The sequence below is a fragment of the Leopardus geoffroyi genome, chromosome C3 (genome assembly GCF_018350155.1).
Source record: "Leopardus geoffroyi isolate Oge1 chromosome C3, O.geoffroyi_Oge1_pat1.0, whole genome shotgun sequence".
Taxonomy (NCBI): Eukaryota; Metazoa; Chordata; class Mammalia; order Carnivora; family Felidae; genus Leopardus; species Leopardus geoffroyi.
In genome coordinates, this window is record NC_059338.1 from 30,374,253 (window position 1) to 30,662,610 (window position 288,358).

At 40.3% G+C, this 288,358-nt stretch overlaps 1 protein-coding gene, 1 long non-coding RNA gene and 1 pseudogene across 6 annotated transcripts; 2 read left to right on the forward strand and 1 right to left on the reverse strand.

Moving 5' to 3' along the window:
• Positions 1-20,957: 20,957 nt before the first annotated feature.
• LOC123586937 lies at positions 20,958-25,244 on the forward strand. Its single transcript, XR_006707026.1, has 2 exons — positions 20,958-22,944; positions 25,139-25,244. It is a non-coding gene; the product is annotated as an uncharacterized LOC123586937 (long non-coding RNA).
• Positions 25,245-39,067: 13,823 nt separating this feature from the next.
• NR5A2 (nuclear receptor subfamily 5 group A member 2) lies at positions 39,068-177,114 on the reverse strand. Of its 5 annotated transcripts, XM_045456576.1 has the most exons (8): positions 176,908-177,114; positions 165,202-165,339; positions 160,964-161,082; positions 159,269-159,410; positions 156,358-157,004; positions 103,541-103,660; positions 93,829-93,976; positions 39,068-42,419 (listed from the first exon to the last, which is right to left on the reverse strand). In XM_045456576.1, exons 1-8 carry the CDS (start codon positions 176,981-176,983, stop codon positions 42,172-42,174), a joined length of 1,638 nt encoding a protein of 545 aa, XP_045312532.1. In that variant the 5' UTR covers positions 176,984-177,114; the 3' UTR covers positions 39,068-42,171. The 5 variants fall into 5 exon arrangements, with proteins under 5 accessions (XP_045312532.1, XP_045312533.1, XP_045312536.1 ...); XM_045456577.1 differs by lacking the exon at positions 165,202-165,339 and having other exon boundaries at positions 176,908-177,112; XM_045456580.1 differs by lacking the exons at positions 165,202-165,339; positions 176,908-177,114 and adding an exon at positions 162,095-162,276.
• Positions 177,115-231,773: 54,659 nt separating this feature from the next.
• On the forward strand, positions 231,774-238,436 carry LOC123586560 (annotated as a pseudogene).
• The last annotated feature ends 49,922 nt before the right edge of the window (positions 238,437-288,358 follow it).

Here is a 288,358-nt window from a genome sequence, read left to right on the forward strand (position 1 = left end):
ATTCAGATGTTGGGTTTCTGCCTCATTAGGTCCAGGAAATGCTTGGGGGGGGGGGGCGGGTGGCGGGGCCAGTGTCTGAACTTGCTTGTTGATTCTAGACGTGGTGGTAAGACTAAAATCCCTTCGGGTCTTCCAAGAACTCAGCTTCTTGTCTGTAGCCCTTTGTCTCCAAGACCTTCTTGCCTATTCTAGACACTGGTCCTCTTTAGAAGTTGGAATTTATTTCTGAATGCCAACTGGGGCAGACTGTCAGGTGTTTATGTGCTCAGGTACAGGCATGAGATCCTTTCTATAAGGAGCGCTGCCCTGAGAGCGCTGCCCTGAACTGTCACCTGCACCTGTGCTCAGTATCACTTAGAATTGATTTCCTCCTTTCAGAATGTGACACCCTCGTGTCCTCCACAGTGATTCAGGTGTGTAAGGAATACAAAGTGAAAGATGTTAACACCAGTAAGTAGTATATAAACCTACTGTTTTTTCTGGCTGATTTTGAAGCATTTTCTGAATATGTACATGGTGATTTTTGACTAAAAGATAGAACTTTCAGATCTTTTAAACATTTGTTCATTCACCAATTCATTCCTTTAAGCATCTACCATGTGTCATGAAGTTTTAGGCTCTGAAGTTAAGACAGATAAGGTCTCCGCTCTCACTGGGCTTCTTTCTGATCCTGGTGTGGTGGCAAAATAAATATAGAAATAAAATATCAGGCTAATAATATGAGCCATGCAGAGAAATGTAACAGGTGAAATGATATTAAATGCTAGGTAGTTCATTTAGCCCGGATGACTCGGGGAGGCCACTCTGAAGAGACGACCTTCAGGCCGAGATATGAATGGCAAGTAGCATCTCACCACATGATCTAGGGAGAGGATTTTAGGCAGGAAAGAGCCAACCCTGTTCAAGGAATGGGGAGAGGGCAGTGGACAGGAATGTGGTGGACAAGAGGAAGCAAGTTTGTTTGTTTGTTTTAACTTATTTATTTGAGAAAGACAGACACAGTATGAGCAGGGGAGAGGCAGAGAGAGAGGGAGACAGAGAGAATCCCAAGCCAGCTCTGAGCTGCCATCACAGAGCCTGACATGGGGCTCAAACTCATGAAACTGTGAGATCATGACCTTAGACAAAACCAAGAGCCCGATGCTCAACCAACTGAGCCACCCAGGTGCACAGGCAAATTTTTTTTTTTTTAATGCTTATTTTATTTTGAGGGAGAGAGAGAGTGCGTGAGAGACGGAGAGCCAGAGAGAGAAGAGGGAGAGAGAATCCCAAGCAGGCTTCCCGCTGTCATCACAGAGCCCAACACGGGGCTCTATCCCACAGACTGTGAGATCATGACCTGAGCTGAAATCAAGCGTCTGACACTTAACCTACTAAGCCACCCAGGTGCCCTGAGAGGAAGCAGGTTTTAATCAACATTTAGTCTTCTGTGCAGGACTATAGCCTCACCACTCTTCCTTGTTAGACACTTAACGTCACTTTCACTTACTCCTTCCACAAGGATGTAGTGAGTACGTCTGCTGTGTGCCAAGCACTGTTAGTACTAGGTGTCTAATGATGAAGAAGATGGAGTCCCTGTCCCCTGGGAACCTCGGTCTTGGGAGGGGGCTTGAGAAGGAAGCGGACATTTACAACACAGTGTGATCGGTGATGGGATCAGGAGAAGTGCAGTGGGCTGCGGAGACAGACAGGAAAAGCATCTATCCTAATAAAGGGCTAGGCCATCAGAGGAGCTTCATGGGGTAAATGAAGCCTAGTGTGGGACTCCGGGCACAAGGAGTGACTGGCCAGGCAAAGGGTGGAAAGAGGGTGTTGTAGGTGGAGGGATTCACTAAGTAAGGGTTCGGAGTCGCAGGAGAACGGGGCTCGTTTGGGGATTGCACGGTACAGTCTGTATAGAGCAAATAACGAGGGCGGGCAGTGATTTTGCAAGACCTGCCAATTGTACCTGATAAAGCAATGCATGGATACATCTTTAAAAATTGAGGTATAACTGACATATAACGTATTAGCTTCAACGGCTTGACATTTGTATATATCACAAAATGATCAATGCCGAAAGTCTAGTTACCATACATGAATGCACAAATACATTTTTTAATTTCAGAAACATGATAATATAATGAGATGAAAGATCAAAGAACATAAAGAGGAAAGAAACAAAGTATTTGTGGTTTTCAGGGAAGAACTTTATAAAAAAAATTTTAATGTTTATTTTTGAGAGAGAGAGAGAAAGAGAGAGAGAGAGCATGTGAACAGGGGAGGGGCAGGGAGAGAGGGAGACACAGAAACCAAAGCAGACTCCAGGCTCTGAGCTGTCAACACAGAGCCCAACACAGGGCTTGAACCCACAAACTGTGAGATCACGACCTGAGCCGAAGTCGGGTGCTCAACCGACTGAGCCACCCAGGCGCCCCCAGAGCAAGACTTTTATTCTGCGGGCACTCTTGTATCCAAAAAACAATTTTTAGAAGTTCAAATTCTGTTTACAGTAGAACTCAAGATTCAGAAAGGAGGGTCTGCTTTAGTCTCTTGCTTGATCCTGGCATTTACTTTTGCAGACACCCCAGGTAAAGCATGTGTCACTTGTTTTCAGTAACTGATACAAGCACTTTTATAAACAAGTTATCTTGGTAACAAAGGATATAACAGCAGCAGGAAGGAAGGTCAAGAAGAGACTAGCATTACTGGGGGAAACATATAATGCCTGACCACTTTTTTTTTTTCCTGGGGAGAAGTGTTTTGCCTCAGAAAATTGTCACGTGGCTATTACTTTGTTCTAGCATACGCACTGAAGCTGGGATTTCGGAAGTACAGAGTTCCATTGTTTGTATCTGTCCAACACACCATCATTGGAAAGTGAGAAAGGAAAGGAATCTGTTCCTTGTATGTGAAGCAGAAATGCTACATCCTGACCCTGACGGGAAGCTTAGTTTCTGTGTTGTTCTTGTCAAGCATTTGAATGCATTTGAAAACTCCAGAGCAGGAAGGCATGCGTTCAGTGTGCTTAATAGAATTAGATTCAGGGAAACCACTTCATTGTGTGGTCCTCCTAGACTGGTAGACCATAACCTTCTAGTAATCTATGAAATATTGTCGTTGAGTAGCAGGCAGAATCTTTTCCAAGGTGACATCTCATAGGGACGTGTTTTAAGCATTTGAAAGATGAATGTTTTGAATCAAATGTGCCTTTCCTTATATCACGAAAATTCGGTTGATTCTCAAGAGCTCTCTGGAAGGTTTGGGGAAAAGTTTGAAGAATTAAGGAAGAGTATTCTTTGGATGAGTGTAAGCAAGTTGTGTATGTATGTGTTAATACATACACAATTATTAATGAGCAACTTTTGCTTACCTGAGACAATTATTAATTTGTGTATGTATGAAAAGACAAGACTTCTCAGGAGGCTGTATAATAATACCTCTTTCTTTTTTTAAAATTTTTTGAATGTTTATTTATTTTTGAGAGAAAGAGAGTGAGTGGGTGAAGGGCAGAGAGGGAGACACAGAATCTGAAGCAGGCTCCAGGTTCTGAATTGTCAGCACAGAGCCCTATGTGAGGCTCAAGCTCACGGATTGTGAGAGAGAGAGAGAGAAAGAAAGAGAGAGAGACAGAAAAAGCACAAGCGGGGGAAAGGTCAGTGAGAGAGAGAGAGACACAATCCGAAGCAGGCTCCAGGCTCCAAGCTGTCAGCACAGAGCCTGACGCGGGGCTCGAACTCATGAACTGTGAGATTATGACATGAGTGAAGTCGGACACTAAACCAACTGAGCCACCCAGGCACCCCGATATCTGTTTCTCAATAAGAATTCCGATAAGGTCATCGATTTCTATATATTTTTTTGAAGAATCCAGACAAAAATTACCAAGTATTTTGTGGCTGTTATTTGTGTGTGTGTTTCAAACTATTCTTTATGGCAGAGAAACTGCATCTCTCTCTCTATATATATATATCTTCATATCTATGACTATATATAAAAATAATACTGTGCCAATTCAACTTAAAATGATTATTGTATAATGGTGAAAGGAGGAGAGACACTAAAGTTTTATTTTGTACCCTGATTAAAGGACTTGCAACAGGGCTTCCTTCCTCTTTGCAAATAACTGACATAGATTGTCCCTAAAGTCAGGGAACAGGCAAATACTCATAATGGCATTGAAAATATCTTTAATCTTTACAAAGGATCGCATAATACCATTTCCACCTTTCTGGAACTTTGTATTAGTAAGCTGCTTTGTGGAAGGTGATTTGCAAGAGAAGCCCATAGCATGTGGCAAGGCTGATCCTCTGTCCCAAAAGCTCTGCTCTCACACCCTCCCCACCACTCCCGACCCCCCCTCCCCTCCCCCCCCCACCCCGGCCCTGCCCTGCCCAGAGCAGATTCACACATCCTCAAAGGGCACTCTTTCTGAAGTTGAAGTTATTTCCTATCTTCAAAAGGGCAAGCGACAATACAAAGTAGCAAATGACAAAAGCTCAAAAGGATAGTCAGTATCAGGAGAACTCACCACAGGCTGGGGGAAGTCAGGAAGGCTTCCTGGAGGAGGTGGGCCGTGGACTTAGCTTTTAAAGGAGCAGCAGGACTTGGGCCAAATGCACAAGATGAAGGGGGACCATTCTGGGCAGAGGAAGACTTCTACCCCTATCTGAGTGCCACAGAATGTAATAACGAAACTCTCCCAAAGTGCCCTGGGAAGTGCAGGCACCACTCAGCACTTCATGTGCCTGATTTGTAAAACCGGGGATCAGACTCTAACCTCGGAGGCCTCCAGTGGCTCTGTGGTTAATTGTGGTTTATAAGCATCCAGGCTCCCTTTCTCTAGAACAAACTACAAAAACATTTGTTCTAATATTTGTTCAGCACAATCTTATCACAAATCTCACATTTCTGAGCGGCGGATCTCGGTCATTCTTCCCTTTTCCGGTGTGAATCTTCTTGTCTCTCCTCCGGGCTTTTTCTTTCTCTATCTGCTGATTGAGACTAAACTGATCATTCAGCACATGGCAGGAAGCGGCGGGTGCTGAATCATCATTTCTTGCCTAATCTATTCTCACGCAGCTGGCTCCCTCTCAGTCCTTCAGCCTAGATGAAGAGAGAAAGAGGGAGAGAGAATTCAATTCCCAAGTCAGGCACTTGAAATGAGAAAAGGCCTTCCTGCCCTAAGAGGTGTTCAGAGGGGTCCAGCATGACAGATTTCAGCCAATGTTGTGAAAAAGGCAAGAGCCACCCCTGTGCAGAAATGGGCACCGTGGCAGATGCTTGACTGGATGCTTCTAGATTTCACAACATGCCAAACACTGAGAGTATAGGAGTATATTCGAGAAATTTCAGAAATACGTGGCCACATCTGCCCAGAGCTGTGTTACTCTTCCCTGAATGACATTGATTCTGGAATTTCTTACAAACTGAATTTTAAAAGTTGAATTCAAAGGGCTGTGGTTATTGGAACATCAAGGTCTACTTAGGAAAGTCTGCTTTGGGGTCAGCTCTTTGGTTCCAATGTCTTGTTCTCCCACTGTGTGTGTGTGTGTGTGTGTGTGTGTGTGTGTGTTCACATACTAAGTTCGTGTTTACTTTTCAGACCAATCCCAAGTGAGCGGAACTCTTATTAATAACTGAGATCTGCCATGGGGCTCTGGATTAAAAGATTTTGTTGCCATTGTTGGGATTGTTGTGATTGTTGCAATTGGCATACTTATACGACTGTGGTTTCTTTGCCAATCTCATTGTACTGAAAACAGTGAAGACTGGTGAGGCTGCCAGGTGGAAGAGTTGAGATTTAGATTTCAATCCCTCTGACATGTTGTAGCTCTACACCTTATACACACACACACACACACACACACACACACACACACACCCCGAGAAGGAGAAGGCAGAGACGCGGGCAGATCAGACATCGTGTTAAATAAAGGGGACTTGCCCATAAGTTTCCTGAAGGACAACAAAGTGCCCAGGGCCGCCCAGATCCAGTCTAGGATTCTTTCGAAAATTGGGTAGAAAATGCTTGAATGACCATTGGAGAAACAACCACCCTACAAGTGTGCAATTGTAACATTAAACTGGAGCTTCTTGCAAAACTTACAGAATCATACATTCAGCAATGATATTATTTTTCATGAGATTTGGATAAGGCGTTTTAAAATTAACTTAGAAGCAAGGCATATAGTAAGTAGGGGAAGAAGGGTGACCCAGGAAACATCTCGAGGTTTATCAGGAGAACCTGCATCCTTGTGTTTCCTTTGAACACTTATTTTATTGTGGAAACTTAAAAAATCGTATTTACTGAGAATAAGTTTAAAAAATACAAAACTTATCTTGATCTTTCTAGCTGTTGCTATGGTTTTGAGTAATACATCATTAAAGCCATGGCACTCCAATGATGTATTAAAGTAATATATCATAACAATGCCACGGCTTTGATGATATATTAATGTAATACATCGTTAAGGCGCCATTGGCCCCATGATGTATTACTCAAAACACTACCAATTGGTTAGATCAACACACAGGGACCTGTGTGTTAGGGACAGGAGAATGGCAAATGATTTTGGACCAAAACACAATTGAACTTCTCAGAGATGTCTCACCTACAAAAGCAGTTCTGTAAGATTGGATAGGCTTCAAAGACTCACTCAAGAGTGGTGGGGTTGAATTGCAAGTGAAGGGCAACAAAGACATCTGCTCTGACTACATAAGAAACCTGTGCCTGGCGCCAAGTTTTCACGTGGGGCAAGAGGAACATGCCTATGTTTTGCCTAGCAACAAGCCGTGTGTTTTAGTTGCATAATCTCATTTCATCCCCACCGAAATGCTATAAGATATTATTAACTTGATTTTAGAGATCAGGAAACTGAGGTTAGAGAAGTAAAGTGAGGTCACATAGCTGGTGGGTGGTTGAGCCAGGATATCTGCTTAACTCTAAGGCTGAGTTGGGTGGGTTCTTTCTCATTTTGTGCCCTCAGTTTAAGGCAGTTATTTTTTTTTTTTCTATTTCTAAAGGTAAATTGGAGAATGAGCTCTCTTCCCTTCTTCCCCTTTCACCATCCTCACCTCCTCACCTCCCTCCCACCCCCCACCAGTCTATACAATTTCAAGAGAAGGCATTTGGAAAGCAGATCTGGAAAGCTTGGGCAATGCTAGATATGCATTTGGCAGCTATCTTTATTGTCAAGGTCCTGCCAAATGTCTGATCCATGGTTGAGGGAGGAATGGCCCCTGGGAGGGCGGTGCCAGTGACCGAAAGCTTGACCGTGCCCCTTCGTTCTTCTCAACAGCTTCCTCCCAGCTTCCAGGCTTCCACTCTTGCTCCCACTACAGATCCGTCCTTTACACAGTAGCCAGAGCGATCATTTAAAAATGCAATCCTATCGTGTCACCATTTTCCTTAGCTCTCTTCAGAGTCTTTCCACTACTCCTAGAATAAAATCTGACCTCATGACGCTGGTCCCCAAAGCCCTGATTCTTGTGGGGCTGCACTGATTTCTCTCCTTGAATGGGGTTGGTGCTACCTTAGAGTTTGGCATGAATTGATGACCTTAACTAGCTTCTGGTTGCTGCTTCTTCCTTGTCAGGTGCCGCTTCCTTGTCAGCTACCTTCTCAGAGACGCTGTCCCAGATCGCTTGGTCACCCTTTACCACATTACCCTGCTGTTCATGTCTTATCAAACCCCAATGTTTGATTGTTTACTTATCTGTTTATTGTCTCCCTCCTAGAGACCCCCAGTGGAGAAAGTCTGAACCTTGTCTCTTGTGTTCCTGGCTGTATCCCCAGAGCTTCGGACAGAGCTTGGCACACAAGTAGTGTTCAATAACAATGACTAAAACCAAAGACTGTATGATTATTGATTGATTGACCAATAGTGAAGGCAACTATTGGGTGAGAAAGTTCAAAGATGAGTTTGCTTGCAGTGGGCAATTTTGTGAGTAGTAAGGAGTCCAGGGTGGGGATGGCTCAGGGTGTTCTAGATTTTTTCTTTTCTTTGAGACGATAAGGAACTGTTTAAATAATAAGAACATATATGCTCTTCTTGTGTTCTCACCATCTCTGCCAATCATTCTCAGCACATATTTTATCTTTTAAGGAAAATAATGCAATTGAATTTCGGCCTGCCTGATTCTAAATCCCCTGTATTCAGGTGGGTGATTGCTCAGGTAGAGGTGATGTAAGGAAAAACCGACAGCAGAGAGCAAGGGCCACTCTGCCAGTGAGGGAAAGAGCAGTGGGTTCAAGAGAAGGTATGTAGAGACTCCAGGGAAGCATGCCTTTGAACTATTGTAACACTTTTTCAATAACCTGAATACGAAATCAAGACACAATTGCCAACAGTTCTTCCTTGCAGTTCGCCACAGACAGCATTTCATCATTACCCTTGGTTGCAAAGTTTTTCCAGCAATTATTGGTAATATATGACCAGAGTCCACGGGGTTGCCAACAAGGCCAAGTCTGGCCTTGCATAAATGTCATGGCGCAATAGGAACAGCTGAGTAAAGTAAGCCAGTGGTATTTTTCTTTCGGGTTTTCCAATTCCTTCCTTGTGCACCTGCCTTTGAATGTATTCAGACCAAAAAGTCTAACTAACACTGAACCACAACGCCTGCAGCTTCTGTGGTCCCCAGGAGCCCTGCAAGTCTTGACAGCCAGACACAGGGGCGTTGCTATAAGCCGTAGTTGCTACAGGTCACAGCAGCCTGTCACTCTGCGGGTGAAGTGATGGGAGGAGTGTTCAGAACTCACAGATGCCTCTTTGCCATTCTCTTTGATCTATGCACACTGCCTGCAAGATGCCTCGTCGTCACTGTCACTTTCTGTTTCAGGCCTTGTTGATGGGTCTGAGTCTGCGGTAGGTGGGGGCAAAGGAGAGCGGGGTCTCCTTAGGGTGGGCCCCAGGCAGAGCCCCCAAATTTCCCAAGACTTATGAGTGCTTGGAGGATTGGGGCTGGCAGAGGAAGTGCAGAGTGAGAGAGGGAATAGCTAGCGCAGGGCGCCCCGAGCCACGCTGATTCTGGTCTCCATGAACTCATGTGGTGGGCAGCATGTCACCGAGCTCCTGGCCACAAAGTCAGGCGTGTGATCTGACACCTGTAAGGAGACAAATGTGGACATCTTCCACATTGTGCACCTGCCTTTGAATGGTTAGAAAAGTCTAACCAAAAGTTAGACTGTTTGGTCTGATATTTTTCCTCCTCCAGCTGCATTTCCGGCGTGGCTATGTTTGCCAATGGGTTAGAAATTCACGTTGAGTGATGGGTATACTGAATATGCTGTTTCAGATGTGATGGGAGTGATGTGCACCTAGTGACAGAATTTCCATGTCTTGTACAGCAGACTCCTTTCTCGTAAGAGACGGGTTCGTGAGTGGTGACCACCAAAATGTATACTTGGAACCACATTTGCCGCATGTCTAAAAAAAAGATGTTAGGGGCACTTGGGTAGCTCAGTTGGTCAAGCATCTAACTTCGGCTCAGGTCATGATCTCGCGGTTCATGAGTTTGAACCCCACATTGGGCTCTGTGCTGACAGCTCAGAGCCTGGAGCTCTGTGTCTCCCTCTCTCTTTGCCCCTCTCTTGCTCGTGCTCTGTCTCTGTCTCTCTCTCAAGAATAAATAAAACATTTAAAAAAATAAGTAAATAATTAAAAAAAGATGTTGAACAGCTCTTAGAACTAAGGGGGAAAGAAAAGAAACCTTGGGACGACAAGCCATCTTCACCTATTTAAGTTTCCGAAAATTACTGCTGACGCCATTTAAGAATTTCTTAACAATTTTTTAAAATGAAGAACATGAGAAACGAAAGGAAAAAAATAAATGGGACTGATCACTTAGAAGATTTCTTTCATCCTTAGAATGGTTGCCCTATTCTAGTAAATATAAAAAAATCAAGTGTTAGAATAACAGATTTTAGTAAGACTAAATTGATAGAGCTCAAATCAGCTCAAGGAAGAATGGAATTTCTTAGCACATGGGAAGTCTAAGATAACAGAAAAGTAATTGAAAAGGCTTCTGAATGGTTGGCCCAGGTGCTCGATGCCCACGGGAACTTGTCTCTCATCATGTAAGTTCTGATTTCCTCTGTTTTTGTTTCATTTTCAGGCAAATCTCTACCCAGGTGGTGGCAGCAATGGCCACAGCAGTTATAGACATTTGTTCCAGTATCTCTGCACTCAGACAGGGAAGGGGCACCTCTCCAGGAAATCTAGCAGAAGTTCTGGGAGCTGCTGTCATTGCCCCTCCTTGGCCCACTGAAGCAATCATGACAGTTCTGTGTGCTTTCACCAGGCCAAGGTCAATGCCCACACTTGGAACTGGAGAAGAAGGTTCGGTTCCCCAACATGAAACCTATGAACTGAGGGGTGGAGGAGAGTGGTACCCCCTCTACACCCTGCCAAATTAAGTCCTGTTACTGAAAGAAGGGGGGAAAGGATACTGGGCAGGCAAAAACAATTGTGCACCAGAGTCCTTGTGTCCATAAAGTCCTGTAATCTCTACACCTGCAGTCAAGGTCCAGATGGGACACTGGGCACCATTCCCCAGCCATCAGGCTACATACTGTCCTGTGACATTCCTTCCCCATAGTTTCTCAAGGCTGTTTCTTATTTTAGGTAGTTTTTTTTTTTTTTTTTTTAATGTTTATTTGTTTTGAGAGAGAGAAAAACAGAATACATGCACACAAGTGGGGATGGGACAGAGGGAGAGGGAGAGAGAGAATTACAAGCAGCCTTTATGCTGTCAGCACAGAGCCTCATGTGGGCCTTGATCTCACAAACCGTGAGATCATGATCTGAGCCAGAATCAAGAGTCGGTGGCTTAACCAACTGAGCCACCCTGGCAACCAGGTTTTTTTTTTTTTTTTTTAATTATAAATGTAAATTATCATGGTAAAAAAAATTTTAATAATAATATTATAAAATGGAAGGAAATACCTGTCCCTCACCCACTAACCACCTATCACTAGTCCCTAAGGTGATCAAAATTGTATAGCATTCTAGAAAATTTCTCTATTATACAAATACCTAATTTTCCTTTTCTTTATCTTTATTTTGTTGTTTATTTATTTATTTTAGGAGGCGAGGGAGGGGCAGAAATAGAGGGAGAGAGAGAATCCCAAGCAGGCTCTGCACTGTCAGGGCAGAGCTCTAAGCAGAGCTCCAACCCATGAACCGTGACATCATGACCTGAGCCAAAATGAAGAGTCAGACACTTAACAAACTGAGCCACCCAGGCACCCCTTCTTTTCTTTATTTTTAAATAATTGATATATTATGCATATTGTCCCCCAACTTACTTTTTTACTTAATAATATTCTTAGCATCTTTCCATTTCAGCACAGACATTTTTTTAGCAGCTGCACAATAGCCCATAAAATGGATGCACTATGATTTATTTAACCATTTTCCTGCTAATGGACATTTATGTTACATTCATGGCTGTATTTCGGCTTTGTCATGAACATTCCTGAGCACATAGTTTAGTATACTTTTGCCAGTATATCTGTAAGCTAAATTCTTAGAAGTGAAATTGTTTGCTCAACGAGCATATGCCCGTAACTTTGGGTGGATACTGACTAAGTGACCTCTGGGAAGGCTGTACCAATTTACATTCATATCAACAGCACCGAGAATGCCAGTTTCCCGGACACTTGGTCACCAATGGTTATTGAAACATTACATCTTGGCTCATCTGACAAATGAAAATGGTATGCCATTGTTTTTATTTGCATCTTAAAATTAAAATTGACACTGAGCATCTTTTAATATTTAGCCATTTCTATTTAATTTCTGTGAATTTAAAATCTTTCTACACACATGAAAATATGAGTGGTTAGATTACTTCATGCCGTATTTTCCCATTTTGCGCAGCTAACGTTGGTCCTGTAATATGATACAAGTAGATTTTTTGTTCATTGAATCCCAGAATGTTAGAGCTGACAAAACTCTTGAGATCACTCCATGATACGTTCTCATTTACAGATGGAGAAACTGACTTCTAGGGAAGCAAAATTAATGGTCCAAGATTGCAGAGCGGGTCAGCACCAGAACACATGCTGTCTGAGGTATTACTTAGGGTTTGTATTCTGCTGTGTACTATATCAAGAGGTTGATCATAGAGATTCAAACCACTCATTGTAATCTATTAATATCCTGAAGAGTTTCTTATGACTGTAACCACCAACCCAATGAGCCAGCATCTCCATCCAATTTTTCACTTAATGGTGTATTTTGTCACCATTCAGCAGTCCAGAGACTGGCTGTCTGTGCATTGTGCTAAACCTGTTTAAGCGCAGCAGTAAAACTTTCTGCGTGTCAGTGGCCAGCTCACGGAATGGGAGCTCCTTATGCTCAGTCAAAGCCAACTCAAGATAAATCGAGTGAGAAAAATCAATAGTCTCACTGCCATTTCTTACAGTTTTCATGAATTGTTTAACATAATGAAATAGTCACAGGAACAAAACATTCTAACACTCCCTGATGTGTTCTCTTTGTAGAGCTATCCCAAATTCTTCATAAAATTATACCCACTTAATTTCCATCTTGGATTTAGAAATTCATTTTTTTTTTTTTGTATCCCTCATGAGACTTTTAAATAATGACCAAAAGCTGAGTTTATCATTAGGAGAATTTTAAGAAGAGATTTGTTTTGTCACAGACTTTAACCCAAGGAACCCTAAGGACATGGGTCCCAGCCTTCACTTTTCCCACTATACCACCGTAGGGTTTTTCCCAGGCTGAAGCAATAAAAATTTTGATTATACTTATAATTTAGATACATCTTGGTCTTCTCTTCTTAAACTAAATTTAAAAAAATGTAAAGAACCTATAATCTATCAGCTATGAAGTTATTGCTATAATTTTCAAATTGATGGAAAAGACATGATCTTGAAGAAAAGAATGGAACGAGACAAAAACAACAGGCAATTTGATACTTAAGCTACATATTACCAAGTCATCCTTATCAGGAAGCAAAAAAAGTGAGGTTTTAATATAGAAAAAAGAAATAAAATATGTGTGCACTTTAAATAGTGTAATTAATAGAAAATGCTTCAGTATGTGGTCTCACTTTTTTTTTTCCAGTCAAATGTGTGCAGCTTAACCACAGTTTGGCTGGGAATCTGTGGTGAGGGGCCTACGTGCACTATTTCTGTTTTTGAGAGAGTTGTTTTATTTTTTCTCCCTTTTTCATTTCCAGGTTATGTTCAGTTAATTATTGAAATGCTGAACATTCTGTCCTAATACTTGAGATTGCTTGACTTGTGTGGGGCAAAGGGAAGCATAATGGATACAAGGGAAATTCTCCCAGTCCTGTTTTATTGACCTTCTCTCCAAGTACATTCATAAGAAATTGTGCTAAATAAATTGAAGTGTGCCTTTGGTTTCAGCTAAATGCATTTTGGAGCTAGCTTTTTAAATACTAATAAAAAGAGTCTGGCTTTCAGAAGTTAACTTTCTATGAAAATAATGGCAAATACGGGATATTTTTTGAACACATATGCGAGAGAGCTGATTTCTTGTGAAAAAGCTAAGGCTGATGCTGGATGAAGCAAGGGGGTCAGGCACCATTATGCAGGGGTTCTTCTTATGGATAGAACAACAAAGATTCAAGAGTTGACCGGGGAGCTGTGGTAATGAAGAGTGGTTCCACCTACTAAAATATTTAAGAAAAAGTTGAAGAAATATTCCTTTTAGTTGCCCCCTCCCAAACAAACATGGGATGCTGACAACTGAAACCTATCACTGATTGAAGACAATGGGGATACTCAAAATAGTGGTAGCTTTGAACACTAAACCATGAATAGGGGGAAAGCCAGAAGGGAATTATTTACTGTCAGGTAAGTCAAGGCAAGTGAGGGGTCAGGTAGGACTGCCAGGGGAAACTCACTAAGGGAAATGTGTGTTCTTCTTGCTGTTGTAAGCTTTCTTTTCTTTTTTAAAGACAGAGGTACAGGGGAAGAGTACTATTATTTAGGGGGAATTGTATACAAGTTTGTTCTTAAATTTTTTTTTGATCAATAATTATCCACTTAAAAAGTATACTGTTGTCAAATTAAAAAACAGTGTGCTAACAGTGTGTTGCACATGGTGATGGTGAAATCAACCAGGCTGAGACTGACTATGGGTTGCATCACAGTGGCCCCAACTGGCAAGGTGTGGACTGGTGGGGACAGTTAAGGATGGATCAAAAGTGACAGTCAAGGGCTGCTTGGTGGCTTAGTCGGTTAAGCATCTGACTCTTGATTTTTGGCTCAGGTCATGATTCCATGGTTTGTGAGGTGAATCCCTGCATCAGGCTCTGCACTATCAGTGCAGAGCCTGCTTGGGATTCTGTCTCTCTCTCTACCCCTCCCCTGCTTGTGTTTGCTCTCTTTCTTTCTAAAAATAAATAAACTTAAAAAAAGAAGTGACAGCCAAAAGTGATTTTTGCATTGAGAAAGCATTTGACACAATACAGCATCCTTTCTTGATAAAAACACTTAAGAAAGTAGGGATAGAAGGATCATACCTCGAGTTCATAAAAGCCATATATGAACCACCCAACGCTAATATCATCCTCAATGGGGAAAAGCAGAGCTTTCCCCCTAAGGTCAGGAACAAGACAGGGATGTCCACTCTCGCCACTGTTATTCAACATAGTATTGGAAGTCTTACCCTCAGCAATCAGACAACACAAAGAAATAAAAGACATCCAAATTGTCCAGGAGAAGGTCAAACTTTCACTCTTCACAGATGACACGATACTCTATATGTAAAACCCAAAAGATTCCACCAAAAAACTGCTAAAACTGATCCATGAATTCAGCAAAGTTGCAGGATGTAAAATCAGTGCACAGAAATCGGTTGTATTCCTATACACCAACAATGAAGTGACAGAAAGAGAAATCGAGGAATTGATCCCATTTACAATTGCACCAAAACCCATGAAATACCTAGGAGTAAATCTAACCAAAGAGGTGAAAAATCTATACACTGAAAACCATAGAAAGCTTATGAAAGAAACTGAAGAAGACACACAAAAAAAGGAAAGATTCCATGCTCCTGGATAGGAAGAACAAATATTGTTAAAATGTCAATACTACCCAAAGCAATCTACATATTCATTTCAATCCCTATCAAAATAACACCAACATTCTTCACAGAGCTAGAAAAAACAATCCTAAAATTTGTATGGAACCAGAAAAGACCCCAAATAGTCAAAGAAATCTTGAAAAAGAAAACCAAAGCAGGAGGCATCACAATCCCAGACTTCAAGCTGTATTACAAAGCTGTAACCATCAAGACAGTATGGTACTGGCACAAAAACAGACACTCAGATCAATGGAACAGAACAGAGAACCCAGAAATGGACCCACAAACGTATGACCAACTAATCTTTGACAAAGCAGGAAAGGATATCCACTGGAATAAAGACAGTCTCTTCAGCAAGTGGTGCTGGGAAAACTGGAAGAGACATGCAGAAGAATGAACCTGGACCACTTTCTCACACCATACACAAATATAAACTCAAAATGGATGAAAGACCTAAATGTAAGACAGAAAGTCATCAAAATCCTCAAGGAGAAAGCAGGCAAAAACCTCTTTGACCTTGCCCGCAGCAACTTCTTACTCAACACATCTCTGGAGGCAAGGGAAACAAAAGCAAAAATGAACCATTGGGACCTCATCAAAATAAAAACTTTCTGCACAGTGAAGGAAATACTAAGAAAAATTAAAAGGCAAACGATGGAATGGGAGAAGATATTTGCAAATTACATATCAGATAAAGGGTTAGTATCCAAAATCTATAAAGAACTTATCAAATTCAACATCCAAAACCAAATAATCTAGTGAAGAAATAGGCAAAAGACATGAATAGACACTTCTCCAAAGACAATATCCAGATGGCCAACCAACACATGAAAAATGCTTAACATCACTCATCATCAAGGAAATACAAATCAAAAAGACATTGAGATACCACCTCACGTCTGTCAGAATGGCTAACAACTCAGGCAACAACAGATGTTGACGAAGATGTGGAGAAAGAGGATCTCTTTTACTGCTGGTGCGAATGCAAACTGGTGCAGCCACTGTGGAAAACAGTATGGAGGTTCCTCAAAAAATTAAAAATGAGCTAACCCCACAACCCAGCAATTGCACTACTAGGTATTTATCCAAGGGATACAGGTGTGCTGTTTTGAAGGGACACATGCACCCTAATGCTTATAACAGCACTATAAACAATAGCCAAAGTACGGAAAGAGCCCAGATTTCCATCGATGGATGAACGGATAAAGAAGACATGGTATATATATACAATGGAGTATTACTCGGCCATCAAAAAGAATGAAGTCTTGCCATTTGCAACCATGTGGATGGAACTGGAGGGTATTATGCTAAGCGAAATTAGTCAGAGAAAGACAAATATCATATGACTTCACTCATATGAGGACTTTAAGAGACAAAACAGATGAACATAAGGGAAAGGAAACAAAAATAATGTAAAAACAGGGAGGGGGACAAAACACAAGAGACTCTTAAATATGGAGAACAGACGGTTACTGAAGGGGTTGTGGGAGGGGGGATGGGCTAAGTGGGTAAGGGGCATTAAGGAATCTACTCCTGAAATCATTGTTGTACTATATGCTAACTAACTTGGATGTAAATTAAAAAAATAAATAACATCTTTTAAAAAAGTGATTTTGCATTTTTTTTTTCTGATTTCAAAGCTTATGCTCTGTCTTAACCATATGACTCTGTGTGGAGAAGTGGGTGGGAGTGGGTGTATGTGTGTATGTGCAAATATACTTAGGAAGTTGAAGCAAGGGAGGTTTATATGCATCTTTTTTTTTTTTTTAACATTTTATTTATTTTTGAGAGACAGAGTGCAAGCAGGGGAGGGGCAGAGAGAGAGGGGGAGACACAGAATTCGAAGCAGGCTCTAGGCTCCGAGCTGTCAGCACAGAACCCAATCCAGGGCTCAAACCCACCGTGAGATCATGATCTGAGCCAAAGTTGGACACTTAACCGACTGAACCACCCAGGTGCCCCATGTACACACCTTTAATCATGAAGGAAAGTTTAGTAAAGAGGTTAGGTGTGAGAAGAGGCTTGAAGTATAGACAGGCTTTTTTTTTTTTTAATTAAAAAAATATTTTTTAATGTTTATTTATTTTTGAGAGTGAGCAAACGGGAAGGGGCAGAAAGAGGGAGACACAGAATCCAAAGCAGACTCCAGGCTCTGAGTTGTCAGCACAGAACCCACTGCAGGGTCAAACTCACAATCCGCAACAGCCAAAGTCAGATGCTTAACCGACTAAGCCACCCTGGCACCCCCCTTCCTGTTTTTTTTTCCAATTTAAATTTTAATTATCGTTTTAAAACAATTATTTTTCTTATAAAAATAGTACATGTTCTTTGCAGAAAAAAATGGACATAATTTAATAATAAAAAGAAAAAAACCCAACCAGAACTGTGCCACCAAGAGAAACCTCCTTTTAACAACTTGGTATATATCTTTTAAAACCTAATTTCCTTTTTCTAGATAGGTTGATGGGTAAATAAATGGAGAGAGAGAGAGAAAGAGAAAGACAGAGAGAGAGAGAGAGAGAGACACACACACACAAATGAGCATGATTATATCAATGTACTAATGTATTCTTATTTGTTTGTTTGCTCAGCCAACATTACATTATGGAAGTAGTTCACAGATTTTATGGGTGGACAGGGCAGAGATATTTTCAGCAAAGTAATAGTTTAACAGGATCATGGATTCAGAAAAGATTGTGAAGTATAACAACTACTTGTTGTGCACTTTGGGTTCACGTTTAAGGTGAGGGAGACTTTGGAGCTAGATTTGCAGGACCTGAGAGTATCAGACTGGAGAGTATGGACTTTATTTGGTAGAAAAGGTGAAACCATTTAACCATTTTTGAACATTCTGACACTCTGCTTTAGAAAGGTTAATTTGGGGATCATATACTGGACGGGCAGGAATATGAGATGCGAAGATTAAAGCTTGTTAGAGGACTCTGTTCCAGGAGAGAAGAACTGAGGACTAAAACCTGGAGGTGACAGTAAGAAGACAAAAGAAGAGCCACAGAAAAGGAAGAATTAATGGGGTAGCGGGGTAACCTACCTGTGTGTGTGGTGGGGACGGAAAAAAGCAAAGATGGATGAGGGCTGCCAGTGGTGAGCTGTCAATAGTCATGGGGTCATGGGAGAAAGAGCTGACCCCAGGAGCAAGATGACTATGTGTCAGCTTTGGGAGGTCAGTGAGACATCCAAAGTAGAAGTGTCTATCAGGCAATCACACACATGAATGTGGGGTAAAACGGCACATGTCTTTCAGTTACCCATTAAAAGCTCCTCAAAGCCAAGGGTGGGCAATGCATTAAAACTTTAGTTGGATTCTTCCATTTTTGTTGAGCTTCTAAAAAGCCATCTCTTGAACGGTGTTGCCACCATCCATATAATCTGCTTAATGTAGTGACCATTGGTCCTATTTAACTTAGCTCTGCAATCACACATGATTTTGGACTGTAATTTCTAGACCATAATTTCATTCTGAGTTTCCTTTTTTGGAATAAGTTGATTAATTTTGTTTTTTTATGTAAATAGTGAAGTGACTGAATCCCAACTGTATACGTAAATGAGAAGGAACTGACATCTTTTGAACAAAAAAGGAGTATGAGGAATCACTTTGGTTTGAGAGCCAGATGGTCCACTTTTGGCACTGATCATGTCCACTTCTCACTCTTCCTATTATAACATACCTCAGCTAACTGTTTATGAAAATGACAAGAATCTTATTCCAAGTTACTGAAAAGATTTCATGCTATGAACCCAATGCTCAATGAACCATTGTAAGATTTGAGACTATATTGGTGTCAATCAGGAAGATTGCATTAACTCTTTGAAGGCCTTCAAATTTGAATTAGCAGATGACAAGCTGTAAAATGCATTCATGGTATCTCTGAAACATGATTCTTCTTAAAGGTCTTGTTTTCAGGGCCATTGGCTGTGTGTACTCCACTGAAAGACTGAGCCCCTAAATCTAGAGGCCAGACTTAGACCTTCTCATAATTCTTAAGACCCAACTTTATACCCCCAAAGTTTCTTGATTCTGTCCATCTTCACATTGCTACTGCTCTGAGATTCAATTCAATCCTCTTGACGCTGCTTGACGTAGACTATTGCAATAGCTCAACTGGCCTGTCTGCCTCTAGTCTCATCTCCAATCCATCCTTCTTGCTGCCAGCATGGTCTTTCTAAAACACAGCTCTGAATATGACACTTCCCTACTCAGAAATCTTTCAACATTTTTTACAATAGCTAATATATGGAAGCAACCTAAGTGTCCAGTGATAGACAGATGAATGGATAAGGAAGATGTAGTGTATCTACATAAAGGAATATGACACAGCCAAAAAAAGTCAATGAAATTTTGCCCTTCATGACAACTGGATGGACCTAGAGTGTATTATGCTAAGTGAGATAAGTCAGACAGAGAAAGGCAAGTACCATATGACTTATTATTGTAATAATTTTGTATGATGACAGATGATAACTACACATATTATGATGAACATTCTGTAAAGTATATAATTGTTGAATCACTATTATATACCTGAAACTAATAGAATATTGTATGACAACTATATTTCAATTAAAAACAAACAAAAAACCCCAAAACTTGTCAACACTTGCATTGTTTATAGAGGAGAATGCAAACTCCTTAGTATACCAGAACAAAACCTGATACACGCCGTCTTTAGTTACCTTTGCACAACCTCATCTGTAATCACTCTCTTTAACATTGTCCACACTTGTCATACCTCCATGCCTTTGCATGCATGAATTCTGTATTGGTGTCTTCTGCTTGGTGAACTCCTATTCATTCCTCAAAGTCCAGTTTGTATGTCAGTTGTTTGAATCTCTGTTTCTTCTTTCTCTCTTTATCTCTCCATGTTGGCTGAATAAATTCCTCTGTCATTTCTATTCACTTCATTCTAATGTACATCATGTTGTGGTATACGGTTAGTTATTACATGTTTTCTTCTCTGGCTAGGATATGAACTCCCCCAAGGGTAGCAACTGTGTTATATTTACCTCTCCACCTTTTCAGGAAACATAAAATAAGGATTGTTTAAGAAAAAGTGTTCTGGGGCGCCTGGGTGGCTCAGTTGGTTAAGCGTCCAACTTTGGCTCAGCTCATGATCTCACAGTTTGTGGGTCCAAGCCCTGTGTCAGACTCTGTACTGACAGCTCAGAGCCTGGAGTCTGCTTCAGATTCTGTGTCTCCCTGTCTCTCTGCCCCTCCCCCACTCATACTATTTCTCTCTCATAAATAAATAAATACAAATATTTTTTAAAATTTAAAAAAAATTTTAGAAAGTATTCTGAGTCCATCTCAGTCTCCAGTTTGGAGTTTGTTATTTATAAGGCAAATTGAACAGAAAAGAGAGGAGTTCTGTTTAACAGCAAGCACACATATTTATAACTTTGGCCCTTCTGTAATAAAACTGATATTTTATAGAATATTTAGAAAATGGGATGAAGGGAGTCCTGGGTGGCTCAGTCAGTTAAGCATCTGACTCTTGATTTCAGCTCAGTTTCATCTCATGGTTCATGAGTTTGAGCCCCTCATCAGGCTCCACACTAACAGTACAAAGCCTACTTGGAATTCTCTCTCTCTCCCTCTCTCTCTGTCCCTTCCCTGCCTGCACGCACTTTTCTCTCACTCAAAAAAAAAAAAAAAAAAAAAACTTTATTTTTTTTAATTTTTATTTTTTTTAATTTTTTTAATGTTTATTTCTTTATTTTTGAGAGAGAGAGAGAGAGAGCAGGGCAGGGGCCGAGAGAGAGGGAGACACAGAATCCGAAGCAGGCTCCAGGCTCTGAGCTGTCAGCACAGAGCCTGATGTGGGTGGGGCTCGAACTCATGAACTGAGATCATGACCAGAGCAGAAGTCAGAGGCTTAACCAACTGAGCTACCCAGGCGCCCCTAAGGAATCAACTTGAAATACATGAAACATTTTTGTATTTTTGCTGAAACATGTGCAGAGTTCAAGGTGAGATCTGTGGCCGTCCTGGAGGTATGTCACATGGCTGTCCAGTCAGCTGACAGCCTCCAGATGCTGCACCTTTGGGACCCAACACAACGTTCACGCCAAAGCCACTCTCTCCATGCACTGTTCATCCTCATGGACCTGGCTAAGGCTTCCTCAGAGCAGATATCGGACTGCAGTTTGAGGGTACTCTCACCCGGTTTTTCCTTCCTTCTGGCCTTCCACAGGGTCGCACCCTTATTTGTTGCTCAAAAGGCTTTTCCAGCTTATGCCTGCCTCCCTTCCCTTTATTCCTCATGGAAGTCCCCCCCTGGTAAATCTCCTGTACTCCTGAATCCATCTTGGCATCTGCCTCCCAGAGGACATAAACCAGCAGACCTACAGGATGAACAGAGGTTACCTAAGCTAAGAAGGAAGACAGAGAAATTCAGGTAGAGTGGACAGCATGGTGAGTTCAAGGGACTGGGGCAGAGTGAGTGGAGGGGAAGCATGGTGTGGCATGACCTGGAGGCGGGGGGGGGGGGGGGGGGTCGGGGCTTTTCCTTGTAACAAAACCCATTAAAGGGGTTTAATCAGAGACGATGAGCAGATTTGCATTTTGAAAGTTTATTCTGGCTCCTTTGTAGCAAAGGCAACAGTTTGGAATAGTCTAAATGAGAGTTAATGGTAGACCAAACTAAGGTGGTGGGGGGGGGTGGGTGGGCAGGGTGATGAAGATGTACATCACATTTGAGAAATATTTATGGAAGACTTGGTCATGAGTTGGAAATACAGAGATGAGGGAGAAGGGGTGTATGTGATTTTTCAGTTTGGGCTGGCATGACTAGTTGGGCGGGAGAGCCATACATTGAACTTGGGAACTCGTGAAGGGAACTGAGTGTAGAGGGAGGAGTGTGTCCACTGGATGTGGACACACTGAGTGTGAGATGCTCGGGCGCTAACGCTCAAGAAGGGAGGCGGGTAGGCATTTGACATGGGGACTGGGACCAGTGAGAGACAAGCGTGCAGGTGGAGGTGATCGCAGCTGAGGCTGTCCATGCAGAGGCCTGTGATCTAGGGGCCAGAGTCGGTCTCCGTGAAGGCCACGGAGCGACTAAGACATCAGTAGTGGCCCCCAGCCCCTCTGCTAGGGGGCTGTGGCAGAGCTGGAGGACGAGTCTCAGAGGAACGGAGGTTTCGTCCTGATACCTCCCTCGTGTCTTTTCATAGTTTGACAAAAGCATGGACGAGTAGAGGTCTGAACACGGCAAGGAGAAACAGCAGGATCTCCTTCCTCCCGGCACTGAGGTACGCGGAGTGCGGGAAACATGAACACGCATGTGCACGTGCACACATGGGAAGACTTATTTTAAGAAATTGTTTCAATTGTAGGGGCTGCGGGCCTGAAATTTGTCGGGCAGAGATCTCAGGCAGGAGTTGATACAACAGTCTTGAGGCAGAATTTCTTCTTTGCCCAGGAACCTTAGTTTTGGCTCTTAAGATCTTTCAGTGGAGTGAATGAAGCCCACCCGTGTTAAGGATAATCTCTTTACTTCAAGTCAACCGATTGTAGATGTTCACCACGTCTACCTTGACAGCAACACCTAGATCGGTGTTTAGTTAAGTAACTGGCGCTACAGCTGAGCCAAGTTGACACAGAAAACTGACCACCGCAAAGACTGGAAACCATGGGCAGGGTGGGGTCCTGGGACCTTGAGGTTTCCATGAAAACCAATGGAAGGAAGTAACATCCTGCTCCTCGTGAAGACTCAGGGAGCCTGCTGGTTTTGGACTGGCCTTTCCAGGTCTAGAGGAAGTATTTGTGAACTCAGAGAAAACTGGGCTGAGAGTGAAAAGGAGCTGCAAGAGTGGCCTATGGCTGTGAACGAACAAGGCTCCCTCTTCTTCCTCATACCTGCAGGTGAGCCAGAGTCCAGCTTGGCCCCTCCTCTGGACATAGGAGGTCAAGTACGTTGGACCTGGCAGGTGCATAAGGCCCAGTTCTGGGCCATCCTCAGCTCCCACTGCCCTGGCCATTTCCATTAGGTTGTGCTCTTATAATTCTGCAATCCTTAGTTCCCAGCACAGATGGCTGTGTTTTAATAGTGGCTTTCTAAACAGTTTAACTATTGCCAACTCTGCTATGATTCAGAAAGGAAATGGCTTTCAGGAGTGTGGAAACCAATCAGTCTAAGCAGGAACTGCCACCTGTGGGAAAACATAAGTGAAACTTTCCAATATTCTTGGCAATATGAATATGTTTATACTTTGAAAGCACAAACTGGTGTAGAAGTAGATACTTGCCCTGTGATTTCTCAAGTACTAAGTGTCACACAGAGCCACGAAGAGGGAATAAAAAAGTACTACTATTGTGTGACTTGGTACATGTTTCTTGTCTTTGGACCTCAGTTTTCTTCTCTGTAAACTGGGTGGAAGATAATTCCTGCCTGCCTTATTCCGGATTGTTACGAGGAGCAGGTCAAACGAACCGATACAATTAATTTATTAGGAGGGGTTAAGATGTCTGACTGATGCAAACTGTTGTTGTGTGATTTTTTTTATTATCATTCTCCTTATTTACAGAGAATCTAAATATGCAAGTTGGAACTTTAATGTGGCCTCCACACAAGGGCAAACAGTACAGTCGGGGGCAGTGCTTGGGTCTTTCCGTATTACATTTAATATTAAATAACTAAATATTAAAAATTGCTCATTATTGACTTGCCCGTGTCTGATTACTTAATCAGTGTAATGTTTATTTAGACTTTCTCCCCACAGTCTGAGTCTCACCCGTTGGATTAAAGCCCAGGGTGGCCAGGCTTTTTGACAGAGGGCCACGCAGTGGTTTCTGATTGAGCCTCTGGGCCTCCCCCGCGAAAGCCTGCTCCTGTCTGCTGCAGACAAATTGCACTGCCTCGGGATATTGACCCTTTGCCTGCCGGCTCATTTTCTTCTCCCCTCTGCAAACAGAGGCCGAATTTGTCTCTCTTTCACTTCCAATTTGGGAGGCAGATTGCAGTCTTGGAAATCGGAATGATTTGCCCTCGTATACATGCATCCCACCGAACATTCACAGGAATTCAAACTGTGACGTGTTAATACGGTTTACGGTTTCATCAAAGCGCAGTTAGTTGAATTGTTGGCCAGCTTTAACTGGAGTTGCTAGTGCTCACACAACAGCAAAGCCCCGTGGGGCCCTCCCTGCTGGTACCTGGTCACCTGCATTGTCACATTGTGGCTACACAGTGTTATGAATCAGGTGGGCAAAAAGCTAGCATTTTACATCAGCCTGAATTTTTTTTCTCTTCTTATTGCTACTTATTTTATTTTTTCCTTTATTTATTGATTTTTTTAGCCCTGAATTTTATTTATCCATGGGGAAGTTGTGATTTTTAGGGCAGAGATTATTTTGAATTTTACCCTCCCAGTTTTGCAGGGAAAATTGATTGTGTTAGGTCAAAAATTTTTTGTCTTTGGAAATTAAGCTTTCTTCAAGCCCTAGGTAGATGACTATACTATTTGCAAATCACTGATATGTTAATTATATTCCATAGCCTTTACTGTGTGTAGTATTCAGGCTATCAGGTTCACATAAACTGTTTGCTTTAAAATGTGTATATTTCAAGTCCCGAATTAGAAAGAAGCTGCCTGGGTTTCAGTGGTTCTTACAGCACCTGCTGTCCTTTCTCCCCACATCCCAAGGCTTGCGGCTAGAGGCTAGCATGGTCTCTTCAATATGCAAACCTGATTCTCTTTGAAAACCCTTCATCACCTTCAGGCTCCTCCAGCCTTCTGGTCCTCCTTGTTGCCCACCCTCTGCTTCATTTTCCACCCTCCCCCACAGGCACTTGTGTTCCAGTCACGCCGAACAATTTGCAATTACAGAGGGATTTATGAGCTATCAGGGGCTATATCTGTGCCCCTGCACTTCCCTGCATCAGGAATGTCTTTCCCTCTGTGTTCTCTTCCTTATGGGTATTTCAAGATGAAACTCACATGTCTCATTACCCACCCCGTCCTGCCCCACCCTTCCTCCGGCCCCCCCCCGAAGATCCTATCTATCACTTCACCCATGGCTGTTGTAATTGTTTATTTATCTAGTTTCTCCCTTTCAGACTGGAAGATTCCTCACACCTGGGACCAGGCTTCCATCTCTGAACCCCGGCATCTGATACATTTTGTGATCATTTATAAGCACTCAATAAATATTTCTTGAATAAATTGTTCCTATCTATTTTCTATATTTGTTCTAAAAGAGACATCTTTAGTTAATTTACGCTTAGCCTAGTTTCTTAGTTTACAGGTCTCAGCTCCTTGAAGTGTGGTCCCAGGACAGTAGCATCTGTATCAGCTGGCAGCTTGTTAGAAATGCAGTGTCCCACCCATCCAGACCTGCGAATCAGAATCTGCATTCTAGTAAGATCTCCAGGTGGCTGTGTGCACCTTCAGGTTTGACAAGCACTGCCATAGGTAACTGAAGGTAATGCAATCTTGTTTCTTTTAAAATACTTCTAGAATTTAACCATTTTTTCCCTGAAATAATAGTATACTATTCTAAGCAATTTTGTAAAAAGTTTTTAGCAAAGCTCTAGTATGCTAAATTTTGGAGTAATTTTTTTATGAAAAATATAAATTATCACTGGCATTTGATACGATTGCAGATAGAGGAAATTTCTGTCTGTAAAAAGGACATGAGACCACATAATCTGTTTCCTCGTAGGAGGGGCGTAAGGATGACCCCTGGTTGGAAAAGGAGGCTAGACACTTTGTCTTGAAATTTTATCTGTATGACAACACACTCTTTTGTTTAGATTATGTTACCAGGTTTTGCTTAGATCAAATTACCAAGTTAATTTGTCTAATGATACAAGTATCCACATTTTATATAGGTTCGAGGAAATGTCAGTTGTTCATAGAAGGAATGAGTTAACTTCCTTGGCAATCTTTTTCTGTAAGACCTCACATCCAATCCACCAGCAAATCCTCTAGGCATCACCTCTGGAAGGTACCCAGGACCTGACTGCATCTCACCACTTTTGTCAATACTGCTCTTTTTTTTTTTTTTAAGTGAATTCTACAACCTATGTGGGGCTTGAACACATGAACCCCAAGATATCAAGAGTCACGGGCTCTCCCGACTAAACCAGTCAGGCGCCCCTTCCCAATACTGTTCTAATCTAAGTCACCTTCATCTCTTACCGTAACTGTTACAAGGGCCTCCTATCCATTTTCCTATTTCCACCTACCACCCAACAGTCTATTATCCACTCAGTTGTCAGATAATGCGTCCTCTGCCCCAGATCCTCTGATGGCTGCTAATCTCAATCTGCAGGACATTCAAGTCCTCGTTATGCCCTGCAAGAACCCCCCATCCTCTCTAACTTCATCTTTTCTTGCTTACTTGTTCCATTTCACTTTTGCGCTCCTGCACATAGGCCTCCTGGCTGTTGTTTCTCAAGCCCAGTCACCAAGGCTTCTGCCTCAGGGCTTTTGCACATATCCTTTCCACTGCTAAGAAACTTTCCAAATGGCTTTCTGTCTGATTTCTTTGGGTTTTTTTCTCAAATGGTAGAGTCCTTCCCTGACCACAGAACCCTTCCATCTTTCCCACCCACTATCACTTTCTATCTCCTTATCCTACTTAGTTTCATCTTGGTACTTTTCGCCATTCCTTACTATAGTACATATTTATCATTTTACCTATTTTCTTTTCTTCCCACTAAAATTCAAACTCTGTAAGGTAGAGGATTTGTTTTGTTCACTGCTACATCCTAGTCACCAGAACAGGCTAGCATATAGTAATTGCATAGAAAATACTGGTTCTATGATGGAATGAATGACAGCACAAAAAGCAGGCATCAAGGGGTGCCATTGATAAAGATTATTGGAGAGTGGCTCAAGTCCATTGTCATTACATCTGATGTTACCTACACGTGCTCAACTCTTTCTTTGTAAAATTGAGTGCCAGACTTGCTAATAAACTGCAACATTGTCAGATTAATAGATCTTTCTTTCCTTACCAATGTTGGTATAATACTCAGAAGTCTACATGTTAGAAGCAAGAAGAAGAGAGAGCAGACTGGGGCTCCTGGGTGGCGCAGTCGGTTAAGCGTCCGACTTCAGCCAGGTCACGATCTCGCGGTCTGTGAGTTCGAGCCCCGCGTCAGGCTCTGGGCTGATGGCTCAGAGCCTGGAGCCTATTTCCGATTCTGTGTCTCCCTCTCTCTCTGCCCCTCCCCCGTTCATGCTCTGTCTCTCTCTGTCCCAAAAATAAATAAACGTTGAAAAAAAAAAAAAATTAAAAAAAAAAAAAAAAAGAAGAGAGAGCAGAAAATTCTAGTCATTATTGTTTATTCTCTATTATGATTATATCCTCTTTGTTTATTCCCTTTCTCATTTTCCTTTTTAGACTTTGAAGTCTGTGCCACTTTAAACTGATGGAATAATTGTTTCCAATGTGAAGGTTTTTTTAAAAAAATTTTTATTTATTTTGAGAGAGAGAGCATGATCAAGGTACAGGCAGAGACAGAGAACCCTAAGCAGCCTCTGAGCTGTCAGCACAGAGCCCAACACAGGGCTCAGTACCACGAACCATGAGATCATGACACAAGCTGAAATCAAGAGTTGGACGTTTAACTGACTGAGCCACTCAGGTGCCCCAAAGTGAAGGTTTTTTAAGTGACCCAGGTATAACTCCAAGCCGTTAGCCTAAACCAGGGGGCGGCAAAGGCTTTCTGAAAAAGACCAGTTGGTAAATATTTCAGGCTTTGCATTCAGGCTTTGCAGGCAACGTGTGGTCTTTGTTGTAACTGTCCAGCCATTGTCGTGTGGAAGCAGACGATATCTAAATATGTGTGTGGCTGTGTTGTGACAAAAGTTTACAAAAGCAGGCCTGCTGCATATGGCACATGGGCCATGGTTAGCTGACCCCTGGCCTAACCTAAAGTCATATATTTCTAGACTGTAAGTCCTTGAGGGCAGGAATGGTGTCTAACACATGTACTAGGTACAGAAGACTATCTGTTGAATATGGAAATAAATATATAAAGCCTAAGACAAATCCATGGGTAATTTTATATGGATGCTAGTCACAGGTAGAGTGCTTGGTGCTTTATCCTTCCACGGTCCAAGGATCTGGGCTTCTGACCGTGAGGAACCTGTAGCAAGGGACACTTTGTATCATCACTTCTAAGACATACCTGTTTACAGTTAAGGTTCTTTCAAGTCAGGGTATGTCTTACAGAGATAGCAGAAGCACGTTTCCTTTTTAATGGTAAATAAAATAATAGTGGGTCTCGCAACTTCTGTGTGATGAGCTGATATGAAATTTGAAGCCACAAGGTATTTCTCACTTGGATTCTCAGGTCAAAGAGTGGCCAAAGAACATATTCACCCAAGTAAGAATGTAAACTTATGTTGTTTCTGATGTAATACGTGCAAGGGCTCATGAAGCTAATAGTACCTGTATCTTAAGTGCAAGGCTATTGTTGGCTTTAACTTTCAAACAATGTGAACATTCATGGTGAATTAATAGACAATAAAAAACCAAGTAGCTTTTCATGTTTGGGATGATAATGGCTTTCAGAATTGTTTTCTAAATCATATTTTCTTTATCCTGGATAATTAATAATCTGATGATACTGAAATTATCAGTGCAATTTTTGATGGTTAGATTCTTTTTGATGGTTAGATGCTTTGAAAGCAGTTATATGAAAAGCAAAGAGGAAGATTTTCATACAAATCAGAGCATGTATTCATTTTTCAAGGGGAAAGATAGACCATTAGTAATGCTTTTCAAATTATTTATGTTTTCAAGTATATGTCAGTCATAAGAAAAGCAATTAAATATTTTGTTCAATCCAAGAAACATTTACTGACTATCTATTTTGAGTAGATACTGAGTTAAAAGAAGCTAAAGCGATGAGCAGGTTAGGTCCCTGGTAGCGAGCTTGGCCACCCAAAACTTCATGGCAGAAGAAACAGGCATTCGGTAGACTTTCCATTCCTTTTTAATGCACTGGAGCCATGTGATGGCACAGTACTCCCGATGTGTGTTTTGTTTATGCTGGGAGATTTGTGACTGAAATTTTCTAAGTCCTGTTTTCTCTCTGAGAGCACAGCAATTCACTACAAAGGAAGTAAGGAGAGAGGACGGAAAGGAAAGATCACTGCCTTTGGGCATCTGGGCCGGGACCTGGATCACAGCTCCCTGAAGCCCCTGACCATGGGTGGATAAGTAGCCAATTTACTTTACCCTGATCAAGGAAGTACATGTCTGAAATTGTCCAGGCAAAGATGTAGAGCAAGATTCAGCAACCTGGAGACCAAGTACTAGCTGGTTTGGGGAGCACAGTAACCTGATTGAAGGGTAGTTGGCAACACAGTGGGGAATGTGAAGATGGGCAGTGAGGAAAAGTGAGAGCCTTCCTTGCTGCCTTCTCTCTCCTGTGACCTTCCATCTCTAGGAGCCTCAGGATTTCTCTGGATGTCCTCAGATATACAAGTGGCAGAGGTGACCCTCACCACATGTTTTGCAAAGCCACTGTCCTTTCCTTCTGCCACATCCACACTCCTAACCAAGAGCTGAAGGAAGCCTTGACCACCTGTGCCACTGAAGTCATAGACTCCTGTGTAGGCATGGATGGGATGACAGGACCTACTTGCCATCCCCGACCTCTTGAGAAATCCCCAGTGGAGAGATCGTAGGGAGACCACGTGTCTTTATTTTGCTTGGAGAGCTCAGAAGCACACGTACGTGATTAATAACAAGTATTTGACTAACTGAATACAAAAGAAGCAGGCTTTGAGTTTCCCTATTCCCCTGTAATTATAACGAATTGTGTTCAAACACATAAAAATATCTGTAGTCCCAATTTTCCCTGAAGTCCCTTCCTTAAGATTAAAACAGTGCTTACCCACCGTTGTGCTTTGGATCCTTTCTCGTATCTTCACATCTGTTAGGAGGCTTTGTTGCATATCAGATTATATTTGGGAAAGTTTTCCGCACTGCCTCAAAAACAGGAAATTGGCATCTCTGTGGATCATAAATCAAAGTTGGATGGAAACCCCCTTCTTTTGACTTGCCTAGTGCCAGCTAAGCTCTTGCCGCACCTCGTGAAAATAAACGCAGGAAGTTCTGTGGATGCTTCTGTAGAGCCAAAAAAAAAAAAAAAATACATATATATAAAATCACTTGATTTCAACTCCCAACACATTGATACCTTATTTGGCCATAGTTTTGCACAGAATGAGGTAATACAATGACAGCTTTAACATTAGGAAAAAGAATTACACTTCTTATTGTTACCTGGTGGGTCCTACATGACATGATTTTTCTTTTTTCAGTGTGATAGCCTAATCACACTTCCTTTTCTCTCTCTCTCTCTCTCTCTCTCTCTCTCTCTCTCAATTTGTTTCCAAATCCCTCCGTGTTTTGAGCTCATCTGTTTGTCCCTTCTAGGCCCTTGTCTTCTCGCTGATCAGCCGTGGGAATCTCCCTTGGCTGAGTAGTTCCCAGTTCTCATCTGTCAGTAGTCTCCTATTGCTCAGCCTTTTACACCTTTGTAAGCGGTATCCGCATTTAAATATTGCACCTTCCATAAAATTCTCTTCGACTAGTAACGTTTCAGTCACCAATGTAGCTGGGTAAGGTGCCTGCATTGTAGTGTGGAAAATGAATCAGGTCCTCCTTTGACTTCTTTTTACATGAAAATGGAATGAAGCGAGAGTAAATGAGGAGAAAACAAGGATAAGAAGCAGAAATCACTGAGCCACTTTTATTTTGTGCTTAGTTATGCCAAAGTGATTATTTAAAAACATTTTTTAATGTTTATTTATTTATTTATTTATTTATTTATTTATTTTCTGGTTTCACTATTTTCTTTATTCAAGGACTTAGAACATTTTTTTCTTTTTTACAAATACAATAAATATTCCTTACAGGAGTTATAGAAAATAAAAAGCTACCAAGAAAAAAAATTATGTAAAGCTCACTATCTAAAGATAACTACTATTAATATTTTGGCATCTCTTTCTTTTTAATCTTTCCCATCTTTCTTCTAAATATATCTCCCTACAAAATGTTACCTGGGGTCATGCTACACCCATTATTTCACAATCTGCGTTTTGCACTTAATAACATTTAGGAATCGACTTATAAATAGATGTCATATTTCATCTTCAAATTTTAAATATTGAAAAAAAGGTAATGTGGGGCTTAGAGTAGTAGTTTTTCTTAACAATGCTGGTAGGAGTATAGATCCAAACATTTTGGAAAGCAAGATGACAATTTGTACCCTAAGTCTTTTCAGCATTTATTTATTTTTTTTGGGACAGAGAGAGACAGAGCATGAACGGGGAGGGGCAGAGAGAGAGGGAGACACAGAATCGGAAACAGGCTCCAGGCTCTGAGCCATCAGCCCAGAGCCTGACGCGGGGCTCGAACTCACGGACCGCGAGATCGTGACCTGGCTGAAGTCGGACGCTCAACCGACTGCGCCACCCAGGCGCCCCTGTACCCTAAGTCTTAAAGAGGGAAGTACTTTTGAACCAGCAATTTAACTTCTAAGGAAATAATTAGGACATGCACAAAGACTAAGCAATAAAGATTGTTGTCATATGTTATTTATAGAACAGGAAAAAATTAACATTCATAAATAGCAAATTATTTAAATGAATCCATAGGATGTACTACTATGCAACAATTTACAGCTAGTGTTAGAGTGAATAATGATATGTTTATTTATTTTTGAGAGAGACAGCATGAGCAGGGGAGGGGCAGAGAGAAGGAGATACAGAATCCAATGCAGTCTCCAGGCTCTCAGCTGTCAGCACACAGCCCCATACGGGGCTCAAACCCACAAACTCCAAGATCATGACCTGAGCCGAAGTTGGATGCTCAACCAACTGAGCCACCCAGGCGCCCCAATAAAGGGATTATTTTTAAAGATGTGAAATAATCATGTGGCAACGGTGTGTTTCCTGCCTTTTCTGTATATATGTACTTCAACTGCAGTTGAGAAAAGGGAGATTTGTCTCAAGGGGTCAGGCAGCCTGGTGATGGAATGAAGATACAGATGTGGAGATTGACATCCTTCTCTTCCACGTGTTTTTCATAGATTCTGTAGGAATCCAAAATGAAATTCGTGGCTCCATGGTGAAAGGCCAGGGCTTTGTGTTCAGCTGGAGCTGGGTTTGAGTCATGGCTTCGCCACTTACCAGCTGTGTGACCTCAGGAGATGCGCAGTATTTAACCCACAACACAACTACAATAACATCCATGTTGTAGAGTTGTGTGACTAAAAGGAGACGATTTAACTAAATAGGGGCTCGGCACTTTTAAGGATGAGATCTTTGTTTGTCCTCCTTGTCCCTGTTTTCGTGAGCAACACTGGGTGCCGGGTGGGTAGAATAGTCTGGCATGTGTGTCTGGCGGCCCATGTCAAGAGACGTGAGGACTCCTCTTTCTCCCCCAGGCGGTCACCCCACTTTCAGGGTCCTTTAAGGGAGGTGGGAGGATGAGCGAGCACTGGCCGGGCATTGCCCAGGGAGCTTGGCTGCAATCCAGGCCACACAATGGTCATAGGAACGTTTGACACTCAAATAACACAAGGCCACAAGGCAGGGGCAGAGGGGAAATAAAACCTGTTACGGCAACACTCAGGGGCAATGTAACACGTGTTTCCACACTTATTTATAGAAGCTCATTCCACCTCTATAGCAGGGAGCTTTGGCCAGTCCTAATTTGTTTCTGGGGGAAAATCCTTGGGACAAGATTTTTTTTTTTTTTTAAATGGTGAATACTTTCATAACTGGGCCCATGGCAGTGGAGTATGAGTGGAAATGACAAGCACAAAATGTTTTCTCTTCGTAAACACGATTGCTTTGGATTCACACAGTCCTCCACAATTAATGCATATAGGATGTTTTTCAAATACTTTTGTGATAAAATAAATAGGGAAACTACTAGTCAAACCGGGGTGTGAGAGAATTAGGGTAGCTCTTTTTTTTTTTTAACTTTTTTTTTTTTTTCCCAACGTTTATTTATTTATTTTGGGACAGAGAGAGACAGAGCATGAACGGGGGAGGGGCAGAGAGAGAGGGAGACACAGAATCGGAAACAGGCTCCAGGCTCTGAGCCATCAGCCCACAGAGCCTGACGCGGGGCTCGAACTCACGGACCGCGAGATCGTGACCTGGCTGAAGTCGGACGCTTAACCGACTGCTCCACCCAGGCGCCCCTAGGGTAGCTCTTAAAGTTACAACATGGTCAGCACGAATATTTGGGTGAAGGGTAGTGGTTAGGATGCTGCTTTCTGTTAAGACGGGGCAGAAATAAATGTTCACCCTGAATTCTCATTTATGTGAGACTCAAAGAATTTTTTTTAAATTTTTTTTTTCAACGTTTATTTATTTTTTTGGGGACAGAGAGAGACAGAGCATGAACGGGGGAGGGGCAGAGAGAGAGGGAGACACAGAATCGGAAACAGGCTCCAGGCTCTGAGCCATCAGCCCAGAGCCCGACGCGGGGCTCGAACTCCCGGACCGCGAGATCGTGACCTGGCTGAAGTCGGACGCTTAACCGACTGCGCCACCCAGGCGCCCCAAGAATTTTCTCATTGAGGATGTTCCCAAGGCATTGAGCAATTGACAGCTATTTTTTTTTTTTTTTTTAATGTTTATTTTTGAGAGAGAGGGAGGGAGAGACAGAGTGTGAGTGGGGGAGGGCAGAGAGAGAGGGAGACACAGAATCTGAAGCAAGCTCCAAGCTCTGAACTGTCAGCACAGAGCCCAAAGTGGGGCTTGAACCCATGAACCATGAGATCATGACCTGCACTGAAGTCGGATGCTTAACCAACCAGCCACCCAGGGTAAGTCAGACGCTTACCCAACTGATACCTATTATAGATGTCAGCGGTTGTAAGGGAGCTCATTCAGGCTCTTGTTGAGGCAAAGAAAAAAAATTGTGTTTTGGTGCCATAACTTTAAAAAGTGTGTTGTCACCATTATGCGTTTTGAATTCTAAAGAAAATGTTCATTTAATGAAATAAATGTTGGTCTTGCAGGGTGCCTTGGTTTGTGCTTTCAGGAAGGTGCTATAGCCAAGTGGCTAAAAGTATGGGGTTTGGAATCAAACAGAAGTGTTTGAACCCTTGCTCTAACACTTACTAGCTTTAGGACTTTGGGCAAGTCATTTAACTTCTATAAGCTTCAGTTTCTTTAGTCATAAATAGGGTTTTCTTGAGGATTGAATGAAATCATTTTTGTATATTAGGGTAAATGACAAGCTTTTGAAACAAAGAGAGCCCTAAATACAGTGGCTTAAATAAGAACAGTTTGCTTCTCTCTTGCCTAAGTCTGGCCAGTGGACACTATTCACCAGGTCACTGAGGGACCCGGGTACCTCCATCTTTTTGCTCCTCAGTCCCCCAGTCATCTGGATTGCTGCCACACCTGGGGTTCAACCAGGGAAGGGGATAGGAGCCAAAGCCCAGGTAAGGTGGACTGTCTCTAAAGTTGGAGAAAACTGAGAAGTTGCTCTTATCATTTCTGTTCACATTCCATTGTCACGGACCCATCTTGCTCACATGGTCACACCTACCTGTAAAAAAGGGTGGAAAATGTAGTCTTTAACTGGTAGCCCTGTGTCCAGGGTAAAAGGGGAGGGTGGATTTGGGGGAGACAACGGTCATACTGTATACGGTCTGTCATACTGTATAGCACATAAATAGATGCTGCTGTTTTCATGAATTATTTCCAGTATGCCTTCTACATATGCATTTCCTTAACTAGATCATTACCTAGAACATAGTAGAGGCTCAATTAATATTTTTCAGGTGAGAAAGACTGGATTAATAAACACATTGTTTTTCTTTCAGTTAAGACATTTTTTATGGATATCCTGGGTTTCTCTAATGAAACCTCTTTAATTTGCTCTCTTTTGTCAGATGATAGGGAAGGCTGTGAGTACAAGATGGGACAGCAAGGACCAGCAACCAGATGAGGATATCTCCTCTAGCCCCAGAGCATCTTGCCCCTCACAGAGGAGGTATATGCAGGGCAACCAGCTTCTCCGCCACCATGAGCCACCTCCCAATACAGGTCAGATGTTGGAGAAGCAGTTGTGGATGCGAGGATAGAATTTTTCAAAAAGTAGACCCTTTCTTTCTCAGAACATTAACTACTGCCTGATGTAAGGATGCGCTGGTCTAACATGTTTGGCAGAATGTGATTTCTCTCTTGCGTCCTACATAAACACCGAAATGAGCTTTGTAAATTCATCTCTAATACATTTAGGTCTCTGGAGTTGGCTGGATCTTGCCTGTCAGTGTCTCATCATGCTAGTAGACTTCAAAGACACAAGCAAATTTTTCCTGGAGGGAAAAAGTGAGGGAAAAGATCCTTCCTGAAGTTTTGGACCAGTCTGTTTGGATAGCCATGCTGGGATCTTGGACTGTCACTTCTGGAAGGTCATTAAAGGTGACCCAGCCCTCTGCGGGGGGAATCACATGCCCAACCCTCCAGCTTTAGGTGGAATAGTTTTTGGAAAATCACCAGCCTCTAATAGCGTTGGTTTCATTTTTGGGAAGATTTGATTCTATTTTTTTTTTTTTTTTCATATTATGCCAAACTCTCCCTGTCCATGATATCTACCTATTTTACTACCATTTTTTTACCCCCTGATGCTGCAAAGCACATTTCCTCTCCCTTCTGCAGTTCTTTCTTCAGATGGTGCCCAGAGATGCTGAGAGCCTCGTATCCGTGAAATACAATGCCATTCTCACCGCCTCGGTCTTTGGGTTAACAAAAGATGGGAGCTCAAATCTCAAGATGGGAGCTGAGATGCAGTCACACGTATGCACCATCCCTGAAGGAAACATGAAATTCATCTGTGATACTACGTTTGGAGTTGGATGAGCATGTTGGATGAGCACTAGATTATCTTGGTCTTGGCCCCCCTAAAATGTCCCACGTCAAGGAGACAAATGGGGAGCAACGTCCTTAATTATTCTGTGAAGATCACGTGTGGTGCTTGCTCTATGCCCAGCACTGGGCCAGTGGCTTAGAGCTGTTCCAAGCACTGCCCTTGCCCCATGCTTACAGTTTAGAGAGGCAGCCTTGGGAGAGAAACACAATGAGACTAGACTATGATTCACATCAGAGGTCTAGGGCCTAGAAATGGGATCTTTTGACTTTGATGGGGAGGCTTGTATGGGATGCGGCAGCTAGGAAGATTTGTCCAAGTCTTGTCTGAGTTTGCTAGGCCATTGGGGAACATGCCAGGAAGTGCAGAGGCAGGAAAGAGCAGGTGATGCTCAGGGTGGCGAGTAGCTCAGTGTGTTGGTATGTGTCGGGAGTGGAGTCTGGGAAGACCCGCAGATGCTGTGTGCTAACAGGTCTGAGGTGCCATCGTAGGGGAAGGTGTGGGCTGAAACTTTTTCTTGCAGATATTAGGTACCAGAGGGCTGGAAGTGAAGGAGTGACATGGTTAGCTCTGGGGTAGGAAGTGGCACTAGCACCTGTAGGAAGGGAGGTTTGGAGTGGGTTGAGATTGATGGCAAGAGACCAGCCCAGAGGCTATTGTGTAATTTTAGGCAAGAAATGCCGGGGGCCTGATCTACAGCTGCAGGGAAGAGGAAAGGGTTGATTTGAGACAGTTACGGAAAGTAACTGGTAGGACCTGGATACAGAGGCAATATGGAAGGCAGGAGAGGTGCGTGAAGAAAAGCTGGCAAGGAGCCTGAAGCAGGCGTGGCCCCAGGTCAAGGGGAATCTGGAAGGGCTTCAATTCTTGTCACTAAAAGTGCTGGAGGCCAGGGCCCTGTCAGAGGTCACGGGGCTGGGCTTCCTCCTCAGAGGTGGGGTTGACAGAGCCAGCCAAGGACAGGGGGCTGCTGTTGGATCAAGTGAAACAAGAGTGCTGTGGTCTGTGCTTCATAAAGTTCAAGAGTTAGATGCAAATCAGGTATCAACATATTGTCTCCATGGGAGGGCAACTCCAGTCTCATCTGTTGATGAGATGGTCCTGATATTGACATGGTCCTGAGAACAGTTTCAGATCCAGTGGCCCAGGGAATCTGGTCTGGGATCCATAATGCCTCCCGGGGAAACCTGGGGTGTGAAAGACACTGGCCAGAGCTCAGGTGTGGTGTGGAGGGTCCAACATGCTCAAGTCTACTGGTTTCTTGGTTTCTTAGGTGTTTAGTGTCAAATTCATATTGGGGACACTCGGTGATCAGTCTAATTACACCTCCTTTTGCCCCTTTCCCAACAATTAAATATGCAACGTTTCATAGATTGGTTCTTAAGTTTTTCTGCAAACAAGTCACAATTACTGCCTGATATCAGTCACTGAATTAATTCCCAACTTAAAATAAAACAAATGCCTATGTGAAACAGTTAAAGTATTTCAAGAATATATATTTTGAGTGACTAAACTATACATTTCCTGTTCAGTGTTAAGGAAAATTGGTCTTCATTTTTCCAGGGAAATGTCAAGATCACTAAGTATTGTAGCATTTTGACCTGTGTTATGTTGAGCAAACTCTCCACATGTTTCTCATAAAAAATATACATCAGAGATGGTTTCAAACTGAACGTCAAACTTAGTTAAAGGTACAAACCTCTTCAAAGTTATCGTGAATATCAAATATAACAATCACATGCACGTCAACGTGAGCCACTTTTTTCTTGGGGCTCCCTCATGCTGATGGATTTAGCAACTTCGTGAGTGTTATTCTGCGGGGAGTGAGGCCTCTGCTCTCATCAGAATGACCTCTGCCGGCTGCCGGGTTGGGCTTTGTAGAAACTCCCTCTCTGCCAAATTAAAAAACAAATGTGCATAACCACTTATAAACACATTATTTTAAAAGTTTATGTTCTATACTTTGCTGTACCTATGTGATGATTACCTGGGTGTATACATATGTAAGAATGTATCAAGCTGTACATTCTTCTGTATGCAAATTATAATTCAGTTAAATATGAATATACATTTTCAAATTCCATGGGATGTCAGCAAGGATAATATTTTTTTATTAAGTTCTTCCTGGTAAGAGGTTGACCAGGGAGATGTTTTATAGGCCACTATCTAGGTGCTTAAAAATCTTAGTTCTGTAATCTACCCGGCCCTACATATGGTGTAGAATCTGAGTCCTTGGTAGCTTTTAGCAGGAACCTAAGAAAAATCAGTGTCTGCTTGGCGAAGGGATGGTGATTTGTGCCAATCTCGACAGGGGTCGGGAAGCCAAAGGCTGGGCAAAAGGAGGTGGCTTTCCCTGGGTCACAATGTTTCATAAGCGTATGGCTTTGTGGCCCTTGCATTATTTTGTAGCAGGGGTAATTATTAATTACCAAAATGGATTTTGTAAACATCTCCAAAGGCTCCATGGTCCTGAAGGGAGCTACTTTCTAGGAGATAGACATGTTACTTTTCAGGGTTAAACTCCAGAAAGTGTTAAAGGCTTTTAGATTTCCAAGTTATTGATATTTGTATCCTCGGCAGTGATTTGATTTTATTTCATATCTTTTCCTTTTGAGACAAATCCTAAGTGTCACCCTGGTTTAGAGACAGTGTGGTGTAGCATTTAAGAACATGAATCCTGGAGCCAAACTGCTTGGGTTCAAATCTCTGCTCCTTCACTGGCTAGTTTCTCAGTCTGTGCAAGAAGCTTTAAGAGGTATATAAAAATACCAAATGGAGATGTTCTGAAGATCACTTGAATTAACAAGGCACTTGGTAAAGTTCTTACAGCACAGGGTAGACAAAAAATATAGACACTATGAGATTTTTCTGCCCATCACTTATGACAGTGAATAATATGAAATGCTTTATTTCATGTGTAGAGATATGATGAACAGATTGACTTTAATGCTTCAAGTATCCAACCAGGGACAAGACTTCTCCAGAAAACATCTACAGAGGGAAAAGGACCTGTTCATGTGGAATTCTTTTGACTCCATTCCTACTCAAGTATCTAAATTACTGGACGCTTGAGTATGTAATAGAAAGAGGACAGCATAAAAACTTTTAAAAATTATCAGGCTGGGCATATCAATATTTATTGAAATACTGAAAAAAAATTCCATTTTGTTGAGAAATTCCTGGCAAGAACTGACATGACAATATGTATTTCACTGATACAGTAAGAAAACGTCAACAAGTAACTGACTTCACACTCTAAACATTGCATGGATTCAGGTCCAAGGTAGCTGCAGAAGATCTGTAATACAAATATTCAGACATTACAGATTGTCTGTTTACACACATAGACCAACTATAATAAACCAGGCTAAGCCAAAAACGTTTATATTTGAGTCTGCTTTTACTGATAAATCTTGTAATTCATAAGGCAGTTGCTAAGGAAATGTCTGGTTACAAAGTGGTCACTAAAGAACACTAGAGAAATTTCATTTGCCAACTTTGGATGGGCCACAGACGTTGACTGGGGTGCCTTCTTGTTTATCAACTTCTGTTCTTCATGATACCAGAAGTGTGGATGTCACTGTCCGTGTTGCCCGTCTTTCTAAGTGTACTTAGGATGTAATTTACTAGGTTAACAACATACCAATATTTGACATTTTTTTAGGTTTAATATTCAGTGGGGAGTACTCCATTATTTAAAATAAGAAAACATGGACTTTCAGAATTAATATATTTGGGTGGGTTTTTTTGTTTTGTTTTGTTTTTTTTGCAATGTTAAAGACCCTCCAAATAACTATCCCACAAATCTCCTAACTGCCACCACCCAAGATGCACATACATGATGGAACCATTTCAGTAACGGTTAACAACACCCATTCCTCTCCGCATGTCTTCTAACCAACCCGGTTTTTAACGGGAGAGAATAATGATGCTGTTAATCCATTTCATGCTTTGCATATTGACTCTGGTCGGCTATTTTTCATTGCCCTTTGAGCCATGATTACAGGTGACTGAGATTTTGCATGAGGAGCTGTGGACACTCTGCTTAGTGAATGTGTACCCTTCATGTGGACGAATATTAGAGGAGATTAAGAAAAATAATAAAATAACCCTTTTTGTACACACAGAAGTAGTAACTAATATCTTTGGTATACAACTTACAATGCTTGTAAAGGAAACCAGGTAAGACTCCACCCCTGTTAAATTTACTTGAAATCAGAGGAAACTACAAGTCACATAATTTACAATAGATATTAAATAAACTACAGGAAGAATTATGAAGATTTACAGACATTTAATCAAGTGAATGATTTTAATTCATTAAGACCCTTTTCTGTCCCTGAACTATGTTCCACTAACTTGAAGACATGCTACAGTAAACACATATATTTGGTTTCTTCAGTCTTGGCTATATCTTATACAAAGGTGAAACCAAGGAACAATAAATTAGCATCATAATTGTCTACAGTTGAAACTATGATATACAATATAAATAAACTATTCAAAAGCCTGAAACATTTATGAAAAAATTAAAGGACTAGGAGATATTTATTTTTTACAGTTTCTACAAGTGATTGTGCCGCTGATAATCTCAAAAAAATTAAAGTCTAAATGAGATTCCCGTTTTTGATTTTAGTGTCTCACGACATACAATAATTAGGTACTGTGAAAAGTAATTACCAATCAGAAAAATAACATTAAGGAAATTACTGCTTTAGCTATTTTGTGATATCATAGTTCCCTCCCCTCCCCCCACAGGACCTAAAGAATGTAAACACTATCTTTTATTTGACTTTAAAGTATTAATACTTTATTTTAAACAAATGTTGATCCACGTCTGCACAGCTACCTCTCGGAATTGTGAAATAAGGCAAGACTTCCATACCTGTGGCATCACACGTTAATAATACTGCTATTGTCGTTGGGAGATATTGTTTTGCAATTCTTTGTACTTCAATATTTGTTCTAGAGCAGACTTTGGTCTATGACTTTGAAAGGTCAGCATCACCCTCTTCCTTTCCCTTTCGGGGAAGATTTTGAACTACTTTATCATCTTTTCCATCCACATGTAAAAATCACTGTTTCCATTCTATGTTTAGGGGATGTTCAATTGCAACAAGCATGAGACTTGAGGCCATTTATTAGCCAACCCTTTTCTTTCTTTTTGCATAGCTTAACATGCTTCGGTTTTATTTTAAACTACTTAGCACTGTGACTATTTGACATCCCAGCAAAATACGCTTCAGGTTTTATTTTTAAATAAACTACAAACTTTGATGGTTAAAAAGACGAATGTACCCTAAGAAGCCTTTTGGTGAGAAATTGTTACGAAATCCAACAACGCCAAAGCCACGGTTCAGTAACAGTAGCAGAAATAAGGGCTAGCTTGCTTTAGCTATGGAGCATTTGCTTTAAAAGTTTGTAGTCCTTTCCCTTAATATTAATGCTTATATAAGATCAGAAGAGGGATACTGCCTGCTTCTTTTTTTTTTTTTTTTAACATTATGAACACATGACAAAACAAACCCGAACATATTTAAAATGGCAAGCTAACATATTAATAGACTGTTCTTATTAGCTGTTTGCAGGTCTAAGACACAGACATTCAAAATTATGCTTTTCATGATTTGGTGGAGCTATGAGTGGGTGTGGCTGAGCACAAGTCCGTAAGGACAGATTCCGTGATCACAGGATAGAAGGTGCTGGGTCCTTGAAGGAAGAGGGAAGGGCTATTACAGGTGTAGCTGATGGGTTTTTGAGTTGTTTTAGTTCAGCTTTAGCATGGAGGAATTCTGTAAGCTCAAATCCCCTGCTGTATAAGCCTAATTAACAACACAGATCAGTCCCTCAATTTCTTCACAGCGGAGATCAGTTTAAATATACAAGAATTGTTCTGTCCGTTTTTATTTTGATATGGTGTTGGTATCCATCCGTGAGTTCAATTCACTCTATTATAATGTCTTTTACATGGAATCCTTTGGGGATGTGAAGCCTTTGATTCACAGTTTGCAATACAAATACCCTGATACATCATTTATTTGCTATTAAGTATTTGATTATTATGCCTTTTTAAATTCAATATCTTTAAACCAAGTTTTTAATTAGTGTTGCTTGGAGCAGTTCAGAGTATTTTTTTTTTTTTTTTTTTTTTTTTTTACTTCTGTTCTTCTTTTCCCCCCACCAATCTCTTTTTGTTTTGAAAGCAGAGCTTCTCAGGGTTGTAACCTAAGCTCTTTTTGCATGCAACATTTCAATGAGGAGGTTATTATAGGGGACATCCCCATTCAGGTGCTTATAGTAGAGGTATTCTTCAGCCTGCATACTGATGGCCCGGATTTCGGGTAGTCGAAGAAGTAGCTGCCCAAATTTCTCTGTTTGCTGCGGGTAGTTGCACATTGTATAGTCCAGCAGGGCGGCATTGACTTGTTCCTGGACACCTTCTACCAGCTGGAAGTTCTCAAGGTTTTTGACGTCTGGATTTAAAAAAAAAAAAAAAGCACAATATTTTAATGGCTTTTTAATTCCTATTTACTACAGCGGTGTGTTCAATTAATGGATGTATTTTCCTCCTGACATAAAGCATACTTTATATGCTGCTGAATATTCAGTAAGCCCCACTCACCAAGCTTCCTGGGAAAATGATCACAAAAGAGCTTTAGAAGAATGTCTTGTTGAAATTCTGCATATACCTCAAATCAATTAGACACCAATGGATTTTGAGCAAGGTCAACTCTTTTCATATCTTACAAAAGGAAAGGTTTGAGGATTCCTAAAGTAGAGGGATCATAATATATTGCCAGCAAATGAGTCCCTGGAGAAAGACCTATCTTAACCCAGTATATTACACAATTCATATAATTCTGTATTAATTTTTCTGACCCAAGGTGAAATCTGTGTCCAGGGTATGATGTAGTTAATTCTAATAAAAAGTGACAGGGTTCTTGTTTCTGTTTGACATTTTCTAAATGATTCTGAAAGCCTTTGACTTGTCTAGCCTATGCTAATGAACCATCTGGTACACCCCAGTGACTGCCAACAGAATATTCGCTACTGGGAACTCTGTAAAATATATATCTCAGTGACTAATGATCTTTATCAAATGAAAGCCTTGTCCTTTAGGCAGAATATGTGCCAGGATGGCCGGTGCCCTTTAACCTGAATGTGGCTTCAAAGTCTGATAAGTCTGATAACTTTGCTTTGCTTTGCTTTTTCTTCTGGTCCTGGGTCACTCAGACACAGAACATGGACACAGGCAATCATTCAACCTAACTCCCGGTGATGATCCAGTTGTTTTAAGGCATCTGCCCTAGAGGTCCTTATAAATATTGAATAAGGGAGAAACACAGAGTCAAAAAAAGACAGACCAACATACAAATGCATACACAGACAATGAGCACGGGAAAAATGGTTATGTTGGAATTTCTCTTCTGGAGTTTATTTATGTTAACTGCAACTTTTATACAATGTGTATATAGAAGCCTCTGGAAAAAAATATAGATATGTGTGTTTACATACATCCACGCTAAGAAAGTAAACAGATGCGGACCCCTCCAGCCCTGTTTTATGTTCTAATTGGACAAAAATAAATAAGGATGGTTCTGAAGAAAACCACATAACACTATGATTAAAAGGTTAAATGTACTAAACTCAGTTAGTTACCATAGTAACTCATACCCAATATTTTTGCCACTAAACTTGGCTGTTAAACTTAGCCTGTACATGTGTGCATGTCCACTTTGGTATCTCCAAATGCTTTTTTTTTTTTTAATTTTTCTAATTTTTTTAATGTTTATTCTTGAGAGAGAGACAAAGACAGAGTGTGAATGGGGGAGGGGTAGAGGGAGTGGGAGACACAAAATCTGAAACAGGCTCCAGGCTCTGAGCTGTCAGCAGAGTCCGACATGGGGCTCGAACTCACGGACCATGAGATCATGACCTGCGCTGAAGTCGGACGCTTAACCGACTGAGCCACTCGGGTGCCCCAGTATCTCTAAATGCTTTTAGAAGAAGGTTACTTACTTGCCAGAAGGAAGGGAGTGGGAGATGGGCAAAATGGGTGAAGGGGTGTGGGAGATATAGGCTGCCGGTTATGGAATGACTAAGTCATGGGAATAAAGAGCACAGGATAGGAAATATAGTCAGTGATATTGTGCTAGCACTCTATGATGACAGAGGGTAGCTACCCTTACGCAGGGCATGGCGTAATGTAGAGAGAAGTTGAATCACTATGTTGTCTACCTGAATCTAATGAAACATGGTGTGTCAACTATACTCAAATAAAAAAGTTAAAACAAACAAAATCAAAAATAAACAAAAAACATTGCCTTACATTTGCTGTTTAAATAGGTCTGGGATGATTTTAGTGTTTATATTTTGAGCCATAACTTTGCATTAAACATGCTTTCCCCCTCCCTATCCCCCAAGTCTCTGTCCCAAATTAAAAACAGCGAGGAATTAGTAGCGAAACAGATACACAGTGGGAGCATTGGATACCACATCTATTTCAAAGTGAGATGGGAGAATAAAAAATATTTGCTTATTTATTAATGAGATGTACAAACAGACAAATGTTACACTTTTAGGAGCTCTGCCTCCTCTGTGGCATTTAAACTGGCAGGCAAGTTGTTGTCCACTTGACATTTAAAAAAATTTGTCTTTTAATGTTTATTTATTTTTGCGAGAGAGACACAGAGTGTGAGTGGAGGAGGGGCAGAGAGAGAGGAAGACACAGAATCCAAAGCAGGCTCCAGGCTCTGAGCTGTCAGCACAGAGTCCGACTCGGGGCTCGAACCCACACTCCCACTGGGAGATCACGACTTGAGCAGAAGTCAGACACCTAACCAACTGCACCACCCAGGCGCCCCATTTTTTTTTAATGTTTATTTTTGAGAGAGAGAGAGGGAGAGAGAGTCAGTGGGGGAGGGGCAGAGAGAGAGAGAGAGAGAGAGAGAGGGAGACACAGAATCTGAAACAGAGTCTAGGCTCTGAGCTGTCAGCACAGAGCCCGATGCGGGGCTCGAACACAGGAACAGTGAGATCATGACCTAGGCTGAAGTCGGACGTTTAACCGACTGAACCACCCAGGCACCCCCCCCCCCAACTTGACGTTTTATATCTGTAGCACTTTACAGTTAATAAAGTATTTTCCATCTATTTTATTTAAAGTATTTTAAACATTATTTTTAAATTATTTAAAATATTTATAAATTTTCTAAATTATTTGAAAGTATTTATAAATTTAGTTACATTTGGTTCAAAATTACAAAATGTCAATAATTGGAAATACCATTGGTATGCTATAGCTGGGTCTGTGACAGAAGAATTTACATTCGTGTTAGCTTTTCCCCTGCTGCGAACCTTACGCTTTCACAGGCTCACATTCTGGTTACGGGTATAGGTCCTTCAATAAAGGATCGTGGCAGAAAGATAACATAATTTCAAAATAGCTCATTTGAATTTTGACAAATTTCTCAGCATTTTTTTCTTTTTGCCCTTCATCCAACTTCGAAGAGACAGAATTTAGCATCCTCCTTTACATCCGACCAGAAAGTTGAAAAAGAAAACAAGCAACGTTCGGGGTTATGGTGATCTAAACACAATGATAGAAAAACAACTGAAATGGAGTATTATTTGATACTATAATGAAAGACGTTCTCACAAGCAAGGAAAAATAACAATAGTCCTAGAGATTAATAGGGAGGATGTAGGAATTTGCACAGTATAAAAATGTAAGATAAATGAATAATAGTCTTTTAAGAAAGTTGTTTTGAAACTTTCTTTTTTTGATAAATGTATTTTTTGAGAACTAGCTTCTACCTTCTGTGATAAATAATGCCAGTCTGTTAATAATAATAAAAAAAACTATTAAAAAACATAAAACAAAGGATAGATCCTAAGTCCTGGTTTATTTGTGTACTATTATCACCGAATGATCATGTAAAGTCTTCAAATCAGCATGTGCTGGATAATTTCTAGAAATACTGGTCCAAACTGGTACCTTTCTCTCAAGTCTAAAAATATGTCCAATTTTCCTTCTGAAGGAAAATATACACGTTTCCCATACTTTGGCCATATATATAATTTTTTTCTAAAAGACATTAGAGTTGAATTGGCACGGCTGAGGGGCGCCTGGGTGGCTCGGTCGGTTAAGCGTCTGACTTTGGCTCAGGTCATGATCTCATAGTCCGTGAGTTCGAGCCCCGTGTCGGGCTCTGTGCTGACAGCTCGGAGCCTGGAGCCTGTTTCAGATTCTGTGTCTCCCTCTCTCTCTGCCCCTCCCCTGTTCATGCTCTGCCTCTCTCTGTCTCAAAAATAAATAAACGTTAAAAAAAAAAAATTAAAAAAAAAAAAAAGAATTGGCACGACTGAATTCATTATCTCATTAAGCTATTTCTAAGAATGTCTCATTAAATCTCACAAAAGTTCTGCTGCTAACTGTCCCAAAGGTACTTACTTATTTTGTTTCTAGGTCTATGCAGGCAATTTGCAGTTTGGTATCAACGATCCTGATATTTAAACTACATAAGGTTAAAAAAAAGAAGGAAAAATATTTTTAGTGAATGATTCTCATTTACTGACCAAGTAGTTCCGGGATCATTGCTCTGCTGGTGGACTCTACTTTTAGCTCTATATGCCTCTCACTTCATTTTGCACTGCTTTGTTAACTGTCCATTTCCCTAGCAGACTGACTGTAAGCATCTTGGCATGAGGACTATATTAGTCAAAGCATCCCCAGAGAATTCTCCATTAATGTTTGCTTTATATCATTGGTGCATATGTCCAAGACTGATATCATTGTGACATTACCTACTACGTTAAACTGTTATCTTATAAGCCAATTTCCTTTCTTTTTCTAATTCGAAACTGGCTTTCAAAACTTAATTTATATGATAGATTTCTCCCTGAAATAAAATATTTGCAATGTGGTCTTGTTTTCTATCCAAAGAATCCTGGGTGAATCCTTTCGTGGTCTGAATAATCAAGTCTTAATGCTGAATAATCAGGTCTTAATTTACATGTTTTGCCAATGAGGATTTTCACTGGTCAGTTCTGCTTTAAGGGAAACGTGCCCACATCCTCATTTGGACTTGGAATAGGGTCCCTGCGCTCCCACATTTCTTGCATCTCTGGCTTGAGAGGCAGACCTTGGTTTCTCTACCGTGGTTGAGATGCTTCACAAGGACCTAAAAGCAAGGGAGGACATGAATGACAGAATACAGATGACATCACCTCTTGGAAGACTTGGAATTTTCTCTTTTTTGTATTTACTTTTTAGGAGGAGTCCAGAAATTTAAGTGTGCTCCCACAATACGCATGGAATTAGTTTTTATGCTAATTAATGTCCTTTTGTGAAAATTCACACATGAAATACATTTAAAATCTGAAGCATTTTCTCTGACATATTTCTCCTACAAATCAAGCCCTATTCCACATTAAGTAATGAATGGCAGCTGGCATACTAGGGAGTCTAAACTCATCTATAGCAGGAGTCTGTAACACCAAAACTTCATGAATGGATATTAAATTACATGAGAAAACAAAATCTGGAAAAATTATTACATGTTTCTGGAGTCCTCAGAAATAATATGTTTCTGTGATTTGTTTATTTCCCATATTAAATACCACTGTAGCATATTTGGGATTTTAGAAAGAGACTCAGCTGGAAGAAGAGAGATTGATAGGAGACCAGAATTCCCACCAGTTCTGTGAGATCTTATGCTAGATCTCACAAGTCTCCTGCATTTGGCCCTTCATGTTCTCCTTTGAAAGTGATAGAGGCTTCATTGTAATACAATTTAAAAATACAAGTTAATGAACTCTATCATTGCAAATTCGGAGTTGGAAATTGTATGTAAACAGTCAGAGGCATCCCCAACCCTTCCTCTATAGCCTTTAAATTTTGATAACTGGCAAAAGCATTTTGGCTTCTCCTCTAAGTATCAATCTCTTATCATCTATTCTACTTTATTCACTCAGGGACTAATTACCAACTTTTTATATGAAGCAGCATTACGATAAGCTCACAGTGGCATGCTCAGATTTTTTCCATCCTTATTGGAAAGTAAACCCTTAGGTCTTCTTGAATATATTACAGTCCTGGCTTCTCAGTCATACACAGCACTCAGATTCTCTCTGAAGATGAAGATCCTGATTTCTGCCTCCCTGGTTCCTGCCGCGTGGCACAGCCTGTGAATCTTCCTGTTCAGCAGTTTTTTCAGTGATGGGTCCTTTCGCTAAGCAAGGGGGCTGGGGGGTTGGGAGGCTGGAGGCTCAAACAGAGTCTGCTATCTTTTGCTGAGAAGATAATTACCTTTGCTAATTTCTCACAGGTGGGAAGAAAATTTTATCTGGCCCTTTAAAAAATATGAAAATGGGAAAAAGAAGTAGAACGCTTCTTTTTTCCTTGAGGCATCTGGAGAGAGGACAATCTATAAATTGGTACACAGTTTGTCCTCAGAAGACCCTTTCCTTTACTAAACCAGAAAAGGAGAAAGGAAATGAATTTTCCGTAAGGAATTAATTTTTACAATTATTTTTTAAAGGGCTATATTTAAATAATTTATGTAAATAATTTTAAGAACTTTTGGAGAGATACCTGTTATATTCTTTTCCTACGAACAAAGTTCACTTAATAAAGAGTGAGGGCTATTTAGGGGTTGGAGATGGGAGGGTAAGAGATTTTTAGTGGGGATGTCTAAAGTTAAATCATCATGTTTCCAGCAAAACTTCAAACCCAAGATTTTAAATTCATCACTGTTAAGTCCCCCACAAAAATGTGTTTGTATGCGTATGCTTATTAACCCAAGAGCTATTTTTAGCAACTAGAATATACAAGTGGGTGCCTTCCTATGCAAATTACTACCAAGAAAATGTAACTCTTTGGCAGGAGCTGTGTGTAGAAATGTGGACAAATAGCATATGCATTATTTATGTACTTAGAAATAACAAGCCCTTACAAATGATTGACGCTTTGTAGCTTACAAAGCACTCTAACATGCATTATTTATTACTTCACACCTTTATGTATATGCAATATACGAATTCATTCATTCATTCATTCATCCATCCATTCATCTGTTCATTCATTCATCCATCCATTCATTCTGACAGCCCTGTACCAGGTCACGAAGACACGGGAATAAAACAAAAGTCTCTGTGTTAAGTAGTTTATTTGATGTAATAGAGAGAAGCAGTGGGTTCCTGGGGCACACACAGGAAGAGCACCCCTGGGGAAGGTCCCATCTGAAGGGTTTTGAAAAATGGGTCGGAGTGAGTTGTGCTACCCATGGAAGGAAAGGCCGGGGACGCCCCGCAGACAGTATTCGATATACAAAGACTCAGCGACCGGGAGAAAAAAGAGGTCCTGGGAACACCGTAAAGCAGCTTAACTTTCATGCAGAAGGAGAGCAGAGGGGCAAGATAAGGATAGACCATAAAGTTTAAGACTGAAGGACACTGAGCGTCAGAAGGGGTCTGGATTCTGTTCTGAAAGCAATACAGAAGCACCAAAAGATTTTAAGAAGGAAGTGGTCAGCTCTCTGACTTAGAAAGAGCACGCTACCAGAAGTATGGGGAAGGGATTGGTCTCATGAAGGGAGGACCACCCAGGAGGCTGTCACAGGAATAAAGGTGAGACGTATGGTGGGCCATGGGCTGGGATGGACTTGAAAGGCATCAAAATGGTTGACTCGACAGGGATTCTCGGCCCTGAACAGAGAGTAGGAGAGAGTGAAGGTCCTGGGTGACTTCTGGGTGTCTGACAAGGGAGAAAGGTGGGGGCTGTCCTACTGGCAAGAGGCAGAAGAGCATATTTGAGGAAGCAATATTTAATGAGTTTAGGTATAGCCACGTTGAACTTAAGGAGCACGTGGAACACTCAGTAGCTATGAAGGAAATGGCTGGAAATAAAGGTCCAGACCTCAGCAAAAAGGCCTAGATGGTGGTATAGACTGGGGACTCATCAATGGACAGGGGATGGATGAAACCCCAGGGGTCTATGAGGATGTTTAGAGAGAGAAGAGGCCTAGTTGCAGGGTTCTGGAGAAGGCTAACTTTTAAAGGATTCTTTCTTGAGAAGGTATTATAGGTATTTTGAAATTAAGACCGAGAGATTAAATAGCTTTTCTAAGATCTCAAAGGATGCCAGACCCGGGGGGGGGGGGGGGGGGAGGAGCTAACATTTCCAAGCACTAGTCAATATGCGAAGGATTTTTTATATGTCCTCATTTAATACTGCTAAGGTATTATTCTCTTCATTCTCTAGATAAAGAAACAGATTTACAGGGGTTGCGTAACTCTACTTCCTCAGCTAGTAAGACACAGACCCTGCTACCTGGGTCTAGAGTTCTTGGACCCTGCCCACAAGATGTTCCACCCGCAGAGCTGGGAAATGGACCTTGCAGGGCTTGTGACTTTCAGGTGCTGGAGCCTGTTTATCCCTACTGTCACAGCCTGCAAGTTTCTGCCACCTGCTGGGGTTGGAGAATGGGATGTCCTGGTTAATCAAATAGTTCATCTTCTAAAGGGTCTCCTAACACATGGACAGTTTTCCAAGAATTTGAGTGAAATAATACACTTTTGACATTTATACTGATATGTAGCAAACCTTAATTCATCTTTGATGATTTTGAAGGAGATTTAACATCTTCAATGCCACAGAGCATTATTATAAAAAGCAGTCACAATTGAGACTGAGTACAATCTAGAGTCATAGAGTGCCTTCTTGGGGACCTTTTCTGGACAGTCCCCACCCCGGCCCTTTCCACTGAGACTCTAAGGGCTAAAAAAATAAGAGTTTCTGTCTGCTTCATATATGGAGTTTAGGCAAAAGGATTCCACTGATTTAAAAAAAAAAGTTTGAAGGGCACCTGGGTGGCTCAGTCAGTTGAGCATCTGACTTCAGCTCAGGTCATGATCTCACGGTCTGTGAGTTCGAGCCCCACATCAGGCTCTGTGCTGACAGCTCAGAACCTGGAGCCTGCTTTGGATTCTGTGTCTCCCTCTGTCTCACTACCTCCCCCACTTGCACTGTCTCTCTCTCTCTCTCACTCTCAACAATAAAATAAACATTAAAAAAATTTTTTTAAAAAGTTTGAAAAGCACTTGATTTTGTGGTTACAATAACATCGTGCAAAGGGAATGTGGTCTAATATAATCTCATTGACCAGGCCGATCAAGCAAGTTATTTAATCCTCCCGAGCCTGTTTTTCTATCTGCAAAATATAGGAAATAACTCTCCTAGTCTCTTAGGATCATGGGAAAGTAAAATATATTTGAATTAAATATGAATAAACTTTAAAGATGTACAGGTATTATATACACACAGGGCACTATTTCTTAAAATTTGAATGATAAAATCTGAAAATATTACCGATAAAATATTAAAGTTTGCAGGTTAATTTGTTTGCTTCCAACACACATCCTACACAGCAGTCTGATCATTTCCCTGTCATGAAGTTTCATGGACAAAATAGAATCTCTCATGTTACAGTTTTCCAAAATTAATGGAAGGCACCGTGAGTGCCTGAAAGTTTATCCCATCCTCAATCACCAAGAATATTCAAGAACATGAGACCAATTCTTAAGGTCGGTTAAAGACTTTTCATTCTATGATACTAATCTTGAAACCCAATTTTCCCAACTATAAATGGCAGTCTGCACAAAATGCTTCTACTAAGCCAGTGCCCAGCATAGGTCCCGGAGAAACCCAGGCTCAGGAAATGTCATTGCATAAAGGATGTCGCCTGGAGCAGTGTCTGCTCTTTGGTCAATTTTTTGATCCTAATATGTCATCCTCAAGAGGCAGCAGACATTGGGGGCACTTGGGTGGCTCAGTCTGTTAAGCGCCCGATTTCAGCTCAGGTCATGATCTCATGGCTCATGAGTTCGAGCCCCACATCAGGCTCTGTGCTGACAGTTAAGAGCCTGGAGCCTGCTTCAGTTTCTGTGTCTCCTTCTCTCTCTCTCTCAAAAATAAACAAACATTAACAACAACAACAACAACAACAACAACAACAAGGCAGCAGACATTTAATTCCTCACTAATTAAATGTCTTTATTTTTAGTCTTAATTCTGTTTCTAACTGTGAGATCATAAGCACGTTATCATTGTTGTCATTTTGGCCCTCACGTTTTCCTCATCTGTGAACTTCAAGGTTGGACTTGGTCTCTACTGTCACCCACAGCCCTAAGAGTCTACGACTATATGATTAGGAATTGAAGTATCAAAGGGAAGATTCTGGATTGTCAACAAACGGGAACAAGCATGACTCTGCAATCACTCCATTAGACTATCACCTGTTTCTCTGCTTAACTGTCTGGAAAGTACTTCAATTCTCCAAGATGGTTTTTGACCTGGATGACAAATTATTTCAAACTTTGTTTAGTATATAGCTATGATAGAACACAATGTGCCAGAGGAAAAATGGCATTAAATTCATTTAAAGTAGCTCCCTTCTTTATAGGGAACAATGTAGCTGTTGCATGCACAGAAACAAAGCTCACAGAAGTTTCAAAGCTAGCTCCTGTGTGCTGACACATATCAGGCATCTTTTCCCGGTGGGCACAGAATACAGAAATGAATACAAACGGCATCACTTAAATACTTTGAGCAAAACAATATTCCATGAGTTTGCATACATTTCTTTCTCAGAAGAAAACTGAAATCCTTTTTCATAGTCTAACCCTGAAACCACATCTGTTTGCCTCACTCCCCTCCAGACACTGGTCTTCCTGCTCTTCTTTAATACACCAAGTTTCCTTTGGCCTCAGGACCTTTGCACTTGCACCTATCCCTCATTCTGGATAGTTCTTCCCCTATTGTGTAGGACTCACTCCCTCACTTCGCTTCAGCCTCTGCTCAAATAACATCTACTCAAAAAAGCCTTTATTGACCACCCCTTCTAAAAGAGCTCTGCTTCACTATCAAATCATTCTCTGGGCCTTTACTCTGCCTTATTTTTCTTTAAAAACGTATGTACTACATCGAAGATATATTTGTACACCCATAGTTGTTCATAGCAGTATTGTTCACAATAGGCAAAAGGTAGAAGCAACCTAAGGGGCCATTGACCAATAAACGGATAAACAAAATGTGTATCTACATACAACGGAATAGTCAACAGCTTCAAACAGGAGGGAAATTCTGACACCTACAAGGAGGGCATTGTGCTAAGTGAAACAAGCCAGTCACGAAAAGACAAATACCCTCTGATTCGACTTATATGAGGTACCTAAGAATAGTAAGTTCATAGACAGAAAATAGGATGGTGATTGCCAGGGCCTGGGACAGGAGGAAATGGGGGTTGTTTTCAATTAAGTATAGAGTTTTAGTTTTGCAAGATGAAAAGAGTTCCGGAGATTGGCTGGACAAGAATATAAATGTACTTAACACTCCTGAACTGTCAACTTAAAAGTGGTTAAGATGACAAATTATATGTTATGTGTATTTTACCACAATTAAAAATTTAAAGATGTAATGTATGTGTAGGTTTTTAAACATAATATAACGAACACTTGTGAATCCACCACTCTGGAGCAACAAACAGCACATCAAACAGAACAACACCCTTCAGGCTACTTGTGTGTCCCTTTCGGGAACTCATTCCTGATGCCCCAGAGTGACCACTACCCGGTTTGTGTTTACTCTTTCCTTATATCCCTAAACTACGTATTCTTATTGTTGCTTGTTTGACTGATCTTATGTTACACATTTATTTGTCTAATTTTTAAAATTGCCCACCACCCACCCAAGAAGGAAAGCCAGGATGGGAGGGACTTGGTCTAACTTGCAGCTGCACCCTTAGCACCCAGGCCAGTGCTCAGCACAAAGATCTTCAGTGTGGCAGCTCCCCTTACCGTGGCTTTGCCTTCCACGGTTTCAGCTACCTGCAGTCAACTGTGGTCTGGAAGCAGATGGTCCCACATCTGATGTGTCATCAGAAGCTCGGGAGCTGCCTAATGCTACATCACACCGTCCGCATCCTTCACCTCACTTCACTTCATCATGTAGGCATTTTATCACCTCACATCATCACAAAGAAGAAGATGGGTGAGTACAATAAGGTATTTGAAGAGAGAAAGACCACATTCACATAACTTTTCTTACAGTATATTGCTCGATTTCTTCCATTTCATTATTAGTTATTGCTGTTTATCTCTTACTGTGCCTAATTTAGAAATTAAACATCATCATAGGTATGCATTTATAGAAAAAACATTGTATGTACAAGGGTTCGGTATTATCCACAGTTTCAGGCATCCACTGGGGGTCTTGGAACATTTCCCCCGCAGATAAGGGGTCGAGGGGGAGGGGGACACCACAAATATGCCAGGAATGAACAAAGAAATTTCTTGATTAAATAAATGCTGCTCTGCCCCAAACCAAAACCTTTTTTCTTCTTCCTTTTTTTTTTCTTTTTTTGCCTTGACATACTACTATTCTTCCATATCAAATTCATGGCAGACTTTATTTTTGTTTCACGCAGAATTATTTCATAACAGTAAGCAAAAAGCATGAAGTCCATTATGTATTGTGCTTTCTTGGGAAAGAGTCAAAAGGGAATGTTGGCTGTGTGCTTTGACTGTAGTGCCAACCTTGCCTGTTCTTCTTGAATCATTTGGACTCTCCTATGTGTAGAACATTTTATTTTGCCATGTTTCACACATTTACCAGCTCACTCAGTGACCCATGCTGAAGGCTACAGAATACGACTTAAGGTTCTGCAGATACACCTCCTTATTGGACATCTCTTCCCGAATGGCTGGTGGGTATCTCAAACTCACCAAAACTGTCCAAAACTGTATGGTATGTCCAAAACTGAGCTCAGTCTCTCCATTCTTTCTGAGCCTGTTCCTTTTCTTGTTTTCCCTATATCAATTATTGGGCCACTATCTCCCAGGACTCAGAACAGACATCACTGCTCCAGGAAGCCTCCTTCGAGCCATCTCTGTTGAATCTACAGCACCTTCCATTTGCCTATCACATAGGTCAACGGGTATCACATGGCTATCTGACTGTCAATTTTGAGAACAGGGATATATCTACCTTCTTAATGGTTACACTTTCTTGCGCAGGCCTCGCACAATGCCTGGACAGAGCAGGAGACAACTTCACGCTGGTCGAATGCAAGAATAACATTCACGTTTAACTCATCCATCATCAATCTTCCCCTTGCTTGTGTCTCAAAGATCTTCCAAATATTTCCAATCATATCTTCCCTGTCACACTTTTCTTGATCTTCCAGGCACTGAACTGTACCTTGCCTCCTCTACTAGGCTGTGTTCTCTTGGAAGGCGGCGATCCTGTCTTATGTTTATTTCCCACACAGCACAAGCAAAGCACCACCCAATACATGTACACCCAATACATGTACTATTAAGCTTGCTAATTTGAATTAAGGTCCCATGAATATAAGGCATATGCAAATCAACCCCCTAAGAATATACTGAGCACCTTTTATGTGCCAATAGTCCTAACTACTAAACTCTTAAATAGTTTTAAAGTTCCTCACCTTGTTAAATTCATAACCAATTTCAAATACAACAGTAGGACACATTTCCTGTCATTTGTCTCTAGGTAAAGTATAGTTTGATTTAAAATTGAAGGAATTGAGTTCAGAGAATTAGGGGAAGGGAAAACATTTGGTTTGCCTGATGTTATGAATTGGTAACCTGATATTGAGGAAAATCTATTTTGGGGCTGTACTGGGTTAAGGGGCCTCATGAGCTGACATGGGACATACAGTTTTCCTTCTATGTATAAATTTACAATTTGTTTTCCAAAAGCCTTGGGGATAAAAATGAGGAAGGAAGGCTCTCCTAAAGAGTTATTTTAAAATCATGAATTAAAATAGATCTTATGTTTCATCAACCTCTACATACCAGATGATAGCAAAAACCACATTAAAATGCTTGGAGAATGAAAGGCAAAAACAAGGTCTCTGGCTGGGATTTGACTGAATATTCTGAGCCAGGAGAACAAAATTTGAAGGGGCATGCGATGGGGCAGTTTTCTGGTTTCCCCCTCAATTTCAAATAAAGTAAAGCTGTGTGTCAAAACAGACCCAGCACTAAGGGCAAATACACACAATGCTTCTTAACAGGTAACTTCTCAAGTGCACATGACGTTTGCAGCTGCCCGGGCTGGCCAGCCTTGGAAGTCATAGTCCTTATCTTGTGTAAAGACCGTCTGTCCCCTCAGAATACGAAACGTCCACATTCATAAACAAGCAGCCCTTCCTGAGAGGAAAGCTCTTCACTCCATTCTTGTAGTCACGTTCTAAAACAGTTTTTGATTCATAAGTTTGCATTTGATTTCCATTCAGGAACTTTTGTGATTTTGTAAAGTTTTCTTATTCTCTCGGAATAAGATATGAGGTTCAGTTTGTTCAGGTGGTAAGTCAAGACTATGAATAAACCAACGTTATCATATGAAAGAGAATTAAACAGGCAGATCCAAGTGGGGATATATTAAGCCAAATTTAAGCTCCAGTTGTTGAATTTAGCCTGTACTAGATGTCTGGTTTGCCTCGGGATAAATTCAGCTTTCCAGCTAATCGAATGAGGAAAACTGCCTCAGGTATGATAAAATTTACAAGAGAACGCTGTCCAACAGTTCTTGTTAAAAATATTAGCTTAAAGGCATTCTTATCGTCTTTGGGATGAAGACTGTATTTGCATTTAATTATTTGATTTCAAACTTTTATGAACTTGGATCAAATATTAGCTTAGCCAATTAAAATATTATTTTGTGTGAGTGTGGCTGAGAGCCCAATTCAGTTCGACTTACTCAGCTTGGGTAGTGATCTACAACTTTCTTACTGACTCTCTATGAGAGAGGATTTCCAAGAGGTAACAAAGGCAACATTTAAGAATTTACATGGACGATTGGTAAACAAGGCACTGTATTGGAAATGAAGAGTTGAAACATTTCCCCACATTATAGCATTAGTCCAGAAGAAAAAAGATGTGGTCGTCTAGATATTTCCACTCATACAATCAATCAATACTCCTTCATAATTCAGCATTTGAAATAAATCCCTTTCTTTACAACTACTCATGTTAGCCCATCGGCCACATTGCAGGTGCACTGCCAGGAGCAGCTTCCTGTGCAGCTTTGCCTCCCCACAAAAGCCCGGGTAGGGCTTGTTGTTTCTATCCTCCGGGTCTCCCAGGGTGGCGAGGGATGTAGCTCATGCAGAAATGGGACAGGGATGAGCAGGGAAGCGAATGCCATGGGGGAAAGGCTTACACGAAACTAAAGAGCAGCAGAACACTCTTTAAAAATCCTTTCAGAGTGGAATTGTTGAAAAAAGGCGTTCAACAATTTCTACAAAATAATCAGTTTATTTTATATAACTCACATGACTCAGACCTCAATGCCTATCGTGGATTGGGCAGGAAACTTCGTAAAATCTTTGGCTGAACTTAGTCCTCTGGTGCCAAGGCCAGGAAATGGGAGGACTCTCGAGTGCCAGAAAGACACAGATGTGGTCCACTGTCCTGAGCTGCTAACCTCCCCCAAGTCCCTGGAGTGATGTGACCCTGAGGGGGGCGGGGGGGAGGGCCATCTGTGATGAATTGCCTGTAATACCTCCTATGGGTATACAGCTGGAATGATTAGATATGAATGAAGTCAAACCACTGGAGAACCACTGCCTCCCTGCTTCTCAGTTCTGACCTCACTCATTTCAACAGGAGTTTGAAACCAAGATAGGAATATAATATACTTGTCATTTTAAAGAGTAAGTATTGATTATTTTAAAAGAATGAAACACATTACGGTCAGGTCAATACAAGGATGTATAGAGGGTATGAAATTTGGCCTCCCAAGCCGCAAGAAGCATAGAATATGGAAAACATTACGACAAATGTCCCACAGTGTGTATTGTTAGTTCACTAATTAAGACTCAGCAACTTGAACTCCATGCTAATTCAGACACTGTATTTAGGTTTTATTTTTGATAAGAAGTTTACAGATGCCTTTCTCTTTCATACTCGTGAGCAATTCTGTCTAAACCCAGCAGCAGAAGCAGAAATTCAGGAAATGAAGGGTATTATGAATGTGTCATTTATTTTAAAATCCAAGTTTTAAATGTTAAAGACTGGTTATAAAGTCTATGTAAATCTAGGCTTATTGTGTATTGCAATTTCTGAAGACAAAATATTTGCTTAGTTCTTTGAATTTCTATCAAAACCCTATCATCTATTTTATGTAACTTCTCCCGACACTCGGGCAGGTCTGCCATTAGCCTTTCTGAGAGAGACACAATGAATTAAGATAGAGTTGGGAGCAGGGTGAGGTATTTTCATGTTACATCTGACATTCCCAACCTCCTTTAGTTGCACCACACCGTATTAACTACATTACTCTACAGAAAGCATTGGGTTGGGTTATTAAACTTGCATTTCTTTAAGTACATGTTAAATTCAGCATTTTGTTGCCGAGTTGAATTGTTCTAAAGTAGTGAGGTTTATTGTACATTCTATGTCTGTTTCTACTTGTACCAAAAAGTAACATCACAATCATGAAAATTCTTGCAGCTTTATGCCCTTCTGAGAACTGTTGTTTACATACACCTCTTCTAAATACCCAAGTTTTACTTTTTTAAGTTCGTAGAGTTCAAGACTAGTCTTCAAGAGCTAGATACACTTGTTACTTATTATTACATCATTTCCCTTGGCTTATCACTATTCTGGTCAGTAAGATCAGAGGTTGAAATGAAGGGGGAAAAATCATTCAGATGACCAATACTTATTCTGAATTATTTGGACTGTAAAAAGAAAAGAGAGGTCTTTGGGGTGAAGAACTAAGGCATTAGAGAAACTGATGACCTAACAAGATCATTAAAACTAAATACTTATCAATTTTGGGGACATAACTTAAATTAATAATTCATCCAATTGCTCAGGGATATGCATTTGTATGTGAAAGACAGAAAATCTATATTTCCAATTTGTTTTGTATTTGTTTAACCATGTGGCAGAGAAAATAACAGGAAAGATTAGTCTAAGAACTTCCAAGAGCTTTAAACATTTTGCAAAGGAAGCTACCTTTTTTTTTTTTTTTAAAGCATGATTATGGATTTTACTAAGACAGTGATAGTAATGATACTAAAATATCTCCTATGTGATATTTGTTTTATAAAATGCTATGTTCAATCTTAAGCCCTGTATAGCAAGGGAACTAAAATTGTGTTCACCATACCTTTTCACACCCAGATATCATTAATTTAGGAGACAGAAAATGTTTATGCTCCTGTAGTTGCATTACAGCCAACTCTTGATTATTTAGGGGAATTATGGATACTTGCATTTTCCATAGCTGGGAAAAATGAAAAGAGGTGATTTTAGATCTGTGAACACGCCACTAATCAACTAACCTTGGAATGAGGAAAGTGCTCAAAGTCCTCTTCTCCTCATCTTTTAAAATGTATTTTAACAGGAATTACCATGAAGTAGGACAGTGCACCTGGTTTGTAAAGTATCATTAGTTATTTCACCTTTCTGCCGTGTTGACTTTGCTGACCAGGACACATCTCCACCCTGTAGCCCACCTCATGCTGTGCTAAAGGAAAGCTCAGATAGGGTTCTTCCTGAGCCCAAAGCATCTACCGGCTTATACAGACAGCGGCTCCTGAAAGACATCAGGAATAGCATTAATGATACTCTTAAGCTGCTCTGAGCAATTCACTGTGCTCTCTCCCCCAGGGAGTGCTCGGGTCCACTGACATTCCTTACAGCTCAGGGTACTATTCCCTTGCCTCTTAAGTAGGCCCTCTGTGGAATTTGCCCCCAGAGAACCATTACTGTCTCCTGGGGATTTTCAAACTTAAGTATATCCAAGACATAAGACAAAATACCGAATACTCTTCACATTGGCCGCATGGTGGCTCAGTGAGTAGACCCACATCCAATTTCAAGAGCAGCCCTGGACCACTTATGCTTTTCCAAGTTTAGTTGGTATTTAATAACAGCTGTCATCTTGTGAAATAGAGGATTTTTTAAAAATGTTTAAAACTCGATTTTTGGATTATCTGTGCATTCAATGTTGGCCTTAAGCTTCCATTAACAGAGAAAAACAGGGATAATGTTTTAAGTTCCAACATGGTGAAATTAGCAAATTGGCAGTGAGCAGTTAGTGATGACTTCAGAACCACCCACTTCTATGTGGAATTCTTCTGAAAGCAAACTGTGGTGTGGTTGTTTTTTGGTTGTAAAGAAACAAAGGGACTTCCATTTCCCAAATTTTAAAATAAACATGTCTTCAAAGCATTAAAACCATCTTTGAAAAATGATTCTTGACATGCTTAGATGTCTGTCTCCCAGTCTACTGCATAATTAATAATAAGTAAAAATCATATCTTTTGAGGCTCATTTTAAACTCTACAAATGTCATCTGGATACAAAAATATTTCTGGATACAAAAATATTTCTTTTAAAGATGCACAAATCTGGGGTGCCTGAGTGGCTCAGTCGGATAAGCGGCCAACTTCGACTCTGGGCATGATCTCACAGTTTGTGGGTTTGAGCCCTGTGTGGGGCTCTGTGCTGACAGCTCAGAGCCTGGAGCCTGCTTTGGATTCTGTGTCTCCCTTGCTCTCTCTGCCCTTCCCCCAATTGTGCTCTCTCTCTCTCTCTCAAAAATAAATAACCATTAAAATTTTTTTAAATGTGTTTAAAAAAATAAAGATGCATAAATCTTAGATTTCATGAGGTGGAGAGAGCAACTGTTTATCTTTTCTAACACTATTTCAAAGCAAACGAATCCCTCATCATCCAACTGATATATAATCAAGAACAGTTCTTGGCACAAAAACAGACACATAGACCAATGGAATAGAATAGAAACCCCAGAACTAGACCCACAAACGTATGGCCAACTCATCTTTGACAAAGCAGGAAAGAACATCCAATGGAAAAAAGACAGCCTCTTCAACAAATGGTGCTGGGAGAACTGGACAGCAACATGCAGAAGGTTGAAACTAGACCACTTTCTCACACCATTCACAAAAATAAACTCAAAATGGATAAAGGACCTGAATGTGAGACAGGAAACCATCAAAACCTTAGAGGAGAAAGCAGGAAAAGACCTCTCTGACCTCAGCCATAGCAATCTCTTACTCGACACATCCCCAAAGGCAAGGGAATTAAAAGCAAAAGTGAATTACTGGGACCTTATGAAGATAAAAAGCTTCTGCACAGTAAAGGAAACAACCAACAAAACTAAAAGGCAACCAACGGAATGGGAAAAGATATTTGCAAATGACATATCGGACAAAGGGCTAGTATCCAAAATCTATAAAGAGCTCACCAAACTCCACACCCGAAAAACAAATAACCCAGTGAAGAAATGGGCAGAAAACATGAATAGACACTTCTCTAAAGAAGACATCCGGATGGCCAACAGGCACATGAAAAGATGTTCAGTGTCACTCCTTATCAGGGAAATACAAATCAAAACCACACTCAGGTATCACCTCACGCCAGTCAGAGTGGCCAAAATGAACAAATCAGGAGACTATAGATGCTGGAGAGGATGTGGAGAAACGGGAACCCTCTTGCACTGTTGGTGGGAATGCAAATTGGTGCAGCCGCTCTGGAAAGCAGTGTGGAGGATCCTCAGAAAATTAAAAATAGACCTACCCTATGACCCAGCAATAGCACTGCTAGGAATTTATCCAAGGGATACAGGAGTACTGATGCATAGGGGCACTTGTACCCCAATGTTCATAGCAGCACTCTCAACAATAGCCAAATTATGGAAAGAGCCTAAATGTCCATCAACTGATGAATGGATAAAGAAATTGTGGTTTATATACACAATGGAATACTACGTGGCAATGAGAAAAAATGAAATATGGCCTTTTGTAGCAACGTGGATGGAACTGGAGAGTGTGATGCTAAGTGAAATAAGCCATACAGAGAAAGATAGATACCATATGGTTTCACTCTTATGTGGATCCTGAGAAACTTAACAGGAACCCATGGGGGAGGGGGAGGAAAAAAGAAAAAAAAAAAAAAAAGAGGTTAGAGTGGGAGAGAGTCAAAGCATAAGAGACTGTTAAAAACTGAGAACAAACTGAGGGTTGATGGGGGGTGGGAGGGAGGAGAGGGTGGGTGATGGGTATTGAGGAGGGCACTTTTTGGGATGAGCACTGGGTGTTGTATGGAAACCAATTTGACAATAAATTTCATATAATAAAAAAAAATAAATTAAAAAAAAAAAAAGAAGAGTTCTTATTTCTGTGATTAAAACAAAAGTCATGGTGGAAAGGAAGTCAGCTGGATATACAGAAATATATATTATCTTGCAACAGCTGTCTAAGTATTTTTAGTTTGTGAACTATGTGACTTTTATATTTATTATTGGTGACCTACTAACTAATAATTATAGTGTCAGCAATGAAGATTTTCTTTAAAGTAAACTCTGTGCCCAGTGTGGGGCTTGAACTCATGACCCAGAGATCAAGAGTTACATGTACACTGACTGAGCCAGCCAGGCACCCAGCAATCAACATCTTTTAAGTGTCTATCTGGGTTAGTGCCATCTCATTTAATACATAAGACAATCCAGTGGGGTCAATATTGTTATTATTATTAATCCCACTTCTGTGCAGGTTGGTGCCAGAACTGGAAACTGGATTGGAATCCAGTTCCTTGGATTCTAAAGTTGTGCTCTCCCTGCCTATAATTACATCCTGCTTTTTGTATTCTGGAGACTACGTTTTTGGTGGGAGTGGAGGGAAGAGAGAGAGCTCACAAGGTGCATTTCTTCCAGCCTCTCAAAGCTCTGCTGAATCTTGGTTCCAGAGGTGTGAAGATAGGTATTTTTCTAAAGCCATGTCTACAAAGGAGGTCCCTCTGAGATGCATGGATGTGCAAAAACATTGATGGGTCAGTAAAATGAAACATCTTTTTAAACTTCTGAAAAAGCTTCCAACTACCTAGGCAGATGCCGAAACAGTGAGGGTGTGGGGCAGATTAGAGACAACCTAAACCGGGCATCAGTGTATGAACAAAGCAGCTTCCGAACTACATGCCCATTACTGTTTCTAAGACCCTTCCTAAATGTTTTGTTGGAATTCCTATAGTGTCTTTGACGATCAACTTCTTATTTCCAAGCGATAGATTGTTAAGGGGCCACCAGAGGAGAGGGGTCCCTCTGGCTCTCGAGTGTCACCCATTGCTCTGTGGTGACTCACGAGGGCCAATGTTTATTACTATTAGTTAAAACAGTGCAAAGCCAGTAGGTTCCCTCTCACACTGTCAGGCTTCACTTGTTAGGGGACTAGAGGGAGCTAAGAGATGGTGTGCGGCCTCTGCCTGAGTACCGACCTGTCCCTTTCCTGAATATGTCAAGTGAGCATGTCGGCCACCAGTGAGTGGGAAGTCTTCGCACAGGAAATAACACCACCTGTGAAGCCGATCACAGAACACTCCCACACTACTTAGTACTCTTAATCATCCTTACACACGTACAGCTTCATGACTGCCGAGACAAATTTGAAGGGAACATACACTGGGGAGTTGAAGGAAACAAGAACAGACAGGGAATCCCTGTGGATGGAAAGATATTTCTGGAATAATGCAGTGGATGTTATAAGTATACTTGTGAAACATAAAAATATCCAAAATTATTTTTCTTAGATAATGTGCGTAAGTAATGCACCCATTTTAAGAATTCAACTGGATCATAAGATAATATTTATGCCAGGGCAATTCTGGAATAGTTCTTTTGACACATGACCTTCCTTTATTTTTTAAAAGTTTATTTATTTATTTATTTTGAGAGAGCGAGAGAGAGAGAGAGCACAAGCAGGGAAGGGACAGAGAGAGAGGGAGAGAGAGAATCCCAAGTAGGCTCCACACTGTTAGTTTGGAGCCAGATGCAGGGCTTGAACCCACGAACTGTGAGATCATGACCTGAGCCGAAATCAAGAGTCAGATGCTTGGGGTGCCTGGGTGGCTCAGTTAGTTGAGCGTCTTGACTTCAGCTCAAGTCATAATCTCGTGGTCCATGAGTTCAAGCCCTGTGTCAGGCTCTGTGTCTCCCTCTCTCTCTGCACCTCCCTAATCACACTCTGTCTCTCTGTCTCTCAAAAATAAGTAAATGTTAAAAAAAAAAAAAAAAAAAAAAAAAAGCCAGATGCTTAACCAACTGAGCCACCCAGGTGCACCTCCTTTATTTTTTAATTAGGAAGAAAATTCAAATCTGATATGATTAGGGAATGAAATAACTATAATCAGAGTTGCCTTTGCTTAGTGTATATATGACTTTCTACAACTAGCCTCTTCTTTTTTTTCTTTCTTTCTTTTTCTTTCACTCTCCCTTTCTTTTATTTCCTCATACATTACTACTTCATTCTTATATTTTCTCAGTTCCTGATTAAAATGTATTTTTTCACTATACATATTTAAAAAATGTATTAAACACCTAGGACACGTGTAGATGTCTGACCAGCAACCTCTTTGGTGGGGAGCCATATGAGCTGATGGCAAATTTGCTGTCATTATGGATTTCCCCATTAATTTGACCCGACAGGGCTGAGGATGGCTGGGTTGGAAAGCCCCCTACTGTGCGTAAGGTCCTGCTCTGGGTTTTCCTGCCAGAGCTCCCGCTCTTTGTCTGTAGGGTACTGTACTAGGGCAGCTCTGGACCACTGCGACATTCACAGAACGAACATTAGCCCAGGCAGCTCAGGGAAAGCACCAGGTTGTTTGTTATCAGGGCTCAGTGTGTCGTGAAAGGATTTCTTTTTAACTACGCAAGACAAACTATGTGGAAAGAATGCAGTTTTGCTGCCAGATGACAGAATTATTAAAAAGACTATAAGTGAGACATACCGGGAAGTGTTAGCTTAGTTCACAGAGATTCTGTAATCATGCCTGGTTGAAAACCACACAAATGATATTCCGTTATCCTTAGACCTCCAATTATAGTTAGGACAACCACATCTACAGTAGGTTAAAAAAGGAAAAAGAAGAAGAAAAAAAGGAAAAAGAAGAAGAAAAAAAGAAAAGAAATACTGTGTGTAAATAATATGTAAAACATCAACCAGGAGAGGAGCAAAAGAAATAAATGAAAGCAAGAATTTAATTAGAGATTGGCATTATATGAATTATCTTTACAGTTTTAATTGTTAGGGATATTGGCAAATAAAAAGGCTAACCTCATGGATGTTACTGCTATCTGATTAGCTGGGTACAGATCTTTCTCGGAGGCAGTGGTGTAGAAGGAGAGAGAGCCTGTTGCTAAATTCTCAGTGTCCTCTGGCTAACTAATCTTCTCACGATCCTTGTGGAGCAAACGTTTTTGAACATCAAATGCTTAATGTCGTGCTTATAGCTGAGTTACAGTTCATTCTTCTGTCAGAATGTCAAAGGGAAATTAAAAATCTTTACATCTTTTCTTGGTTGCATAAAAACATGGAAGGAAAAACATTTCTTTAATTGGGAAAAATATGAAAGAAATCAGAATATTTGAAAACTGCATCACTGAATTATTCCTCCCTTTTCCCCAAAACAAAATACACCCAAAGAAATCAAACCACCTGCCCAGATTCGCCAGTATTTTTAAATGGTTTGGGGAGGTATATCTGCTGTTCAAGATTTTTGTTTGTTTAATATTGTTGTGATATTGCCGAAAATATTTTGTAGTCAGTCAAGGATACGAATGCAAAAATTATTGCGGCACAAGTTTCTACTTTCTTGCTAAATATATTATCTCTAAAGAGATTTTTTATAACTGGGGTTTGGAATTGGATCATAATAGTAAAATATGAAAAGCCTTTATACAGATCATTACTATCAGAAAGTAATGAACATATTTACTTATATACCTGGATACATTCCAGGGTACATATATTCGGAGACTGGGAATTCAACAAGATTTATGGTCTCACATGGTTCAGATTCAGCACTTGTTAGGATCTGCGTTGGCAGTCTCCTCTTTGCATCGTCCAAATTGATGCTGAAATGCTAGACAAGTTCTGAGGCCTTGACAGCCTCCAGACTATCAGCTCATACGTTTTGTTTTTCAGCATTCTTGATTTACATGCACTAATTGGTAGCTAATATGCTCCCAGAGGTAGATAAAGGTATTTGTTGCTTTAAAATCCTGTCTTTTTCTTCAACATGTGCTTTGAAAGAGAATTAGACTCTGTACATATGAGTGTCTAGGATTCCTGAATCTGGTTAAGACTTTGGCAGCATTACTGTACAATCGCATGGTTTTTAGCGTCCTCGTTGCCTGGCTGGGTGGTGAGCCCATGACTGTTAGCCACTCCCTTCGGTAGTGACTTTTGCGTACAGAGTCAATCTAGTAAGTATTAACCTGGTACCTACTTCTGCTGTCCAGATGACCTTAAAAAGACAATTGCAAGACAGAACACATGGAGACTGCATCTTTATGCTCCTTTGGCAACGCTGTTTTCATTCTGAAACATGATTATATGCCCCCCGTCCATGCCCTGTAATGGCTTTCCTAGGCTCTGTGTTCTTCCGTTTCGCATGCAGTAGTATTTTTTAAATTCCCTACTGTTGATTTGTCGACTTCCACAATTTTTCACTTAGGCTGCAAAGAGCCAGTCGCGTGTTGTGCACCTTCCGTTGGTGAGCGTCTAACAAGGTGTGCTCTTGCAGTGTGGGGCTCTTTACTTGATGTACACAGTAATGAAAGCTCGCTATTGATTTTTCTGTAGCTGCTTGTAACTATTATAGTTGATACATCAATAGAAAAGGAAAGCACAATGTTTCATGGGAGGCAGAAAATCAGAGAATACATGATGCTCTGACAGTAAATCATGGCATAATCTTAGGGGTTGATAGATGGTTACTGCTAACTTGAAACCCATGGCTTTCCTTAAAAAGACTGTCCTATAATCGCCCGATATGTCCTAACAGACTGACTGCCCAGAATGGTGCTAAAGGACACAAGACAATGTTTCATCTTCTAAAGAAGGCTCTTTTTTCTCCCTGGGCGTTGAGTGGGAGACATTTCAGCTAGGTGGTTTGCAGTCAGGAGGACATTTTCCTTCTCCCCTTCTCTTTCTAGAGCTGAAATGTCATAGACTCTAAGAAAGCTCAGAGCGTAGGTCATTCCTGAGAACAGCAAACAATAGGGGAAAAATGAGTTGCCATTAATTCTTAACTCTCAAGGGCCTGGAATGAAAAACAGAACTTTAGTGGAACTTGGGCGTTGGTAGTAACAGCATTTTAGTTATTGGCTCAGAAAAGCAAACGAGGCTGGGAGGACTTGCCCCCCACCAGTTTCTACCTTCTAAAAAGTTACCAGGAGTCTATGACTCATGGGTGATGTTCTTATGAAAGGAATGTTCAAAAAATGTTTGGGGCATTAGGAACGCTTGCATTCTGCCTTTACAAAGCCTTTTTAAAAATCTTAAATCAATAAAGCCTCTAAATTATTGCAATGTCCTGTGATCACTCTCTCTCTTTTCTCCCACCCTCCACCATCTTGATTAAACATCTCCCCACATTTATATACACAGGGTTAACTCCGAAACAATTACACCGATGCCATACTTTTAGTGTTTAAGCCATTTTACAAGCATCTTATAATCTGTCCATTAATTACTGGAGCTTTGAGCATTGTTTGAAGCTCGCCCCCATCAAATGTATTAATTATTTAAGAAGGAGCCATATTTTTAAGTGGTGCTGATAATCATTTAGAGTTTTACTACTATAAACATAGAGGCATTAAATATAAATGATACTTACTAGCGTCCAGGATTGTTTTTGTCTTTACACCAGATTGATGCTATAAAAACAAGCTAGCAATGAATAAACTGGTTCATCTATTAACTCTTTGTATGAATAGCACAGTTTCACATTTCCTCCACTAAGTATCTACCAAGGGTGACAAAATATGGGTTAGGTTCTTAGCTTTCCATATGAATTTGGTTCCCTTTTCAGTATTATCCTGGGGATTGAATGAATTGGGACAGCAAAAAAGTATGTGAGAGAGTTCTTATTCAAATTGCTTAACATGGCTCCTAGCCAATGAATATTCATTCCATCCATCCATCCATCCATCCATCCATCCATACTGTGAGCCAAGCTTGGGGTTATGGATTTTAAACAAATGGTACAAACTCTAGGATAGACAAACACAATATGGCAATTACTACATGGAAGAAAGTATGAAAATAGCATAGAGAAGTAGAGCAGGCATCTTCAAAGAGGCAACTTTTAGATAGGCCCTTAATGATCAATAGAAGTCCACAGGTAGAAGCAGGTTAAGTTGTATAGCAGGTTAAGTCATATATATCGTATGGTTAGTATATGCTAAATACAGTTGGGATGTAAAAGCAATGCTGAATGGGCTTCCTACCACGAGAGGCCCATGGTATGTGCACTTCTGACATTGTGATGCACACACACTGCCAGCAGCTGTGGTTTTCTGAATTTGCACCACTACCTTTCTACAAATGGGCTCAGGTGCTACCTCTGACAGCTGCCAGGGTCCTTTGAGCATGGGCCTTTCTGTCATGGAAAGGTCCGTCCTCCCTAATCTCATCCCCTCTATGGCACTTTCCAGTGTGTTGAGGGAGGGCATGCTTGGACGTGAAAACGTAGCTGAGAGTTGCTGGGGAATACCAGTGACTCGGTGACTCACAGACTGGCTTGATAGGTCACAATCAGAAACGAGAGGGTTCTTAGCCTCAGCACCAGTCATATAATTCCTAGAGTCAGGAAGGGTGTGCCTAGCCACAATCAGAGTCCTCACGGCCAGCCCAGAGTGGGAATCACCATTGGCGACATAACTGTTATTGCAACCCACTCTCGTCTGCCATGGTTGCTTTCTCGAATATGAGAGTGCAGATGTTCAGCACCAAGAAGTGCAAATAAACCAGACTCTGTCGATAAGCATATTGTATACCAAGAATTGGACCAGAAGCTAAAGACAAATAGATGAAGAAGAATCATCTCCATCCTTTTTCGTATAGAAGATCCACAAAGGATCCCTTTCACATTTTCTTGTGCCTGAAGATCAATTTTTATTTCACTCCTGTAGATTATTTATTGAGGTAACACAATATATTAAAAAAGAGAAAAATCACTTATACAGAAACAATAATTTTAATAATTTATTATCAGAGGTTAAAAAAAATTTTTTTTCAATGTTTATTTATCTTTGACAGAGAGACAAAGCACAAGCGGGAGAGGGGCAGAGAGAGAGGGAGACACAGAATCTGAAGGAGGCTCCAGGCTCTGAGCTGTCAGCACAGAGCCCGATGTGGGGTTCAAACTTGCAAACTGTGAAATCATGACCTGAGCCAGAGTCGGATGCTTAACCAACTGAGCCACCCAGAAGTTTTTATTTTTTTAAAATGGTGGGTTTTTTTTTTCTCTCAAATTTACAGCTACTATATTTTCTTCATTTTTGATTCAGAACTTTTCCCTTATATATATATCAGTGCTTCCTTGTTTTTTTTTTTTTTTTCCAACTCTATAGTACTGTCTTCTCTCCCCATTTTTGAAAGGTATTTTTTTTTTTACTAATGTGATTAATACGTAGTAATTAACCAATTACTTCCATTAACCAAAAATTACTTCCATTTTTTTTAACATTCAATCAAAACATACATAACTGCCAATCAGACATCTATTCAGCACAAAATGACTACTGGTGGGGGTATTGACTTGCTACTGTTAAGTAAAAACTAAAGACATTTTGTGTTATTTAGCATTTACAATCTTATTGGAGACACACGTGCAATTTTTAAATTTTTTTTTTTCAACGTTTATTTATTTTTGGGACAGAGAGAAACAGAGTATGAACGGGGGAGGGGCAGAGAGAGAGGGAGACACAGAATCGGAAACAGGTTCCAAGCTCTGAGCCATCAACCCAGAGCCTGACGCGGGGCTCGAACTCACGGACCGCGAGATCGTGACCTGGCTGAAGTCGGACGCTTAACCGACTGCGCCACCCAGGCGCCCCCACACGTGCAATTTTTAAATGAATTTTTGAAAGTGTTAACAATATTCTGGGTAGTTCGATCATTAATTTTGAATTCCAGTCCCAATTTAGGAACCATGAGTCTCAGAGATCTACCAGCAATTTGCATATGGGAGCAATTTAATAACTATTCCCAATTTAATTTTTTTGATATCTAAAAAGCCATAAAAATCTTTTTATGATTCACAAATGTCATCTTAAATATATCATAAGTTGCCTTTAAAAAGCTCTCGTACTCACTAGGACAAAGATAAAGAATGCCAGGTGGCTTCAATGGTACCTACTAATGGCTATTTACAGACTGTTAAAATCATAGCTGTATCATGTTAAAACAAACAAATAAGCCAACAAACATACAACATGGACCTATGCCTGTCCCCACAGAATACTACTACAGTAGTCTCAGGTAAGCAATCCAGAGCAACAGTATTCATTTGGGAGGGATTCAGAAAGCCCAACTATTCTTTTTTCTTATGTATACTTGGAGTACTGCAGATAGCTCATATTGACTTTGAAGAATTCTCTATATACCAGTGCAAACCTCACAGATGTGTTTCTGCAAGTAAATTAAGAATGCAAGAAACTTATTGTTAATATCCAGCAACCTTATTAATATTTAATTATCTAAATATTATAAACCTAACTTAAATATAAATCATTATAAGTATTATGAATCTCACTTTAATTTTATTTCACTTACATTTTTATTGTGCTGTTTATTGAAGTAAGAGCTTAGGGGCACCTGGGTGGCTCAGTCGGTTAAGTGTCCAACTCTTAATTTTGGTTTAGGTCATGATCTCAGTTCATGAGTTCAGGCCCTGCGTTGGGCTCTATGCTGACAGTTCAGAGCCTGCTTGGGATTCTCATTCTCTCTCTCTCTCTCTCTGTGTCTCTATCTCTCTCCCTCTCTGCTCCCCTACCCTGTGTGTTCTTCCTCAAAATAAATAAACTTAAAAAAAAAGTGAGAGCTTATATATGTGTGTGGTTACATATAGTATATTCAATAAATTTTTGAGAAATAAAATTATATTTGATAATGATCTTTAGTAAAACTTATAATCATTTATGCAGTATATTCATCCCATAAATTTGTGTGTTTTGAAAGTTCAAATTTCTGAAAGCAGGGGGGACATCCATGTCTGTATGGTAAACTGCATTTCTCTTGTATATGAATTTTTCCTTTATGTTCAGGTCTTTCTAGCAGTCATTTCTAAAGCTTTTTTTTTTTTTTTTTAGAGAGCGAGAGAGAGTTGGGAAGAGGGGCAGAGGGAGAGAAAGAGAGAATATTAAACAGGCTGCATGCTCAGTGCAGGCCTCATGAAAAGCTTGATCCCACGACCCTGAGATCATGATCTGAGCTGAAATCAATAGTTGGACGCTTAACCAACAAAGCATCCGGGTGCCCCACTGCAGTCACTTTAGTTATTTGGGGCATCAAGTCACTCAGAGTCCTGTAATGGGAGGACCTAGTGTGGTAAGACCTTCTGAGTTTTCAGAGGGAAACTGAAATCCACATTTTATACTGGTTCTCTTAATTTTAAAAGTTAGATCATCTTCTTAAAAAAAAAAAAAAAAAAGAGGTCCAAATTTTATCAATCAGCCACCAGTTTAAGACATCTACCTCGGTTAGAATTTTTTAGACACAAGGTTGGTGGGATATCTGTTTGAGACTCACCTGAGAATTCATTAATATAGTGACATTCATTACTCAGGAAATTCTGGGCATTATTAACCTCCCCTCCCTGATGATTTTAACGAGCAATCTAACTTTAGAAATTACTGCTGAAACCTAACATGCTTGAGAATCACCTAAGGAGATGGTTAAAATACAGATTCTTGGGAATTATCCTTAGATATTCCTTCTTAGTAGGTCTAAAAGAGGTTCCCTGGAATCTGTTCTTTTCAGAAGGACCCAGGTGATGCTGACACAGGTGGTCCTTGAACAAGGGCCTAAAGGGCTCACGCCGTAGTAGCACAAACAGCATTTCCACAGGTCGTAGGTATGGGACCCATGTGGAGCAAAGTGGGGTAGTGGCTAGAGCATGGGCAATAAAGTGAGCCAGGCTGCACAGTCCCTTTCTCCACTGCACACCAGCTGACCCTATGAAGCCTCCTCTAGCTGGGTTTCCTCATCTGTAAAATGAGCACATTTTACCTCATAGCAGATTTAGTGACAGAATTACATGAGACAGCAATGTACCTAAAGTGTCTCGGGCAACATCTGGCACATAGTAGTTTCTTAAGAAATATTAATTTTATTAACATCTTCAACATAATACTACTCTGTCTTTGAGGCTGGGTAAGATGTTTTATAATAGTATGTTAGATGATGACAAATGCTTAGTAGAGACTGAAAACCACAAAGGGTTAAGAGGAGAGAAAAACTATTTCCCAAAAGGGGGGTTGGGAAAGTCTCTCAGAGAGAAAGGGAAGGGTTTGTGGAGCTTGAAAGATTGGGGAAAGCTCTGAACGGCATTTCCAGAAAGGGGGTTGAGTAAGATAGTAAGGTGCAACACAGGTTCTAGGAACATCAAAGTGTTCAGTTTGCTGGGGAAAAAACAGCATGCTGAGGAGGGGTAGATGACAGTGGGACATGACTGGAAAGGCAGGCTAGAGTCTCACCATATAGGGCTTCAACATGAGATCTTGCCTATTCTGGGTGTGCGTGTGAGCATCTGCAGATGTGCATGCGCACATAGTTGTGGTCGCAGTAGTAGGACTAAGGGCTTCCAGGATCTTTGGAGAGAGATCTGCTGGACTTCGGTCAAGATGTCTCAGTGAATTCACATTTGGACATACCCTTTCTGTTTCAAACATATCAATGACAGAAAGATATAAAGAGAGAAAATGACAATAGTTAGGTCCCCAAACAGTATCAACAACTCTGTCACAAGCAGAAGAGAAATGCAGAGCTGTGGCCAGTGCTGAAACAGTGAACAGTAGCTAGAGTCCAGCTTTTGGAGGCTGATGGGAAATAAAGGACTGTGCAGCAGGCAACCAGAGGCAGGACTTACTTGAAGTCCAGGCATGGGGCAGGGCTCAGGCAGGCATGCTACTGCTCTGCTCCTTTTATGAAAGGAGGCCGCAAAAAGAGACAGAGAAACTATTCCTAATATACTGCCTGAGCTACATATTTTGGCAAGCTGTGGAACTAGGGAAGGCATTCCTGGATTAGAACGGTCTTTGACTGGATCTGATCTAGGTCCAGTATCACTGCAGTGCAAAGCCCTAAATGCCATTATAAGGCTGGCTTTTTGAACTTGGGACGTTGTAGTGTTAGATAGAAGCAAATACAGAAATTATGACTCAGGAGGAGAGCAAAAGAAACCTAAGAGAAAGACATAGAAACAATAAGAGGCACCAAAAATCTCACTCAAAACAAGTCTGCAAGTCATAATGTGAAAAAACAATCAAGATATATATTGCTAAGGAAGAAGGCAACAAAACAAAACATCAATTTATGCCACAAGAAATTGTTTCTATGGAAGATTCAGAAGCAAACTTCAAAATTAGTATGCTCAGGATGTTCAAGAAATAAACAGAGGTGTGCCTGGCAGGCTGAGTCAGTAGAGCATGAGACTTTTGATCTTTGGGTTTTAAGTTTGAGCCCCAGGTTAGGTATAGAGATAACTGAAAAATAAAATCTTAAAAAAAATAATGCTGAAGAGATAAATAAAAGGACACTATTGATTTAAAAAAAATTTTTTTAACTTATTTATTTGAGAGAGAGACAGCACAAGCAGCAGAAAGGCAGAGAGAGAGAGAGAGAGAGAGAGAGAGAGGAGGGAGAGAGAATCCCAAGCAGGCTCCAGGCTGCCACGTGGAGCTAGATATGGGACTTCATCTCATGAACTGTGAGATCATGACCTGAGCTGAAACCAAGAGATGGACGCTCAATCAATGGAGACACCTAGGTGCCCCAGGACACTTTATTAAAAAAGAGGGGTACCTGGGTGGCTCAGTCAGTTAAGCGGCTGAGTTCGGCTCAGGTCATGATCTCGCGGTCCGTGAGTTTGAGCCCCGCGTCAGGCTCTGTGCTGACAGCTCAGAGCCTGGAGCCTGTTTCAGATTCTGTGTCCCCCTCTCCCTGACCCTCCCCCATTCATGCTCTGTCTCTCTCTGTCTCAAAAATAAATAAAAAAACGTTAAAAAATTAAAAAAAAAAAAAGAAAAATAGGGTCATGTGGGTGGCTTCATCAGTTGAGTGTCCGACTTTGGCTCAGGTCATGATCTCGTGGTTCATGAGTTTGAGCCCCACACCCGGTTTGCAGCTGTCAGCCTGTCAGCACAGAGTTTGCTTCAGATCCTCTGTCCTCCTTTCTCTGTCCCTTTCCAACTTGTGCTTTCCCAAATATAAATAAATTTTTTTTAAAAAAAGAAAGAAAAAAATTATGTAATGACATAGGCAAAAATTAAAAACAGTACATATGTTTAAAACAAAACAATAATTATTTATATAAAAAAATTTGATTGATGGGATACATGCTAGGCCACATATAGCTGGAGAGAGAATTTGAATTTTTTTTAAGGTAGGCTCCACACCCAATGTAAGTCATATGCTACACCTACTGAGACAACCAAGCACCCCTAGAAGATGATATTAACACAAAAAACAGCACAGTAAGATGGGGGCAAGGGGTTGGGGAGGAGGAAGGTATAAAAAAGTGCAACACAGAAGATAGATTGAGAGGCTCCAACATGTCTAACAGGAGTTAGCAGAAGGGATTCCATAGAATATATGAAAAGAGAATAACAGAATTTTCCAGTATCTTCCAATAAGATGTGCACTTCTGGAATAAATTTTTACTTAGTTTGTAGTGAAAGTATATTAGCAATAAGAGAAAGCCCTAAAAGTCATGAGGAAGAAATGGCAGTAGACACCCAATAGATTTTTCAAGTGTTCAGAGAAGATATCATCAACATGAAATTTTATATCCAACTAAACTATCATTCACGATGAGGCAAAATTTTAATTATTTTCATACAAATAAAGGATGGTTTAGCAATAAACAGATCAAACTCACCTCTTAAAAAAACAGATTATTAACATGCGATTGTCAAACCACCAAACAAATGCGTTCTTGGGTATTTACTCCAGAGAAATGAAAAACTTATGCTCCTACAAAACTTGTTCATGATCTTCATAGAACTTTTATCTGTAACAGTCCAAAACTAGAAACAACCCAAATGTCCTTCAACAGGCAAAAAGTTAGACAAACTGTAGGACATCTGTACCATGGAATACAACACAACCATAGAAGTAGCAAACAACTGATACACTCATGGATGGATCTCAAGGGAATATTGTTGAGTGAAAAAGGCCAGTTACAAAAGGTTACAAACTATATAATTATCTTGAAATATCAAAATTCCTGACGCAGAGAACAGATTAGTTATTGCCAGGGTTTAAGAAAGGAGAAAAAGGTAGATATGGCTATAAAGGGATAGTGCCAAAGAGTCTGGTGGTGATGGAAAAATTCTGTATCATAATTCCATTGGTAGCTATAACAAATTTATACATGTGATAAAATTGCAAGAACTACACACAAACGAGTGTATATAAAAAACTGGTGATCTAAGCAAACTGTATAACTGAATAATCTCAATAGACTACACCCATGTCATTTCCTGGCTTATATTGATTATAGTTATATAAGACGTTACTGTGAGGGAAACTGGATGAAGGGAATGTGGGACCTCCCTGTACAATTTTTCTTCCTTTGCAACTTCCTCTAAATCTATAATGATGCCAAATTAGAAGCTAAAAAGGGATTATAGACTGGATTAAAACACACACACACACACACACACACACAGTCTAGTCACAAGCTGCTTATAAGAAACCCACCTAAATCATAGAAATCCTATTGAATCAAGTGAACAGCTGAAAATAAAGAGACCAGAAAAAATACTGCCAATATTAATTTTAAAAAGCTGTTAAAACTTTATTACTATCGGACAGAGCAGATTTTAAGATAAAAGAATTAAAAGGAAAAAAAGACACTGTAGTAATATTAGAAATAATCCACCAAGATAGAACATTGTCAAGAATAACATAAATAAATAAAACTTGGCATCTAACAGAGATTGTATTTTTTAGTACATATGCCACATTTATGAAAACTAATTAAGGATAACATCACAAAAGAAGTTCTAACACAATTATTTCAAGGAATCAATAATATGCACAGCCTTATAATGCAATCAACATAGAATCCAAAAATGAAGATAATCAAACTATCCATTTGTTTGGAAATTTTAAAATATTAAGTGAATCATGGGTTTAAAAAAAAAAAAAAAAAACAGATCATAAGGGTGCCTGGGAGGCTCAGGCAGTTAAGCATCAGAATTTGGGTCAGGTCATGATCTCATGGTTTGTGAGTTTGAGCCCCATGTCAGGCTCTCTGATCTCAGTGCAGAGGCCACTTTGGATCCTGTCTCCTCTCTCTGCTTCTCCCTGGCTCGTGCATGCACATTCTCTCTCAAAAACAAATAAACATTAAAAAAAAGATCACAATAGAGATCACAAAATATTTAGAACTGGAAAAAGGGTCACCAGATAAGGCTGCTCAGGTTGTGTACCACACAACTGTAAAGGATGCACTGACATAAGACTATGATGTTAGTGGTGCCCCCTAGAGTTTTGTAGAGTGATATGCATAACTCTGCAGCAGCATTTCCCACATCAAAACTTCTGCAGATACAATTATGGATGGGCAAAGTGGGAACTTTCAAACACTAAATGCTTTCATGAAAATATACTAACAGAATTTTTAACTCAAGAAGGTAGAATGAGAAGAGCAAAGTAATAAAGATGAGAGCAGCATTTATTGAAATTGGAGTTGAAATAAAGGATCACCAAGACCAAAACCTTTTTACTTAAAAAGAAGACTAGTAAAATGGACAAAACTTTCCATAGTAAGTTGTGAGATTTTAGAAGAATTCCCATTAAAGACTGGAATAAGGCAAGAGTGCTTGTTATCACTGCTTCAAGTCAATACTGCCTAGTCAGTAAAATAAGACAGGGAAAGGAAATCAGAAAGGCAAAGGAAATCAGAAAGGCAAAAGATAAATCTGTATTTCCAGACTATGATGGTCTATATGGAAGGCCCAAGATAAACCACAGAAAACTCATTTCATATGAGAGAATTCAGCAAGTTTGTTAAACACAAATTTTATATATGAATCAGTTACATGTATATTAACCAATGAGAAAAATGTAATAGAAAAAAAATTTGCATTCACAATAAATTCTAAGAGCAGCTCTGAATAAATCAATAAAAAATGATACTTCTGGGGAGAAAATTACACGGCATTATTGAAGAAGCTGTACCAAAGCACACATGACTAAAGGAGAGATAAACTATGTTCATGGATGGGAAGAACTCAGTTTTATGAAGATAATAGTGCTCCCCAAACTAATCTCTAAATATGATGCAATTCTATTCAAATTCCCATTTGTGTCATCTCTGGAATTACAGCAAGCCAATCATAAAGTTCATATGGGAAAGCAAGACCATAAGAATAATTAAGACTATTTGGAAATATAAAGTAGAGCAACTACTCAACCAGATATCAAGTATATCAAGAATACTTAAAACATGTGGAATTAGCACAGTGATAATCAAATAGACCAATGGAAGAAAACAGTCCAAGAAGAGACCCACACATACATAGATCTTGAGTATATAAAAAAAATGTGACCTTAAAAATAGTGGGAAAGACAAGCTATCCAATAAACTGTGTTGGGACAACTGACTACTAGGGAGGACAGTAAGACAAAATAAAATAAAAACTAGATCTCTACCCCATATTTTACACAAAGTTAATGCTGGGCACATTAAAGACCTAAATTTGAAAAGCAAGGTTTTCATATGTTTGGGAAAAAGCTAAAGGAAGATATATTTTATGATATATAGAACAGATAAGAAAGGATTCCTTTTATGATATATAGAATAGATAAGGAAGGATTCCTTAAAGAAGCTACAAATAAATACAATGTACAGCATGATACCTATAGTTATTAATACTGTATTGAATATTTGAAAGTTGTTTAAGAGAGTAGATCTTAAAAGTTCTCATTATAAGAAAAAGATTGTAACTATGTATGATGATGGATATTAACTGGACTTTTATTGTGATCATTTTGCAATATATACATATCAGATCCTTATGCTGCACACTTGAAACTAATCCAATATGTCGATTATATCTCAATTTAAAAAGGCTACAAAAAGCAAAAACAAATGATAAAATATTAATGAATGTGGCTACCTCTGTGATAGAAAAGATACGTAAGTGAAACAAAAACCCAATTATCTTTTCTTTTTTTCTATCTTTTCTATCTATCTACCTATCTATTTACCTATCTATTGAAGAGAACGCTTCAAATCAAGAAGGAAAGACATACATCCCAATGGGCAAAGGACGTGAATAGGTACTTTAGAGAAACAAAAAATTCTTAATCTCATTGGTAATCAGAATGCAAATTAAATCAGAATAATGACAGAAATTTAATTATAGTATTGATGATGATATTGGGAACCCTCAGTTACTGTGGATAGGAATGTAATTTGGCACAGCCACTTGGAAGAACAATTCGGCTACTTCTAGAATTGAAAAGTATTATTCAGAAATATATGTATAAGAAGACATGTAGAAAAAAATGTTCCCTCAGCATTGCTTATAACAAATATCCATCAAGTGGAGAATGGAGCAATAATTGTGGGGTTCGTTATATAATGAAATACTACAGATCAATAAAAATGATGATCTGGGCTCTGGATTCCTTAAGGATTCCAGAGCTACATGAATCAAAATAGAAATCTGGAAAACATAATATGGAGCAAAGAAAAGGTAAATTAAGGTGTCTTCTAATACTAAAAAGCCTTATTCTTTTCTAAGATAAGTTTCTGCAACTACCTCTTTGAAAGAGGAAGTTCCTGGAAGTTATAATTAGAAATGATACTGTTACAGTATTCAGGGACCCCGATCCTTTTTGACATGGGTTGTCCTGGACAAATGCCAGCACATGTGGTTATCCAATTTGGCCTACAATTTCTTGTAGCTAGGACTAACAAAAACTTTTTTATGATTTTAAAAGAAGTTGCTCATTACAAAAACCCTATCCTGACCATGACTATCAAGAACATACTAAAGACTACATGCTGAAACTTTTACTTTGGTATTCTTAAAACACTTAAAAACATGCACGAATTCATTTTTAAATGTCCATTTCCTGTTCTTTTACTCTACTTAGTCTAGTCCTCTGAGTTTGAAGCTAGCCATATTAAACAAAAGGGAGAATCTGTTAATAATCCAGGCTAAGAATCTCTGATAAATTATCAGCTTCTGTTCACAATAAAGATTTGTAAGAAGATAGGAATTTGGGCACCAGATGCTTCTTCACATTAAAAAGAAAATCTGCATAGAGTCAGCATGAAAGATAAATACCCTATAATTTCAACAGTGCTTCTGACTTTGCAGTGATAAAACTTGCAATCCCATTCCTAAAACTGGTAAATAGGAACCAGCCCTGAATGAAACCACTCTTGGCAATCTTGAGAGGGATGTTGGTGAGAAGGCATTGCTAACCATTAAGAAGGGACTTTCAAGAAATATCCAGAAGGATCATATTTCCTCCAAATTCATAATGGGTCTACTTTATGTAGAAGGGGTTATCTTGATAATAAATGACAAGCATTTGTATAGTGCTTTATGGTGTACAGATGCAATCATTTCACCAAAAAAAGCAGCAGTGAGTAGTGGAAAAAATCTGGACTTTGGAATCTGAGGTGTGTTTACGTCTCTGTTCTATTAGTGTCTAGCTGGGTGATTTTGTGTAGTTGTTTGACTTCTGTTCTCAAAGAAGAGTAGTAAAACAGGAACAGCTCACTTCTTGTCTAAGATTTGCTGTGAGGATTAGAAACAACATGTGTAAGGTGCTCTGCTCATAGAAGACAAAAGAGGCAGCTATTATACTAAGAAAACCAAAGAGGTAGCTATTATAATTGAACACACTAATTAAGCACGTATCACATTTGTTTATTTTTAAGTATTGCTTTTAATACAAACTATATTCCAGGCATGATGCTAAGTGCTAGGAATATAGAATGAAAACAGACCTGACACTCTGGTTGTGGGGCATCCAAAACAATTACAAAATAGAGTGAATGGAGATCTGTGTAATAAGCGACAGGAATTCAGAGGAAGAAGTGTGAGTCTGTCTGCTCAGACTTCTCAGAGAAGGTTATCTTGAACCAAGACATGATGCATTCATCTGACACAAGAACCTGCAAGATAGGCACTGGTGTCCACGTTTTAGAGCCAAGGAAGCAAAGATCCTAGTAGACTTGCACGTTGTTATTAACTAGGGATTCTGCCAACATGCCTGTTATTCTGCTTCTAGGTGGTAGAACCCAGAAGACTGGATTTCAAAGTTCCACATCTTTGAACTGTGAAAATGTTTTAAACCATGCACAAGTTCATGTTTCAATCCTCACTCATTCTTCCACCCCCTTAGTCCCTTGAATTTGAAGCTAGTAATGAGGGGAGAATCTGCTAATATTCTTTTTATTATACAATTACTATTACTAGTTTTTATTAATAAGGCATCATATTATTTTGCCAAACGTGTCTTAAGTAAAGAACAAAGTTCATTGCTCTAAAAAGTTTTCATTTCTCAAATTCCAACAATGTCCTTGGAAGGATTAAATTACCCAGGACTTTAGTTCCAAAAGAGGTAGTAGGGCTCCTCTAAGTGAAATCTTCTGTTTTGTATGGTTGAAGTCAATTTTTGTTTACCCATCAGATTTAGAGACTACGTATAAGTCTGAGAGAAGAATTTCAAACTTTTTAGGTAAAGTTAACTATAAACACTTCCAATTCTAGAAAATCAGACGAAAAACGTTGAAGAATTTCCTGGCATAAGCATTCTCCAGGGAGCAGGTGTCCACCTGGTCACTCCACTTTGTCAAATCATCATTATGTAAGGCCTCACCAGCCTAGACAGAGGACTAATTGTTTACTATTTGACTTTGGTTTGATCTTGGGATTTGCAGTAGATAAAATAAAGGGAGTGACTTGAGTTTGCTTCCTCTGACATCTCTCAAGATACCAAAGGTCATAATGGCTCCTTTTGTTAGTAGATCAAAGATTTTAAACTGTGGCTTGGTACTGAATTCACATAGCAGTTATTGCTGACATGAGGAAGGCCTTTTTCATATAATCTGTAGATCCAAGAAGATCATATCTGAAAAGAGGTATTTCCCAATAAGGAACCTTCACTTAGATGACTTTTGCTGATGTAAACACAGATGCTTTAAATGATAATAATTTATTGATACCGTGTGTCAGACGTGCTAAGTTCTCCACAATAACTACTGCATTTAACCTCTCCCAACAATCTTTAGGTAGACCATCATTATTTCAATATTACCAATGGGGAAATTGAGGTGATGTAAGTTGGCTAAGGATGCAAATAGAAAAGAAAAAACTGAGCTCAAGTCTGCAGTCTTTACCACTAGGCCACACCACCTCCGTAGTAGAGAGCTAGTTTTGAACGCCTCCCGTTTTCCTCTGTTGCTATTTCATGCATTACTCTTCCAGACCCACACCCTAAGACTTCCTTTCCTGTGTGGTACAGAGTGACAAGTCTGGAATCAAGAAACCTGGCTTGCAGCAGGGGCTCAGACTCCTTGCCACTCCTTAGGCACGTTAGCCCCGTTGTGCATCTAGTCATGTTCCGTAAAATTACTGTAACTTTTAATATTACAGGCAAAAATACTTTCTAAATAAAGTTCTGCATGTAAATCAGAATGGGGTTGTGGGGGGGATAGGGGAGACAGCAAGTCATTATTTAATGGGTGCAGAGTTTTAATGCTGCACGATCAAAGATCTTCCAAAACAATACGAATGTACTTCATGCCACTGAACGGTACACTTAAAAATGGCTAAAATGGCATATTTCGTGTTGTATATATTTGACTACAATTTGTGAAAATAAAAGAAAAACTCGGTACTTTAGAAAAAGAAGTCCTATGTAGACAGTAATACTGGCGTAATAGTTATTTTCTCTTAGGCCAAACAGTAGAGAGAAAGGAGTATTTCAGGTGTGCTATCAATGACTATTTATTACCAAGGCAGACAAAATGATACACAGCTAGAATGCGGCCATGCTCCATAGGGATTAGGCAGAACTGTCCAAGTTGAGGTCAGCATTGTCACTCAGGTCACACTGACCTTTATGCATGGCACAGAGCTCCGTGTCCCCCCAGCGAAGCTGGGAGAATCAAAGTATGAGCTACTGTGGGCCAGCTGTCTTCCTCCAAAGTTCAGGGCACCCAGACACAGCATGCGTAACACAGCCCTGACGCAATAAAAGGTAATGCGCATGCTTTACTCTTCTAGGAAATTATTTTTATGCATCACAATGATGACATTTTTAGATTCAGTTGAAAAGGATGCTTCCCCCCGCCCCCACCGCAAAAAAAAAAAAAAAAGAGAAAAAAAAGATACCTAATTTTGAAACTAATGTAAAAGTGGTATTTCAAGAATTACTGAAATCCGTGGCTGTGTTCTTTTCCTGTGTGTAGTATCCAAAAATTTCAGTGTGAGCCCTGACTCCGCATGATTATGCACAAGTCACTTAACCCCTTGAGTCTCAATCTTCTTATCCAGAAGGGAGAGGTGGACACGTTGCAGGTTCATTTCTATGGTAAAATTCTAGGATTTGGTTTCCCTTCAGGACTGAGGCCAAAGTTTCTGTCAGAAACCTGGGTAGCAGAGGATGTGGGGGGTTAGGCATGGTGTTCCCTGCTGGAGCTCTTGGTGACCACATGCACGGTGTCCCAACTCTTTTCATGCCTCTGATCACTGTCGGATTTGTGTAACATGAGGATTGAGAAAGGCTTTTTTTTTTTTTTTAAGTGTTTTTTTTTTTCCTTTATGTTTAAGTAATCTCTACTCCAACACGGAACTCAAACTTACATCCCAGAGATCAAGTTGCACGCTCTACTGACTGAGCCAGCCAGGCGCCCTGAGAAAGGTATTTTCTTTGACAAAATAGGCTAGACGAGACTAATGTGTGTGTGGAGCATGCATTGGTTCAGTGGGAAGAGGAAAAGGAATGGAAGAGAAGCTGTGGCCAATGCATCATGCAGTGTTGGGATGATGTGTTGTGTATTAGACTTTCCACTCGATGCATTCCACCTTTTTCACTAGTGTCCCCTGGGTCCTAAGTGCGGTTCTGCATCATATTGATGCAGATACTTTCTCTCTTTGAAAAGACTGTATGTTGCCAGTTCATATGCTGCCTAGGACACTGGCTTTGCACATAGTAGACACTCAACATATATTGTGGGATTCACTCTTTCACACTGACGGAAGACCTTTAAACTTCACGTTTGTTCTTGGTTCCTGTCATGAATTGTTCTATTTGGAATTTAACCCTCTTAACCAAACACGGCCAGAACTCAAGATTGGACTCACTGGATCTTAACAGTAAACTAGAAAGAAGGTTTGGGGCACCTGGGTGGCTCAGTCAGTTGGGCGTCCGACTTTGGCTCAGGTCATGATCTCACAGTTTGTGCGTTCTAGCCCCGTGTCAGGCTCTGTGCTGACAGCTCGGAGCCTGGAGCCTGCTTCAGATTCTGTGTGTCCCTCTCTGTCACTGCCCCTCCCCTGCTCGTGCTCTCTCTATCTCTCAAAAATAAATAAATATTAAAAAAAAAACAAAAAGGAAGTTTAATGAATTCCTCAGAAGTGAGTCACTGAGTGACTCCATTCTAGAAAACACATCCCAGGAGTTCACTAGAATGTCAGATCTACACTGACCACGTTAACCATGTAGACTCTTTGGAGTCTGGACTAGCACAGCCACTGCATTCTGAGATTTTAATAGTGCGGGGGGTACCGCTGAAGCGGAGAGAAATACCGACCAGAGCAGTCAGGGTTGACATCTTTTTCCTTGCTGGTGAGTCCCAGTTTGCCAGACCAATACAGCTCTGAAAAATCATCTCACTAAACAGCAGTAGTTAGCAAAATGACAATATTAGTATTAACAACTAAAAAATAATAAATATTTTTTAAGCATAAGCTACTCAGAAATATGCCTAAACAAATGCTATTTAGGCAATTATATTCTCGTGCCAGTAGATAACAAATGATAATCACTTCTTCCATGGCTGTAAATACGTATTGATTAAGTTCAAACTTAGAACTCCAAAATGAATTATATCTGGTCATTGCTAAACTGCTTTGCTCACTGAAAGAAAAAAAAATCCACACAACACCTATTATACTGCATTTAATTAAGACAAGCATCAACTTTATGTGCCATCATTTGCTTCTGCCAAATCTCTATGGTGTAAATATTGAACAGTGGCATCCCTTGAATGCTAATCAATCTTTTCTGAATTTCAAATGATTACATAAATTTTGGGAAATGCTTATTTGCCAGCATTACCCTCAGCTGCATATATATCAGTGAGGCATTAGTATGAAGATATGCATAGTTATTTGACAAGTGTCTAGTGAGTGTTTTTCTAAATTAGAATATCATATATGAAAAGGTAAAAGCAGAGACTGAATGCTAATTACAAGAAGAACCCTGGGATCTCTCCTCTGCTTATCTGACTTCAGGAGGCACAATTTAACCAATGCACTTGGGTGACGATGTGAGATGCACACTGCATCGCTAGACAGGCCAGTAAGTGCGAGTGTGTGTGTGAGCGGATGTAGGAGTGTGGCACATGCACATCTGTGTACATGTACAAACAGAAGCGTTTGCACAGGGGAGTGTATGGTCATACTTAGAGGAAGGCTATAACAAAGCAGATACTGTGACCAGCCTCAGAAAGGACTATTACCACATAATGGGAAGGCTGTTTTCTGCCCTGTTAAGACCATCTTTTACGCAGATACCAGGTAAACAGAAGTTGGCGATATGCCGACTGTTGTGCCGGTTTCAAAACTGAATGTTTACAGACATACGCTGGCATGCACAGATAGAAATTTGTACTGTTTTTCCACCTTTCTGAAGTTTTTCTGACACTTCTGGAGGGAGGCAGTCAACTAAGGAATGGGTCCAGGCACTCCTATTTCACTTTCTAGGTTAGCTGGAGATTTGCTTTATAGCAAACTATACCTGCGCTATCATTCTCTGATTTATAAAGTGAATGGTCCATTTTGCTTTAGGCACTGCAAACACAGAGTTTAACCATTGTGATCAAATCTCTCGGTTGGATTTGGAAACCTCTTTTGTTAACTGGATTTAATGTTGCAAAAAAGTGAAAGGTAAATTCATGTTTCCCTTTGTTCCTGTTGCTTTGTTCTTTCTTGGGGCTCCTGGGTGGATCAGTCGCTTAAACGCCCGATTTTGGCTCAGGTCATGATCTCACAGTTCGTGAGTTCAAACCATGTGTTGGGCTCTGTGCTGACAGCTCAGAGCCTGGAGCCTGCTTCAGATTCTGTGTCTCCCAATTAGGGGCCAAGATGGCAGAGCAGCATGGAAGTTCTCTACTTCTCTCATCCCGGATTCTATGTCTCCCTCTCTCTCTGCCTCTCCCCCATTCATGTTCTCTCTCTCTCTCTCTCTCTCTCTCTCTCTCTCTCTCTCTCTCTCAAAAACAAATTAACATTAAGAAAATTAAAAAAAAAAATTGTGCTTTCTTATCGCACCCTTATACCCAACCTCTCTGCGAACAGGGACACTTATGATGGTAGAAAGTCTCAGACCCAACAAGCTGCTGGGCCTCTGGAGAGCTGGGCAAAAAAAGAAAGGGTATCCTCTTTCTTTTTGTAACACCTTACATTTCCTTCTCCAACAGTGTACTCCAGGACATTTGCAGGTGACTCTGGAAGTGCTGAGGGAGCTCCGGACACCAACTGTGCCCCCATGCACACACCCTCTAGGGGTCTGGAGCTCAGGAAAGGCAGGTGCAGGAATCCTGACACAGCCCAGGCCACAACAACTTTTCTTTCTCAAGACCACTCCATAACTGGCCAATCATCAGGTGACCCTGCAAAACTATTTCCTCTGCACAGGAGGTGGGATTTTGAAAAGCATCGTCACGATTTACACTGCAAAGCCATGCTACCGTCCGGACTTGGGTTCACAGGTGGAACTGCAATTTAATCAACCAGTTTTCACCCTCCTCTGCACGATTAGGCTATGCTGCCCAAGGGGAGCCAACAACCAAGCAGGTGGCATGAGGGGAGTATGCATGGTGAAGTCTTTTCTCAGCACCGGACAGGACAGGACAGACCAACCTTGGTGGTCGCTTCGTAATAGTCTTTCTTACTGAGCAAAACAGCAAGGAGTCTTCCCTTCAGGGGCCCTGACTGAACCGCCATGCTTTCTGGGCTATGTTAACACAGAAGCCTCTACAAGTCTCTTAATGACTCCACGTTTAATATTCATACAGGTCCTTATAGTCTCTTATCAAGTGAGATGTGAGATCACTAGTTGCTCTGCAATTCTTTGCCCATTTATAAAGCCTTCATTTTTCAAATGAAGTGTATATATATGCCAGTCTTCACAGTGATGAGAGAATTCCCATTATGTGATTGCTTGTGATCAAGTCTTAAGCTCTGCACAGAGGTGCTGACTTGAGCTTGGGTCACATGAACCTGTCTCCCTGTTAGCATTTTTGCTTGACCAACTGCTTTGCAGGGAGCTTTGACACTGCATCTTGGCTGGGTTCTGATATTGAAAATCAGGAGGAGAAATGATATTCTTAGGAAAGGAAAACAAAGGATAGGTCTTTATTTAAATAGTAAAGCAGAATTACTACACATAATTCAAATAAAGAAAAAAATACCTATTACATCAAAAACTAAGCCTACTGGAAAGCTAATTGCTGAAATTAAATTTTCCCACCTAAAAGACTGAACTCATCCACACTTTCCAGCTCGTAAACGCAGTGCAATTTTATTTACTATTAACAATGTCAACATCATAATGCACAAACAGAGTTATGGCGGGCCCCTTCAGCAGAGTGGAAGGTTCTACCTGAAGGTAGAATTTACCAATTCTCCCCACCAAGGAGCTTCATCTCCTGAACTTTAAAGACACGTTTGGCTCCTCTCTTTTCTATCTGAGGGTTTTTAATGCTGACGACCACCAAAGGGAAAGAGTATGATCACCAAGTTACTTTTGTTCATTTTCTCCTTTTAACATTACAAGGAGCGAGCTCAAATAGATAAGAAGAGAGACAAACAAGCAATGAAGGCTTATGATCATTTAGCTTTCCTAAAGTTCAGTAAATAATCCAGAGAAAATGCTAAACCTCTAGGCAACAGTAACTATAAGAAGGAATTCTTTGGTGAGGGAGGTACCAAGGTTATGTGGCAAGTGCTTTCTACAAGCTTCCTAAAGCTGAAACCCAGAGCTCACCTCATCATGAAACAAACAAACAAAAAACAACCTATGATATATTTAGAAGCCAAGGGAAGTAAAAAGCTTTATTATTAGTTAGCATGTTCATTCAATAAAGATGGGAAATTCACATAAAACAGTCCCCTGTTTACACATGAGAGTTTGGTTTTCTTTTTGGTCTATATTCCTTAGAGAATTTTCTATTTTGTCTATATAGATGGCGCCTTAGTATGTATGTAGTATTTTTTAAATATTGGTTGATGAGTACAAATGACTGTGAAGAAGATACTGTGCCGTTGCAGAGAAAACACAGCCTAGCATTTGGGGTTGTTAGTTCTGGACCTGGCTCTGGTCCTATAATGTTGAATAAATCACCCAGTTTTTACAACTCCAAAATGGGAGGGAGACGATGTCTTAGGTCCCTTCCTTCTATAAGAGGGAAACTGAGTGATTTCCCACCTGAAGATGTTTTATTATTAACACTACCAAAGAAAAGCACTCCTGCCACTTCCTTCTCTGGCTCATTTTGGTATCAGACACTCTCAGTGTCTCAGTTTCAAACAGAACCGAAATACTGATCGTCAGTACTTAATTCCATTCATTATTTTATTCACAAAGGAAGACTCTGTTTAGTCTCTAATTTCCTTATAAAAACCCCTTTCATAATGTGAAGACTTATATTTATCCATAGGATCTCTAATATTTATCCATAGGATCTATTTTCTAACCTCTCTCTAAAAATTTTGTGCTTGCATTTCATTATTGTTCTTGCTAATTTTTCTAGTTCCCATTATTTGTTTTTTTTTAACTTAGAAGTTGGAAGGTAAAGCCTTCTTTCATTCACGAATGCAATAAATATTTATTAAAAACCTATATTATGTCAAGTGGTATGCTAGGAGCAAAACAAATATACTTCCTGTGTTCATGGACATTCTAGTTTATTAACCTGATAGATAAGAGGTCTTTGCTTCACTAAAAATACTAGAACAACCGTAGAGCACTCTTTGTTTAGTTTAAGTCTCAGACATTTCACCAACAGCTTGGATGGTAATTTACATTAGAGGTAATACGTTTAACTCTTCTAAAGTAAAGGAGTTGGGGCGCCTGGGTGGCTCAGTCAGTTAAGCGTCCAACTTCAGCTCAGGTCACAATCTTTATGGTTCATGAGTTTGAGCCCCACATTGGGCTCTCTGCTGTCAGCACAGAGCCTGCTTGGGATCCTCTGCCCCTTCCTCACTCCCATGCGGGCTCGCTCTCTTTCAAAAATAAACATTAAAAAAAAAGAATAAAGGATTTGTGATCTGACACTAGAGAATGCCTGAACCAAACCTGGAGATGAGGCAAACAGCCCTGCAGCCAGCTTTGTTCTTGAATTAAGCACGTTCAGCACTTCTTACCAAGAAGGCTCAGGCGGCAGTTTCGTGAAGGGCATCTGACGGGCAGTAGCTTTCCCTGTTGAGCCTCCCCCAAGGCAACCACAATGCATCTTCCCTGGGGCAAATGCCTCCATGCTGATGACTCTTGCCTGGGATGTGGGGTGGTATAATCAATGCCTCATTCGAAATTTAGAAATTTGGTGTGAAGCAAAGAGCTACCACGATGGACAAAGAATATGACTTTATCCATCCATTTCACTTGTAGACAAGATTCCATCAATGTCAAGGAGTTGTACAACATTCCTCAACTACTGTTAGTTAACATGGGCTGAAAGCCTATGATTTTACATTTGCTTGGAACAGACATGCATTTATCACCTGGTTTTAGTCATTACTATTCTTTTTAGATTTTCTGCAAACTAGCTTTCCCAAGGAGCTAATAAATGAACATTTCCCCTCATACACTGGGAGAATGCAAACTGGTAATAGAAGTAACTTAATTTTGAGGAGGTATCAGTTAGAGAGTTCTCTGAAAAAACTGGTCTCAGAAAACTAACCTGCACCTGAGGTATGACTTTTAGCTAAACTACCTCCTACTACATGGTACAACCCACTTTGGTAAAGGCTTTGTTTTCAATTTAAAATTAAGGAAATCCATTTATGCATCTATTTCATCAGTAACATTTTGTTAAGTCTCTACTGTGTACCAAGCAATGTGCTAGAAACCGGGGATACCGAGAAAAAGTAAAGGACAATTTCTAACCTCAAGTGAGACCCAGTCTAGAGCATGTCTGCACAGAAACACTGCAGGGCAGAGCAGAATCTTCCACCATTTCAGTGCACTTAGCCTACACTTGGGGTAGATATTAGCTACGTTTTAGGCTGGGAAAATCCCTTCAAAGAGAATAACAATCTCTTTAACTCAGCTGAATATAAAAGAGTGCTTTGAGAAATACTGGCTAGCCAGAGAAGAGAATAACTGACAATAAATCAAGGGCATTTATTAGGGAAAATAAGAGGCAATAGGTCTCTAGTACTTTCTCGTGCCACCTGGGAGGTAACAAGAGTCCAGCAGCATCTAGCCATTGAGTCTTAAGGCTAAGAAAATCCAAAGGCCAGAGAGTAACCTCTTAGTTGGCACATTCTGGTTACTCGTTCCTTTGAGCACTTAACCCATACTAATATTCCTGATGGGCTTGGACATATAATGACACCATTCAGGATGCTGTAGTTAAAAACCAGGTCAGCTTCCCAGTTCTGCATTTGTTTTCAGGAGATCAAGTTTGTGGGAATTCATGTCTTTGGAATGCATGCAGTAATGACGTTATTTGAGGGTCATGATTCCACACACATCTTCTACGAGACTTACTTCTGCATTGTTGGTGAAAGACAGAAAATTCCCTTTCATCGGTCACTTCCATTCCCTTTTAGAAGGTGGGACTACAAACCAATATATAAACATCAAAAATTTTATTTTATCTTCTCTTGAGTCATCAGTTGTAAATGGCCAACTTAGAATATCTCCTTTTCTGCCAAATTATCAATGGGTTCAAATTATGTTACCTCATGGAGGAAGATATATTTTAATTTAACAGTGTTTTAAGAAAACATTACAACTAACTAACTAGCAGACTGGGCTCCCAGAGTCTACTACATTACATACACAAAAATATCCTGAGAGAAAGGGCATTTTTTACTTTTACTTTTATTCAATCAGCTTAACCAATTGATATCTGCTCCTGGATATAACTTGAGGAAGAGAAAAAAATAATCAGGCAGCAGAATGGAGAATTTTTAGCCAACTATACTTTTAAGTTTAGTCCTGTTATTAGCTTCTTGTAAAATCAGGAATCAGCTTTAGTGATGAATGACTTTTGGGAGGAGGATGGTTGCTACTGGAACTTGATTTGGCTCAACTAAGCGACTATTGCTCCTCTAGATTTTTCTTTTACAAAAAAATTTTTTAATGATTATTTTTGAGGAAGAGAGAGAGGCAGAGGGTGAGCAGGGGAGGGGCAGAGAGAAAGGGAGACACAGAATCTGAAGCAGGCTCCAGGCTCTGAGCTGTCAGCACAGAGCCCAACACGGGGCTCGAACTCACGAGCCATGAGATCATGACCTGAGCCAAAGTCGGACGCTTAACCAACTGAGCCACCCAGGCACCCCCTCCTCTAGAGTCTTCTATTCTAGTTCAAGCACCCTGAAACCTGGGACTCATGTGGGACTTCTTCCTCCTAACTGTCATTATCCCATGGTTTGCATCCTATGGACTGTTAAAACCACCCCCAAATATACTTTCCATCCTTGTTCCTCTCCAGTCCACTTTCCGTATCACTTCCAGAAAAGCAAATCAACTTACATTACCCACCTAACTCCTTTTTTAAAGAATTTGGCTATACTTTGTAAATGCCCAGAGAATGACGACCATGGCACCTATTTTTGTTAACCACTGCATCCCCAATGCCTATCTTAACACCAGAAACATAGTAATGCTCAGTACACATTTGTTGAATGCCTTAAGAGATTCCATGACGGGGCTCTTGCCCACCACTCTGGCCATAACTGAGGCTTCCCTCAAGCCATACTGATCTCCTACTAGCTCTTGAACTCATCTTGCTCTCACTTGCCTTCACGCTTTTGCATCAGCCAATCTTCTGGCTTAAAATGTTGTGCCTACTTGGGCTCACATCCTACTTGCCCTCACCAAATCTAGGTGGGAAACACTGTTTCATCTCCCAAGAGAATACTACTATAATCCTCTTTCAGCACCGCCCCTGACCACTGATCAGTCCACAAAGTCCTCATTTTCCTCCAGGATCAGAGAGGCTCAAGGCTGGACTGGGATCAAAACATCCGTTTTCAGACTTGATGGGGCTGGCGGGGGGGGGGGGCTGGGGTGGGCTGGGGCTTGCAAGGCTCATGAGGGTTTGAGATAGCAGGTACTGACTCTGGACGCTGCTGTGCCTTTCAAAGGTGGCTCTGCTAGGATTTCATTCCCATTACAGGAATAACAGGTGTTCGGGGTTAGTCCAGGTACCTAAAGGTTAACTGTCCCCATACCTCAATAAAACTGCCAAAAAAAGCTTATTTATTGTTTCTCTGGAGGAAAATGTTTTCCATACGCAAATTGGAAACTACCTGCACTTTATTGCCAGTTACTGTTTCTTGCTTCTTCAAAAATAAACTCTAAGCCAAAACTCTATGTACCTCTGACATGAAAGCCATGCTTTCCTTTTTTCCCCTTAAGCAACAAACAGGTGTAGTTTTAAGGGACACTGAGCTCGTTATTCAGTGGCGTCCAGGTTCAGTACACATTTGTTGAATGCCTTAAGACATTCCATGACTGGGCTCTTGCCCACCACTCTGGCCATAACTGAGGCTTCCCTCAGGCCACACTGATCTCCTACTAGCTCTTGAACACAATCAAGTAAGAGAGTGTGTTGCCGAGGTTCTGGTAAATACAGGGCCCAATGGTTCAGGATGGTAATTTGTAAGGTTCAGAGGTTACAAGCACTTCAGGACCACCATCCCACCCCCTACTTCCATTGTACCGGCAGAGAACATAAGAAATTTGAAAAACGATGAAGGAAAGACTAAAAGGGAGGAAAACGAAACACGGTTCATGGTTAATCTCTCCATCTTCAAATGCAATGCAGTTATTCACCTAATTTAAAATACGATTGAAGTGACAGGACTCTCTTTAAATATTTTGTCCCTAAGATGCTGTAAGATTTCTTACACATACATTACCACGTTTTCCATTTAATTACTGATCAAAAGGCGCTAGTCGAAAAGACGAAGATCTCGCCATAAACCAGAATGATTTGTGAGATTACAGCATGTAGGCCTGTGCGATCTTCCTCTTGATTTTCTAAACACTGTTCATGGGTAAAAGATGTAGACTTACTTGAGTAGAACTTTCCTATTTATAGTGGTTAATACAGAAACCACACAGGATCCAGTCCTGGCGTTGCAAACCTTTGAACACCACATCTATGAAATTCTGTTGTCTTCTTAAATTTTCAGTAACATTTCTCTTTGCTATATTTATCACATTTTCCAAAATATGAAAACGTTCTTTTTATTTTAAATGTTGACTACATGTGAAAAATTAACTCTGGTTCTATTACTTCAAACTATCCCTTTATTAGCAACAGTTGTGCAGTGCTGTCACGAAGAATTTTAAAATGAAAGTACCAAATTTGGAGAGTAGACACATCTGTTTTACTTTGCAGTTTGTTTTATTGTTTTATTTCTTCGGCTATGAATTCACAACTATCTTATAACTGAAGACTAAAGAAAAAACATATGTTGGTAAATCTGATTTCTGCAGTGTTTTCACTCGGGGGAAGTTGCCTCCCTCAGCTGTCTGCCAATAAGTAATAAATGGACTTGGCAAAAAGTTTATTTAAGTTGGCTTTATTAAGCCAACAAAATACAGAAATCTAGTATGGGACAGGCAGAAAAATCTGTTCCTTTGAAGTCAATAAAAATCCATCTCCTTAATCCTTTTTTTATTCCAAGCAGTGGTGATTTTTCTCAACTGACTCACTGAGAACCTTGATTTAGCCAATCTGTCTTGCTTAGTTATCTTTCTTCTCCAAAGCTTTCCTAAAGAAGCATCCTTTCCCCTTGACAACCATCATCTTTTATACTTGCATAGTGATGCGTCTGGTTATAAACATTCTCTGGTTAATCCTGATAGAGATTTAAGAAACAGGCTTTTAATTACTATCCATCATTTACAGTAAAAACAGCAGTAGCTTGCAAGCTGCAACAAAAGGCGCATAGAAATCATCAATAGCAGAAGGATGGCTCCAATTCGATACCATACGTCCTTCCTAAGCAATCTCCATTCAACCTTCTGACACAGCTTTATATAACTGCTGCTTACTCATTATGTCCATTATGAGAGAAAACTCAGGACTCCAGTCTAATAACTCCTTTCCCACCCCTAACCCACCTACTAACAAGCTATGAATCATGCAGAAGGATATACATAAAAATATATTCACGCTTGAAGATTTCGTGATTTGAAAAGAAGGGCATTACCTTGGTAGAACAAAAACATGCATTGACTTCAAGACACTCCGAGACTGGCATCATATAGTAACATTTGGCTGTATGTAGTATGAGAAAGGATTCCTTACCTAAACTAAAGAGCACCAAGAATTTCAGACACACAAACTCTCGTTGATCGAACTGTAGAGAGCGAAGCTTTGCCACTAACTCCTGTGCGTGACTCATGAGATTGTTGAGGGTGGCCCCGGCTTGTGATGCTATTATGGAATAGTCCACCTGCAACACAGAATGACAGTTTTAGTGACTACCAGAATCAGAAACATGTATTTTAATTGAAACTTTTAAGAATTGTGGGTAAAATCAGATTCCACTATAGATTTACAACAGAGGAGACATTACCTGTGAAAATAGTTGGACACACGCTATTATTTTGCAATGTATCATAGTTACTCTGAAAAAAACCTAATCACTTTGATAAGTTTTGTAGGGAACAGATTTTTTGCCTACCTAAATTTTATAGGTATATACCTTCGTCTTTTTTCTATTGTGACACGACATTACCAGGTAGGCTAAAATTTTTAACTCTCACAAGTAAGTTTAAAGAAAAATGTACGATCCATACAAAGTGAATCCAGAATAGCATTCTGTGAGCACGTGATGATATTAACCAGTGCATGAGGAAAGTGAAGGCAGAGATAGGTTTCTATTTTCATTTTATTAAGAGACTATATTTTAAAGTAGTCATTGTTCAAGAATGCATGCTTGTGGATGATGAAAGAATCACATTTAGATTATTCTTAAGCTTGTTGCTTCTTACAAAGCAACAACTCTTTTCATATGATTATTAATACATTTTTCTCTAAAGACAGCAATGATCATATTAAGAAAAATAACTGCTTGGGGTGCCTGGGTGGCTCAGTCGGTTGAGCATCTGACTCTTGTTCTTGGCTCAGGTCATGATCGCACGGGTTCTCGAGTTCAAGCCCCACATTGGGCTCTGCGCTGACAGAGCAGAGCTTGCTTGGGATTCTCTCTCTTCCTCTCTCTCTCAAAAATAATAAACATTTAAAAAGAAAAAAGAATTTCTTGATTTGGAAAACCAAACAAAAAAGGCTTATTTTCTTCTTCATTAAAAAAAAAAAGTGCTGTAATGCACCAATCTTAGATTATTCATGGGGACATAAAAAGTTCAGCTTAGAATAATAAGTTAAGATGTTGGGATGGCTGTCAATGATGGTACTGGCTTTGCTGCTGCAATTATAGCATAATGGGAAAGCCCAGTTGGTACCTGATACCGCCATCCTTTTTGTACTGGAGAGCTCTCAGGCAACCAGATACTCTTTTAGGTGCATTTAATATTTGCAGCAGCAGCAAATTTGTCTGGGAGGCAAGTCCTCATCTGCCACTCACCCGGAGCAGACTGTATTAAATTTTTATATTTATTGACATTTCATTACCATAATTGACTCCACTTGCTTCTCCAAGAGAAGGCACAGGGCTGCCTCCCAAGCAGGAGAACGAGTCCCTAGAGTAGAATTTGCAATTAAAAACAAGGCAGAATGGATTTTTTTTTCATTGTGTAAATATGATGAGTTGAATTTTCAGCTTTAACTAGAGAATACTGGGTGTACAGAAACCTTTTTCGAGAGTGGGAAAAATTATGAGTCAGTGGAAAGATGACCCCCAAAGGTGTCAATCAGTTTATAAAGAGTCAACTATGCATGAAAAAGCCACAGTTAATGTGTGTTCTAGGTATGCTCTCGTATCAGGCACAGCACTGTCCTACCAGTTTTGTCCATGTCCTGGCACCTGTCTGCTACATTTAAACATCAAGTGTTCTAAGAACTCTTTGGTTTCTGAGAATGTGTGAAGGCAAAGGCCAGTACAGAGGCAACCTGAACCGTGAGCTGGAAGCAGAGAGGACAAGCAGTAGAACACGGTGGGGCACTCTGTGCGGATCTGTGTAGCACCTAAAGGCATGTCTCAACTATCATTTTGCCAGTTCTCTTACAAGGGAACTTTCTACTCCGGGGAAGTTTTCCTTTACTTAAAAGTGGTGCCTGAGCCTTAAATTCTTCAAAACTTATACACGTCGTCTAACTACCCCAGATAATAATAATATAAATCCTACAGAGACATATGGGACAGGTGAGAGAATGACAGCGGGAAGGTCTGGTAGGGTCGCAAAGGCCAAAGAAAACTGGGACAAGATAGGCAGAGATCTGGGCCGACATGGCCACGTACAAACAAAGCGTCTTAGGGAGGTCTTATGAGAACTCCATCCCTTAGGGCCCTGAACGTTAAATAATACAGTGAAGGTAGATGATAATAAGGTGCCTCCCACTTCTAGGATCACCAGGAAATGAGAGTACCTGGGGTAATACTACCAATTCAAGCTCGGCATCAATTGTTGAATGTGCTGCAGCTGAGTAGCATACTATGTACAGAGCACATTTTAATCAAAATCACCAGTTAAGCCTTAAGCTAGGAAGGTGCACTAAAATAAACCACAAATCTGTCACTATGAATTAACTTTTCTCATTATTAGGATAAAGTTAACTGAGTGTCGATATGTATATAGTTCCAACAAGTATGCAATAGGTTCAAATAGGAGAACCTCCTACTTGAAAATGTAGTACATTGTAACAAGAACCTAAAATCATTTTTTTAAAAGACAGGTTAATTAAAAGTTGATATATGTGCAGTTCTTTTTTTTTTTTTTCCAGTTTTTTTAATGTTTATTTGTTTATTTTTGAGAGAGAAAGAGAAAGCAGAGGAGAGGCAGAGAGAGAGAGGGAGACAGAAGCCCAAGCAGGCTTCAGGCTCTGAGCGGTCAGCACAGAGCCTGACACGGGGCTCAAACTCACGAACCGTGAGATCATGACCTGAGCCCAAACCAAGAGTCTGACGCTTAACCAACTGAGCCACCCAGGCGCCCTGATATATGTGCAGTTCTAACAGGGATGTGATAATAAGTTCAACTCCTAGAACTTTACACTTCAAGACATAGTACACTAAACCGATAGAAACTGAAATTGTTCCACAAGATTCTATAGTTAGATGAATTTCAGGAAGTCAATCGGCTTACCAACAACTTTCCAGCTATACATTTATTTACATGCTAATTTGAAAGCTCAAACATGTTTATTAAATGGGAGCTCCAATAACATTTCCTTCAAGGATAATTTATCAAATTGCACGGCTCTGAAGGAGGATAGGTGATTTATTCCTGAAACAGCACACACATCTGCAACTTCCTTACATTTTATTACGCACATAATTATGTTTTCATTGTTGAGGGCAGAGTTTGTGCCCATTTCAGGAGCAGCTGGCCTTGTCTTTTATGTACTTAGTAAAATTAATTTATTGCTCTCTTACATGTAATCTTCGTGCCATTAAATTCAAGGCAGATATTGAAGAAATACTATAAGCTGATGTCCCCTATGGATAAATTTCAATCATCATGAAGGTAGAAACAGTTTTAGCTAAATTGCTTTTAGTTTTTTAGTTCTAACAGCCGAAATTTTTGATGACTTATATACACTGTAAGATGCCTGTCATTTTAATATGACACAATGATAGAAGATAATGAAGAAGTTGCCAGTGGACCTTTCCCTTGGGATGATATTACAGTGGCTGTTAATTAGTTACAATATGCAAATACGAAAAGCGATCCCACCTTAAACTACTCTATTGTTAACACACACACACACACACACACACACACACACACACACACAAGTATTATGTACACACAGATATGTCTTATGTGCATGTATTTCTTTTAAGAGAATGCAAGCAGGAAGAGGGGTCGAGGGGGAGGGAAGAGAAGAGAGGGAGAGAAAGAGAGACAGAGAGACAGAGAGAACCTTGGGCTCCAGGCTCAGCGCACAGCCCAACGCAGGGCTCTATCCCCTCGACCTGAACCAAAATCAGGAGTCGGTCACTCAAACAACTGAGGCGCCCAGGCGCCCTATGTGCATGTACTTTTAAAACACTGAATAGAAATGAATTTTTGTCATAGTTTTAAAAGGATAAAAGTATAAAACCGATCTGATAATACTAATAATATTAATTATTAGTAATACTATTGATCATCGTTATTTCCTTTTTGCTTAACAAGATTTTTAATATATGCTTACGTAGATGGCTGATTAAAAGATATAATGAAAGCTTAACAGCTGACCTTAGGTTTAAGCAAGAAATTTGGTGTGAATCACCAAATCCTCATTTTAATACTAGGTAGTGGAGCCCGGGGCTGCTGTCTGCAGTGGGATTATTTCAGTTCCTCTAGTTCTCAATGAACCATGAAGGGACTCAATTGTGCAGACATTTATGTAGCAAACATAATGTGCTAGCCACGGGACTTAGGAGAAAAGTGGCGCTGTTTTATCTAACCTTTCTTCTCTCTCTTCAAGCTCCAAGAAGCAGTTCCCTGGAACTGTTTCTTAAAACTAAGTCTAATCTTGGGGCGCCTGGGTGGCTCAGTCAGTTAAGTGGCCGACTTCAGCTCAGGTCGTGATCTCGTGGTTCATGGGTTCGAGCCCCGCATCGTGCTGGAGCCTGCTTCAGATTCTGTGTCTCCTTCTCTCTCTGCCCTTTCACTGCTTGTGCTCTCTCTCTCAAAAAGTAAACAAACATTTAAAAAAAAAAAAAAAAGCTAACTAAGTCTAGTCTTTTTCTTCCTCCTCTGTTGCAATAAATGCACCTTATTTACCATGAGCTGAGTTCAGTAGGAAAATGCCAGAACACGGGATCAAGGAGCACCTGGGGCCTCACATTCCTCAGCTTGTCTAGCAGAGCTGCTATCAAGCATTGCATGGACCCAACATGCAGTCTCAAGGTGACAAAAAATCTCTTCCTGGGTTTCCTTTGTGTCAAGACGATAGCCCTGATATTATGGACTGAGGCATATTTTGTATGACTGTTCATCTTAAAATACTCAGCATAAACATTTTCATTTGTTCCAGAAGAAATCATCACAGGGAAGTTGAGAAAATTCTGTAAGTAAACCTCAAAATTTCTTTTTGTTGTTGTTATACATAAATGCTAATTTATTTATTTTTGAGAGAGAGAGAGAGAGAGAGGGCAGGAGAGGGGAAGAGAGAGGGAGAGAGAGAATCCCAAGCTGTCAGCACAGAACCCGACACAAGCTCATGGCCTCACACACCAAGAGCCAAAACCAAGTGTCAGACGCTTAACTGACTGAACTACCCAAGCACCGCAAACCTGGAAATTTCTAATGAGTGATTTGGGAGTCCCGTTATTTCTTCCGGTTGAGGCTGTAAAAGGTGGTGGAGTTTAGGTAAAGTTCTATCCGGAAATTCTTTGTCACTGCTCCTCTAACCCCGGCAGGATTTAAGCAGTAGTGTCTGCCTCAACCTGCAAAGGAGTTTGGTCAAACACCTTCACTTTGGAAGGAAGGCACTTCCTTCTAGAAGTGGAATCTGGACAGCTTCAAATGCCCATGATTCCCTTTGCACTTCTTCCACTGAACCTTCCTCCCATCTTATCTGAACCTGTGTCACGCGGCTTTCCTGTGAAAGTGCACAGTACAAAGCACTCTGCGAGGGTCAGTCATTACAATCGTTAGATGATAAATTACACCTCTTATCACCACTGAGTGCAGGACTGTGTCTAATTTTCCCCCTCACATCTTTGATAGGCCCTCAGGAATATTTTTAGCTAAATGAATAAAGCTGTTCCTCTCCCCTAGGTGAGTGTTAAGCTGCTCATACGGGTATTTTGCTTTATTGAAATAATTCTGTGGAATTTTTTCACCATGATATCAACATCCTAACTCTATACGACGCGTCGTGGAAACAGGCTCCTATCATTGTTTCAAAGTTCACATTCTGCACAAATCTGTGGTAGTAGGTCAATGTGTTTCGGTGGCAGATGAATTATTTGATTTAGGAAAGTAAGAAAAACCCACATTTAAAACACTTTTCTGCAAAGATTGGAAGAAAACTCAACAAAGACAGCTGATTCAGGATGGTGGCATTAGGAATGACCCTTTTTCTTTTTTTCTAGCATTTTCTTCGTGCTGAAGTAACTTCATAACAGTAAGTAATAAACAGGTGAAAATACTCCTGGGAAAATTTATATTTGTTTTTACAATGTGTTTACAAGGCCACACCAAAAAGTATATATACAACAAAAACATTTATTTATTCAGACTCAATGAAAAAGAAATGAATGTTTTGCTTGGAAGTTCCATAGAAGGGGTCAGGCACTGACATGACACACGAAGACCAAATTGAGCGCCTATGGTGACAGCAAGCTCCGTACATCTAAAACCATACAGAAAAGCAGTCTGGTATGTTGGTTAAGAACACAAAGTTTGGCACGAGGCTGCCTCAATCTGAATATCCTATCACTATTTATAGTTGTGTTTTGGCCTTGAATCAAATATGTCACCTCTTTTTGCCTCAGTTCCTCATCTGCAAAATGGGGATAATAATAATAATGATAATAATAGTACTTTCTTCATACGGTTGTTGACTTCATAACTGTCAGCCACATGTCAGCTTAGTTTTGATAGTTTCTAATTTTCACATCTGCACTTTACAGAACTATTTCTTGTAATTCCTACTATAGTCCTGTGAGGTGGTTTCCACTACAGTCCCCACCGGATAGGCGAGGACACTCAACCTTGGAGAGAAAGGGGAGCTGCTCAAGATGACACAGCTAGTAAGTTTTGGAATGGGGACTTGAACACAGGTCAGTTCACCTCTGAACTAGACCACATGTGTACAACACACACACACAGACACACACACAGACACACACACACACCATTTTCATACCAGAGAAAAAGGAGTCTGCACTGGTAATGAAGATATACTCTGCCCATAGTTCAATTGTTGTTAGTCTATAAATGAAGGAAATTCTCTCTCTCTCTCTTTTTTTTGCTTTCTTCAGCCATCTCCATGCCTTTTCCTTTTAAAAATCATTCCCCACCTTGCATATTGCTCTACTCTTGCACTTCCTTTCATCCTTTCATCACTGCTTTCCTGATCTTCCTAAAATTAGCATACTCCAAATCCTGTATTATTGTCATTGTTGCTTTAACAACAACAACAACAACAAATCTAGGTTTCCCCACCGTAATCAGGGAAGTGTTTATCATTCTAAGAAAATTATACTTAACATTCTCAGTATCTCCCTGCATCTCGGGGTGGGAAGCAGTGCATGTCTCCTACAGTAAAAAAGTGACTTAGTAATGTAGGACCCGTGCTGGTGTCTCAGCCCCACGACAGAAAATGGAAAGTTGTAAGACAGTGTAGATGAGATGAGGGAACATGGAGGGGATTAATACTCTGGGTGTTGAGTGCAAGTTAACTTGTTTTAATTAAGCACTTAGGTTACAGATAGAATGGTTCTAATTTAGTACCATCAGCTAATATTTATCACGCACCTCACGTATTCAGCACTAAATAGGTACTGTGGAGATGTAAAAATAAGTCTATGACCCCACATTAAAATATCTTTCTCATTCTGTTGGAACGGTCACATGCTTTGGAAAAGTCTTCCTTTGTAGCACTTCTTTTGCTTTTACTTAAGAAATTCTAGGAGATGAAATATTGCTGGATTCATGAATCGCTTAATAAAGCCAATTAGATCTTTAAAAAAAAAAAAAAAAAGGTGTAAATTGCAAGAAGCCCGGAGATACGTTCAAAATGTTTTGTCTACTCTGTTCCACAACAGAATAGAAGATTTGTTTCACAATTTTCGTAAATAAGAATGTCTGATTATAATGAATCATTACTATACTATACTATACTATACTATACTATACTATACTATAATGAATCATTACAATTCATTGGATTGGATGGAAAGGGGAAGGGGAGGGGTTTGATGCAAATGTTACTCACTTTAGAAGGGCGGAGGAGAGAGCTAGAAGAATTTGGGTGGCAGGAAAGGTGTGAGGTAAGAAATAGTTCTCCACCAGGGAGTTCTCTATTCTGTTGTGATGGCAAAACATGAAGTAGCAATAATTGATACTAAAGACTATAAATACCATCTATTCCTGAGTGTTCTTGGTTTTGAAAATCAGAGAGAAGAAATGCACTTTCTCTACTTTTTAAATGGTAATTACTTTTACCCAGGGACAGCACTTAAGGCAAAATGAAATGTGAAATAAGGAGTATTTCTAAAGAGCAAGAATGGAAGTGCTTTAAGAACCGCACAAACCCATTTGATTTCTGAAACTCGGAAGGAAATGAAATCAAATTAATCTGTGGGCTGAGTCTTCTTCTAATGCAGTTTCTACTTGGGCAGGGATGGGGGAATATAAGAGGGAGAGGGGGCTAGGAGTCATACCCAGTGATTAAACTCTAGAAATGGGTACGTTTTCTCCAAAGACTTGGGTCACTGGACGAAAATGTTAAACAGAAATTTCAAAGTGCAAGACGTCAAGCCCATGAGACTTTATTTTCTCGTCTAGAAGGCTTTTCTCAAGAGATGTACAGAAAGCAGGGACCAGACAGTGATGGAGATGGTTCAATTGATCCAATTTGCAAAAACTCTGAAATAGTGCTTGCCTTTAATTTGATTGGGAAAATGTGATTTATTAATAATACAGCAAATGGTGGGGAGACAGCCTCTCATTTTCAAATATGCACTGCTGTGGTTTCACAGCACATAAACATTTATGGCTGGATGTAAAAGATCACGGTGCCTGAGTCCTGAAGTACTGAGGCATTGCTGAACACGGCAGTGATGCTTGAATAGGAATGACCCAATGGACTTAGGGAAGCCCTATGCTCCATGCATTTATTTTAATAACACATCGGTTATTGAATGAAGGCTATGAAATGGGAGGGACATGCCAAAATCCTGTAAAGTTGGACGTAGGTCCATGAAGCCAATAACTATCTCTCCTCCTCCAAGTCTTTGCTAAAATATTACCTTCTCAGTAAGACCAAATCAACCACTCTTATTTAACACTGCAATCCTTGGGTCACAATGCAACATATGCCCATGGATGTGTGCTGATTCTCTTTTGCACAGAACTTCCTGTTTCTTTTTTCCATTTCTTCCTTTATTCAACAGCACTTGGACCTCTAATACAGTATATGTTCTTTATATATAGATTTCTTATAGGATTATTCTTTATTGTCAGCTTCTCCCTACTATAATGTTAAGTTTCACGAGGGTAGCAGTCTTTTTCTGTGTTGTTCACTAGTACCTGCCAAAACCTTAGAATAGTGACTAGCACACCGTCAGACGTTCAGTAAATATTTGTTGACTGACAAACATCAATTCAGAAAGGTGTAGGACCTAACAGTAATTTTTTTCTGCCTTTGTTTTGAATGATGGCTGGCTCTTGAAAACTCGAGCCCCTGTCCCCTTTCACATGCTTGCCTTTATGCCAAACATTTAGTTTATATACGATATTTGAACCAGTCTTTTCCACCACTATGACTTCAAGACAGTAAAGATTCCACAACGTATAAGCTTTTTTAATAGCTGATAAACAAGTGTGATAGATTGATGCAGAAGCTCGTGGAAAAAATGCTGGGTACTAATCGTGAATTCTGATTTAGCAATTGTTTGGGCCCTTCAAAGCACAACTTTCAATCCCAGCACACTGAAAGCAGCAGAATGTTTGTGATTATGTTTGCTTTTACAAGTTTAACCGTAATCATCGGTGTAGGAACAGAGTGCACCAGGCCAGCTTTTCTAAATTATGTACAGCCAATCTCTCCCTTTCAAAGCACCAGAGTGCTTCTGACCTAGTTAAATTCCTGCCATTCTGAACATGCTTAATAAAAAGACTTTTTTTCTTTTTTTTCTTTCTTTTTTTTTTTTTTTTTGATTCTCTATACTCACTTGTTGCCCAGTAACCAGGAAGATTGATCCTTCCTTTCCGTGTACCACTTGTCGGTAAATGTGGTCGAGAATTAAGAGCTCACTCCAGCAATTCTGAAGCAGTTTCATTTGGTCATCAACCTATAAAAGAAATAGAAAAAAAAATGGCACTGTTATTCACCACATTTTTTGTCTTTGCATAATTTTCTGCATAAGAGAACTCGCTATAAGCCAAGAACTCTCCGCTGACGGTTGCCACAGCATAGATGCTTGGGGTTTACATTGCTGCTCCTGAAAATCATTATTTTCATTTGGACAAATACGTTTTAACCCACGTATGAATACTTAAGAGTAGTATTTATAATCAATGAGCTGCTAGGAAAAGGTCCTCCATTAGAACGGTCTGTCCAACGTTAACAGAGCTATTAGAGTTTGCTTATGGGAGGTACAGGCGCCTCACTCTGTCCTCAGTAGACCCCACTGGAATGACCCCAAATAGCCTGTGCTTATGTATCTAGAGTTTAATACATTGACTGAAAACTGAAATAGTATATAGATACTTGCAAGCTGACAAACTGAGAAGATTTATATAAGAGACAACTAGCAGGCCAGCACAAATGACTTTTGGAGACAGAGGAACACTGCCATACTTTGTCATCAGTGTTGATCAGAAGTCCAAACCTTGCCAGACTTTGAACCAAACAATCATCAGCCATAGTCTTGATGCTACCCTGCATTTGCTTTACGATTTGGACGATTTTCCCACAAACTCTCTAAACTTCAGTTTCCAGAACTGAAAAATGAACCAAGAACATTACCTCCCTCAGAGGACTCCATGAAGGAAATGAAATGTGCTGTGTCCCAGTGGGCATTTTATTCTTATTTCATCTTGTCCTCCAGGAAACTGGATTCTTCAATGACAAACCCATACCTATTTCATGTACAGCTCACATATCCACGGTCTAAATGTGACGAGCATATTCACCCAGTCATATGGCTACTTGTAATAGTTTGTTCTTCATTCCGTAACATATACCAGCCAAAGACCTTGGTTTTTCCAAATGTGGTGGCCACATCTAGACATACACTGTGTATTTATAAAAATAACATCTGACATTGAGATGTTGTTTCATAGTTTTTAGCATTTTTTGTGCATTGGTTTAGACTTGACTGACAGAACATGCCTCTGAAGTTAGCCAAGCTGGTATCATTCTATTCAATTTATTCTATTCAATTTAAAAATAGGGTCTCAGAGAGGTTAAGCGGTATGCCTAAAAAATTTTCTCTCTCTCTCAAGTTCTAGGTTGTCTCCAAATTACATCAGGAGGTGCTAAAAATTTTTTTTTAATTTTTTAAAAAAATTTTTATTTTATTTTAGAGAGAGAGAGTATGTGAGCAGGGGAGAGAGAGAGAGAAAAAGAAAGAGAGAGAGAGAGAGAGAATCCCAAGCAGGATCCATGCTCAGTACAGAACCTGACTCAGGGCTTGATCCCACAATCCTGGGATCGTGATCTGAGCTGAAATCAAAAGTCGGACTGAACTTCTTAGGTGCCCCAGTGCTAACATTTTCTAAGTGAAATTAATTTGACTTACTTTTAACAAATTCATTTAAAAATTTTTTATTTTAGCATTTATTTTTTGAGAGACAGAGTGTGAGTGTGGGAGTGGCAGAGAGAAAGGGAGTCACAGATTGTAAAACAGGCTCCAGGCTCTGAGCTGTCAGCAGAGACCCCAAGCAGGGCTCGAACTCATGAACTGTGAGATCATGACCTAAGCCAAAGTCAGATGCTTAACCAACTAAGCCACCCAGGCACCCCGTTAACAAACTCATTTTTGAGTGGCCATTCAATGGAACTCTGGATAGCTTGTTGATTCTTGGGAAATTTCCACTCATACATTCATTAGTAGTGAGTTTGTGACTAACTTTATTTCCATGAGTCTAGGACATTGTGAATATGTTCAAGAGAGCAGTGAACTCATAGTACAAAGAAGGATTCAAGGCATAGTTCTATACTTCCCAGCTATAAGAACTTGGTCAAGTCACGTAATTCTTTCAGACTTATTTCCTCACTTAAAAATATGCGATAGTTTTTGTGAGGATGAATTAAGACTGTGGGTGGGAAATTCCCTTCATAAAACGTAAAATAACACACAAATGAAGAAATAACAGAGGGCTCCTGCTTGGTAGACCACATCGATTCTGTGGAGAAGGAGAAAAGTGGTAGTAGAAATTGAAACTACACGAAACTACAATCAGGCTCTGTGATCAGGAAAATGCTCCCAAAACACCTCCATCGGAAATACTTTGAACCAGGGACTCCTAGGTGGCTCAGTCGGTTAAGCGTCCAATGCTTGATTTTGGCTCAGGTCATGACCCCAAGGTTCATGAGTTTGAGCCCAGCATTCAGCTCTGCGTTGACAGTAAGGAGACTGCCTGGGATTCTCTCTCTCTCCCTTTCCTTCTGCCCCTCCCCTGCTCACTTTCTCTCTCTCAAAATAAACTTAAAAAAAAAAAAAATACTTTGAACCAGTTAGTGTGTTCTGACAAGAAGAATTTCATTCAATTAGCAAATGAGATGTTTTTAAGAGATGATTATGTGGTGGGTATGAGTGCCATACCGGGGATAGAACGGTGAACTAATAATGTGGTCTCTACCTTGTGAAAATGACTCTCGTGGGGGACGATGCTCACTCAACTACTACTTAGGGGTTTAGTGGCCATAGGAGGTCATGTTCTTCTCTCCAGGAAAATCCCCAGAGTGACATGTGGTGTAACAGGTCAGGCTTTGGGCAGCAGTTAATTAGATCCACCTACATGTTCTCCACAGACTGTTGTCACAAGGAGCTGGGGCCAAATGTACCAGCAACATACATGTTGTAGCATCCAGGGCAGAGTCCCAGAATTCTCTCATATGCTTGGGGTGATTTCAAAACAAATCTTACTTTGCTCTACTGGGTCTTATTATAGTCTCATTCCAGCAAAAACAAGATCAGCATCTTATTTCGAATTTATCAGTCTGTGAGGGCAATTTGGCTCCCCTGTATGTTTCTTTGTTTTGTTGTGTGTGTGTCTGTGTGTGTCTGAAGCTTTAGTTATTTATTTAGCACTCTTTTCAGGGAAACCTAAAATAGTCCACCCTGAGATTGCCTCCCCAGAAACAATTATTATACATGTTCATGTTGCAGATAATTTCAGCATGGGTGGGGGAATACAGACACGTCAAAGTGTATTTGTTATTCCCATTTTAGGAAAATGAAAGAGCCAGGAGATTATCTGCGGGCCACACAGAAAAGGAGAAAAGGTGAGTGAAAATTAAAAACAGCATAGTTTTGGAAGCCATCTCATTAAGGGGTTCTTCCTCTTCATTTGCATTTTATGGTCCCTTATTTTCATATAGAACATGACACAAATACTGCTGTAATAGTTTTCCAGCATCAAACCATGTTCCAATTGTAAAACAGAATCAGACTTCTGGCCTTCTTTTCTTTGGGGATGTTGAAGATACACTTCCAAACAATGATATATTTTTGTCTCGTGTTCAGAAAAAGAATGGGGTGTACCATTTTCAGACTTTATGCCTTACTCTGTGTGTGTGTGTGTGTGTGAGAGAGAGAGAGAGACAGAGAGAGAGAGAGAAGGACAGAGAGAGGGAGAGAGAGAGAGAAGAATGCCAGCCAATTGCCAAGGAAGATACCAAAGTTCTGCTTTCCTGTATCCTCTGTTAAGTTTTTTTTTAATGTTTATTTATTTATTTTTTGTGAGAGAGGACAAGCACATGGGGGAGGGGCAGAGGGACAGAGAGGGAGACACAGAACCCAAAGCAAGCTCCAGGCTCTGTGCTAACAGCATAGAGCCTGATGTGGGGTTCAGAGTCACAAACCGTGAGATCATGACTGAAGCTGAAGTCGGTCGCTGAACCGGCTGAGTCACCCAGGTGCCCAATCCTCTGTAAGTTTCTTACTAAAGGGCTGGATAGGGGCGCCTGGGTGGCGCAGTCGGTTAAGCGTCCGACTTCAGCTGGGTCACGATCTCACGGTCCGTGAGTTTGAGCCCCGCGTCAGGCTCTGGGCTGATGGCTCATGATGGCTCAGAGCCTGGAGCCTGTTTCCGATTCTGTGTCTCCCTCTCTCTCTCTCTGACCCTCCCCCGTTCATGCTCTGTCTCTCTCTGTCCCAAAAATAAATAAACGTTGAAAAAAAAAAAATTTTTAAAGGGCTGGATATCTCTTCATCCCCATTTCTGCCCACAGCTGCCTACGTCCAGAGGCAGTAAGAAAATAGGTAGGCTTTTAAAATCTGCATATTTCCTGGTTCCTCAGCTTCTTCAGAAATTGCAAGAATAGGTGAACATGTCTGTTTCTCAATATGAGCACTTGATTTTTGTTTTTATATTTTGTACTACTCATGTCATCATTTTTTCCTTCGTGTCTAAGATAGGATCTCTGTTGTAACGCCCCTGTTTTCACAAAGTACTGTAATTGCTTGTTCATGTGTGTGTGTGTCTGCCCTCCGTGAGGACAGGGCGGAACGTCAGGCCACAGATCCTACAGTGCCTACCACAGCACCCGGCAAAAAAAAAAATGTACTTCATAAATGGTTGTTAAGAGGGAAAAACCTTCCCTTCTGCAAGTTTCTGCTATTCACCTGTGAATCTCTGGTACCTAGCCCACAAGATAAGCAAGCAACTCCTTCAGTGTTTGTGGAATAAATAATAGTCTTTCCCCAGCAATGAACACACGAGTAACTTATATCCGACCCTTCCCACGTGGGCTGGCAGGTCTGGACCCTCAGCTGCCCCTTCATAAAGACTTCTTGACTGATTGTAATTTTAACACTCTTCCTGAGCAATTGATTCCTTGTTTTAACACTCTCTGAGGGGGTTTTCCATGCCAACATTCCATTTCATTATTTTCCATAATTGATTATGCAATATTTCATGTTATCTTGAAATTGGTGAGTATGCAGCTTCACGGTGCTCTGGGCGGCACAGGTTTTATGCAGCTCTATGAATAAAAGGGCAGGGTAAATTTGATGACCCACTTGCTCTCTAACTCTAGATAAGAAAAGCTGGCAATTTTGAAGATATTTTTCCTTTAGAAAGCAGAGTTATAGTGACACGGGATGGGAGGGGGAAGAGGAGAAAAATAATCCACTACTTTGAGTAAATTCTCCACGTATCAATGCTGTCAATAAATATTTAGGGTGGCATCTGGGGAGCCTAGAAGGGGAACCAGTGGAGTATAATTTCCATTATATATCAAAACCTCTCACTAGTTAGCCATACCAGCCTCATACAACGCTGTGTTATCAGCTGTAATAAAAGGAAACACTTCTCTCAGAAACCTAGTTACTCATCACAGAAACTATTTATATTGACATTACAGGTGAGTGTGTAAAAGAACACAATCCACATATTGTTAATGAAGCACACCTCCCACAACCCAGAATGTTAATCATTAGAAACTCATGCTTTCTCATAAGAACAGTGAATTTGGGCAAACAATTAGAGAAAGAAAAATGTGTAGAACTTTCTCAAGCCCTCATTTAATTTATCAAAACCTTTCTGTTGCCCCCTCCCCTTTATCTTTTAACAGTCTGGCAACAAAACCGATTTCACTTTTCCTCTGGCAGGGGGATTTGGAAATTGACATCATGAATCACTGTGGTTAAATTTTAAGAAGGATATTTTTAGGAGCACATTCTATTGACGTGGATTGGTAATTGAAAAGTGGACGTGGGGGGCTCCTGGGTGGCGCAGTCGGTTAAGCGTCCGACTTCAGCCAGGTCACGATCTCGCGGTCCGTGAGTTCCAGCCCCGCGTCAGGCTCTGGGCTGATGGCTCAGAGCCTGGAGCCTGTTTCCGATTCTGTGTCTCCCTCTCTCTCTGCCCCTCCCCCGTTCATGCTCTGTCTCTCTCTGTCCCAAAAATAAACAAACTTTAAAAAAAAAAAAAATTTAAAAAAAAAAAAAAAAAGAAAAGTGGACGTGGACCCGTCTATTTCTGATCATTAAGTCTGGTGTTCTGGGCCGCAGTTACAAACTTGGCTGAGGTGAATGCATCAGATACAATCCCTGCCTTCAAGAGACTCACAGTCCAGGGAGAGGAGACAGAAGTGTAAATCTGCTATTGTAATCACACATGCAGAAGAAAGCTGAGGAAGTCTTTACCCTGCTTTGCATCCCAGGGGGTCAGGGAAGCTTCTGAAAAGAGGGCACTTAAATACAGGACTTAATGTTGTAGAATCACTTAATGAACTTTCTTTTTTTCTTTTTCTTTCAGTAACTCCTGTTAGAATAATTCTTAGAATAAAGTATTTAAAAACAATGTGAAGATTCTTCACAATCATTACAAATAAATCCAGCTATTATTTCATTTTTTTTTCTTCCTGGCAGAAAGGGAAAAAAAAACCTCAAAATGAACCTCCACTTTTTTATACTTCCTTTTGTGACAATGGTGACATTTATAAAGGCATATTCAAAAGCAAGGACAGAAAATTCAAAACAAATCAAAATCAACTTCACAAATCTTAACGGGAACGTGCTCTGGGCAAGGCAGGCACACAAGTTGCTTTAATCTTTTACTGTTTTTATAAAGAACACTGCTGATTATCTGCCTCTGTAATAAACTGCTACAAAGTCCAAGAAAAAAAATGATTTCACATTAACAATGATTAAACAAGCACTAAAAACAATACTGTACAAGAGAAATAACAGCCAGTAAAACTCCCCTGTCAATTGTTACAATGCCCCATAGATTTATGGCCAGAAGTTCTTCTCTGCCCTGAGATTACTGAAGTGGCTCCAGTATACTGTCTAACTGGGTTTCTCCTGGTTCATAACACAAAGACGGACCTGTCAATGCTTGGCCAGCACACGGTACTACTCTGGCCCTATTCTATGTTTCTTGAGTGGAACAACAAAGGATTCCTCCCCCTCACCCCCCTTGATGTAACTTCTCAGGTCACGGAAGCAGGAGGTAGAGGGGTTTCACTATGATATCTGTCCTTTGTCTCCATTCCACCAACCCCTTCCAATCTACACCCATTTCACCTTCCATTGAGGCCCAACAGCCCACAGAATCCAGGATCTCTGTCAGTCTACTTGCTTCTCCTTTTGTTCTCCTTCATCATATACAGAGTCACCAGCATTATTTCTCTCAAAAAGGGAGAAACTTATGGGGCACCTGGGTGGCGCAGTCGGTTAAGCGTCCGACTTCAGCCAGGTCACGATCTCGCGGTCCGTGGGTTCGAGCCCCACGTCGGGCTCTGGGCTGATGGCTCAGAGCCTGGAGCCTGTTTCCGATTCTGTGTCTCCCTCTCTCTCTGCCCCTCCCCCGTTCATGCTCTGTCTCTCTCTGTCCCAAAAATAAATAAACGTTGAAAAAAAAAAAAAATTAAAAAAAAAAAAAAAAAGGGAGAAACTTATAAACACAAACCTCTGGACATGAACCTCTTCCAAATTCCCTAGATTTCCATTCTGAGATGTCTACCAAACCAGACTTCCCTGAGCAGTGTATGCTGGGAACAGTTACTGACCAGCATGCCTGCTGATCCTTCAGCCCTAGGGGGGCCTCGAGTGGCCAGAAGCTAGGGGAGTGAAGAGAAGTAAGTGGCTTTCATGCAGCTGATAGCCTTAATCTCCAGAGAAGTGGGGCCACCTCAGTCCTGCCCCACCCTCCACATAATTGGGTGTCAAGTTAAAGAGTGGAGTGTGGTTGGGAAATGAATAAGATAGCTGTCAGCACAGAGAGAAGACAGGAAATAAAACAGACCAGCCTCTACCTCTTGAACACTCAACCCAGAGTCACTCAGCAAAGGCAGTCAGAGGTCCCAGGCGAAGGAACCCCAAAGGGAACCACCCTGTCACCCAGGGTACAATAGCAAGGAATGGTGTGATTTGTGGTAAAGGTCTTCCATCAAAAATTATTAAATTTCTCTCAAAGTCTAATGCATCCAAAGGGAAGTTTCATTTATCCAGAACATTCATATGGCTGGTATACCTTATTTCCTAGGGATGTCACATGAAGGATTTTTTTTTTAAGTTTATTTATTTATTGAGAGAGAGCACACATGTGAGATGAGCAGAGAGAGAGGGAAGAGAGGGACAGAATCCCAAGCAGGCTCCACACTGTCAGCATGGAGCCCCATCTGGGGCTCGAACTCACAAACTGTGAGATCATGACCTGAGCCAAAATCAAGAGTCAGATGCTTAATCAGCTGAGCCACCCAGGTGCCCCACATGCAGGATTATTTTATTCAAAGATGTGCTAATGCCAGATAATCAATGTCAGGTTTGTTTTTTTTTTTTTTCAATTAAATAAATGTGAGATAATTACATAAGTGGGAGACATCTCTGAGGTTTGGAGAGAATACTGCACAGTGTATGTACCTGTTAAATACCACTTGAATTGTGTATCATCAGAGACAGCATAACGGAATTCAGCCAATTTCTTTCACATAGCACAGTAGCTATGGTCTCAGATTTTGTCAAACCAAAGGACAAATTTTTCCCAGCTTTTACCCCTCCTCTTATCCACATTTCAAAAAGCTTCTTGTTGAAAGATCAATTACTTATAAGCTAATAGTAAGCTCATCATTTTTTTGAGGGGAGGGGTAAAATAAAAATGTGCACACAGCGGTGCTGGTAGTCTTTCCTGTTTAAGTCTACATATCCATCCACATATAATTTATGTGATCTGATTAAGGTGGACACAAAACACTAAAGAGACTATTCTTCCTTGTGGCTTATAAAATGCATTGCATCCCACTGCTTTGAAGCCAAAGCATGTACGTATGTAAAGAGATGGGGGAAAGAGAGTTTCTGCCACTCGTAGAAAGTTAGCTGTGTTGATACTTTCTCTGAGAGTTACTTTGACATGACAATTCAGTTAGCATGATGGGGTGATTCTTCCATGTGGTTGTGGACTTTTGCAAAGTAAAGAAGACAGGAATTAGAGTAGCAATGAACTTCACGGCCAGCCTAGCCCCAGATTTCTGCCACTGGTATTAAAAAGGCTGGTCTGTATGACAGCATGGTTAATCTAGGAGTCACCTTACCTTGTCAGATTATGAACATATCCCAATCAACAATAAATCAAACAAAATATAGCTGGGTTTTACTGAGACTTGAATGAATGTAAGACGTTATCCTCAAGGAACTTATAAATGAATTGAACAAATAAGACATATCTATGCCAAGTAATTAGTGTATAAGGCAGCATACACAGTGTTAAACTATGGAATCAATGACTTGAAAATGAATATATAATACTGTGTGTATGTCTGAGTTATGTGTATAACTGAGTTATATATGTAATAACTCAACTTACTATATTTATTTATTATAACTGAGTTATTATATGTATGTATAAAATGCCATATCCTTACAATATTTAAAGCAGTTTATATGTACATATAATAAAAAGATGAATAATGGAATAAATGAGAAAGTGAAGATAAAAGGAAAATAAAGGTACAATGACAAGTGGAAGCCAAGGCTAGGATCAGTCCCTAAAATCAGTTTCATAAGGGTGGTTTCAGTTATTGGAAATGGGCCACAGTTTTGGTTCCTTATAGCCAGTGCACCATTACTAACATGATTTGCAGTGTGCATGAGATAAAATCTGGTGACCTGCAAAACAGCCTATCTTAGTACTGGACACCTGTGAGAAATTTCTCTGTGAGTTTTCCGAGGAGGACTCTGGATAATGCAGTAAACTAAGCTCAAACAACATCCTTAAGTGCACACAATATTTAGCTTCACAGGGAGTGTTCCTTCTAAATTTTTTTTAAATGTTTATTTATTTTTGAGAAAGACAGAGCGTGAGCGGGTGAGGAGCAGAGAGAGAGGGAGACACAGAATCTGAAGCAGGCTCCAGGCTCTGAGCTGTCAGCACGGAGTCCGATGCGGGGCTCGAACTCACAAACTGTGAGATGACCTGAGCGAAGTTGGGCGCTTAACCATCTGAGCCACCCAGGTGCCCTGGGAGTGTTCCTTTTAAAGCCAATGACAATGTTAAGAGGGCACAAGATAATTTGGTCCTGCAGCACAAATTTCTGATGGTCTGTTTTCCAAAGATAAACTGGGACAATCCAGAAATGGAGAGAATGCATGTATTTCAGGCCCCTTCATTAATAGCATAGTTCAGGACCATTAAACACCGTAAAGGAAATATACGAGCTTTGCAGCTCGGAAACATGGATTCCTATCTCGGCACTCCTGACATGTAACTTTGGGCAAAGAATTCAAACTCTTCAAACCTCAGCTGCTCTCACAGCTTATACTTAAATGACATAAATGTAAATGTGCCTAGCTCAGTAACAGGCACATACAGGCACCTTAATAATGCTAGTGAAACTTAAATCTAAGTAATTAAAAGCAGGCAATGCACCGGAGATGCGAAATGAAGTACAAAGGAAAAAATTTCAGGTGATGGAAAAGGCTGATGAACGATTAAAGAAAAATATTTTAAGGCAGATTAATGTGAAATATTTTCCAGTGCTTTCTCTTGCTGGGTGTTGTTTCATTTATGACCACTACCTGTTTCCTGTTCTCTAGTTTAAAAATCTCCTCTGTATAATTAAAGCAATGTTCCTCACATGTCCAACCAGGCAGATATTATTCAAGCAATGAAGACAAAGCCCTTTAAGGATGAATATATTTTCTTTTAGCTTGGTTGGAATGTCTAGAGAGCGTTTGTGAATATGGTGATCATTTTCAGAATGTCTGTATTCTTCATTATTGCCTGAAGGCAATAATACCACCAGCCACAGAATTCCAGGTATGTAGCAGGCCCATTATCTGGACATCAATGATTGAGGCATAATTAAAGAGCATTTTAGCTGCCCTACACCTTGTGAAATGGGCATGCTCTTGAAGTCCTTGGGATACCAGCATAGAGAAGAAAGGGAGAAGCTGAGGATATTCCGGTGAGTGTGCTCTGTGACTCCCTGAGGTCTTAATGTAACTTCTTCCTTTGTAGACTACATTTCAAAACCAGAAAAAGAGTTTTCAGAAGCTAAAATGTCCTTGGGTCCTTCTTGGCTGGCCGTTTCAATCAGGCAATTGGCCAAAGAAAGGAGGAAAGAACCCAAGTGGCCTAAATATCACTCACCAAAAATACAACTGAAATTAGGGCAGAGGCAAAGGAGAGGTCCTTAAAGACCATCCAGTGATGGGAATTCACTGGGTACGAAGGCTCCTGGGAGAATTCCTCTACCCAGCTCCCCAGCGACACATGGATGACCTAGTCTCTTCACACAATTTACATTCTCCCTTCAGGTCACAGAGCTAAGAACATGGTCAATCCAAGCCTTTAGAGATACTCAGAAATGGATTCACAGAAAGTGGTGGCTTTTGAGGAAAGAGCTCCAGGAGTCAAAGGGTCAGCCCCCAAGGACAGGATAACCGCCAATTTCTGCTTTGTGAAAAACCTCTCAATAGCGTATATTCAGAAATATACATGCTCCAAACTCAGCATGTTAACAACACTAATAGCTTCTATCTAATGTCCCGTCTGGGACACTATGAATGGCATCCCTTCACACTGTCTGAATTAAGGGCATCCCCATATGGATATATTACGAACTACACCTTGGTCCTGGGCGCACAGTAGGTGCTTGGTTAATATTTGCTTGATCAACACTGAAAGGACCTAGTAACCCCTGTAGTTTAATTCCTTCATTTTAAAAAAGAGGAAACTCAGGCCAGGTGGGGTGTGATTTATATAAGGTTACTCAGGTGCCAGAAATGGAATGGGAATACAGGTATTCTGAATCCTAGCCCAGTGCCCTGTCACTATGCTTTTGTCATACAGGAATACAGAATAATCTTATTTTTTCTCTGGAAGTTTATTTTTTCATTTTTTTTTTGTAAGTTTGTTTATTTAGAGAGCACCCATAAACACGAGCAGTGGAGGGGCAGAGATAGAGGGAGAGAGAGAATCCCAGCAGGCTCCATGGTTAGCACGGAGCCCAACGTGAGGCTTGATCTCACAACGGTAAGATCATGACCTGGGCTGAAATCAAGAGTCGGACACTTAACTGACTGAGACACCCAGGCGCCTCCAGAAGTTTAGTTTTTTAATAATACCGTCTCAATTTCTTTCTTGCAGGGAAAGAAAAGTAACAGTAATTTAATTTCTTTATTTCAAACATAAAGAAGTTTGTGATTTGAAAATTAAAGGCTTTTGGAAATGTAAAAACATAGACACCAAATGATAGAACCTTGGAATTATTTGAATGTCAAATGTAGAGAGATGATCTCTCCTATTTGAGGGGAAAGACTATGCAGGTGACTTGGATGGAAGATGAACTGAGACTGGGCATTTACTTAATCCCAAGGGCGTCTGTTTTATGCCCCAATTTAGGTAAGAATGAGATTTTTCTGGGTCAACTAGAATCAAGAAGGAGAAGAATCCTAGAGAAATAAGATTGCACTCACTTCATATTTTCTTTTAAGGTATTTTTCAGGCAAAATAACAACCTCATTTGATTCTGAGGCCTTTTTCCTAGTAGCCCACATACAACTTTGTCAGGATGTGTCTATTTGGTCATAACAGAACACATGTGGCACTCTGCCAGTAGTCCATGGGAACCACCTGCCACCAGCTGTGTCCGCTGGAACAGCATTTGGGACCACCTCCCCTCAAATCTTTTGGCCCTGGACCTCTGCACAATGGTGCACCTAACTTCTTGGTGCTCCTGTGTGTCATCACTGAAAAGGATGGGTAGCCCCTTTCTGGCCTAGCCCCAGTTGCAGAAGACCCAAAGGTGAACTAAATCATCACATAACTCCTGGTTGCCTATGCCCTTTCCTACAACTCTCTGCAGCTTGGGATGGTGGAGTTTAGGACTCCTGAGCCCAACGAAGGGCCCAGATCTAAAAACAAGTGACATTTAATATCACGGAAACATAATTCACCAAAACTGTACAACACTAATTTTGATCAATTTTTTTAGTTCCCCAGTTCCGGCCATTTAAAAGGGGTAAACATTCTACCCCAGCTGCAAACGAAATGATTCTGGAATCTAAATCACATGACCTAGATTTTTAGTAATATCACACCTTGCTCTATTGCACCTGTGCATGAGGTGGATGTGCCTTCTAGTATTATTTCCCTTTATTGCTACTTTCATATTGTTTCTATTCTAGATTCAGGGAAGGAAACATGTAGGTTATGACGCTGCACTGCCTCCTCCCTACCCATCCAACACATCCCTCCTATACACTCCCTAAGACTGAGGAATTGCCTGTTGATTCTGTTCCCAGGAGGCCATGACTCTGTAAGTCAATCTGAGGCCAATCTCTTTACGTCTTCCTTATTTCTAGGTGGTCTTTTCTTTATTCACTCTTAGTGAACTCCACAGCTCTGGTGTTCCTATCTGAATAGAAAAATGAAAAGTAGCAAACTGATTTCTGAGAGAACTTACGGCTAGCACAGCTATCCTCTTACATAGGTTAGAAGTTCCTACAAAGATGACTGAGAAGGGAAATGCAAAGTATTGAATTCCATGTCCCTCATTATTCTCATTGTAAAATGAGAGAAAAACCTTTTAGATTGAAGGATGGCTTCTCTAATGGAGGTAAGTGAGGGTGGGGACATAAGCATCTTCAAAAAAGAAGCGAGAATGAGAACGCTATTCAACCCCATTACCTCCGGGCTTCACACAAAAGAAGTTAGTACCAAATTTAAGTAATTAATTCTGCTGTGTTTTAGTCTAAGTATGGATCACACAGCAAATGGACATAATATTTATAATATATATTATATATCCTATAATATTTATAGGATGAAATGACTTACATTTTCCACATACAGCACTGTTTTTTGAGAGAAAGTACTCTTTGGAAAAAGAACTGTATCTGTTCAGAGATACCACATTCTTGACAGTTCAAGGACATGCTGTGCCTACAGAGTGACTGCGTTGACTATTTTCTTGTAGTAGGCTGGCTGATTCATATCAAATAAAGTAATTCAGCCAACTCATGAAGTCAATTAATTTTTTAATTGAACAGGCCAACAGTTTCCAGATTGTGTAGACAGATAATAGGCCTAGAGATGGGATATTACAACACATACAACGTATCAATCATACAGCAGTTCTGTTTTCACACAGCTGGTCGTACAATTAGTGCCGTATCGTATCTGGTATTAAGAAAGCAGCATTATGGTGTGGGTGGAGTCCTGATAATTGGAATAATAAAAATGCAGCAACATGAGCATATGTTTTTTAAATTAGTCTGTCACAAGTCCTTCTCTTACTGATGTTGGCCATCACACACAAGTTAGAAAGCAAAGGGTTTCCAGGTCCAACATGTGCTGTTTTCCTATTATTTCTTCGTGACCAATTAGGAATTTCTCCTGCCAAAATAATATTTTTGCAATCCTTGTTGACTATAATTCAGAACTTGTAAGATACCAAATAACAATCATAACTCACTCACAGGACGTTCCTAAAATATTCCACCAATGGAGGACCTAGCCAGGTGCTCAAGGTTAGCCAGATTTGTGCAGCACTGTCCCTATCCCCGTTCCCTGAGGCCCCATTCAACTTTGTCTGAACTGCCAGCCTAAGTATTGACCTAAGTATTCTTGCTTCAGACTCAAGCTTCTTTCTTTCAAAGCAAAATTTGGTTTGAAGATGAGGAAAATGAAGTCTAGGGGAAGCCTACAGAGTGCAAGGCCAACTGCTCATTGCTGTGCATAAGCACTGTGCTGGGCCTGGAAGGGATTCAAAGATGAAAAGGAAACACTTCCCAATGAGCTTAGAACCAAGTGCAATGAAAATAATGAGGTTGGGAGCTGTGGGGGCTGTGGTTTTCCCAATATCCACAGTTTCTCTTGGAAACCATGTCTGAGAGTTGGAGGACTCTGACTGTGTTTCTGTCCAGTCTCAGTCTGGAATCTACACACCTTAAAAACAACAAAAAAAAAAAAACAAAAAAAAAAAACAAACAAAAAAAAACGGAATGTTGCTTGTTGGCTTACTTCTACCTGGTTTCTAGAATTCACATGGCCTATTACTTTAAAGAGGAAGTACACAAAGGTCACATAAATGTTTTATGAGCTAGATGCACCAAGTCACTACTTCCTCAGTGTTTCTGCAATTAAAGGATAACATAGAAAGAAATGGCAGCAAGTTGGGGCGCCTGGGTGGCTCAAGTCGGTTAAGCGTCCGACTTCGGCCCAGGTCAGGATCTCCCGGTTCGTGAGTTCGAGCCCCACATTGGGCTCCGTACTGACAGAGCCTGAAGCATGCTTTGGATTCTGTGTATCCCTCTCTCTCTGCCCCTACCCCGCTCATGTTCTGTCTCTCTCTCAAAAATAAATAAACATTTAAAAAAAAGAAAAAAAGAAACGGCAGCGAGTTTGACAAAGAGGAACATAGGGGTGACTCCCGGGTGGCAGGCAGGTGTCTTTTAATTAAGAAATGAACTTGGCAATGTTACATTTTAAAAGCAAATCTTCTGCCTACATTCAAACACATTGAATTCCTACACTGATCACACATGATTTATAAAAACTACAGAAGGAAAACAACACTGCTCATAGTAGGAAAGCAATCCCTTTCTCTTAAAACCCTTTTGTCAGAGTAACTGATAAACAAGTGGGAGATCTAACTCGAGGAACCAAAACCACGCATAACTGAGGATTGTCAAAACCTCCAGCTTCTGCCACGGGTGGCGGCCCTGCTAGAATCCTCTGGGTCAGAAAGCTATCCATCTCCATTCACACATGAGCTAATCAGTTCAAGGGGGGAAGCGCCAATGAGCTCTCAGATCAATATGGTGAAGTATGGAGATTGATCTCCTCCCAGAGTGAGTGCATTAACGAGCTCCTCTGTGTGACCTTTGCCCGGTGGTACAAATTAGACTTCGCCACAAACCACATTCTTGAATGGGGACCTTCAGTGTTTGCTCGTTTTAATAAAGCACACTGTAGGGAGACCTCAAAGATGACTACCAAAAATTATAGGGCATATTGTGTACAAAGTAGGTCTTGCAGAATTAGTATATTATGTTTGAAATTATGGACAAGACAGCCTAAATGCATACTTTGAAAACAAAGCATATTCTTTTAAAAAGCACCTCCCTTTCTTTCTTTCATTCTTTTTTCCTCTCTCTCTCTCTCCTTTCTTTCTTTCTTTCTCTCTCCCTTCCTTCCTTCCTTCCTTTCTTTCTTTCTTTCTTTCTTTCTTTCTTTCTCTCTCCCTTCCTTCCTTCCTTTCTCTCTTCCTTCCTTTCTTTCTTTTTCTTTCTCCCTTTCTTTCTTTCTTTCTTTCTTTCTTTCTCCCTTCCTTCCTTCCTTTCTCTCTCTCTCCCTCCCTTCCTCCCTTCCTTCCTTCCTTTCTCTTTCTTTTTTTCTTTCTTCCTTCCTTCCTTTCTTTTTCTTTCTTTCTTTCTTTCTTTCTTTCTTTCTTTCTTTCTTTCTTTCCTTCACTAATGGTACTGGGTATCTTTCCAAGCAGGATGTCCTACTAATGGCTTCACTTCATCCGCTCTTAAGAGTTCAGGGAAATACAACTGTGCTCAAGGTCTGGGCTTCTCAAACTTGAAGACCCCTACAATTCACCTGGGAATCTTGTTAAAATGGAGGTTCTGATTCAGCAGGTCTGGGACTAGGATTCTATACATCTAACAGGCTGAGCAGTGAGGCCAATTCTGATTGAATATACCATATACCACCCTTCAAATAAAAAGCTCTAGAAAATCCTAGCAAATAAATACCACTCCCTTGCCACATGTGTCTGTGTGAGCACACACACTGTCTCACTCACACACCCATTTTAGGCATAGGAATACGGTTATGAGAATAATATACTCAGATGGCAAAGAGTAAGAGCTTTGGGATCAGACTAACCCGATACAAACCCAGGCCCCACCAGTGGCTAACAGATGAATGTAACCTGGGCAAATGACTTAAATCCTTGAACCTTACTTTATTCCAGCTTAGTCAAATTCTAATTAATATCAGCACGTCCTCTTCCTGTACCTTTTTGTGAGGCTTCATTGAGCTAAGGCACACACAGAACTTAAAACAAGGCTTAGGTTTAAGAAATAACAGCTATTATTAGAGTACGTCAGTGTTCTTCCATGAAAAGTCAGATCTAGTCCTTGACCCTTAGCTTGGTCCAGTGTTACAAAACAAATTATACTTCAATGAAATTGTAGCTACAGAACTGTAAGATACTAAGTTTGTGTTTGGTTTTATTTATTTTATTTCTGAGGGATCTGGACCTCAGGAGAATGAGCACAATGGTAACAAGCTGCCCTTTAGTGGCATCTCAAAGCGGTCAAGGCCCAGGATGTCACCAGTGTGAGTGTGGATGTATGGCTGGTGAGAGGGCCAATAGTGACATACAGGGAAAATATGTACCTGTTTGTCAGTGACCTACATACACATACATCTGGGCTGCCCCCAGGGCTACCCCCTCCCCCTTGAAGATTCTACACCTCTGCCCAGGGGAGCAACTTCACAACCACTGGTAGTCAGAGAGGGTTTCTTTTCCCCTATCTCTCTTGACCCTCCACTTACTTGCTGGTTTGAAAATTCCAGTTTGGGAACTGCATTCAGTTGGCATTCAAGCCTTAATCCCCATGAATGAGTAAATACCACAAAGGTATCAATATTTAAATCAGTGGTTTTACAAGTGTGGTCAGAGGGTCCAAGAGGTTAAAACTACTTTCCCAATTATACTAACTTGCCATTTGCCCTTTTGACCCTCTACCTCTCATGACTATACAGAAGCTCCAGGATGTAATGACATCATCACTTCGGTGGCAAATGAATTACATGCTTGTGAACTCTTGTGTTTTACCCATTTCTCCTTTTTAACTCCTAATACGTTAATATTGGTAGTTAAAATGCACATAAACTAAAGGTCTTCAGAGTCCTCAATCATTTAAGAGTCCTGAGATCAAAAAGTTTGAGAACCACTGCTTTAAATCAATATCAATCATTTCACATCAAGATAAATAAATTTCTGACAAGTTAACAATTTTATGGAGTATCTACTGAGTTCAAAACTCTGCTCTAGGGTTTGTGAGAGAAAACACTGATAAGTAAGAGACAGGGATGAGTTGGGGAGACAGACATAAGCAAGTAACACTGGGGGAAAAGGGAGTAATAAGAACCGAGATTTTGTCAGACCGTCCTAATTTCAAGTAGTTCCATGACTACATTTAGACTTGCCAAATCAATGGCTTTGAGTTTGGTGGTGGTGGAATAGATCTATCTATATCTATATCTAATCTATATCTATATCTAATCTATATCTATATCTATATCTATATCTATATCTATATCTATATCTATATCTATCTATAAGCTAAAATAGAATAATGAACAAAATATTGTAGTAATATAGGGAAGAGAGTAATTGATTCCAGCTCAAGCACCCAAGGAAGTTTCTTGGAATTCATATTTGAACTCAACCGTGTATGATAAATGCTGGGAGGGGAATCTAACCAAAGAGAACAAGGTGAGCCAAAGCACAGAGGTGTAAAGACCGCTAAAGACGTGGGGACAAAGATGAGCACTTGTGTGTGTCGAGAGTCAGGGAGTGAGCTGTGGGGTGAGAGATGAAACAATAATGGTAATGGGACACCATCTGAAGAGTTTTACCTTTTTCTGTAGATGCAGTGAAAAGCTGAGAGTGCCTTGATCAAATCAGAAAGCCTAGGGTAACAGCTGGAAGAAATGTGTTTAAGGAGAATACAGGGAAGGAAAGGAGGCCTCTGGGAGGTAATGTTGATCATGTTGGTAGCAGACATTCATTTGTTCAGCCAGCAGTTCGGAATGTTACGGTGGAGTCTGGAGAGACGGTTCAGCATAACTGTGTGTGGGGGTGAAATCACAAACAAGAATGTGTAGTGTGCGAAGAAAAGGAGATCAACAGCAGCTGAATTAGAGAAAAGTACCACTTAAAAGTTGGGTAGAAGGAGAGGAGCCAGTGAGGGAGACTCGCGTAGAAAAATCAGCAACGTTGAGTAGTGACCAAAAGTCTGTTTCAGAAGGAATGTCAGGGATGCAAAATGGAGAAAGAAAGTTGGCTGAGGCCACTGATAATGTTTGAGATTCATGACAGACATTTCCCATGGAGAAGTGGAAGTGCAGCCTCCCTGCTGGCCCAGCTTGAGAACTCCCCACGCCCCCTACACCCCCTTACACCCTCCACCACCACTCCCAGCAAGATTGGCTGTGGAGACACCAGGAAGAGATGGCATGGCCACCATGTTGGGAAAAGGCAGGATGGTGAGATGGAGAGGACTGGTTACAGAGGTGGTTTGTTTTGGGCCTTTTAGGAGGGGGGCCTTGCACATCCCTGTAACTGATGGGACCCAGTGGAAAAGGAAGATTGAAATGCTCGCACAACATGAAAAAACTAATAGAATTGAGAGAACATGAGAGGGACCGTTCAAGTGGGAAAATTAGAAAAGAAGGAAACCTTCAGACTCCATAAAAAGAAACAGCATTTTTTTTTAAGTCAGCACCACACCCAACATGGGGCTTGAACTCACAACCCTGAGGTCAAGAGTTACATGCTCTACCGACTGAGCCAGCCAGGTGCCCCAGAAAGGACACTGAACTCAGCACAAATCTGAACCTTTCTTGAAATAGGGCTTGAGAGGGTTGTGCACCTGTGTGTTGCTGCAGGAGAGTTGTTGGAGGAGCGGTGTGTGTGTGTGTGTGTGTGTGTGTTGGTGCAAGAGGGAGCATATTGATGAAGGGAGGATGCATGTGTGTTGGTGCATGGAGTGTGTTGATGGAGGAGGGGTGTGTGTGTGTGTGTGTGTGTGTGTGTGTTGGTGAGGGAAGGAGTATGTTGAGGGAGGAGGAGTGTGTGTGTGCCCATGTGTTGGTGCAAGAGGGAGCATATTGATGGAGGGGGGGATGTGTGTGTGTTGGTGCAGGAGGAAGTGTGTAATGATGGAGTAGGGATGTATGGGGGGGTGTGTGTTGGTAGAGGAAGAGTTTGTATGTGGTGAAAACAAGGCAAACAAAAGTCAGAGCTCAAAGGCAGAAATCACCGGAATAAGGCCCTTTCCCCTTCATCTACTTCAGAAACTAAAATTTGCCTAAAATTTGTTTCTTTCTCCCCAGTTTTAACCCAGGTCAGGGTTAGAGAGAAGGGGACTCACACTGTTGAGCTTTTCTTCTCCTTTGGGGACCTCTATTACTGTATTCACCATACTGTGATGTAATTATCTGAGGTTTTTTATATCTAAAAAAAGCTTCCAGAACTCATTCTCTCTCCACCCTCACATCTTTCCATTAATAACAGACATAATTATTTGGCATAAATAAACCTTAGTTGACATACTAATAAAAGAAATACAGAAAGTCACTGAACAACAGTGAATGAATCGTATTTGACTCTTATAATTCTTTTCCTTCTCTCCACCCTGACTCCACCCAGCATTTCAGTATACTTACCACAGAATTAGATTAGATAGCTGGTCACCTCACAAACTACTCTCTCCTTTTTCCATCTTCAGTGGTGACTAGGCACTAAGGGGGACTTACATCAGACCCAGGAGAAATGGGAAATAGAGACTCAAAACTGTCTCATAAAATGCCATTTAACTATAAAGAAAATATCAAATGCACATGAATAAACATAAGTGTTGGTTTGAACAATAAATTGTGTTAGTCTTTAGCAGGGGTTTCTTTATAGTAAAATTTCCAAAATGTATTCTCGCTTTGATGATGTTGAGGTACAAGTTCATGAACAGCATTCAAGCATCTCCACGCCGCGCCCCCGCCCCCCATAGCATATTCACACATAATTTCACATGCGTTTATCCTCCTTTCAAGGATAGAGACCATTTCTCATTCATCTCTGGCTAGGTCCTAGGACCATGAGCTCTGCAAATACTATTTAATTGAAAGATATCATGTAAACTGTACATTATCTCTATTTTATGGATAAGGACACTACAGTTAAGTCACATTCCTAACAGCATATGGCCAGCAAGTGGCAGAGGTAGGATATGAGGCTGAGTTTGTTTGACCCCAGATCCCATCTAATTTCTGTATCAGGAGGCCTCTGTTGTGGTAAGAGGGAAGTAACTACCCTGTGCCTTACACCATGCCAAAGTATTTGCCAAATGAATCTAATTTAGCATCAGAGACTTTCAAGCATTGATTAAGGAAAGATGACATTGGTATTACTTAAACATACACTCCCAGCAACTTGATTTGGGTTAAATCCTTTTATCCCACATAAAACCTCTGAAAGAACTAACACTGTGTTTTACAGATGAGGAGACTGAGCCTTAAACAAGCTAAGAAAATAACCCACAACCAGGAAGCTCTGACCCTCCCTCTCCTGTCTGTAAGAGAAGGCGGGTTGCTCCCAGATTAGCAATAGCTCCAAAGAGGTAGAAACATGAACTCACACTAGAACCTCCTCTGGGGAAGAACCTGGATACTTTTGACTGTTCATTATCTTCAAGTCATTTGACCTGGTGTAAAACTTTTCACCATGGGGCCCTGCGACAGAATTCTCAATATATTAGCTTTTAGCTGTGTTAAACCATAGCATTGTTTTGTAGGTAGAAAACTGGACCCCTTTTGGTAAGTAGATTTGTTTTCCTGTTACATTTTGTATTTAGGGGTATAGTACACTTTGATACTTCATTTTGTTATGCCAAAAATGTTCGTTGTTATTGTATTATCAAATCGATGAATTAGAGAGGTTACTATAAGATTAATGCATTTTTTAATGAAGCTGCACAATATAACTCATTATTCTCTAAGAATGATGGCAGGTCTATGAAATTTATGCAGATAGGAGCTTTGTGAGTCGGAAAGAAAGTCTACAAATGGGTATCATTTAGCTGTAACAGGAAAAAAATATTCCTAAAGATTCTATCAAGCTTTAAAATCATTGTTTATTCATATGCTTATTCGTATGATTTCCTGTATCTGTGATTAATTTACCTACATAAAGTTACTAGCTCTAAGTTTACGAAAAAAATATTATTCTTCTTAGTCATTTTTTTTTCTTTGACCCTGTGCTTCAGAAAGGAACACTATTATCCTTGAACATACCAAGAGAATGTACTTGAACACACGATGTATACAGGCTAGAACTGGTGAGGTCTTCTGGAGGCTCCAACAGAGAAGAAACCTTCCATTACCCGCAGTTTTCATCTTTGATTAGGCTACTTTGCTGAATTACAAATGCTTTTTATATGTTAATGTAATTATTCTAAAAACATTCATAATGCCGGGGCGCCTGAGTGGCTCAGTCGGTTGAGCGTCTGACTTTGGCTCAGGTCATGCTCTCACAGTTCATGGGTTCAAGCCCCGTGTCAGGCTCCATGCTGACAGCTCAGAGCCTGGAGCCGCTTCAGATTCTGTGTCTCCTTCTCTCTCTGCCCCTCCCCTGTTTGCTTGTAAGCTCTCTCTCTCTCTCTCTCAAAAATAAATAAAACTATTAAAAAAATTTTTTTAAATCTTCATAATCCCTAAAATATATATAAAATAAAATATGTTCCTCGAGAGAAGGGACTCTGTCTATACTCTTTGCATGCAATCTCCAAGTCCTAAAATGTTAACTGCACACAACTGGCACTTGGTAAGTATGTACTGAATAAAAAAAGTAATCTTAAAGATACCCAACCAGGGGCACCTGAGTGGCTCAGTCCATTAAGTGTCCAACTCTTGATTTTGGCTCAGGTCATGATCTCACAGTTTGTGGGACTGAGCCCCACATTCGACTCTGTGCTGACAGTGCAGAGCCTGCTTGGGATTCTGTCTCCCTCTCTCTCTCTCTCTCTCTCTCTCAAAATAAACATATTTTTAAAAAACTTGACCGGGATGCCTGGGCGGCCCAGTTGGTTAAGCATCCTACTCTTGATTTGGGCTCAGGTCACGATCTCACAGTTCATGGGTTCCAGTCCCATATGGGCTCTGCACTATATCATCATGGAGCCTGCTTGAAATTCTCTCTCCCTCTCTCTCTGCCCCAGCCCCACTCATGCACTCACTCTCGCTCATTCTCTCTCTCTCAAAATAAACGTAAAAAAAGACAAAACAAAAAAAACACCTGACCAATCCTACGTACAGTATAAACTGTACATTAATAACTTCAACTGTAAAAATGTGAGGAAATCTTGAGGCCATGTTGGTTCAGTAGGTACTTGTGATCACACACATGACCTAGTCTTTTATTATCCAGGAACAATTAAGAGACTATACAGGAATCCACAGAATGCATAAAAAAACTTATCTTATCACTTGAAACAGTTTTAAAAAAAACCATGTATACTCACATATTTAAATTTTAAATTACTTAAAAGTGATAAGAAAACTTAAAAGAAACATCAGCTTAAAAGAAACTTCAGCTCAGGGCGTGATCTTAACAATTCGTGGGTCGGGGTGCCTGGGCGGCGCAGCCGGTTAAGCGTCCGACTTCAGCCAGGACACGATCTCACTGTGGGTGACTTTGAGTCCCGCGTCAGGCTCTGGGCTGACTGCTCAGAGCCTGGAGCCTGTTTCAGATTCTGTGTCTCCCTCTCTCTCTGACCCTCCCCCGTTCATGCTCTGTCTCTCTCTGTCTCAAAAATAAATAAACGTTAAAATTCCTTCTGACTCTGGCCTGCCATATTCGTAGGTGAACCAGGAAAAATTAAATTGTTCATGTAATGACAAAAGACAATAAAGTCACAATACAGTTATATGTTGTTGATAGTCTGAAATCTGTTGCCTATTGCCTCACATAAAAGTTACCATTAGAAATCTGGGTTCTGAAAAACATTTTAACTGGTAGAAAAATTGTGGCTTTTTGCCCTTACACGAAAATAAATGTCATTTTAAATATCAGGATTTCACAGCCCAAAACTTCCTAGACTGAAAAATGAAGAGACATATAGTCTGAGTTTAGTTTCTTAGGGCTTATGTTAGAAGAGCCATCCTAATTCCAGAAAAAAATATAAATGCTTTTCAGGTAGTTTGAATACATTTTTAGATTAAAACCTGATTAATAAATGTAAAAGTTTTGTAGATTCACAGCAGGTGTTTTGAGGGCTTATGTTGAAAAGCTGACAACTAATTATAAAAGCCTTACTGGACTAATCAATTACTCAGATCAACATTAGGTGCTTATTATGTACATGAACATGGGAATTATATCTCCCTTAAGTAATGTACTAAAATCATGAGTCTAAAACATTCTAACGTGAAATGTGAAGGTATAGCAGTCTTAATATATTACTAAAACCCCTTCCAAATAATGAATTGACTTTTACGCTGTACATTAGACTCTTAAACACATTTTTTTCAGCTTGATTCCTTTTTTTGTAATTTGTTTTATATTTTTTACAGTGACAAATGTGAACCAAATCATTAACTAAGGCAAGTACCCTGGTACGAAACATCTTATGTGATACTCTTATAACAACCAAAAAAAATTTTTCATTCTTTAAGAAACTTTAAAATTATATACATAGATCTTATCACAACTTTTAAAAATGTAGGGGCGCCTGGGTGGCGCAGTCGGTTAAGCGTCCGACTTCAGCCAGGTCATGATCTCGCCGTCCGGGAGTTCGAGCCCCGCGTCGGGCTCTGGGCTGATGGCTCAGAGCCTGGAGCCTGTTTCCGATTCTGTGTCTCCCTCTCTCTCTCTGCCCCTCCCCCGTTCATGCTCTGTCTCTCTCTGTCCCAAAAATAAATAAATGTTAAAAAAAAAAAAATTTTTAAAAAAATAAAAATAAAAATGTAAACATGTTGATCTTTTTAAAAGTACATCTGTTGTACCCAAGTCTGTTTTCAACATCTTTCCCCTAACCCAGAGATTTTCCGACACTAATAACAAAAATGTCCTCTTCCAAACAAGCTTTTGAGGAGTTATCTGTCAAATATGCGCTATTCGTTCTCTCCAGTGAGAACTCTCCTTCTCTGGCATTTAGGGAAAAAGCCAGCTCTTAAATAGATTCAAACCATAGGAAACCCAGAAATAGATGCAACCAGACACCTGCTGACGAACAGTGACAAATCCCACTGACACTGCAGTGACCCCCAGTTAGTCGAGATTTAATTAAGGGCATAATTAAGTCAGTGGAACAGAACACTAATGAGTGTTTTTTTTAATACGGGTAATTACACGTAAAAATACAAAGTGTGATGGAGATCTAAATATATCATTAAAATGAACAGTATAGAATAGCAAACGGTACCATGTATGCCTCTTCTGTCGCAGTTAAAAAAAAAAAAGTGGAATAAGTCTCAGGTTGAATAATACTCAGGCAAGTTTATGTTGGCTTCATGCTGGGAACATTTGTTATTCTAATTTTGCAACAATAAGCGACTATGTGTATTGAGATCCTGTTTTCAATGCAGATTCCATTGGCTTTGAAGTCTTTCTGCATTTAGCATTTTGTCCAACTGCAAATGAGCAATTAAGAGACTGTTTGCAAGTATTTGGCTTCCTATGGATCAGCTTATGGAGGTGTCCATCTGAGCTGGGGGACTTTGACAGATGCAGAAGACTAGTGTTATTTACTAATTCAGACTGAGCTTCCATTATGTCAGATCCTTTGATTTGATCTTTGCTTTAGGCATTGACATAACCCACAGGATTGTGGTCTACTGACTGGGAAATACCACAGAGGAAGGGTAAATATGACTGAAATAAAGTTGGTAACTTTTCAAACATTAAAATGAGGTATTTAGGTCACAAGCAAAAAGGAGTAAAACAACCACATTAAATTCTGTGATTGAAAAGCATGCCTGCGTGGTTTGGGACCTGCCCTTCTGCCGGGATTATTTTATCTATGGTACCCCCAACTGGGGGCTTGAAGTCCTTGGCAGCCTTTTATCCATTTACCCAAGCAACAAGTGGAAAAGCAGACTCTCTTAACTGCTAACACTCATCATCCAACTCTGTATAATTAGTGATTCTGAAACCTTCCTTTATAAGAGCTAGTACATTTCCTTCCTGCACATACTAAACACATCTCTCCAGTCTCCCCACTTCTGGTCTAACCTGTGCTTTATAATATTCCAAAGAAAAAGAAAAGAACATGTTTATGACCCCACTTTTACAGAGCCAATGGCCACATACTACATCTTTCTACAACTATCTACTAAGGGCTGGGGGCTTTTGCCTGAAAAGGATTATGATACGGGTGCCTTGAAAAATACCTATGAAAGTATCTATAATCAGTGTTTCTCATTCAAAAACCAAGTTCCTATTGGTATTCATTTATTCAGACTGGATGCCCAATATTAACTTCTTATAAATACCAGTGTATCTATAATGATAATGCAAAGTTTCTTCAAGGGAAGACTTTGCTTTTGACAAAGCTATTCGGGTTTAAAATGTCCACCAATAGAATTTTGACACTTAATAAGGTGATGTGAGTATTCACCAAACACAAGGGCAGTGGAACACAAAAGAACTGGAAACTCACCTTTTGTTTAGACAGTGAGTGACAGAGATCATTTTTACTTAATAACTTATCAAAAACTAAGCACTTTCTTTCTGTCAAGGCTAGTACAACAATTACCAGGAATTATAAAGTCAAAGGTTTCACATGTACACACCCCAAACCACAGTTACTAACTGATTCTAGAATACTTATAAATTAAGGCATATGAGAATTCCTAAGATTTTAATGAATATTTAATCCATGAACATTTGGAGGCAGGGGCTAAGTGACTTTTGCAGTCTTAGACGCTGGAGGACAACTTTTTAAAGGCCACACAAGGTTAATTTGAGAGACTGGTTCCATTAATCTAGTGACCAATTCATTTGTAACATTGGAGCCATTAGACATATTTTTGGTAGCGTTGCCCAGCAGTTCTTGTTGGGCAAATCGATCATCAGTCTCTGTGTAAAGCATCTTTTTCTAAGTAGTGGCTCACCCCCGTACCCCAAATCACCTCAAATTTTCTGAACACAGTAATAAAATAGAGTAAGCCATTTATTAAAAGCTTAAGGAGAGTGCAAAACAGTTACAAAGTCCAAAGCTGTTTGGTGGGGCCGATCTTTTATGGAAGTCACTTTTGAAACCCAAATGACTGTTGCACTGAGCCCATCTTCCCAGACTGACACACATGTCTGATTCCCAACATCGTTTTTGTCCCCCCTTTTTTGGGGGGTGGGGGGGCAAGGCCACTCTTATCAAGTTATGTATGAATGAACAGAAGTGCCTTTCATCCCCCACTTGCCTCATGGTTCAAAAGGAACTACTAAAATAGCAGCAACAAAAATCCAACAGCCTGCCAAACGGGCTTGCACACGTCCCATTCTTAAAGGCATGTGAAAGGTTGGAGAGCTCAGCAAAATTTTTATGTACGGGAGCAGACCCAAGGAAAACTCACACGCCATAACCAATTGTGGACAGAGGATCATCTATCAGCAGACAAATGCAGGAACTCCAGAATGTCTCTCCTCAAATGAAATAATATATCTTTGAAAGCCAATGCCCGTTTTAGGCCCGAGGCCCATATATCAAGCCGGAGAGGCTTGTGGAATCGCTCCAGGGCCATTAACCTTCCACCTGTTTCCCCTTGTCCTTCAGGATGAGACCCTGCCCTTGATTTTACTCCCTTCCCCTGTTCATCTTCCGACACAGTGTAAATGTAAAGCAGCGGGCCTGTGAAATAATTCAAAGGCAATGGACCAGGGGCATGGTTACAAATCTCTGCCACTGGCACTGTGACTTATGCAGGCAGTTTGTCACACATGAGCCAGGTGACCTCTGTGACATAACAGAGAAAAATATCGCCAGAGATCAAAGATGGGATTCGGAGAGCTCTAAGTAACTCTGCTCCACAGAGTGTGAGGGTTATCTGGTATCCAAGGATTTCCCCTTATACCAATAACATTTGTTCTGGTGAAATAGAAAAGGTAGGCCAGGGACTCCCTAATTGAAATCATTTCTGTCAAGTCGAATTGGGGGCTTTCCTGTAACATCAGGATTAGAATTTCTGTTTTCTTGGTAATCCTTATGGTTTCTATGAATGCCAGAATGGGCAACATAAATCTATCTAATTTGACCTTAATACAGAGAAATGAATAGAATTTGAAAAATATAAAAGAGGGGCCATGAAAAATTTTCAGTCTGAGAATTTAGAAGCTCTAGTTGCGAAGGCAAAAAGAAATTTCCCTGAAGCGTCTACATTTTCTAGGTGAAATAAGTGGTTTAGTAAATTTTTGAGACTTAACGCTATTCATTAAAATGAAATCACATAGGTTTAGTTATGTATTACGCATAAAAAAATGATAGTAACTAAAGGATCAAATGAGATTCCGTCTATGAAAGCACTTTTAAAAGTCCAAAGTTTTCTCCAAATGACAATTTAGGAAAATGTATAATTACCCATGAATGGTTTAAGAAACAGAGATGTATACTGGAAGGAAATTAGCAGTTTATGATATTCTCTTTTTTTAATTATTTAATGTTTTTATTTATTTTTGAGAGAGAGAGAGAAACAGAGCATGAGCAGGGGAGGGGCAGAGAGAGGGGGAGACACAGAATCTGAAGCAGGCTCTAGGCTCTGAGCTGTCAGCACAGAGCCCGACGCGGAGCTCGAACTCACGGACCGCGAGACCATGACCTGAGCTGAAGTCGGACGCTCAACCGACTGAGCCACCCAGGTACCCCTATAATATTCTCAAATGTGAATTAGAACTAATTTCTGGTTCGCATTTATTACTTAAATGATGGCTTTCTCCAGTCACTCTGCATATTTCAGTATTCCATAAGCACATTATCTTCTCAGTGGGAGCATTTAATTTTGAATTTTCCACCAATTAAGAACAACAATAACCAGTTTGGGGTTACTGGTGGAGAGATGCAAGCATGCCTTAGTTCATTCATTTCCTGTTCTAAAGCAGAGACTCTGGCCAGGATACAGTGGCATCCTCTGTAACCCTATACTCTAGTTGTGCACACACAGTACTTCTCTCAAGTACAACACAGGTCCTTGGTTGGTCGACTAACGTGTGTTTCCCTGCTGACACCAACGTCGAATTTCTAACTTAGAAATGTCAGAAGGTAAAAACTCTCAACCTTAACAAAATAATTGGAAGGCCTGGATGCTGAAGTTTAGAGCAATTTAAAAATATCTCTTAAATCTTCACATAAGCATGGGGATACCAACCTTCTTTAGAGAGTCACAGGGTTCTTAACCTGGGACCTCCCTGAGGCTCCCAGGGATCTGTGAAGTCCTAGGATGGCATGAAAAAATTTTCTGTTTCTGCATTTTCGGGGAAGATTAAGAAGAGCTCTCATCACATACTCCAAGGTGTCTGTGGTCCAAAGAAGTCACTGACAGTGAATGGTAGAAAGTAAAATTTGAGGTCTTGAAAGGTTTTATTACCGAACTAGAAGCAAAAATGGTGAGAGCCTGAAAGAATCCTAGAAGTCATCTAGCCCCAGCCATCATCTTGCAGGCAAGACAAAGAAGGCTGAGCAAGAGAGGGGCACACAACCCTAGTTTATTAACGTGACCAGTTAGAGCAGCTGGGACTCCAGACTCTCGCTTCCTAGTCTAGGACCCTTCAACTACCTATGATCCCAATCTTTCCTTTGGCTGTTGTTTAAAAGTCAGATTTTGTTTCATGTCTCTTAAAATAATTTTTCTGTGATGTAGAAACCTAATTATAAGAGATACCTACTATTTGAAAGAACATAAAACATTTTATAATTATGGCCTTAGGCATCTGTTGTTATGAATAAACATTGAAAGACTTTCATTTGTGGATTAAAATTTGTTTTTATAAAAACGGCACTCGAATGATGGATATTATGCTTTGAATTCTTGTTAGGTTTTCTTCCTGAAAAAGATAGTTTGTGTATGTGCCACAGCACATGCTCACATGGTGAGTATAATTTTTAAGTAGCTTTGTTGTGTCTATTCCATTGTGAGCACATTTTAAGCTTCTCTATAAGTTAGTATTTCATTTGCACAGATAAACTCATTGTCTCTTATATTAACTATGAGTTAGTGGATGCTCCTTTGTAATAGTCATGAAAATTTCAAACCAAGATCATGTAATGCCAAATATTACCAAATAAATATGTTTCTACTTAATGTCTGATTATTTTGAATTCTGTCTTTCCAAATTATCAACAAAAATACTGCTGAAAGCATGGCATTCATTTATCTGAATTCTCAGATAAAAGTAAGGCATTTAATATTTTCAGTAAACCACCTAAAATAGTCATTCCTTTTTAGAAGGAAATGCTGAACCAAAAAAAAAAAAAAAAAAAGGAAAGAAAAGAAAAGATATTCTAATAGTAAGTTATCCTAAAACGTTTAATCCACTAATGTTCTATGATTTAAAACAAATAAAATATGGTTAGCCTGCAGCCAAAAAAAAAAAAAAAAAAAAAAATTCCTGGGCATGAATCACTGCTTACATTCTTTTCCATCCACAAACAATTTCGTTTGGGAAAGTTGCCACATAGTATCGACAGTGACAACAAATGGCATTGTCCCGTGAACATCTGTTTCCGACTCCCACACTGATACTGCAGGCTGAGTACTTAGGAGTTAGTTGGTCTTCACAAGTTGCTGAGCCACAAAGGAACTGGAAATCACTGGTACGTTGAGGTTTTATTATTGGAACACAGGAAAACTTTATCATCATGCTGGGAAGTTCTGTATCTTTTGAAATATTGGAACCGGGGTTATGTTAGCACATTAAACCATGCGGAAGACTACTTCTGAAGAAAAGGGAGAAAAAAAATTGTTTCTTGTCTATTATGTCCTTGGGTTGAGGCTCCCACTCAATCTTCATATAACTTCCTCACCCACCCACCCTCAACTGAAAACTACTTTGTTTCTGAAAGATGTTATTGAGTTTAGTTTCTTTTTTAAAATTAAAAGAACTGAATACCAAAGAAATTGTAAGCCAAACATGATAAATAAACACTATTGTTTCTTAACCAAAAAAAAATCAAATGAAACCAGAAGAGCTTTTATATACACTTGTATTTATTCTAAATTCAAACTACCATGCTTACATTTTCCGGGAACCTGGCTGCAGAGGGCTCAAAAAGACTCCTGGCTAGTCTATCCACGTCTTAGTTCAAACTGTTAAAAAGAGGAGGGGAAACACCAGCAGGGAGAAAAGCCAGCATGAATGGGATAAATGGAGAGGTGGACACAGGACACAGACATGGGACTTTTGCAGTTGAACCCGTAAAGGTAATGGTTTATGCTAGCCCATCAATAAACATTCAAGTGCACAGGACAGATATCTGTTCTGTTTTACACTTTTTCCGATTGGCATTTACTTTTAGCAAAAGTAATACTGGAAGTGAAGATTATTCGCAATGGTAATTCTAAATCAATGTGTGCTCAAATTATTTGCATAGTCAAAATTAATTTGCATACTGCTGAAGCAAAGAGGCTTCCCTTCTTTTCTGTTGTTGAAAATGGGATCACATATTACAAAAGTGGATGGGACATGGAGTCAAGATGGGTGGGTGGGACATGTAGTCAACATCCAACTTGCATGTACTTTTTAAAGGTTTCATTCTAAAAAGACACTGGAACATATTCTGTAAGATATTGTTTATCTAGTTTGACATTGCATATAGCAGGCACACAAAAATATCTGTTGAATGAGTTGCTAAATGAAATAATCACAGAGTTGTCCGGTCATAGGAAAATAATAAATTTCTACTGGAGAGAGGTAATTCTAATACTACCTATTTTGCCTAGAAGATAATCTCTTTGGGGGCACCTGGGTGGCTCAGTCGACTGGTTAAGCGTCCAACTTTGGCTCATAGTTCGTGGGTTCGAGCCCCCTATCAGGCTCTGGGCTGACAGCTCAGAGCCTGGAGCCTGCTTCAGATTCTGTCTCTCTCTCTCTCTTTCTCTCTGCTCCTACCCCATTCATGCTCTGTCTCTCTCTCTTGCTCAAGAATGAATAAACATTAAAAAATATTTTAAAAAAAAGAAGATGATGTCTTTCATCAGAATATACCTATAGTTTGTGAATAAGTGATTGATTTTTTTTTTTTTAATCTTATTGGGGGTGCCTAGGTGGTTCAGTCGGTTAAGTGTCCAACTCCTAATCTCAGCTCACGTCATAATCTCGTGGTTTGTGGGTTTGAGCCCCATGTCTGACTCTGAGCTCAGAGTGAGATGCCTGCTTGGGATTCTGTCTCTCCCTCTCTCTGCCCCTTCCCCATGCACATGCTCTCGCTCTCGCTCTCTCTCTATCCCTCAAAATAAACAAATAGATAAAATCTCTTAAAAAATAATCTTATTACTTCATATCCTGAAAATCACCAAAAACATAACTATTTAAAAAATAATTACTATCATTACTATTTATGGCAAAACATGTTCAAATTTGGAGAAGTTAATCTTCATTTAATTCTGGTCTATACCAATTAAAAAATAAATAAGTAAAACAGGGCTAAGCGTCTAACTCTTGATTTCACCTCGGGTCAAGATCTCACAGTTTGTGAGTTCAAGCCCAGGTCCAGCTCTGCACTGACAATGCGGAACCTGTTTGGGATCCTGTCTCTGTCTCTCTCTCTCTCTCTCTCTCTCTATCAAAAATAAATAAATTTTTAAAAAACTTAAAAAAATAAAACAAAAGTACTTGAAATTTGTGTTTCTGTCACTTTCAATTACAATTTCACAGTCAGTTCTTAAATAATTGTACTCACAATTTAGTTATCAAAAAGAAATAAATTAATGAACAATCAGAAATGAGAAGTAGATCTATAATATTCGTTCACGTGAGTCCTTTTGTTCTAAAAAATAAGATAAAATAGAAATGTTTTCCGAGGGCTCCTTAAGTAGACAGAGTTCCTCTGCCCTGTGTTCTCACACATATCAACTCTATAATATGTTCTTTGTGAATTCTGATTATGTGTTCACAAGTCTGCTCCTTCAGCCACAGGGACCAGGTATTTTTATTTACTTTGTATCCCTATTGGCTTAGCACGATGCCTGGAATATTGGGGCTCAATATATGTTTGCTACATTAATCAATCAGGAAACTGTGGGCCAGGGATAAATGCTTTGACCAAAGTCATAGAGCTCACTGGCGGCCCCGGTAAAACTGAGACCTGGCTCCTTTCCAGGGCTGCCCACCCTGCAGCAACTTCGAGGCATCGACAGATCGTCCATAGATGTAATCTGATAATAGTAACCAAATAAGTTGAGAAAAAGGCAAGCAATCAGTGCTGAGTTTAGTAAGGAAGTAAAGACAGAATTCTTCATCACACCTTGTGTCACCCAGAGGAAACATCAGCCTGCCAATTTTACAAACATGCCGGTAAAAGAATTTCCTTGGCAAACAGACAGCATGGAAATGTCCTTTTTAAAAATCAATTAACCCCCTAAATTCATGAGCTTGCTAGAAACATTTCCTATGCCATGGAATATAAGGCTCAGCTAGATGCTCTTCCCCTTTCTATTTCTGGAATCTTCTTTTGTTCATACAAGCTAATAATAGTGGCAGAGTGGGGGGGGTTATTTATAGTCCAGAAAGCAGCATGACGCTGTGAACACTTTATTCATTTATATTTCCTGTGTTTATTGTTACCTTACCTTTTTGGTAATTTAAAGTGTTCCTCCAAGATTTTATTTAGTAACAAATTACCTGTAAATAGCTTTTCTTTTAATATATGAAAGCCTATATTTAGACTCAATAAAATATTTTACTCCCATTTCCGTATTAACTAAAAACAGGTTTCTATGGGGGGAGGGGTATAAAACATTTTTCCCGCAAGTTTTATATGAAACCTTATTATTTGACCTTTAGGTGTTTTGCTTAAAATATTTTCACGTATGTTATAGATCGTGCATTCTCAAATCACTCAAGTTTTGTCTTGCTATCAAAGCAAAATTGCTATTATAGCTAACCCGCCATTAATTTACTAATCAGCAGACTATAATTGCAAAAGATATCTGATTGCTACATAATAGGGTTAGAAAATATATTACTAAAAAAAGTGCCTCCTTCCGCTCCCCTCCTCTTCAAAATGCTTTCTTGAATACAGGGTCTCTATAAGTGGTCATACCGAGAAATCTGCTTTGAAGCCATTAGGTTTCCTAGTGTAAGAAGCATCCAAAAGTGGAAAGACTTATTTTTCCAGATTCCTTCTATTCCTTCCCCTTGAGTTTTGATAAGTTACATCCTATCCCTTTATAAGTACTTCCTTATCAAAAGGGTTATACCAACAATGGATCAAATCTTTCCTCGAAGACAACAAGAATGTATATGCTGTCAACCTAACTAACATCCCATATCCATTGAGCCCTTTATTCCACAGCATAGACTGTTTGAATCACAAATTCAAACGGCAGATCATCTGGATACATCTCTTTTTAAATTGATCAACTTAAGATCTTCAGGGAAAAAGAAAATCCATTAAATATTATAATTGGCTCTACCTCCAAGTAGTGAGATGCTGAGCAACACAGGTGGTCCAGGCTCTTGTGGTCTCACTGAATATCAGCTCTGCTTTTCAGCACAACCTTAAAATCCACTAGAATGGAGACAATTAGGTTTTTTTTTTTTTTATCTGAAATAGTCTATTTAGAAAAACAATCGCCATTAATTATAGCATTCAATCTTAAAAGCTCTCTTTGAATAAAAATACTTTTTACTCCCCTGCTCTAAAACTGATGGAACTGAAAGAGTCAGGAAAAGTGAGGGCAATTATGGAGACATTCATTCACCGCCTCTCAATACGGGATAATCTAACAACTGGATTTGCCCTACACTCAAATGTACTAGAATAATAGAGTTTGGGCACCGATGTTAGTTTAAGTGCCATTTCATTGTGTTTTTACCGAATGTTTTGTTTTGGCAGGTTAAACTAAAATAAATACTCTTTACTTCAGAAACCTTGGTAAAATATTACATCTGTGCAGCAAAGTGCTTTCAGATCTAAGCTAATTATTGATATATTAGAGTTTTTTCTACCTCCTCAGGTGAAGTGGGATAGGGCTCAAAGCTGTAGAAAAACCAAAACTTCAAAAGCAGGTGAAATAGTATTTGGTGGATATTAACTCCTCTCTCGGAAAGCATCCTGTAGGATACATTTAGTTTAGCAATCAAAAAACATGAATCAAAGTGGTTCTACACAGGATGTGACCGATCTCTAAATTCTTACCAGTTAGTGATCTGGGTATGTAATTCTTTCTTTCTTTCTTTCTTTCTTTCTTTCTTTTTTTTTTTTTAAGTTTATTTAGTTTGATAGAGACAGACACAGGGTGAGTGGGGGAGGGGTAGAAAGAGACAGAATCTCAAGCAGGCTCCTCATTGCCTGTGCAGAGCAAGGCTCGAACTCACAGAACTGTGAGATCATGACCTGAGCTGAAACCAAGAGTCAGATGCTTAATGGACTGAGCCACCTCCCAGGTGCCCCAGGGTAAGTAATTCTTAACCAAAGAAGATGACTCAAAAAGACCACCTCATAAAAGGCTATGTACTGTACATCTAGGAAAAGTAGGGAGTTTTGTTCTCATTTCAAAAAACAAATTTGTTTTTCACTTGCTCTTACAAAGTATGCCAACGTGTTTCAACTATTCCCTACAAATTCTTCCAGAATTCTCCCCTTCACTTGAGAGCCTACATGCAAAGACTGACACTCTGGTGAATGAACATCGTCACTGCTCATGTCCATACATCATCAGGTATGGTGCCTTTTCACAGAGCAAAAGCCAGCAACCTAAACCAGCTCTAATTCAGACTTATTTATATATCCAATTCTTAGAACAGACTTTCTATTAAATGTTATTATGCAGAAAACAGTCTATGAAATCTCCTAATCACTGTATTGAAAGGATATTCTTGACTTGTAAACTATTTAAAAGTAAAAATCAAAAGACACTCCAAAATATGTCTTGGTTCATAGAAGTCATTAGACTGCTTTCTCACTCCCATTACTTTTCAAACTACTTCCATCCCTTCATTCAATTAACATATACTCCTTCGGTCCCAGCTACTATTTATTTATTTATTTATTTATGTATTTATTTATTGCTTTATTGAAGTGTGGCTGACATTGAGTTATAAAATATTTTAAGTGACTATCGTGGTGATTTCACATATGTATATTGTATGAAAGAAGTACAAATGAATGTGTACACGTGCAAATCAGAAGACTTTTACCTGCAACTAATGAGTTTAAGCTTCAGAAACTATCCCATGTCCAGGCACTTCTAGGCTCTCCAGGGATCCAAGCGATTGTACACACAAGGTCTGTTTTTCGTAAACACAAGGTCTGTTTTTGTAAAATGCGCAAAAGAGGAGATATTTTTACATTTTTTTTCATCAAGAGCTTCCTAAACTGCGTAAGCTCCAGGATCCACAAAGCTGGGTTCCATCTCTGCAAGTGACCACTGACGGGCTAATATGTGAACTGGCTAGAAGTTTTTCAACTGCAAACATATCAGACAAAATTATACCACTCTTTTTCAATGCCTAGAAGTAAAGTAAGTAAGGTGCTAAGTAGTGGAAAACCAAGACCTTTTGGAATATCAGGAGACTGAAGAATTCTAATAGATGAAACACTCATTATTAACAACAGGGTTATTAATTCTGGTAGGACATATTTATGCTCATTTACAATTTTGTAGGTGAATCCCTGGATTTGTTTTATAAACCAAACCCTGCCCCTGCTCTGCATTGAGAGGAGAGAAGCATTGGAAAGAGCATAGCTTGGATATTCTGTGTTACTATAGAAAAGAAAGTTGTAAAAGTTTTTAAAAGAACAAAGAGAACTAAAGGATTGGAGATAAAGCTTAGAAAGAATTTTATTCTTATTAAAAAGGACTATGGAGGAAAACAAACTGGGCCTATGTCCAGGCACTGACCTCAAACTTTGGGTCAAATTCTTCTATAGAATCCACATTGAAGTAAGAAAAATATTTTTTTGAGTGTTCATTTATTTTTGAGAGAGACAGAGTGCAAGTAGGGGAGGGGAAGAGAGAGAAGGAGACACAGAATCCAAAGCAGACTCCAGGCTCTGAGCAGTCAGCACAGAGCCTGATGCGGGGCTCCAGCTCACCAACTGCGAGATCATGACCTGAGCCCAAGTTGGCCACTTAACCCACTGAGCCACCCAGGTGCCCCAAAAAATACTTTTAAAGGTAGTATTCTACACCTTTAAATCAAGGGCTCTGGGGTGCCTGGGTGGCTCAGTGGGTTAAGCATCAGAATCTTGGTTTCTGCTATCAGTGCAGAGCCTGCTTAGGGTTCTGTCTCCCCCTCCCTCCCCCTCCTTCCCCCTACAACCCCCCCCCCCCCATGCTCACCCTGGCAAGCTCTTTCTCTCTCTCTCTCAAAATAAATAAACTTAAATCAAACAAACAAGGGGTCCAAAGTTCCCCTCTTACTTCAGAAGAGCTCGGAGCCAATCTTACAACAAAAAAAAAGTCATGTGGGGCAAACACTGTATGTTCTTGGCCGTTAATTTCCTGCGCCGCTTAGATTGAATTTGCAACCTGGTCAGTTTGGTCAGCATAGGGATCCAGCCTCAACGAGACTCTTCAGCCTTAATTACTGAAACAAGTTTGGATCCCTTTAATGACAGAATATGTTTAGGTTTTCACAAAGCAGCTAAAATAAAAGATTAGGATCAAGTGGAGGGTAACCTCATGCTTTGACTATATTGACAGACCCAGAGGGAGTGACGTATACCTGCACAAAGGATTTAAGGTGTGTATAAAACAATGTCATGGCTGCTGTTAAGCTCTGACATACTCTGTAGGATTGTAGAGAGGAGCTTGAATTCTTATCTAAATGGGGTGGTTCAGCTGTGTTCTCTTGAACAAAAATAGGGATCAGAATAAATCAGTAGTTCTCAAAGGAGACATCAAAAGACCAAGGCTGGCATCTGAAACTATGTGTTCAGAAACTTTTAAAAAATGTGCAGTCCTTGCTACTGGAGATTCTATGTTCCCCTTCTCAATAAATGGCTCGCAATGGCTTATGCCAAAAACCTAAGTCTTCTTGTGTCATCTTTTTTTCTCAAAGCCCTTTTTAGCACACTGTCAGCTTTATTTCAATCCACTTCTCTTCCCATCTCCACTGTCGTGCCCTGATCTCAGCTACCATAATATCCCTCCTGGTTTGCTGCATCTCCTACTTCCATTCGACCCATTTCCCGCCAGTAGCCACAACAACATTTTTATAATGAGGATTTGATGGAGTCTAAGCCCTACATGAGCTGGACCGTGTCAAATTCTTTGACTTATCAAGAGCCACTTCCCCCCCTCCCCCTGCCCCCGCCATTGCTGACTTCTACCCCCATTAGCTTTCCTCATGTTTCTTGAAAACACCAAGCTAGTTTCTACCTCAGGGCTTTTGCACTTGCTGTTCCTATACCTGCACTTCTGTATCTCCCTCCAGATTTAGCAAGCTTAATTCCTTCTTGCTGTTGCACTATTAGCTCAAGTATCAGCTCTTCATACCACTTCTCCGATTTGAAGAGCTCCCTCCCTCCCCACACCCTACTACTCTTTTATGCTATCAGTTCTCAGTATTTTTATTGGCTTATCATCTGCTTCCCTCCCATGAGCGCTAATAAAAGCGATACCCTCATGGATCTCATTTACTACGGTATCCCCTGGTCTAGAATAAGACTTGGCACATAGTGGGCATTTAATGAACATATGCTGAATGGAACAAGGAGTAATTCATCAGGTTGGAGGTGGGACCTAGGCACAAGTAATTTGCTCATGTGTGATCACTTTAGGTACACTGGGCAGACTGCCCCCCTTCAATATGTATATAAACTGAAAGGCTGATTTGGTGCCATTAAATAAATGACTAAGACATAAATAGCAATAGACATTTTGAGGTTAAAAATTTTTTTTAACCATCCTGGTCAAAAAATATGTTATTCTGGGGCACCTGGGTGGCTTAGCCAATAAATAAGCATCCGACTCTTGATTTAGGATCAAGTCATGATCTCATGGTTTGTGGGTTTAGGCCGCGTGCTGGGCTCCGTGCTGATAGTGCAGAACCTGTTTGGGATTCTGTTTCCCTCTCTCTCTGCCTCTCCCCCAGTTGCTCTCTATCACTCTCTCAAAAATATTAAAACATCCTGTTTATTTAAGTTACACACAAAACAAGGACCAACACCTCAAATATATACATATCACCAATAAGTGAATTTTACCTAGAGGGAAAAGGCTTGCTTGAAAGAATAACAAACATAATTATGTCAAAGATATCAACCACATACCTTCTTTACAACAACAAAATTTAAGTTATACATAAAAAGACCATGTTGGAATGCACCATCCACTAAATGCTGGGATGCAAAGGAAAATCTATACCAAAACCAAAATCATGAAATAACACAGTATACGCATTGTCCAACAGTTACCATGGTAGATTTCCCATACCTCTGGGTCTCCTGTACTTAAGTTCCTCTGGAGGCTTCCCTTTCATTTGAATAAAATCCATACATAAGGACTTTATGTAAGTGCCCCTGCTCACCTGTCTAACTGTACTCCTTGGCACTTCCCTGCACACTCAACCCTCGGCTATAGGAATTATTCACAGTTCCCCAGAAGCACGATGCCAGCACTTCTGATTTTGTACGTGTTCTCTGCTAGCAATGCCTCCCTGACTCCCCTCACTCCCACTGGCTCACCTGGTTCACAATTCCTGCTCATCCTCCAAGACTCTCCTCAGATATTACCTCCCCCCTCCCCTACGCTGGGTTAGGTGCCCTCCAAAGAGCTTGCACTATATTCTGGGCAAGTCTCCCTCCTTTTCAGTCAATATTGGACTAAGGCCATGTTTCTCAAGGGTTGGCTTGTTGTCTATGAGAATTAAATTGCATTTTTCAGTTCAAATATAATCTTAAACATTGGTATAAGCAAAGTCAGGATCATCTGCATGCCTTGCACAAGATTTCCACGTTAGGGTTTGCCATTGTATTTTAGTGCTGCATCAATGCCAAGGAGTTCTACTTTAATTGAGAAAAGTGCCCTGGAGGGCTTAACGTGTAGCAAGACTGCTTTTGTTTTTATCTCTAGCAAGTTAGCATAGAGATAGACAGACAGTAGGAGCTCACTAAATGTTTGATGAATGAGCTAGTGAACAAGTGAATTACTAAATGTATAAAAACTGAATCTGACCTGGGGTGCGTGGGTGGCGCAGTGGGTCGAGCGCCAGACCTCAGCTCAGGTCATGATCTCACGGTTCGTGAGTTCAAGCCCCACGTCAGGCTCTGTGCTGACAGCTCAGAGCCTGGAGCCTGCTTTGGATCCTGTGTCTCCCGCTCTGCCCCACCCCTGCTCACGCACACTCTGTCTCTCTCTCAAAAATAAAATAAAACATTAAAAAATAAATAAAAACAAACCAAAATTGAATCTAACCTAATCCTAAATCATAACAAATTATTCATGCCGGGAATGTTTTAGGGACAGCTTGAGAGTGTGACGCAACCCTAAAGAAAAATGCTATATCCTTGTGAAATGCAGACATAGTGTGTGGATGGTTTCGAAAGCTACACCTTCAGCTGCACCCATCCAAATATATGACTGCAATGAGGTTACGTTTTCAGGATTGCAACATTTCATTGATAAAAATCATAAAAGTAATTCTCAATGGTCAAATAAGACTCCTTCAAAACACTCATAACTATGAATCCCAATACAGGAGTGCAAAATATGAATGCTTTTAAAGCAAGTTATTCCCCATAAAAGTGAACCAGAGCTATTATTTCCACTGTAAATATCTGACAGGATTTGAACCTAATGTAAACAGCAATGTTTTTGTGCCCAAGCATTTCCACCACCACCACCCTCCGCCCCCCTGCTCCCCGCCCCCCGCCCAATTTACTTGCCAATGGATCCAGAATATTTTTTTCTCCAAAGCTGGAGCAAGAATCAATTAAAATATATAATAACGTGTTAACTAGCTAATACAGCAGTTAACATTAAGGGGCGTTTCAGGCTTCCGAGTTTTTAGCAGCAGACCTGTTCTTTCGTTCACTCTGTAAGATCTATAATTGAAAGAATACCATGAGAGACGCCTTTCATCAGCTCCCCGAGTTACATTTCCCACTTTGATAACTGCACAAGGAAAATCTAAGGCACTTCAAGCTACCCAATTACATTTGATTAGCTAGTCAAAATAACATAACAGCTTTTCATCACCCAAAGGAAAACTTTTGAAGAATTCTATTGCCAACACTTCTGCAAAAACACTAATCCATATCATTATTTTACAAGGGGAAATGTAGTAAAAAGTTGTGGTTTTTGTTTTGCTTTGTTTTGTTTTTAAATTAGGCAACAAGCAAAGCCTCTTATTCATTGCAACTTTGGATCAAAAAAATCGCAACTGTGATGATCAGATATGTGTGGTAAAGAAGCATTTGTAGTGATTTTAGAGTAGGCAGGATACAGTGGTCAAAATAAAACAACGAACCTTAGAATGAGCCAACATTTCAGAGAACATGCCTGAAAACAGGATATGCCCTCAAACCCTTGATATATACACACAAGTTCTGCCAGAGAGGACTACTTGGGTGCATGTAATTATTTTCTAGCAAATGAATGTGGGTGTGTCTGTATAAAATCAGTAACGTGAATTAAGAAATCATTTAAAACATCATTTTGAGAACTGTCAGATTACCAAGAATGTATATTTAATGTTGCTTAAAAGACAAGAGGTATATGTGTTGCCTTTACCACTGAGGAGTCTGTCTCCCTCTAAGTCTTGAGTGCATTAATTCAACATGTATCCTGTGTTTTTACTGTGTTTCATTCCCATAAAAATGTTTTTAATTTAAATGAAATAATTATACTGCTCTCCCAGGTAAAATATTCTGTAAACAGGGTATTTAGAAATGTGATAGTCAATTCATAGAAGGTGGTCTTGCTGTAGACTTTAAAAACCAACACTATGAACCATTGATGAAAGGCCAGTTACGCCCATGCTCCCAAAATGAAAGACAGAGGCCTGGTGCCTTTAAAGGCACCGGTGTGAGGTTACATTCTGCCTTTGCAATGCTCTCCTTGCACAATGAAGGACAGACTTTGGACCTATTGGCCAATTATTCTATCTGTCATGTAAAGAAAAAGCTTTCTTACAGAATTAGAAGTCGGATCAAGTTTGGTTGTAAAGTTAATCCTGAACGTTGTGTAATCCTAGTGACATTTCTAAATATTCAAGATAATGTGGTTTTCTTTTAGTTTTCTAAGAGAAAAGTGAACAGCAGCTGTGCCCTATAGTTCTGTCTACTTCAGACTACACATATTTCTCCTCAAAGTTTTTGGCTATTCCTTCAGAGTACACCATACATGAAAAATTCATAGACTTGGTCATGGTAGGTCAACAACATGGCATTTGAAGTTGATTTCCAAGGAGGAAGTTAAACGTGAGGGAAACATTGGTAACCATCTGTGGGACTATGCGGAGATGTGGCTAAAACACCTGAAACAGAAGTGCCTTGCCATGCACAGAAACTCTCTTCACTATCTGAAAGCTGGAAGACTATGAGAGATACAGAGGACTCATACATACTCCCTTTGCTGAACCTGTAGCCATAATATTCCCTTTTGACCTTTAAAGCTGACCTGCTACCCCCAATAGAAAATGCCACAGTGCGGAAGTCACCTTGCACCATGGAAGAACTAGATAGAAGTTCTATCTACTATCATTGAATACACTCCATTCCTAGGGCCTAGCTACCCAACTATTTTTCTTGCTTTCTCTATCCCTCCTTGCACCTACAGAGCTCTGGTCCCCTCACTGCTCCACATTTCACTTGAGGCGAAAATGCACATACAGCCAAGGGGGCAACTATGTGGTCCCTGAACCACTATGCTTTACAAAGTACAGTAGTCCTCCCTTCACGATGGTTTCACTTTCCCCAGTGTCAGCCATGGCACAGTGCCTCCATCATTCTCCTCACTTCGTGTGATCACATAGGCATTTTATCATGCACATCATCACAGGAATGGGGAGTATAGTACAGTAAGAGATAATGAGAGAGAGAACACGTGCACATAAGTTTTATGACAGTATATTGTTATAACTGTTCTGTTATGACTAGTTGTTGTTAATCTCTTACTGTGCCTAATCTATAAATTAAACTTTAGCATAGGTATGTATATGTAGGAAAAAATAGTATATTTGGGGTTCAGTACTATGTGCAATTACAGGCATCCACTGGAGGTCTTTTCCTCTGCAGAGGAGGGGCAGGGTGGATGGGGGGAGGGGCACTACAGTAATGTAGTCAAATGCCTTTGAGAAGCCGGAGGCTTAAAAAGGGAAGGCAGAAAAGTGGAGTGAAAAAAAAAAAAGAAAGGCAGTCTGGACAGAAAGAAAAGAAAAGGAAAGGTGGACGTGGAAGGCAGTGGAGAATGAAGAAATTGACACAGAAGATAAGAGTGTCTCCAGAGATGGTGGCCAGGCCCCAGGCCGCTGGCTGGCTGAGCTTGGCCTGGTGCACGGAGAACACAGAAGTGCAGCCGGAAGTAGGTTTTAAGTATCAGTCATGTAAGAAAGACTCAGCTGCTGGAATCGGTGATGCAGTGTGGGTCGTTGTTCTTGAGTGTGGGTGGTGTTCTTGGGTTAGAGATTAATGTCTTTAAAGTGAAGAATAGCTTAAAGGCCCAATGTCTATGCAGCCATTCTGCAAATGGATGTTGAGCCCTCAAAGATTTGTATGATCTACTTCCCAAGCTGTAGAAGAATAAGTCAGAGCAAAGTCATTCTTCACTTATCTTGGAAAATAGAAAGACCTATTTTACCTCAGAAGTTCAGAGGGCAAATCCCTTCAAAGTGTGTTCAGGGGTGTCACACATGAGTCATGTTCTCAGAGTTTTTTACCTGTTACCTGACTTTTGTAGGACAGAGGATATGGCGTTCAGAGGGGGACCCAGGGGGCATAGGGACTGAAGGAGCTCCACTTCCCCAACACCAAGGAGCTAACCTGGACAGACTTTCCATAAGATCTGTGAGCAATTTGTGTGCCCTGATGGGTAAGTTCAAGTAATGCAGTAAGCAGGTACCATAATTATTCTCTGAAAACAGGTGGGCAACTTCTTCTAAGCAGACAAACTAGCCAAACAGCTTCTAGTAATTATGCAGCAGGAGCTGGGACAATGGAGGCACTGGGGGGGGGGGGGGGGGGGGGGGGCTACCAAGTGTTCCTAAACTGGGAGCATGAGTGGGCTCTAGCCTGTCACTGCTTCATTCTACGCCGCCTCCAGTTACAGTCAGGTTTCACACATGACGGTTTAGAGGCTCTGGAGTGGGACTCTTCAACCAAAGGCAACCATGACCCCCTTCTGATGCTAACTTACTGAACTGTTCAGTACTTTCCATTCCTACAATGTCCTCATCTAATTAAAAAAGACATAATTTGCACATCCTTGGGCCAATTTAAGATAAAGCAGGTTGAGGGTAACAGAGGTCCTTTAAGACCTATTGTAATGTATACAGATATGGGCACAGTGATAATGGCTACGATTATAAAGTACTTTACAGTTTACATTTTTTGTTTTAATGACAGCATTACCACTACTATTAATTATGTGACTCGGGGCAAGTCAGTAGATGTCCCTAGGTCTTAGTATCATCTGCACACAGGTAATAATAAAGCCTACTGCACAGGGATCAATTAGTGTTAAATGAGATAACACATGTAAAGTGTTATCAACCTTTACACATGTAAAGTGTTATCACCCTTTACACATGTAAAGTGTAACAATTGTCTGACTCATAGTAAAGCTCAACAAATGGCAGCTATTATTATCATCCATTGTCCAAACTCTGTAGTCAAGGAAAACTGGAAGTGTTTGTCTGTGACCTTGAGTCTTCTCTAAACTCTCACCTGTTAACGTTATCCCACGCCTTACGTGTAAACTACCTCTCAAGGTTTTTTCCATGTCTTTGTTTTTTTTCCCCATCTTTCTCATTCCTGCCCCCTGGAAACCAAACTGATTCAAGTATCTTGGTTAATTTTGCTGGTACTAACAGATTAGTAGACTGAAAGGACTGGTTGGTTAAAAAAGAAGGTAAGAATTTTTTAGTAATCAAGTAACTCAGTGTCTCTATGGGCTATTATGATCCCTAGCATGAGAAGGGGTGGATGGATAGCTATATCCTCTGGAAAGAACATGTTATGTGATGGCAATGGTCCAAGTCTTTACTCAGACTCTCTCACCAAAGGGAGACCTTATACTATGCTCACTTCAGAGGGCTTTCTAAGGGATCAAACCAGAAAATGGCCTGAAAGCACCCAGTACTATAGCAAGCAAATAACGAGCACCCAATAACGAGCACCCAATAAAAGGGACTTCTCTTCCCCTTCACCGTCTGACCTTGAGCACAGCAAGGAAAATGTTGATTTTCTTCCTATTCTCATTGTTCATTTTTAGACACCTGACAATGGCCAAGCCAGTTAAACATGGATTTCTTGGGTGTGGCTGGCTATTCTCATGCTCTCCCCATGATTCTAGTAGATAACAAAAAGATTAATAGGAACAGGAAGCTTATCGGTGTGTGAACAAGCAAACCCAGTATGAAGCTATGATCATCACTACTAACACTCCTACCAAATATCCTGGCTTCCCATGGAGGATATGTTTGCATGGAAACCACCACACTGAAACCAAGCTTCAGGAAGTTAGAGTCTAAACTGAGTCTGTATTTCTAAATGCATACTCACAGAATAAAGCAAAGTTAATACTTCTAAAAAGTAAGTAAGTGCAGGGTGCCTCGGTGGCTCAGTCAGTTAAGCATCTGACTTTGGCTCAGGTCATGATCTTGTGGTTTGTGAGTTTGAGCCTGACATCGGGCTGTCTGTCAGCATAAAGCCTGATTCAGATCCTCTGTCCCCCACCCCCCACCCCGCCCCTCCCTGGTTCATTCTCATTCTCTCTCTCTCTCTCTCTCTCTCTCTCTCTCAATCCGTTTCTCAAAATAAATTAATAAATAAACGTTAAGAAGTAACTACAAACTGAGGTGCCCGGCTGGCTCGGTCAATAGAACATGCAACTCTTGATCTCAAGGTTGTGAGTTTGAGCCCCATGTTGGGTGTAGAGCTTAGTTAAAAAAAAAGGAACTGCAAACTATGAGGACAAAAACAAGGGTTGACAGGAGCTGGGTAGAGAAAGGCCTTGACTATGAGAAAGAGCACAGGAGAATTTGGGGAAGTAATTTATATTTGACTGTCCACTAAAGAGAGAGTTTAGGGAATATAAATTATACCTTAATGAAAATAATTAGCACATAGCAGTTTCAGGGTGCCTGGTGTACTTTCTTGACATCCTTGTCAAGAACAGAGAAGGTAAAGACTACATGTTTTCACAGTCAGGTGGACATTGTCAGCTGCCCACCAAAGAACTAGCCATAGGAATAACAGGTATTGACTGAGAAGAGTGGTTTCATCCAGTGGGTAGTGAAGAAGAAAGATTAAAATACTGGATTCCTTAACTGATAATAGACATGTATACAGTTGCACAGGCATAAGCAAGTAAGCTTAGAATAATACAAATCTTAATACCATCAGCCAAACCAGAGGCTTCCCTTCTAAGTCTACCTGGAAGAAATCATGGAAGCAGATGTCTGACACCTGAAGAGACCTGACAGACCATCGAGTCAAACCTGCCAATTCCAATATTCTCTCCAAATTCACAAGTTCAGAAGAAAACTTCCATGCCCACCTCTGGTGGAAAAAAAGTTAGTTTTCCCATTTCTACCTACGTAGGACAGATTTCTTTCATTCCGACATCTTTTGAAGAGTAAGTAAGATGGTGATAAATGTTTTCGTTCTCCTTCAGTTAGAAAAATCTCTCTCCTCTTGAGTGGGAATCACTTTGAAGTTTGTTTCCTGCATATCATCTCCTCCCAGGAGTAACCACTTGGCATCCAGAGGAATGAAAAGACAGTGCGTGTGAAGTGACTAACTATAACTCTGGGAAGCCACAAGAGCAAGTGAGGAGGTGGGAAGGGATGCTGGGATTGGACAGTAAGTGAATGTGGAAAGACCCTATGCAGGGGCTTTCTCTATGCTCCCCACCACTACCCTACATGCATATAGAAAAGGGCTAAGTAAGCTTACTAAAGAATCTAGCTTAAAATTGGGGCAGATCCAATGAAATCTCAGAGTATAAACCTGTATTGGTTAGGAAAGGTGAACGAAGGCTTGGGAAAAAGGACCTAGAATGTTCAAAAGAAATAAGTAAAACTTTGCTCAGAAAGCTTCTGTCATAGACCAGAGAAAAGAGAAGGTTTAATCCTACTCTAGCCTTTGGACAAAACTGCGCTTAGAAACTGGCTTCGGCGTGGCTGAATTCCTTTGGCACAAACTCCCTGAGTCTCTGAGACCTATTTTCCACAGAAACGCCAGTTATGTGTTTCAGTCAGGATTAATTTAGAATTTTTTTTTTTATTCCTACTTGTATCAGAATCATTCATCGAGGGGAAGTTCTTATATATCCATTCCCAGAATCCTCTTAAGACATCTGGTCTCATTAGAAGATCAAATAGATCCTCCAGATTCATTAGTTGTTCAACAAAGTGGGAATTATTTTCTCACTGCTCTTGTGTTCGTGAGATGTTTAAGACCCAGATGAGAGAAAAATAACAAAGAAAACATACAGTCTTCTTGACTCACAAAGACAGATCTTTCAGCAGCGTGAGGAGATCTTGAATTTGCTCTTAATTTTGAAAAACAAGGAAAAAAGTCAAGATTATCGGCCATTGTAAGATAGACTCGGTTTAAAAATTAGAAAGTTCACAGGATTTAAGATATTACCTCAGAAAACACTGCTTACACTTTTATAATTACTGGCTCATCTATCACTTGATTACAACCATGTATTCTCTTTCTGCATATTTTCACAAACATGCATAAAAAGTAACCCATGCTGAATATGCCTGGCATTGAGTAGAACACAAGATATGACTGTAGTTAACCATTTAACTGCTGAGCACCACCCATATGTGGTTGCTGACCCAGATTCTCCCAGACGGTATACTATGTGTAGAGGGTAAGATATTAAAGGATGCTCCGGACACGCTTTCAAGGCTCAGAAGTGCTAGCTGGTAGATCTACCCTACTGAATGATACCCCTGTGGCCTGAAAGAATTATTGTAGCTTTCTAAAGTGACTCATTCACTCCCAGGGGGTTGGTTGTCTGGGCTCAGAGAAAATCTGTCTCACTGATTATTAGTGATTTAGTAATTGGACGGTAGTGATGGACTTCTGATAACCTAGAGATCTGCTTTAGCTTCACTGGCAAAGGCCTGTGTTTTCAGGGTCAAAGGTTACACCGTCTGTGTGTGTGTGTGTGTGTGTGTGTGTGTGTGTGTGTGTGTTGGAGGTGGAGAGGGGGACTGTACAAAGTACTGCTTTTCTGAATCTGCCAGTCCCAGTTCTGACTGTATCATCCTGAGCAAGTCACAATTCCACTCCTGCCTAAGTTTCTTCATACGTAAAAGCAGGAGGTGGGTCAAATGATCACCATGTCTTCAAACTCTGGAAAATCTGGTTTCTAGGCATGGCAACTCTTTTGATGCACATGTGCTGTTTTGAAAGCTGCTAGTTTTGTTTGTTTGCTTTTTACTTTTGTTTTTTAATGTTGACTTATTTTTGAGAGAGACAGAGACAGAATGCGAGTGGGTTGGGGCAGAGAGAGAGGGAGACGCAGAATCCGAAGGCAGGCTCCAGACTCTGAGCTGTCAGCACAGAGCCCAACGCGGGGCTCGAACTCACAAACCGTGAGATCATGACCTGAGCTGAAGTCAGACGCCCAACCGACTGAGCCACCCAGGCGTCCTGAAAGCTACTAGTTTTGTAATAATGATTTTGTCTTTCTCACACCAGTATCTTGGATTAGAATTAGAATTGTCCCTTACAGGTGTAGAGAAAACAAACAGCTCACTTACGTTTCCTCTATCTCCTCTTCCCTAATCATCTTCCAGCTGTGAAACTGCACACTTTCTATGAGTATACTGTCCTTTTTTCTTTCTTTCTTTCTTTCTTTCTTTTGCTGTTTGTGTCCTATTTCATTAACTGTGATGTTGGGAGTTGTAATTTCCTCTTTCTCATGACGATATTTTGAATTGGACCTAGAATATCTTTTTTGCACCTTGTAGACATGTAGAAAAGCAGAACAACCCACCAAATCTCCTCTGGCCCTTCTGTTCTCTTAAATAGTAAACAAATGAAATCTGTATTCCTTCCTTTTATACATGGTGGAGAGTGTAACTTGTCCTGGGAGACTGAGCCAGGGGTCATTTGCAAAATTGCTTTATTATGCTATTACTTTCTGGGAACAAATAAGTGACTTTTCGTCTTGGGATTGTAGAGATACAAGCAATCTGCCCTATTAGTATATCACTTGATGGGTAATTTGCTGTGTTAACAAGAAAAAAAAAAAAAAAGACAGGTTTAAAGGGGAGCATTCATCTTCCCAAATGATATTTAAAAATCACAACTTTTGCAGGAAGATAGGGTTTTGCAAACTATAACTTCAGTGGCCTTTCTTTTTTAATAGATATTTTTGAAACTGTCTTATCATAAAATCTTTGAGAGGAAATTATAAGTTTCAGAGATGTCTTGGAGGCCATGCCAGGGGAAAGAGGCTTTTTTCTGGACTTGTTCTTAGCAATGCCAGGTAGGCAATGCCCAGTGGATGGTCCACAAAACCTTCCCCAGAGCAACATCTCTTGAACTGCAGATCATGCCTCATTAGTGGGTCATGCAATCAATTCAGTGGGTGATGACTGGAAAATTTTGAAAACATGAAGCAAATTAGACTAAAGCAGAATAGAATAGAAAACATCAGAGCGCATGGCATGGAGAAGTTCGTGTAATGTCTAGTGAAAACTTTAGTTTGTTTTGTGTGTGTGTGTGTGTGTGTGTGTGTATGAGAGAGAAAGAGAGAGAGGGAGAGAGAGATCTGTTTTGGTACACCAAGTTCCAGTGTAAAATACATTCTTACTACAGGTCACAGTTTAAAAACTTGTATTTCTAGGGGCACCAGGGTGGCTCAGTCGGTTAAGTGTCCAGCTCCTGATCTTAGCTCAGGTCAGGATCTCACAGTTTGAGGGTTCAGGCCCCGCATCGGGCTCTGTGCTGATGGTACAAAGTCTGCTTGGGATTCTGTCTCTCCTCCTCTACCCCTACCCCACTTGTGCTCACTCTATCTCTCTCTCTCAAAGTAAAGACATACACCACAATACACATGTTTCAATGTGGGCTCCCAACAACTTACTTATTTGTGACAAGGTAAATTTATAAATGAAAAGAATACAAATTCTTCTGAATGTGAATAGTTACCTTCCAACTCTATATTTAAACTGCCCCTAAGTTATTCTGAATTCTACTTTGTCTCTGAAAAATACTTCTATTGAATCACTTTTCCACATCAGCCCAAGGCAAACTGGAAAGTGGGTCAAATTTGTCTTCCTCTTATGGGGGTGCTTCCTACCTCTTTTCCTGGGGCGCCCCCACCAATGTTTGTACTTTCTTTCCCTTTCCTTTTTTCAAAGCATCTTCTCATGAAAGACTGATAAATGCATTAAACAGTATAAATGACTGATGATGCTTTACTATAACTCCATTCCCAAAGGTATTTATATTTTAGCCAAATATGAGACCTCACACCCTATAAAATAATCTTGTAGAATTTAGCTGCAGGGCAAGGAAAAGAGAAATGTGGAGAGGAAGAGTGCTTTTGTAGCACCCTTCAGGTCCTAACTGTGGCTGGCGCTATTCCCTTCCAATGTCTCCTTTTTGACACGTAAATGATATGCATGATTTCTTTCCCCGGGGATTTGGGAACTACAACTTCAGCTGCTTTTCTTTTTTTAATAGATATTTGAAACTGCTTATCATAAAATCTTTGAGAGGAACTATTTTATGTTACTCAACTTTGTATTCATCTTACACCCACCTTACTGCCTGGCAAATTTTACATCTTTGATTAGTAGTAGTTATGACTGTGTATTATGTAATGACACTACTTTCTAACACATGTGGTAACATTGTTTCCCAATGTCAAATTAGGAAGAAAGCCCAAATGCATGTTTTTATGCTGAATATGAGATGGTGTTATGTAAAACTGACACACACTTATCACAAAACCACAATAATAACAATTTTTAAATTACACTAATAATTTATTGAGTATAAAATATATGCCAGGCTCCCAGTACTAAGTATTTTGCCCACATAGTCTCACTTATTCCTTGCAAAACCTCTTCAATGAAAATACTGTCATTCCCTGTATACCCCCTGCACCATAAACAGCACATGTACAATTTTACAGATGAGAAAACTAAGGCTCAGAGATTGACATCCTGCCTATCAAGACAGTTACTGAGTAGCAAAGAAAGCCATGACCCAAAGCTAGTCCACCTGCCTGCAAGGTCAGTTTTGCTTTCCTCGCTTTTACATTCACCTAAAATTGTCATTTTCATTTTCATTTCAAATACCTTACCTGTTGACTGAAGGACAAAGCTGTGAATGTAATAACACCAGGAAGTTTCCTTTGTTTGTTTTTGTTTTTAATGAAAAACACTTTGATTATCACAAGGTGGTTACATACTCGGAAAACATCTGGCCTGACGAGCTAACTCAATACTTTCTGCTTGTCGTCTCTGCAGTCTAGTATCTATCTCCACCTTCAAGCCATCTTTAAATGGAAAGATAAAGGACAAGAGAGTAAAGAGCTGGACAGGTGGACAGTCTCAACAGCATTGTGGTAGCATTCTACCAACTTGTTTGGATCTGTTCAGATAACTTTTGTTTCCCAGTACAAATCAGTGCTTAAGGACATCTGCTATGAAAAGCACCATCTTCCATTTGCACACAGCTTCCATATTCCCTAGTCCATCTAGACAGACAGTTTTTAATGGCCACCCTTTACATTAAAGGTCTGCTTTGTACTGTCCTCCTCAAGAGTTTTAAATCTCCTCCAAAAGTCCTAGGTGATCAGAAGCCACAGATGTCTAGCAGCCTCATCTACTCCTGTGACAGTAAAAGGAAGAAATTGGTTTTGTAACAGATACACTGAGAAATCAAATCCAGGATTCACTTCTGCTCTTGGAACAGAGAATGAAACCACTGACGACCATGTGTGCTATGGGAGGTACTCTTAGATTCCAAACTTCTATAGCACTTTCCCATATTAATTCAGTCTTAAGTTTCAGGAAATAAAATAATTATGTAGTTAAACAGAGATCCTTATACAAACAAGTACCGTGTTTACAATGTAGCAATCCATTAAAATCAAAGAGAGGCATAGATTATGAGAACTAAAACCTGAGCCAAGTAGACTAGCACTCACCATTTGCCCAATCCCCATCCAATGACAGTAAACATCCTATTGGAATCTGCTCAGAAAACAAAGGCTTTACCCACCTAATGTCAAGGTAAACAGGTAGTAAAAACCCATTTTACACTACTAACTGGTGGTATCATTTTCACTCTTTAGGGTCTAAACACAACTAAATTTTGGTATTTTTTCTTTTAAATTGGCACCAATATACTACAGCTTTTTTACTTGATAATTTTTAAGAAGTTCACTAGGTACTGGTTCACGTTGACTTAAATTTTATAGCCATAAACCATCTGAGTTAGAGGGAATAAAGACATTCTACTATTCAGGAAAAAAAAAATTTCCTATAGTTTACATGAAATGCCATCCCCCTAGACTAAGAGCTACATAGAATAAAAGCCCCATAAACTTAAGCTGTGATAGTCCTGAAATCAAGGTCATAAGATTCTTCTACTCTGTAAATCATACAAAGAAGAAAAGTAAGGAAAAAGTATGTTCAGCACCACGAATATATTAATTAGGAACAGAGTTAGGTCTCTCTTGAAAGGGCTGTAAGCTGTAATAGCTGATGACATACCTTAAGTTCTCTGAAGAAGATACTACTCCTGGCCCACTCAACAATGGAGAAGAGGGTTTGATCAGCCATTTTGCACATAAGCCCAAACGTGCTCAGCTTTTCATGCTTGCTTCGATTAGCTTGCTCTTGCTGCAAATAGGCCATGATTTTGGCCTGGACTTGAGGCTCATCTGGCTCACACTTCAGAAGTTCCAGTATCAGATGTGGGATGCTTGCCGGGGAGCTTGTCTGGTAACTATCCATGTAGGAATAGCCCATGATCGACTCCGGTGAGCTGGTGTAGGGGTCTGGATACTCAGACTTGATGGCCCGGCTAGGAAAGTGACTGTATGTTTGGTAACCTTGCAGGCTGCCATGAGGTGGCATTGTCATGCTAATGGGGGAGGTTACAAAGGGACTTCTGTCATAGTCTGTGGGAGGCAAGGCAGCGTGGTTCAGAGGTAGGCCTTTGGAGGCAGAATGGATGTTCTGAATTGCAGAAGAGATGGTGAGCTCAGAGGGCATTGCTTGGATCACCTGAGACATGGCTTCTAGCTTAAGTCCATTGGCTCGGATGAGGGCTTTTTTCTGTTGCTTTAGGGCCCTGTCTCTCTTGTACATTGGCCCAAATTTATTCCTTCCCCCGCGCATTCGGTCAGCCCTTACCGCTGTAGGAAAATAAAAAAAAAAGGAGTAAGGGTATAAATAAGATGGAAATCATTATCATTCTCTGGATCTCCAGGTATCTAGAAATGTTGAAAATTGTCCAGAAGTGTTATGTGTGTGGTTGTTTCACACCATACCTCTCAAAGGTTCCCCCCCAAAACCATGTCTTCCTTATTTATGAATTCTCTCCTCTAAGTGTTTGTCATCAAAAAAAAAAATATTTTGGATACATAGGAACCTATTACTATTAACCCTTTGGTGGACTGAAAAGATTTCATAATTTTTGCTACACACAGGGGATCCTTCAGATTGCTAAGAAAGAGTATTATGCCTGTTGTGTCAGAATTCTCTTTACAGAAACCCAAACTGCTAAGAGGAAAAATTAAAAAATCAAATAACCCATTTCTGGACTAAATTGTGAATGTTTTCCCTTAGACTATCTTCCTCCCTCAAAGCCATTTTGACTAATTTGCTGCAAAAGGATTGGGTACATGCTTTTCCTGGAAAATCATTTTCACCTGGACTTGATGAGCACACATCAGATAACCACCAGTTATTGTTTTTAATTTAGGCAGAACTGGACATAATTAAAGCAAATTCATTTCAGAAGCTGTCAAGACAGTCCACCATCACAGTGCTGTGTGGAGTCTGGGACCACGTCTAATAAGTGAGTTAGCAGTTCTCTCCAAGCCCATAGTGGCCAATGGCAATTAGACAGAAACCAGCGACCTCTGACAGCTTCTGACATGTTGAAATTGCTGGAGGTTAAGTTTTTGAGCTTTTTATCTTAGGATTAGTGTGGCATTAAAAATTTATTGTGAATGCAAGGTATCCAGAATATTGCACAAGATAACAGAGAGTTTTTCATCTGGGTGATAATTTATTGAATATTCAACTATTTCACATCACTGTTAAGGAAGTAGACCTCAGCCCCACAAGTGACTTACAGTTAATAAGGCACACTTTTTAAGGTAAAGAAACGCAACTTTTTCCTTTCATTAAAAAAAGAAGAAATCAAATGATATCATATGAAATCACAACATTTGATTTTTGACATTTTATCTTTTGAGTCTCATACTAGAGTAAACATCTCCCACAGTATTTTGCTGTCTGGAAAATAAAAACGTGATTGGTAATAAAGAAATGAATGAGCATTTCTTTCTCGATCTCTTTCCCAATCTCTTCTTAAAAACAATACAGAGTTAACAGTTCTCATGATAACCAAAGTGGCTACTTCTATTGGGAAGGAATCTGTTAGCGATTCAGAAGATTTATTCGAAATCTTCTGAATATTTCTATCAAGTGTGAGTGCCACATAACAGAAAAGCTCCAAACAAAAGTAGCCTGTGCCTCACTGATCAAATAAAATGCATTCTTGTATCTGGCACTGAACAGTGACCGGCATGCCTTATTATTACTTTCTTTGCACTGTAGTTAATCTGTGGACAGTCAGTAGGCTGGAGGCTGAAAAACAGCAACACACCATGAGAGTCCATGCACCAAATTATTTACAGTGGTCACACATTAACTTTACTCCCTGCCAATCTGTACATTGTAAGTACCAGGTTCTACTCTTTCGACATAGTTTAACATGGCTTTTGGGGAACCACTCTCTTGTTCCTGTCAAACCAATGCTACTGATTTAATAGTTCATCATTTTTCACGTTTCCTACTTTCCACCTTCATTTTGCAGACTTGATGGTTATCTTACAAAAAAGAAAAAAGAAAAAGGAACGTGTTTTCCTACACCATCAAAACTTGCACTCTCTATGAGCAACTCCATTTCACAGTTAAATTAGCTTTGACTCTTGCTCAGGAGTCACGAAGTTAATAGTAACAATTATGACAATTAAACAATTTAAAAGATTAAAATCAGGCTTTTACTAAGTTATCCTGACTTGAAAACTGACAATACATTTTTTTTAATTTTTGCAAATTTTAAAATTTGTTCTCATTTCAATCACAGTCCTGTTTTCATCTCACCTGGCCTCTTTAGTGTCAGGTGCATCTGCTCCCCAAACTAAAAATTAAAAGAAAAGGGGGAGGGGGGACTCCAAGACTGAAATTTTTTCCTGGTAGATTTCACCAGTATTTAAATGAGACTTGGAATGTTCTGCTGATGAAACATAAAAAGATCTTACATTATTGTCCATGGTGTTAGAAGACTAAGAGAATAATGTTACCATATTATAAGTACAATGTTATTTTAAATCTTATGTCCTTGGAGAGTTTTAACAGGCAATAGTAGTCTTTAGAAGAAACTTACCTTCTAGCTTCATTCCAACACTTAGACATTTTTGAAATCGACAGTAAGGACAACGCTTTCTCTGTGTTTTATCAATTTGGCAGTTCTGGTTTTCTATACATGTGTACCTTTTATTATTTTGGACTGTTCGCTTAAAAAACCCCTATAAGACAGAGAAAATAGTAAGGCACAGTATAAATCTAACACCCGTCTCGTCCATTGTTTCATTTTAAGGAAATCACCAATAAATCTTTTCATTGAACCAATGAGCCTTTCCGTGGTTCTGTGGTTTGTTCTACATTTTAACAAGATCAACCCTCCAAAACAGTGCTGGGCCAAAGTGGAGATTTTTCTGGCACTAAAGTTATATTCCTAGAATAACATCAAATCTTGGGGAGATTTGGATATACACCATTTCATCTCAACAGACGGAGAAAAATACATTCCATATTGACCAGTAATTTCAAAAAAAATCTGTTTTCTTATTAACCTCATATTCCAGATAAGGTACTCATGGAGCTCTGCACCGTTTGTAAGCAGCCTGATAGATTTTAGTGGCAAATTATTATAAAATACCATTGGAAAAACTGAACAGCAAAACACCCCAGATTTTTTTTTTTTTTTTTTTTTTTTTTTTACAAATGTCAGCACTAGACTGTCGAGAGCAAGAGGATTTAAAGAGTAAAATGGGAAAATGTTCATAATTCCATTGAAATACATTCAAGTTGGGGAACTCTGTAATAATAAAAAAAAAAAGTGAAACTGATGGAAAAGAAAAAATGTATAGCAGAGAGCTGAATTTTAGCACAGTGTGTTTTTCTTCTATTTCACCCAAAAGAATTCATCAAAACAAATTTTGTAGCTTTATAATATAATAACAGCTTTACCAGGATGGTATACTCTTTATGTTTATCTTACTAGCTATAAAGTGGAACAATCTTACTTTGTTATAGAGAATGAAGGGATTTTCCTGGCAGTGGTTTAAGTATTTGTACTAAGCTTTCTGCTTTAAAAAATGTTGAGAAATAGCAAATAGTATCAAATGGACTGGGACTATATCAAAAAGGTCTGGGAGAAATTCTTGATGTATGGTTGATAGTAATAGGAAAAATTTAGTACATTTTAGATATTAAAACTTCTTGCATTTAAATAGGTCATATGACTTATTTATGAATGCCATTCTACTATAAACTAAGATGTGCTTTCTTACCCTTTATGATACAAATTTTTAAAAAAATCTTCAAAATTGTTTTTGGAATAAATCAGGATGAAATCATGCAGTTGAGAATTTAGACTTTTATCTGTGGATAAAAAATGTTTAGACTTGCAGCACAGAATACTCTGAAGTTAAAATATATTTGGGAAATACTTTGTCATGTTCCCTCTCAAGAACAACGATGCTTTAAATATATATAAGTCAAGCAAAATCAATATTTAGGACTGTTAGAAATAGAAGTCTTTCTACAGATACATCACTTTACTACAATAAAATATTTTAAAGCCATGAGACGGGCAAAGTTTTCTAAACAGCATAAATTTTTTTAGCCTTTGGAATTAAATCAAACACATATTTCAAAGAATCATCTCCCCAGGACTAACTCTCTCATTTTTAATTGAGTCTATAAAAGACAGCCTCCATTTAGCTTTAAAAAGTAATCCAATGGTTTATTTTGGATTTAAACATTATATTTATCAGGTAGCAACGTGGAGGCAAACCTTGCAGCTTTCACAGGTGAGGAGCCCATAATGGTATCCAGACACTTTGTCTCCACACACCGGACAGAGTTCTTCAAGATCTTCATCATAAGAGTAATTCACCATTTTAAACTGAGACACTGAAACAAGAAAAAGAAATGTGTATACATATCTAATTAATTTACTATGTAGGTTTTAATCCTGCAGTGAAAAGCATTTTGGTGATCAGTGGGCAAATATCACAGGTAAAATATTATATATATAATATATATATTATATATATAATATTTTATCTTGCTATACTTAAAAAATAGTTTTATACAATGAAAGCAAAACATCTTTAGGACTCAACGAGCATGCACTTCCTATTTTTTTAACTTAAAAAGATTTCCAACTTCTTTTGTTAAGAATTTTAAACTGACCGCTGTTGAACACATAGGTCATAACTGCAAAACAACAAATCAGAAAAGAAACATGAATTGCAGAAAGTAACCATTTAGAACTTCTTTTCAACCTTCTAAAGTTAAGATCCAAAATGTCACCTTTGCCTAAGGAAGAGAAGCAAGCCCTCGCATTCTCGCACTCTTGGAGTAAGTTTGCTGCAAGTACACAGCGCTTATCAGGATAGCAACTGCCGATTTGCAAACACTTGACCGAGAACCTGAAGCCCCAGAAACAGCTTTCCAGCAGCAGCCCCCACTTTTAACAGCCTGCGGCTGTACGTTCGAATCTGTTAGACTAATTGAAACATTCAGTTACTTATCGACAGGGCTCCTGTTCTGGATACTTTAGTCTCTTCACATTCGAAAACGTCCTGTTAAAATAAAGAAGGAAAAGAGGGAGGACGCCCGGATGGGAGGGGGAAAAAAAAAAAGAAAAGAAAAGATACACAGGAGGGTTTGGTTTCGTCCCCAAGTATTAAAGTCCTGCGATAAAACTTCACATGTTTCCGATAATCATTGCAAAATATAAACACCTTGAGATTGCCCGGTTAAAGTTAAACAGAAATCAGGCCGCGGCTACAAGCGGCTCACTGCGGGGATCGAGTAACCGCCTTCCGCCGGACTTAGCCCCTGCGAAGGCGTCATCGCAGCTAAAAGATGGATAAACTATGCACAGGAAGGACAGTGGCCAGGAGACCCCAGATGATACCTGATCTAGTCCCTTCCTGAGACTCACTCGGGGGCAGGTCTCGGAGGGCGACGCGGCGGGTATCGGTGCTAAGGGGCAGGTCCGCGCAGCCCAGCCACCAGCTGTACCCCTCCCGGGCACCTTCCTGTGAAACCCCGGGGCGCGCTGTCCTTTTCGCCCCTTGCCCAACTCTTGCTCGGCGACACACAGGCGCACAAATGCAGATTCGAGTTTAAGTTAATCAGTGGCGTTTGCAGGGGGCGGGGCGGGGGGGGGGGGGGGGAGATGGGGGAACCGACGGCCGGACAAAAGTTTCCTTTGATTTGTTTACCAAAACGGAAAGAGAAATAGCTCCCACTGCATCCCCAAAGTTCCCGGCCACTCCATCACGATAATGTGGCCTCTTCGCCAAGGACTCGTTCTTTTCCTTTTTATCTTTTTAAAATAAAGTGGGTTTTTTTGTTTTGTTTTGTTTTGTTTTTTTTGTTGTTGTTGTTTCTTTACGGATTCTGCAGGCCTCCGGAAAGGGCCGTGGGGAGGTGAGGTCACTTGCACCACTTCGAGGCTGAGGGCCGAGGACCGACCAGCTGAGTTGAGACGTCTCTTCCCGAGACACAGAGCCCTGGCCTGGGGCTTAAACCGGAGTGAGTTAGCCAGAGTTTGGGGGTGGGGGTGGGGTCCCGGGAAAAGATGTTCGCGTAGAAGCAGGCGCCTTGAGCTCCGTGAAGTAGAAGTAGAGACGCTAAGCGCAGTCCTCCTAGTGGCGCCAACCCTAAGAGGTCCGCGCTCGGGCTTTGGGAAGCTGGGGGTTTGGGGAAACTGAGGGTTTAAGTTTGTTTATAGCCCCCATCTCTTCCAAAACTCGTAACTATTGTCCTGCGGCGTGTTTTCGGGACGGGAAAAACTGTACTTTACCAAGTGTGTTCTTCTCTACCTCCCCTTCTCCCAAAAAAGTAAACTCTAATTTCGCACCTAAGAGGCACAGCGAGGCAACCGTTTGCAGGAGGATTCGGTGCCCACCTCGGGGATCCAACGCCAAAAGACCAGGGCTGGGAATGGGGACCCTCTCGGACAAAGACAGAGGCCTTGTGGGTAGCCAGTCGCTGCTGTGCGGGACCCGGGCATCTTTCAGAGTGTCCCAGGTGCCGTACCCAAGTAGGCTTTCGGAGAACGGAATCCGTTGGGGCAAAGAAGTCCCTGTCTTTAGAAAGTAGAGAGGGCCGTGGGGCCTTGGAAAGCTAGGGCCGAAGAGAGGCACGCGAATAAATCCCTCCATAGTAAGCTGTCCCGAAACCTAGTGGCGAGTCTTTCTGGTAGGACCAGGGCGCGTCCCCGGCTGAGCCCAGAGCAAGCAAGGGAAAGGGGTCCCCATCCCCAGGGACTTCCCTCGAGGTGCAGGCCGAGTGGCATAGAGGAAGTCGTGCCCTGACCCTTCCCACGATGTTTTCGAACCCAAAGCTGAGCGAGCGGCCGGCGGCTTCTCCTGAGACCTGTGCACAATGGAAGTCTAACTTTCTGCTTTGGGACAGTAGGTCGTGTCAAGAACGCCCCTCCCGAACTTTAAAAGGAATACTACAGTGGCATTTCCCTCGCATCTCCCCCGCCCCCTAAACCCTTATTCTTGCCTCCCCTACTTCTTGATCCAGCGTTTCCCTGAGCGTCTTTTCCCTAGTCTTTCTGAAACGCGCGCGCCTGAACGAGGGGCAGAAACTTTCCTTTTGGACCTAAGATCGCGGTGGCCTCACGGGCGCCCAAAGGGCACTCCCTCTCCGCAGCTAGAGGCGGAGGGTTCCGGGATCCCGCTCACGGCGCCGCGTCCCCGACGCCCCGACTTGGCGGGACTCCCAGGTACGAGCGCCAATGCCTCTTTGGGCCAACCGGGTTCCTCCAGCACCCAACCCTCAAGTTAGTCTCAGGGGCCGCAGCCCCCAGGGGACGTCCACAGCCCTTCCTGGAGGCTTGGAGAGACCCCAGCATCACGGAGAGGTAACCGATCCACAGGCACAACGCACGCGTAGCCGCCACCCTCTTTCCCCAGTCCCGGAGGGAGACATCAGGGGCCCTGGGCCCGAGCGCGGCAGGCGCGCCGCCGATCCCGCACCGCGGCGTGCACCAACCCCAAACTCTGCTCCAACTCTGCTCCCAACACTTCCCCGGCGCTTTCAAGTTCGCTCAAGGGGATGGCAGGAAGCGTTCCGGGATCACAGGCCCGCCTGCCCGCACATCCTGCGCGCGGGAAGGGGCGAGGATGGAAGAGCACCGGTGACTTTTCCTAGCATTGTTCCCTCCCCGGCCCAGGGCAACTGCGATAAACTTCTGAAGGGCTTAATACAACCACATCTAGAGTCGCTATTTGGAATGCGGCGAAAATATAGCCAGCAGGGTTTGCTTTTTTTGTTGTTAGCAATCAAGAGGTAAGAAAACAAGCCGGGCTTCCACATTCCCAGCGCTGGGACTATAGAAGAGGCATTATGCTAAACCGGTGCCCCGTTCCCTCAACTAACTCGGCAATACCCGCGCAGAGGATGGGGGTGGGATAATTTTGGATTTCTTCAGTTCTGTCTGCGGTTCTGAAGTTGTCCAAATTAGAGCCAGTTCGCAGTGTCCCCCTGGGCTTTTGGGGGTGCCCAACATACATTCTAACGCCGCCAAGACCAGCTTTCCCGGAGCCTCCTCTCTTTGTAGCTGACTTTGCTAAGCAGGGTGTTCTTCCTCCACACACGAGCATTGATTAAAGTTCCCACCGATTCCAATGACCGAGAACCCGCTCCGGTTTCCAGTGAGGCATTTCATTTCTTAGAATGATCTTATTATTCTGAAGTATCTTTAGCCTGAAGCTGCCCCCCTCGGGTTGCCATAGAGCTTGAAACCTCTCTTTTCTTAATTAGAAGCGGCCAATTAGGCATTGCTTGGAAAACCTCCGCCCCGCATTGTTCAAGAGCCATAAACTTTTATGCCTGCCCCTCGGGAGGGGGCCTGCCGCCCGCGCGCGGCCCCACAGCCCGGCAGCGGCGAGCGCCCCGCAGGGCTGCTCCGGCGCCCGCGAGGGGTGGGCGGCTGAAGCCCTCAGGGCGAGCCCGGGGGCGGTGTGGCCGCGGGAACCCGAGCGCCGCGCAGCGCCTCCTTACCTTGCATGTTTTCCGGCATCTGCCCCTGTTCCCCATGCGATCGAGCCAGTCCCAGGGCTTCCGTCTCCACTTTGGGCAGCATGACAAGGCGGCCGCGGGCGGGGAGAGGGGGTCCGCGTCCGTCCGGAAGCCCAGCACCTGGACACGGGCAGCACAGATTCAACTCCGGCGGAAAGGAGGGAGGGGCGGCTGGGGTGCTGGCTCACCCACCCGCTCGCAGGAGCGTGCCTCCGCCTCCTCCGGGGCTGCGGGTCAGGACCCCTGAGCCCCGTCCAGTCTCGCAACTCCGGAGCCGACCCCAAGCTGCTGGGAGGAGATGGCGGGCTACGAGACGCGGCGAAGACTACGTCCACGCGCCTGGCTTTGGCTCGGCTAGGGCGGCGGCGGCGGCGGCGGCGGCGGCGAAGGCGCAGCTGCCCGGGGCGCGGATCCGTGCGCGGCCGAGCTCCGGGCGGGCAGCGGAGGCGGCCGCCGAGCTGCTGCTGCCGCCGCGGCGGTGCCGCTGCCGCTGCTCCCGGACGGCTCGGGCGACTTCTACCCCTCCCTCCACCCGCCCTCTGGCTCAAGATCGGCAGGGGTCTCTCTCTCTCTCTCTCTCTCTCTCTCTCTCCCCCTCTCCCTCTCTCTCGCTTCACTTCTCTCTCCCCTCCTCTCCGCCCCTTCCCCTGTCTCTGCTTCCCTCTCGCTGACTATCACAAGTGTGGAGTTGTGAAGTTACAACCCCCCTCTCCTGCCTCGTTTACTCCTCTCGCGTGTCCGAGAGCAGCCCTTCCAGCCCCGAGGGTGACGGTGCTGGGAAGGAAAGGGGGAAGATGAGGAGGAGAGGGGAGGTAAGTAGGACGGGGGTAAGGGGAAGGCTGGGATGAGGGGTGATGACAGTGAATGGGGACGCGGGTTCCGGACTCGGTCGGACACCAGCCGCCAGCCAATGAGGATGAGGCGCGAGCTCCAGTCCCCTCGCCTGCCCCAACCTCACCACCCCGCCTTAACCCCCTCCCACCCCACCCTGACCTGGGGCGGGGGATGTGAATGCTGCCGGGTCTTACAGCTAGTGGGAAGCGACCTCTGTCTGAGCGCAGCGGCGAAGGACGGGAGGCTAGGGCGGCGATTTATTTCTGCGAGCTGAGGGGAAACCAGAAGGGACGCGGGAGTGTGTGAGTGTGCGTGTGTGTCCCCGCGCGAATATCGGGTCGGGGGCTGGAGGGGGAGTTAAACACCCATTTAAACAACTTAAAGGAGAAAAGAGATGTTGAATTCAGTTGACCGCTCTTCTCAGAAGAGCTGGCCTGCTCTCAAGGGTCTCCCGGCTTCATTGCCCATCGGTATTCAGTCCGAAAAGGCCCCACCATGGGCCCCAGGAGTCCTGCCGTGGCCGAGTGTCCCGGCTCACCGAGGAGACCCATCTCGCCGAGAGTTCGCCCACTCGCCGGCAATGGAGGAACAGCTATCCCTGTTTCCCCCGCTCTTTACCGGGTCCTTCACTCATTTATAAACACCCCACCCCCTCCAGACTAAGATTACATTGGCGGCAGACTTCCTAAATTTTAGGGCACTGTGTTTCCAAGCAGAAAGCAACGATCGGACTAGGCTTTTCTTTTTCATTCTGGTGTCTCTGGTAGGACAATCCACATGAGGCCCAGAGGCCCAGCACTTTAATAAAGTTTTAAAGAACCATCTGTTATGCAAGCTCTTCGGCCACCAGCCCAGCCACATCTTCAAAGTTTTCAGATCTCATCCCAACAAGATGAAAAAACATTTTTTCCAGCCTCGTGACAGCATATGAAATGCCTCATATTCAGTGTCTGCTGTGAGACTGGGTAATTATCAGAGTCCTCCCGCAAGGGGGTGAATTTGAATCTCAAAAGATCTGAATTTATTCTATTTGAATGGCATAGAGATCACACACTCAAACTGCCCAGGCCAGTATTTGATGAATTGAATAACACTCCAATCATCCCCATGATTAATCTACACTTTTATATGAAGCGGGTTGTTCATCACTCACCCACGCCTGGTAATTCAGGTACTATTGGCTCTCTAATTCTTTTTTTTTTTTTTTGGTCATTTTGTTCTTCTTCAATGTATATTCAGAATCTAGCTTATTTAAATCTCAGTTTTGTAGCACCAAATTTCATAAAAATGTTTAAACTTGGGGGGAGGGGGACCAGCCACTAGTTTGTAAAGGGCAGTGGGATGTAGTTGCCAAAATGAGCGACCCTTAAGATGATCAGATTTCCAGGGCAGCATCAACTAACACTGTCAATTCATTTTCAATATTACTAATTGTTTTTAAATATCATTGTAAATCAAATAAGTTTTGTGGCTTAAGTATATACATTATATATAGAATATATACACACACATACACACAGTTCAGAAAAGGAAAGGAGTTGTCTCAGGGCTCAACTCAGTTCTTGCAGTGCTTTGTGGATTCGGATGAACTTTGAAAATCAGTTTATTCCAAAGTCTTAATCTAGGAACAGCCTCCTCTCACTACAGTCAAAGAGCTCATGGGGGCACTTATGTAGCACTTTGCAAATACCAGGCTGGCAGCTTTGGGGGGACTCCAGACTCTTGGTCCTCAGGGGGAGCTTCCAGGGTGAGGGAAGGTCCTCTGATTGGTAGAGCTGGAGGAAGAGGTTGGGAGAGTTTGAAAGAAGTAGAAAGGGGGTCTGACAGGACCATATATTTGTAGCATGGCAAAAGTGCTTGCCTGCACTTGAGGCAGAGCCTTGACCTAGCCAAGGAAAACTTTGTGATCACATTCATAACCCAGCTTGAGCCCCAGAAGGGGCTTGCCAAGACCACCCTAGCGCCTTTTCAGTCCAGGCCAGTCTGCCCTTGCCTCACACCCCAAACCAGGAGTGATGGTGACAAAGGAGCAGTTGGCATTCATTTCTCTCCTCCCAAAATCAGAGGGGGCAATGGTGGGGAAATAGGGGCTGCAGACAAGGTTTCAAAAAACCACCCTTAAAAAAAAATCCGCAGTTGTATCACAGAAGAAAGATCCAAGGTGCTTCGCCTTGCTTTGAAGTTCTTCTCCAGGCTCACAGCTTTTCCCCCCCCGAACGGAAAGGGCACCTAAATAGCAGGTCTCAAGCAGAGAGAAAACTTCGGTGTCCCAGGCCTCCCTCCTGCTCCAGGAAGAGAAGAGTTCCCTAGGGTCAACCATATCCAGATCCCCATCCGGGACGTCGAAACCCCTGCCGGCGGTGGACAACGGGGAAGTCTTCCACTGGAATTGGTTCATGTCAGAGACCCGAGGGCACACTCACCTTTCCCCGGGTCGTTTCGTTAGGGCTTTAGGGGAGCGGCAGAGCCCCCAGCCCTGGGGCAGACGCAGAGGGTGGGGCGGCGGCACCAGGCTTCCCACATCACGCTCATTTCTGCCCTGCAAGTGCATCCTTTCCAAACCCCCTGAGTTCCCTGGTTCCGAACGATCTGGTCCCTTGACCCTTCAATTCCGCTGGGCAGGGGCCCACACTGGAGCCCCGGACCCGCTTGCCCTGTGACCTGGGATCGGCCTGGGTCGATCCTGGGCCAGAACACCCTCTCGGAAGGATAGCTGGAAGAGGAGGAGCCCGGCCGCCCACGGTGCCTCGGATCGGTTACCTGAAGATGGTTCTAGGTTGCAGAGGCAGCAGTGAGGAAGGAGAGCCAAGTGGACGCGGGAAGGGGAGGCGGCTGTGATGGGAGTAGGGCAACAGGGCCTGTGTGGTCTAAACGTTGATGCTGGTGGTGGTCTGGACTGACGGACAGACACATCGATCGACTTGGAATGCTAAAACGCCCGCAGGCGGGCAGATGCATCCCATCCTCCGCCAGGAACGTCTAACCTACTGCCCCCCTGCCTCTCAGTGGATGCACATTCAAGAATCCACCCCATCTGGCGGGAAACAAGTGGTGCCGGAGACCACAGACCAGAGGCCGGGAGACCGGGGGAGACCGTTCCGGCTTTAGCTACGGTGCGGATTCACAATTTCTCCCCTCCATTCCTTTGCCAACTTCTGACAAACTTCTCTCCCCTTTCCCCTCACTTCCCCCACGCCTCCACCTTCTTTCCGACGAGACTGGTCTCCAGGGCTCGTCCTTCCCGGTTCTGACTTTGTCTTAAAGCGTTGATTGACGGTTGCAATTACAAAGGATGATGGCTCGGGGAGGCTCCGGCGCAGCCTTGATGAGCCCGAGGAGCGCAGTCCTGGCATATTTTATCCAGGCTCAGCGTTACGGGGCCGTGCGCCCCATTCACCCGGCGGGCTGTAGCTGAGGAGGTCTCGCACTCCCCACCCGCGAGGATGTAACCGCCTCGCTCCCCTCCCCCGCCTCCACTTGTGCGCTCTTCCGCGCTGCATTTCAGAGAGCGCGCCGGGAACAGCCTGCCCTTGACCTGACCTGAGAATTGTATGCCAGCCCTGCGCGCTTAACGCTTGCAGGCCGCAAAGGGAGTGAAAATGTCATGATTTTTTAGAACTGGTTCAACTTTCCTGGGCTCTTCCAAGTGGAAGACCCACCCCTCCCGCGCGCCTAGGTGGGAGAAGCCTCGCATGACCTACCGAGTCTCGCACGAAACTTTCAAATCTGCATTCTTGGAAACAATTTTTGATGTCTCCTCCATTTCTACTTTTTGGTGTTTTTAAGGAACCAGAATCATTACTTTTTTTTGTAGCACGTGTCTGCTTTTCAGCCTCAGAAGCAGCCTAGATATTTTTCGGGAAGTCTCCACCAAGTGGCCGGGATAGCCCGAGGGGAAAGAGAAGCAAGTTTATCCGCCTACTGAAAACTCGGGCTCTGCCTAACTTTTCCGCCCCTCCCACTCAACAAGCCCATCAGAAGCCACTTTTGCCTTTCTCCGAAAATTAAGTTTCGCAAAGAATTCCAGAGTTCCGCTCCAGAGCTCTGGAGGCTGGGCTATTCGCCCCCGCCTCTAGTCTCCCGCCCCCCCGCCGGCGTCCGGAGCGCTTTGTTGTAAGATAAGCAGGGTTAAATTTCAGTATAGACACACAAATTACCGGGGAGCACCGTATTGGCCAGAACTTTGAAAAAACAAACTTAAATAGGTGAGAAGTCCTGCCTCATTAAAAAAAAAAAAAAAAAAAAAGATCCCTTTCTGCTACGAGTGTAAGTAACTACTTAAGACATCATCTACCACAGCCCTGGAGCAGGAGGAAAAACTGCTATCAGTTGAGACATTCTACCCCTGGAAAGACTTGTGTGTTTGGGGTAACCCGCAAATGGGGATTGACTCACAATCACTATGGGAGTATCTTAATATACCATGGCCCCATCTTTACTGAGGAGGAAAATAGAAGGTGAAGCAATTATCCAAGTAATCCAGGTTCCCCCAGCCCCTCCTCCAAACAACATCCCACCCTTGTCCTGAAGTAAAGGTGAGGTTTTTGGAGAGTTTGGCCTGGATTATCGGTATCCGCATCTCTCTGGAAAAAGGCTAATCTAGAACGTTTTGGCTTCATTTTCTTTGGCGGCTGTTGCCCCAACCCAGGGGTCCGGGCGCATCCCGCCTTGGGTATAGCCCTTGCCCTTCTCCAAGTGGGCGGGGAGATCCGGTCTTGAGAAAGGAGCTGGCTAGGGAAATAATCTTGGGTAGGTGGTCCAATCTAATCTATCTCTTCCTCTGTAATTGAAATGCAAATGTGAGTCAGCTCCAACTCGAAACAGTGGGAGTCCCCTCTCGGAACCACGCCGTCCCTCCTCGGGACAAACCAGAACTCGGAGTGACAGTTCTCGAGGGCGATCCTGGCGTCAGCAGGCCACCGAGCGCTTAGTGAAACCAGCTGAGAATTTGCGTTGCAATTCCACTCCCCATGTCCCCTCCCCCCCTCCTCAACCCGGACTAGGAACTAAATCCTTAGCACGAGATTATTCAGGGCTACCATTCAGGTGAATACGACCAGACTGGAAGTGTCATGAGGGAAGGGATTGCGCTCCGCGGAGCTCGCGAATTCCTCTGCTCTCGCAGCGCCGCGGGGATGGGCAGTCTCGAGGTTCTTGCCTTAGGGAAGCCCCCACCTAGAGGTTTCCGTTCTAAGATCAAAGCGTACCGGGCCGCGCAGAGCTCTGTCTATCTACCAACTTGGGCCCCTCTGGGACAGAACACAAAGCGAGGGGCTAGAAAGGCGGGACTGGCGGTGATAGCTTCACCCTCTGGCTCACGGTCCCCAAGGATGGGAAGAGCTAGGGTCTAGGAGGTTCCGTCGTTCTCTGGTTTGGGAGGATGTCAGCTCCTCCAACCTAAAGGCAACTTTGGCGATGAAGAGGTGGTGGCCAGCCAAGCGCAAAGGTTTGGGGCAAATTCTTTCTCCTTCCCTCCAAGGTTTCTTGTCTAGAAACTGGGAAGATGCATCGGGGACCTGATGGCGGGTTCCGACCTATTTTCTTTTCAATCATGTATAGACTGCTGGTGGAACAGGTGGAGCTTGGTGGGGTTGAGGCCGCGGATGTCCACATCATGGGGAAGGAATCAGCATTTACTGTGAAACATGATAGCGCCGGTTGTGGGACCAGCGTCTCACTAGGGACACCCTGGGGTTTGTCAAAAGTGGTTTTTCAAAAGGGTGTGTGCGTGCCTGCCTGTGCTTAAACTATCTTGTTCTCTATTTCCTCCCTTTATAAGAAAACAGATGTTGGTTTCTCAGGGTGGAAAAAAAAGGTCCCTTTCTCTGAAAACTCAGTCCCTCATTTGAGTGATTTCTCTGCCCTCCTCATACCCACTAACTCTCTAACAAATAGATGCTCTGAATTGTCTCTCAATTCCCTTACACCCTGTCAGTAGCCCTGCAAGTTGCCAGCATACACCCCAAATTGCAAGCAAAACTCCATCCAAACTCCAGAGATCCTTTTCAAGAAATCCCAGAATACAAGATCCAAAGTGCCTTCCCACCCTGATTTGCTCTGCCCTCAAGGGTCCTGGGCTGCTGTTTCCAACCTGCCCGCTACACCTCTTCCCGTCCCACCCTTCTGAATTCTACTGGAATCTAAATCTGATTTCCACTGTGGAATGAAAAGGAAGATAAATAACCATTTACAAATGTCTTCTTAATCCCAGAATGCCTTTGGAGAGAAAGTCTGAGTAGATCAACATTATTTTCAACCATCATTCCATTCCATTATATCAACAAAGGCAAATAGTCACTACTTGGAGGAAAGAGCATGGATTTCAGAATCACATCCATGGGTTCTGTTTATGGTTCACTCTCCTGACAAAGCCGAGTGGTCTTGGGTGACTCACAAGACCTTTCTGATTCAATGTTGTCATCAGTAAAATAGGGTTAACAAAGTAAACTTTACACCTGGATGAGACAGTCCCAGCAGGGCAGCATATCCTGCTGTTAATAAATACCAGTTCTCCTTTGTATTTATCTCTTTTCTTCTAAACTCACCCACACTCATCTTTCTGTAAGGAAAATCACTAGGAAGGGAATCACTAACCATTTTAGAACCATTAAAAATAACGGCCTTCCAGGGGCACCCAATTCTTGGTTTTGTGAGCTCGAGCCCCACGTTGGGCTCTGCACTGATAGTTCAGAGCCTGCTTGGGATTCTCTCTCTCCTTCCCACTTTCTCTCTACCCCTCTCCTGCTCATGCTGTCTGTCTTTCTCAGAATAAAGGAATAAACTTAAAAATTTTTTTAAATAACATAAAATAAAATAAAAACAAGATCCTTTCAGTAAGAGGTACTCGCTAAACTTGACTGTCTTGCACTGCTTGACACAGTCCTCCGGGACTTAATTACACTCCCAGAAAAAAAACTCACCAAACTGTTTATGTTCCTCTGTATTCAGATTATTTGGAGTTTAAACTTGTGTCTTTTCTTACTTATTACACACACAAAAAAAAAACATATATCAGAGTTTCCCAAAAGACTAAAAAAAGAGGCAGCCTTTGCTAATTTGTCTGCTCAAGTTCAGTCCACAGGGTTCCCCCAGGCTTAATCTCTCAAAGCCACTCTGGTCATGTTTCAATTCTTCCCTAGGACCTCCCCAGACCTCAAAGCCCCCAAAATCCCAAAGTTCCTTAAAGCCAACTGGATTTCTCAGAGAATTTTTGTTCCAATAAGGTGAAGAGTGAGGAAGTATAACCCAAAGAAATAGCTTTATCCTGAGGTAGGTTCTGGTCTCCAGGACCGGAAGATGTCTGACTGTCTCCCTGTGTCAAACTTCCCCGTAAGTACTTGGGGGAAGCTGGGCCTCCAGGTGGGAGTCTGTCCCAGAGCCCTTCAGCTAGCTCATCTCAAGTTCAAGGCTGAAGCCAAGATAACCTTAGACATTGTGTCTGGGTGGAGGCATTAACTAAGGAAAAAAGCACTACCAAGCCTCTGTTCTCCCTTTCTCCATAAATCTCTCTTGGTTTATTAAAAGAGGTGACTTTAGCTCCAGTCACAACTTGTCGATCAAGGCCAGTAAAAAGAGTTTGGGAAAGCACTGTTTTGGAGTTGGGCTGAGGCAGGGAAAGAGAAGAGGCACCAGGGTTTAGCTTCCTCGAGGGAACTGGCTAAGCCCAGCAGCAAGAATCAGAACATGGGTTTGAGTGACTGACATTCTAAACTGCACTGCAAATAGAGCTGGCTAGACTTTAGGGTGACATAATGGGCTATCTCATTTTCCACTCCATGACCCCTACTTGGAGAGACCCTTATGGGCACAGAGCTAACTGGAGGTTATTGCTGGAAAAAAATCAGACTCCAAGAGTGCTAAGGAGACTAGATAACAAACTTTATATCATTTCTTAATATTGTTTGCATTGTGTGTTATGTACCCCTCACTATGAAGACATAGTTTCCTGTGGATAATATACAATAATAAATGTGTATTCCATAAATGTATATTCCATAAATGCACTTAATTTGAAGCATTACATAAATTTAATACAAACCAAAGCATAATGTTGAGCACATTGCAGAAGAGTCAATAAATACTTGTTATATGACATGTTTCCCACCATGCAAATTTGGCTCTTTCGTTGATATAGACAAGTACTTTTTCTTTCTCCATTTCTCTATCTTTCTCTCTCAAATTAGTACTGCATATCATCAGTAAAATTGCCCCATTTTGGAGAATGAAGAAGGACCTAAGTCAGAAACCAAGAATCCAGAGAGTGTCCCAGAGCTAGTTAACTTAAAAGGAACAATCTGGTTCTATCCCCAAGTCTGCTGCTCTTACACCACACTGAATGATTATCTCGCAGGTAGGCAGAAGGAACAACATTCTCTTATATCTACTTTTCTATACAAGTACTGACATCTATGCACAATTTTCATGTAGCCATCAGCGTGCATAGAAGGCAAATGTCATGCCCAGCTAGGACCCCCAGAGACAGCTTTTTTAATGAACAGAGGCACATTTTCTAGTCCAACACAACTGAATCAATGTAAAGTTGGAAATCTTGACTGATCTCTACATGCTTTGGCCTCAGTTTTGTGAACCACTTCTCATCCCTACCCTAACTTGCAATTTGCCACCTCAAAGCTACTCCAGGACCTGACACTCTCTAGAGCTCCACCTGTGGGTTCTTCTCAATGGGCCTGCCCTGGGCAGACAGAATCCAACCCAAGAGGCACTCACCTTCGTGGTTGCAGTCAGCCCTAACTGTTTAGTCTGATGGCTCACACTGTCCCCCTTTCCTGTCAGCTCTTTGGGTGACCTGTCTAGCCAAGAACCCCAGGAATGACCCTCAGTATTCCTTGGAGGCTACCCCATGAACACATGGGATTCGCAGTGCCAGGAGCCGCCTCTGAGTGTCTAGGATGTTGCACACAGGGACATCTCACAGCTACCTGGGAATACCAGGGAATTGAGGAGGGACAGTGGGTGGGCCGGGATGGGGCGGTGGCTTCCAACGAGATCCGGAAAGAGGTTTCTTTTACCGGAAAATTGACTGGAATTTTGTCATCCCGGGATCTGGCGCCCGGAAGTGCCTTGGAGAGGGTTAGGGTGTTGGGATAGACTCGCTGAGCGACTTCATCTGTACTTTTTTTTTTTTTTTTTTTTTTTTTTTTTGAGGCTGTCTTTAGCAGTCCCTCCCGGACCAGACATTCCGCAGGTTCTGGCTCTCTGGAACCCGGCTGATCCCGACTTGCGGGTGTTCTCTACGCGCAGGATGGACCTGCCTCTGCTCCATAGCATAGCCGGTGCGGTGTGAGTCCCGGTGCGGTGGGTACAAACACAGTTCCGCGGTAGCAGAGAGACATGCAAGGCGTCTCCTTCTACCACGTTACCCTCTTTAATTCACCCCAGGGGTGTGAAGGACGCCGTGGAGGGGGGACGGGGAGGGGGAGAACCGAACGTGTCCTCGGGACCCCACGCCCTCTCAACTCGCTGCCTACCAGTCCCGGCTGCGCGCGCCCCGAGCTGCGGCCGGAGCGCGGGCCCGCCCCGCACGCGCGCCGCCCTCGTCCCCGCTGGAGCGCGCTCTCGCCGCGAGCCCCCGGCCCAGAGCCCCCGGAACGCCCAACCCGCCGCTGCCTGCGAGGGCTCATTAGCGCGTCGCGGCGCCTTTGCCGGGCGAAAAAGATTTGAAACCGTTTGTGCTTCTCTTTCACCTCCTTCCTTGCGCTCGTATTTTCTTTTTATCTGCAGGGCAATTGATTCTCTGTTGCACTCTGCTTGTCTCCCTCGTGTTTTCTTTTTCGCAAGTAGAGAACTTTTTTTTTTTTTTTTTGGTAACCATTTCCTCAACTGATATACTATAGGGTGTAGTTGGCCCATAAAAAAAGCAATCACTGCAGTCAGGGGAGTCAGCTGGTTATCAAGGGAGAAAGAGGAAAAGCCCAAGCAAGCCTTGATTTGCCTTCTACAGCGGAGCTGGAACTCAGAGCTCATGACAGGCCTCTGCGAATTCGCAGGGAAATTCCGGTGCGAAAGCCTAAGAAAGTGCTACAAGAAAAGGAACAGGTCCTTCAAAAACTAAGGGAAAGGAAGAAAGACATGATTGCCAACAGACTAATAATTACACACCACTGGAAATCACTTCCCTTTAGTCCTTTACTTTTAGGATTAAGTGAATGTATTCTTGCTGTAACAACAGTATTTTTTGTTCTTTTTTAAAATGAAAATTAGCTTTATTTACATCTGTTTGTAAAAACAAGCCATGCTCATTATTTTGGAAAACAGACAGTAACCCTTAAATTCGAATCTTTAACTAATGATGGTGTATGTGTGTATATATACATATATTTATTAAATATATTAAAATATGTATCTATTTACATGGCTTTTATTCGTCAGAGAAACAAAAGATTCTCTATAGTATCTGCAATGAATGAGACACCATACTGTGGTGTGGCTTGAAACTTTACAGTATTTGAAAGCTTTTTTTAAAGTTTGATCAGTGATGATTCCATATGGTTAACTTGTTTCAAGTTGTTAAAATTTTAGCTTATTATCTCTGATTAGAAATTATCAGAAAATATTAGTGACGAAATACATATATTATACATTTTTGTTTCTGACTGTTTCAGAATAATGGATGAGCATCCAAAACCAGTGGGTATAATAAGAAATATTGAAATATCCATTTGCTTTTTTTGAATTTCACGAAAGATAAATGTGTGATACATGGGCTAATGTGCTTTTAATAGACAATAGGAGGAGCAATGACTTATAATACTAAATACATCAATAAGATTAAATTACATGAATTAATATAGTAGCAAAATAATAAATGGATGATATAAAGCAACTCCTACTTACCAACAGGTGTAAGTCCGTGCTTTAGAGAATCCTGTAAATTTCCAGTATCTGAATTAGAAGACATTCTTAGTAACATTACAGGTGGTCCGTTGGTTTAAAGCAGAAATCATTGAGCATAAGAAAAAGTATAGCTTTTGTAGCCTTGAGGAGGACACATCAGACTACAGTAACCCTCAGTGAAAGTTAAAAAAAAAAATAGCAAAAAAAAAAAAAAAAAAGGTCCAAGAATTCAGAAAGTTACAAGCAAGTCTTTCCCTGGACTCTGTACTTTTTCCAGCATTAGTTGCCTGCTGTAAACCATGTATCCAGTTACATGATGGTTTCTAATCAGAAGAATGGAAACTTTTGATAGGCTTGGATGGATCACATGACTCTATGCAGGTTGATAAGAGGACCCTGTTATAAAGTGACAGCAAAAGAGATAAGAACTCCTGGCAGATAATGGCAAAGAAATGATTAACTCAGAAGTGGAGAGGTGCTATGCAGCACAGAGAGTGGAAAGTTGTAAAACTGAGGGGTCAGAAGATCATACTTAGTGGATAAAACTCCAAACCAACTTAAATCTACTAACTGAACTTAGGCTTGTGACATACCCCCTTGATGTCATCACCTCTTTGCATAGAGGAGGACAGACGTAGCTCTTCTGACCTCTGTAAATACATTTTAGATGATAACATTGGCACACATTAATTCTTTAAATGATGACTAGAGATATGATTGACACTTTAAAATACTACAGGTAGTATTTCCAAGCTTATGGCTATTTATTCATTCATGCATCGTCAACCAACTTTTTAATCATGCCTATTCATTAGCCGAGTTGTTAATCTTAGCTTTTTTGGACACTGGTCAGTTGATTAAAAGGGCAGCCTATCTATTTACCCCCAATAAAGTAAAATTTATACTTTGAGGTTGGTGCTGGCAAAACGGTGAATGTGTAATATATTTTCCATAATTTTAAGTAATTATTCTTTGCTTGAATCCTTAGGAAAAATCTGGATCACTCTTTGCCATGAAAGAATTATTATGCAAATGACCAAGGGTAGTTTTAGGCTCTTGTTAAATATCCCTATTGTTCTTCAAAGTAATAAACTATGGATTGTATAACAATGCAGATCTTTTCCCATGTTGTGGAGCAGTTCATTGTTTTCTTGTTTTGATTTCTCTAATGAAGCAAACTTTTTTCTTTTTTTTTTTGCCTGAGATTCTATTTAGAAAACTCAAAATGTTTATGTACAGCATTTTTAAAAAAATTTTTTAATGTTTATTTTTGAGAGAGAGAGAGAGAGAGACAGAGTGAGCAGGGGAGGGGCAGAGAGAGAGGGAGACACAGAATCCGAAGCAGGCTCCAGGCTCTGAGCTGTCAGCACAGAGCCCGATGTGGGGCTTGAACTCATGAACCGTGAGATCATGACCTGAGCCGAAGTCAGACGCTTAGTCAACTGAGCCACCTGGGCACCTCTGTTCAAAATTATATTTTCTTGGGTTAGATTTCACTGCATATAATAGAAAAGTCATAATAACAGTGGTTTAAATAAAACCTTTATTTTCCTCTTAGAAGTTCAGATGTAGACAATCCAGGGATGGTACAATAGCTCTACAAAGTTGTCGGGGACCTGGTTCCTTCCGTTTTTACTATCCTTGATCTCTTATCTTCATGTTCTAAAATGGCTGCTAGAATTCCAGTTCTCATTCCAGGAAGCAGTATGGAGGAAAGAGAGAGAACGCCATACTTGTTTTTCTTTTTTTTTTTTTAACGTTTATTCATTTTTGAGAGACAGAGACAGAGCCTGAGCGGGGAAGGGGGAGGGAGAGGGAGACACAGAATGTGAAACAAGCTCCAGTCTCTGAGCTGTCAGCACAGAGCCTGATGCGGGGCTTAGGCTCACAAACTGCGAGATCCTGACCTGAGCCAAAGTTGGATGTTCAACCCACTGAGTCACCCAGGTGCCCTGAATGCATACTTGTTTTTAAGGACATTACCTGTAAGTACCACATAAACATGTTACTTACATTTCATTATGCAGAAATTAGATACATACTTACCCTTAGCTGCAAGGGAAGCCAGGAAATGAAGTATTTTAATGAGCAAGTATTTCAAACTAAAAAGGATTGGGTGATTATAATTATCCATGTCAGTTCTTTACTGTTCTTTCTTTCGTTTTTTAAACTTTATTTTAAGAGAGAGAGAAAGAATGAGTGAGGGAGGAGCAGAGAAAGAGAGAGAGAAAGAGAGAGAGAGAGAGAGAGAGAGAGAGAGAGAGAGAATCCCAAGCAGGCTCTGTGCTGTCATCATAGAGCACGAGCGGGGCATGATCTCATGAACCCATGAGATCGTGACCGGAGCCAAAATCAAGAGTTGGTTGCTTAACTGAGTGAGCCATCCAACTTCCCCTGTTATTTTTTAAAATAATCAAACAATAGGGGCATCTGGCTGACTCAGTCAGTAGAGCATGTGATCCTGGATCTCCTTGGGTGTGTAGAGCTTACTTAAAAAACAACAACAACAAAAACAACAAAAAATCCAACTTTATTAAAAAAATGAATAATCAAACAATAACATGCCACAATACTAGAAATGTACCTATGCATGTGTTAAAGGACATATGCCTCTGCTATTCTTTCTTTTTTCTTAAGATTATTTATTTGAGTCATCTCTACACCCAACATAGGTCCCCAAGAAGAAGAGTCACATGCTCCTCTGACTGAGCCAGCCAGGTGGCCCAAAGCAGCTGTTCTCGTAAAAATTATTAGGACCCCCAAAAGTTTTTGCTTCTGTGAATTATACCTATCAGTATTTGTTGTATTCAAGATTAAAATTGAGAACATAAGTTATTAATTATTCAGAAATATACTAATTTATTTTTATTAAAAAACATTAATATGTGCAGTGTATTTTAAATTAAAATAACTCTTTTTCAAAACAAAATAATTCATAAAAAAGCAGCATTTCCAGAAGTCTTTTTAATATCCACCTTAATAGAAAGCTGGAGTCTCATATCTGCTTCTACATTCAATCTGTAGCAATATATTGTTTTTGTTAAAGTATATGTAAGAAAATATGGTCTTCAATATATGAAGATAGAAAAAGGAGGAATATTATAATAAATTCTTCAAATAATTTTGGATTTTTTTCTTTGACACTGCATCAAAACTCCACAAGTAATATCTTCTTAAAGACTAGTTGTAATGTGGAATCTGAAACTATATCTGTGAACTTTTTGCACCCTATTATACTAAAATTCATTGGCTTATTTTACACTTAAAATACACCTTTCACCCATGCATGATTTTGTTACATCTTACGTTGGTAATTTGGAAGATAGAAGTTCATCAAATTTGGCAAATTTTCTAAATGTTGACCTGTTTTGTTACAGAATATCAAAAATTCTATTTATTGGTATGCCTGGTCCGACTCTTGATCCCAGCTCAGGTCATGATCTCACAATTTGTGAGATCCAGCCCTGCCTTGGGCTCTGCACTGACACTACTTGTGCACTCTCTCTCTTTCTCGAAACAAACATTAAAAAAATTCTATTTATTAATATTACCACTGATCTCATCAGATGTCTTTAAATACTGGGAAGCTGTCAAACTCACCGTGGAATATACAAATTTTCTTAAATCCAAATTTTCACTTGGAAGCCTGAATTTTTCCAATGGAAAGAAGTACCATCAGTTTTTTTCTGTGCAGTAACAGGTTCACTTCATATTTGAGAATTTCCTCCAAAATACCCACATCTAAATAACCACAGTTTATCTATAGGTCATTCTTAAAATGTAGAAATAACGTTCCATTTTAAAAAGCAGCTAGATCAGCTCCCCACTTGAACAATCACATCAGTGTTTTTCCTAGAATCAGCCTTCATGGTTTGACTTAAGCACTTAATGACACTTGAAGAACTTAAAGAACTATGGGCAGTACATTCAGGGGGAAATTTAAGTTTTACTTTGTGAAGTAGCTGTGTTCTTAGAGTATCGTGTTAATTACTTTTTACAACCCACATCATATATTCAACACGGTAGTTGTTCCGCTCAGAATACAACATATGGAATTTTTTATAAAACAAAAACAAAATGATCTGTTAATTTTAAAACAGATCATTTTAAAAACATACTTTCATATTTGTATTTCTGTGAAATTGGGGGCATAGAAGAAATCCAAATTGAATTAAAATAGATTATTTCTTCTTTTGTCAAATACTATGAGCCATTTCCCACCCCCCACCCCCATGTTGAAAAGGAGGCAAGTTGAGATTTCATCTGTGAATAGAAATTTTCCTGGTCTCATAGGCTTCCATATCCTAACCTGGGGCTGCATGTCCCCAGTGTGTTGTGAGGGATTTTCAGAACAAGGAGGAGCTTATTACAGAATTTTATGTGCTAGCCTATGATCCTATGTATCCTATGATTTTAGCTATTCTTTTTAATTTTTTTTTTAATGTTTATTTTTGAGAGGGAGAGGGAGACAGAGTGTGAGCAGGGGAGAGGCAGAGAGACAGGGAGACACAGAATCTGAAGTGGGCTCCAGGCTCTGAGCTGTCAGCACAGAGCCCGACGTGGGGCTCAAACCCGTGAACCACGAGATCGTGACCTGTGCTGAAGTCAGACATCTAACCAACTAAGCCACCCAGGCGGCCCCAATTTTAGCTATTCTTATGGCTTTTCATCTCTTTGAAACAAATGTCAAGATTATTTAAAATGTACCTCTCTGTATCTTGGGGATACATTGCCCGTGATTAGAAGACTGGTTTCTGGAGAAATGGTTTGTGTTTATGGCATTGAAGTTAGAAAACTCAAGGATATTTCCCTGAGCCTTTGAAGCTCTTTAAATAGAAAAGACTTGGTGTTTGTGAGGGGCAGTGCCCAAATAATTGTACCTCTGGCCCAGGACCTAAGAAGAAAAGTTAAATGAATAGAAAGGTGTCTACATACGTATATATAAAAGGGACTATATGTTCCCTTAATGATCACATTATAATCTAATTGGATTAGTTGTTTAAATCAGAGTGTTAATGAGGCTAAAGTCTAAATTTTAATTCCTGTGGAAGAAAAGTTTCATAAAGGGAAAAGCTATTTGCAAGGTCATATGGACACCTATTATCTCTAGCTAACACTCAGAGTTGTGCCTTCATTAGAAAGGGCTCAACACAATATACTCATTGTGCAGTTAATAAAGGGGGACGGGACCTTTTCTGAAATCTCAGTTGGATAAGGATACTGAGTCAATTAGAATATAAATTTATGTCTCTAGCTAGTTTCACTGTTAAATTTTAAATTTTACTTTATTATTTTAGGTTTCTCATAGAAAATCTGCCTCCATAAGTGACTAAAGCCCATGTAAATATATTTCCAAGCATTCATGTGGTTGTAAACAATATTAACATTGACATTTCTTTTAAACTAAGTAAATGAGGTATGTATGTATGCAGGTAATTTATAACTTAATATATGGGTGTTTCTTGAAACATAATTTCACATACCATAGAACAGATTTAGCAGTCATTGTCTGAAGATTCACATTATGGAATTTATGATCTTTTTTTCTTTGTTGTTTATTTATTTATTTTTATCATTATTATTTTTAAGTAGGCTCCACGCTCAACATGGGGCTTGAACTCATGACCCTGAGATCAAGAGTTGCACTCTCTACCAACTGAGCCAGCCAGGTGTCCCTGTTTGTTGTTTATTCTGATTACTGTTATGTTTTTATTTCCCCCTCTCACCTTACTTTATTTCAGTTGAAGTGTTGGAATATAGTCTGAGAACGATAAACATGCTTTATGGAGAGAGACCAGATAGAAGGGAAAGAAGAACAAAGAAAGGTTTTACCCTCTGTCCCTGTCCCCTGCCTTTTAAATGTTCTGCTGACTCCCAACCCCACCCAGTGCAGACTCACATCTGTATTGGATTGGGTGATTTGAGGTCTGGGTGACTCCTGGAAGTCAGGGTGAGAACTGGCCATGGCCATGACTGTGGTCCTCATGGGTGTTGGAAATGTCCCCAGTTAAATATTCACATAGCCTCATCAAGGTGAGATTTTGTTGAGGAGGCCTGCTAATGGAATGTAGGTAGTTTAAAACTTTGCTAATTCACACAAAGTGAGGGGACTGGTAATTCTGGCTGCCAGCAGAGAGAGCATTTGGTAAACATTATGTCTGTCTGAGTTTTAAGTTCTTTTGTACACACAACCAACCCAATCTACTCTGCATTAACACCATATTAGGTATCATTTGTTTAGATTCATTTTTTTCTTTCAAATATATGTGGATTTCAAAATATGATTTTTTTAAGTTTATTTATTTATTTTGAGAAAGAGCGGGAAAGCATGAGCGGGGGAGGGGCAGAGAGCAAGGGAGAAAGTGAGAATCATAAGCAAGCTCCAGACCCTCAGCGCAGAGGGGAACTCGGGGGCTCAACTCATGAACCAGTGAGATCATGACCTCATGAGCCAAAATCAAGAGCTGTATGCTTAATCAGCTGAGCCACCCTGGCACCCCTGGAAATACAATTTTTAGTGAAACTAGTGATAAGTTGAAAAGTCAGAAAGGGCATATATTTTTAGGCATATTTTATACCTATGACTACTTTGAAATACATGGGTCTTCTTTTATATATGACAAAATGTTGGAGACACATTTGTTAGGGTTTTACATATTATTCAGTTCATAAAACATTGTCCATCAACTCCTCAACATTCTGGCTATAGACATAAGTGTGTTTCCCTGAGAAACCATGCAGTTGTGCTTGGTGAATACAACCTATCTGAGCATGACAACACATCATGAAATCGTGGTACAAATGAAAACAGTAGCTAAGATTTGGAATCACAAAGTTCACAACTTTTGTCCTTGCTTTGCCCCTTACTCAGGGGCCAAGTAATGCTTGACTTCTTTAATTAAGCCTTATGAATTCTTCATAAGTAAAAATGACAAAAGTGATGGAATCCAGTGGTGTTGTTGTGAGAAATAAAATGATATAATATAGAAATGCTCAGTTTCTAAGAGAGACAAAGTGCTCAATACATATTTAAATGGCATTAAAAACCAATATAGACCATGTGACTTGGGTCTTAGGTGAGAGACACCTTTCATTATGGAATTTTATTATTTATTTATTTATTTAATTTATTTATTTTTAACGTTTATTTTTGACAGTGTGCAAGAGAAGGAGTGGAGGGGACAGAGGATCCAAAGCAGACTCCATGCTGACCCCAGAGAACCTGATGAGGGGCTTGAAACCACGAACCCACCGTGAGATCATGACCTGAGCCGAAGTCAGATGCTTAACTGACTGAGCCACCCAGGTGCACCTCATTATGGAAGTTTAAAGGACATCTGCAAGTTTCTTCTTTCGTGTTTTGTCTTTGACACCAGCTCTTAGTCACAGATACTATTTGACATTCTATAGAAGATCTCATATGACTCATTTAATTTAAAAACATTATGTAGTGATTTGCTTTGATTCTCTTCCTTTTTATATGTGGCTAATAAAACATGCAACAACAAAAAAGACTGAATTTCATTCTTTGTTATATGCCTCTGATTAGACAGACTTATATTACCAAATGTACCCAAAAAGTTGAAGGATGATAGCATCACTAAGTTCCTAATAACTCCTACAAGAACCTTTAAAGAAAATACTATTTACTATTTGCTGCTCTCTTACTTTTCTGTAGAACTTACTGGCATGCAGAGGAAACATTACATTAATGAGTTACTTTGGTCTTTTGAAGCTTATCTACCTGGTTAATTTAATAGAAATAAATACTCAGTACTTTGTGAGAAATGAACATATTTTTGTGAAAGAGGGAGTGAAGTAACATTCACATGTGTTGCAAATAACAGGTGCTCAGAACTCAGCCCCTGTGACAGTTAATAAGCAATTTACATTCCAACTATGGTGGGGAAAACCACAAAACAAATGACAACCTCAGTTTTGAGTAATTCTTTTTCTCAATCAAGGCACAGTCTAACCATTTCCTTTTGGCATATGTGGGCATTTTCCATTATGGCATTCTGTGGCATCCTACTGAACTCATTAGATACCACCACATGGCATACTTATAGTGACTCACATTTACAAAAATACATGTTTATGATGATAAAACATTATTTGCTAACTGATTTCAGAACGGGTTTGTAAATGATTGACAGATCACTAATGATTCCCAAGGCATCTTTGCCAAAATCCAAAAGGCATTCAACAATGTCATCTGAACCCGTATTGCACGATGATGTTAAAAGTTCAGTTAATGAATTACAGTCACTGTAAACTTCCTGAATATACTCTTCCAAGGCATTATAACACATCTGTTAGGAACTGATATTCTTGTAAAATTGGATTTCTGGTGAGCACTGTACATGAACATATACCAGAAAGGCCCTTCAAGTTTGTTTATAATTTGGATTTACTAAGAACCACCACCCTAAATTAGTCATCATTCAAATGGACTGAGGAACCAGATGTTAGGGAGTTTACAGAAGGCATAAATATCGAACTGGGTTGTTTCTGCCGAACCATTGCTTACTGGTCCATTGTTGTTGGACTCTTCACTGACAAAGGCATTTGCCACTGATTGCATTTAGAACCTGGGGCTAAGGTTGGCACTTTTTTTTTTTATCAGCTTCCTTAGCAACCCGCGAACCCCCAAATTATATGAGATGATGGGATGGCAGGTTTGGAAAAGAAGTAAAGATTTCTTCTCATTCTTTTTAATAGCTGTGAGAAATGTGGCACCTGGCAGGAAGATAAGTGACTTTTATGCAGTACTATTATGGTCCAGGTAAATATTACCCACTTTTTATAGCACTAACAATTAAACAGAGTCTTAGTCAATCTTTTGGCAATTGAAATGTTTAAGACTTTACTCTTCTGTAGGCTTATGTTGAGTTCCCCACGTTTATCACAATCTATGATCTATGTCTAGTGACTTATGGTTCATATCTTTATTTAGGGTAAATGAAGTAAACTCAGTACCATTTTGTTTCCATTTAAAAGCTTTTAAAATATTTAGTCAGGAGTGTCTCAGTCAGCTGAGCGTCTGACTTGCGCTCATGATCTCATGGTTCGGTTCATGGGTTCAAGCCCTGTGTCGGGCTCTGTGCTCACAGCCCAGAGCCTGAAGCCTGCTTCAGATTCTAATGTTTCTGTCTCTGTCTCTGCCCCTTTCCCAGTTGTGTGCACACACCTGCATTCTCTCTCAAAAATAAATAAATAAACATTAAAAAATAAATAAAAATAAAATGTTTATTTATGTTGACAGACAGAGAAGGAGAGGCAGAGAGAGAGGGAAAGGGAGCATCATATGTAGGGCTCAATCTCACAAACCATGAGAGCATGACCTGAACTGAAATCAGGAGTCAGATGCTTAAATGACTGAGTCACCCAGGGACCCCAACTAAACTATTTTTAAAAAAGGGATCTATGGTGCATTCAAAGTGATTTCCTTAGGAATCACATAGTAAGTATTGTTAAAATATGGAGCCACAAAATAGATCTTAATTCATGAAACTGTTGTATGTCACTTAACATTATCTGGTAGACCACATAAATAAAATAGGTTTTTTTCTTTTCTTTTTTTTTAAAGTTTATTTATTTATTTTGAGAGAGAGAAAGAGAGAGAAAGCATAAACAGGGGAGGTGAAGAGAGAGAGGGAGAGAATGAGAATCCCAAGCAGGCTCTACACTGGCAGCACAGAACCTGATGCAGAGCTCGAGTCCACGAACCCTGAGATCATGACCTGAGCCAAAACCAAGAGTTGGATGCTTAACCGACTGAGTCACCCAGACACCCCATAAAGTGTCTTACTTAGGTTCAAGTCATGATCTCACGGTTTGTGAGTTTGAGCCCCACGTCGGGCTCTGTGCTGACAGCTCAGAGCCTGGAGCCTGCTTCACATTCTGTGTCTCCCTCTCTCTCTGTCCCTCCCATTTTGACTCTCTCTCTCTCTCAAAAATAAATAGACATTAAGAAAAGTAGCTTTTTCAGATAATAGAGGTTCCTCTAGAATGAACACTTTTTAAATATTTTATTTGGGGGGAGGGGCACCTGGGCGGCTCCGTCGGTTGAGCATCCCACTTAGGGTCAGGTCACAATCTTGCAGTTCGTGAGTTTGAGCCCTGAATTTGGCTCTGCACTGGTGGTGTGGAACCTGCTTGGGATTCTCTCTTCTTCCCTCTCTCTCTCTGTCCCTTCCCCACTTGCACTCTCTCTCTCTCTCTCAAAATAAACAAACTTTAAAAAATTTAAGTATTTTGTTTTTCTAACCCATTGTGGGGCTCAAACTTACAACCCCAAGATCAAGCTCTACATGTAGTCACATGCTCTACAAACTGAGCCAGCCAGGCACCTCTAGAATGAAATATTTTATATGGCTAAATCTTATATATGGCTATATAAGCCTATCTTGATTGTATTTCAGTTATTTTAATAGACATTATTTTCTGCCCTCTAAATTCATTTGTGGAAAAAGGAAATGTTAATAAAAGTGATAATAATAATGTTAATAATAATAATAAATAAATAAATAAAGTACAGGTACCTGGCTGCTCAGTCAGTAGAGCACAGGACTCTTGATCTCAGGGTGGTGAGTTTGGGCCTCACATTGGGCATAGAGATTACTAAAAAAAAATTTTTTTTAAATGATAAAGTAGAAAGAGTGCATATATGTACATATGTTATCTTTTTTATTATATTTTGAAAAATAAGGGATAAAACCTAGAAAGAAAGGATTAGTAAAAAAAAAGCTGTTGACACTTAGAAAGGTCATCATATACAATATGAAATTGAAAAAACGTAAATGAGTTTCAAAGGTAAGCTTACTTTCTACCTGTTATTTTCATTACTGTGAATCTAACAAGTCCTCAAGCATTATTTATGCACACACTAATATATTTTACTTTATTATTATTATTTTTTAAATATTTACTTTTGAGAGAGAGAAAGAGAGCACAGGGGAGGGGCAGAGAAAGAGGGAGACAGAGGATCCAAAGTGGGTTCTGTGCTGACAGTAGAGAGCTTGATGTAGGGCTTGAACTCACAAACTGTGAGATCACGACCTGAGCCAAAGTCAGACCCTTAACTGATTGAACCACCCAGGTGCCTGGACACACTAATACACTTTAGATTTTTGGAGTTCTGTTAGATTTCAAGTCCCAGATGGAACTCATTAAATTTCATTTCAAATGCCCACCCCCCCCTTTTTATTTTGCTCGATGACACCACTAAATCAGAAATGTTGGCATCATTCTAAAATCTCCCTCTGATTTACTTGCTGTGTCTACCCAGTTGACAAGCTTAGACCATTCTGTTTCCTTAACATCCCTCCTCTCTAGCAGTGCCCTTGCCTTTTCTTCACAACGTCCACGTGGAGAGCTTACTGGCTTTGAGCCAGAGGAACTTGAGGTCCTGTCAGGGCACATCATTGATTAACAGTGTGACCCTTGGGGATCGATTTGTTCCCTTTAGCATGGTTTCCTTAGCATGGGTGCAGGATGAACCATGGCTCTTGGGGTGATGGGAAGATTAAATGAAAACACACATGACAAGTCTAGGCCAACAGTCGACACATAGATGGCTTCCTTAGCATGGGTGGAGCATGAACCATGGCTCTTGGGGTGATGGGAAGATTAAATGAAAACACATGTGACAAATCTAGGCCAACAGTCGACACACAGATGGCCCTCATCATTTCTCCTTTTATTACTTTGTTTCCTTCTAATGGTACCTGGTCTTTCCTCTGGCTTAATATAGGACATCTTCCATACTCAGCCTAAAGAATTTTTAAAAAATTTTTTAATGTTTTATTTATTTTTGAGAGAGAGACAGAGACAGAGTACAAGCAGGGAAGGGGTAGAGAGAGACGGAGACACAGAATCTGAAGTGGGCTCCAGGCTCTGAGCTGCCAACCTAGAGCCTGATGCGGGGCTCGAACTCATGAACCATGAGCTCATGACCTGAGCCGAAAGTCAGACACTTAATCAACTGAGCTACTGAGGCACCCCAGCCTAAAGAATTTTTTAAAAATTAGTGATATTTTGAGGAGTGCCTGTGTGGCAGTCGGTTAAGTGTCCAACTCTTGATCTCAGCTCAGGTAATGATCTCACAGTTTGTGAGTTTGTGTCCTACATCGGGCTCTACACTAATGGCACAAAGCCTGCTTGGGATTCTGCCTCTCCTTCTCTCTGCCCCTCCCCTGCTTGTGTTCTCTCTCTCTCTCTCTGTCTCAAAATAAATAACTTAAAAAATATTAATGATATTTTGCTGCTTAAAATTCTTCGATGGTTTCTCATACTATGGGATAAAGTTTATACTCTTTTTTTTTTTAATTTATTTATTTATTTTGGGAGAGTGTGTGTGAGTACAAGTGGGGTAGGGGCAGAGAGAGAGAGAGAGAGAGAGGGAGGGAGAGAGAGAGTCCCACACTGCAGAGCCTGACTTGGGACTCGAACTCATGAAACATGAGATCATGACCTGAGTTGAAGTCAAGACTAGGATGCTTAATCAACTGAACCACCCAGGCGCCTGTGTGTGTGTGTGTGTGTGTGTACATATACATATACATATACATATACATATACATATACATATGCGTATCTGTATACGTATACATATATATGTATCGTTCTTGAAGCATTTCTTCAATAGTGGCAAATGATTAGACATAAGTGAAAATAGAGGGAATGGCCAACAATTGGGGAATGGCTGAATAAATTACAGTATCTCCACTTCACTGGCTATAATGCAGCCATTAAAACTGGCTAAGTAGAGACTTTCTGGATGGCTTAGAGGAATTCGTGTGAAACATTTAGTGTTGCATGAGCAAAGCAAGGTAATTATGTGAATGGGAGAACCAAGCAGAAGAGAAGCAAATAAAGTACTGGAGTATGATCACGTCATGCATTTATATAAAAATCTGTGTACATGAGGATATGTATGCAAATAAAATAAAGAGATTAAAACAACTTAGAAAATGCAGACAAGTATAAAGAAAAGATATACGAATCACCTGTAATCCTGACATCTTGAGATCTTTACATTTTGAAGTCTTTTTTCTAATCTTTTTGTATGTATCGGAGTACTTAAATACAGACAAAATTGGTATATTGTATATAAAGTTTCATATTCTTCCCTTTTAGACATTTACCATTATATGATGAATATTTTTCCACACCATATTTTTTCTAAAATATGCGTTTTATTTTTGACCACTCTCCTTCAGATGGTTCCTTCATAACTTGGTCTCCTATTGTGGGACATTTGTTATGTATGTATTTTGTTAATTTAAACAATCTTGTCATTTAATGGCTATGTTAATCTTTTCGTGCCTCAGTAAAATGGACATCATATTAGTATAGGGTAGTTGTGAAGAGTAAAATGATTAAAATATATTTGCTTATAACAAAGCCTGCTGCAAAGTAAGTAAGTAAGCAAAGTAAGCAAAGTAAGCAAAATAAATACTTGCTCTTACGAAGCTCTTTTAAGCAGTGTATGAAAATTTATTCTCTTCTAAAATGAAGAGGACAGTGTCTACCTCGTATCACTGTTACTGAGTATTAAACAATGTGCTCCAAGTGGCTAACGTGATATGTGATACATAGCAGGCCCTCAGTCCATTTTCCTGGGTCTCAGAAGGTCTCCAGCCTCCATAAAATGTTCTTGCTTTGTGCTCACATGACAGCCAGCATCTAATTCTATTATAGGACTTATCTCTCTGTATTGTGATGGCTTATTTTCCCCTTCACTTGTTCGCTAAGATCTGAGTCCTTTATTTGTCTGTCCCTAGTACCCAGTGCAATGGCTCATACATTGTGGGCACTCAATGTCTGGCAAAGGAATAGTAGCAAGAAGGAGGACCTACAAGGGAGGTTATTTGAGGGAACAGAGAAGAAAAAGACCAAAGAAGAATCATCGTGAGAAATGGGATTAAACTGTCAGGGAACCAGAGAAGGTGAAGAAAGGGAAGATAATGTGAAGATAACAGGAGCAGTGAAATTGGTGAGGATCTCTGTAGTGTGAACTGATTACTTGGGTGGGGAAAAAAAACAAAAGGAAGAAGAGGAAATCCCGGGCTAGCAAGGTGCAAGGTGGGACTGCTCTCTCTGCCTAGCAATTGGCAGCTAACTTTCGAGTCCCTGCTATGTGGCAGGCACTGGGCTAAGTTCTAATATGATTTTCATTTAACCACTTCAAGCACCCTGCGTTAGGTAAATGTATTAATTCCTCCATGGGGGAAATATTTCCCAGAACTATTTTAAGGGTGAGAAAACTGGGGATTGGTGAAGTTAAGTTATTTGCCCAGGGTCAATGAGCTAGTAAGGAATGGAGCTGTGATTCATGGGTCTGTCTGGTTCTAGGGCCTGGGCACTCATCACTCTGCTTTCCCCAGTCCTTTATGGAGCTTGGACCAGACCTGGTTTCAGTGTTTGTCAAATAAGGTCAAGTGTGTCTTGTCAGTCACCATGGTAAATTGCACAGCCAGCCTGGCTCTCAGTATTCTTCTCCTGTAATGGTTCGGCATACAGTTATTGACATTCTTACAGGGCTATCCAGTCATCTGAAGAGGCAACGTCCTGCAGGAGGAAACCAAATCAAGAAGGTCAGAATGTCCCCTGAAAGATGGCAGGAAGAGCCTGGTTTCAGTGGACCAAGCTAAAGGTATGCAGTGGTCATGCCCTTTTCCATCCATAGTCTTGGGCTGTCTGCAGTGACATCTATCATCTCATTGCTTATGAGGCATCAGTGAAAAGAAAGGAAAATTGAGGGCAATGAGTAGACATGGGATGAGAAGTGGCATTTTCCTATACTAAATCATGGAAAAGTAGCACAGTGTTGGTGAAATAGGCTGGGAGACATTAACAAGGTAAACAGCAAAACTAAAATCTGTTTTATTTTTAAACAGAGATATGAATCTGGAAATCTTCAACAGTTGAGAAGCTAAAGGTTAAAACATTTGAAAATATATTTATAAAATCCCAAACATGAGCTTCGAGAAAGCCACAGTACCGAGTACAAGGAACAAAAGGACTGCTTTGAACTACAGATTTGAAGGGCATCTGGGGGGCTCTGTCAGTTGAGTATCTGGCTCTTGATTACAGCTCAGGTCATGATCTCAAGATTCGTGGGTTTGGACCCTGCACTGGGCTGCACCCTGGTAACTTGGAGCCTGCTTGGGATTCTCTGTCTCTGTCTCTCTGTCTCTCTCAGTCTCTCTCTCTGTCTTCCTCTTTCTTTCTCTCTCTCTGCCTCTCTCCCTCTGCCCGTCCCCCACTTGCACATGCATTCTTTCTCCTTGTTAAAATAAACAAACTTAAAATAATTAAAAATAAAATAAAGACTTGAACTTTTATTTAATTTTTTAAAAGTTTATTTATTTATTTTGAGAGAGAGAGAGAGAGAGAGAGAGAGAGAGAGAGAGAGAAGGAGCGGGGGAGGGGCAGAAAGAGAGGGAGAGAGCCTGAGGCAAAGCCCAATCTCATAAACTGTGGGACCATGAGCTGAGCTGAAACCAAGAATCAGATGCTCAACCAACTGAGCCACCCAAGCACCCCATGATTTGAGTTTTTAAATAGAGGGCACGAAGGTTTCTAACTGCAGTTCTAGAGAAATGTCCAGGGGCAGTTCATTTGGGCAGGCTATTTGCAGCAGAACCACAAATGACTCCAGATTCTTACTGGCCCCGATAATGCATCATTTACTTCTGAATTCTGGCTTGGACAAACAGTTTTTAGGGGTTCATCATATCTTCGCAGTCTCCCATTTCTGATACGATTGGACTTTAGATCTTTACAAAGAGGCCACTCAACTAGAGAAAGATTTGAAGAGGAGTGTTTTCTCCTTTATTCATCAAAAGCAAAAATACTTTTACTTTCTCTCCCGAATTGAGTCTCTTAGGGAGTTAGTGGGTGGTTAGAGTTGTTTGCAGCGAACCATTGTATCAGAGATATGGAGTGTCAGTTAATGGGAACTAATGATTTAAACAATTAGCATTGATTTTCTTTTCATAATGTTGCCTCAGGTAAGCTCTGACTTTGTAATGAGGAGTAGATGCTGGACTTGACTTCCAATTTGACTATCCAGTAATCTTGAGGCATTTGACAAAAATTTGAAGTGTTTTGGTCTTCACCATGGATAAATGCCACAGACCTATAGTCTGTATGGTACTAAATATTTGTTCATACAGTTTATCAGCTTTTATGCAAAGAAAAGGGTAGGCTGTTCCTACAATTAAAAATAGACTAAAATATATCCTGAATCCATCATTAAGCAATTCATAATCACCCTGTCCCTCTCCCTCCATCCTCCACCCTCTTTTCTCCAGGCATCTCTTTAGGTTATTTTCTTTTCCAAGACAATGGTTTCCCTTTGTTTTAGTTAAACTGCAAACAATAGAAAGCCCAGACCCACCTGGCTTCAACCTGAGGAAAATATAATCTCTCTCACATCATCAGAGAGTCAGAGGTGGGGCAGCTCCAGGGCTGGTTAATCCATGGCTTGGTGACATCATCAGAACCCTTGTTTTTTTTTTTGTTTTTTTTTTTTTCTGGTAATTTTTCTGGTAATTACCCTTCTGGTAATTTTCAGCCAATATGTTGACTTGTCTTCTGGTAATTTTCATTGTTGCCAGGTGGCTGCAGCAGTTACAGAAGTCACATCAGATGACAAAATGAGGTCCCGTGAAAGAAATGAGGGTGTCTTACTTTTTATCCTTTTATCAGAAAAGAAATCCTCCCAATAACACCTGGCAGATTCCTCATTATATCACTGATGATATCCTGGTCACATGCCCATTCCTAAACCACTCACTGGGAAGGGAAATGGAATAGCCATAATTAGTTAGAATATTCAGGATTTAGACTCAAGCTCAGCTTACAATAGATCACTTGTCCAGTGGGAAAAAATTAGGGTTCTGTTGGTAGGAAGAAAGAGAGGATGGTTTGGGATAAGTAATTAATGTCTGCCACGTTCTTTAAATTTTGTTCTCTTTCTGCCCCTTTAATGCCTATGTCATTTTAGCAATCATTAATTTCACATATTTAGACAAGAGAGTTTGCAAAGTTGGAATGGAGCAGTCTTTGTGTGTGGTGGGGGTGGGGGTGGGGGTGGGGGAGGATTTAACAGCCTGAGGCAGAAAGGAGACTCACAGGCAAGGAGGTGAGAGCAGTGTACACAGATCATACGGGGTGGTTAGAAGTAGGTCACACCTATCGATGAAACACCGTTTCCTACCCAACTGTATTAAGATAAGACGTGCAAGAGGTAGAAGTCCTGAGAACCCAAAATAAGCCTGAAGAGATACAGAGGCTTGGAAACTTTATATTCCCCTCGACATTTTACATAATTATCAACTTCTATCCATTCTTTGATCTGGGCCATCATTATCATGATGCACAACGATTCTGGGGCACCAGAATCAGTCGGTTAAGCGTCTAACTCTTGACTTCAGCCTAGGTCATGATCTCGTGATTCATGGGTTCAAGCTCTGAGTTGTGCTTCATGCTGATAGCATGGAGTCTGCTTGGGATTCTCTCTCTCTCTCTCTCTCTCTCTCTCTCTCTCTCTCTCTCCATCTTTCTCTGGAGATGCACAGAGATTGTGTGCAGTAAGAAAATAAAATTGGACTCATCAGAATATCCACAGGGAAACCGGCAGAGGGTAGAATCAAAACATATGTGGTACTTTTATATGTCTGACCTTATTTGAATGTTCCGGTCCTATCTTCTATCTCACGAATAATACCAAACAGTTAAGTGCAAATTGCTATGTTGAGACACTGTTATATGCACTTAATATGAACTAATTCATTTGTTCAACAATCCTGTGAGGCAAGTAGTATTTGCACTCCCATTTTGAAGATCAAGAACTGACACATGGTGAGGTTGTGTAACTTGCATAGGGCTGAAGACATTGTAAATGGAAGAAACTGGTGAGTTCGTTGTTTTTGCACTTAGCCCCATACCTTCCTGCTTCCTTCAGGAGGCTTGAACCTGCTACAGATGCCACTTTCATAACTTTTTTTGTTTGTTTGTTTGTTTTTTGCCTTATCAAGTAGTTTCACTTAACCTTGGTACAGGGGAATGTTAAAAATGCTTTAGTTTTCTCACTAGTGTTTTTCTGTTTTGTTTTGATAATTGTTTTGCATCTCACACCACGGCTTAAAGTTTAAATTGGAAATCCAAGACAGTCTTTGGTTAACACCTCAGACAAATATAGAGCTAGAAATCATACACTGTACATTGTATGTATGGATGTGTGTGTGTGTGTGTGTGTGTGTGTGTGTGTGTGTGTGTATACTCTCTGATAATGAGTAACCTTAGAGGCAATGATGATTATATTTGAGTACTTAAGTCACTGTTTTACTAGAGTACCCTTAAACACACAACTAGGCTTTTTATTCTTGTATTCTAAAGATGTTTAATTAGAAAAGGTCAATCTTAACATCTAAATGATCTAGCAATAAAACCCAGCTACAGCACTGGAAACCTGTGGTGGGTATTTCCGAAAACTTTGGAAATAATGTAGGTCAAACTTTTCCAAGTGTAAGTAAGTATCATCATATCTTGCTTTATTTGATAGATTTGTTTTAAAAAGTTTAGATATAGGGGCGCCTGGGTGGCTCAGTTGGTTGAGCGTCCGACTTCAGCTCAGATCATGATCTCACGGTCTGTGAGTTCGAGCCCCGCATCGGGCTCTGTGCTGACGGCTCGGGGCCTGGAGCCTGCTTCAGATTCTGTGTCTCCCTCTCTCTCTGCTCCTCCCTAGCTAGTACTCTGTCTCCATCTTATTAATTACTATTAATGTTTAATAATAATTGAACCTTATTTAATGTTTAAATAAAACATTAAAACTTTTTTAAATAAAAAAATAAGTAACTTAGATGTAAATCAAATTTAACAAAATAAAAATGCCATATTTGCTGTTCAGTGCAAGCTTGTATTCCTTTTGTTTTTTTTTTTTTTTTAATGTTTTTTTGAATTTATTTTTGAGACAGAGAGAGACAGAGCATGAGCAGGGGAGGAGCAGAGAGAGAAGGAGACACAGAATCTGAAGCAGGCTCCAGGCTCTGAGCTGTCAGCGCAGAGCCCGACGCGGGGCTCGAACTCACGAACCGCGAGATCCATGACCTGAGCTGTAGTCAGACACTTAACCGACTGAGCCGCCCAAGCGCCCCAACTTGTATTCCTTTTGTAAAATGGAAATCTCTTTGCAGTGTTGATAGCCTTCTCCCATTGATCCATTTGAAGTTTGCAGTTTAGGATATCAAGTCTGTGGTGTGGATCCTTTCTCCTCTTTCTCTTCTCCCATTTTCCATCCTTTACCAACTTATTTTTTCTATGCTTAGTCACACATGTACTCACACAAAGTAGCTATCTGAATAACTCACATAAGATAGTCATAAATCTGACCACTGGGAAATATTCAAAAAATATTTAACTGCATCAAAAGTAGCCCCCCAGTCACATCCTATTTCCTTGCTCCCAAGTTATCCTGTCCACACTGTGACTGTTATCTGGATGATTTGGCTGGACTCCTAGATGCTACAGAAAGTTTTAGTGGTTGGGTTGAGTCTTTTTAAAGGTTCATCATCCATCCTTCAGTATTACTAAAATCAAATTAATTGGCAGTAGAGGGGCACATTGGTGGCTCAGTTGGTTAAGTGCCTGACTCTTGATTTTGGCTCAGGTTATGATCTCAGCATTCGTGAGTTTAAGCCCCAAGTACAGCTATTTGCTGACAGTGAGGAGTCTGCTTCGGATTTTCTCTCTCCCTCCCTCTCACTTTCTGCCCCTCCCTCATGTGAACTCTCTTTCTCAAAATAAGTCAATAAGCACTTAAAAAAATTAACAGACAGTACTGAGAGGATGCCCTCCCAGAACTGTCCTAGGCTTTGTAGGGGGAAACAAAGAATCAGAGTAACAGAGCAGTGGATTCTGGACCTGAAGGGTCATTATAGTTTTAGTTCCTTACTTGTGTTTGGTGTGTTATTAGATCACATTGTTCCCTGCATGTCTGCTAAGAAGGTACATTCTCAGTACCCAATGGGAGAGACGATGCATACTTGGAGTTAAAGAAATGTGTGTGCGTGCATGCATGCGCGCACGTGTGTGTGTGTAGGCAGTAGAGTGCTGGGCTTCAGTGTGCAGGTTCCAAAGGCCAACTGCATTGATTTAAGCTCAGCTGACTTTGGGTAATAAGCCTCAATTTCTTCATCTATGAAAAAAGGGTACTAATTGTCCTAAAGTGTCCTAGGGTCACTGTGAGGATGAAATGAGTTACACTGAAAGCCTGGTACATAGTAACAAAGTATCTTAGTTATTACTTTCTCCCCATGGTTGGCTCTCCACTCAGGCCTTCCAAGGTGAAAGTTTTTGACTAGAGTTAGAATTATTAAATATTGATTAGAATTGATTCTAACAATCATTTATTCATCCTAAACCTACATGTATATTAATAGAAAAAAACTCTAATATCTCTTTGGGAAGAATGTTGAGAATTACCATTTTGGTAAAAGCTGCTTTGCAGTCCTTTTAACATCAAAGTTGATGTGGCATAAAATGAAGTATGAGGGGCGCCTGGGTGGCGCAGTCGGTTGAACGTCCGACTTCAGCCAGGTCACAATCTCGCGGTCCGTGAGTTCGAGCCCCGCGTCAGGCTCTGGGCTGATGGCTCAGAGCCTGGAGCCTGTTTCCGATTCTGTGTCTCCCTCTCTCTCTGCCCCTCCCCCATTCATGCTCTGTCTCAAAAATAAATAAAATGTTAAAAAAAATTAAAAAAAAATAAAAAAATAAAATGAAGTATGAAGAGTGGTCTGGGGACGTGGGGCAAGGTACACTAGAAAAAAATAATTTTCCTTTTTGGTGGGAGGGTGGGGTCATTGATTTTGCTGACTGGCTTCAGCTTGAGAGAACGAGATGAGATTGCCAGAGCATAGAATACACTCGCAGGTCCTTATTTTTCATCTATTAACACTGACGTTATATTTTCTATAGAAAGTACCCATCCATGAATTAATTGATCAATGAAGCCATGTGGGATTTGCCTAAGTTTAAAAGCAGAAAGCAAAAGACAAAAAAACTCTTTGAGAAATGTTTGCAAAGATTGATTGATTTAGGGGCTTCAAAATATTTCCTTGATGAATGGGTTTCAAAGCAACTTGATAGCAAATTAGACATTCCTGTTTTTACATTATCTGGCATCAGTAAGGACATCATCAAAAGTAGCCCCCACCCCAAAAGAAAAATTTTGGTCCAATTTAGGAATCCACAATACTTTGTACCTCATCTTAAGCCTCAGTTAGATGGCTCATTGTTCTAGAAGGTGGTGGGACAATTTTGAATTACTAGAAGGATCTGCCTTAGTCCTAAAGTCACTAGGAGGTACAAAAGACCTATTGTGTTGACAACTTTTGAAGTTTTATGGGAATTACTATTACGTTGACACTTTCTAAATGTATTATTAGATAATTTTCAAATGTGCTTCAAATGCAACTTCTTAAAGAAATACAGTTATCTAAAACCTTTCTGAACTATGATCTAAACATCTAAAGACCTTTAATTGAATTTGCAATAAACTTGTGTATTTGAAAATAAATTCTTCTATTATGCCCAAATACTGGGGAATAGGATTTCAAGAGCTTACATTTGAACTTTTTTTGTGAAGATTTTTTTTCCCTTTTATTCAACTTCAGTTTCCTCATCTGTAAAAACTAGTTGCAATTATAAATCTGCCTTATCAGATTGCTGAGAGGGATGATACAGAAAAATTATTCTAGAGCCCTTCAGGGAATATTTCATTACTTTTCTGCATTCAACATAAAAATCATACTTTATAACTTTAGGGAATTTTTCTTTATAGCTCTTGGAATCCACATTAAATATTTTACTCTTCTTGGTTTTGCTTAAAATAGAATTCTATAGCTAGAGACTCACACGTGTTTGTGTGTGTGTGTGTGTGTGTGTGTGTGTGTATGTATTGAAAACACTTAAAGTACTATCTTGGGATCTTACATTTTCATCACTTTGAAAAGTAGCTTGTGTTTAATTTTTATCATTGCTTTCCCCCATATTTAATTTTAGGGGTCGCCTGAGTGGCTCAGTTGGTTAGGCGGACAGCTCGGGCCATGATCTCATGGTTCGTGAGTTCGAGCCCCACCTTGGGCTCCATGCTGACAGCTCAGAGCCTGGAGCCTACCTCAGGTTCTGTGTTTCCCTCTCTCTCTCTGCCTCTTTCTCTCTCAAAAATAATTAAACATTAATTTTAGAACAAAAACCTCACCTAATGTCACTTAGGATAGCTTGTTAAATACTGATTTGGTTTATGTATACTGTGTATACTTTCTTCTGAGATGTGTTCTAGGGAGCCTGAAGAATATCCTTCTTTAGATTGCCAAGATTTCGACACTTCACTTCCACTCACTTCCATTGCCATTGTACCATGAGGAAAAGACAAATATTATTACTATTATTCCTTAATGAGATGGAAAAATTCAGGCATGAGTGGTGGTGTTGTGAAAGTCAGAGTAACAAATCAATAGAAGGTTTGAGATTGCGTAAGTGATGACCCCAGAGGGGGATGGCCACATCCAGCCACCTCTCTGATCCTGGGTAAGCCTACCCACAGGTTGATGGCCTCCCAGAGAAGCCTGCCTTGCCACATGGAAAGCCCACAGCCTGAAATCGATTTGGCTACATGTTTACACTGGCTTAATGTTAAGAACTTGGTTATTCTCTTTTCTTGTTTCACATATGAAAACCAGCAAATGCAGATCCTCTCCTAATATCTTTCAAAGAGCAAATGACTCTCATCAAATCTGCTATTCCAGAACTACCACATAAAAACAAAATCCCTCTGCACAGTTAATACATTTAAGCAATTTAACTTCTCTCAGTAAAAACATCACTTTTATACTTGTGATCTGAATCTTTGTTTGTGATATCAAAGTATCAGGCTTTCAGGAAAAACTTCTATGATTTTTTAAGTGTATTTATTTTGAGAGAAAGAGGTGGGGAGGGAGGGACAGAGACAGAGAGAGGGGAGAGAGGATCCCAAGCAGGCTCCCTGCTGTCAGCATGGAGCCTGACACAAGGCTTGATCCTATGAACCATGAGATTATGACCTGAGCCAAAATCAAGAGTTGGACACTCAACCAACTGAGCCACCTAGCTGCCTCAAGACCTCTCTGATTTGTTAAAGGTATCCACGGTCCCAAGTCCTCAAATCATTTTAACAAGAAATTAGCATGGTGTTCCATTTGGTTTAACATTTCTCCTTTCCTTTAAAAAAATGTTTATTTGTTTTATTTTTGAAATAGAGAGAGAGAAGGGAGAAGGTACAGAGAGAGGGAGAGAGAGAGAGAGAGAGAGAGAGAGAGAGAATCCACGCTCAGCTTGGAGCCTGATGAGGGGTTCGATCCCACTACGATGAGATCATGACCTGAGCCAATATCAAGAGTCTGATGCTTAACCAACTAAGCCACCCAGGTGCCCCTCCTTTTCATTTTTCTATTACAAAAAGAAACCATAAACAAGAGAAGACCATTGAGCCTCCCTTGTTCTTCAGGACCCAAGTGGGTCTTTTGACATCTGAGGCTGACTAACAGCAAAGTCCATTTTCTCCCTGAGGTAAGGCCAAGCTGGAGATGGCCAGTGCCCATGTTTGCTGCTTGTACAGGAGAGAAACCTCAGTACAGTAGCATAGCCAGCACCCTGTGTCTCAATCATTGTAATATCTTGATTTCAACCTGATTAGTCAAAAGGTAGGCAGAGATAAAATGTCCAGAATTTTCAAGCTATTGAGGAATAAGCTATTTGGGGATATACAAAGAAAAAAGCCTAGCAGTGCAGGTAAATGAGCACAGTGGTAAATATATTTAGAATATTTTAAGTTCAAAGCCTTCTTGCTACTTTAGAAATTGACAAGTGTATTTGGCATAATTAATTTACTCATAAGATGATCATTTCTGATCTTTTTTTAAAGTTTGTTTATTTATTTTGAGAGAGAGAGCAGGGGAGAGGCAGAGAGAGAGGGAGAGAGAATCCCAAGCAGGCTCTGGGCTAGGTGTAGGGCTTAAACTCACAAACTGTGAGATCATGACCTGAGCCGAAGTCAAGAGTCAGACACTTAGATGATTCAGCCACCCAGGTGCCCCTGATCATTTCTGATTATTATTATTCTGATTATTTTAAAATGAAAGTCTTCTCCAAAAAAAAATAAAATAAAAAAATAAAATGAAGGTCTTCAAAAATAATCCAGGACAAAAATGTCTCCATTTCTTCTATTTCTCTATCACTCTCTACAGGAAGCTCCCTGCATTCTCCTCCTCAACATGTCTCCAGGTTCTTTTCTCCTAGGTTTTCACACCACAATCAGATTCAATCTTAGTTTTCTCAAGTTACAGAAGATTTTTTTTTAATGAAAGAATTCGGCAGCCTTGGGATATTTTAGTGCCAAAAATAAGCAAGAAAGAGAGTTTTCACCTTATAAGAATTAATGATCAAGTTGCTGATATTTAGGTATTGACTCTTTGATATTAATTCATATTTATTGAGTACCTACTTTGTAGTAGGCATTGCACAAGGTGTTGCGAGCAAAATCTAAGTCAAGATGCACCAAGGCCCTGGAAACCTCTGTGACAGCATCACCTTGAACAGCAATCTTCATCATTTATCACCTCTAAAAAGCAGCACAATAAAAGTCTCTATATTTTAAAAGAGATTAAATCCTCTCCAGTTTACTCATTTTACTCATATTTAAGGAAACCTCAAACATTTAGATAGTGGTATGTTGTTGTCGAAGTGGTCGTGTCTTATATTTTCAAATAGAGAAGGCCGATCACTTAGCGTGTATTATCAAACTGTTAATAAGCATTTTGTAGCATATTGGTAGGTTCTATGGAAAATACAGTAGAGGCCTAAGACATCAGCCTTGTCCTCAAGGAACTTAAAGCATTTGAAGATAGTCTTTGTGTGTGTGTGGGGGGGGGGTGGGGAGAGGGGGAGTTACTTTGAATTTAGGTCAACTGGTTAATTCCTTTTGCATTTGGTCAGGACTCAGTCAGTGTGAAAAATAAAATTTAAGTATACCCAAATATACCATTCACTTATTTTTTTCAACAAGTTTATACATTACATAATGCTCACCACAATTGTAGCTACCATCTGTCCCTATACATTACTATTATAATATCATTGACTATATTCCCTATGTTCTACCTTTTATCCCTGTGACTTATTCATTCCATAACTGGAAGCCTATACTTCCCACTCATTTTCTTTTATTTTGCCCATTCCTCTATCCCCTTCTCTCTGATAATCATCAGTTTGTTCTTTGCATTTGTAAGTCTGATTCTCCTTTTTCTTTCTTTATTCTTTTTTGTTTGTTTGATTCTACATGTAAGTAAAATCATAAGGTACTTGTTTTTGTCTAATTTCACTTAGTAGAATACCTTCTAGGTCCATGTAACCATGCACATTCTCACAAGTGGCAAGATTTTTCTCCTTTATATGGCTGAGTAATATTCTATCACACACACACACACACACACACACACACACACACACACACCATATCTTTACCCATTCATCTATGGGTAGACTCTTGGGTCACTTCCATACCTTGGTTATTATTATAAATAATGCTGCAATAAATATAGGAATGCAGACATCTTTTTGAATTAGTGTTTTCATTTTCTTTGGATAAATACCCAGTAGTGGAAACATTGGATCATATGGTATCTCTGTTTTTAATATTTTGAGAAAACTCCATATTGTTTTCCACAGTGACTCTACCAACTTACATTCCTACCAATAGCGCACAAGAGTACCTTTTTTTCCCCACATCCACACCAACACCTGTTATTTCTTGTCTTTTTGATTCCAGCCATTCTGATGAGTGCAAGGTGCAATCTCACTGTGGTTTCTATTTGCATTTCCCGGATCCCATACCCACAGTTTTTGTGATTCAGTTGCACAGGCTTTATAAATTTTAAATGTGATTGCTGGAATTGTCCTATGTAGTCCTTTAATTAAGTATTCACAGTTTCCAATTATGTTCCCCTCATTTATTTGAATCTAAAATATGCTTTTACAATTTGATACATACTTTGAAACTTAAATCTGAAACTTTGACTAGCTGTGTTTAAAAAATTTTTTAACGTCTACTTATTTTTGAGAGAGAGAGAGAGAGAATAGACAGGGGAGGGACAGAGAGAGAGATAGATGGAGACACTGAATCCAAAGCAGGCTCCAGGCTCTGAGCTGTCAGCACAGAGCCCGACGCGGGGCTCGAACTCACGAACCGTGAGACCATGACCTGAGCTGAAGTCAGACTCTTAACAGACTGAGCCACCCAGTCACCCTAACTAGCTGTGTTTAAACCAGTGTAGTCTACACAGCTTTCATTGAGCACCTCTTGAATGGCTCACACTGGGTGAGGTGCTGGTAATAAGAAGAGAAAGGGAACACTTCATGGTCACATGGGAGACAATAATGTAATGCGATATGAGCCACCATTATATTACCTATAGGCTTCCAAGGGTCCAAATAACTGGTAGTGAGAGACTTGAGATGTGATATTAGTTTAAGAAATAAAAATTACTGTTCAGACATTATATTCCTCTCCCTAAACTATTCTCAAAAGGCCATGCATATCATTCATTTGCAGTGTTCATATTTGGCCTTTCCCATAATGAGACAGGAGATTAACTAGAACAGAAGTGTCAAAAGTGAAAGGGAGCTTTTATGTTATGTGCTGTTGGGGGCAGTGTGGGTGGGTCTTGTTTTGTTCTTCATGGATCTTGCCATCCTGGGGACCATTGTTTATACATAGACATTTCTGGGTCACCAGCAGCTGAACCTATGACAGGAAAGATGAGAATTTTGAATGTAACTGAAAGTTTTGCCCTAAAGAGAGCTGGTCCTGGGGACTTGAGTCAGGAAAGTTTTTGCTTCAACTTCCAATTTTAATTTGGGACAAGGTTTGGGGCTAATGGCACAATGAGAGCTGTCTACCAGACTGTCTCTCTTTTTCTTTTTTTTAAAATCAATCAGACACATTGTTTGTTCCTCTGGGTTTGATAGACATGTTGTAATAAGGTCCTGAACTGCTCACTGCCTCTTTATGTACCTTCAGTCTAAAGGCTTGTTACTATTGTGACCTATATTCATGGAACCACAAACAATGGGTTTAACCATTAACTTTCAAACCACCTTTAAATGAATTCTTTTATAAGATGACAATTATATAGGCTTCCAGTGGTTGCTTAGAGTGTCAAAGAAAAGGATTCAGGTTGAACTAGGTTATTAAGGAACTGGGACTTGATGGTTAGGCTACCCCTAGGCAGAGCAGATAATTTGCCTTGACCCAACCATGTCAGATAATACTGTTTAGCTGACATTCCAATGTCCCTGAAAAACATAAGGCTTTTTAAAGTTGGTTTGGTTGAGAATAAAATTAAATTGTAGCAATATCATATTCAGTGAGTAAAATCCCCCAGTCTATGCCAATACTTAGTGTCCATTAAGGCATGCTTTCATGTTAGGTATCTGTTTTCTGGATCCTTCCTTATGGGCCTTGAGAAGTTACAAATTACAAAGTATACATTGTTTTCTCAACTCATCTAAAAGACTGAAGAGAGTGACCGAAATTTTGCCCCCTTAGATTCATGATTATCTCTATGAATTTTTTCTTCTATTTTTAATTGAGCAATAATTAAAAAAATGGATAGCTTTCCAGAAAACTATACAATCCAATAATGTTGGAGTGCTTAATTAATCTCAATAATATTTCATGCAAAACAGAGGGACTGTCCCATTGCAGTTGTGAAACTGACCGTATTTGGATTGCTTCTGAAACACTGTTAGTAATGAAGGACTTCATTTGGGTTTTCCATGGTTTCTATTTTTTGATTTTTTAATTGGGGTTTAATTTCCACATGCTGTTTTGAATCACTTGAACTCATGCTATAGCATAAATTCAGAAAAACCTTTTCCTATCTTTCTGGTAGATTATTTTTCAGAATCTATCACTAGGCTGGTTTGATCTATTGGCCTCAATTTTCAGATCAAGAAATAGAAACACAGTGCAACTAAGTGATCGGTTCAGCACAACCCGGGAGTCAGCAAGAGCCACCACAGTCTCTTGGTTCCAATCCTGACTTCACTTTCTGAGCCATTAGGCAGTTCCAGAGTAATTACTTTTATTTATTTATTTATTTATTTATTTATTTATTTATTTATTTATTTAAAATTATTTTTAAAATGTTTATTCTTGTTTTTGAGAGAGAGAGACAGACAGAGAGAGAGAGACAGAGACAGAGACTGAGCACCAGCAAGGAGGGACAGAGACAGGGAGATGTAGAAGCAGAAGCAGGCTCCAGGCTCTGAGCTGTCAGCAAAGAGCCTGACTCTCGAACTCATGAATCGCGAAATCATGACCTGGGCCAAGGTCAGACGCTTAACCGACTGAGGCACCCAGGCGCCCCTGAGTAATTACTTTAGAGTGAATTCTCTGATTCACAAATAGACGAACTGATTTTGATTAAATTACTTAATCTGCTTCATCAGTGTTTTTTGAAACTCATTGTATCTGTGCCTTTCATCTAGCAATTAATTACATAATGTGCCACGTTTCTTTTTCGTTGGTGTCTTGTATTGATATTTGTTCTTTTCCCCCTTCAACTTTATCGAGTTATTATTTATTCTTACACATTTAAAATGGAATTCCTTGGGGCACCTGGGTGGCTCAGTGGGTTAAGTGTCCAGCTTCTGCTCAGGTCACGATCTCACGGTTCCTGGGTTGGAGCCCCATGTTGGGCTCTGTGCTAACAGTTTGGAGCCTGGAGCCCGCTTCAGATTCTGTGTCTCCCTCTCTCTCTGCCCTTCCCCCACTCGTGCTCTGTCTCACTCTATCAAAAATAAATAAATGTAAAATAAAATAAAATAAAATAAAATAAAATTGAATTCCTTAAGAAAGCCTGTGCCATTTGTGAACCACTCAAGGAAAAAGACTGATCTATAATTCTTTGTAATCTCTATAATACATAGAGCCTTACATACTGCGGTACTAGGATTTGAATTGATCTTGTTTGCAATTTGAGGAGACATATTTTAGATTTTGAGTGTATATCTCTGCTAGTATTAATTAGTAGAGGTTAGTAGAAGCAGAGTTTTCTTAGTTACCTTGTATCAAAGGATGCAGTCACAGGATGCAGAAAAAACTATTTGTTCCTATTTGTTCTTCACCAATCTGCCTTGGTGTTTTGAGTTCCCTCCCTGTTTTAGTATCAAGTAAATCACACCAGGACCTATTTAAAAGTCAAGGATACAACATACCTGCCCATTATGATCTTGGTCCATAGGCAATGCTATGAAGGCAGATTTTCCAGGGTACAAAGTGCTGGGGTAGCAGACCGGGTTGAAGCACTGTTTATATTACTGCTGCTAATACTACTATTGTTATTGATAATTATGAGAGTAGACATTTCTCCATCATTACTACATGCCAGACATAGTTCACAACTGTTAACTCAATCCTTACATCACAGCATCCCTGTAAGTTAAGTACTGTTATTACTCTGTTTTACACGCAAGGGAACTAAAGCTCAGAGATGCTAAGTAACTTACCTAAGGTCACGCAGCTACTAATCAGGTCGTCTGGCTCCAGGACCTGAGCTTTACTTGCTAGGAGGAAAACGAGTTGGAAGAAGGTAGGAGTGGAGGATGGTTGACAGTGGAGATAAGACTTGTCCTACCCTTGATGTTCTTAGAATTTTGTCAAGGGCAAGACCTTTTTCTTTGACATATTCCCTCAGTGTTGGCCTTAAGACACATGAAGCCATGTGGTGAGAAGAAATCAGGTCTTTCCAGGATATATATTTTTATTAACCACAAAGTTCCTGCTGCTTGAAAGTAGCAGTAAATGACCAAGCAGGAGATTGCAGTTCCATTTCTGATCCCATGCTCCGCAGAGATGGCAGGGAAGATGGAAAGAGCTAAACGACTGAGGCTCAAGACTGTCTCAGTTGGACATGAGAGTTCCAGCTATGGGAGTCTTACTCATAGCTTACACATAGCTCATAGCACACTCCCTGTCCCTACTGTTACTGTTCAATTTTTTTCAAATAATAATTAAGAACTTGCCACTTGAATCAGTTTTCTGGGTTTTCTCCTTCTATTTCATTTTTGTTTTCCACGCCTATAAATAAAAGTCCATCCTGAAGTGTTTAAGACAATTTGATGAACTCAAATATCTGGTCTAATTTTTCACTTCAAATTCAATTAAAATTCAATTTCAATTAAAATGTCCAAACCTACTTGATCTGAACAAAACATTAAAAATAGGTTTTATCTATTCCTCTCTTTTTACGTATGAGGAAACAAAGTGCAGAATAATAATGTGGTCCACGGCCAACGTACACTCAGATAGTAATGTGGATTGGGACTAAAACCATACCACCTATCTCTCATTTCAGTGTCTTTTCCACTCCAAAGGTAGTAAAGAGTGTCTGTTTTATTTTATTTTATTTTTTTTAAGTTTATTTATTTATTTTGAGAGAGAGAGAGAGAAAGAGTAGGGGAGGGCCAGCGAGAGAGGGGGAGAGTGAATCCCAAGCGGCTCTGTGCTGTCAGCATAGAGCCTGGCAAGGGGCTCAATCTTGCTAACTGTGAGATCATGACCTAAGCCAAAATCAAGAGTCCAGACGCTTAACTGACTGAGCCACCCAGTTGCCCCAACAGTGTCCATTTTAGTGTGTTTGTTCTACCTCTGTTTTGGAAGAAAGTCCCATTTTACTTAAAAAAAAATTTTTTTAATGTTTATTTTTGAGAGAGAGAGAGAGAGAGTGTGTGTGTGTGTGTGTGAGAGCAGGGGTGGTGCAGAGAGAGAGGGAAACACAGAATCTGAAGCAGGTTCCAGGCTCTGAGCTGTCAGCACAGAGCCTAATGTGGGGCTCAAACTTAGTAACAGTGAGATCATGACCTGAACCAAAGTCTAACACTTAACCGACTGAGCCACCCAGGCGCCCCCAGAAAATACCATTTTAATTCTTCTTTCAATATGAAGTGACTTCCTGTCTAATATGGTATGATATCTGCTTACCAATATTTTCATACATACAGGAAGGTAGTATTTCCTTGCCTCTTAGAAGTGGGACATAGCCATGTGAATTTCTTTGGCCAAGATTATGCAAGAAGAAGTGACAATTATGTGATACTTCTGAGACAAACATTTATTTAGGTGTCAGTGTGACACTTTCCAGAACCTTCTCCCTTTCCACATTAACCAAAGAGGCTATGTTTTCCAGATGATACAAGATGGTGATGCTTACTTCAGTATGGATGGCTGAGTTGCTACATTGAAACCAGTTATCTCGGGGCTCCTGGGTGGCTCAGTTGGTTAAGCAGCCAACTCTTGATTTCGGTTCAGGTCGTGGTCTGGCAGTTCATGAGTTTGAGTGCCCCCATCTATCAAACCTGTCGCTGGTAGTGCAGATCCTGCTTGGGATTCTCTCTGCCTCTCTCTCTGCCCCACCCATGCTTGGGCATGCTCTCTCTCTCTCCCTCTCTCAAAAATAAAATAGACATTAAAAAAAATAATAATACAGTTGTCCCAGGAAAGTCACTCAAACCTTGAGATATTAGCCAGGTATTTCAGTGAGTGTCAAATAAATTACCATTGTGTTAACTCACCAATATTATAACCTTATTTGTTACCACAGTATAATCTAACCTATCCTGATTTGACCAATGGGATTTAGGAATCTATATCAAGAATACTAGTGAGAACCTGTTAGGTGTTAGTCACCATGATAAGTATTTGGGATTATTTTCTCATGTGATAATTTAACTTTAACCATGACACCAGTAAGGCATGTGTCTATATCATTTGCAATTGGAGACATTGAGCCTCAGAGAATGTAAGTAAATTCCTAAGTTTACTCAACTAGTAAGAACCGGAGTCACTCCCAAGCATGTCTGGCTCTAAAGTGTCTGTTTGTTGTCCCACTCCACAGCACTGCCTGACTTAGAATGGTGTTACTCTGAGTGTTTACAAGTAGTAATTGTGGGGTGTCTGGCCAGCCTAGTTGGTAGAGCACACAGCTCTTGACTTTGGGGTTGTGGGTTTGAGTCCCATGTTGGTTGTGGAACTTACCTTAAAAAAATGAACTAATTAAAAAAAAAAAAAAGTAGTACTTGCCCATAAGCATTCTGTGGAGTGTGATTATCAGTGTGCCACATGTTCTGGGTAATGCAGTGTGATTCCTTAAGGAATTCAGAGTCTAGTTGAAGGTAGTCAAGCACATGAAACAATAATGAACAATATGAGATGTGGGTGTTGAACTGGGGCTTCTGATGTGATGGATGGGAAACACTGTGGAGACCTGTCCTACTGTCCCTCATTGTGGGAAAGAGTGTGGATTTAAACTGTAGCCCTACCACGTATGCCTCTCTCAGTTCCTTTGTTTCGTGAACTGGGTCAGTAACAGTACTCACATCATGGGGTTGTGGTAAGAATTGTATCGGACAATGAGTGTCACTTAGCAAAGTTATGGCACACAGTGGGTGTTCAATAAATATTAGCTGTCTTCTTGGAATGCCTGGCTGGCTTAGTTGGTAGAGCATCTGACTCTCGATCTCAGGGTCATGAGTTTGAGCCCCACGCTGGTATAGTGATTACTTAACAAAAACATATTAGGGGGGTGCCTGGGTGACTCACTTGGTTAAGTGTCTGACTTTGGCTCAGGTCATGATCTCACGGTTCATGGGTTTGAGCCCTGTGTTGGGCTCTGCACTGACAGTGTGGAGTCTGCTTAGGATTCTCTCTCTCTATCTCTCTCCCTCTGCCCCTCCTCAACTTGTGTGCACTCTCTCTCTCTCAAAATAAATAAATCAACTTAAAAAAAAAACATATTAGGGATGCCTGGGTGACTCAGTCGGTTAAGCATCCGGCTCTTGATTTCATCTCAGGTCATGATCTCACAGTTCATGAGTTTCAGCCCCCTGTCAGGCTCTGCACTGACAGAGTGAAACCTGCCTGGGATACTCTTTCTCCCTCTCTCTCTGCCCCTCCTCTTTTCTCTCTCTCTCTCTCTCTCTCTCTCTCTCTCTCTCAAAATAAATAAATAAACTTAAAAAAAAACACATTAGCTGTCTTTCAGTGCCTGGAGACAATAGGAATTGGTATGAAAACCAGCATGTGAAGTGATGATATGTGTGGTAATATCCATGGGCTTAGAGGGTTCCATTTATGTCCGATTCTTTCTTTGAGATACATAGAAAATAAAACAGCCCCTTATGAATGCCATGAGTTTATCTCTACACTAAGTGCTCTGAGGGTACAAAGATGAACTAGACTTGATGACTCTCGAATGGAAGAGCATAGATGTATTCAGGGAGAATGGCCCAAGAGAATCACCACATAAATTACAGGAGGGAGAAGAGAGGGGGGAGTGCGGAGGAAGGGATGACTGAGGTGTCCCCAGGCCCAGACTTACGAAACAGCACATGTAGCAGATGCTAATGGTAAGCATGGCTGATGCTATTTTTGCCATTTTTACAAACCTGCTCCAGCAGCTGCAAGGATGCTAGCTGCTACTCGTGTATATGTAATTTTTACTTCAGGAAGTCAAGCTGAGCAAAGGGCTTGGGGTTTTTTCTTCTAAATGTTTATTTTTGAGGAGGAGAGTACGGGAGGGGCAGAGAGAGAGAGAGAGAGACAGAGACAGAGAGACAGAGAGACAGAGAGAGAATCCCAAGCAGGTTCCAGGCTGTCAGTGCAGAGCCCAACGTGGGGCTCAAATCCACAAACTGTGAGATCATGACCTGAGCCCAAATCAAGAGTCAGATGTTCAACCGACTGAGTCGCCCAGGTGCTCAAGAGCATGGGTTTTTGAATCACACTGATGTGGATTTAAATCCTCATCAGGTACTTACTTGTCTGATCTTGGGAAAATTTCTTAACCCACTCGAACTTCAGTCTCCTCATCTGTAAAGTAGGGATAATAACATCCACCTTGCAGGTTTCAAAATGGATTAAGAAGGATATATTTAAAGCACCCAGCACTGTGATTCTTTATCAGAACTGTTGCTGTTATTAATAGTGGATCTTTAAGATTCTGGCAAGCAGTTCTTCTAAGTCTGTGATTTGTGAATATTTACACTGTATGCCAAGAGCCACTTGGGAGGACCAAGAATATTACACGAAGATCCTCTTCTGCAAACTCCTTCACTAAATTATTCCCCCTCCCTTTGTCTGAGTGATTTCCAAGGAAAAGAATCAAACTAGAAGTTTGTAATAATCACAGAACACCAACCCATGTGGAAAATGAGTATTGTAACTTTATTCATATTAATTTTAATTAGCCAAAGATTATACACAATTGGTTCCTTAAAGCGAGTACTTTCCAGATGTTCATATTCTCCTTTGAAATATATAAATATGAACCAGTTTAGTTACTATTTTCACCTCTCTCTTCTTCCTGTTTGAGTCTAAGTTTACCAAACAATTAAATATATGCTAAGTGAAATCAAGTGATGAAAATCTCACTCTTCATTCAGATGACTGGATTGGTATCTGTAGTTGGAAGACTAACTCTGCTATCTTGAAGATATTCACATTTTCACTGTAAAGCTTGGGCACACTTACACCTCCAGGCCAGAACAAGCTTGCTCTGAGTTCAACTTTTGGATTAGTTGGCTGTCACAGAGGGATACTCAGAGATATATTTTCTTGCTATTCAGTTCTTTCTGAAATACTTTTTAATAAATAGTCCTTAAGATATTGCTTAGTTCTTGTCAAACTGGAGAGTTTTTTTTAATTAAAAAATTTTTTTAACAGTTTATTTATTTTGAGAAAGAGAGAGCATGAGTAGGGTAGGGATAGAAAGAGAGAGGGGAGAGAGAATAACAAGCAGGCTCTGAACTGCCAGTGCAGTGTGGAGCCCAATGCAGGGCTCGAACTCATGAACCTTGAGATCATGACCTGAGCCAAAACCAAGAGTTGGACACTTAATCAACTGAGCCACCCAGGTGCCCCTCATCAAACTGGAGTTTGTGTTCATTATGGAATTTTCAAATTTAAAATTTTTTTTGAAGTTTATTTATTTATTTTGAGACAGAGAGAAACAGAGCATGTGAACCTGGGAGGGGCAGGGAGGGGAGAGGGAGAGAGAATCCCAAGCAGGCTCCATACCATCAGCACTAAACCCAATGCAGGGCTTAACCTCACGAACCATGAGATCATGACCTGAGCCAAAACCAAGAGTCAGTTGCTTAACCGACTGAGCCACCCAGGTGCCCCAAATTCAAACTGGTTTTACTGACCCTGTTTGTTCTTCATTCTGGGGAGTAACCAGGACTATTAATGAAAAGGGGAGGGCAAAGACTCATGATAAAACTTTTTGTTGCCTTGCAGTTCATTCATTTCTTTATTTAGCAAATATTTATTGAGTGCTTATTCTAAATCAGTGTGCTGGTTTTGCAGATACTGTGGAAGATAAAGCATAAACCCTGATTTCCAGGAATTTTTCTAGTTCAGTATAAGATTCAGGCAAGTTAACAGGCAGTTAATCAGAAATGAGAGGTCATTGGAAATGGAATGCCTGTAGAAGTCACCGAGCGACTCTAGCTAAAAGTAAATCCTCTGTCCTCATTCATAGCACCCGTCACCTGCTGCCATGTAGAAGTTGTATGTGTACATGTTTCCCCACCCACCCTGTACTCTAATACTAGCTCTTTGAGGGCAAGGACTTTTTGTCTTATTTATCCTTGGGTCCTCCATTACACTGAATCCAGTTCCTAATAACAGCCACTCAATAAGTGCTTCTATGATAAAAATGTTTTCTCTTTCTCATCGTATTTGCTTTATCCAGAAAAATAGTACACAAGTGAATCTCAGCTTCCAATTTTAATACTGGAAGAAGAATATTATAACATCACAAAAGAGGAAAGGTTGTAACACACATAATCCCACCACCATACCTTACTCATTAAGGAGTTAAAATTCATGAGTAAATGAGTAAAATTCCCCAAAGTGCTTATGAGCAGACAGTTTAAGCATGGGAATTCTTCGGTAAAGAACCCATATGTAGTCCCTTTTGTGATGGAGCTTAGAGCCCAAGGGAGGAGCTAGAAAACAAATGTAGATTCAAATTCCAGTTGTACTAAGTGACCTCTTTTCTCCCACTGGACCATGACTGGCCTCAAGTTCCAGGAGCCATTGGTTTCTCGGACTGGGAGGGAGGGGTGAAAGTAGGTAGGAGGGAAGTTCACTGGAATGTGGGGACAGCACCAAGCTGGGAGGCAGACTTCCACCTGTTCCCCCTCCTTGAAGTTTGCCTTGATTGGCCATAGCTCCTTAAGAATATTTACAAATCAAAGGCTGCTCCCAGGGCAAAGTCCTAATGTTGCATTCTACAGGATTTGGAATTTCTAGAGAATTGCCATCCCATAAACCAGAAAACAGCTTTGTTTTACATTCCATCTCTTAGATTCCCATTTTACTGCCTTTCAGAGGAACTTTAGAAAGTCAGAAGCAGGTTTTCCAATTTTATTAAAATGTAGGTTTTATTTGCTTTCTCCAGAGAACATTCAAGGCTATGCCAATCTTATGCAAACCACTGTCTTGATTTAAGTATGGTATGTGACCAATAGTGATGTAAAGATGGTGGCTTTTGATGACGAGGTAGACATGAGTAAGTTGGAAGTACTAATTCAACACTAAAGTTAGTTCTCTGTATATTGCCCATGATCATTCTAAGGTGACCTAAACTTTAAATTTGATGCTACCCTCTAAGTTAATAGGCTTCTATCAGAAGGAACAAGTCAACCGAATTTTGATGAAAATGAAGTCAATATATATGTGGAATATCATTAATTTAATCTGGGACACTGGTTCAAGCAGTTGCTGCTGTGTCTTTGAAATGGGAACTGAGGTTGTTCTAATATGTGTTTGTTTGATATTGAAGATGACTTTCCTGGTTCCAGAGATAAGAAGCTCAAGTATGAAAAGATAACAAATAACCTAACAATGGATAAGGATTCTCGAAACTTGTACTGTCCAATACAGTAGACACTAGCTATTTCAATTTAAATTATTTAAACTAGATTTATTTCTTGAGTTCCACTAGTCACACATTTCAGGTGCTTAATAACCTATCATGGCTAGTGGCTACAGTAATGGACAATGTAGATATAGTACATTTCCATTATTGCAGAAAGTTCAATTGGACAGTGCTGCTTTCATTCTTGAGTGAGAACCAAGCTAAAACAGTCAGACAATGTAGTACATCTGCTTTCACACTTAACATTAATGCCAAAATATCATATTGAAGGATGACATAAATTCTGATGAATCAGGATACCGGAATAAGAGATTCCAAAATCAAGATACTATACCAGAATGTGAGCAAGGGAGCACATTACAAATCAGTATATTAGATAGACACATTTATACTATGCTCAAGTTACATATCTAAAACTGAAATCAAATCTGATGAGAATTGTTCTTCCACTATAAAGAGATCTAACATTATGATGGCTTTTATTGGATTATTGAGTACTGTTGTTCTAGAAATTCATAATTTTGGAGGCTGTTTGAATATATTGTGCCCCCCAAAATATTGTGCTATACTCTTGCTGCCATTTTCCTTTCATGGATTCTAGAGGTCAATTATCTATCAAGTGATAAAAAAAAATGATCTATCAAGTGAGGTTAGACACTGTATGTCATTTCTTACATTAAATTAAAAGCCAACATTTGCTCACAAAGGGCAGAAGAATAATATGCTAGTTCTTTGCAAATATCTTGTGCTTGGAAGAGTGGACTGGAATGTTCTCCAGCAACTTGCACTTCAAACTAGCATTGTGTTAGCTGTTCATAGAGATTTTGCTTAAATTTAAGGCATTTTGTGGGACCTTCAAACTCTATTTCAGTTAGTTTTTAAATGCATTGGCTCAAATGAGACAATTATTAGGATATATGAGATCATATATATTTGTGTTTCTATGGAAAGTTTAAAAATATTTTTAATGTAGATTTTTCTTTAGTTTTGCAAAATTTGGGTAAAGATTATAAGTTCAGCTTGAACACATTCCTGCTTTGAGATATTTGTGAAACATTCAAATCTAGATGTTTGCATTTTTTCTCTATTCCCTTTCAATCTTCATTTACATTTTAGATCATAAAGATTAAAGATAAACAAGTTTAACACTTACTTAGCTTTAAGTGTTACCTTATATATTAACATTTTTCTCTCTTGTTCTATGCTGCTATTTTGTATTTAATAAAGATGTTTTAAAATTTGCTTAATAGTCTGCCATGTTTTTATGCCAACATTTATTTGATAATTTCTACCTTTCTGAGTGATGGTAGTTTTCAGATTATTTGCTATTTTGAACTAATATGCAATAGACATTTTTATGACATCTTTTTTATTCTTTTGAGTTATTTTCTTAGGATGCATTCCTAAGAAACTAGATTATCAATACAAATGCTATGAGCATCATTATGACTCAATACGTGTTGCCATTTCTTTAAAAGAGTTGTATCAGTTTGTACCCAATCAACGTATAAGATGAATGGTTTCACCACCATTTGTCCACATTACAAATAATTAGTTGTAAACAGGTATCCTGAATATATGAAGATCTGGAATCAAACTGCTTGAGTTCACATTTCTGTATAACCAAATACTAGTTACATGACCTTGGATAGATTGCTAATATCTCTAAGGCTTCATTATCTGTAAAATGGGAATGAAATGTACACTTTTATGTGTATTGTTAAGATTAAATAAGATGACATCTACAGTTTAGCCCAGTGCCTACCACCTAATAAATGTTCATTATTATTATGTTGTTATTAGTATTTACTTTTATTTCCTTAACTGTTAACAAGTTGAGTATTTTTTTGTGTGCTATAATTTTCATTTTCTTTTGTATGACTTAGGTGTTTCCTTCTTTTGTCTTTTTGTTTTTTGAGGTTTTGTTATTTTTTTTTAAGTTTATTTAATTATTTGGAGAGAGAGAGAGCACAAGTGAGGGAGGGGCAGAAAGAGGGAGAGAGAGAATCTCAAGCATGCTCTGTGCTGTCAGCAAAGAGCCCAATGCAGGCCTCAAACTCACAATCTGTGAAATCATGATCTGAACTGATCTAAAAGTCCGACGTTCAACCAAGTGAATCATCCAGGCACCCTGAAGTTTTGTTATTCTTAAACCTTAAGATGAGATATTTATAACACAAATTGTTTGACATTTATATTGATTTTCCTCTCTGATCTTTTTATTGTATAGAAATTTAAATATTTTATTTTATTTTATCTAGTTATCTTTTTGTTTATATTTTCTTCTATTGTGTCAAAGCTGAGGAACATATTATCATCACTCTTCCAAAGACATATTTGCTAATTTTGAATGATTTAAAAACTAATGCACTCTATTTTGGTGTTTGATTTTATGAATTAATATAAATCATTGTCTGGCCTCCTTTTTCCTGTCTGTAGAGTTATCTAGTTATCCCAATACCATTTAATAATAATCTTCCTTTTTCCATTGTCTTATGATAATTTATTTCCCACACATTACCTTCTGCTATTTGACTGTTTCAATCAGTTATGAGCTGTGATCTGACAATTTCTTTGAGGTCAGTGGGGCAAGTGGTATCCAGGAATTTTCACTGTCTTGGGAGAGTCCAACATTTACAAAGAAACTTGGTCACCATATTCTGTGTCACAAGGTAATTGTGGGTAGTGCACAAGAGTTTAGTCTTACTTGAAAGCTATAAATCTTATCTTAGTAAATAAAATAAAACTGGCTAATGATCACCAGCCATATTTTCTTCTCTCCTAAGGGATGGGCTTGAAAAAGAAAAGGGTGTGTTGGGGGGTTCTTACAATAGCACTAAAACAGCTTTTAAGCAGAAAATAACCGTATGTCAACCAAGACAGGTTATTCTCATTATACAAACATACCTTTCTCAATTTAGTCTTTTTAAAATTGTTTCCACATCTATAGAACTCCATGAGAGATTACTCTGCAAATATATTTTTTGTTTGTACAAAAATATTTTAAAGTATTTTACTTTAGGGGCGCCCGGGTGGCTCAGTTGGTTAAGTATCTGACTTCAGCTCAGGTCATGATCTCGTGGTTTGTGAGTTCAAGCCCTGCATCAGGCTCTGTGCTGACAGCTCAGAGTCTGGAGCCTGCTTCAGATTCTGTGTCTCCCTCTCTCTCTGCCCCTTGCCTGCTCACACTCTGTCTCTGTCTCTCAAAAATAAATAAACATTAAAATAATTTATAAAGTACTTTATTTTACAGAAGGACCAGCAATTGGCTTTCATTAAGGCACATCAGGGCAGGTTGGTTTCAGAAGAAACATACGCTAGTGCTAATAATTTGTTGCATAAAATTCCAATTATCTGTGGAGAAACATGGTGAACCAATTGGGTGTGGAGTTTGAGGGAAGGCTAGCCTGGTTAGCTGTAAGCCATTTAATCATCTAGTGAAGGTGGAATCAGTGTACTTGTTTCTTGATTGGAAAACTTTGCTTGGAGATAAATCTGGATAAGCCATAGTGAATTGAACTGAAACAGGTTTATGGTTTTGTTCTAGTTCAACTGAGGCATAAAGAGATGGTCTTTATGGTCTTCTAACCATACCTACTTTTCTAATGATGGAAACTCCATGGATTTGGTTTGATTCCATTTAGTTAAAAGTGCAAAGAATTTAGTGAACTGCATCTCCATTCATGGAACTATGCTTTCTTTTAAGAGGAAAACAGATCTCTTGTGTTTTAGCTGTTTACAGTTCAGTTTTGGGGACAAGACCTACACATACAAAAATTTAACCAGCAGTAAAAACCAGTTATATGAACCAAAGTCAAATGATGGAACAGTGAGTAAGCATTCAGAGGGGGGAAATCATTGTTGGTAGGAGGAATCAGTAGCAGCTTCCTAGGCAAGGTAGGATACAACTGGGTCTTAAAGGAGTGGATGGGTGATGAGATGAAAAATGGAGAGCACTCAGGTGAGAAGTGTTTAAAAAAAGATATAAGGACTTAAATGAACAAAATGTGCTGAGGAAGCAGTGATTAAATAAGACAAGTTGGTATAGAAGAGAGTAGAGGGAGGAACTTTGAGTCTGTTTATGAACATCCTTGGATGACAAACTAAATAACTAAAAGAAAAGTGGGTTTGTTTACTTATTAACTCTTATTCACACACACACACACACACACACACACACACACACAAGAGAGGCAAAGCACAGAGGATTTTGGGGGCGGTGAAACTATTCTGGATGATATTATCATGGTGGATACATGAATATATTTGTCCAAACTCATATAATGTACAACTCCAAGAGTGAACTCTAATGTAGACTACAAATTCTGGATTATAATGATATGTTGATGAAGGTTCATCAGTTGTAACACATAAATCACTCTGGTGGGGAACGTGGATAATAGCGGAGGCTAGCATGTGTGAAGGTAGGGACTATATGGGGAGCTCTGTACCTGCCACTCAATTTTGCTACGAACCTAAAGCTGCTTTTAAAAAATCTATTACAAAAAGATTGAGAGAACCTGAGTGGCTCAGTTGGTTAGGCATCTGACTCTTGATTTCAGCTCAGGTCATGATCTCAGGGGTTTTGAGATCAAGGCCTAACTCTGGCTCCATGCTTACAGTGAGGAGCCTGCTTGGGACTCTCTCCCTCTCACTCTGCCCTCCCCCCGCTCAAAATAAATAAACATTAAAAGTGTAAAAACTTAAATTGAGATAACCAAGCTAAAAGTTTAAAAATGCGCACTTCGTAGGAGAAAGGTGTAAAGGATTTGATTTTTCATCCGTGATTTAAAATCTCTCTGCTTTTTTTCTTGCTTCTTTAATCCTCCACTCTTAGAAATAATTTGACAATTTATATCCTAAAAATTATATTTCTTTTTTTTTTTTTTAATTTTTTTTTTTCAACGTTTATTTATTTTTGGGACAGAGAGAGACAGAGCATGAACGGGGGAGGGGCAGAGAGAGAGGGAGACACAGAATCGGAAACAGGCTCCAGGCTCTGAGCCATCAGCCCAGAGCCCGACGCGGGGCTCGAACTCCCAGACCGCGAGATCGTGACCTGGCTGAAGTCGGACGCTTAACCGACTGCGCCACCCAGGCGCCCCTAAAAATTATATTTCTATCATTAGGCAACTGGGCTGTCACCTTTCACATGTGCCTTAAAATTTATCACCTCAACCTCCAAGTCCTATTTGTCAACTAGTCATACATGTTGATGTTGTTGAACTCTACAAAACAAGTTATAGTTTCTAGTTCCTGCTACCTGGGCAGTTACAGCAGTATGCTTGGCAAGACTGTGCAGAAGGAAGCACCTAGGCACATAGCAGTTGGATGTACAGGACTAAAGTAGGTCCTACATCATGTAAGGACAAGGTTTTCATTACATTTTTTTGTGTATGCTTTTGGATAATCTCAACTCTCCCACTGGTTGAGGAAATTGAAGCACACAGTTCAGGGAGTTAAAAGATTTGTAACGAGGCCTAAGAGGTGGCAAAGGACTAAAATGTGTTTATTTTGTCTATCTGTTCTGTATCACAGAATTCTCTCATCTCATATTTCTTATAAACATTTTGACATTCTGTTGAATTTTCTCAAATTTCTTCCATCTGGAGAAGCAGAACATTTATCAGACAACTGCAACCATCTTGTCTATCTTTAAACCCTGAACCTTCAATTGCTGACCATAGTAAAAAATTGAACACATACGTGTTGAGTTGGGTCACGCAGATTTTCCATTTTGAAAGAACATTAAAAAAAAAAAAAAAAGGAGTGGGAATTTATACTAATGAACTACAAGGAGGAATGATGATTTCTATCTGTGAAAATTATTTTTGTTGTTCATAAAGCCCTGATCTTCCAGAGAGTGTTCTATAATCTTGCAATGTGCTCAGTGCAAAGCCAATGGGGCTCACATCTGTGCTGCTAGCCTGCGGTCTCTCTGGGCCTCAGATCTGTGAAGGCTGTTCAGCTAATTTACATCACCTGTGCCTCAACTTGAGTCTATTCTCTTGCATGGGCTTGACATGCTGTTTTCAGATGGTAGCCCCTAAGTCATTTGAGCTTAGAGTCTGAAATGCTTTTTGCTCGGTCAAATGTCAGTACTTACAAAATGCTAGAACTTGATAAACAGAAGAGTCTTCAGAATTTGTGGGCTATGAGTGCTATCTCTCATGGTATTATCATGTTTATTGTACACATCTCTTTAGGATAGTAGCACTTCCAGGGAAACTCAACTAAATGGATTCAAATAAGATTAATTTTTTCATTTGTGATTCTCTGTCCTTCTTGTTCTCTTTTCCCCCCCTATCTTTAATGTGTAGATTATATTCTGGCTTCATTGTAACATTACTATATGTACTGTTAAACATGTAGCAAATGTTTTTTTGAAAGTGTAAAAATAATTTCAAGAAAATTATCAAAGAAAATCTGTGTATAATTTGAAAATGTTTTTCTTTCAACTTTATTGGGCCCATAAATATATTTTTGCAAAGCATAAAATCTTTTAGTTTCTTTTTGTTTTTACTTGATATTTTACCAGGAATATCTTCTCGTGTCATGAAACATTCTTTGTAAATATGGTTTTCGACAGTCCCTTAATATTCCATCTTAGCAATTTGACACTACTATTTTATTTATTTATTTTTTTTTAATTTTTTTTTCAACGTTTATTTATTTTTGGGACAGAGAGAGACAGAGCACGAACAGGGGAGGGGCAGAGAGAGAGGGAGACACAGAATCGGAAACAGGCTCCAGGCTCTGAGCCATCAGCCCAGAGCCTGACGCAGGGCTCGAACTCACGGACCGCGAGATCGTGACCTGGCTGAAGTCGGACGCTTAACCGACTGCACCACCCAGGTGCCCCGACACTACTATTTTAAAAACACATTTCTGTTGCCAGAATATAATGTGATTTTTTTGGCTATTATACATAAGGCTAAGATGACTTGTATATAAGCTTTTTGAGGTGTTGCTTAAAAGCATTAAGTGATTTTTTAAAAGTATTAAATGTTTTTAAATTAAAAACTTTTTCTTGAAAGTATTTTTATGTGAAAAAATTCAAACACAGAGGTTGAGTCTATTACAATGAACCCCCACATTCCTGTCACCCAGTTTCAAAACACATCAAGATTTTCACAATTATCAATATTTTCCCACATTCATGAATGATTACTTTTATTTTTCCAGGTACTCAATGTAAAAAAAAAAAAAAAAATTTCAAGAAAGGTTGTGCCAAATTGTTTTACCATGAGCTTGTCTCAGTAAAAATATTAGTGTGAAAAAACAAATTTTTATAGGCAAAAATTATTTTGTTGTTTTGATTTGCACTTATTTGATAGCCGAGTTTGAAGATACTCTTCAAACTTGTTTACAGTCAGTATTTATTCTTATTGGATTGTACATTCATATCCTTTGTCCATTTTTCTTTTCTGGTATTTATCTTTGTCTTATTTAAAGAGCTCTATATAAAAGGGATAATAATAGCTTGTCTGTCATAAATGTTGAGAGACTGGTATTTTCCCCAGATACTTATTATTTATTTGTCTTTTAAATTTTATGTACGTTGTTTTCTGACAGAACGATTTTCTCTTTCTTTTCTTCCTTCCTTCCTTCCTTTCTATAAGTCTATGCCCAATGTGGAACTTGAACTCATGACCCCGAGATCAAGAGTCACAAGCTCTACTGAATTAGCCAGCCAGGTGCCCCAAGCCATTTTCATTTTTAAGTAGATTAATCAACATATCAGAACACTTGATAACTTTCTTTTTGGTAAGGTTTGCATTACCTTTCTGCATTCTGGATTTAGAAAAATCCTATACCCAGAGGTGGTATAACTTGGTGATTGTGTGAGTTCCGGAGCTCTGCACACAGTTCAAATCTTCACTTGGTATCTACAAGTTGTGTGAGTTGAAGCAAGATCATTAACCCCTTTATGCCTCAGTTTCTTCATCTGTACAATGATTATATTATTACCAACTTCATAAAGCTGATGTAGAGATTAAGATACCTTGAAACACATAGTAAATGCTATGCAAATAAATATTTGCTATTGTTCTTGTATATTTAACTCTTTAACCCCGTTGAAGCATTTTGGTGTGTAAATAATAATTACAAAATCCTTTCAGGTAAGTCATGGCTTACACAAATCTTCAATACTTTGTGGTGAACAAAGTTCAGCAGATGAGTAAAAGTATGTAAGAAAGGATTCAAAAAGAACTCTTCTTTTCCTTGTTCCCCATGGGATAGAATCTTGTTCATAAATCATCTTAGCATTGTAGAAAAATATCTGATTTTTAGAATTACATATTCTAAAGAAGAAACTTTACCTGTTATTAGCTAAACCTTGTCATTCAAAAAGTTGGAAACTGAGGTACAGCAAAGTCAGGATCTGACAGAGAATCAGCTGTATTGAGTCTAGAACCAAAGCTTCTCTGGCCTAATTCTTTTTTTTAATTTTTTTTAATTTTTTTTTAATGTTTATTTTTACAGAGAGAGAGAGAGACAGGCAGAGACAGAGCATGAGTGGGGGAGGGGCAGAGAAAGAGGGAGACACAGAATCCGAAGCAGACTCCAGGCTCTGAGCTGTCAGCACAGAGCCCGACTCCAGGCTGGAACTGAGCCACCCAGGTGCCCCTGGCCTAATTCTTTTCTAAGTGAAGAATGAAAAAACAAACAAACAAAACCCCAAACTATCTGCAAATATATCCATAATTCATTAGAGCTTCACTACTTTGAAACTTCCTAATTGTTGAGGAAGGAGAAAAGCCTATTCTCTACTGTCAGTGGAAATGCTGTTTATAGCCAGATTTACACATACAAAGTCAAGTCAAGAACCGAAGGAACTGGAAAGATTCACTTTCTCTTGAAATGGATATCTGAGGTCAAAGTAGGTTTTTGCACCTGAATTCTCTGGATATTTGCCACAATTCTTACTTTTGACTTGCTTATGAGGGATTTAACCCATTGAAATGGGAGCGATTGAAAAATGATCTTCAGGCTTCAGGCACTGTAGACCACCACCCAGGTAATCCAGGTCAAGCATTTGCTCATTGGATAATAAATATTTGTTGGGCACTATTCTCAACTCTGGCCCTGCAAAGGAGAATCAGACAGTCTTGGGTGCCTGCCCTCATGAAGCCTATATTCAAGTAAGATTGAAACAATATCAAGAAGTTGCTTATCAAGGAGTTAAATATCAAGATTCTTTCAGAGTGACAAATACAGTTCTATCGGAAGGGCAGTTATATCACTGTGGACACTTGGGAGTCTGGGGGGTGTTGGATCCCCCTTTAAGAAGATGCGATCAGGGAAGTCCTTCTGAGGTGAGGAGCTTCAGAAGTTTTGGTGAGAAGCAGCCAGCTAAGTAAATATCTAGGGGAATGGGGTATCAGGCAGAGGGAACACAAAGTACTTAGGACTTGAGATCCAGAAAGGGTGTCTGTGTAATCCACTGGGTTTCCTCTCATTACTCAATCTTGTGTTTGTTAATCTAGGCAGACGTGATATACAATTGTCTGGGGAGCATACTCTATAGATAATTTTAGCCATGGTCCTTGTAGATGAAAAAGGGGTTTGGCTTCTCTCCATTACCCTGCAGATATGTCAATCTCATCTAAGAGGTGATGGGAGGGAGAAGGCTTTTAAGAGGGCCTGGCAACCAAAAACAGCACATTTTGATTTTCCTTGAATGTGCTAATGTTAGCACAAATACTAGCTGTGCTGCCAGGATATTTCCACACATGTGGCCACAGAGATGATAGAGGTAGTCATTTATTGATTTGAGTAGTTGCAACATTTTTTCCTTTTATTTTTTTTTTTTTTATTTTTTTTTTTTCAACGTTTATTTATTTTTGGGACAGAGAGAGACAGAGCATGAACGGGGGAGGGGCAGAGAGAGAGGGAGACACAGAATTGGAAACAGGCTCCAGGCTCTGAGCCATCAGCCCAGAGCCCGACGCGGGGCTCGAACTCACGGACCGCGAGATCGTGACCTGGCTGAAGTCGGACGCTTAACCGACTGCGCCACCCAGGCGCCCCTCATTTTTTCCTTTTAACTAGAAAACTCACGTTCTGGCAATTTCTTCCAGGGCGCTGCCTAGAAAAGGCAGTTTTGTGACACTGATGTTCCATCTTGATCTCTCACATGTTGATGCTCTAGAACGCAAACTGACTACCCGGTTCACGTTCTCCATTGAACAGTTAAAAAAAAAAAAGACCTAACAAACAGAATATCAGAAAAACCTTTTCAACAGCTCACTTATTTTTAATTCCAGGACTAACCCTTGGGAAGGCTCAGATTTTTAGCTGTTCCTTTGGATGGGTCATTCTGCAGAATCACAGAGTTAGAGAAGATGAAATGTGTCCTATAAGGAAAGAGTTGGGTTTTGTTTTCTTGTTTGCATTTGTATCAGCACCTTCAGGAATTCCCGATACATTCAAGACCTCCAATAAAATAAATACCAGCTGAATAAATTAAAGGTGGAAGAATGTAAAAGACATTTTTTTCCCAACTCCTCCATATGATTTTCTCCTTCAGAGAAGACAGTCCTGAGAGAGTTCAGATTGACCCACCTAGAGGAAGGCTCAAAAGCCTGTACTCCAAAATGCCTATTCAGCTCTCTACTTGAAAGTCCAACTTCATGTATCCAAAACTGAATTCTGGATCTTCCTTATCCCCAGTTCTGCCCACTCACCGCCCCCTTTTTGGTTGATAACAACCTCATCCTTTCAGTTGCTCAAACCAAAAGCCTCGGAGACATCATCGACTCTTTTTCTCCGAATACATCAATCTTTCAGGACATCCTGATGACACTGTCTGCAAAATGCATCCAGAAGCTTATCGCTTACTACATCTATGATCGAAGCCACCATCACGTCTCATTTGGTTTATTATACCAGCTGCCTACCTGGTCTCCTTCCTTCATCTGATGTATTCCGAGGAAACAACTAGATTGATTCTTAAATATATATGTATATATCTATATCTAATAAACATTTTTTTTTCAACGTTTATTTATTTTTGGGACAGAGAGAGACAGAGCATGAACAGGGGAGGGGCAGAGAGAGAGGGAGACACAGAATCGGAAACAGGCTCCAGGCTCTGAGCCATCAGCCCAGAGCCTGACGCGGGGCTCGAACTCCCGGACCGTGAGATCGTGATCTGGCTGAAGTCGGACGCCCAACCAACTGCGCCACCCAGGCGCCCCTGTATATATCTATATCTATACGTATGTCTGACAGATCATGTCATTCTGTTCAATGCTGGCTCTGATGTCACACAGTATAAGCTCAGGTTCTCACAATGGTCTACAGAGCCCTATATGGTCTGTGCCCTCTCCCATCCTGCCATCAACTCTCTGACCCCATCTGGTACGCTTCTCCCCTCTACTGACTCTGCTCCAGCCCCACCGGTCCCTTTGTTGCTCCTTTGCCAGGCACGCTCTTGCCTCAGGCACTTGGCACTGGCTATTCCCTACCTTGATGATTGCAGTGCCTATTCTTTCAACTCCTTTAAATCTTTGTTCAAATGGTAACTTTTCAAGGAGGATTATCCTGACTACCTTATTTAAACATTCAACCTATTCCTCTGCACTCCCAGTCTCCCTTCTGTGCTATTTTGTCCTCTAGCACTAGGCACCTTTAAAGATAGCATTTCTACATGCATTATGTTTCTGGCATGTCTTTCTTCCATTATATTATGTGCTTCATAAGAACAGGGATTTTTTTACTGTTCTATTGATTGCTGTATCAACACTGCCTGGCACATAGTAGGTGGTCAAATTTTTTGAACGAATTAAAGAATTCAACAATGCATTTAGTATCTGCTCTGTGTACTCTTAATGGGACCAAAATGAACTAAATTGTTTTATTGAGCACTGGTGGGTATCAGGCACAAGGAATAAACTGTATAGCAAAGGAGAAATGACTCTTATCCTAGAAATATTTAACATTTATCAAGCATTTCTGTGTGGCAGGTACTATACTAAGGGCTTTATAGACTTTATTTTGTTTAGTATTCACAACAACTCTACAAGGTAGGTATTTTTCAGATGATAAAACTCAGGTGTGAGAGAGGTTGAGTCATTTTCCAAGGTCACACAGCAAGTAAGTGGCACAGTAAGGATTTGAACCCAGGCAGTGTGACTTCATAGTTCCGTATATTAGCCAATATGTTATATTGCCTCAGGGAAGTTACAGTGTAATGCAGAAGCCAGACTTCAAATAAGTAATCATACAAACACATTAAAAAAAAAAAGTTTATTTATTTTTTTGAGGGTAGGGGGAGGGCAGAGAGAGGGAGAGAGAGAATCCCAAGCAGGCTCTGTGCTGTCAGTGCAGAGCCTGATCCCACGAATTGTGAGATCATGACCTGAGCCAAAATCAAGAGTTGGACCCTTAACTAACTGAGCCACCGAGGCACTCCCATACAAACACATTTAATTGCAGGCTGGACTTTGTGGTGTAGAGAAAAAGATGAACTCCTTGAGAGCTTATATGATTTTTTTTTTTCTTGAAAGCCTGACATCTAGTAGTCTCTCAGTAAGTGCTGACTGAATGAATACCACTCTCCTGAGGGCACAAACCACTGCTTTAAGAGGAAGTTAACCATTATGTGGAGAACTATTTGAAGTGTGTTATCATAGAGTAAGAGTTTAGGGATCTGAAAGAGGTGATATGACTCCTGAGGCAGCATGACTTCTAAAGGTGTGAACAACCCAGGGAATCTCACATGATAATCGTGGACTGACAGCAACATAGTGATCATTCTTTGATGATGATGAAGATAAGATCCATTTTTCAACCACAACTTCAAAAGGCAGCTATTTTATATGCTTTGTGTTTCAAAGCCAGTACAATACTGTGTCTGCAGTAACAACACTATATTGCACACACAAAAGTCTGTTAACAGGGTAGCTTTCATGGTAAGTATTCTTCTCATACACATACACAAAATAGACCCATTTTGTTAAAATCTCCTCTTCTTATTTCTGATAGGTCATGCTCACATCACATTCATTCTTCACTGTTATATGCTTCTTCATCAGTAAAGTTTCTTTCTATGTTGTCTTCTCCTTCCTCCTCCTCCTCCCCCTCCCCCTCCTCCTCCTCCTCCTCTCCCGCTTGTTCCTTCTCCTTCTCCTTTTTCTTCTCCTTCTCTAAAATGCAAACTACCAGAGGCAAGATTCTAGTTTGTACATCCTGGTATCTCAAACACCTTGCAGAGTTCTGTATGAAGTCATTGTTCAGTACGTGCCTGTAGGATAGAATCAGTTTGACTATCCCCCCCCAACCCCAATAATTATTTTTTCTCACCAATAATTTTTGTCTTCCAAATATTATAGGTAACCCATAGAACCCTTCTCTTGTGAGGGAGTATATGAACTCTATTCTTTTCTTTTCTTTTATACATTGTTCAAATTTTAACTAGGCTCCATTCCCAACATGGGGCTTGAACTCATGACCCTGAGATTAAGAGTTTCATGCTCTATTGACTGAGCCATCCAGGTGCTCCTGGACTCTATTCTTTTAGAAGCAATGTTTGAGTATGTATACAGGATATAGAAAAGCCAAGAATTTAAGATATCAGAAAAAATGACTGAATAAATTATAAAGATGATTTAGGATGGGGAACACAACATATTTAATATTAGAACAAGGTTCTGGGGATATTTGAACTATGTTGCTCATACACTATGAAGTCTGGTGAAATTGCACATGTGTGGTCACTGTGTTCCTGCACAAGATATTTAAAGTGGAATTTTCTAATCTAGGCCTCATGAAACAACTTGCCTCACATAGAATATTTTCCTGAAAATTTGTGGTTGTTTCTACTACTTTGGTTTCTGAAAATATAGGAAAACTTGTCTTTAGATTCTATCAAATCTCAATTTAAAATGTATAGTTATCAAGTTGAATATAGAGATGAAATGCTAAAAGCAAAAATTCTCGCATTTTATTCTCAGTATATTTAGTGGAATATGTTCATTTTGCTCAGTTTATCAAAGTGTCATTAAGTGATTGACATTTTGCAGACTCTGGGTTGCAGGAGTGCAAATTAGATTATGTGAGCATATTAGAACAATAATTTACTTTTTACTATTCCTTTACAATTTGTTAAAAGACAAATATTGGGTCAAAAAATAGCCCGTTTACGCCTGGGTGGCGCAGTCGGTTAAGCGTCCGACTTCAGCCAGGTCACGATCTCGCGGTCCGTGAGTTCGAGCCCCGCGTGGGGCTCTGGGCTGATGGCTCAGAGCCTGGAGCCTGTTTCGGATTCTGTGTCTCCCTCTCTCTCTGCCCCTCCCCCGTTCATGCTCTGTCTCTCTCTGTCCCAAAAATAAAATAAAACGTTGAAAAAAAAAAATTAAAAAACAAAACAAAACAAAACAAAACAAAAATAGCCCGTTTAGAAATTCTAACAATATATGTTAATAAAATGAAACAAGACTTCATCATCCTGTATATATAAGAGTAATGATTCTAAAGTCATATGATTAAGTATTTTTTTAAGTTTATTTATTTATTTTAAGTGAGGGAAAGAGAGAGTTTGTGTGCAAGTGGGGGAGGGGCAGAGAGAGAGAGAGAGAGAGACAGACAGACAGATAGACAATCCTAAGCACAATCCTCACTGTCAATGCAGAACCTGACTCAGGGCTTGAATTCACAAACCATGAGATCATAACCTGAGCTGAAATAAAGAATCAGGCCTTTAAATGACTTGAGTCACCCAGGTGCTCTTATATGATTAAGATTTTGAAAAGCAAATATGCCAGAACTGATGTGTTCAAAGAATGAATACCCTCTCCTCAAAAATAGCAAAAATTGTTACCTTGGGAGAAATATACTTAAAACATGATGTTATTTATAAATATCGTTAACATATATTGTTGATATTATGTTAATACAGTATTATCTTGATACATACTGGTTTTTTTTTTTAATTTTTTTTTTCAACGTTTATTTATTTTTGGGACAGAGAGAGACAGAGCACGAACAGGGGAGGGGCAGAGAGAGAGGGAGACACAGAATCGGAAACAGGCTCCAGGCTCTGAGCCATCAGCCCAGAGCCTGATGCGGTGCTCGAACTCACGGACCGCGAGATCGTGACCTGGCTGAAGTCGGACGTGTAACCGACTGCGCCACCCAGGCGCCCCTGTTTTTTTTTTTTTTTAAGTTTACTTATTTAGAGAGAGAGAGAGGGAGAGAGAGAGAGAGAGAGAGAGAGAGAGAGAAACAGAACACATGAATGGGGGAGGGAGACAGAGACTCCCAAGCAGGCTAGGCTCCACACTGTCAACGTAGAGCCCAATGCAGGGCTCAAACTCATGAACTGTGAGATCACTAAAGTTAAACTATTTTTAGAACCCATTTTTTGATATTGTTTTCAAAGCCCAAGGAACACACTTTTGGACACCTTTGCTGGTATGGTAGCCCGGGAGATGTGCTACTCAGATCCCCCTTCAAGAAAGGACTCGTTTGGGGGTGCCTGGGTGGCTCAGTGCTTAAGCGCCTGACCCTTGATTTTAGCTCAGGACATGATCTCATGGTTTGGTTTGTGAGTTTGAGCCCTGTGTGGTGCTCTGGGCTGACAGTACTTGCTTGGGATTCTCTCTCTCTCTCTCTCTGTCTTTGCCTCTCTCTCAAAATAAATAAATAAACATTAAAAAACAAACAAACCCATTTAAAAAAAAAAAAGACTTGTTTGTTACTTGGCTCCAAAAAGTTGTGTTCAGCTGACAACTCCACTTGTTGGCTTGTTCAGAGTTGGCCTCCGCTTTCAGGCCGAGGTCATACTCTTCTCAGAGGGGTCTCCACCAATGTCTAAGCAAGGCTTATGCAGTCCAGCCATGTGCCCAACATGAAGCCCCTGTCATGGGAAACCTTTGTCGCACACTCTCTGCTGAGCTGGCAGAGACATTGTCAGGTGTGCATCTCAGCCTGACATTTAGCTCTGCCCATCTGGCTCTTCCTTTTTTTCTTCCTAATTAGCATTACTCACCGATACATCTCTTGTACTCTTAACCTCCTACTATTTACTTTCCAGGGGAAACAGCCTGTGACTTTTGGTAATAAATTCGTGCATTAACTTTTTAAAAAATGTAGTGCTTCACATTTACTAATCACCTTCTAACTACTAGAGACACAAGAGAGAAGACATGGTTCCTACCTTGAAGGTCTCATTACAGTCTGATGGAAGTACCATGAGACGGGCATTGATGACAGAACATAATGAACAGTTTGGTGGAGTAAGTACAACATAATGGGACTTAGGGAAACCTTTGGCAAGTACAGGAAGATTTCTTTTTTCTGTTGAAAAACTTTTTTTTAACGTTTATTTTTTTTTAAATTTTTTTAACGTTTATTTATTTTTGAGACAGAGAGAGAGCATGAATGGAGAAGGGTCAGAGAGAGAGGGAGACACCGAATCTGAAACAGGCTCCAGGCTCTGAGCAGTCAGCACAGAGCCCGACGCGGGGCTCGAACTCACGGACCGCGAGATCGTGACCGGAGCCAAAGTCGGACGCTCAACCGACTGAGCCACCCAGGCGGCCCTGGGAAGATTTCTTAAAGACACGATTTCTAAAGTGACATCTAAGAAAGCCTAGAGGGAGGACATAATATTCTAGGAAAATGAAACTGCCTGCCTACAGGTTTGGTGGTGGGCGGGAGACGAGAAGGCATGTTGGGTGAATAAAAAGTAGTTCTGAAAGGCTAGAGCAGAGAGACAGGGAGAAAATGGTAGAATAATTTAGAAGAAGCCCCAAGAGGGGGATTCTGGATTTTCTTCTATTCTGTGTTGAAGATTGGGTAGGGAGAGGAGCGAGAGATGAAATCAGAGAGATAAATAGGGACTAGATTAGGAATGTCATTTGTAGACTATGGTAAGGAATTTGATCTTTATCCTGAAGATGACAGGGAATTAGGAAAGCAATTTAAAAAAACAGACCAGATCTAAGATTTAGAAGAACCATTTTGGATGCAATGAGGAAACTCCATTACCAGGAGGTGGGGCAGCAAGGAGGCTAGTTAAGGAGCTGTTACAAAATATCAGGTGGCAGACAATGGCAGCTTGGACTAGAATCAAAACAGTTGGGATGAGGCTAAGTGGATAAATTTTATACATATGGAGGTAGAATTGAATAGACAGAGTCAAGAAAGATCACCAAATTTTTGGCTTAGGCAACATGGCTGATTGCCACTTACCAACCATAGGAGATCTGAGAAAGATTTGATGCACTCTTGCTGGTTTGAAAATGGACAGGGCTACACAGTAAGGCATATGGTCAGCCTCTACAGCTGAGAGTGAGTGATGGGCAGCAAGGAAATGGGGTCCTCAGTCCCACTACTGCAAGGCATTGAATTCTGCCAACCAAATGGACAAGCCTAGAAATGGGGGTGGCATTGGAGGTGATAAATTGATAACAAGACAAGAAAGTATTACTTCCAAAGAGTAAACAGGTAAGCGGAACTAGCTACATGAGAGCCAATTTAGTGCAATTGCCAAGCAAAAAGTACTTAGATTTTGGGATATAGGAATAAAGGAGTCTTGTGACATAAATTGTGTGTGTGTGTGTGTGTGTGTGTGTGTGTGTGTTAAGGAACTTAGGGGTTGAGGAGAGGAAGTGGGTAGCAGGATAGTGAATGGTTTCTGAGCAAGGGAAGAAGAGGGAAAAAGATCCTGTATGTCAGTACTGAAAAGACAGTTCTGGGCTTTGGGAGGGAAAACAAGACGGTGATTTTGCAGGTGAGTCACAGAGCAGATCTTACTACAATGCTGTAGAGCTGCCTAGTGCCTGGGGTAGACTAAGCATGAGCCACACGGAACTGAGAACTGAGAGGCGGACAGGTGGGCAAGACATCGGAATGGCCTTTCCTACTCTGGAGTGGGCATCTTACTGACTACCCACCCCCCGTTCACACTGCATCAGCCCCTAGAATTCGGGAATAATTTAGGAGAAGCCCAAAGAGAGATTCTGGAGTTTCTTCTTCTGGAATGTGGGTGAGAACCAGAATTATATTTTATCATAGAGCTACTCATTATAATTTGCGCTTATAAAGCAAAAGCAAGACAAGTCTGGCTGCTACTCCAGCAAAAAAGCCTTTAGGATACCTTTGCTTACTCTGTGTGTCACCCAAACCCAGACTGAAGACACTTGAGAATAACGTGTTTCTCTGATTCTCTTGTCATCCTGAAGTTAAATCCCTTGATTTATGTCAGACTTCAGACTGTGTCATAATTGCCAATGTGGAATGTTCATTTATGTAGTTATTTTTGGTAGGGTGTACCTACCAAAGGTGTACCTTTCTTGTAATCTGGAGCTGGAAAACATCCTGAATGCAGGCCTACATTTATTCCGGTTATATACCAGATATACACCACTCTTTTAAAAGTGGCAATTGTTATATCATAATGGTAAATAATATTTACTTATGCATTCAACAAATAAACGTTGAGTGCTTCCTATGTGCTAGGTACTGTTCTAGATGTTACAAATTTAGCAATGAATAAAATAGACAAAATTCTCTGCTTTCATGGAGAGAGAATAAGTCAAGTAAATAAAATATATCTTATGTTAGATGATGATAAGTACTCAAGAAAAAAGTAAAGGGTGAAGAGAAAGCCTCTGGAGGTATGTTTTAGGACAGGGTGGCTGGGGAGGGCCCCTCCTGGGAAAGAAAGCTGCGAATAAATGGGAAGGAGAGGCACAGGTTGTCTTGCAGTAGGCATCTTTATCTGGCACCTTATCAACACAGTTTACTTTTAAGTATTTGAATGACAATAATACAGTAACAGGTTCTTTTTTTAAAGATTAAAAAAAATTTAAGTAATGTCCATACCGTCATGGGTCTTGAACTTACAACTCCGACATCAAGAGTCGCATGCTCTACCAACTGAGCCAACTAGGCGCCCCAATACAGGAACAGGATTGGCCAAAAAGCTTTCTATGTAACTTTAAAATTTTTTAGGCATTTGATTTGAGTTTATCACAGAGAGAGTCAGTTTGTCTCTGTCAAATTGAGAGGTGGTGCTTGCTTTATCTTAGTTCACAGAGAGAGACTCTAATCTTTAAAAAAAAAGTTTATTTGTTTATTTATTTATTTATTTTGATAGTGAGAGAGAGAGAGAGAGAGAGAGAGCGAGCGCACGAGCAGGGGAGGGGCAGAAAGATAGGGATAGAGAGAATCCTGAGCAGGTTCCACTCTGTCAGCACAGAACCCCACATGGGGCTAGATCTCACGAACAGTGGGATCATGACCTGAGCTGAAATCAGGAGTTGGACACTTAACTGACTGAGCCACCCAGGCGCCGCAAGACTCTAACCTTGAGCATCAATTTTGACCTGAAATCTAACTTCTGCCACTTTTAAGAATCTCTTCCTTTGTATATTGGATACTTAATGGATAGTCTAGGAAAACCAGCTTGCCTAGAATGGAGAGCAATCTAGTGAGAATGTTAAAACTCTGGGGAATCTTAGAGAATATTTAGTTACTCCCCACCCTGTTACAGCAGGAGAAACTGAAGGATCTTAGGCAAGGACTAATGTTTACTTTTTGGCAGATTAGATCTCCATCTTTCTGCCTTAAATTCACTGATCTCTCCATTAAACTCCATGGTCTCCTGAAGTAATGATGAGGAAAGGGGTGCCTGGGTGGCTGAGTTGGTTAAGCAGTTAAGTGTCTGTTATAGGCTCAGGTTTGTGAGTTTGTGAGTTTGAGCTCTGCTTTGGGGTCTCTGCTGTCAGCATGCAGCCCACTTCAGATCCTCTGCCCCCTCCTCTCTATGCTCCTCCCTTGCTTGTGTGCGTTCTCCCTCAAAAATAAATGAATATTAAAAAGAGAATATTTTTATTACATTCCACTCAGTGCCCACCATTAAGGCTCAGCTGTGGTTTTATTTTCCTCTGAGTCGATCATTCCCGGAAGAGAATTGTGAACAGAGTTAGCGAATTCGAACACATTGCTCGTGCATTCACTCCCCATCTTCTGAAATTTCTAGCTCGAGGTCAGCTTCTTGAAACCAGCCAAGGAGTAGCAAAGTCCATTCCAATTAGCTCTCTGTGCATGATATTTTCTGAGTTATCTCACTGGTAGCTTCTGATGGCCACGAAAAGAAAACAAACACAGTGACTGACAGAGGGAAAGGAATTCTGTTATTCGGATTATGAATGTGTACAGAGTGGTTTGGATGGGACCTTGGAAAATTCTGCTGATTCCTGTGGAAGTATTTATGTTTTGATGGCATGTCATTATAGATCATCTTACAAAATGTAAATTGAAAAAATACCGGTGGGTTGAAGTCAGGGATGTCATTACGTGCCCAAGCTATTTCCCCCAGATGCCTTGCAGGTTTGTAACTCCTGCTTAATACAATCCAGTATTTTTTGCTATCTATATTCTTCACTACATAGTGATATAGTTAATCACCTTTAAATCTCCACACATTTCCTTATCTGAGATGATACTTTGAAAAGCTTAAGGAGCTATATGGACATGGTGATCTGTTGAGTCCTAACAGATCTTCCCAGGGGGTATGTGACAGGCTGAGGTGAGAATGGGCCGTGGCCACAAGCCAAATCATGAGCAGGTGACACCACCACCAAGCAGGATTGAAACACAAAGTCAGAGTCAAAAAGAGCACACGCACAGGGCGATGGGGATTGGAGCTCCTGTGCAGGGGTGGGGATGGCGTTGCGTGGGCAGCGTCCTGCTGCAGCAGTGCCTCTGCTAAAGCCCATGGCCCAGCCCCTGTGGCTTGTGTGGGGCGGGCAGAAGCGGGGGAGGCTTCCTCGGTTTTCAAGCCATAATGTGCTAACATCGGCTCGGAAACCTTTCCAGATTCCTTTAGAGATAGGCTCTCTCCAGTCTTTGAGCTACCAAAGCAGGCATTTGGAGTATAGACTCCAAAACGCCTAGGATAGTGCTTTGCACATACCATGATCACAAGAAGCATATATTGAGTTGAGTAGATAAGCCCTAGTTCTGATAGAGCTTTGCTCAGGGCCTGGCACACAGACGTTCATTTTCTATGAACTATTCTTACCATTACTACAAACATTTATTGAATTGAAACAATACATCAGAATTTAAATACTTGTTCTGCCAACTGGTCTTTTGGCTTGTAACAGTCATAAGAATTCAGGAATAAATTTTTACAATTAAAATATATTTTTGGGGTGCCTGGGTGGCTCAGTCAGTTATCCATTCGAATCTTGATTTCAGCTCAGGTCATGATCTCAGGGTAGTGAGATCAGGTCCCGTGTTTGGCTCTGCACTAAGCATGGAGCCTGCTTCAGTTTCTCCCTCTCCCTCTGCCCCTCCCTTCTCTCTCTCTTTTTCTCAAAAAAAAAAAAAAAAAAACCACCTTAAAAATGGGGTGGCTGGTGGCTCACTTGGTTAAGCATCCAACTCTTCAGTTCAGGTCATGATCTCACAGTTCATGAGTTCAAGCCCTGCATCGGGCTTTGTGAAGACAGCGTGGATCCTGCTTGGCATTCTTCCTCTTTCTCTGTCCAGAGAAAACTGTGTTTTAACATATTTCTTGTTCTCTGATAACCAATACTGAACTAAGGACCGAAGCTGGACTGATTTGAAACAAACACCTGAGACTTTAAATGTTTTGAGTCCAGGGGTGCCCGGGTGGCTCAGTCGGTTGAGCGTCCGACTTCGGCTCAGGTCATGATCTCGTGGTCTGTGAGTTCAAGCCCCACGAACTCTGTGCTGACAGCTCAGAGCCTGGAGCCTGCTTTGGATTCTGTGTCTCCCTCTCTCTCTGCCCCTCCCCCCTGCTCATGCACTGTCTCTCTCTGTCTCTCAAAAATAAATAAATGTCAAAAACAATTAAAAAAATTAAAAAAAAAAAAAAAAGAAATTTAAGGGGCTCTTGGGTGGCTCGGTCAGTTAAGAATCTGACATCAGCTCAGGCCATGATCTTGCAGTTCGTGAGTTTGGGCCCCATGTTGGGCTCTGTGCTGACAGCTCAGAGCCTGGAGCCTGCTTTGGATTCTGTGTCTCCCTCTCTCTCTGCCCCTCCCCTGCTCATGCTCTGTCTGTCTCTCTCTCTCTCTCTGTGAAAAATAAACATTAAAAAAAAATATTTTGAGTCCACAGAGGTCATATTTGGATCACAAAATGCTTAAGAATAAAAATAATTGAAACCAACATGCATTTATCACTCAAGACCTATATAGAAAGAGCCTTGAAAAACTTAAGAATGTTTACAGAAATAAGATAATGAGACTTTTTAAAGGTTAGGAGTTTCCCCATATGCATGATGTGTTAGAAACCATACTACACAAATGAGAGATGGTAAAGATAAGAGAAAGAGAACAAGGACTTAGCTGCAGCCCAATCATCCTCTTGGACACTGAATCTATGACAATATTCCTATCCATGGACTAATTCCAATAACAAAAATCTGTTCTTTCATGGTTTGGACACTAGAAACTGTGACTTTTCAAGGATTCCCGTCAACAGGGAAGGAAATGAGTTTTCACCATTTTGTTGTCTTTGTTGGTGTGACTTATGAAATGAGTTTCTTAAATACAGGAATGAATTATAACGAGACATACAGTGGTGTGTACTACCTAAAATTTATACTTCCTTATAATTTTAAATATTTTTAATGTGCTTATTCTTTCATCGTAGCTAGATGTTAAATCTGATAAAGGCAGGAATTGTGTTTATTATTCTGTGCATCCCCGAATGTGTTATTATCGATGATTATTTTATAAATTACTCTGATTTAACAATTTGATGTAACATTTAAGCCAGTTTGATTTGGTAAAAAGCAATGTCTAATGAAGGCTGGCAGTCAGCCTGTTTGGAATATTTTATTCCAATTATTAGGGCATTGCCTTTCAATGCCTTTTTTGAAAATTCTTATTTTCCTGATTAAAATCTATACTGTGCATATCATAATGAGAGTGAACGCCCCACCTAGAAGTCATCCTTGGCTCCCTCTGGAATCTCTGGTTCAGCCTACTTGCCTCCTCTCCAGCCTTTACCGTGTCCATCAGGGTGACCCAGAGGTCCTATAAGGTGTCTACCTCTGGCCCCTGGGCCTTCAGCAGCAGCTCATGCTCTGGCACACCTGGCTCCCATATCAGCTCCCCAGCCCCCCAGGTGGGCGGCAGCAGCAGCTTCAGAGGTGGCTTGAGCACCAGCATGAATGTGGTCGGGGGCTACGCAGGTGAGACGGTCCAGGGGGCACCGTAGCTGTCTCAGGGCACCAAAGCCTGTTGAGCCCTCTTAAGATGGAGGTGGACCCCAACATCCAAGGGTGTGCATCCAGGAGAAGGAGAAGCTCAAGACCCTCAGCAGCAAGTCTGCCTCCTTTATCAACAAGGTACGCAACGTGGAGCAGCAGAATGAGATTCCGGAGACCAACTGGAGCCTCCTGCAGCACCGGAAGACGGCTCGGAGCAACATGGATAACATATTGGAGAGCTACATCAACAGCTTCGGGTGCCAGCTGGACACACTGGCCCAGGAGAAGCTGGAACCTGCGGTGGAGCCCATCAACAGGAGGGGCTGGCGGAGGACTTCAAGAATAAGTAGGAGGAAGAGATACAGAGCACGCAGAGATGGGAAGATGCATCTTCCGAGTCAAGAAGGCTGTGGGTGAAGCTTCCATGGATGAGGCAGAGCTGGAGTCCCTCCTGGAGCTGCTGGCCGGCCTGTGAAGCAGAGAGCCGAGAGCAGCCACAGATCTCTGACACCTCTGCGTTCCACTCCGTGGACAGCAGCAGCCTCCTGGACCGATGGCATCATCACCAAGGTCAAGGTCCGGGACAAGGAGATTGCTAACTGTATCCGGCCGAGGCTGAGACCTTGTACCAGAAGTATGAGAGGTGCTGGCACTGGCTGAGAAGCACAGGGATGACCTCAGTTGCATAAAGACTATTTGTGAGATGAACCGGAACAATGGCCGACTCCAGGCTGAGATCGACAGCCTCAAAGGCCAGGGGGCTTCCCTGGAGGCTGCCCTTGCTGATGCTGGGCAGTGTGGGGAGCTGGGTCACGAAGGATGCCGACGCCAAGTGGAGGCTGCACTGCAGCGAGCCCCGTGGACCATGGCAGGACAGATGTGTGAGGGCCTGGAGCTTGGGAACATTAAGCTGGCCCTGGACATGGAGATCGCCACCACCTGCAAGCTGCTGGAGGGCGGGGAGATACAGCTGGAGTCTGGAATGCACAACCTGAGTAACCATACCAAGGTGGCTGCTCCGGTGGGCTGAGCTCCGCCCATTGTGTGTGTGTGCGGCGGGGGGGGGGGGGGGGGAGGGGGCGGGGGGGGGGGCTCAGGAACCCTGGCCACAGCTACAGCCTGAGCTCCTTCCAGTCCTGCTTCTGCTGCGGCGGGGTTCCAGTACCTTCAGCCGAGTCAGCTCCTCCAGGGTTGTGGTTGTGAAGAAGGCTGAGACACGTGATGGGAAGCTGGTTTCCGAGTCATCTGATGTCCTGTCCAACTGAGCAGCCACTGTGGTTGCTCCCAGCCTCCTCGCTCCTGTGGCTGCCATAGAGCCTTTGGGGGAAGGGGCTGTGCAGGGTGGCTACAGGAACAGGAGACCCACCTGAGGCTCAGTCCCAATCCTCAGTCTACCCTTCTGGGGAGTCTACTGCCCTGGGTATTCCCTCTCGCCCTTGCCCCCAGCTAAAAGCCAATTCAAGTGTCATTTCCCAGATAAACCCTCAGCTGGTCTGCCAACCATTCCTCCACATCCTTAAAAGTGAATGAATAAGAATAGCCATACTTGCAACACACAAACAGCAAATGTTTAGCCCAGAATAGAGAATTTCAATGAATGAATAAGAGAAAGATTAACAACCAGAGTAGAAAAAAATGGCAAAAGATGTGAGCAGTCATTTTAGGAAATGGAAACCACAAAGAAGATACCACTTTATTTTCACCAGACTAAATTTATAAACATTATCTAATTCCTGCATAGGAAGGCATTGTTTTACATGCTTTATAAGCAGTAGCTTATTTAATTCCCTCAACAGCCCTATAAAGTATGTTCTATAATTTTCTCTTCTAACAGATGAGGAAACGGAGGCACAGAGCTGTTTAATAACGTTTGCAAGGTCACACAGCATTTACAAATGTGCAATGTGGGTTTGATGCAGGGTTGGAGATTTGCAGCATATCCAGATGGCAGGTTGGGGAACGAACCATGGAAGACTTGAGTGTGGGTTTTGTTTTCTTTCTTTCTTTCTTTCTTTCTTTCTTTCTTTCTTTCTTTCTTTCTTTCTTTCTTTCTTTCTTTCTTTCTTTTCTTTCCCCTCCCCTCCCCTCCCCTTCCCTTTCCTTTCCTTTTCTTTTTTATGAACAGGCCTGGAAATGTGGTTCATCACTTTAATCCACATTCCACCATGAGAGGTCTTCGACATGACCTTACCTAACATCACAGCTTCCTTCTCAGGTTTGAGGGACATTTTATGGGTGACTTGGGCTTTTATGATGGCAGGGGTAAATGTGCCATCAGTGAAAAGGCTTACTTTGGAGGTCAGAAGTAGCTGTTTGCTCTGCTTTTTGGGCTTCCTCAAAAGAAGAAGAGAACCTCCAAGACTACACCAACAAACACTTGCTTACTCTGGCAGCGTGGCTTGAACCTAACTACCAATCTCCAGCCCAGATCTGGAGAAATGTGGAAATGCTCTTTCTCTCTCTACCAAATCCAAACAGGAATATAAATGCCAGGTCTTATTCCCATTGGGAAATAGCCAAAGTTATTGTGACAGTACTGTATTTTGAGCAATGTTGGCTATTTGTTTTTTGGAGCACAAAGCAAGCAATAAATCTGTCACCCTGAAAAATCAGGTTGTGACCTAGAGGAAGGAGCAAATTGTGACTTTAGGTAAAAAAGAGTGACCTACCAGGGAGGATAATTTATCATGAGAACAAAATTGCTGGTGTTCTCCTGACCGACCAGGAAGAAGGGCTGCAGTAAGCAAATTCAGGAGATGCAAGCGTCCGAATATTTTTAACTGATCAATATTTCCAGGGTTCACAAGCAGCCAAAAAACTGTCATTGTTCAGAGTAAGTACATTGCTCACCTGATTTGTAAAAGGAAAAACTGAGAGCTTTAATTATTCTCTTTTTTTAAAAAAAGCCACGACTCAACACCAGGCATTCTTTGTAAAATGAAAATAAATATTCTCCTGGGGATTCAGGTGAGCCTTCTTGATTTTTATGGGAAGCAGGAGATAACGTTACCTGAAAATGCTTAAGGAAATTGACTATGGGGGGTTAATGTCCTTCACCCACCTTAGGTTAAAACTCTTCCTGCTGGAGAGGAAACCAAGCAAATAATATCATCTAGGGAGCTACCGATAAAATAAGGCTTAGGCAAAGCTAGAGTTTACTTAAGACAATAACACTGTCTTTCCACTTACGTTGGGTACCTTCCATTTGCCCCTTCAGGTTACCCTACCTGCTACTCCACCTTGCACCATGCCGGAGAGACAGCTTCAGAGGTTCTCTCTGCCCTGGGCTGTTGGTTGGGTTCAGTCAATGGGCGGCACCTGCTGGAGAGTAGAGGGAAGAGAAGGCTGGGGTATTACTTGCCTATCCCCCTCCCTGCAGGATGGCTTCAGACTGGCTGTGTCCCTCTTCTGAAAGTCACAGCTTCTGTAAGGTGACGTTTTCTGCATAGCCCTTTCTGTCTCTAGATTCCAGTAACCTCTTCCTTCTCTTGACACTTCTGTTCCAGGAGTGGTAAATGCTCCCCACTAATACTACCTCAGGGTATGTACTGTACTATTTTTGTGGTTTTCGTGTACCCTGCCCACACCTTTGTATATTAAGCTTTCCTAAATTACAGTGTGCTGTTTCCTGGTTGGTCTTTGACCAATACACCACTTGACTAGCACTTTCCGTAGACGTGAATATCATCATGGCTCCAGGGAGCTCTGGACAACTAAGGCACTTCAACAGGCCTTAAACAGGGATGGCAAATGATATCAGTCATTGGACGAAGAATGTTAAGTTTACATTGTGTGGCTCAATACTGGTAGCAACTATGATACACCCAAGCTTTGTATACTAGGAAACTGCGATTTCATCTCTGGACTTTGCTGACAAGTACACAGATATGACAAATCCAGCTTTGTGTCATGATCACTTCTCAATAAATTTGAAGGCTAGAGAAAGCATTCAGTTTCTGAGGATTAACACCCATTATCTCTCAGCCCCTGTTGCCACGTGGCACAACTTATATTCACTTCACCAGCTTACAAATTCAGCTGTCCTCCCAACAAACTTGGCAGGCTCATCCCATTTCTCAGAAGAGATTTAATAGCAGTGAGTTCATGTATTACAAAGACTTCATTACTTTTATTAGCTTTCCATGCTCCCTGCTTACTGGTGCACTGAGGGGTATTACTGAATAATCCATAGTTGTCAGAACTATAAATGTGCCCTGGTATAGTACAGCTTTAATTCTACTTATTTTATTTTCTTATTTAGGACATTTTGTAAGAGATTAGACAGAGTTCCTTCTGTAAAGGAACTTGCTGCAGAGTGGTGTTGGTTTATGTCCAACATATGAGCAAAGCAGGAATAACCAATTTTTATGTGCCTATGGCACCTGATAAAATGCATTCATAATGCCAGGCGCTGATTCCTATTCCTTTTCAGGCTCAGGCAAAATTTTTGCAAGAAAAAAATTTATTCACTGCTTCATTTAATCAAATATTCTTTTTTTAAAAAGAGTTTTTACTTATTTTGAGATAGAGCAGGAGCAGGGGAGGGGCAGAAAGAGGGAGAGAGAGAGAGAGAGAGAGAGAGAGAGAGAGAGAGAGAATCTCAAGCAGGAGCCACACTGTCAGTGCAGAGCCTGCCCCTTGTGGGGCTCGAACTCACCAACCTCGAGATCAAGACCTGAGCTGAAATCCAGAGTCTGACACTCAACCCATTGAGCCACCCCGGCACCCCTAATCAAATAATTTTGATCTTAAACAAGTTAAACATGTTTGTGTACCCATTTCTTTACTTATAATATGTGTATATGCATAAATTGTGCCCTATCTTTTTTAAAAAACACCACAACCAAAAACACTGGATGGTATTTTTGTGAAATATTTCTTTGCTTATTAAATCTATATCAATTTAATTATAATGGAAGTATATATGTACTAACAGAATAAGAAAGAGATGAAATAAGTAGAATTTGTCCAATGAAGATTAACATTGATAAAGCAGAATGCTCAGTTTCAATTGCACAAAATCTTTCAATTGTCTTAGACTGTAGTATTATTCATATAAAAGAGAAAAGGGAAGAAAATGTCTATTTGTGTCAGCCAGGGAACTAAGAACTGTCCATACATTATTTACTTTTATTTTGATTTTTAAATTACATTTACTTTTTACTTCTATTTCTTACAAACCTTAATGATGAGGACTAATATATACCACTTAGTATGTAAATCGCCCATATATTTTAAACTATTATCCATTTTATACTTACTGACAAAATTTTGGAGTACTGAATTTGACGATATTAATAACCTTTAACATTTTGTAGGGGGCGCCGGAGGCTCAGGTGAAAGAGCATGTGACTCCTGATCTCCGGATTGTGAGTTTGAGGCCCACGTTGGGTGTAAATGAAAAATAAATAAACTTAAAATTTTGTTAATAACAAAACATATGGCAAATTCAAAAAGGAAGAAAGCAGGGAAAGATTATTCACATCCCTCGATAATCCTTCTGTTCTGCAACCTATTTTCTGACAAGAGTTGCCTATATAGTAGTTCCCCTCTTATCCGCAGTTTCGCTATCTGTGATTTCATTTTCCCCACGGCAAACCGCGGGGAGGAAGCAGATGATCCTGACGAATCATCAGAAGGTGAATAGTAGACTAGCTACGTCACAGCGCCTGCGTCACTCACCTCTCTTCATCCCATTACGTAGGCAGTTTCACATCTCACAATGTCACAATAAGGGTGAGTACAGGGTAGTATCTTTTTTAAGATACTTTGTAAAGATGACAGTATTTAAATTTTTTAAAAAAATGTTTATTTATTTTTGAGAGAGAGAGGGAGAGCGAGCGCGCGAGCGAGCGGGGGAGGGGCAGAGAGAGAGGGAGACAGAATCCAAAGCATGTTCCAGGCTCTGAGCTGTCAGCACAGAGACTCAGGGCTGGAACCCATGAACCGTGAGATCACGACCTGAGCGAAGTGGGGCGCTTAACCGACTGAGCCACCCAGGTGCCCCTACAGTGTAATATTTTGAGAGAAAGAGAGGGATCACATTCACAGAACTTTTATTACAGTATATTGGTATAATTGTTCCATTTTATTATTATCATTGTTAATCTTTTACTGTGCCGAATTTATAATTAAACTTCATTATAGGTATGTATAGAAAAAGCCATAGGATATATAAATTTTGGTACTCTCCTTGGTTTTAAGCATCCACGAGGGGTCTTGGAAGGTATCCCCCGTGGGTTCGCGGGGAGGACTGTCCTTGATGTCTTCATTTTCCCACCTCTGAATGCATTTGGCAGCTCTTGCTCAGGATACCACCTTGTCAGGTCCTTGTCTGACTTGGCCTTTCCACCGAGTTGGACATTGGTGACCACTACTTCTTGAAGTTTTCTCTTCTGCTGGCCTTGGTGATTTTACTCCTCCCCACCCTGGGCTTTTCTCCTTTCATGCTAGCCTCATTCTTTCGCAAGTCCTTGTTCTTCTCCAGCTGGCCGTCAATCTTGGGAACTTCTAAAGGCTAAGTCTTAGGGATACTTATCTTCGGTCTCTGCTTTGAGAAGCTTTCCCACAGCTTCAAATATCCATGTTTGTAGCTCCAGCTATCCGCTAAATGCTGATGAGATCCAAATTTCTTTCTCTAGCTCCTACCTCTACTCTATACTGAACCACTTACTTCACTTCTGCATGAATGTGTCAGAGACAATTCAGCCTTAATATGTTTAATATTTAAGATAAAGCTCATGATTCATCTCTTCCCCACCTGGTTTTCTACTGATTTTAACTTGCCTAGTGAATGCCATTATCACATTTTGGCATAATAGAATATTATCTTTCCGTCACTCCCTTAATCCTTCCCATCACCAAGCTTATGTGTGTGTGTGTGTTTAATCATTAAAGTATCTTTGAATCCATTCACTTGTCAGTATCTTCATTACCATCCCTCTGGGCCAAATTCCTAGAGCTTCTTGCCTGTGTTAATACAGTAACTCACTAACTTCACATGTTTGAATAAAGTATCTTGTCTATAGTCAGAAAGTCAAAACACAAATATGATCATGTCACCCACCCAATTAAAACCATTCACTTTAAGTAACTTTCTTTTTAAAAAAATTTTTTTTTAACGTTTATTTATTTTTGGGACAGAGAGAGACAGAGCATGAACGGGGGAGGGGCAGAGAGAGGGGGAGACACAGAATCGGAAACAGGCTCCAGGCTCTGAGCCATCAGCCCAGAGCCTGACGCGGGGCTCGAACTCACGGACAGTGAGATCGTGACCTGAGCTGAGGCGCCCCTCACTTTAAGTAACTTTCTTAGGGTAAACATCAAATGTCTTCCTGAGGCCTTATAAGGCTTTGCAACTTCTGGCCCCTGTTTTCCTCTTTAGTTCTTTTTGAGCCAGTCTCTCATTTGTTTGCTGTGTTCTTGCTGCTTTGGCCTTACTTCAGTTTCTCAAATGCACTAAATTCCCTCCCACCACAGGGCCTTTGCACATGCAGTTTCCTCTTACTGGAATGCTCTCCTGTACTTATTTACTGGCTTCTATTCTGGCTTCTTCACTAAACTTTAAGTGCTGTGTGAATAGGGGTTGTGCTTCTTTCTGCTTTCTTTCCTTCTTTTTTCCCCCCCTGCTTTCTATTTAAGCTCCAAATACACAGTTCTGGCATATAGAAGAAGCTCAATAAATTTTTGCTATGAAAACACATATATAAGTAATAGCTATTACCAAATTTAATTCTTGTTTTCCTTTTAACTATTTGTTGAAATATGAAAATTTTGTGTCAGAGTTAATATTTTTGATTTTTAAACATACAGTGATGTTTAAAAGTTTCACATAGATCTATCAGTTATTCTATTATTGTTTCCTTTACTGGTAATCATGCTTAAAAAGGCCTTTATCAAGATGATGATAGAAGATGATATGAACTATTACCTATTTGTTTTATAATACAGCTTTTTCTTCAAACAAATACTCTTTTTAACAATATGGAGTGTATTTGAAGGCAAGATGTCAAGGAGTTCGGTTTTTGTTCTGCATATAGTAGCCACTTGTCACAATGAATGCTCCATTTCTTTCTTAAAATGTCACTTTTATTTTGTATTTTTTATAGATTTCAGACTTTTTGATATTTAATTTTGGTCCATTACTCTGTCATTTTGGTGACACATTATTTTAAGAATGATGACTTTATAAAGCATATATGGTTGTATTAGTTACCTGTTGTTACAATTATGCTATATGACAACCATCCAAAGTGCAATGGCATAAAACATCCCTTCTTAGCAGGGTTCCAGAAGATAATTAAGCCTTAATACCCTAAGACATTTATTATATGTAATGAATTAACTATGTACCATTTGGGAGAATTGAGAAAATAGTCACTCAAATATTTTTTCTATAGGGCTTAATTTTCTTATAAAAACCCCACTGAGAAAATACAGCTTAAAACAATAATTGTTTATTTAGCTCTTGCATTTGCAGCTTGTAATTTAGGCTGGGCTAAGCTGGGAAGTTTTTCTGGCTTTAGTTAGGCTCATTCTTAAGTCTGGTGGTCTGCTGGCTCATGGTCTAAGGAAATGCACGCAATTGGGCTACATATCTTTTAACCACCAGCCAGCTAGCCCAGACATGTTCCATGGTGAGGTGCAGAGGGCAGACAGGAAGCAAATGCAAAAGCACTTTTATAAATCTCTGCTTGCAGCAAGTTTGCTAACATCTCATTGGCCAAAACAATTCACAGGACTGAACTTAGACTTGAGGTGGAGGGAAACACATTCCATTTTTCCTAGAAGGAACTGCTGAGTCACACTGCAAAAAAGGTGGATTCAGAGAGGGATTGAGGAATTGAGTCCATTAATGTAATTCATGTACCACCATGGTAGTCTTCCATTATTCTTCTTTAATACTTTTTATTGGCTCTTCCTGGAGACTTGTTATATTTTGGAACCATTTTGTCACGATAAAAAAAATACTCATTGGAGGGCTCCTGGGTGGCTCGGTCGGTTAAGCATTGGACTCTTGGTATCAGCTCAGGTCATGATCTAAAAGTTCCTGAGTTTGAGCCCCAGGTTGGGCTCTGTGCTGGCAGCATGGAGCCTGCTTGGGATTCTCCCTCCTCCTCTCTCTCTGCACACCCCCCCCCCCCACCCCACTCGTGCTCTCTTTCTCTAAATAAATAAAAAAGAATACCCATTGGGATTTGCATGGAAAGAAGTTAGAAGTTGGAAACGGAGCTAGATATTTTTATGTATTCATTTCACTTATCTGTTCAGCAAGTGAAAGTAGCTATCAACACACACATTTCACAGGTAATGGCATTGATAAATAACTATCAGACCTCTAGTTAAGTTGAGAACCTGGACTCAAACTCAAGCTTCCTGCTTCAGAGCACACTTCTTTCACTGCTGCATGACTGCTTCCTTTGGAAATTGCTGTGAGGAACATGCATGATAATGTCCGTGAATGGATTTGGAAAACTGTAAAATGAGCTGAGACCCAATGATTTTGGAGTTCCCCAAATGCCCATGTGTCTGTAAATACAACTCTTGAAGTTTTAGCTTATAGAAGACTCTATTATACCTTCTTCCTGTTTCATCTGTTAGTTTAGGTAACATCATTTACACAGTTGGCTAAACGAGATGAAATAATCACAAGAAGTGTAGCTGGCATTTATTATGGAGGCACTAACTTTTATAGCTCGTTTGTGATATGATCCATTCAATTTTCTGCAATTTAGAAAAATAATTTTCTTATTTCTTTTTAAGTTTTATTTTTACTTAAGTAATCTCTACACCCAATAGGGGGCCCAAAATCATGACTCCAAGATCAAGAGTCACATGCTCTTTCCACTGAGCCAGCCAGGCACCCCCTTAAGAATAACTATTTTTTTAATTATTATTTTTTTAAATATTCATTTTTATTTTTGAGAGAGCATGAGTGGGGGAGGGGCGGAGAGAGAGAGAGAGACTGAGAGAGAGAGAGAGAGAGAGAAGGGGACAGAGGATCTGAAGCAGGCTCCATGCTGACAGTAGTGAGCTCAACGTGGGGCTTGAACCCATGAACCGTGAGATCCCGGCCTGAGCTGAAGTTGGATGTTCTACTAACTGAGCCACCCAGGAGCCCCCCAGAATAACTATTTCAAAGGGGATTAGATATGTTTTCAGGCTTCCAAAACTTTCCTTTGGGAGGCTTTGATTAGAGGTCAGAAATGATGTAAGCGAACTGAGGGCCTGTGGCACAAAATGGTGGTAGTGTTGCCAGGGATATTGTCAGATGCTGTCTTATTTCATTTCACCCTTTTGGCAGACTATGCTTAACAGGTAAATTCTCCACCAGGATGCCAGACAATCATTTGAAAAGTAAAGCATTTGTGTGGATTTTTTTTTTTATGTGGATTTTGATTAAAGTCAAAGTGTTTGTTGCTAGAAATTCTGGAAGCGAGTAATAGTAGAAACATCAGTAACAAAATTTCTCTTTATTTCTTTTTATTTTTTTAATGTTTATTTATTTTTGAGAGAGAGAGAGAGACAGAGAGAGAGAGAGCGAGCATGCAAGCAGGGGAGGGACAGAATCTGAAGCAGGCTCCAGGCTCTGAGCTGTAAGCACAGACCCCAATGCTGGGCTCAAATTCATGAACCATGAGATCATGACCTGAGCCAAGGTCGGATGCTTAACCAACTGAGCCACCCAGGCACCCTGGCAACAAAATTTCTTGAAGTTAGACTTGTTTCATTGTGGGTATTTTTAATAAAAGTGAAGCCATTTTGTGTATGAAAACTTAGTCATGTAGCCAAGCATCTTAATGTTCTGAGTAGGCCCATCAATCTAGATCATATGTTGGCCCAACATGGAAATGGTTGGAAGTGGGAAGAAGAGGTTGAAATCTTGGAGCCCTGGTCCTGGAAGTGCCTGGTGATCAAGCACCATGGGTTTTCACTGGGTAATTTATACTCATGTGAATCATGAACATATTAATTTGCTAAGAGTTCATTAATCTCCCTGATTATTATGGGGTTTGACATGCCACAAGCCTGAGAAAAGTATAATGTATGCCTTAAAGGTCCTAGGAAACATCCTTGAGAACCTGCTGTTGATGAAAAATGCCATTCAATCACTTTATCTTCTTTGCTTAAGATGGCAGGACTTTCCGGGGCGCCTGGGTGGCGCAGTCGGTTAAGCGTCCGACTTCAGCCAGGTCACGATCTCACGGTCCGTGAGTTCGAGCCCCGCGTCGGGCTCTGGGCTGATGGCTCAGAGCCTGGAGCCTGTTTCCGATTCTGTGTCTCCCTCTCTCTCTGCCCCTCCCCCGTTCATGCTCTGTCTCTCTCTGTCCCAAAAATAAATAAACGTTGAAAAAAAAAAATTAAAAAAAAAAACAAAAACAGATGGCAGGACTTTCTGAAGCACCACATGGACCTAACAGTGCCCATCAGAAGCATATGAAGAGATGAACTGCATGAGAATAGTGCAGAACATCTAGAGAGAGGAGATTGTAGAAAGTTGTTTACTCACAGCATGGATTTAAGAGTAGTTACAAAGATTGGAGGGGAGGTTTGTTAAAGTGGTTCACAGCAGGCGCTTTACACATATTAACTATGATTATTACAACTGAAGAGTTGTCTGCACTTACATTATTCTGAATGGAAAAAGGGGGATGGACTAGATCAGTAGTGTCCAAAGCTGACTGATCATCACAATTTCCTGAGTGCTTCCTAAGGTCCTAGATTTCCAGGTTGCCGCACTGGAAATTCTTATTTAAAAGATCTTTTCTGTAAACCTCTGCGACTGATTCTGGTGGCCAGCTAAATTTAGAAACCACTAGATTAGGAGATTTCTAAATTTCCTCTCCGCTGCACATTCCAGAATTTAAATTTGGAATATTGAGAAGGTTTTGGTTTTGATACTTAATTGCTCAAGCTCATGCAAATTGGCACTAACCAAGGTCAAGTGATCTTATCAAGGAATCTGTGATATTGTTAGAGCTAGTTACTCTCAGGGCAAATTGGCTTTAATATAGGCCTCAGCTATTGCAATGCTTTAATAGGTCTCATAGCCATTGTAATACTTCAGGGAATCCAAGACCTGTGATGCCTATGGCTATACCTCAACCCTGAGTCTGATGTCCACATTCTCATGTCTTCATTACCAAGTTTATCCCGTGGTATGAACAGAAATAAGGGAATGCCATCCAAAGAACCTGCTGTCACATTTTTCTGCTGCCACATACAGTTTATGCCCAAATGCAGGTACATATCATTCCCAGATATGTACCCTCTGTAGCCCCATGTATTTTCCTCCTGGACAAAGAACACGTATCAGAATGCATGTGACTAAGAATAATTCATTAAGGCATAAACATATAGTCATTATATATATATGAATGCACACATCTATGTATTAATATGTCCATTTGAAACAAATTCAACGATTATTTGTAAATGATTACCTGACAGATGCCTCCTAACTAGAAGAGATACACATTTATGTCCAGATATGGTTGAGAGTTGCCAACATAAAGATTCCTAATGCCCAAGAAAGGCACATGTTTTAGTACAGTGATTATCTTCTGCTGTAAGTCAAACTGTCGGGGTCCTCTTTGCTCTCAGACTAGGTGTTGCCTGCCTTCTGCTCTACTTTGGGTTGGATTCTGGGCAGCCTCTTGCTAGGACATTTGTTGTCTTACCAGAGTAGGAGAGTTTGTGGTTTGTGGGAGACTTGTGGTTTTTGAGGAAGTTGGGATATTTAGCACATGGTAATTTAGGAATCATTCAGTTTTCTGAGTATACATTTTCTAGGAACTTGAACTGAATTGAACCGGGAACCCAAACCTGGGCTGGCTAACCAACTTCAATTTCTGAAGCAATAAATTAATTGGTTAACCACAAACCAATGGAGAAATGTTTTAGTTTTAACCCAGTCAACCTATTCAAACCAGAACCAACCATGAGTATTTTTCTAAAACCACGCAACCATAACACTAGAATGTTTTCAAATCAAATCTAAATTAAATTTGGTTTGAGCTCCTGACTTCAACTTGTATAGTTGCAATGCTTTTTGTAACATTCTACATGCTTAGCATTGGTGGTAATTTGATATATGATGGAATCTTGTATTTGAAGATCACAGACATGTTGTCAGTTTAGAAATATCCCTTTAAATATATTATAATTACAGTATAAGGTAGAAAATACTGTCATAGACTAGATTAACTGAAGGTTTGTTGAAGGTGAAGTGATAAGTCAGAGGAAGAGGTGGATAGAATCTAGGCAACCTATTTAGATGTTTGTTGCATTGATCATTGAGCCAAGTTGCCAACAATTATATAAAGTTTCTTCTGTAGTATTCAATAAAGAAGGACATAATAGATCCATCCTCTTGTTCTTATACTACCTGCTGTCTTGTACTACTGAGGCTAAGACAATTTAAATTTATTGATGAATATAATTTTTTGAAGCTTGGTTAAAAGCTTCATTCTTCTCTTATAGGCAGAGACCCTAAGGCTCTGAGAGGGTCATATGGCTGTAAATGGATGAGCTAAGTTAAAATTTTTTTTAGGCTTATTTATTTTGAGAGAGAGAGAGAGAGAGAGATTGAGAATCCCAAGCAGGCTCTGCACTGTCAGCACAGAGCCTGATGCAGGGCTAGAACTCATGACCCATGAGATCATGACCTGAGCTGAAACCAAGAGTCAGACACTTAACCAACTGAGCCACCCAGGTGCTCCCAAAGAGCTAAGCTTTAAACACAGCTCTCTTTTGATTCATAGTCCAAAGTATTAACTGCCATGCTGTATGCCCTCTGTGTTGAGACATTGTCCTATTGTTGCCTGTTTATTTTCATGTTTCCTTCTATTTTGATGGAATTAGCTAAAGACCAAGCTGATTGCTTTTATGCTTTGGCAACACCGTGCCGAATTAAGTTTTTTAGTTCCATTTGCGTTTCAGGAAGCAAGAGCCATGTGTTTATAACTGAGTGAGAGAGAACCAGTGGCCTGATGCATCCCTTCCTTCTCAGTGGGTTGCTGCACAGAAAGGGAGCCTGAGCATCACAAGGCCCTGTACAACTTTTTGCTATGAGTGCTGTCTCAGGCTGCTTTTCTAAACTCAAGTAAAACTGATGCAGCAGAAAGCCAACTAGTGAACAAAACCTACAAAACAGACCCAGCTCCGGTTTGACATCTGCTCTGAAATGAACCTCTTAAGTCCCTTATTCCCATTAGAAGATTGTTTTAAAACATGTTCCCAAGGAGATGAATTTGATTCTTTATCTCTTCAGGTTTCTTTGGCCTTCTATTACTTTAACTGCAGCCTTACAATTTCTGAAGTATGTCTGCAGTGAAGCCAGGCAGAGCACATTAACAGACCCAGCATGCCACGGCTAAGTAATCCAGTAAAAGTATTCTTGTTGTGCAGTGCATGCATTCATAGGACCATTTTAGTTATTGCTATAATTAGTTCCGATTCAAGTATTCCACAGAGAATGAGGTTTCTAGATTGAAAGTGGTTGGATGCAGGTTAGCAGTGGGGATGTAGGATACAGATGGCAGACAGAGCCTGAAGGAGAGATGGGAAATATTTCTATATGCCTCAATTTGTAGCATTTCTGATTTTTATATGGACATTAAACTTGGTCAAGCTGAAGTGCCATTTGCTTTAAGAGAGGATAATGTACACTAATCCCTATGAATTCTAAAAAATAGACTGAAGCTGGAAGTGGCAGCCTACGAGAGCTTATCATGACATGTACATTACAGAATGCCTATACTATAAGGCTTACAGATAGGAAAAGAATAAGCGTATTTTGCCTGTAGAGTTTTAGGTACAATTATTTTCAACCTTGACTGATCATATAAGTTATATCTGGATGAGACCCAATAGATCATGTAGTCTTCGCTAAATTGCAAGTATGACAATTTTTATTAATGAGTCAGCAGAATATTTACTATGGGCCAGGGACTATGCTAGGAATTAGGAGTGGTAACATAAATAGTACAACAGTATTCCCCTCCCTCAGGGAATTCGTAGTATAGTGGAGGAGACAGAAGTCTAAATAGTTTTTCAAAACAATGTGGTAAATGGCATTTGGCATTTATCTGAACTCCGCTGGGAGCTCAGAGGGGGCACTCGTGATGGCTAGGGCAGGGTTCTGAAAGGTTGGGGAAGGTGTCAGAGAGAACATGCTTCTTGGGCTGACGTGAATGACAAGGATGCCGGAGAATCTCTAGGCCAAGAGGGTGTGTGGTGTGGATGGTAGTCTAGGCAGCTTGGTTCTCATGTCCAAAGATTTGGTAGTGTCAAAAGGTACATTGCATTTAGGGAAGTCAGATGTTCCCTAAGGCTTGAGCTTCAGAGGGAGCTAGCAGGAGTTGACCTTGAATAAGAAGCGAGGTCATGAAAGGATGTGACATGAAATTTCGTGATGTGGGCTTCCTTATGTATATAGTGGCAGAACATATATGCAGTTTTGGATTTTAAAGAGAAGAGTAGCATTTGGGTTTGTCATTTTCTGGAAAAAGTACAAAAGATGGACTGTTAACTGTAGAGAATATTTTTGGGGAGACGATAAAGAGAGGTATGAATTAAGGCAGTGAGAATGGAGAAGAGGGAACTTATCTGGGGGCATAAAGGAGTAGAATTGCAGTATTGACAGGGGATAAAGGAACAGAAAAGTAGAGGAAAAATGTCAGATGTATGGCATGGAAAACTGATGGGATGGTGATGCCATTAGTTGGGGGAAAAGATATAGTTTTGAGGGAGCTTAGATATGAACATATTATGGAGTTTAAGATTTTTATGGGATGTTCAGGTGGGAATATCTACTTGTGAATTGCAAGTGTATTTCTGGATTTGAAATGAGATGTCTATGCTAGAGATGTGGATTTGGGAGTTAATCAGCCTATTAACTTGAAGCCGTGGGAATACATGCCACCCAGTGACAGTTCATTGAATACGAGGAAAGGAGGGCACTTCTGGTCCTGAAAATATGGCAGACCAGAAAACATAAGAACTCACCCCCTGCAAACTCATACAAATCTAACATACATGCAGCGACTCTCACTAAAGCAGAGCCACACTCAGAAAGTAGTGGGTATTTCCAGGGGTCAGAAATGAAAAAGGAGCAGAAAGCTTCCTTCACTATCTCTCAATTATGATTCCCTCAAAATTACCATAATGGTAAAAGAGTAAGCTGAGGTGGTGCCCGCCTGATGGAATGCAGTGGAGGTTTTGTGCTTTCAATAACCTAGAGGATTGGGTTGTAACACATGTGGTCAAGAGATGAAGCTTTTGTCCCTAGTGGAGTAGGACTTTAAAACTCAGACCCGTTTGGGATCCCTGAATGGATGTATGCACTTCAAGTGGTGGATTAGGGAAAAAAAATGCCCACTGGCACAGAAAGAAGGCCTGTAAACTGTTTTACCTGGGTTTTGAGGTAGAAAGAAAAAGTCTCATGTAGGGATTTTTAAATAAAAATTTGTATCAATATGGGCTTGGGGTTCAAAAAAATTTTAAATCACATTGAGGTATAATTTACAGACTGTAAATTTCAGTCTTTTAAAGGTTTGATGAGTTTTTACAAATGTGTATAGTTATGTAATCTCCAAAATAATCAAGATATAGTATATTTGATGTACCTCAAAACTTCATAGAAATTTCAAAAAAAAAGAACCGTGGAAAGGAAAAGTCATTGGACACAAAAAAACTAGGATTATACTCCACAGACCTTTGAATAATGAAACAATCTGGGAGAAACAATAAATAAGACTTTTTGGAGAGACTAAATTCATAAGATTATTGAAAATATAGAGAAAAATATGACACTTTAAGAAAAGAGCAGCTAGACTGGAAAAGAAAAAAATAACTTCTAGAGATGAAAAATAGAAAAGAATAGAAAACTCAGTAGATGGGTTAAATAACAGATTATCCATAGCTGAAGACAAAATTAGTGAATTGGAAGATATTTTTTGAGAAAATAATCCAGAAAACAGTTTAGAGAAATTATATACATTATATATGTATATACATATGTAATATATATAACATATAAAATATATACATGTATGTTTAATAAATAATACTACACAATTATGTAACATATATAATAATAAAATATATAATGTATATTATATATTTCATTTCCCTAATCCGAGAAACTCTATGTAATTTATATATGTATACATATATATGTACATATACACATATAACTATGACTGGTTTAGGAAATATAAAAATAAGTTAATAAAAAATACTCAATAAACAGTGCTAAAATAGGAGGGATATTACAATTAAAGTGTTTTTAGGTTCTTATATTGTTCAGGAGGAGAATAGAACTGTTGCTTAATTTTACATTTTATTAAGCCAAATATGAATATTAAATAATATGAATATTAAAAAGAAAATGTAACCTGATTTCTGCTTGTGGTAATGATAGACATTCTTGTGGTAGAAAGCAATCTTCTGCTCAGCTCATTAGAAAAACTTGTTTAATAGGGGCACCTGGGTGGCTTAGTCATTTAAGAAAAACGATTAAATATTTAAAAAGCTGTTTGAAGGCCTTTGAGATCTATCAAGGTAGCAAGGAATTGTGATATATATATTATATATATATAATATAATATAAATTATATGTAATTATATGTAATATATATAATTATATATATGTAATTATATATATTACATAATTATATATATATATATAATATATATATAATTATATATATATTACATACACACATATATAAACAACATCCTTGAAAATTGCACCCACCAGTTAGGAAAAAATAAAAAGCAGAACTGCCAGATGCTGGGAGTGTATCTAGTATAACCACTTTGGAGAGAAATTTGGCAGTGTTATATTAATGCAGAGATCTTCAACCTTGTATATACCTAAGAGTAGTGGCTCTCACAATGTGATCTGGGACCTTTGGTCGCCCCTGAGATCCTTTAGGGGTTTGGAAGGTCAAAGCTTTTTAATAAAGTATGTATGTATGTATGTGTGTATGTATTTATTTATTGTACATGTGTGCAAGTGGGGGAGGAGCAGAGGGGAGGGAGAGAGAAAATCTTAAGCAGGTTCCACACCTTGCAAGCATGGAGCGTAGGGCTCGAACTCACAACCCAAGAGCTGTAGTCTCTTCAGACTGAGACAGCCAGGTGCCCTGCATTGTTAATATTTAAGTTTCAACTTCTGATATGACAAATATTTATAGATATAATCCACATAAACAAAAGTTCCTTGGGGTCCTCAGTGATTTTTAAGAGTGTAAAGCTGTCCTGATTACAAAAAGTTTGAAAATCTTCAAGAAAGTCTCATGTGCACCAAGAAAAAGGAATGCTTACTGCAGTGTTATTTACAGTTGTAAAAAGCTGGGAACAGCCTAAATGTCTACTAGTAGGAGAAAAGATAAATTGTTTTAGGTGTCTAAAAATAATGTTGAAAATTTGAATGAAAAGAACAAGTTGTAGAAGGATAAAATTGTAGAAATACGTACAGCTTATACTATAAAGTTTTTTTTTTTAGACTTTAATACCTGCTGCCATCACACGTGCACAGCCTTCCACATTATCAACATAGCCCACAGAATGGTACACTTGGTACAGTTGAACTTACATTGATACATCGTAATCACTCAAAGTCCATAGTTTACATTAAGGCTAACTCTTGGTGTTGTACATTTTATGGATTTGGACAAATGTATAATGACATTTATCCCCCATTATAGTATCATACAGAGTATTTTTTTAAAGTTTATTTTTGAGAGAAGTGGGGGGAGGGGCAGAGAGAGATGGGGAGAGAGAGAGTCCCAAGCAGGCTCTGTGCTGCCAGCGCAAAGCCCTACTCAGGGCTCGATGTCACAAACTGTGAGATCACGACCTGAGCCGAAATCAAGAGTCAGATGCTCAACTGATTGAGCCACCCAGATGCCCCCAAATTATTTTAAAATTATAAAAGAGTCAGTGAGAAAACCCTTGGAATCCAACATTGAAAGTTTGGTCAGAAAAACCAAATAGAGATTCTTAGAACGAGAGGTCAGGAAATATAAAAACCAGGAAAACCCAGCCCCAAGTACTATAAGGTGAGGGACAGCATCATAATCAGATGCTGCTGAATGGCGAGGTAATGTCAGGGCTAGATATAGGAGAGGAAAGGCATGTGATTAAAATGGATCATGATTAGAAATTTGGGGAGCAGTAAGGCTGGAGAACAGGGTATTAGCTTGTTGAGGGTGCAGGTTAGATGGTTATTAATGGTCTAGAAAGTGTGGGTAAGGGAGATTAGTAGGGGGTGAGTAGAAGGACTGAAATCTCCATGGGGTAGAGGAACATGTGGGAGGGCAGTAAGCAATCAGGTGAGGTGGAGGGAGAAGGTGTAATGCAATTTGGAATATTTCATATAGGAGCAGTTCCCAGTGCCCACAGACTCCTGGTTTGGCACTGGGAGTTTGTTGTTACGAAGGGAGAGGCCACCATGTTTGGGAAATCAAGGAACTGTGGTTTTTCTGTTAATCTAGGGACAGCATGGGCTAGTGGTTTAAAGTGCAGCCCAGTGGTCATGCTGCCTGAGTTTCCCTCTCAGTTCTGCTACTTAGTTGCTTGCTATGTGATCTTGGCCAGAGTCAGTAAGAGTGTCTAAGCTTCCATTTTCTCACCTGTAAAATGGGGTTAATTGTAGCACATGTCTCATGGGATCAGTGGGAGGATTAAACAAGATAATTCATGAAAGCACTTGCACAGTATTTAGCACATAGAAGGTGCTAAAAAATACCAGGTAGTTCTTTTTCCAATTTTTAAGCTTCCACATAATTGTTGAAGTTGCCCAGAATAACATAAGAGATGAGAGAAAAAATGTGAATTGGGTGCCACAGTCATCAATGACTTTTGGGTCATGGTTTTGAAACAGGTGTTTGAAATTGACAAGGAAATGGAGAAGCTGGTAATAAATAAGGAGGCATGAACTTCAGGGGAAGAGGGTTTTGTAGATAAAAGCTCTAGAAGAACAGTCTGAAAATAGCAATAACGGGCTAAGAGAATACAGACTTCTCATTGTCTCCTACCATAGAGATATAAATTCTGGTGAGGGAGAAAGAGAGTGAGGGATTGACAGTGAGAGAGATTGGGACATGGGTGCAAATATGAGAGTACATACAAAGTTGTAAATACAGAATTGATGAGGATGAGTCCAAAACGGCCTGGGTGAGTGGAAAGGCTAGCGTTTGGAGTCTTGTCTGCAGAGAACATAATGTGTAACCTGGATGGCATTAGGGAAGTACTTGAGAGGTCATGACAGTTATTTTCGTGCTTACCTATAAATACTAGTGACTTTCAAACTCATGCATTTATTGAGATTACAATGTCAGAAACGGTGCTCAATGCTAGGGATACAAAAAGGTCTAGGGGCAGAGAGAGGTGTATAACTATATAATGCCATGTGAGGAGGACGGGGAACTAATTTATTAATTGAAGTTGGGAAAGCTTCACTGACGAGGTGGCATATTTTTTTTTTAGCAGAGTCAGTTCTTTTTTTAACATTAATTTATTTTTGAGAGACAGAGAGAGACAGAACACAAGCAGGGGAGGGGTAGAGAGAGGGAGACAACCAAATCTGAAGCAGGCTCCAGGTTCTGAACTGTCAGCACAGAGCCAGATGCGGGGCTCAAACTCACTAATTGCGAGATCATGACTTGAGCTGAAGTCAGAAGCTTAACTGACTGAGCCACCCTGGCACCCCTGAGGAGATGGCATTTTAAACCGGGTTTTGACAGATGATAAAGAGATACGCACAAGAAAATATGTCATGAAGGAGAAGGTAGACTAAAGAATCTGACCAAGAGAGAATAGTAAAAGTCAGAACATTTACTCATTTATTTTTTTAAAGTTTTAGTTATTTATTTTGAGGGGTGCCTGGGCGGCTCAGTCGGTTAAACGTCCGACTTCGGCTCATGCCATGATCTCGTGGTTTGTCAGTTCAAGCCCTGCGTTGGGCTCTGTGCTGACAGCTCAAGAGCTTGGAGCCTGTTTCAGATTCTGTGTCTCCCTCTCTTTCTGCTCCTCCCCCACTTGTGCTCTGTCTCTCTCTTCTATCAAAAATAAATAAATCTAAAAAAAAGAAATTAAAGTTTTATTTATTTATTTTGAGAGAGAGAGAGAGAGAATCTGTGAATGGGGGAGGGGCAGACAGCGAGGGAGAGAGAGAATCTTAAGGAGGCTCTGCACTGTCAGCATAGAGCCTGATGCAGGACTTGAACCCACATGAACCCATATGAGATCATGACTTGAGCTGAAATCTGACTCTTAACTGACAGCCATGCAGACACCCCAAAATCAGAATATTTAAAATTAGGGGCACCTGGGTGGCTCAGTCAGTTAAGCATCTGACTTCAGCTCAAGCCATGATTTTGCAGTTTGTGGGTTCAAGCCCCGCGTCGGCCTTTGTGCTGACAGCTCAGAGCCTGGAGCCTACTTGGGATTCTGTGCCTCCCTCTCTCTCTCTGTCCCTCCCCTGCTTGTGCTCTGTCTCTCTCTCCAAAATAAATAAACATTAGAAAAAAAATTTGAAAAAAAAAGAATATTTAAAAGTAGAACATAATCATTGACAAATTTTTAAAAAAATTTTATCTAAGCTTTTAAAAACTAGTGATAAAATGATTACTTTGATAAAAAATTGATATGCGACAAGATAAATATGAGCTTGGAATTCTCTATAGATCCCTTTTTGACCTTTACTGAACGCCAGTTTAACAAAGCTGCCTTTAAAATCGTATACCAGGAACTTCCTTTTCAAGAAACATGTGGGCATCTTGCCCGTCTCCCATGTGACTTAGACTACTCTGCTACTACTACTTAGCAATTACTTTTGTTCCAGATTGTGCATATGTTTAAGATGAGTAACTAAAAATTCTAGACCACTAATGCATTGGCTTTGAAAATAATTTTCCCCTATTTTCAGAACCAAGCCTGCTTTCAGTGTACAATCTGGATTGGAACTTAGATGAGTTTGGGATACGCAGATAATCAATCACAGCCAGATAATAGACATCAGTGATATTGCTTTGCAAGGTATATGCTCTGATTTATGTCGGTGGATTGTTGTTTATGATACCTTTAAAATATTTGTGATGGAGTAAGGCTTTTATAACCAAGCAGCAAAGACAAAGGCATTGTTTTATTTATTTATTTATTTATTTATTTATTTATTTATTTATTTATACAACCCATTTATCCTTATACTGATTAAATTTGAATGTTTGGTGTGGCCATCAGTAACTGTACTTTATATAATTTATATAAATGAATGGTTCTCACACGATGAGCATACTAACCACTTGGCAATACAGACTTTAGTTGTTGGTTCCAAAACTCATTTTCAGTTCGTCATTTAAAATTTGCTTTTAGGGGGCACTTGGGTGGCTCAGTCGGTTAAGAGTCCAGCTCTTGGTTTCAGCTCAGGTCATGATCTCACAGTTTGTGGATGCTAGCCCTATGCAGTGTGCTGACAGTGCAGAGCCTGCTTGGGATTCTCTCTCTCTCTCTCTCTCTCTCTCTCTGCCCCTCCCCAACTTGGTGTCTCTCTCTCAAAATAAATTAAAAAACATTAAAAACATGAAAAAAAACCCCACTTGCTTTAAAAAATAAATAAAGCTTGCATTATCCAGTCTAAACCTGGAGGGTTAAAAGTATTATTTTACTTGCAGTCTACTAATTTTCAAGAGTGAGAGAGACATTTTCAAGTATCTCCAAACATGTTTCTTCCATTTAGCTGCTTTGATGGGCAAGCCAAGTCAAAGTGGAAATAAATATTTCTACTGAAAAACTTAACCAGTAGTGGTGCTTGCAGCAACTTATTCCTGTCCTCCAACTTTATTTTCCCTTTTTAGCTCTCGTCCATGTTGGTGCCTGATTTCACATCGCTCGTACTTCCATTTTCTGCGAATGCCCTCTTTTCCCGATACCGAACTTGCTGTTGTCTCTTCTTCTGCACCTCTTTGTCATCCCTATCCTGTGGCAGGGCCTACCAGTCTGTACTCTGGATCACATCGCCTCCACCTTCCAGGAACCTCACACTGTTAATCATTTCTGTTTTCTTTTTATTTGTTTACTTTTAAAGTGTTCTGCTGTTTGACTGAATCAGTTGAATTTGAGAAAATTTGAAAACCTACCAGATCAGTCAGTGATACTTTTGCCATCTATGATGGATAACATATAGGATCTAAATAAAGTATTGCTTCTTTTTTCTCAAGCATCGTCATCTTTCTCTCAGATTCTCCCCATCAATTTTTAATCATGCTTAAGTACATCCAATTAAAAACAAACAAACAAACCCTCACTCGATCCCTCATTTCCTTCTGTGCCCCTGCCTTATCAGTCATCTTTCTTTTACAGCACATTCACCTTCAAGACTTGAAAAAGTTGTCTATTCTGGCAGTGTCCATTTCCTGACCTTCTTCTTGCCAGCCTGCTCCTACATCTTGTCATTTCTTCTCTGTTCCTTTATGGGCTGCCTTCCTCCATGCAGTTATTAAGTGTTGGGATATATTGAGGTGCTCTCCTAGACTTCTTTTCTTCCTACTCTACACTGTCTTTAGCCCTACTGGAACAGCAACTGACTGTTCTGTAGAGAAAAAAATCCAATACTGTTGCCAGAATAAGGAAAGTGGATACCAGAAGCAGATATTGGGAAAGCAAAACATAAACAAGAGAACAAAACAAAAACCAAATTAGAAGTCTATCATAATGCGTATGCTATTATTTATACTCTATTGTCAAACTTATCATTCCTGTTCTTTCTCAGCCATCCTATACCCAACCGTTTTGTGACCATGTCCCACCATTTATTACTTCTGTGCTTTTGAACTAGTGCACATTTGGAATTTTTGTTTTTCCCCCCAAATCTGCTAAATGAAATCCTACCCACTACCTTACACTCAGAAGCTATCTTTCTAGAAGCCCTAAATTAAACTTTTCCTTGTATGTGTTCTCATTACTGTTTACTTCTTTGCTTGGGCACTTACATATTCTAATTTGTAGTATAGTTATTATAGTCCAGTTCTCTGCTAGTGTGTAAACTTAAGCTCTGTGAGAACAAGGCTATATCTTGTTTATCTTTTTATCCCTCATAGGATCTAATATGTGGCCAAGTTCATGGTAAGTGCTAAGTAATTTTTTGTTGGTTTGATGATCATTGTCTATTCCTAGTAAGTCATAAGCGGGCATATTGAAACTTCAAAGCATTAAAAAATGACAATTAAAGAAGGAAAAGATGAAGTTTTATTTTTTATGCTCAGGTACTTAAATAATTAAGTCAATCAGAAATAGCCATAGATTTTAGATTCCCAAGAGCTATGATGTTATAACAAGAGCCCCTTATGTTTCCTATTGTTACATAGAGAAGATATCCTAATACTAAATATTGTGAGTTTTTCCCCAGTCTGGTTTTATCTCTAATAAGTGACCTGCCCTTTGGTTGTTTGTGTTGGTCAGACATGATCCTCATGTCCTAAACAGATGCAAACAATTTTGGAATAACCTCTTTAAACAACCAAGTTCTTGGAAAATAGAATCGCCACTGTGATAATTTGGAAAGAATACTGATGACCTTCAGCTTCAAAACAATGCAATTGCAGCATCTTTCATGTATTATTTATGAGAACACGCATTCTATAAGTCACATGGGGAGGGGAATGGCCCATGTTTATACACTAGAGGCGGTTGTACTTTCCCAAGGATGGGTAGGGAGAACATCATTGCTCATATCTTTTTCTAAACACTGTGTAGGTCTGAGGTGAATGTGACCTTAGTTTTTCCTTCTCCAAGACAGTTCTGCTTATAGGATTCTAGAATAATAATTTCAGCGAAAGTGACTTTTAATCTGAATGTAAGACCCTGGCAAACATTGGTGCTTCACATTGGGCTTACTCAGCATTGCATCACACAGAAAACTGTTTCTCTGACAATAGCAATGGGGAAGGAATTGATGGAGATAGATGTCAGGGATACTTTGAAGGGTAAGTAAAATGGCCTCTGTTAGTGGTCCCTCAACTCTTTGTGTTGAGTATTTCAATTTCCACACAGCCGTGGATTTTTTCTTCAGACCTATCCTGTCTAGGTCGTCTATCTAGAAATACAGCATTGTAATTTTTGAATCACCTAGCTCCTACAATCTTTAAGCTTATTTCCTATAAACATTATACCTTCTGCCAAGAGCAGAGTAAGGCCATAATATATCATATTTAAAGAACAGAATACCATAAGATCAATTATATTCTGGTTAGTTAAAATGATGTCTAGGAAAGGCAGTTTTTCATCCTCAATTTATTGTAATGTTTTTTGTCTTAAGGATAACTGAAGCTTATCGCTGTCTTTGCTGCCTACATCTTGTTCTTTCTTTTTTTTCTTTTTTTTTTAAACATTTATTTATTTTTGAGACAGAGAGAGCATGAACAGGGGAGGGTCAGAGAAAGAGGGAGACACAGAATCTGAAACAGGCTCCAGGCTCTGAGCTGTCAGCACAGAGCCCGATGCAGGGCTCGAACACACTGACCGTGAGATCATGACCTGAGCTGAAGTCGGACGTTTAACGGACTGAGCCACCCAGGCGCCCCTTTTTTTTCTTTATCAACATGCGTTTCTGTGATGATTGAGCCTGAAACAGACTTAAACAGAAATGATTCTTCCTATTTCAAAATTATGCTTTTAAACGTGTAGAGTACTTTGAGAAATGTATTGCACAAAAATACAGATGTGCAAAAATAACACTTTAGGACACAATTGTTTTTCAGAGAGAATCTTTGCTTTACTAAATTACCCTGACTTCATTTAAAAAGAGGCCTCCTAGTGTTCTCTGCTCAAATAATTACTTGCTAGAAAGCCTGGCTAGAAGAGGATTTTTAGGTTATTCTTTACCAATAGGGTTACCAGGTAAAATACACAATGACGGGGCGCCTGGGTGGCACAGTCGGTTAAGTGTCCGACTTCAGCCAGGTCACGATCTCGCGGTCCGTGAGTTCGAGCCCTGCGTCGGGCTCTGGCCTGATGGCTTGGAGCCTGGAGCCTGTTTCCGATCCTGTGTCTCCCTCTCTCTCTGGCCCTCCCCTGTTCATGCTCTGTCTCTCTCTGTCCCAAAAATAAATAAACGTTGAAAAAAAAATTAAAAAAAAATACACAATGCCCAGTTAAATTTACATTTAGGATAAGCAACAAATAATTTTTTAGTATAATATGTCCCAAATATTACATGGACATATTTATACTAAACAAAGTATTATTTGTTTTTCTGAAATTCAAATTTAAGTGGGTGTCTTGTATTTTTACTTGCTAAGTTTTGCAAACTTACCAGGGTAGAAGAAAATCTTGAAGTATTGATTAAACATTTTTTCACAAAATTTCAACTCGTAAACAATTGTTCTTTGGGTAACATTTCTCTTTTTTGCATTTAAGTTGATCTGCGTTAGATAATACCTGCAAAAGTTCTTTGTGAACTGAAAATATAGTCTGTATGTTTTAAGAACACAGCAGCATTCAAGAGTCTAACAGGGCGTGACAACAAACTAACAACTATCTGCACCTCCCAGCAAAAACAAAAATCCCAGGGTGTTGCTTCACCTTTGAATTCTTTCCTCCAAGTCTTGCTGTGATTAATGCAACACGGTTGAAACTGGTTAAACAATTATTCAAATTTGTCTAATAAAAGGAAATACTCAAAATGACTACAGGGAGGCTGTCCAGCTCCCACATTTCCAGATGAGAAGTGAAAAATCAGTATTTTGAAATCTCTAGCTAAGTAACATTCCTTCGGCCAGTTTTTGAAATCATTGATAGATTTTTTTTTCACTTTTTAATTTTTCAACACAGATACAGTCTGCTGTCTTTTGGACCACTCGCTTTGTAAACCGTGCAATTGATATTAAAGAAAACAGTAGTACACTGTAATAATGTTGTGTGATGACACATGGCAACTACACTCACCAATCCCTGTTGTACACCTGCAACAGTATAACATTGTATGTCAACTTCAATTAAAAAAAAATGGGGGATGCCTTCATGGCTCAGTTGGTTAAATATCTGACTCTTGATTTCAGCTCAGGGTTGTGAGTTTAAGCCCTGCATTGGGCTCCATGCTGGGTGTGGAGGCTGCTTAAAAAAATTAGAAGAAGAAAAAAGCGTTAGCAGAAAACAAGCTCCATTCCTGCGGATTGATTAATAAACATACAACTTGAGACCCTAAGATTTGAGAAAATTATAAGGATCCTGTTTAAAGACTATTAAAAAATATAATCTTTTTTTCTGTAGAGAGCAGAGGTACTTTTTTCTAATAATAGGAAAACTAGACTTGAATCAAGGTGGCCTAGATGCATATATTTTGGAAGAGCCTTATAAATCAGTTGAGAACCAGTAGTGATTAAATGGTATTTCACCCAAATAGATGTTGTCAGTGTTTGGCAATATGTAGATTAACAAACTCTGGCATGTAAAAGTTTCTGAGAGCTATGAATATAAGACCCAGCGTAGCTTGTCTACAGTTAGGAATTTGCCCCAAGTTACGAACCATTCCCCAACTTTTCTAACACACTTTAGGATTTAGGAAATCCCGGGGCTCAGGTGGAGAGAATCCTCCCTCAGCCCCTCAGGTCGTCAGCTTATAGCCTGAGGCATAGGTTTCATTAGAGCACATCATTATCATAGCTTGCATAGCTACAGATGCAAATGACAGTAATTAATCCATTGTATTTTCAAAGAAATGGTTTAGGAGGAGCCTTGAGCCTTTCACTAAGGCTCAGGACTGAGTGACCACCTTGCGGTTATGACCTCTGACAGACTTCTCTGAGGTCTCCTTCACGTGCACGTTGGAAACCAAGAAAGATGAAGCACACGGCTAATGAATTTAACAGCCTCATTAGGTAACTCTGCCTACCCTTAATAGTTCACAGAAATGCTCTCGGCATTTTAAAACAGGCATTAATGGAGAAAGCTTTGGGGATTTCAGGCAACTGCTTCAACGCATTTGCCTTTCTGTTTCCCAGATGCCTTCCTACCAACAGCTTAGCTCTTGGGCCAGCTCGTAGCTGCCTGCTTGTCAGGTCCTATCTGTGTTCGGGGCGCTCTACAGGACTGCTGAAGGAGGCAGTCATTTTAAATGGCTCCAAATGAAGTCAGTTATTGCCTATTATTTATTTACTTGATCTTGGAGTCACAAGAAATTATATAAGCCAAGATCTGAGGCTTCTCTGTTCACTTTGGCCTGGGCTTTCATTCTCTGAGTTTAGGTGGAGATGTTTCATTTATTGTGAGCTGAATTTTAAGGTCCTTTCTTGAAGGAGGTCTGTTTATTCTGGATCCACATGGTCCTTGTTCATTGTGCAAAGCTGCTTCCAATACAGTCAAATTTCTGTCTGTGGAACATTTTCCATATTGGACCATTCTGAACCCCTCTTTGGGATATCTCAACCCTTGTGGTTGGTACAATGTATATGTGTCTGCAGTATGGTTTTTCTTTCTCATTCTTCTGGGATGCATATTAGATACTGTGTATTAGATAAGCAGGTGCTACATTAATTTAGGCAATACCTAAAAGACCAAAAAGAATTAGATGAGAATGCATTGTTTAGGAATTAGAAGAAAGAAGAATTTACTCCGTAAATCTCAGGACTTCTCTTTCATTTCCAAATAGCTTCGAGAGAAGGGTGTGTCTTTCTCTGGAATGTTCTGATGAAGGCATCCATATTCTATCAAATGTGCCTTATTTGTGTATTTTCTGCTATTCTTATATTCAGTTAGTATCTGTAAACCAGTACTTCCTAACCTTTTTCATTGTAATGACACAAACAGAAAAATGATATTTGTATTGTGCAGTAGAATGAACCGAAGGGGATTTGAGTTGTCTATATGAAGCCTGGGGAGAAATTCATTGTTTTTTTTTAAAAAAAAAATTTCAAATGTTTATTTTTGAGAGAGAGCGAGTACATAGGGGAGGGGCAGAGAGAGAGGGAGACAGAATCCGAAGCAGGCTCCAGACTCTGAGCTGTCAGCACAGAGCCTGATGCAGGGCTTGAACTCAAAAGCCATGAGATCATGACCTGAGCTGAAGTTGGATACTTAACCCACTGAGCCACCCAGGCACCCCCCCCCCCTTTTTTGTTATTAAATGGTTATGAGAAGAGAAGAACTTACAAAGAACTTACTTATAAATAAAATATTAAAAAAATTAATAACCTTAAACTTGCTTTCATGTCCATAAAGTTTTATTATCAGGTGTTACAGTTGAAATATAATTTCTGATTAAGACTTTTTAAATAATAGTCTCTTCATATTTAAGGTCAAGTTTGACAATAGAACTTCCTGCAATTATATGATGAAAATTTTAAACGGTTAAAAATATTTATAACACTTGAATTATATTGGAAATAACATTTTTCCTTCTGCTTAGAAGTGTGATTAATGTTTATTTCTTAGGATAATGTGATTTCTGTAAAACCTTTCCTATCAGATATTTTAACATAATAATAAAGTTACATATTGCAGAATGCACTTGCATTGTTAGGGCAGTCAGTAGCAATGAATGTATCTGATACATATAATGACAAGAAATTTAAGCTGTAAAAAACAGTGTCTGCCAAGAGCCACCATTTAACCTTCTGATACGGGGCTCATGGAGCTGCTGGAGAAGTTTATATAAAAGATTCCTAAAGTGCATTCCTGCCCTTGGTATGAAGGCGGTAGGTGGTGGTGAGGCTGACAGGGCTCCTGGCAGGCCCTGGGAAGGAAGCAGCTTGAGACTTTGTCACCGTGCATGCTGGACACATCTGTCCATTGGTACTGATGTGTTCTAAGTGACCACTCTAAAAAGTCAAACACATTCTGCAAAATAGCTTTATTATTATTTTGAAACAATCTAGAGAGCTGGCTCCTAAAAATCAATATCCAGGCAGTGGAATACCCTTTTGGCCAGGCTTAGAGTGGCGAAGCAGCAAGTGCCAGATAACAGTCATTTTGCTTGTCCCCTGCAGGCACTTCTGAGATGTGTCAAACTCTGCTCACACTCCTTCAGTCCTCTGAGGGTCCTCAGGGGAGGCTGTTTATGGATGGAGGTGACTGGCTTGGGGACAAGTTAGTCTAGGACAAGTTGCCCTGCATTTTGAGGGGATTTGTATCACTCAGCATATCCATAATCCATTCACTATGTACCAGTATATTTTGGCACCTTGATTAGCAAGCTGTACTGTGGATATTGTTTTAAAAGGATATCTCTGTATCCCATTCCCTATGCCATGTATATGCCTAACTAGGATGCTCCAAAAACTGGTTGAGCCTAACTATGACCAGGAGACTGTGAATTCTGAACTTACAGCAAAGTTCTGCCGAAAGAGACCTTCCTCAGCTGCCTCACACAAAGCCATAGGTAATTATGGCTGGGAAATGTCCAACACGGTACCCAACCATCACCAGCTGAATTGTGAAAGATGGCATTTCTTCAGACAGACAGACTTCTTTAGGGTGTATCAGCCTGTAGACGCTGTTCCTGTTGGTGGAAGGAGAAGGCAGAGATGGAGAAATATGCTTTGAGGACATGTGTACATACTTCCTGACACTTGAGGTACAAAATTAACTGTTGAAAGGTTGAAACATTTCTATGCTTCCTTAGACAGAACATATACTAAAAAAAAGAAGTTGAAACGTTTGTTCTCTTATTCAGGGATAAACTTTCCATCTTGCTTTTTACTCCTTTCCTTTTAACGACTTATAAGACCTCATTTATCTCTTCTCCACCCTATGTTTTGAGCTGTATCTCCTTCTCTGATTTCTTCTTTTCAACCTGTTGGTGTTTTGCTTTGTTTTTATTTTGTTTTTCCTTCATAACAACTCTCTTGTCCTTCCTCTGGCTGCAGTTCAATTTTCCCATTCTCTTCTATGAATGTCTCTGAAGTACAATACATTTCAGTTCATTTCCCAAACACTTGAATTTGACTTCTGCTTTAACTGTTGCACTGAACTGATCTCAGTATGGTTCCTGTTGACCTTCATATTGTTAAATGCAATACGCATTTCCCAGCTCTTAGGGATCTCTTTGCCACATATGCTGCTGTTAATCATTCCTTTGAGAGATTAAAGAGGTTCAAGAATTCTTTGGCACTCCTCCCATCAAGAGATGTTTAACTGCCATGAAAGCTAGTGGTTCTTATGCAAAACAGACAAAGTAGATGGCAGTTTATGTTTATTTTCTACAGAATTAATCTGTGACTAGAACTTTTCATCTGTAACTCAGAAAAAAAATAATTGATGCCTAGAAATACTAATGATAATGTATTGATAGGAAATATTAGATCTACAGTAATTTTGTATCTAAAATAGCATTCACAAATGTTAGTAGTTTATTATTTGTATTAAGTTCTTTGCAGTCCACCTCTCAGGTGGTTTCAGTATAGTCAGTGATGACACCATGGTTGAAAACAGTTGCTCTAACCTAACACTGTAATGAACTGTAACCCATAGAGCTACTGCAAAGAGATTTTAACTCTCTGACAGTGAAGTCAATGATTATGGACCTTGAAATAGTTCTTGAATGTCCAATACATTTTGCTACCTAGCTTCCAATATCAATCACTTTTATTTCTCTTGGGAACCCTCTGGCTGAAGTTCAAGGCCTTTTTCCAATGCCAAAATCCAAAATCTTCATTTTATCAGCTTTGAATGTATTTTTAAAATGTCAGAATGCATTATGACAACTTTGTTATGGGTTAAAGCCAGAAACATCCTTCCACTGCCTTCGAATACTCAGAAGATATGACATGTGAAAGAATATCAGAGATGCTTCTCTGGAAACCTTAGTGTCATGCTAGGACCTGCCAAAAATTTGCACTGTAGTCTTTATAGCATAGGATCTTATATTTGCTTCCATAAAGGGAGAGAGTTTCCAGCAGGGAGTTCATTCTTTCCTCCTTGTGCGAGTTTATTCCAAGGCATCAGACCACAGATCAGAGGCAAAGGATCAGAGGCATCATTAAAACTAGTGACCACCTTCTGTGAACAGCGTGTATTATTTTTTTAATTAGAACGCAGGTTATTTATTTATTTATTTATTTATTTTTAATGTTTATTTATTTTTGAGAGAGAGAGAGAGACAGAGTGTGAGTGGGGAAGGGGCAGAGAAAGGGGAAGACACAGAATCTTTTGCAGGCTCCAGGCTCTGTTCTGTCAGCACAGAGCCTGAACCCACAAACTGTAAGATCAAGACCTGAGCCGAAGTTGGATGCTTGACCACCTGAGCCTCCCAGGTGCCCTGTCAGGTTCTGAACTTAAAAAAATGAATGATATAGTTCCAGTCTTGAAGTCTAGATGGGGAAAAATATGAATAGGTGATAATACAGTGTAAAAAAATTCTATAATTGAAGCACCATGTAACAGGTCACCAACTCTGCTTAAAGAAGTCTTCCTAGAAAGGGGAAACTTTTAGGTGGGTCTTGAAGAACGAGCTGGAGTTTATGAAGTGAAGAAGAAGCCTAACAATCTTTCAGTCAGACAGAACAACATGTGACAAAGCTTTTGGGAGTAAGAAGTTTGGGAGAAATGCGAATTGTTCTGTACAACTAAATTAAAAGGAGTATGTGACTGTTTTGTCTGGAGTCCCACTGACATTTTATTTCTGAGATACTATGGTATCTCTTTCTATTTACTTCTTTCTGAAGAGTTAAATAAACAGGGATCCAAGACAGGCTCTGCACCTAGTAGCTTTTCGTACTATTGTAGAGTGGGTTAGGATGGATATCTAGGATATTTATAGATGATACCTTTAAAGCACTCACAGTATATTGATTAAGACAAATGAGAAGCATTCTGTATCTGTTTACTTGTGGTGGGGGTAGGGAGGGACCTGAAGCTTTGATAGCAGTGAATGATTTCTTTAGGAAGGTTTAGATTATAACTCAGGACTCCTGACTTCCAGGGAAGTCCTTGGTTCATACCTGCACACCACCCAAGATCTCCAGACATTGGTTTCCACAGTTTCCAGGTTCATCACCACCTTATGGGAAAGTACATAAAGAGGGCGACTATCTCTGCCAAACTGAGATCTTTTTAATTCTGGAAAGAGTGACCACTTGGAATCGTTGTTTACCACCCACTGAGAAAGGGAATACTTCATAATTCAGCAATGGGTATCTACTGAGCTTTGTCCCATACTCAGTACAATCTAAAGGGAATTAGAGATTAAAGGTTCTGCATCCAATGCCAATGTGTGGGGTCCCCTCCTCCCAACACCATGGAATTCTCTGATACTTGCTGAGTGTCCTACAATTCAACTCAATTCTTACACTACCCGAAGATAGTGACAGATTCCACAGATTAAGGGTTCAGTTCTATAAGACTGCCACGCCTCCCCAGTCCACACTCCACCTGCCACCTGGGCTTCTGACCTACTTACCAGCTATAGCTTGGAGGTTTCAATGACCCTTCCCTTGGGTTTGATTAATTTGCTAGAGAGGCTCACGGAACTCAGAGAAACATTTTACTTACTTACCAGTTTTTACTGACTTTACTTACCAGTTTGTGATAAAAGGATAGAACTCAGGAACAGCCAAATGGAAGAGACACATGGGGCAATGTAGGAGGAAAGAGGACAGATCTTTCATGCCTTTTCCCAGACCTCCTTGTGTTTACCAACCTGGAAGCTCTCTGAACCCAGCCCTTTTGGGTTTTTATGGAGGTTTTACTACATAGAGATGATAGATTAAATCATTGGCCATTGGTGATTGAACTCGGTCTCCAGCCCCTCTCCCTTTCCAGGAGGTCCTGTGGTGGGACCAAACAACTCTCTAATCACATGATTGGCTCCAAGAGCAACCAGCCTCCATCCTTAGTTTACCTAGTGGCTGTCTAAAGTCACCTCATTAACATAATAAAAGACACCTTTGTGCTCTTATCGCTTAGGGAAATAAGCATTTTAGAAGCTCTGTGCCAGAAACCAGGACAAAGAACAAATACATACTTTTTATTATAAATTACAACATCACAGATACCTAGAAGGCATGTTCTTTACTCTTTCGGAGTTCACAATCAAGGTGACAATATAACCCAATTGGAGCTTGATTACGTAGAGTTGGCTCTAAGAGCACAGGAATTCTACTTTGTTTTCCTGAATGATCTCATCCATTTCCATTAGCATTAGCTTAAATTTGCTGTGCACCTTGAAGACTTCCAAAACTTCTTTCCTTTTCTTTTTTTTTTATTATTTTTAATGTTTATTTATTTTTGAGAGAGAGAGAAAGAGCACAGTCAAGGGAGGGGTAGAGAGAGGGAGACACAGAATCTGAAGTGGGCTCCAGGCTCCAAGCTGTCAGCACAGAGCCTGACTTGGGGCTCAAACTCACGAACCCGTGAAATCATAACCTGAGCTGAAGTCGGACGCTTAACCGACTGAGCTGCAGAGGCACCCCCAAAACTTTTTTCTGAATCAGAATTTCCAGCTGGTTCCAGGACATCTTTACTAAGGTGTATCAGAGGCCCTTCAAATTCAACAGATTAAAAATCAGATTAATCTGTTTTCCTATAAGCCCATTCTAGGTGTTCTTCTCATATTTATACATTAGTTAATGATATTATTTCCACCTGGCAATCAAGGCAGATACCTGGGGGTCATATTTAATTTCTCCCTTTCCCTCACACCTCAATATCCAACCTGTCACTAAGTCATGTTCATTTAATCCTCCAAATAATCCATTTTTTCTTGTAGTTAGTGAAAATGTAACATTCTACAATTCATACTGTGCCAAAAATTTATAGTTGGTATGCTTGGGTAGTAATGGGTGGTGGTGTTGGAGCATCCATTTAACAATATATTTTGCCTCAGTTTCATCCAGGTTCTATTTTAGGTTAACTTAGCCTTTTAAGATTTCTTTCTTCCCCCGATTTCTTCTTAAGAGGGCATCTGGGTGGAGGAAAGCTGACTTATTTCACACAATGTGAGAAGTGTGTGTGTACGTGTCTGGGGAGCAGTGGGGTATGTGTGTGCAGGAGGTGAGATCCACTTGCTGTCATCTGATTTCCAGCTGAGATATCGTGTCTCTCCCTGGGTATTAACCTCTGTCTTCACTAACAAGTCTTACCTGGTCTTTGATGGTGTTAGCATCCACTGTTGCTAACTGTAAGCTCCACCATTACCTTCCAGTCTTGAGGTACCTGCTCTTTGTGGCTTCTACATTCTGACCCCAGGTTCCTGCCGTTTCAGGGGTCCTCTCAGCATGCCCTTGCCACCATGGCAGGTTGGAATTTATGGATCTTTTGTATACTAGCCTATGTGCTAAGTCTATCTTGCAGATCACCTTTCCCTGCCATAGCCATTTCTGTATCTCTACCATTAGATCTGATGTTCTCAGATCCAGTCATATTTATCTGAATTTTCTAAACATCCCTTTGAGTTTTCACAGCATTGTTCCACCTCTGGAAGATGAAGGGCCTTCTCTTTTTACCAGTGTCTGTATGATCAGGTTGTGTCTTTCTCCATATGAAGGTAGCATTTGACATCCTTTCCCTGGGGCCATAGGATGAGAGGACTATGAGCAAATATGATTTATAGAGGAAATAAAGACTATATTTACTATTTTCTAAATAGTATTCTTACTATGCAAAGAGTCATTCATACACATCCCCATACATTTTATTAAAACAAAATTATACCATACATATTTTTCTGAAATTTCTCTTTTAACCTAATAATATATTTTGGATCATTTTCCATGTTTACATATTCAGATAAACCTTATTCTTTTTAGTAGGCACATAGTATTCTATTTTATGACTATCATAATTTGTTTATTGGTGGGCATTTAGTTTGTGTTCTATTTTTGATTTTTATGAACGTTTCTGTAATAGATATCGTTGCACTTTGTGCTACAAAAATTTTAGCTTCTGTATTTCCTTTATAAGTGTGGTGTTTTTTGTCCTGCCTAAAAAAATGTTTTTCTATTCCAAGACCAAAAATGTATTTCTTTTCTGTCTTTAAATATTTAATGCATTTGGATTTTATTTTTTACATGTCCTGTGATGTAGGCAGCCTTGCTATTTTCCATATATTTTAGAACTACGTATTTTTAAAAGAAAACCAATTTTTTTCCACAGAAAAAAATTTGGGTAGAATTGTTTCCATGGGGAAAAATTTAGATTGAGGGATGTTCTAACTGACCTCAATTTCACACTCAACATTTCAGTTCCAATTCTTTTGTCTCAGTCTACAATTGCCAAATGTCCTAAACCTGCCTTTGGAATAAGATGGATATAAATTTCCAGCTCCTCTGCTTGCAGTTAGGTTGTTAATTATTCAAATACTCAATCTCAGTTCACAGATCTTCACCATGAACATAAAGATGCACAAGCAATGTTAGGTCTACTTAAAATCCTTGTAGAGCCCTGAAGTGAACTCCAAGAGTTAGAATTTGTGCATCTCTGTCATCATATTAAAATATTTTCAATGATACGTTTGTAATAAACTATAAAAACAATGATCAAAGTCTGCATTTTAATGATATTTGTATGTCCTGCTATTTTGCTAAAAAGAGCATTTGTTTCTTTTTTATCTACCAATACATATTTTTAAAAAAAAAATTTTTTCGTCAGGCTCTGGGCTGATGGCTCAGAGCCTGGAGCCTGTTTCCGATTCTGTGTCTCCCTCTCTCTCTGCCCCTCCCCCGTTCATGCTCTGTCTCTCTCTGTCCCAAAAATAAATAAACGTTGAAAAAAAAAAAAATTAAAAAAAAAAAAATTTTTTTTTCAACGTTTTTATTTATTTTTGGGACAGAGACAGAGCATGAACGGGGGAGGGGCAGAGAGAGAGGGAGACACAGAATCGGAAACAGGCTCCAGGCTCTGAGCCATCAGCCCAGAGCCTGACGAGGGGCTCGAACTCACGGACCGCGAGATCGTGACCTGGCTGAAGTCGGACGCTTAACCGACAGCGCCACCCAGGCGCCCCACTACCAATACATATTTTTTGAAGAAACTGGGAAACATGAGACATGTACAAAGAAGAATATAATTCACTGGCACCTAGAGAAAGTCATGCCTAATGTGTTGGCCTATTTTTTTTTCTCATGTTGTACCTGTATAATGCACCCATGGTTTCTGTACATCGAGAGTGAAGGAACACTAAATTCATCTTGGCCAAATGCTGAGAGATTGACTATGAAGATCAATATTCAGTGGAACTGAGATCAAAGGCAAATGTAACCATCAAAAATGAATTTACCAAAGTAAATTCAAAATGAGGTCAATAAACTTAATTATTACTGCAGTTCCTTATTAAGATTTTCATAATATAATTTAAAAGTTTGACATTATGGGACAGGAACATTACCGTCTACCTAGATATCTTAGCTGCTGGTCTGCTCATGGGCCTCAGACTCCACTTTGGGCTACTAAAGAGATGCTCATTTTCAGCTCAGTTCTGCGACAAACATGATATTTGTTGCTAATGGCCATGTTGCTCTAAGTGATTGAGTGTTTGCTTCTTTGGGATTGTAACCAACTAAGGTAAAAATTTATCTGTTGTTTATATTCTGTCTTTGAAGATTTGATTAGTGGTAATTATGCAGCTTTTTTGAAGCAATTCTGCAAATTTAAGCTTTTTGTTCAATGGGAGAAAGATACTTAATGAATAGCATATATATATATATGTATATATACATATATACATATATATATATATGCTATTCATATATATATATATAAAATATATATATATTTTAAACTTATTTATTCACTTTGAGAGAGAGCACAAGCAGGGGAGTGACAGAGAGAGACTGAGATAGACAATCCCAAGCAGGCTCAGCGCAAAGCCCAATGCAGGGCTTGATCTCACAAACCATGAGATCATGACCTGAGCCGAAGTCAAGAGTTGGATGCTCAACTGACTGAGCCACCCAGGCACCCCTGAATAACATATATTTTTAATTAAAAAAATTCATTTGTCTACACATGATGTTTTATATAATCACTGGGGCAATTTTGTTATTAAGTCTTATATCTAGACATGTAGCAGTGGAGTAACGTAATTGGCTTTCAGTTTAGCAAAATTTTCTTTGCCTTTCCATCTGTGTCTCAGCTTTCACTGCATCTTTGGTGGAACAGTGTGACCTGAAGCTCTTCACAGCAGATATCATCATGTAATACTTACTCTTTCGTGGTAAGCTTCACTCAACCAACCACTTTCTCTGTGAGGAACTATGAGTTGCTAGTGTATTCTGTGCTGTAGATATTCATCTCTACAACGTACAATGTTAAGGCTTTCTTTTGGAAAGCAGTTAAAATTATTATTTTTTTTTTTGAAGACATTTATTATCTTTTATTGTTTGATCATCTTATATGATGATCAGGCAGTTCCGAAACCTCTTGTATGTCAAGTTGTCTTTGGCTGCAGAAGAATTATGAATGTGACCACAGTTTTGCTGCTTGTAGCCAGCTTTTTTCTGTTATACTCCGCTAGAATTACCTCCTAAGCACACATAACTGAAGGATTGAACAGAACATACAACTGGGTTTTTAAACCATTCAGAGGATTGTTTGTTCTGTTGTCAACTATAACAATGTGATTTCCCATTCTGTAAAGATTCCTTTAATAACACTGGTATGTAAGATTGGTGTTCAAGATAGAGAAATTTCTTTTTCTTTTTTTAAAGTTTATTTATATTTATTTATTTATTTATTTATTTATTTATTTATTTTTAATGTTTATTCATTTTTGAGAGACAGAGAGAGAGTGCGAGTGAGGGAGGGGCAGAGGGAGAGAGGGAGACACAGAATCTGAAGCAGGCTCCAGGCTCTGAGCTGTCAGCACAGAGCCTGACGTGGGGCTTGAACTCACAGATGATGAGATCATGACCTGAAATGAACTTGAATGCTTAACTGACTGACCCACCTAGGTGCCCCTATTTATTAATTTTGAGAGAGAGAGAGAGAGAGAGAGCAAGCAGGGCAGGCTGAAAGAGTCAAGTGAATGAAATTGTAAATTAATTAAATTCACTCTCCATTCCTGTCCCACCCATGGACTAAGGTACTGCATATCTGTATAATCTGACCCACTGGGACCTGAAATGCTCTGCATATTTTGGTGATGCAGGACCATCTGAATTTATTTCTCATCCTTCACTCCTCCCTTCCCTTATTCCCTCACCCTCTCTGTCCTGAAGTTGTATCTTCCCCACAAAGCATTCATGCTTAAGTCTCTCTGCAGGCTCTGTTCTCTAGAGAACATTGCTTAATACATTGGCTGTTCACTTTTTTCCTCTCTTTTTTTGAGACTTGCCTATGAGTAGCCTTTGTCCATTTTCCTTTTGGGAAATGTTTATATTTTGTTGAATGATTTGCAAAACTCTTTGTCAGATAAAGAGCTAATAGTTTTGTCACTTATTTTAAATTTTATTATATTTTTAAATTAAAAGTATTTTTAATTTTGACTTTTCTGCATTTTGGGGTACATTTTTGTTTTTATTATTTTTATGTTATAATTGTGAATTATGTCACACATGTAGAAAAGTGTCTAAAATGTATCTCTTTTAGATAATATAACAAATAATATAATACTATAATAAAATAAACTGTGTAGTTACTTCTGTTAAGAAATAGGTCATTCATTGCTTGTAATGTAGAAACCCCCAACTATGACCTACTTCAATCACATAGTTTTTCTTCTCTTAATAATTTTGTAATTTCTGTTTTTTTGTACTTTGTGTATGCATGTGTGTGCTTATGTGTGTATGTATGTATATGTCCGTGTGTGTGTATCACTATTTTCAACTCCCTACCTTCCATCTTTTCAGTCGTCACTCTCTCTCCTTTCTCATCCACAAGAGAATTCCACCTAAGTTAAAATGTGGAAACATAAGGCAGACACAGGAAGATCAGATAACAGATGGATACTCAGTTAAACAGAATTCCAGCCAAAGGAGAAAGGAATAAGACTGACTGAAGTCATAAAATTTGAAGACAGCAACCACTCTTATTTCTAAAATACTGTAAGACCAGTTGTGGCTATGGATCCTGAGGGAAGTAGGGAAAGAAAAAAAATTGAATGAATCTCCTAAGCACAGCACAGTATTTTGTGGACTTAGAAATACAGAGGTATGACAATTCAGGAAACAACAGATGTTGGTGAGGATGTGGAGAAAGGGGAACCCTTGTGCACTGTTGGTGGGAATGCAATCTGGTGCAGCCACTCTGGAAAACAGTGTGGAGGTTCCTCAAAAAATGGAAACTAGAAGACCCTTGACCCAGCAATTACACTACTAGGACTTTATCCAAAGGGTACAAAAATGCTGATTAGAAGGGGCACATGCACTCCAGTGTCTATAGCAGTGCTACCAATAACCAATTACTGAAAGAGCCCAAATGCCCATCAACTGATGAATGGATTAAGATGATACGGTGTATATATATATACAATGGAATACTACTTCGTGATGAAAAAGAATGAAATCTTGCCATTTGCAACAATGTGGATGCAACTGGAGAATATTATGCTGAGTGAAATAAGTCAGTCAGAAGACATATGATTTCACCCATATGTGGAATTTGAGGAACTTAACAGATGATCATAGGGGAAGGGAAGGAAAATAATATAAAAACAGAGGGGGAGGCAAATCATAAGAGACTCCTAAATACCGAGAACAAACTGAGGGTTGATGGAGGTGGGGAAAATGGGTGATGGGCATTAAGGAGGGCACTTGTTAAGATGAGCACTGGGTGTTATATGTAAGTGATGAATCATTGGATGCTACTCCTGAAGCGAAGACTACACTGTATGTTAACTAGAGAATAAAGGGAAAAAAAAGCAATACAGAGGTATTTTACAGAGGTAAAATAATGGAAGAAAAATTACCCAAAGACATTCAAATATGCAGTAAAACCTTGAATTGTGAGTAACTTCAAGGGTACTGCAAGATGAGCGAATATTTCTAATAAATTTTAACTTGATAAATGAGCAATATTTTGCAATATGAGTAGAAAGTGATGCTGAATCTCGCATGATCACAACTGAGCCAATGGTTCTTCTCTCTCTCTCTCTCTCTCTCTCTCTCTTGCTGTGGGATTGTGGGTGATCATTTCCCATGCTTGGATGCTCAGTCTCAGGCCATTGTGTTTGGCAGAAATCAGTGATTTTTAAGAACATTGGAAGGTGCCCACAACTGGCACTAGTGTATTTTTTTGTCACTTCAAAGCACCAATGGACAGTCCTTTGCTTCTTCATATAAGAGTAAGCTTAGGACTGCTTTGCTTCATTCTAGGTCAGGCTGCCTACAGATATAGAACCTTTCCTCTGCTGCCTTATTTCCAGTTACATTAAATACTGTATATGATAAAGTTTATTAATACTGTACTGTAGTCAGCATCTGTGAGAGCATATACAATGGCCCCGATGCAGAAAAACGTTGAAAAGAAAGGCAGTAAGAAGAAGGAGATGACTATGGCAGAAGTTAAGGAAATCATCGAGAAGAATGAACAAGGTATGCCCATGGATTGGCAGGTCATTTTGAACTTTAGAATGCTTTATACCAAAGCACTATTTTCAGCGATGCTTTGAGGTGACTGAAGGATCAAACCTTACCTTCCAAGAGTTTGGGAAAAATCATTTCCACATCATGAACTACCTCAAGATCATCAATAAAGCCTGGGATGGGGTCATCAAGAGAACCCTCAATTCTGCGTGGAGAGCTATGGCCTGATTGTGTTCTTGAACATGACTTAGAGGGGCTTGATCATCACCAGTTGTGGATGAAATTGTGTCCTTGGGAAAGATTGTGGGACTGGAGGTGAATGAGGGTGACATTCAAGAGCTGCTGGGGAAACATGGCCAGGAGCTGACCACTGATGAACTGATGGATCTGTGTCAAGAGCAAGAGTAAGAGGTTATGGGACACAAAAACAGATACTCAAATCAATGGAACAGAATAGAGAACCCAGAAATGGACTCACAAACGTATGGTCAACTAATCTTTGACAAAGCAGGAAAGAATATCCAATAGAATAGACAGTCTCTTCAGCAAGTGGTCCTGGGATAACTGGACAGTGATGTGCAGAAGAATGAACTTGGACCACTTACAGCATGCACAAAAATAAACTCGAAATGGATGAAAGACCTAAATGTAAGACAGGAAGCCATCAAAATCCTCAAGGTGAAAGCAGGCAAAAGCCTCTTTGATCTTGCCTGCAGCAACTTCTTACTCAACACGTCTCTAGAGACAAGAGAAACAAAAGCAAAAATGAACTACTGGGATGTCATCAAAATAAAAAGCTTCTGCACAGCAAAGGAAAAAATCAGCAAAACTAAAAGGCAACCGACACAATGGGAGAAGATATTTGCAAATGACATATCAGATAAAGGGTTAGTATCCAAAGTCTATAAAGAACTTATCAAACTCAACACCCAAAAAGCAAATAACCCAGTGAAGAAATGGGCAAAAGACATGAATAGACACTTCTCCAAAGAAGACATCCAGATGGCCAACTGACACATGAAAAAATGCTCAACATTACCCATCATCAGGTAAATACAGATCAAAACCACAATGAAATACCTCGTCACACCTGTCAGAATGGCTAACACTAACAACTCAGGCAACAACAGATGTTGGCGAGGATGTGGAGAGAGAGAATCTCTTTTGCACTGGTGGGAATGCAAGTTGGTGCAGCTACTCTGGAAAGCAGTATGGAGGTTCCTCAAAAAATTGAAATTAGAACTGCCCTATGACCCAGCAATTGCTGTACTAGGTATTTATCCAAGGGATACAGCTATGCTGTTTCGAAGGTACACAGGCACCCCCGTGTTTATAGCAGCACTATCAACAATAGCCAAAGTATGGAAAGAGCCCAGATGTCCATTGATGGGTGAATAGATAAAGAAAATGTGGGGTGTATATATATATATATATATATATATATATATATATATATATACACACACACACATAATGGAGTATTACTCGGCAATCAAAGAGAATGAAATCTTGCCATTTGCAACTATGTGGATGGAACTGGAGGGTATTATGCTAAGCGAAGTTAGTCAGAGAAAGACAAATATATGACTTCACTCATATGAGGACTGGAAGACACAGAACAGATGAACATAAGGGAAGGGAAGCAAAAATAATATAAAAACAGGGAGGGGGACAAAACATAAGAGACTCTTAAATATGGAGAACAAACAGGGTTACTGGAGGGGTTGTGGAGGGGGGATGGGCTAAAGGGGTAAGGGGGATTAAGGAATCTCCTCCTGAAATCATTGTTGCACTATATGCTAACCAATTTGGATGTAAATTAAAAAATATAAAATTAAAAGAAACCATAAAAGATTAAATTAAATCAGACTAAATTGATAGATTTCTAAGAATAGTTAATTCAATTATTATGTAATTGCAGAGGTCAGGGCTCTCTAATGTACCAATGTAAATGAAACTTTGAAAGCAGTTCTCTTTGAAAATAATTTTTTTTTATTACAAGAAAAAAATTGTCTTCAAAACAAAAAAGTCATAAGAATACAAGTGTTTGGTAAATCTGTGAAAGTATAAGCACTGTCATATTAAGTGATCATCTGTCAACTATCAAAGTAATGAAAAGTGGCCATGAAAATATAAATAAAAAGTAAAACCTACTGAAAAAAAAAAACAGCGAGAGGTTATGGAGGAGATCTTGTCTGCAGAGGAGGAGAAAAAGGCAGAGGAATCTATCACTTCAAATGAGATTAGGGAGGTGTGTAAAATGTGGGAAACGTTGCCAAATTCTGTGGAAAAGCACCACCAGAGTAAGGCTGTAACAGTATGAGCCATGAATCTGTTTAACAACAATGCAATGTCACATTTCCGTGAAATCCTCAAAAGGAGGCCAAAGCAAGTGTCATTGGATAGGTTCCTTGTTAAAGTTTCATGAAAAGAAAAAGATGCCATTGAGCCACTAGACAGCAGTGATTCTGTTAGTGATAGTGAAAGTCGTCCTACACAGTATCCTTTCTCTCTTTTGTCTCTCTCACACCAACCACAAAGGTTTTCAAAGGTAATTGCAGGTTAATTTTTTCATTTTAAAAACTATTTTGTATTTTATTTATTATTTTGTATTACATTACAGTATGGTAATCATTTTTATGTGAATATTTTTGGGTTGTGGAATGAAACTTTTGAGTTTCCATTATTTCTTATAGGTAAATTTGCTTTGATATACAAGTGCTTTGGATTTCAAGCATGTTTCCAGAACAAATCATGCTTGCAAACCAAGGTTTTATTGTACATTTGTATATATGTTATATAATATCTTTAGACATATATTCCTCTGTTGCATGCCAACGCTTCCTTAGTATAGGTGAGTCTAACCCCTTCCTTAGTAGAGGTGAACACAGATGTGTGAGACTGTAAGTTAAACATGGGATCATAAAACCAACCTTATGTGTTGGGAAGTGACTTTATTTCACTGATAGGTTACAAACTTTGGGGCAATATCAATTCTTTTGTCAAGGACTATCATCAATCTTGGATTTTAGGGTAACTTTTTAGTTCTTAACTTCCCTATAAGTGGTTTTCTTGTCACTTAGAATATAAAGCTCTCAGACAGCTTGTATGTCAGTTTTAGAGTAGGAACTTAAATGAGTTTTGGTTAGTCTAGCTAAAAGTTTGTCAATTTTATTGATACTTTCAAAGAACCAATTTTGTTTTCATTGCCTTTTCTCTATTGTTTTTCTATTTTCTATTTCATTGATTTCTATCCTAATGTCTCTTATTTCCTTCCTTCTATTGCTTTGAGTTTGGTTTGCTCTTCTGTTTCCAGTTTCTTAAGGTGGAGATTTACATGTTGATTTGAGGTTTTTACAATTTTGGTGTTACAGCTAAAAATTTCCCTCTAAGCACTGCTTTATCTCCATCTAATAAATTTGGTATGATTAAAAATAGCGCTTGATTGAACATCTCAGTGTAGAATGCCATTGTCATCTGGCTTCCAGGATTGTTGAGAAGTTCAAAATCATTCATATGGATCCCCTTTCTCCCCTCTTTTTCTTTTTCTTTCTCTTTCTGGTGAATCTTTTAATTGTTCCCAGTGTTCTTAAGTTGCATATTCATGTGCCATAATACGGTCTGTTTTCATCCATTGTCCTGGGCAGTTGATGGCTCCTTTTTTTTTTTTTTTTTTTTTAAGTTTTTATTTTAATTCCAGTTAGTTAACGTACAGTTGTATATTAGTTTCAGGTGTACAATATAATTATTCAGTACTTCCATACACCACCCTGCACTCATCTCTTTAATCCCCATCACCTATTTAGCCCATCCCTCCACCCACCTCCCTTGTGGTAATGCCAGATTGTTCTCTACAGTTAAGAGTCTATTTCTTGCTTTGTCTCTCTCTGTCTTATTTTTTCCCCTCTGCTCATTTGTTTTTGTTTCTTAAATTATTTATTTATTTAAACAAAAAATTTTTTTAAACGTTTATTCATTTTTGAGAGACAGACAGAGCATGGGTTGAGAGGGGCAGTGAGAGAGGGAGATACAGAATTCAAAGCAAGCTGCAGGCTCTGAACTGTTAGCACAGACAGCTCAGCCACTGATTGAGACACCCAGGCACCCCTTAAATTCTACATATGAGTGAAATCATACGGTGTTTGTCTTTCTCTGACTTACTTTACTTAGCATTGTAACTCTCTAGGTCTATTCATGTTGTTGCAAATGGCAAGATTTCAGTATTTTTTAATGACTGAATAATAATCCATTATATGTATATATAATGTATATAAATATATATACAACATCTTCTTTATACTTTCATCAACTGATGGACACTTGGGCTGGTTCAGTAATGTTGCAATAAACACAAGCAGTGTGTATCCCTTTGAATTAGTGTTCTTTATTTTTGAAAAAAAATTTTTTTAAAGTTTATTTCTGAGAGACAGAGTGCGAGTGGTGGGGGGGTGGGCAGAGAGAGAGAGGGAGAGACAGAATCTGAAGCAGGATCCAGGCTATGAGCTGCTAGCATAAAGCCTGACAGGGGGCTTGAACCCCCAAACTGTGAAATCATGACCTGAGCTGAAGTTGGATGCTTAACCGACTGAGCCACCCAGGCACCCCAAGCATCTGACTCTTGATCTCAGCTTAGGTCTTGATCTCAGGGTCATTAGTTCAAGCCCCACACTGGGCTTTGTGCTGGGTGTACAGCCTACTTAAAAAAAGAAAAAGAAAGAAAATACTGAATCTTAGAGGGGCTAAGTACGTTGTTCAAAGTCACACAAGAAGTAAGTAGTAGATCTGGAATTTGGCCTCTAGGATCTTCTGGCTGCAATGCCACATTTTTTTTTTTTTTCAACCACACCATTCTGTTTCTTATCCTATGTGTCAGGAAACAATACCTTTTCAGGTTAAAAATGACAAAGACTACAATAAATATGCTATTTAGTTTGGCTATAATGTCCTAATTTAAATACTCATGACTCTTAGAGTGTAGCTGAGGGGCACGAATGCATCCTTCTTGTTGTGAAAGAGCAACCTTAACTACTTAATGAATCATAAAGCAAACTGTTTCCAAGAGAGACTAAATAGCAATATATTGTGCAGATTGAATAAGGTGTTATCAGTGTAAATAGAAAGTGTGGTTATTACGTAAAAAGTAGGCTCCATTTGCATGGCATACATTTCATCATTCTGACTACAGCTTGAACATGTGTCATTCTATAGAGGACCAGAGCCAGAATTTGCCATTACACCACAGGGAATTTTAAGAGGTCCATAACTCAGCTAACACTGTTTTTGGGTTAATGGATGTTGGATGCATCATTAGAAAGATCAAGTTCTTCCAAAGCTTAGGAGGGAGAGTCACCAGCAGGAAAGAAAGAGAGGTCGGATGGTTATGGTGTTGGACATGACCTTAAAAGTCTCTAACTCTGCTGTCTTGTTCTTAGGAAAAAGAATACTTTGGAAAAATAAATCATTTTGAGATTTGATTTGGGAAATCAATGAATCCAGGATCTGGATGTTTGCTATATCCATATTATTCCTATATCCATATTTTTAGAGACTTTCAAAGTAAATGGTTCTATAATTTTTTTCAGAAGCACATTGTTGTGCAGGGGAGTTCTTATATCTTACTCTTATCTCTCTCTCTTAGGTCCTCCATGGAGTAAGAGAAGTATCTCTTCCCAGTGATTCCTCAGTTTTCCTTTTCTTCTGATATCTAGATTCTGACAAGATATTTGAGTTGGGTTAATTCCCTTTTAGTATTATTAAAAATGTATAGCTTAGTGGCTTAATAGTATTTTAGACTGTATTTTTTTTTGTTTTTACATCAGTGTGCTTATGCTAAAATACTAAAATACACTTACTTGTGTCTACTGGAAAATTAATTAAAAGTTAGTGTATGTGCTTAAGAGCTATATTTGTGACATTTTCCTTGCTTATATGCATTTGATTTTGAACAAGCACTAATCTTTATATTTCCAATTCCTATAACCTCCCAAAGTATTACCTGAGTTATGAGTCATTTATTGATGTCCTAGTATTCACTTGTTAAGCTCCTTCTTTATTAAAGGCATAGGTAGGGGGAACCTGGGTGGCTTAGTCGGGTAAGTGTCTGACTTTGGTTCAGGTCATGATCTTGTGGTCGGTGTTTGAGCCCGCATCTGACTCTGTGCTGACAGCTCAGAACCTGGAGTCTGCTTCAGATTCTGTATCTCCCTCTCTCTCTGCCCCTCCCCCAGTCACACTCTGTGTCTCTTCTTAAAAATAAGTAAATGTTAAAAAAAAAAGGCATAAGTAGGGGATATAAAGAAATGCTGAGATTAGAATCCTTGTTGGAGTTCACAGGTAAGGTTTAAATTTTTTTAATGTTTATTTATTTATTTTTGAGAAAGAGAGAGAGAGAGAGAGAGAGTGAGCAGGGGAAGGGGCAGAGAGAGAGAGAGAGGAGAGAGAGAATACCAAGCAGGCTCCACATTGTCAGTGCAGAGCCTGACCTGGGGCTCCATCTCACGAACCATGAGACAATGACCTGATTGGAAATCAAGAGTTGGACACTTAACTGACTGAGCCATCCAGGTGCTCCTAAGGTTTAGATGCTTGTAAATTAAAAAGCAGTCAAATGCAGTCTATAATTATGTATCAAGTTAATGGTGCACATAGTAAAGTTTGAGATTTCAGAGAAGAGGGCCTTGAGGGTGAGCTTTTGCTGGTTGAGAATGTTTTTATGGAGAAGGTATGACTTAGAGTGGGTCTTGAATCATAGGCAGGATTTAAATGGTTGGAGAGGGGGAGGCCACATCAGGTTTGGGGAGAGGAATGGATTAGAATGAGCTGGTATGTATGGGAGTGTGTAGAGTTCACTCTGAAGAAGAGGGAGTTTGTATTGGCAATAGTAAAGTTAGTAAAAGAGGCTGTGGTTAGGTGATAAGGGCCTTGAAAATTGCTAAAGATTTGATCCTGTTGGAAATGTGTTTTGGAAAAGAGAGTGACAGAATACTTTAAGAAAATGAATCTGGGGGTGCCTGGGTGGCTTAGTTGGTTAAGTGTCTGACGCAGGTCATTATCTCATGGTTGGTGAGTTTAAGCCCCACATTGGACTCTCCACTCTCAGAGCAGAGCCTGATTTGAATCCTTTGTCTCCCTCTCTCTCTGCCCCTCCGTGTTCTCACTCTCTCTCTCAAAAATAAAATAAGCACTGGAAAAAAAGAAAGCAAATCTGGTGATAATGTACAGTATATAGCACAGAGGTAAAGAGCATGGGTATAGAATCAGAACCATAGCCTTGACTATTTATTTGCTGTATAAACTTTGGCAAATACTTTATCCATTCTGAGCCTTAGTTCCCTCATTAAAGAACTTAATTTATTAATTAAGTTTTATTTTTCATTGTGGTGAAAAATGCTGTTGCTCTATTTTCAAAATGGAGGTGTTGAATAATAATACCACCTATCTCTAGGGTTATTGTGAGGAGTAAATGAGAGGAAGTATGTAAAATGCTTGGTCCTTTCATACATGCCTGGCACATAATCCTTCAGGATAGATTAGCTAAAAATATTATCTAAAAGGGAAGAGGCTTATGGGGCCCCAGCCCCTGGTGGTGTCACCCAGAGACCCTGTGGTCATGCGCCCTCATGATGGCAACTGGCTATGGAGCAGTACAGTGGCAAGACAATTTTTGCCAACTTTACTCGCTCTGAGGATGCTGGAGGGAATGGCTGATGTCCAACTGTGCACAGGCTGAACCAGTCTTAGGAGAGGGGCTGAAGTTTGCTAGTGAAGGATGTGTGTTCATCTGCTGCCAAGTAGGAGAAAAACCTTTTTGCAAAGATCCAAATAATGACTTCAGAAAAAGCTTGGAAGTGGGGCACCTGGGCGGTCCAGTGGGTCAAGTGTCCAACTTTGGCTCAGGTCATGATCTGACAGTCTGTGAGTTCGAGCCCCGCGTCGGGTTCTGTGCTGACAGCTCAGAGCCTGGAGCCTGTTTCGGATTCTGTGTCTCCCTCTCTCTCTGCCCCTTCCCTGCTTGTGCTCTGTCTCTCTCTGTCTCAAAAATAAAATATAAACATTAAAAAAAATTAAAAAAAAAAAAAAAGAAAAAGCTTAAAAGTAACTGCAGTGTCTATACTACCTAAATATGGAACATCTCAAAAACTGGTAGAATCTGAGTGTCTTCAGGCCAACTTTGTGGAGATGTTGTTCTCTGGATGTTAGCATTTTTAAATTATAGCTTATTTATTTATTTTGAGAGAGAGAGAGAGAACAGGTGCACAAGTGGGGGAGGGACAGAGAGAGCGGGAGAGAGAGAATCCCAAGCAGGTTCTGCCCTATGAGTGCAGAGCCTGATATTGCAAGGCTGGATCACACAAACCATGAAATCATGACCTGAGCTGAAATCAAGAGTGGGACGCTTAACCATCTGAGCCACTCAGGTGCCCCTCTGGAGATTAACATTCGATGATGGCAATTTTGTCTTCATTTCCTGATTTGCTTTAGTATAAAAGAAACTGCATACTTGCCTTGAATTCATGTTAGTAATAAATAAATAAGTAAATAATGATGTAAAAGAAATGGTATGTCTAAACAGGAAGTGCTCTTAAATGCTCATGAACTCTCAAAAAAAAAAGGGAAGAGGCTAGCGATAGTGAGATTAGGGGAGATTTATAATTAAATTATGAGTTTCTCAGGCATTTTTCTTTGTAACCAGTTCCACAGTCATTTTTGTCACACTGTATTATAGCTGACCCTTTAACAAGGTTGGGGGCAGGGGGTGAGGGACACCAAAACTACCCCCTCACATAAAAAATCTGGGTATAAATTTTGACCTCTCCAAAACTTAACTACTAATAGCCTACTGTTGACTGAAAGCCTTGTTGATAATATAAACAGTCTAACATATTTTGTGTGTTATATGTATTATATATTGTATTCTTATCACAAAGTAAGTTAGAGAAAAGAATGTTGTTAAGAAAATTATAAGGAAGATAATATACACTTACAGTAGTGTACTATAAAAAAATCTGTGTATAGGCAGATCCACAGGATCTGTCTCTTGCTTCAACAGTGTTGGGAGGGAACACATCCAGGGAATAGCTTCTTCCAGCCCCCCACTACCCTTCCAACTTCTTTTCCAGTTGAAACCTCTGAAAGCATCTTCTTACCATCTTCTATCTCCAGGGCCAGCCAACACTGTTTCTTGAGCTTAGCACCTCATTGCTGATCAACTGTGAACGATCACATTCATCAAAATTACTCCATGAGGTGAAGGCTCCACGGACCACCTGATCAGTGTGCATCTAAGGACCTGGGCACCTACCTTTCTCTACGCTACTGTTTCCACCTGGAGGATGTGGATGTTGAGAGCATGGGCCATTTCTTTCCAACAGAGTGTGCCAGGTGTCCCTTGACCTTAACAAACCAGCTCCGTGGCTGTGTTCTCTTTCAGGACAGTCAAAAACCGCGGACATCATGGAAACCGCCATGGCCCTGGACGGAGAAGGACCTGAAGCTGCATGTACTGAACTGTGCATGTCCTGCCTGTCCCCGGGCAGACCCCCATCTCTGTGACTTCCTGGAGAACCACTTCCTGGATGAGGAGAGGAAACTGTTCAAGAAGATGGGCAACAACTTGACTGTGCAGGCTGGCTGGCCTCCAGGTGGGGCTGGGTGAGTGTCTCTTGGAAAGGCTCACCCTCAGTCGCCACTGGGAACCTCTGGAGCCCCACAGTATCAGGGCTTTT

What these genes read in the sequence shown, in the direction of transcription:
- NR5A2 (XM_045456576.1), bottom strand. Translation starts at nt 176,983, where the DNA reads ATGTTACTAAGAATGTCTTCTAATTCAGATACTGGAAATTTACAGGAT. An exon ending in TCACCTGTGAAAGCTGCAAG is followed by an intron (nt 159,411 to 160,963) that starts GTTTGCCTCCAC and finishes TCTGTCTTATAG; the next exon opens with GGGTTTTTTAAGCGAACAGT. An exon ending in CTTGGTGCTCTTTAGTTTAG is followed by an intron (nt 42,420 to 93,828) that starts GTAAGGAATCCT and finishes TTTTAAATCCAG; the next exon opens with ACGTCAAAAACCTTGAGAAC.